The 288358-nt window shown below is 45.0% G+C and overlaps 2 protein-coding genes and 2 long non-coding RNA genes across 19 annotated transcripts; 2 read left to right on the plus strand and 2 right to left on the minus strand.

The window, feature by feature from the left end:
* Positions 1 to 30041: 30041 nt before the first annotated feature.
* MTCL1 (microtubule crosslinking factor 1) lies at positions 30042 to 172288 on the minus strand. Of its 16 annotated transcripts, XM_070629483.1 has the most exons (17): positions 170834 to 172288; positions 161777 to 162001; positions 160012 to 160170; positions 83348 to 83407; positions 82135 to 82212; positions 76861 to 78162; positions 75586 to 75741; positions 67033 to 67155; positions 63948 to 64178; positions 62499 to 62696; positions 54476 to 54643; positions 50951 to 51205; positions 45294 to 45590; positions 43327 to 43358; positions 38452 to 39991; positions 35548 to 35604; positions 30042 to 31234 (listed from the first exon to the last, which is right to left on the minus strand). In XM_070629483.1, exons 1-16 carry the CDS (start codon positions 171896 to 171898, stop codon positions 35566 to 35568), a joined length of 5928 nt encoding a protein of 1975 aa, XP_070485584.1. In that variant the 5' UTR covers positions 171899 to 172288; the 3' UTR covers positions 30042 to 31234; positions 35548 to 35565. The 16 variants fall into 16 exon arrangements, with proteins under 16 accessions (XP_070485584.1, XP_070485587.1, XP_070485589.1 ...); XM_070629486.1 differs by lacking the exon at positions 82135 to 82212 and having other exon boundaries at positions 170834 to 172286; XM_070629488.1 differs by lacking the exon at positions 67033 to 67155 and having other exon boundaries at positions 170834 to 172286.
* A 1696-nt stretch (positions 172289 to 173984) lies between these two features.
* On the plus strand, positions 173985 to 185205 carry LOC139084796 (uncharacterized). Its single transcript, XR_011542548.1, has 3 exons — positions 173985 to 174073; positions 184610 to 184706; positions 185090 to 185205. It is a non-coding gene; the product is annotated as an uncharacterized lncRNA (long non-coding RNA).
* A 1300-nt stretch (positions 185206 to 186505) lies between these two features.
* LOC139084797 (uncharacterized) lies at positions 186506 to 187169 on the plus strand. Its single transcript, XR_011542549.1, has 2 exons — positions 186506 to 186788; positions 186968 to 187169. It is a non-coding gene; the product is annotated as an uncharacterized lncRNA (long non-coding RNA).
* Positions 187170 to 230428: 43259 nt separating this feature from the next.
* Positions 230429 to 256269, minus strand: RAB12 (RAB12, member RAS oncogene family). Its single transcript, XM_008525066.2, has 6 exons — positions 255738 to 256269; positions 243140 to 243200; positions 235723 to 235861; positions 233311 to 233400; positions 232581 to 232685; positions 230429 to 231624 (listed from the first exon to the last, which is right to left on the minus strand). Exons 1-6 carry the CDS (start codon positions 256252 to 256254, stop codon positions 231511 to 231513), a joined length of 1026 nt encoding a protein of 341 aa, XP_008523288.2. The 5' UTR covers positions 256255 to 256269; the 3' UTR covers positions 230429 to 231510.
* Between the last annotated feature and the right edge of the window lie 32089 nt (positions 256270 to 288358).

The raw sequence follows: 288358 nt of genomic DNA on the forward strand, positions 1-288358 counted from the left end.
CAGTCACAGCTGGTTTCCCCTCCTGTGTTGGAACCGACTGCTTTTTTGGGGGTGGGGGTAGGAGGACAGGGACTGAACGTCAGTTGTAGTGGTTAGCCTGCACTTAGGGTCCTTTTAATGAAAAATATGAACCCATACCAACAAAATCACGTCCAGGATGGCAAGATGCTCACAAGCTGTGCAGCCCCAGACACAGATTTTCCGCAGGAACAGCAGAGTCCTCGCTCCCACTCACTGCTCGTTCCAAGGCACATGCCCACTGGGTCAGGAGGTGTATTGCTGGTACCAGTAGGTTGTATTCTCTCTCACTCTGCAGATCACAGAAAGTTTCACTTGCATAAGTTAAGAGGCATAGAGTATGGCTCTACCACGATCCACAGGCAGCTGGGCAGCTGGCTTGCTTGCAGGTTCCAGAATCATTCTTGGTCTACCTTTGTCCTGCTCCTCCTTAGGCCCTGTTGGCTCAGAGTACCTTGGCTTTCTGACCGCAATGTGGCTTTGACCTTGGCTTCCCTCCTGGGTTAACTGCTTCTGGATGTCTGGAACTCATTGGTTCTTGGATTGTTGTCTGTTGAGGCTTGCTTTTAGATTAACTTCTCGGCGTGGACTGTTGGACTATGGGGCCCAGGTTCGCAACTGAAGGGCCTGCCTGGCCCCTACCTCTGCATGTGCCAAGCCACTGCCCAGCAGGGGCTATTCCTACCCACCCCCACCGTCTCCACTAGAGAGTGAGATCAGACGCTGGAGTGCCCCCAGTCTTCTGGAATACACTTCCCAGATTGGCCCCAGATGTAGCTTAGAATTTGGGGGCTTGGGCTGGGCTGCTCTTTCTCTGGGACATCCTGGTCCCTTATCAGAGGGGAAGGAAATTTTCCATATCACTTTTGAAATACAATCTTGGATCTAGGTAGTCTCTGCAGACCTTGAAGCCACCTCCTTCACTCTTCTCTGATGCTCCCAAACCCTGAGTCTCTGAAAAATGTCTTCTCAATTCTAATTTCCCTTTGCTCTGGATTCACCTCCACGTGTTCACTAGTTAGAGGTCACAGCCGGCTCTTCAGGGAAGACTCTTCGCTCCTGCACCCAGGGAGTGGTTAGCCTTTCCCAGCACTGGTCCCTCTCCTGAGGTTCTCTGGATTGTCCGGCTCATTCCTCAGCTAAGTCTGAGGGAGAGATCTTCCATGGTCTTCTCACCACTGGTTTTCAAGAGGAAACCAAACCAAATCATAACAATAGTTTCCACACTGAGAGGCTGTAACTGTTTCTACCAATGCTAAGAGGCTGGGCCTTCCATCCCACATATGTCCACCTCCTGAGCTAGTAGGGAAGCCAAAGACACAGCCGACTGAAACAGAGGCTCTCACTCACCACAGAGTCGGGACATCAGCCGTGCTTGCCTATCTCCAGTGTCCACAGACGTCCTGACGGAGTGTTTGAGCAGTGTGTGACGTGCCACTTCTTGAACACCTCCACATGCCATCTCCGTGCCAGATACTTTGCCTACATGATGGACAGAATGGCTGTTCTTCACGACCCTTGGAAGGAAGGCATTAAGATCTCCAGTTTGTGGTCAGTGGAAACAGAGATCCAGATAGCTCAAGCAGCTTGCCCAGGGGCACTGAGCTGGTGACTAGCAAACCCTGTCCTGCCTGATTCCAAAGCTCTTACTCTTAACATTCCACCACACAAGTGCCCAGCAAAACTGTGAAGTAGATAAATTTCATCTTCGTTGCTTTAACTTTTTTCCCTCACCCTACACTCCATCCAGGCATCCATACTGCACTACAGTACCTCATTTGGTCCTGGGCTCTTGGGTGGAATCCTAAACTATAGATCCTTCCCTACTTTTTCTCCTCATTCTGCAATAATTGGCCCTGGGGCCATCCCAGCAGGCTTGGGCTGGGCAATTCATAACGCAAAATGGCTGCAATGTCAATGGGAGATAACGGCTCCATATGTCTTCTCTTTTATTAAATTCTTTGCACTTTAACAAAACTCTAGCTCAGAGAACTGTTGGCAGGAATTTGAGGTATGTAACAACCCTGGAATGGAAAATATTTTTAATAGTCCTTGTCGATATTCTGCAGATCTCAAGTCACACAACAGAGGCCAATGCGGGGGGGCGGGGGGACCGCAACGCTGACTGGCCCCTTGGCAAGGAGAGGAAAGGCACCATCTCCTTCCTGACTCCCTTTCCGTAAGTGCTGTGATGAGACAGAAGGACTCTGTGGTCAGCACTCTAAGCACTTTGATGGGTTATATGAGATCAGAGACATTGAAATCACCTTCAAGGAACCAGACAGAAAGGCAGAATGACAGCGCAGCAGGAGACGAGCCTGGAGCAGACAGACAGGGTTAAATCCAAGATCTGGCATATGCCGTCTGTAAGCACAGCCCTCTCTGGGCCGTAGCTTCGTGAGACAGGGATAATGACACTTACTTCACAGACTCCATCAGGGAGTGCTACATACAATTAGTTACATATGCCCTGGACAGCATTCAGCAAATGACAACTCAAAAAGGGCAAAACACCACTAAACTGCACTCTTTAAAATGGTTAAGGTGGTAAATTTTATGTTATGTTTATGCTACAGACTGAATATTTGAGACCCCCCCCCCCCAAATTCATATGCTGAAACTCTAATCCCCAGTTTGATGGTGTTTGGAGGTGGGGCCTTTGGTGATTAGGTCAAGAGGGTGAGCACCTCACGATGGGATTAGTGCCCTTATAAGAAGAGACAGGAGAGAGCTTGCCTCCTCTCTCTGTTCTTCCCCACGTGAGGACACGGTGAGAAGACAGCCGTCGGCAAACCAGGAAGAGAGCCTCACCAGATGCTGGATCTGCCAGACCTTGATCTTGGACTTCCCAGCCTCCGGAACTGTGAGAAATAAATGTCTGCTGTTTAAGCCCCTCAGTCTGTGGTGTACTTGTTCCAGCAGCCCGAGCTGACTACGATAGTATATTTTACCACAACTTTTAAAAAATCCAAACAACAGCGCTAACCTTCTGGCTTCCTTTCCTTGTTCTTCCCAGATTAAGACAATTCATTGGGGATAACACCTGGCTCCTCCCCTTGCATTTCAGCCAGATGTCACAGTGTCAGGGAGTGCAGGCCTGGGTCTCCTTTTCTGGAGCAGCGATTTAATCTTGTCCAGTCTAGGCCTCTTTCTCATCCTACCACACGAAGGCCCAAAGTGGCAGTTCTGACCTAGACCACAGCAGAGTTGATACAAGGCGTGAGAATAAGCCCATTGTGGGCCTTGCGATGGGAGGAGGCAGTGGCTGAGCCTGTAAGCCCGAACATACACCAAGACCCAGACCAAGAGAATCTGTCAGCCAAGAAGGGTTGCCACCATTAGTGCCATCGCTGGGTCACATGGGCTGGCAGGAGGGAGCGGGCCTATCATCATCAGGGGAGATCACCTGAGAATTCCCAGGACGCAGTTAGCAGAGAGCACTCCAGGGCCAGCAGCCTCTTCCTCGCCGGTGGCCCAGTCACACTTGCCTCTTGGCAAAGAACGGACATGGGCCCAGAGGCTGCCAGACAAGTGACTGTAGCTGAGCCTCAACAGATGACCCACCCCATCCTCAAAGAAGAAAAACAAATTTGCAAAGAAAGAATGGAGATGACATCTCCCACAGATGGAGGCCCTGCCCAGGAGCACAGAACCTTGGAGCTGGACAGCAGGGTCTTGGGGAGATGGCGGGGAAAGCCGTCAGAAGCTATCTCCTGTGGAAGGAAGCTAAGAGGCAGAGAAGCAATGTGGAGAAGGTGGAAATGCCAGCAAGAAAGAGCAACAGGGCTTCAAGGGAGTTCCGTGATTTTGTGAACAATCTGGCAGCAGGCAGGAAGCAAGCACAGAAAGTCCAAAACGCCACTGACTCAGGGACGTCTCCAGCTGGTGTGACTGCGGTAAAGCAGAGCTTCCATTCCCACCTATAGTGAATTCTTTAAGAAGATATTTCCAACATGTGGCAACATGGATGAATCTCAAAAACATTATGTTGAGTAGAAGAAGCTAGACAAAGGAGTACATATGGTATGATTCCATTTATATGAAGCTCAAGAAGAGAGAAATCAATTCTAGGGCGGGAGAAATGTGAGCTGGGGACAGGAACTATTGGTGGGGATTGGCTGGAAAGGGAACATTCTAGGGTAATGGGAACGTTCTCTATCTTGAACGGGTGGTGGTTACCTGAGTGTAAAACTCAATGAAATCTACACATTTTACTGATTTAAATTATACACCAATGAAATTAACTAATAAACACACACTTACAATTATGTCCAAGTGTACAAAGTATTGTGCTAAGTGTCTATAAGCTACAAGCATAAATCAAGCAAGAACCTCCCTGAGGAAGTGTAGAGCAGATAATAGTACAAACAAGATAAGAGACATGGTCCTCAAACACTATGGTGCAAGACAGCCAGTGATAACGTCCCTCAGAGAGGTCGGTACAAAGTGACGTCAGAGGCAGGGGAAAGAGGATGACGTCCGGCTGGGAGAACTGCGTAGGGCTTCACAGAGGAAGCAGCGTTTGAGCTGGACTTTGAAGGAGTTGTGCAAGAACATTCTAGGTGGAAGAAAGAACAGAATGAAGGCTGGGTGAGAGCACGTCTAGGAAGCAGCAAACAGTCCCATTTGGTTGAGATGCAGATCATGAAAAGAGAGCAATGGAAAAAAGATAAGAAGCAGGTAGGATCAATATGTGCAGGGCCTTGAATGCCAGGTAAAAGAGTCTGGATTTTATTAGCAGGCAACCGAGGGGTTTTGAGCAGGGCTGTGATATTGATGTAATGTACCGGTTAGACTGGTGGAGGGGGACCCTGGGGGTGAGGCTGGTTTTTATAGCCATCTAGTTGTCTTGCTACTCAAAGAGTGATCCATGACCAGCAGCACTGGTGTCCCCTGGGAGCTTGTTAGAAAGGCAGACTCTCTAGTCAATCAGACCTAGTGAATCAGAATCTGCATTTTAACAAGACCCCTGAGTAATTCCTGTGCACATAAAAGCTTAGAAAGCAGTGGTCTGCAGGTCAGATAATGGAATAGTGGTCTTGTGTGGGGATGGGGGCTCTGATTCAATCCTTTGTTGCCTGAAATCCTGAGCACAACAAGGGAATGTGTGTAGATAATGGATCTTTACGTTGTTCTGTGATGTGACCAGAAGAGTGGCTCACTTCTGGAGCCTGCGGAAGAGCAAATGAAATCTCCGGGTAAGGAAGCAGTGAAAACATCCAAAGCAGAAATGTATTCATGTTGGCGTCTTACAGTAAAAGCCTCTGTGGGTTAGTGATGGGAGAAGCAGTATGCTTGTTCTGCGGTGAGTGGAAGCCAGGATTATTTCATTTGAATAATTTATCATCCCCCAGCATTAGAAATTGAAGACTTGCCAACTATTGAGTTCTTTAAAAGGTTATGGTCCTTTTCCATCCTTTCCCGGCTGCCATTTTAAGCCAGCTCTCCATGTGCTTTGCCAGACTTTGTCAAGATAATTCAATTTTTTAAAGAGCTACTTCGTCTTCTGTGAGTTCTCCTGCTTTAGATGTCCACTTGGCCAGCACCATAATCTTGACTTGTTAGTGATGAAGAAGCAGGAGGCAAAGAAAAGATAGGCCTGTCCCCATCACAGACTGACTCCCTTCTCTCTTCACAGCAGTTCAGCCTCACTGGATCTTACTTTACCTTCCCAGCGAGTGATGGAGAAATGACAGAAGAGAGGGCTCTTACAAACACACTCAGACCTTCGTGGAGATGTTGGGATCTACATCTACATCTTCCATCTCACCCAGACTCACAGGGAATATTCAGGAGAGAGGTCATGTTCTCCTTAACCACCACCCTGACATCAGGTCTCAGGGAATGCCCGACAGTTCCAAAAGAAGTCATGAATCTAAATAACAGCAACCTAAAATGCTGAGTAGGGACTCCCAGGCTATTCTCTGATGAGTAGTATTAGGTGGTGTGCTTTAGTAACTGAATTTGGGTAAAAGAGAAATCCGAGTATTGTGGTGAAAAGAACACGCTGACAGGCAGGCAGGACGCCTCGCCTGGGCGTGGAGACCAGCCCCCTTGTCTTGTTCTTCCTCGTGCCGGCTGGACGACAATGATGAATTATTTCATGGATTTGAGTCTTAGCTCCTCATTTGTACAATGTGAGTAAGACACCACCACATCATCAGTATTTGGGTAGAACCACTGAGACAGCATTCTACAGCAACATCAACACAAGAACCAATGACAAATTCCAGTCCTGTAAGAGCATCTATGCAGCCCATGAGGCCCTCAACTAAATGCCACAAGGAACTCCATTCCTCTTGTACCAAAAGGCAAATGGTCTCCCACCTCATTCAAAGAGTGGTTTGGGAGCACTGAAGAAATGGAAATGGACTTATTTTGAGTGTATCTTTAGGGGAAGTATTCTTTTCCATGATCCAGCCCCTCAAACATCGCTGTCTTCAGTCCACTAAGAAAATCAAACTTAGAGTTGGCTCAGGTAGACCTGTCTTCACTGGGATGCCCAGAACCTGGACCCCAACCTCCCAACCTCTCAAAGGCTCTGTCAGCAGCTCTCTCCTCATGGGCTGTGAATAGTACAAGAGGTTTCCGTGGTCCTCATTCATGTTATTCCTGTCAGGTTAGAGCCGTTGCTGTTTCCCCAGGAAAGAGGGAGAAAAGGGATTGAAAGACAGTTTTGCCTCCTCCATTTAGAAAGCTGCTAACCTAAGCAACCTCTCAAGATCTCCTCACAGTCAAGATTCTGAGAATGTTTCAGAACTCTTACAGATTTCCTGGTCTACGTTAGCATGTGCAAAGGATACCTCCAGTGTAAGCAAAGAAAAAAAACCTTTCCAAGAATACGTCACTCAAAAAAAGTTACATTCTTTGGGGAAGCTCAAAAGAAGTACAGTTTGAAGTGGAATAAGATAGACCTAGAAAGATGATTTTTTCCCATTCATGAGTCACATTCCTGCTTGTGAATTTAAGTGCCCTGCCTGGATTCCTGTTTCTGTATGCGTTTATTCATCCATTCAGTAAATATTTATGGAGGGCCTATGTTTGCCAGGCACTGTGCCTGTGGCGTGACAGCAGAAACAAGAGAGATTGTGGTCCCTGCCCTCATCGAGCTCTCCCTGCAGGCCCTCAGGCCCTCACAGCGCTTCCTCAACTCTGGAGTCCATCCTTTGCCCAACTGGAAGAAATTGAAAGCCCTCTAATATTTTGACGACTCATGAGATCATCGTTGCTGTCAGCCCTGTTCTAACCATGAATGCTGGCTTGAATAAGCAGGCTCTGCCTCCCCTCCAGAGGCAGCAAAGGAGAGAGAGCATGGAGGACGAACCCTGGGATCAACACTGGCTCGGCTCCTCACTACTGTGGGGTGGCACTTTGGATGCGTTACATAAATTCTCCAAGCTTTAGCGTCTTAGCTGTAAAATGGGTTTGTTGGGAGGCTCCAACAAGCTGAATTTTAAGAAGTGCTCCATCAGGGGCCTCGCACAGGTTTCCGATAAATGACGGCTATTGGTGCTATTATTTCCTGTGCTTATTTAACTTGTCTTGTCTCTTGCCTATCTGAGACTAGCATCTTGCCTGGCTCATTTAACAAAAATTTTCCATCAATTTATATTATGAAATGTTCAGACATAAAGAAAAGTTGAAGGAGGTTTACAGTGACCGCCCATCTACCAACTACGTTGACTTTGTTACCAATATTTTACTATCTTTGTTTTATCACATATTTACCTATTCATCCATCCCTCTATCCATCCATCATTTATATTTTTGTACATTTTGTACATTCACATTTTTTAATGCATTTCTTTTTTTTATTTTGAGGTAAAATTTACAATGCAATGCTAAAATCTTTAAAGTTGTCGTTTGTTGAGTTCTGATGACTGCCCAAATCTGTGTAACCCAAACCCCTGCCTACCCCAGTACAGAGCATTCACATACCCAGAGAGTGCCTCATGCCCTCTCCCAGCTGGTTCCCAGCTCCGCCCTCCCCAGAGACACTTCCCATCTCATATTTTTTTCCTTTTCTTGATAGACACGTCTCTTTTTTTCATACAGTAGTTTAGCCTGTTCTAGAATTTCAAATAAATGGAATCATCCAGTATGTACGGAGGCACATACTCTTTTCGGTCTGGCCTCTTTCACCTAGCATGCTGTTTTTGAGATTCATCACGTGGTTTTGTGTCTCAGTAATTCGTTCCTTTTCTTGCTGAGAGGTTCGCATTGTATGAATATATTGCAGTTTGTGTATCCATCTTCCTATTGATGGACACCTGGGAGTTTCCAGTTTGGCATATTATAAATATGAGCATTCTTTCATGTCTTTTTGTGGGCATATGTTTTATTTCACTTGGATAAATGCTTAGAATAGAATTGCTGGGCCAAGAAACTGCCAGATACCACTGTAGCCCCTCTCTCCCCCTCCTCCCCAATATATGAGTTCTAGGTGCTTCACTTCCTCACCAACATTTGGTATTAGTGTTTTAATTTTAGCCATCCCAGTGGATTTGTAGTGGCGTCTTCTGTAGTTTTCATTATTTGCATCTCCCTGATGACTAACGGTATTGAACAATTTTTCATGTGCTTATTGGCCATCTGTTTACCTTCCTTGCAAAGTATCTGATCATATTCTTTAACCATTCTTAAATTGGGTTGTCTTCTTATTATTGAGTTATAGGAATTCTTTATTTATCCTACACACTAATCTTTAATTTTATGACTATTTTATCTAAGTTTATGGCTTGCCTATTCATTTTCTTTTTTTTATTTTTAAGGAAGATTAGCCCTGAGCTAACTGCTGCTAATCCTCCTCTTTTTGCTGAGGAAGACTTGCCCTGAGTTAACATCCGTGCCCATCTTCCTCTACTTTATATGTGGGACGCCTACCACAGCATGGCATGCCAAGCAGTGCCATGCCCGCACCCGGGATCCGAACTGGCGAACCCCAGGCCATCAAAGCAGAACGTGCGCACTTAACCACTATGCCACTGGGCCAGCCCGCTATTCATTTTCTTAACAGTCACTTGACACGCAAAAGTTTTTAATTTTTTTTTTTTTTTTAAAGATTGGCACCTGGGCTAACAACTGTTGCCAATCTTTTTTTTTTTCTGCTATATCTCCCCAAACCCCCTGTACACAATGTATATCTTAGTTGCACGTCCTTCTAGTTGTGGGATGTGGGACGCCGCCTCAACGTGGCCTGACGAGTGGTGCCATTATCTGCGCCCAGGATCCGAACCAGCGAACACCGGACCGCCAAAGCAGAACGTGCACACTTAACCACTGTGCCACGGGGCCAGTCCACTATTCATTTTCTTAACAGTCACTTGACAAGCAAAAGTTTTTAATTTTGATGAAGTCTAATCTATCCTTTTTTTTCTTTTATGGTCACTATTTTATGTTTCTTGTCTAAGAAATGTCTCCCTAGTCTCAAGTCATAAAGACGTATGTTTTCCCTTAAAATTTCTATTACATCGACCTTACCTCTGACGTTTAGGTTTATGCCCCATCTCCAGCACCATTTCCATATGATGGGAGGCAGGCATTGAGGTTTATTTTTTCCATTTGAGTATCTAGTTGCTTCTACACCATTTGTTGAAAAGTCTTTCCTTTCTCTATTGTACGGCTTTAGCATCTTTGTTGAAAATCAGATGAACTTTTGCTTCTGGCCAAGCTGGTGTAACGGGGACCAGATTCACCTTTGAGCCGTAAAACACTAGAAGCCCGGACAAAATCTATGAAACAATGGTTTTGACACTGGACAACAGGCAGCAAGGAAAGTCATCCCTGAGAGGGGAGACAAGTGCGGTGAGCCCTACAACGGCTTCAGCTGACCGCCTGTAGAGGCTCTAAGCTGCGGCACGGCGGACCCAAATATGGGCTGGTGGTTCCTCTGAGCTGAGGAGTCAGAGGAGAGGATTCAGGGAGGTCAAGGCAGCTGGAATTCCCAAGACAGAAAGCCAGAGAGGGGAGAGCTGCTGAGGGACCCGAGGTGGGTGTGGCACTTCTGTCAGCCGGTGAGGGAGGGGTGTAGGGAGTGCAGGGAGTCAGTGGTGGCTGGGTTTTGTTGGTTGTTGCTCTGGTCACCCGCTCCACCGTGCATTTTCATTCCGTCCAGCAGTGGGCTGCTGTTACCTTGTGCCTCGTGTGGGGCCTGTGGCCTCAGAGGGTCTCCTGGGTGCTCCTTCTCCACTTCGGCCTCGTCAGTCTTCGCATGCCCGCCATGGAGGGGCCTCTCTCCATGCTCATGCCCCTCCTCCAAGGACCGCTGTGGCTTGTGCTCTGTTAGGCTTGTGTGGGGAGGCAGCGGTGCTCCGCCCTTCTGGTCCTTCCTCAGTGTAAGGCAGGGTCTCCTTCCTAGCCCAATCTTTCTCCTGATGCCTGATAGAGGCCACGGAAAAGAGCTCGCATGCGAGTACAGACCACCACCCCTGTGTCTGGGCTTCTAGTTCCTCTAACCTGTCCTACTCAGGCCACGTTTAAGAATGTGTTACCATTTTAGCTGTTTTCTTCCTACCTGCTTTCATGGCAGCCACGTGGTCCTCCACCTCTGCCAAAGGTGGATCAGCTGTGTGTCCATCTTTCCTGGGCGGGCTGGTCACTTTTTGGAATCATGTTCACTTGTGGCCTCACTCTGATGGGCTCAAGAAAAGTGATGATTTTTTTAGAGTATCTTGCTTTTTCTTGTTGTTAGCTTGGAAGCCATGCTCTCTCGCTAAGCAAAGTGGGGCTCTGCTCACTCATTTGAACAAACATTTGCTGAAAGACTTGCGTGCCAGGCTCTGCACGTGCGGAGGAGAGAGAACACAGTCTTTGCTGTCTGCTAGCTGGGCATCTAGTGCATCAGACTAGTGGCCATTGTGACAGGAGGTGTTCATTGCTGGTCCCCATGACAATCGCTGGAAACAAGAGAAGCCAGCTCCCCAGGCCTTTCAGGGCAGCCCTGGGAAGTTAAGCTTGTGCCAATGTCTGGTCTCACAGAGGAGCAGCGATTTCCAGGTGGGTGAAGTTAGTGAGAACGTCCTGGGTGGAGAAGCTCCATGCCCATAGTCACAGTGGGCTGTCAGAGAGTGGCTGTCCTCATGGGGTCCTGGCCCTGATCCCCAAGTTTGCTGCCAGCTGCTGGAGCTCCCTGACATTCACTGCCCCAGAGCCCAGGCCTCTCTCAGAGACCATCCAGTTATCTTGATTCTTTAAGAGACAACACTCCCACACGAACACAAGCCTAGACAAGCGGGCCTCCCCTGGGGTTCCACTGTCCTCATCACAGCTGTTACACACTCCCATGCTGTGCAATCCCCAGCTTTATCTCATCAGCCCCACCAGACCATACGCTGCTCAAGGGCAGTGACGGTTTTCACATCTCTGCATTCCCAGCACCCAGCCAGTGCCTGGCTTGGTATGAGCTCAAAAAGTGCTAGATGAACCAAAATCAGATAATGTTTCTGTATGCCCTGCCAGTGAGGTCGGACCACTCTGTCCAAAAAAGTGGGGTATCTGGGAGGTTAACTTACAGATTCTGGAGTCAGTGTGTTATTTTAGTTGGAGGGAGGGGATCATCTTATTCCAGGCTGTCACTACCTCCTGAAATTTGTAAGTCTGGTCTTTTCTAAATGTTAACTTTTAGTGAGCTCAACTATTCATTCACTCCTCTAACCCAGTGACTTTCTGATTGCTACACGCACAGTTTACATTTGGAATGACCTCAGAGTCCCTCTGAGCCTGTCTCCGCAGTGGTGACTGCACAGGGGTGGGGAGCCACCTGCTCCGCCACCCCGTTCTAACTGCGACTTCACAGAGCGAGAAAGTGACACTGAAACCCAGGAGACAGCGGCAGTGTCTGCTCGCAAATTGACATTCTTTCCCATGGGAACGGCTTTCAACTGTTTTGTTACTGCCTTTTGCTTTCGCCTGCCTCCTTGCCTCTTACCAGCAGAACAAAGCCATATTTTTCCAAAACATAGCTCAGTCTTGGGTACATGGGAAAAAAGGATGACTTGAAATATGAAACACTAAAATTTTCTGCTAGGAGTTAATGTTGGAAAAGTCAAGATTATCAGATGAAAATGTAAAGAAGAGTTCCTCTATATACGCACAGTTCAGTCATGACTCAGATGTCTAAAGTCAGTAAAAGAACGCCCTTTCGTAGGGGTACTTGTTGCAGAGCTGAGGGGGGAACGGAGTCAGAGGCAGTAGGAAGGGAGAGCTCAGGGACGGCTGCAGGGAAGTCGTGGCGGAGCTGGTTCTTGAAGGATGAGTGAGAGCTGACTGGGAAGGCTTCCCAGAGAAAAAACAGCGTGTGCTAGGGCGCTGATTAGCTGCTGTCTCAAATGTAATCCACCCAATTGTAACTAAACGCCTATTTTTTCTCTGTCTCCCATTTTAGGTGCCCTGTATTTTTCCCTTTGTTTTTAAATGAAACCACCCCCACTACCTGAAACATGAACTATTCCCAGATTACAGGCACCTGGTATTGTATCCTTCCCTATTTAAACTCTCCGTCTCATTTCTATTTGACTTGAAAATGGTAGAACAATCAACAAATAAATACTCAAATCTCTGTTTACATTTCCACCATTAATGTACATTTAACAAACGGTTGCTGAATACTTACTATGGAGACACACATATGAACAGAAATCTTCGTATGACCTGTCAAACCAGAGGGGAGCTGATAAGCCATACTGCAATGCATGAAGCACGAGACATAGGATCAAGTGCCACAGGACTCCAGAGGGCTTCCCTGCAGGGCTCACGGAAAGCTTCACAGGGGCAGTGATCAGGGACAGGTCCAGGCTTGGAGGGTCTGCAGGTTATACAATGTGGATAGCCCTTTAACAAAAATTATCTTTACCCAGCAATTTTACAAAAATAACAGATGTCGGTGTGAACACATTGCTAGAACCCCTCCCTTGGTCTTAGTAGAGGCCTATGCAAATGTAAGATCTGAAGCTTCAATTTCATTGGCTTCACAGTAAATCTGCCTCTGGAGATGAATTTGAGTTGGGTTTTGTCTGGGACTTTGCCAGACAAAGAAAGAAGGGAATAACCCACCTGGCAAAGCCATTAGTATTTGTAAGGGCCAGATCACAGCATGGATCTCATGGGGTTGAGTGATGGGGGATGACGTCAGAGAAATGGTCCTGGGGCAGATTCAAGATGACCTTGATGTGCTGAGGAGTTTTGGTTATATTCTATATCATACGCTCAAGAGAGTTTTACACTAAGGAATAATAATATGACCAGATTTGTTTTTTTAAGAGAACTCTTCTAGAGTAGGATGAATAATAGCTCTTCATTGGAAGTGCCTAAAACCCTTGAAGACTGATGTCATCTAATTACTGAGTCTGGAATCACTATACCAAAGTTTCAATGAATGCATTAGATCTGTTTCCATGTAAATAGATCTTGAAAACATACGATTAAGTAGATAAAGCAAATTGCAGAACGTTGGAACAGTATGATATCATTTATGTAAAAAATGTATAAACCCTACAGAACCATACCACCTTCTGTTTACGGATACACACAGCAGGGGCACCCAGGAACCCAACCACATTTCACCTGGGAGCAGTGATTCAGGGTTGGCTAAGTAAAGATTTGAGGCAACTTTGCAGAACGTAGCTACCACAGATAACGAGAATCAATTGTCATTTATAAATATATAAATGTTAACTATTCATTTTGAATAGTGGATATGTGAGCATTGTTATATTATTCTTTGTTATCATCTATATTTTGGAGTTCAAAAAAAAATAAACAGTTTGCTTTGGAGTGTAAGCACAAGATAATTTAAGAATTTTTTTCTTGTTGCCCGTATTACCTTGATACATACGCTTACAATTCTCACATCAAAAAAGAAGGAAGGAGCAGCGGCTTCCGGATCAAGGGGCTGAAGGGAGAAGATGGCAATCTTCAGCACGGCAGAAACACTGAGAGGCTCTTTTTCACTCTCTGCATTAGTCTCAAGTTAGACCTGGACCTCACTCGCTTTAGAATCTGTTCAGATTTGCAAGAGGCCATTTCAGAGTTCTGCTCCGTCTCGGCGGGCCAGACCGCATCTGCTTGTCTTCCTGACCCTACCATCCAGCAGATAAAAGCCACTTGTGTGAGGGGTGAAGGCATCCAGCTGGAGGAAGAGAGGAGCCGGTCAGAGCGAGCCCCCTGCCTGGGCACCATCCACTCCTGTGGAGTCAAGGGGCAGCCATACACGGAGCCCACGCCTCGGTACCTCCAAGCTGCTTAGCTGCTGCCTTCTAAGTGCACAATCTATGCAGAAGGCAGGAGGTTTGCTTTTCATTGTCACGGGAAGGACAAAGAAGTTGCCCTGTCCTTCTCTTTATTATCAGGAAAGAATATAGGAAGTGAAGCCCCTTCTTTGGGTCTTTTGGCAACAGATGCTGCGCCATAACTCTTGGGCCTATTCTCAGTCTATTATAGCAACACAACACACAAAACTTCCTTCGTTTTTCTCATTTTATGTATTTTTTCCATTGAACTATTTTCAATTTTCAGAGAACAAATGGGTGGCTTGTGAAGCTGGCCAGTTAATCAAAAAGCTGCACCAGAACAGAAAGAGTGTTGTCGCTTTACTAATGCTGCGTCGGCGCGGGCTTTGTGGGAAAGAGGACATGTCTGGCCGTCTTCTGGGCCCGGCAGCATGTGGGATTGTCCGCCCGCTCCTGCTTATCGTGCCCAGTGTCTCCGTGCTGCGGGGAATCCAGGGAGGCAGAGGGAAGGCTCCTGGCTCCTTCAGGTGCACAGATGTCTAGTGAGACAATTAGATGAAATAATCAACAAACTTAGCAACAGTCCACACAGCTGCAAGGTCTGCGTACAGCTAGGATTTCATCCGTGGCCTCAGAATCCACCCCATCTCCTTCAGCCAGTCTGTGTGGCTTCATCTTCTACATTGCTAATGATCCATCCTATAGATAAGCCTCGCTGTCCCTACGTCAGTATGTCACAGACCCTCACTGTGACTGCCTTTCAACCTCCTATTCCTGGGGTCTCATTCTTCATTGCGTTATCACCTGAAGTGCTCCATCTCTGAGATTTCAAGCTTCAGTGTTTTACTCAGGTCATTTGCAGAGACTGCTAGAAGCCTTCAATTGCCATTGAAGGGCACAAGCTGTTCATAATATAGCCCATATTTTCTAGTATCCCTTCCAGCTAGGTGTGGTGATGTAAGTACGAGTTCAATGAGATATAAGCAGAGGTGATATATGCAACATCTAAGAATTGTCCTCATCGTAAAGAAGCAATCCATCCTTTACTCCTTCTTCCTTCTTGCTGGGTGGAATAAGGATGTGATGACTGGGGCTTGAGTAGCCATTTTGGACCATGAGTTAGAAGCTGTCATGTTGAGGGTGACAGAGCTACATTATAGAAGCAACCTGGGTTCCTTATGATTATGGCACTCCATACCAGCTCCGTATTGCCTGTGTTTCCATGGGAGAAAAATAAGCCTCAATCTCATTTAAGGCACTGTTCTTTTGGGTTTTCTGCCCTTCAGAGCCAATCTCAAGCCTGATATTTATAGCTCTCTTTTCTCCATTATGTTTGCATCTCAATCTTGAAACCTCAATCTTGTTTCTTCCAGATTCTCTCTTGGTATTATTTTCTTTGCTAACCACACTGTCTTTCTAGCCTCTGGAGCCCATGCAATATACATCATGAAGTGGCTCAGGGTTATGTGGCGTCCTATTAACCCCTAGGGTACACGGAAATTGTCCCGCTGCCCTTGCATCTGTGCATCGGGGGATCTGTCTGCAGGTCAGACTCCAAGGGAGAGTGCCGCTTCTCTCACAGCCGCAGCCACAGTCCAGAGGACAAGTCTACCAAGAGCACTCATCCTGCAGACGGAGCAACGGCACCAAGCAGAGCGCTACGGTTCAGCAGGGGGTGGGTGCAGCCTTGCAGACAGCGTCTAGTAGAGGCCATTGAAGGGCCCATTTAAGGAGACCAATGGATAAAGACGGTGCTTTGGGTAGTTGCATCAGCAGAAGGCTCCAAGGAATCTGAAAGCTGGCAGCCCAGACAGAGAAACACTGCAGAGAGCTAGATGAGACTGGACCCAGCCCTGGCCACACTGGTCAGGAGGCGTCACCACCTCCTTCGTGCTGAGGCTGTGATCACAGCCAGTGTTTACGACTGACTCTCCTATGGATGCTATGTTGTGATACTTGTTAATTTGGGTATGAGTTCAGCCTGTCTCAATAAATCCTTTTGCCATCTTCATAACTTTCTGAATTAAAGAGCCTAGCTATTTTTTATAATATCTAGAAATAATGAATTAGAAGGGTCCTATTTGAGTCAAGAGTCTTATCCCCAAAGAGGACTAAATTGAGACAGCTCTGTTTTGTGGGGCTCACTTTTGTTTGCATTAGCCAACCCCAAGGTACAATTAGGCCCACCATCCTCTGTGCCTCCGTAGTACTCTGTGCCATAGGGAAGTGCAACTATGCCTTTCTCTTCCATAGGACTCTGAGGGGTTCCTCGAGACAGAGTCTCTACTTACTCATCTCCATATCCCTGGATAGAAGACTGGGATGTAGTAGATGATTAATAAATATATGCCGATTGACTGACTGAGTGAAAGAATCTTGACTACAGTATGGACATGTAACTAGACTTTGCACTGAAAACACAACCACAAAATAATAGAGTTCACTGGACTTATTGAAAAGGGAGACTACGTACAGGCACTGTAAGACAGAGGCCCAATGCACGCAAGCTTCCTGGGGTAATTTAGTAAGAGTGTGTGATCAGAAGTTGAAAGGGAAGTAGGATTGTTGTTGACCTTGTGTTCCGCGTGTTAGGACTAACAGAATGGGTAGAGGCCTGCATGAACTGTAGTCACTGCTCTGTCTTTGGGACTTCATGCATATGAGGAAGAGCAAGGGGTATAAAACAGCATGGCTCCTTGCCCCAGGAGATCCTGGTGCACGGCCCACAAACAGGAATGCCTTGGAGGGAGGAGAGGGTGTGCCCTGCCTGCGTGGTGTAGGGCAGCCCACCTGGCCCAGAGCTATGCCCTCCCGTGAGTTGGGCCGTCCCACTCAGGAGGGAAGTGTGGCTTTGAGGTGACATGATCTCTGGAAGGCATTTTAGTTGGGTGATGACTGCTAACACCCAGGTGCAGGTTACCAAGGGGCTCGTCCCCTGTGGGATCCATGGATCTCTTATCAGACAGGGCTATTCAGAAATATCTTCTCACAGGCCACATCAATGTTCTTTTATTGCTCATACAAGCTTCCCCACTGCAAGCTTCTCCTTCCTTTTTCTGCAAAATCATCTCTTATTCTGAGGTGGGAGAGGCACGGGGGCTCTCTTAATAACCTGTGCCCTGGCATGAACAAGAGCATGAAATGAAAAGAGGATAGACGGATGGATGGATGTATGGGTGGAGAGAGATATGAACAGACAAACAGGAAGAAACGAGTAATAATAATAATAAATATTGATATTAATTATATTAATAATTGATACTATTATTCACTATTAATAACATTGAAGTATTGATGACATAATTTTTTAATAAGAACTAAACCAGGAATTGAAACAGAGACATGGAACATCTCTATCATCGGGTTTGGCAGGCAAGATAGGGGTCTAGAGTTATCAGAGTCCAACAGTAGCTTACAACACGTTACCGAACCAGGTTCATTTTTGCCCATTGCCTGGAAAGCCAAACACCAAGACGATGAGGTTGCAGCAGAGAGAGGTTTAATCACAAGGCAGCCATGCGAGGAAATGGGAGAACGAGTCTCAAATCCGCCTCCCTGGAAATGGGGACTCAGGGACATTTATGGGGTGGGGGCAAGGTGGTCTGAAGGGTGGAGATAGATGCTTGGAGGCAAGGAAAGGTGAGGTAACTGACCATTTGCGCAAGCGTAGTGAGACTTTATGCCTCTTCATAGGACGCATGTTCACAAAACGGCGGTGTTAGCATGACCCGAGGGTGGAGTTTTTAGTCTCTTGAAGTCAAAAGGTCGCCTATCAGGCATCTTTGCAGGCCCCATTGATGGGTTGGTGGTCTCAAACGGCCTGAAGTGGACAAGGGGTTCTAATTCCTGAAAAACCACTCAAACACCCATTACCATGGTGAGCCAGGTGCCAGGAATCTAGTGGGAATCAGACAGCGTATTGCCTAAGCAGCACAGATAACAATGGGCAGGTGAAAAACTAAAAGCTTTTATGAGTAATTGGAAAAAGGAACAAAACTTTAGTTACTATTTACCTAATCACCAATGGCTGTTTGCCACTTTCACAGTCAGGACTTGAAACACACCTAGTCCAAGCCCTGTTCATTGGTTATCCAGTAATCATAAACTCTTCATGATGGCTTAAGCTGCACATGTAATAGAAGAATGGACATTGGAGGGTAGTGATCAAGACAGGAAGGAAATATGTACATATTTCCTGGAATTTTTGAGAAAAGGGCTTATTCCTGTGGATCACCTATTTTTGACAAAATGTCATCTTGCAGAAGCACAGTACTTGACAAACGTCAGCACATTAACGCTTTTGGCCCCAAGCTACCGCAGACACTGGCAGGTCTCTGTCCTCAACCACGCTCGGCATCTGGTGTACCAGCTCCGGTCCAAACTAGCTTCGTTCACAACTGTGTGCGTTCCAGCACTTTCAGATTGCACCGCGATAAATCTTAGTGTGTGTTGATACTGTAGCAAATGCCTGGCTGGGCAGTTTCTCAGTGATAGGTCTGGTAACAAAGCTGTCAGCTCTGTGAGGGCAGGAACCTGGTCTGGTCTGGCTCCTGCCATATGTCCAGCCCCAGCAGAGTGCCAAGCACATAACAGAGGTCAAATATTTGCTGAACGACTGAATGAAAAGGCCCACTATGGGGAGACTGGGACGGACTTGTCTTCTCAGGACTAAGAAAGTGTCTGTTTATAGGGTCTCTGGGTACGAAGCCCTTATATACCACCTGTGGGACTTAGTCTTATTAGAAGATGACCACAGAGGGTTGAGCTTCTCGTCTGCTCTGTGACGTCACCTCCAGCAGAGCGGCCACACCTCCCCGGTGCCCACGGCACTCGGGTCTGCTTCCGTCTTGTCTAGCATGCTGTTCTGTAAGCATTTGCTCACGTGTGTGTCTCCTTCTCTTGAGGGCAGGAACCAGGTTTTATCTGACTCTCGTCCAGAGTCTAGCAGAAGGGCCTGTAGGAGTGAGTGCTCACCCTGTGTGTGCTGAGTGAATGGACAAATGACACAAGACTTCATTTCACAAATGGCCCCCAAATGGTGCAGTGGGAAGGAACAGACTACTAAAGATGTGTTTCTGGAGGTAGTCAGAAATGCTGCGGGGTGCTTTCTGCACTAAACCAGGGGCTCAGGATAAACGGTGCAGGAGCCTGTGTTGGCTGCTGGCTGCGAGCATGGGCTTTGGGTCAGATGATTCAGGATGTGAACTGCTGGTCCCATTCTTACTGCCCATAAATGACCTAACCTCTCTGAGCCTAGTTTCCTCATCTGTAAGATGTCTAGGATTGTTGTAGTAAATTAGATAATACTTGGCATACGGTCAGGTGCCCAATAAATGACTGTTATCATGTTTATTATTAATTAAAATCGTGGGGTCTAGGTAGAGGAGGAATACAAATTCGAGGCAGAGGGGGGATGTGATGTTCCTCCCCCTCCCTTCTTCCCCTGAAATAGCTCAGGATCTGCTCCAGAGTCTCCTGGAGGCCCCCCAGAGGAACCTGAGGTTGGGGAGGGGCCTCTGAGAGGCTCCCGGGGAGAGCAGTTCATGGTGTGGGGAGCGTCAAGTGGCCAGAAGACCTGAGCGAGGGAGAGTTGTAGAGAGGGTGGAGAAAGAGTGACGACTGGGAAACAGGCACTGGACTCAGGCCCCCGAGTCCTAAACATGTCAAAAGAATGATGTGTATAAAAGCACTTTGCGAAGCCACGAATCCGTATGCACACCGCAGCTACAAGCATTACCATGTGCGTATTATTATCCTGTGTGTGTTTAGGCTACACAGTGTCTTTCCAGGTAGGTGGGCTAGGCTATATTCCCTAAATTTAAATTCACTCCTCAAAACACACACTCACACACACACACACACACACACACAACAACAACAATGGAAATGAGAGTATTGGATCCAGCAAGCATTTCTTGAGGGTCTACTAATTTGTGCAGGGCACTGGGAGTGAGGCTACAATGAAGACACTCTTGCCTTCATGGGGCTCACAACCGTGTGTGTCTGAAGCCACGTTATAAATAAATATATATATATATATACACGCACACACACACACACATGTAATACACTTACTGTATAAATATATACAATTGAATATATACAAATAAATAATTACATAACTATATAATGAACTCCTTAGTCTTCGTCTGCAAGTGGCAGAGCAGAATCAGGCTGAGGAAGCTAGCAATATAAACCAGCCTTCCTTGGCGAGTGCACAACAGCCTGCAGTCCGGGCCACCTGCCCGGGCACACACAGGGTGCCCTCCTGCCCCAGAGAAGGAGAGCAGGTGATTTTAAATGCTGAGGAAGAGGTAAGGTTCCAGCCTCCAACGCACATATCCCATCTGCTGTATCTCCCACCTGCAGCAATGAACTAAAACCCATATTACGTTTTGTTAAAGTGCCAGAGTAATGTGCTCACCAGATGTGGCTACTGATGCTCCTAAGAGTGACGTCTACACCGTGTTGCTAGGCAACCAGGTTGCGCCCTGTGAATCCCCAAGCCACTTGCCTGTGTCACAGTCCCGCCCGCAGCCCTCCTGGCACTGCTGCGCACAGGGGCCAACCCAGCCCTTGCCTTGACCGCCACAGAAGCAGTTTGCTGCCCGTCTGGTCTCCCAGGCGGCGAGTTAATATTGGATCGAACCTCCAAACCGGTCACTGGTAGGGCATCTGTGCCTTGAGTAGTGTCCCGAATTTCATTAAAAAACAGGTCCGCTTGGTTCTTGCTCCTCCTGTAAGTGGGTCAGGGTAAATTTAGACAAGATCTTTAGTGGCTCTGAGAATTCAATTCAATTTGGACTTGACTTTTGAAGACACAGTGTTCTCAAGGGGAAGATGTTCCTGCCTTGTTATTTTGGGTTTTGCTTTAACCAGTACGTATGGTCTGGGAATGACCTCCTTCAGGATCCAGGTGGAGCCAAAAAGGCCAGAAGGGATTGGAGAGGTCCCCTCTGTGGCCAGGAGAATGGTGGCTTTTCTCACCAAGAAATCCCTTCTGCAAATCTTTCCTGGGCATCAAAATTGCCAGCACAGGTGGCCCTACAACCCTGCAGCGCATAGCCCATAGGGAGTAAATTCTGCCTTAGCAAAACTGTGGCTGATCTAGGATTCCTATACAGGAGCAACCTAGGAGCTTTGTTCTAGCTGAACGGGGACTAGGAAAGTTCTTGAAACTGTGTTTTCACATCACCTTACGTAGCAGTGAAAAGTCAATTGTTCATATCTAAATAAAGGGAGATGAGAGGAGGTGGGCTAAACGCCCCTGTCTCCCCCTCCCTGCTCAGCCAGACAACCTGGTGCTACCCCCCACCAAAGACACAGTTTGGGCTCTCGCTCACACGGGGGGTTTGGGACGGCGAGTCCTGGGACAGTGCACAGACGACGGCTTCTTAGTGATGAGTGCACATTTTAAGTAAACAAAACAAACTCATGGTCATATCTGAGGGTGCTAGCTGCCTCTTCGAGTCCTGCGGCGCTATGCTTTTCTTCACGTTGGGTGGAAGCGTTACATTCCAAGGCTCATTAGTGCCTTAAGGCAACTTCTCTTTCTTCTCCATAATCCATGCAGCAAATATAAATAACGTGTCCCCAGTGCCTAAGTTCATCCTTCTTTATCAGGAGTTACGTGAGGACTTAAGAGGCCATGGCCCCTTTAGAAAGGGCACCATACTAATAAAAGAAACAATGGTAGGTAAACATTGCTTTTCCAGAACACAAGAAAACGATTCTGGTCAAAGAGGTCAATTGAGGCTGTTTTACAACCTTGCAAAGATTTGAAGTCAATGAAATTCAAGGCATGATTTAGTCTGTTAAACTCCAGGACAGAAACAGGTGAGCTGAGACGGGCCCAGGTCCACCTGACAGCCTGAAGCTGTCCCATAGGGGGCCTATTCAACAATGTGGGCCATTCCGTTTGCTCAGCCAGGGCAGGGCGGATAATGGATGGGGTATGGGGCAGCTGCAGGTGTCTGCTCTGTAAAGCCTTGGGGTGAGTCCAGCTTTGCCAGTTATTACTGTGTAAGCTTGAGGCAGCCAACAACCTTTCTGATCCTGGGTTCCTTTAGCTCCCAGATTAGAACAATAACCTTGATTTACAGGATTAGCAGAGAATTAAATGAGATGATACTAACTCGTGTTTCTGGAGCAAGTATCCTGTGACAGGCCCTGTGCTAACTCACTCTCTCATTCAGTCCTCACAGCCGCCTTTGAGGTAGCTACTATTATTCCCATTTTACAGAATGAGAAACCGACCTCCAGAAAGGGTAAGGGAGTACAGACCATGTCCACAACCACACCGTGTGGTAGAGTCGGGATGTGTGCCCACGTCTGTCTGACTAGACCTTGAGATCTTAAATTAGGTTGAGCACGTGGTTCCCATAACACAATTAATTCTGATGGGGATTCATTCTTTTAAAAATTCTGATGGCCAGGTCTCACCCAGACCAAGTATCTCAGGTCTGGAACGGGAAGCGGGCATCGCGGTTTTTTAAGCCCCCACAGGTGATTCCAGTGCAGTGACATTTGGGACCCACTAGGTTAAGAAACTCTGCTCTACTGGCAGTTCTGAATCCTGGCTGCACAACAGAACCACGGGGAAACGTCTAAAATATATTGATGGCCATGCCCAAGAGAGTCTGATTTATTTGGAATGGAGTACAGCCTTAAAGGCCTAAAGTTATTCTGGGGGAGTCTAGAATGCAGACAGGTGGAGAGCACTGTGCTAAGTTACAGGGAAAGCACCCTTGGGAGACGGCTGTGTTATTAAAATTTTGTATCAGACGAAGCCTTGGTAAGTGTGCCCTCAAGGTCTCTTCCCACTTGCACTAGCAATTCCCTAGGAAAATCGCTGTTCACCTTTGTTTCAGTTTGCTGGCTCAGAGGAGGAATTCAATCTATACTTTTCCAACAAGTGCAGCTAGAAAGGGAAACGGGTGGGAAGCGGCACCATTGGAACGTTTAGCCCATCTCCTGCGTTGTACATGTAGCCAAGTCATTCAACAGTAAGCACAGATCTACCTTCACCTACCCTCCTAGCTAAAAGAACTGGAAGCTTCTTTTATTATGAATTCAAAGAATTCAATAAGGAAAATAATAACTTTGCATAGCTTTAAATTCTTTAACCTCTTTGTTAACATGAAGTAGCACTTCCACGTGCTGTGAAAATCTGATCTTGTGTTTTGATTTCTTCGCATCATTTATATACGCATTTCCACTGACAGCTGTTTCAGTCAGGATGGGCTAAGTTACGCTGCATTAATGAACAATTCCCAATTGTCCGGGGCTCAACACAACATGGACTTATTTGTCCCTCACACTACATATTTAAAGTGTGTCTGTGTATGACAGTCACTCATGGCCCCAGGGGGATGGACACACGCTTCCACAACTGCCAAGGCAGAAAAGAACATGGTGAGTGGTGTGTCATATTGGCTCTTAAAACTTTCAGCAGGAAGTGACAGGTGGCTTGTGTTCACATTTCATTGGTGAAGAGCCACACCCAACTTCGAAGGAGTAGGGGAAAGTATGACTTTATGATGTGCTCAGGAGCAGGCAGAATATTCATGAACAGCTCTAATGACTAACACAACAACATTCATGTTTATCTCACTTTTATAGTATGACCTTGAGAACACTGGCGCCTGCCCAGAGTCTAACTCACAAGTAAAGAGACAGGAACCCAGGAGACAGTGTAGATGAGGCTGCTGGTGTCACTAGGACCAAGAGTAAAAGTGATGCTTCCTACAAACCGCCATAGAAGGTGGGGTGCCCAGGGAGGAGCAGCTGGCGTTCCTGCTAGGGCGGCCCCTCTGTGGGATGACTATAGTGGGAGGGCTGGCAGGGTCCTGGGGGTCAGGGTGGATGAGCCACTTTTCTCCCTTTGGTTTTCTTTCCAATAAAGCTTAGCATGGTATCACATTCGATGAAAACATGAGTTCAATATACAAAAGTCATTGAAAATAATTTTTAGTCTATCTTGGAAAATCCCAAAGGTGTATTACACGCATCACCTAGGAAGTTCTCTTTTCTCACTCTCTCTCTTGCCTCACCATTTCTACCGGGAGGAACCTTAATCATCCTTCAAGACCCTTACCAAACAGGTCCACATGAGCAGACCATCCTCCCAGGCAGAAATAATCCCTTTTATGTGCTCATTCTACACTTACATATACTATTATAACACTTGTGCTGTCATTATATTATAATGACATTTATATAATCATTTAACAAAACTTAGTGCCAAGCACTATTTTAAGTGCTTAACAAGTGTTATCTTCCTTAATCCTCATAATCTACCTCTCACGGGATGACCATTACTCTCCTTATTTTGCACAGGAGAAAACTGCAGCTCAGAGGGCGTGGGTAACTTTCCCAAGGGTGTCTGGCTAGAAAGTGGTGGAGCAGGATTTGAGCCCAGGAGGTTGGACACTCCTGACCAGGTCACAAGCCTCGTAGGAGCAGATATTTCACATTTACGTTTGCATTTCTACAGGTCCTGCCCACATCCTGGTCATGAGGAAGGTTTTTAGGGGAAAGAGCACAATATTCACATTTGTGGACGGACTATAATTTGTTTAGCCTGTTTCCAAATGCACTGCATAATGTGTGCTGCTATGAGTCTGTTTTACAAATTACACTGATTTCATTGGAGTTATTTGGGGTAAATTCCCCTGAGTGAAATGACTCAACAAGTTTCAACAGTTTTTATGGATAATTGCTATTGCTTAATCACTCTCCAGAAATTTGGAATTAAGAATTTAGAATTCCACCAGCTATTTTTAGGTGCACCTATTCCATTATAGTATCTTGAGTGCTTTGTTACTTTAATCAGTTAAGATTATACGGATTGAGGACCAATGCAGGCCGGGGTTGATGGGTGATGAGTGATGAATTTGTTCCAGCGTTACCATGGGGATTATGAGGTTGGATTCCTGGAGCCCTGTTGAAGTTTATTAGCTCTCTGGGAAGGTGGAGAAGCTTCTATCTTTGAAATGGAGTGAGTTCTTTCAAGCTAATAGAACTTGGTGCAGGAAAACGAAGTGGGCACTCTCTGGGTTCCTATCTTACTGGTTTAGACTAGGGGTGCCTCCTCAACACTCCCCCACCATCCCCACACCCAGAGCCCTCAGTGGTCCCCCTACAAAGACAACTTTAAAGAGCAGGAATCCACCATTACTAAATTACAAATGATAATAGCTTAGAAGTTGCCAACTTCCTTTCGGAGGATTGGACCTTAAAAACAAAATAAGAACCTTGCTGTGTGATTCTGCACTGAAGCAAGGGGGGCTAAGCGGGGGGACAGTTCTCCCTGGCCCACGGCCATGGACAAGCCTGCTGGCCCAGCCTGAGAGACAGCAGAAGAATAAATACGGGCTTCCTTCAGCTTTTATCTGAAAAACTTGGGCAGATTCTGGAGTTCGGCAGTGGGGCCTGCGGAGTGCTCAGCAGCAGATTCTAAAGCCCAGTTCTTGATGAGCAGCATGTGGCAAGCCTGGTGGTGGTAAAGCTAACAATAACAGCAGACAAACTGTCCAAGCCACCATCACGGCTTCTCTGCATCAATGCGACAGTCTATCAGGAAGCCTCCACATCATTACATCACAGCAGTCTTCTAAAAAGTAGCTCCCTTGCTTCCTATCTTTCAATGGATTTTTTCCATCTAGCTTAAAATTCAAACTCTTTCCAGGAGGCCTCTCCCAAGCTCCCCGGGCTCTCCCCCTCCCCCCCTCCCCCTCACTCAGGCCACAGGGGCCCTCTTTCACTTCCTGGAACACACCAGGCTCATGCCCACCTCCTCATCCCGATTTGGCACCAGCTATTCCCTCTGCCCAGCTGACAACTGCTCCTTGTCCAGGCCTCAGCACAAACAGCATCTCCTCAGGGAAGCCTTTTAGTTACTCTCCATGGACTTACACCTGTTTACTACGTGTTTCTTATCACTACATTATAAGCTCTGCAAAAGCAGGGAGCTCATCTTTTCTGTTCCTCTCTGGTGTTCGCAACTCTTAGCATAGCATCGTGTACACAGAAAACCTTAATCCTCGCAAGCCTGGGAAATAGGTATTATTGTTGCTATTTTTCACATGAATCTTAAAGCGATGGCCCAAGGTTGCATTACTTTAAGTGTTCAAACTAGGATTCAAATCCAGATTTTTCCACTCTCAGTGCCACTCTGATTCTAGTCACCCACAGTGTATTAAAGACCCAGTGTCATCAAATTCATTCAAACCGCCAGCTCACATATGACTCAACCTGATTTCTTGCTGTACTGGTTTCCAATGCATGTTGCGTTTGAAGAACGAGGCCGAAAGGACTAAATGCAAATCACAGAAAAGCACAAGTATGGTACCTTCTGGTGGCCTCGTGAGCCCAGCTATGCGTGAGAGTTGAAGATGCCAGAGGGCCTGGCCTTGGGAACTGGCTGGGGCCTGTCCCGATGGCTCCCTGTGGACTGCCTCCTTTTGGGGAATGCTCAAGGGAGTTTAAGGTAATGAAAGTATTTTCTTTTGTTTTAAAAATAGACACACTACCATCGACTGATTAATGGATAAACAAAACACAGTACATCCGTACAGTGGAATATTATTCACCTGTAAAAGGAATGAAGTGTTAACACGCTACAACATGGATGAACCTCGAAAATGTTATGCCAAGTGAAAGAAGCCACAAAAGGCCACGTATTGTGTGATCCCATTTATATGAAATATCCTCAGTAGGAAAATCCATAGAACAGAAAACAGATTCGTGGTGCCGCGTGCGGGGAGAGTGACGGCCTCATGCGTACTTCCTCTGAGGGTGACGAAAATGTTCTGGGACTACACGGTGGGGATGATCGCATGAGACTGTGAATGTACTAAAAGCTACTGAACTACATACTTTAAAATGGTTAAAATGGTTTTATGTAAAAAAAAACCCAATGAATTCAGAAATAGAAACTGATAGCTGTACTTCTCAGTTACTTTTGAACAAAATAAATATACGTAACTCTGGCAAGCTTGACAAAAAGAGTGAGACATCAATGTACTAAATAAGAACTAGAGTTATAATATGCACAGGTCATACTGGAAACCTTAATGGGACACGTCACCCTCTCATCAGGAGAACAAAGGAAAGGGCAGAATGTGTGGCCACTGCCCGGAGAGCGGCTGGTGCTGGCCTCGGCCGGGGAGCGGGCGGCCGCGGGCGGGGCTGCTGGCTGTGCTTGAGGAGTCTGCTCTGCCTCTTGCTTTAGGACCTGAAAGCAAAGGGCACGGCAGTGATGGTGGCTCCTGGAGGCAGACACAGACACTTCCCACAGGCCGTCCTCCTAGGTAGCTGCCACAGCTCAGAGCCGGCGTGACTCAGTGGCCTCAGCATCATCTGGACAGGAGTGTAGAAAGGATTTCAAACTGCTGTCTTGCCTTTGCAAAAGCTGGAGTGGTTCCACAAGAAATGGACTCAAGAACACATGTGCCCAACTATTAGAAAAGCGGAAGGTCAGAGAAGTTCCAAACCGGCTTTCAAGGCACTGGCGCCCAGGATGTGGCCTTGCTCCCTGCAGGCTCTGCTCGCAGCCCCATTACCCGGCACTGCCCCGGCCAGATGGATTTATTACCACCTCCTCACTCCCTGATCCTACTGTTCCCCCCCCAACCACCTCCCCCTCCGTCACATTTAAATCCTGCTCTTCCTTCGAGGACCAATTCAAGCCCCACTTTACTCAGAATTTAAACCACACCATAATTGCATTCCATTGTTTTTGTGCCTGGACAATTTATCTCCCTCACCCAGATGGCAAGTTTTCTGACAAAAACCTCTCCTTGTAATTCTAGGGTGAACCCAGTCACACAGGGCCTTCACTGCCTTCTGGGCCCCTTTCCCTCTATTCCCACTGCTCCCTGGCCTTCCGCCGCTGGTCAATCTGTCAGTGATTGGCTCGGAGCCAGAGGTGAATTAAAGCAGACCCGTGAGACTCATCGTCCTGGGGCTTGTGCTGCAGCTACTGGTAAGACATCCTCTTTCTCTAGGAATTGCTAAACTAACAGATGCTGCTGGGGACCTCTATTGCCAACTTTTGGATGCTGGTCTGAGAATAAAGCCACACAGAGAGCAGAGCCAGGAGACAGCAGGGTCCTGAAGGCTTTCTTTGAGGCTCTGGATTGTAACTGCCCTAGACACGAGCACTTTCGCAGTGATGAGGGCCGACAACCTCCCTCCTTGCTGCTGGCTGCTTGCTTCCCACTGAAAGAATGCTAATGCCCCTCCCAGCATTTACTGTGGGCCCCGGGCAGGCACAAAAGAAGTATCTGTTGACTTGCTGACAGTTTATTTACAGCTATGTCTAGGGCGGTTAAGCGGAATAATTTTTTCATTAAAAAATTGCTATTGTGGTAAAATACACCTAACGTTCACCATTTTAATCATTTTTAAATTTACGTGGAGTTCAGTGGCATTGAGTCATTCAGACTGCTGTGCAACCATCACCACTGCTTCCAGAACTTTTTCATCCTCGCAATCAGAAACTCCGTCCCCGTTAAACACGAACTCCCAATTCTTCCCTCTCCAAGCCCTGGTAACCATTATTTCACTTGGTCTCTGAATTTGACTATTCTGGGTACTTCACATAAGTGAAATCATACAGTATTTGTTACTTTTGTGACTGGATTATCTCACTTAGCATAATGTCCTCAGGAATAATCCATATTGTACGATGTGTCAGAATCTGCTAGCTTGTTAAGGCTGACTGGTACTCCATGTATGTATACAGCACATTTTGTTTATCCATTCACTCGGGTTGTTTCTACTTTTTGGCTGTTGTGAATCACGCTGCTGTGAACACAGGTGTACAAATATCTGTTCAAGTCCCAGCTTTCCGTTCCTCTGGGCCTATACCCAGAATTGGAATTGCTGGGTCATAGGATAATTGTTTAACTTTTTTTTTTTTCTGACAGAGATCAGCCCTGAGCTAACATCTGCTGCCAATCCTCCTTTTTTTGCTGAGAGAGATTGGCCCTGAGCTAACATCATGCCCATCTTCCTCTGCTTTATATGTGGAGTGTCGCCACAGCATGGCTTGATGAGTGGTAGGTAGGTCCGCACCGGGGATCCGAACTGGCAAATCCCAGGCCACCAAAGCAGACCGCATGAACCCAATAGCTATGCCACTGGGCTGGCACCAGTGCTATTTAACTTTTTAAGGAACCGTCCCACTGTTTTCCACAACGGCTGCACCATTCTACATTCTCACCGACAGTTGTTATTTTCTGCTTTTTGGAAAATATTTAGTTTAAAGATAAGACTGGGGTAATGCTGGGAAGAGAACTTATGTCATTAGCCCGTCTAGATAAGAAGGAAACTGTTGAGTTAACGCCACATTACAGCTAGGAGCCCTGGCCGGCATAGTTCTCCTTGGGCTCTTGTGACAGCACACTTCTTCATGAACTCCCACTCTACTGAACACTCACAGGGTGGGCCACACCCCACTATCGGGGTGGAGACGCCTGCTCTGGACGGGAGAGGGGAGAGCCGGACACATTCTGACCTGTGGACGACCAGTTTCCTCACACCCCCATGGCAACCCATTTTGTTTCCAACAAGAATGAATTTGCCTTTTTATCTATCCCAGGATGCTCTTACACGTACGGTGGACCTGCAACACCGTCCCACATGCACGGTGTGCTCCCAGTTAGATCCGTCGGCAGCTGCTGCCTCTTTACATGACCCCCTTCCCCGGCTTCCCCTGACTGCGGGCAACTTTTCCGCTTGACTCCTTAGGAAAAGATGGAGGGCATGTGAAACACGAGATCCAGGACAGACTGCCATCTTGTAAAGGCTTTATTTCCTACTTCATCATCGTCTCATACAGACTCCGAGGCACCATCCTTTGTTTCAATTTGGTATCTTCGTGACTTTTTGCAGTTTTTCCTTAAACAAGAAAATTTTGAGTAAACACTGTATATTGCCAGTTAATCTTTTAACAATAATTTAAAAATGCCGTTGCTGTTGTATCATCAATGCAAGAGGACAATCAAAGTACAGTATGAGGGAATTCACAAGGTACTACATTGTGACAGACGACTCACACGTGGCGATGGTGAGACCACAGCAGCAGTATGTACATGCACCCAAGTGCTTCGAACCCGAAGACGTGCAGGTTGCGCAGAGCGTGTGGATTTTACAGCGCATCTGGTAAGCCCGGCTGAGGACTCTGTACCTTTGCAAAAATGCTGACGAGCGTCCCCTTCAGGATATAGGACATCTGTCTTGTCTACTGGCTTCATGGCTTTTTCACTACAAAAAGTTCACTGAATCAGACAGTCTGAAGCACTTCAAAAATTCTTAAAAAGTAAGAACGCTGACAAAATAAAATTAACTTAAAACACTCAAATTCAACGTGGAAATAAACCAAACTCATAAGTAACAGTGCAAATTTAACAGAGAGGCAGTCAGTACTGAGAGCAAGGGTGTTCAGAATCTCTTAAAATGTACATCTTTAAAACTTTTATTTTTTAAATCTATTTATATCTTATTTACCTTTTTTTGTTTAATATACTGTGTGTAAAAAAGATGGAGACAAAAATAGTTTTCTGAGCTATGAAAAAAATTAAGTTATTACAGGCACATTTACTGTTTCATTCTAGAAACATCTCAGGTTCACAGGTTGAACATTCAGCAGCTGTGTGTGTTTTTAAAAACATTCTTTGACCTTGGGGAAACGAGATCTCTTCTTTTGGGTGGAGTTTGGTTGATGCCGATGGTGTGATTATGCAAATTACAGTGAATTATTCCAGGATAATCCGTGCAAACTTGCATCCTCACGGGTGGAGCTTCTCCCAGGGCGGCTCCCCATCGCCGAGCTCCTCTACGGAATTGGGTTCTCCGGGCGACTGAGCCAGTGAGGCCGTGGGGGGATGTGGGGCCCAGCGGGACGGAGGGCGGCGGTGTGCTGGTCTCTCGGGCCTGGAGAAGCAGGGCTCTAGGGTTGGGGCTAGTGCGGAACAAGGTAGTTCCTTCAGAGCCGAGAAAGAGAAAGACAACGTTACTCAGAGCAACAGCACCTCCCAGGGTGATTTCCCACAAACACGCTTCTCAACAGATTCAAGCTAAACATAGCAGACAAGGGGCAACTCCTGAGTGCTCATTTATGTTTTGCTCATGGAGAATAACTTAAAATAGTATGTAAAGAATTCAGCATGAATGATCAGTGATGACAGTAATGGGAAGATATCAAATCATAATCAAAAGATGGCAATGCTGTGAGATGGGTGTTGACAGAGCACCTTCAGAATTGAGCTGGAGCATACGGCAGGCAGCTTGCACAGGCCACGTGTCGTATTCCCACCCAGTGGATCCCACCATCTCGGCCCTCTTGAAGGATCTATTTGCCTACGGTGACTGGTCCTAGGAAGCCAGCCTCCCTGTGCCTTGGCCTGTTGGGGGCCCATGAAGAGACCTATGAATTTCATCCAGCTGTTCTAGCAGCAAGACTCACCTTGAAACACTCGGCTACTGTTTATTTCAAATTGACTGGCAGTGGTTAAACGAACTCCCACTACAAGGAAAAAAGGCTGCAGGCAGGGATTTTAATCTAGGTCCAGTTTTATTTAATGACTCTTCCTTGTAGCAGCATTTTAACACGCAGAGTCAGAGCGCACTTGTGCTTTTGTGTTATGGGCATCCCACACCTTCTAAGAACAGACCATGCGAGACACACTCAACTGTGGTGCAAATCGGCTGTAACGCTTACTCAAGGGCCACTGCTACTGTTTTGGTTCTAAAGAATGTTGAGCTACTTGTCCTTAGTCTGCACAGGAGGAAACAAGGACGCCCCAAGTTGGAATTTGCTGGCACACAGAAATGTGACAAGCCTGTGGCATGAGGAATCAGTGAGTTCTACAGGGTGGAGCCAGCCCGTCTGCCCAAATGATCCTCCAACAACGAAAAGGTGAGATGGTACACCACGCGATGAGGAGTGACGCAGCACAAAGCTCCCCGAGCATCAGGAAGTAAGTCGGAGGACAGAAAGAGATGTGACAAGCAGCTGCGAGACCAGAGGAGGAACGTTGAGTCAGCAGAGCAGAGAAGCGGAGGCGGGAAGAGAGAGTGGCTACGTCAATGGGCGATGTGAGGAGGGAGAAGATGGAAGGCGGAACACACTGGAGCACGCACTGACGCTGTGCTTCCAGAAGAATGATGGAGTGAGGCAGTTTCCCGGCCTCCCCGAAGGCTCAGCAGAAGAGGAGCATCAGCCGTGGAGACCACTTCTTCAGGTTCCCTGCCTCCTCTGCCGCTGGCACTTTATATGACAAGGGGACGCTTGAGTCAGCAAAGCACTTATGCTAATGGAACCATGACAACCAGAAACCCCTCACCTGTGAAGACAGTGTCAGCTGAAACAGCTGACACGCAAATTAACCAGCCAGGGGCGAGCTGTGCTGACCTCACCTCTGCCAGTGCAGGAGGGGACCCACGGTTTGGGAGATCTGCTCCAGTTTTGTGTCATTTTGTGTCTCTGCTCTCAGTAGTAGGAGAGCTGTGCGTGTGTGTGTACTGCTTGTGTTGTATATGAGTGTGTATTGTGGCTGTGTGTTTGTGTGTGTCAAGTGTGTACTGTAATGTGTATTTTTTTTTTGCTGTGTATGAGTGCATATTGTGGACGTGTATGTTTGTGCTGTGGATGAGTACGTATTGTTGTGTGTGTGTTTGTGTACGTGTGTATTATTTGTGTTGTGTATGAGTGTGTATTGTGGATGTGTGTTGTATGTGTGTCATGTGTGTATTGTATGTGTGTATTGTTTGTGCTGTGTATGAGTGTATATTGTGGATGTGTGTTGTATGTGTGTCATGTGTGTACTGTATGCGTGTATTGTTTGTGCTGTGTATGAGTGCGTATTGTGGATGTGTGTGTTGTGTGTGCGTGTGTGTACTGTATGCGTGTATTGTCTGTGCTGTGTCTGAGTGTGTATTGTGGATGTGTGTTGTGTGTGCATGTGTATACTGTATGTATGTATTGTTTGTGCTGTGTATGAATGTCTATTGTGGATGTGTGTTGTATGTGTGTCATGTGTGTATTGTATGTGTGTATTGTCTGTGCTGTGTATGAGTGTGTATTGTGGATGTGTGTTGTGTGCGCGTGTGTACTGTCTGCGTGTATTGTCTGTGCTGTGTCTGAGTGTGTACTGTGGATGTGTGTTGTGTGTGCGTGTGTGCACTGTATGCGTGTATTGTCTGTGCTGTGTCTGAGTGTGTATTGTGGATGTGTGTGTTGTGTGCGCGTGTGTGTACTGTATGCGTGTATTGCCTGTGCTGTGTCTGAGTGTGTATTGTGGATGTGTGTGTTGTGTGCGCGTGTGTGTACTGTATGCGTGTATCGTCTGTGCTGTGTCTGAGTGTGTATTGTGGATGTGTGTTGTGTGTGCGTGTGTGTACTGTCTGCGTGTATTGTCTGTGCTGTGTCTGAGTGTGTATTGTGGATGTGTGTGTTGTGTGTGCGTGTGTGTACTGTATGTGTGTATTGTCTGTGCTGTGTCTGAGTGTGTATTGTGGATGTGTGTGTATGTGCATGTGTATACTGTATGTATGTATTGTTTGTGCTGTGTATGAGTGTCTATTGTGGATGTGTGTTGTATGTGTGTCATGTGTGTATTGTATGTGTGTATTGTCTGTGCTGTGTCTGAGTGTGTATTGTGGATGTGTGTGTTGTGTGCGCGTGTGTGTACTGTCTGCGTGTATTGTCTGTGCTGTGTCTGAGTGTGTATTGTGGATGTGTGTGTTGTGTGTGCGTGTGTGTACTGTATGCGTGTATTGTTTGTGCTGTGTATGAGTGTGTATTGTGGATGTGTGTGTTGTGTGCGCGTGTGTGTACTGTATGCGTGTATTGTTTGTGCTGTGTCTGAGTGTGTATTGTGGATGTGTGTGTTGTATGTGTGTCGTGTGTACTGTATGCGTCTATTGTCTGTGCTGTGTCTGAGTGTGTATTGTGGATGTGTGTGTTGTATGTGTGTCGTGTGTACTGTATGCGTGTATTGTCTGTGCTGTGTCTGTATTGTGGATGTGTGTGTTGTGTGCGCGTGTGTGTACTGTATGCGTGTATTGTCTGTGCTGTGTGAGTGTGTATTGTGGATGTGTGTTGTGTGTGCGTGTGTATACTGTATGCGTGTATTGTCTGTGCTGTGTGAGTGTATATTGTGGATGTGTATTGTGTGTGCGTACTGTATGAGTGTATTGTTTGTGCTGTGTGAGTGTGTATTGTGGATGTGTGTAGTGCGTGTGTACCATGTATTGGTAAGGTTGCTGCTCTAAGGTTTTCTCGACACCACCAGAGCCCGTTTGCCCCCAGCTGATGCTCAACCAGAATGGGCTTTTGACTGGACAGCTCTGCGCCACCTCTTCACTAGCGTCTGTCTGTGAGCTCCTCCAGGAGGAGATGTCGTGTGACCATGAGTTCATGGGAATGAGCTTTTGCCTTAGTACCACACCAGCACACGTAAGCAAACGATGCTGTCCTTTCCCGAGAAGCCACTGCAATGGGCCATGTGGCATCTTACCCTTGGAGCAAGCACCCTTGAGTCTTTGAGAGCCAACTGTACTGTGTATTTAGCACATGGAGTTAAGTCCAGTGGATGAGGTGGGTGGGAGACTGTATCTTTGATCAAAAACAAAGCGGGCATTTTGTCACGTGCCTCCACTCAGGCCCTGAAGGAATTCCGCGGGAATATTTTTGGAGCAGGGACAGCTTTGTTGTTTATTCAATCAGCAAATATTTATGGAGCACTTACTATGTCACCTCTGGTGATCACTCGGGAGGACAAGATCCATTTGGATGTATTCCTTCTGGGGTGGTTGTTGAGAAAAGGCGAAGAGCCTGCCCGCATCATGGTCACACCTCATTACAGCAGATGGCCGTGCACGAGTGCCCTCAAAATACCCGTGAGCAGGTGCAGACCAACTGGGAGACGCTGGGCTCAAAAGACCCCCACAGGCCAGACCTCCGTGCCGGAGACAATCCCCTCTCCAGCCAAAACTCCCTTAATCCTCTGAAAGCGTACTGGCTGCAAACTGCACAGGAGAGCGGAAATCTCAGCAGCATCTCTGGAACCTAGGAGCCTCTTTGCGCTGAGCAGTTGATACTCGAGAGAGGCAAGAGGGAAGGTCCAGCCTGCCAACCTGGCCCTGAAGACGGACCCCAGCCAGCGCGGGCAGTGGTCTCTACGGGACACATCTATCTGGATGATTTGGCCTTGCTCCTGAGTATCGGGTGCCAACCCTGAGTTACACAAACGACTTCTCCAGACAGCTTGGAAAGAAGGAAGAAAGCACTTACGGCATGAGGCAGGCAGGGCTAGAGTCCCCAGGGGGCAGTTAGTAAGACAGTTTGGTTCTGGACAGAACAGACAGAGAAAGAAAGAAAAACAAGGAGGTTGGAAAGTATTTTTAAAAAGAAGAACAGTAAAGGTTTAACCTCAACAAACCCGGCGGCAGCTCCAGGGACAGCCATCAAGAGAAACACAAGGCCCTCAGAAGCGGGGCGTGCACGCCGGGCACACGGCCTGTCCTCCGTGTCAGCCCAGGGCCAGGAGGGACCCTCACCACGGACCAGCAGGGACCTCTCCCTTCCACCCACTGTTCTTCCCTGCACTGCCTTTGGCATTTGACACTTCAAACACCGTTGGTGCATGAAGAGTGGAAGTCACATAACTGTTGTATTTGAAACAGAGCTCATCAAGCAGCCGGTTTGTTTTAGTCACAGTGATCAAGCGACTGCTACTCATACTAAAAATTTCCCCTCACATTTTCCACTTTGACATGAGAGGGAAGAAGAGCATTACATTTCCAGATCATTCTCTTTCTCTTCACACCAGAACTCCTTCTCACAGCTTCTCAGCGTCACTGAATTGGTGTTACGGCTTCAGGAGAAAAAGAGCAGCAAGTAGCTTGTGGGGCGGGAGTGAGAGGAGAAAGGGAGACCTGCTGCTGTGCACATCCCTGGCACAGAGATGTCCACGACACCCCTGCGTCTAGCTGTCCGAGTGGACCTTCAGGGAGAGTCCACAGCAGGCAGCACAGAGCAGGGGGGCAATCAGAATTACTTCTGGTGATTTGGCTGAAAACCCAGAACTCCGACCTCATTTATGCAGTAACAGCAAGGGGAAGGGCTCTGCAATGGGCCTAACATAGTAAGTCAATTCAGATAAGGAATATTCCACTGGAATCCAGAGCAAACAAAATTCCAACAGACAGGAACAAAGAGGCCCTGCCAGTGAGTGCTCCACGCAGGTTCTGCATCCCTGAAGCCATGCTGTGCTCCCTTCCAATTGGCCAGCCATCTCTTTTGGTAGCAAACACACGGAGAGAGAAGAAAATCTAAACAGACCCTCCACAGAGAACCAGAGGGGCGGGATGTGGGGGGTAGCTTTATACTGATAAAACCATTTTCATGCCTTATAGCTGTGATTCAGTCATTAAACCATTTTCTTCATATTATAATAGCTTGCTTGGAGCATTCACTGTTAGTAACTTAAATCGTTTTTTGATTCCTAAAAATTAATTTCTATTTAGTGTCTAATATAAGTGGACACCACACACACAGCCAGTGAATGCTTTGGGACAAAGCCCGAATTTCAGCTGATCCCTCCAGAGCCCGAAGAAGGGGAAGCACTCACAGAAACAGACCCTCCACAGCAGTGAGCCTCTCACCTGAGGGCCCTGGAGGGACAGGGTAACAGAAGCCCACAGGAGACAACATTTGTCACTTGATAAGCCTCAACCAGCAGCATCCGTCTTCCCAGAGCATGTAAACGACTTGAACGTGTAGGCCACATACCATCAATATTAGATGGAACCATATGGCCTTGCCAATTCTGTAGGCCACTGGCCATTTCACATGGTTTAACCTATTTCAGATTTAAATTCTATGTTTTGAGTTAAACATTCCCTGAGGGGTGAGACTGGGAACCCGACCACCATTTTGCTCCTGTGGGAAACGTGAGGCAGAAGGTAGATCAGCTGACACAGGGAACACACCTTCCTCCCTCCTCACCCACGAAGCTGGTGCTCCTGGGCCATGGCGAGAAAGCAGTGGGGCAGCCCAGGGACCATTTCTCTCCTCGTCCCCCAACCCTCACCAACTGCTGGCGCTGCCCAGCCTGGAGAATGCTCATGGTGTCTAATTCCACTGCTGGGGAGCTTGTCAATCCGGGCTACTGATGGGTCAGGCCTCACCCCCTAGTCTACACGCAGGATCACTCACCCGACAGTGTCTGACGGAGGGCTGGGAAACGTGTCCTTCAGCACCCCGTGAACTGCGAGGCCGGTGTCACCACTGTTTCACCCCCAGCATTATCATCAGTATTGTTTTATTTTGCACATTCTTGAAGTGGAAATAGGAACTGTTTTTTGAAGTGCTGCGATCCTAGCATGTGAATACGCATCAGAACAGAATTCACGGTTGCCCGATTTCTGAATGTGACAGGGGATGTGATAACTGTATAATAATGACGTGATAGTACGTGTGGTCTTACGCAATGTGATAGCATGATGTATAAGGGGGATAATGATAATCATCACATTGTATGAAGGCCATCCATTTGTCTCACCGGGTTTTATTGCTAGGGGGATTCATGGACACAGAGAGGTACGTGATTTGTGAGACATAAGACTACTGTTCTGGACTGAAGCCAATACTGGCATCCAGGTGTTGTGGTTCCTGATGAGAGACACTCTAGTAGCCATGCTGTCAAATCCTCTCCAGCACCTCTCGTGTGATCACATAGAAAGATCTGGAGCATGCAGAAAGCCCTGACATCTCCCATACGTCACACACACACACACACACACATTCACAGGACACAAATTCATACAGAAAGAGGGCAAATTATGACCCCAAGTGAAAAGCTCAGATAAACAGACAAACATCAATCACTTAGACCAGAGAAGAGAACCGGAATCAAACCATGAGCTATTTCTTACAGAAAACTTCATTTTATTGTCCTTTGACTGACTGAGGACAATAAAATAAAGTTTTCTTTAAGAAGTAGCTCAGGGTTTGTGTTTCTGCCTATTCCATTCTCCCGTAAACCCTGTATTTCCCTAACTCACAAGAACCTATTATGGACAAGGATTCTTGAAATCAAATGACCTGGTACAACCCCAGGTTCAAACATGTCTTCCCGACTTTTCAGCGGAAGAGCTGGTAGGGTGAGAGTGTGGAATACTCAGCCTGCCTTACCTCAATGGACCCTGATTCGGCTTTGACTGCTTCTCCCATGTGGCTGTCGCTGTTAAGACTTGGGTGGCCATGAGGGGCCTGCCTCCTCTCCTCCTTTAAGGCATGCTCCAACAGCTTCTTGTTGAGGATCCGGGCTACATTCTCCGTGAGCGTGTAGCCAGGGGGAGCAGATAAGTCCTGCCTCACAGGTGTGCCCTCTCCCCCTTCCTCCCTACATGTCTCTGAGCCAACCCCAATGGGGCTGGGAGATTGTCCCCGGGAACTAGGGCTGGTTTCCTGGCCCAGGCCCAGCTCCGGCCGGGGTTCTGCCGAGCAAGACCGACTCCCGGCCCGCATCCCCTTCTGGAAGGGGTCCTGCACCACAGGGCTGTGGTCGATGATGTTGAAGAGGCTGGAGAGGCCATCATTGATGGCGGTGTGCACAGGACTCTCCCTTGTGGTGGTGGAGCGGGCCCAAGCTGACTCGCTGCACCCCTTCTGGGCCAGCCCTGGGGAGGTCCTATTATTTGGCTGGTCAGCTTTGGGGAGAGGCTTCCTCTGCAGCTTGGGAGACCCGTACTTGGGGGAGCAGCATGTGCGTTCAAACTTGGCCTGCACCTTCTCGATGGCAGGGGCCACCTGCCTGCTCCTAAGGCCGCGGGAAGGAGACGACGCGGGCGTGGCACCACCCCCCGCCTTTGGTGTGAGACACTTGTGGGGGCTGCTGGTGACGGCACTGCCACGCAGGGCTTCAGTCTGCAGGCCAACGCTGATGGTCTGGATGGTCTGTGTCCCCGTGGTCCGGGACCCATTGGTCTGACAGGCCATGTCCCTGACCAGAGGCTCAGTGGGACCAGAGCAGATGGCATTCCTGACGGAGAAGGCCACCTCCTTCATGTCATCACTCATGTTCTTGGACATCTCCAGGCTGTGCAGTGGGGAGGCAAAACCCAGGGGGGTGCAGAGGGTGCTATCGAGGGGGCGGAGCCCTCCCTCCACATAGTCTCGGGGGTGTCTGGAGGAGGCACCAGGCCACCTGCCAAGCATGTGTTCTGAGGAAACCCCCTTTGTGTCTCCCGTGCCCCCTCTGGCTCTGCTTGTGGAAAACGGGCATTCGGGCTCCGGCCGGCCCTGGACCTCGCCACCCGCCACCACAATGCTGTCCATCCTGCGGACCGCGGGCGGGCTGTGCAGCACCCGCACCCCAGAGGGCTCGGCCCGGACGTGGCTCCGCAAGGGCTGCTTCTGGCAGTGCTCTGGGCTGGTCATGGTGTCTGTGGTCATGGTGATGCTTGTGGTGAGGTACCAGGAGGAGTCAGGGATAGGCTCGGCGCCGGCCTCGCTCCCCACCCGCCCTGCCTCGGTCCTATCTGCCCAGGGGTCTAGGGGCCTCTCGTCCCAGCTCTTGCTGTTGAACTCCTCGATGTACTTCAGGTCGTCAGGAGACAGGGGCGGAGTGACATCCTCCTTGCTACTGGCAGCGGGCAGGCCTTTCTCTGGCAGGAAGGGAGAGACGTCCATCAGGCGCTGGAACTCAGACATGGAGGACACAGACACTGCCCTGGAAAGCGAGAGAAAAGACAGCATCAGCTGCCTGTGCATCAGCCAGGGAGCCCACTGATTTGGCCCCTGACCTGGCGCAGCACGTGAGTCCTGCCTGCACAGGAAGCACCTGTTGTCTAATGGTCTCCACCTGAATGGTTAGAACACTTTCCAGCGGCCTGATGTTCTCCACTCCCCAGCTGACCCTGCAGATGTTTGATGGATCTTTATGATGGCTCTGGAATTGTTCCAGGGGCCTTGTAACAGTCAGAACTCAATACAGCCAATCCTCAGATACTGTGGGAGCAAGTGGAAGGTGGGTCTGCAGGGCAGACAGAGCCAAGCTCCACCCACTTTGGAGTGGTTCCAGTTTAGCCCGTGGATGCTGCGCAGGAAGAAGGGAAACTACAGGAATCCTGGCCTCTCCATCTACTGACGAGTGCCTTCAGTTCCAAACCTGCTGGGAGACTCCTGGCTTCCAGGCATTATGGCAGGTGCTCACGCTACAGACATGAACGCACCACAGTCCCGACCCCAAACCAGCCACCGGTACTGGGGAAGCGAGATATGCCAACAAAAGTACCACCACCTCAAGTCTTTCTCACCCTTGGCCTCATCCTCCACTGGCCTAAAATACTAACAACATCCAAAGGCCAAACAAAAGACGTAGAAGAGAGGGAGGGGAAGATGTAAGCAAGTTAGCAAATAATTCCGAAATGCCATTTCAAACAGAAACTCCATCTGGCCCTGCCAAACCCACCACCAGGGCTCAGTGCCCTCGCTCCCTCTCCGCTCCCTCCTTTACAGCTCAGCCTCTTTTTGCTCCTGCTCCTTCTGTACTCCTGGACAAGACGCACAAGCACAACAGGAGAGTGAAAACAGGTGAGCTAAAGCAACAGCCAGTTTAGGGGGAGCTGCTGCCTGATGGGTGTGGATTCGGTGTAGATGCCTGAATACATTAGCACTTTAACTCAACATATTTCGACTTGACATGAATTTACTGATGGCCTCCTGTAGGCCTGGGCAGCACGGTGTGAGGGGCTGGGGATTCCAACATGCTAAGACGGGAAGTTGCTGGAGTGCCTGGGCAGCTTGTCAACGCACCCAGGGCTAAGAAGTGGTGGCCAGGAAGGAGGCTTGGGACCGGCCATGCCTGCCAGCTCAGGTCCTGGACACTCTGGCCTGGAATCTCTCCTGATGGGGTCGTGGAGGTGAAGTGACGCAGACTCACTGTCTACAAGCAGGCTACTTTCTCAGGGGACATATTAATATCCACCCACCCCCCCCAAGTCAGAGGCTTAAATACCTGGGGTTCTAGACCAGCCCAGGCCCTGCCAAAGGGGTCCCAGACCGAGTGCATGGGCCACTCCTCCGCAGGACCCACTAACAATGGCGAGGCCAGAACTGGGTCCTGCTCTGAGCAAGTCTGTTTACCACACAGACTGGCCCATAGAATGAGCAAAGCTCTGGGTGGCCTGGCTGACAAGTGCCCTTACCTTGGGAGCATGTGCTCTGGTGCCCACCACCATGGGGTGGAAGAGCAGGCTACGAATGACGTCGTTAGGCATTTCATCTTGTTATTTCTCACTAGAGGCACATTCAGTGGTATTTTTTTATTAGAAATAATCTACAAACTGCACAACGGCCCTCTGAATAACAGAAAGCTGGCTATACCCCGCACTGGAAATAAAAGGAAATAGAAAGGATGGTTGATTTGTCACTGGGTCCTAAGCTTTCCAGCAAGCAGAAGTTTCCTCTTCTGCCTCTGGTCAAGTTGCTGCTGAAATAACAAGGAGCCTCAGAGCACCGTTCACTGGGGGCTGGACGTGCTCTACAGTGTGGAAACCCTGACCCTTTCCACGCTTCCTGGATGCAGCTCATCTAACCCCGTTTCTGCCCACAGGAACTGCTCCCACAGTGCATCAGCAGCTGCACCTGTGTGGGACTATCTGCCTCCAAGGCTTGGACTGGTATCGTGGAACCAGCCAATGTGGACAGAGGAAGGAGCGGCATCAACCTTAGCAGTGGCCAGAGCAGAACAAAACAACAACTACAAAAACCAGGATGCATGTGAACAAGAAGCAAGTACGGAGGGAACACAGGAAAGTGCCAGAAGCAAGAGGGGAAAAGGGTGGAGGGGAGGACACATGTACCTTCTTACTTTGCACACGTTGATATTGTTTAAATTTTACAAGCATGGATTATTTTTGAAATTAACAGAAGCAATCAAGATGAAAAATAATAACTAGCTACAGTGCAGGGAGGAGCTCTGCTAAGAAAGGAGGAAAAGCAGGAGGATATAATGATAGTAAGCTTGGTCCACTGTCATCTGCCAGGCATCGCTTTGTCTTATGTGTATTAACACATCTAAGCTGCAAAAAGATCTAAATACCTGCTGTTTGCAGTTGAGGAAACAGGCACAAAGCAGTTGTATAACTCACCCAGGGTTGCACGGCTAGCGAGAGGCAGACGTGGATCTGAACCCAGACCACTTGGCTCCAGAGCTGAGCTCCCAAGTGCTGCCCTGTGACGTTCCAGAATGACAAGAGGAGACAGAGCTCGAAGGATGGAAATGTGCCACAGGCACTTCCTGGTGTTGGAGGAATCCGATAAAGGCAAAATGGGAAGCACACGTAATTCACGGACTCCAAGCTCACAGGAAAGTCAGGGATGAAGAGATTTGAACACAGCGAATTGCCCTGAGAAGAAACTGTGTGCAGTGGCAATGGTGTGTCCACCTAGAAGGCAGTGTGTGTGCACACGTGGGAGGGGGGTACAGGAAACTGCCATACTTTCTGCTCAGCTGTGTTTTATGTTTAAATTTAAACAAATTTGCTTATATGTACCTTTTCAGACACGTCTCATCATACATATGACCTAAACAATATGATTACTAACATCAACAATATCAATTACTTTATATTTACTTCAAGGATCACTGCCTGGAAATATTTTAATAAATCCTCCTAGCAGAGGTTTTAAATATGTAGTATATGAAATGTCTCGTAGCACATCAAGAGGGAGTTTCTCCAGACTTTAAATGAGAAGACAGGGGTTTCCATGGACTTTTCAAAACCCATTTAACACAATCATTCCTTTCCATACACAGTACACCACTATATCGGCAGAGTTCTTACCATGACACTGACACACACAGCATGTCTCTGGGCTTTTTGTTACCACTAATAAAAAATACAACATTTATAAAATAATAATAAAGCAACCACTTATTCAGAAGACTTATTTTAAGTCATTCTGAAGACAGTGTTAGGACAGACTGCAGACAAGATGGAATTTCAGGACCAAGAGGTTTATAGTTCAGTAGTCTCTATTGTTTTCATCAATCTTACTTACCTTTGAAGATTTCCCTTGGGATTTTCTTCTTCCTAGAAAGAAGAGAGAGGTTTGTCTGAATCAGTTAACTTTGGTTGCCTAGGAGCCCTCAGTGTGCTGAATGATTGTTTTGCTCTCCCGCTCTAGGAAAATACCATTTAAAACAGACAAGGAGGCCAAGTCCTGGCAGGGAGCGCTGCTGCCCGCTGCCCTCGGCCCTCAGCAGGCAGGACGAGACCTGAATCCCCAGTGTGACGCAGGGCTGGAGCTTCTGCCGGCCCAGGAGGAGCACACGTGGGTGAGAAAAACTGGCTGTAAACCCTGTCATGGAGAAAGTGGCTCTTCTGCGCTTCCTCAAAGGACCTCGCTAACTAAATGCATTTCAAAGCCAACTATTGTAAGGACCTGCATACGTCTGAATGCACAGGTGCGTGTGTATGTATGTGTGTGAGAGACACAGAGACACAGAGAAAGAGGTGGGGAGAAGGGAAGATGCGGGTCACAGTCAGGAGGCTGACGTCAGGAGATCTGGTCTGAGCCTCGCTATGGAAGCTGGTATGACATCCTTAGGCTGGAGCGCCTTCTTGGTTTTAAACACCGCCATTTAGAATCAGAGGTGAAATTACAGCGACTTCCCCTTAGGAAGAGGAATGACAGCTGTGCTGGCAGAGAGCAACATGAACACGAGGCTTCTCTGGAGGAAACACCCTCGTGCTGATGTGGCCTCGAAGAAGGGGCAAGGATGCTCGCACGCCTTTGACAGTAACACACTTCATTCCTTGGCATAGTAAATAGCTGGGTGCACTGCCTTTTAGCAAGCGTGGCCCTCGTCTCTGCTGTGCAGACCAGTATGGGGTCTGGGACACTGGAGAACTGGTAAGAGATGGTCTCCCGACCCCAGTCTGCTTTCTCTCTGCTGTGAAAGTGGACCATGAGAGATTGCCAATAGGGCAAACAGGGAGGCACACCGGCACCGTCGTGTCATCTGGGTACATACTGTTGCGGGGAAGGCACTTGACCTCACAGACAGGTCACCGAAGCCAACCTTCCCTACAATTCAACACTATTTGACGTGAACTCTTCTGAGTCTATTTAGTGTCAGCGACAGGTTAAACGACAGGTGCAACCTTCACCTGCTTCACCCACCCCTCGCTCTCTTGAAAGTTTCTAAGAGCTCTCATCACAAGAAAAAGAAGTTATCAGCATGTGTGGTGATGGATGTTAACTAGACTTATGGTGGTGATCACTTCACAATATATACAAATATCGAACCATCGTGTTGTACAGCTGAAGCTAATGTAATGTTATACACACCTCAGTAAAAACAATAAATGACAGGTACAATTGTTAAATTGACTCACAAGTAATGATTCTAAAATCAATTTTTAAAACCCAGTCTTAACAAGGAGAGGAACCTGCCGCTGCGCCATGGACACTCAGCACACACGTGGCTCACCTGCGTGCCGCCCCACTTTACAGAAGGCTTCTCAGGGCTGGGTTTCCCCCTTCACACAGAAGAAGATGTTCATAGTATGTCACTGATCTGTAACATCTGCTACTTCCAGAAGTGAGGTACTTTCTTTAAAACAGAATCTTTTCGGTTACTAATAAGTTTTCTACACTCAGAAGACTGTGCTGTCACTTTAAGGAAAGCTGAAGATCTGCACTTCCCACAACGATCTATTTCCTCCTGCGTTTCACGGGACACACTCGTTTGTGAGACGTCTCCTCCAGGACATGAGCCCTGTATCTCCAAACCAGAGAGAAGGCGGCAAAGCAAACTGGACCACAGCACACGCCAGGAGTTTGGGGCCAGGACCACCGAGCACAGCTCCTAGCTTATGAAGGTTTCACTTTTACTCAACCCAGAGGCTGTCCGCTATGTGAAGCCCTGCAGCCTGCCAGGCACACGGCTGATTTCCCAACAACCCCCTGGTCTGTGATAGTGAACTGGACCCAAAACCCAAAACCCAAAAACCCAAGCCAACCTCAGGGAGGCAGTTCTCGAACTCCCTCTGGGGCCCACGGGCCGGAGGCTCCTCGGGCTCGTCGTCCAGGGACAGGGTGTCCAAGTAGAGGTTCTCCCGGGCCGAGCACCTGTCGGATTCTTTCAGCTTGGACAGCGGCCGGTCATCAAATGGGACGGAGTCAGTGTCCGAGCAGGGCCACAGCCCCAGGGGACGGGGCACACGGGGGCTTCCCGGGTGGGCAAAGGGGCGGATGTTGCCTTCTTTCTGATCACAGAGGAAACTGCCACCTCTCCGGGGACTGTTTTCTTTCTGCAACTTGAGGGTTTTAAAAATGAAAACAATTAGCCTCACTTTTTTGTCTGTTTTTCTCCCTAAGACCATGGTTTCTCCACAATTTAGAATTACCTATGGGTCCAGAGAGACTGTTAGAAGTAAATGTTCTTAAAAGTCTGGCCTTAATTTCAAAATGCAACACAACATTACACATGCTTTTTAAAAAAAAATCAGGGGCCTGGCCCCATGGCCGAGCGCTTAAAGCTCTGCGCGCTCCACTTCAGTGACCCAGGTTCTTGGGTTCGGATCCCAGGTGTGGACTCACACCACTCGTCAGCCATGCTGTGGTGGCATCCCACATACAAAGTAGAGGAAGACTGGCACAGATGTTATCTCAAGGCCAACTTTCCTCAAGCAAAAAAAGAGGAAGACTGGCAAATATTGGCTCAGGGCAAATCTTTCTCACCAAAAAAGAAAAAAAATCATGGGCCAGCCCCAGTGGCCTAGTGGTTAAGTTCGGCACACTCCACTTCAGCGGCCCAGGTTCGGTTCCCAGGGGCAGACCTACACCACTCCTCTGTCAGCGGTCATGCTGTGGTGGCAGCTCACAAACAGAGGAAGATTGGCAGCAGACGTTAGCTCAGGGTGAATCTTCCTCAGCAAAAGAAATTTAAATTTTAAAAAATCACAGTTTTATCTGGACTGGAAAATCTGTATGAATCACACCCAAGTCAACTCCTCCTGACAAGAACATATATGTCATTGTATACAACTGCGAGCACTGTGCTCACAGAAATCACACATTTCTTCTTTAAAAATCTAACATTGTTAAATGACATAGTTAGAACTCTCTTGTAACAACCTTTAGAACGTAAGGCAAACTCAATGGAAAACCATCGTGACGGCAGACTTCTGAGGGTAAATCCGACCTTCCTAACCAGCAGTTTCCTAACAGCAACAGAGTATTATTTCCAAATCATTTGGAATGGGTCCTACACATACCCCAAGTGATCAAGCTGGGTTATAACTACCGGCTGTCAAAAACAACTTATACTTTGCTTGAGAGGATTAAAACTCAGCTATCAAGGTAATTAAAGACCTGGTATGACTGGGGAAAAAAAACCCAAAAAAAATAAGCCACATCATTCAGAGTCACACTTCTTTCTCCTGACTTGGTAAACTCAAGACATGGTGGTGAGGGAAACAGAGGACCACGTGGCGTGAGGAAAACCTGAGCTGCAGCCACTGCTCCGTGCCTGGCTGGTTCGCTCGCAGGTGGGAAGTCCCCTCCTCTTCTCCGCTCAGTGCGCCCATCTGTAAGGTGGGGACAGCACACTCCCTCCCTCCCAGGCTGAGAGGAGGACCAGGGCCGTGCCAAGGTCAGCCCAGCAGGACCAGCCCACAGCAGAGCTCACTGTCGGTCAGTGAGACACCCCCGGCTTGCCTCGGGCCCAGGCGCACGCATCAGCGTCTCGCCTACTCACAGCACTGGAACTCGACCTCACAGGGCCCTGGGGACCACGCAGGGCCCTGGGGGAAGGGGCCAACGGCAACCTCGGGGAGGGCGCACAGGGCGGAGGCACTGGCGCCTCAGGGCAGCCCTAAGGGGCTGCTTTCCCTCGAAACATGCACAGAAAGCACAGCTGAGAGCTGAGGAGATTCCCATCAAAGAATCCTGAATGGGGTCTCTAGGAGATGACATGCTCACACACTCTACCATGTTGCCTGCTCTTCTGAATAAGTAAGTTACCTGAATGACTAAAGTGACATTTGGATTTGACCAGAAGAAGGATTTTCAGTCCTCAAGTGCTGGGACGGTGACAGGAAGTTCCAAAACTCTCTTGGAAGTGTATTAATTTATTTCTCAACAAAGCATCTTTCACAAAAGACACCTTTGTGTCCTAATTTAAGCCTTTATCCACGAGTGGAATATAAGTGTGGCCTATGTATCACCAGGAACAAAGCATGTGAAGTGATGAGGACGAAGGACTTTTACTCATTTTTACCAATTTCTGAGGTGGTGAGACAAAAGTCTCAGAGTATGACCTTCATTTTATGAGAAAGATGGAGAGTCAAGCAGCCAGAGCTTAAATGTCAGCGTTTGATGCAGGATCACAGCTGAATTGGGGAAGCTCAGCGCCCCTCCCCGATGACACAGTTCTTCACAGGTCTCTAGAAGATGCTAAATGCTTTCTTTATTATAAAAAAATAAGAAGGAAAAAGCAAAGCTTTTCATTAGGTTCATCTAATGCATGTCAGCGCAATTTAGTTTCAACGCATGATCATCTCCAAGCTATTTTGGGCAGGGAATTAAAATGCAAGAATCACATGTGAAGCTGTAAATGTGCACTGAGGGTGTGCGTGAAGAGGGGGAGGGAGTGACGAAGAGGGAGCTATGAACAAGCGCGTTCCTACTCAGCAAAGAGGGATTTCAAAAATAAACCCAGGCAGCCAGCAGCAACGTGCACTAAAGCTGGTAAGTGTTAGGTTTCCTAAAAATGAGCTGGAATGGTTTTAGCTGGAGGTATCTGCTGCTAAGATGCCTCTGGAGTGCGGTAACAGAATAACGGGGCCTTAAAAGGACAGTCATTTCAAACCAGGCATCAGCACTTACTGTACTTAGAATCTTGCAGTAGAACAACTTGTAATGCAAATAGAAAACTTAAAAGATTTGCATTTCAAATAATACAGAAAAGAAAACACTCTGAACAGTGTCATCTTATCTGGATTGGTCAAAAGAAAAAAGGTGACTTTGTGAACAGGTTTTGAAAGAATGGCCTGTCGTGTTGTCAAGGCAACTGATTTAAGGAAGTCACTGGAAGGAGAATGGACAGATTTCCTGCAGCCGTTCAGTACAGCAGCAAGCCTCACATCGCTGCATGTCAACTGGGAACTGAGGAGCTCTACGGAGAAACGGACTGTGACTCCATGAAAGTTTACCACCCATCACATCTGGATTAAGACAAGAGATGCTGATAAGAGAGATGATACGTGTTATCTGACCTTAGCCACACTCCCAGTCATTCATCATTTAAAATGCCTCACGAGGCACAAAAATTATGTAGGAATTTAACAACACCTGACAAGTATGAAGCATGTGTCCCGAAAGTGGAAAATGGATTTAGTGTCACTTCTTTCCCCATCTGTGTGTGAGGTTATCACAGTCAAGGCTGCACGGCTCACCAAGCAGTCAAACACCTAGAGCACACACTGTGAAGCAGGTTCACTTGTGTTTCTTGTTTATCTGTGGAATGTGTAGCTAAAAAGTAAGCAAACGGGCAACTCGATAAAGAAGAAACAAACACGTCCATACACACACATACAAGCTTCAACCAGTTCCCTCTCTCACAGGGAATGCCTAAAACCGCTTTACCTAACTTCCAGGATTGGGCACCAAGATCTATAAAATCTTCTTTTAAAATGTCAAATGTTTGGGGGAGAAGGCTGGGTTTATTTTTGAAAGCCATAACTGCCTATCTGGAGCTTCCCTCACTGCAACAAGTCCTCTTCTAAAAACAGCACTGAATCACTGTCCAAAGCCTGTGGGATCCAGGACACAGACTTCAGGGACAGACGAATGCCCGGAACGCACGTGTCTCGAGCCCACTCTGCTCAGAGATGTTAACCCTGAGGCCTGCAGTTCCGAGGCTGGCCCCTGGGTGATCACTGCAGTAACGACGATGTGGAAACGGGGTTCAGCTCCTGCCCACTCTTATCTTTCCAAAATACAGTCTTACTATGAGGCGACTGTTCATCCCTCAGTCACAAACCCTTTGAAAGTTGAGTGTCATCAGATGTCTCACTAATTTTTCCTTTATTAGAAATTGTGCACTCCCAAAAGTGAAATAAAACCCTAAAAGACTTGCTTATGTCCAAGGTGTGACTTTCAAAATGAAGGCATGACAAGACCAAGGAGCCCACAGCTGTGGACTAGCAAAGGGGACTAGTGGGGCAACGGCAGGGTCACAGTAACCTTGCTGGGGTACGGGAGGGACAGACAAAGTGAGTGATCCTGGAGGGCAGGCCGAGAGGGAAGCTCTCTGGTGACCAGGGGTCTGGAGTTACTGTGGTTAACTCAGGTCGGACGTGATAAACCTGTGAGTGTTTCATAAGAGCACACGTTACCTCAGCCCCAACAAACCCCACCTCAGGGCTGATCCATGTGAGGGCACGTGGGGCACTGGGAGTTAACCCGGAACATTCTTCTCAGGGGCTGCACTTCTAGACCAAACAGGAAGTGGGCAACTTTCCTTTGATAGAATTTGGGGAATTCTGAAATGAGCCACATCAAATATCAACACAGTGACTCCGTCATGTGAGTAATCAAACCTGGGAAGAACCTGAGCTCCCTTCCATCCACAGCGCACTCTCTTCTTCCCAGCATCGTCTGAGCCAAAGGCCCCTGGTCTTTTTCAGTTCATTCTCCTCCCTCCCTCCCCAATAGTGCGCAGAAACTAACCTTTGCACTGCGCCCGCGTAACACAAGTGCCACGGCTGGGGATAAGAGAGCACATTTTCCAAAAGGCTCCCACATAAATGTAGGCAGTGTGGGCATTTATAATAGAGCACTGAGGTTATCTGTCCTGAACTCAGGTTCTTATTGATTAATACATGTCCTTGAGGCCTCATGAATTTGTAAGTGTGACAGGCTGAAATAAATACAACATACGCTACGTAAAAATCCAGCTAGGGAGGAATTCCAAACCTTCATCAATTTAATGGGAAAATTTAATTTCCACCAGGCACAACCCCAACTATGCAGACTGTCCTAAGTCTGACGCAATGGAGAGAAGATTATCTGGGCAGTAGAAAAACAACTCCCCCTCTTCTCCTGAATTCATATGAGGTCTTGAATTGTTTGTTTAGCTGAAGACAACGAGCAACCAGCTACCTCCCCCGACTAGGGTCCTATCTAATTACACCTTAGCAATACCCACAGCAGGTGCACGCAGCCTGACTTCCAACTTAATTCAGCAATTTCTTACTAATGGATAACAATTCCATTCAAGCTGGAGAAGTCACTGAGACCACATCTTTAGTGGCAAACTTAAAAGTTAGTTTGCTTTTTGGCAGAAATCACTTTACAAGACTTGAAATAACTTCATCTTTCAAGGTTAGTCTTTAAATTCCTTTAAAAAGTTACCCCCGACTCCCGGCCACACACACACGACACATATACACAGCCAGGGAAGTTACCCACAAACTTCGCAATGGACAGACCTGTATAGTGGAAGGGCTGAGCCCAGGTCTCCAACTCTAGAAATCCCAGTATTTCTTCCTCCTCCTCTGAAGCCCGTGAAACATCCTGACGCAGCAAGGAGCCCTGAGCAGCCTCATTTTCTCCATGGAGCTGCTCTGACTCCAGGGCAATGAGCTGTCCCGGCGGCCGGGCGCTTCCTCACCTGCTCTATCCTCCACAAGAGCTCCTTCTTGTGCTGCTCCCACTCCTGCCGGTCTCTGTCGAGGCGGTCGAGGAGCTCCACCTTCTCCCGGTGCCAGTTCTTCTCACTGTGGTGGATCTGCCAGCGCAGGTCCATAACCAGGCCATGGCTGTCGGCAAGCAGCTTCTGATGTATCTCCCTCTCCTTCTTGAAGGCCCCTTTGCTGTCAGCAGAGGGGCCTGATTCTCCCAGGTTTTTCTCAGTCTTCTCTTCCAGCTGTCAGGAAAAAAAACCTTAGAACTCAGTCCCTTACAAGTCTTGCATTGGTAGGTGAGGAAAATCTCAGCACACTTACATGTTTTCCCTGGAAACACGTTTTAAATCAAGATTTGACCAACCCCACGGGAGAAACAATTTTCATTTTTAAAGTCCTAATGATGAACATTTGGCACAGAGAGTGGCACAGAAGGTAAAGGTGCCCACAGCCTGCTTCTCACTCCATTTCCTTACTCTGAGTCACCACCATCTCCTGCTGTCCTGTGGAGCTCCTCGAGGGCAGCACAGCTCTGTCCCTCTATCCTGAGCCCCTGTATGGAACCTAGTGACCGGGCAGTGAGAGGACCTAGACGTCTACAATCAATATTTGTCAAACACTCAGGAGGTTAAACACTAAAAACAAACAAACAAGCAAAAAACCTCCTATCCAGACATATATTCAAACTGCTAAGAGAAAACCTCTGAGGCAGATGGAAAAAAGACACATTACACACAGAGGCACACAGATGAGAGTGACAGCAGACTGCCCCTCAGAAATCACGCAAGTCAGCGGACAATGGAGGGCCGTCTTTAAAGGGCTGAAGGGGAAAAATGTCAACCGTGATAGAATTCTATACTCAGCAACAATAACTTTCAAAAATGAAGGAAAAATCCTTTTTCAACAAGTGAAAATAGAATAAAACCATTGCCAGCAGACCTGCGTTTCAAGAAATAACAGAGGAAGTTCTCAAGCCGATAGAATATGATACCAACAGACATTGTGATCTATATCAGAAATGAGGAACACTGGAAACGGCATAAATAGATGCACATTTAAACTCACTTTTCTCTATTTTTAATTGCTTTAAAGCATCACTGAGTGTCTAAAGCAAAAATAGCTGCAATGATTGTGTGTTTACAGAACATATAGAAGCAAACCGTGCGATAACAACAGCACAGAGGACAGAATCAGGAGTATAAGTGGTTGGAGAAGGTGACAATCTTTAATGAAAGCTTAGAGGACATAAAGACGTATCTTTTTCCTATGCTAGTTCAGCAGGCCCCTGAATTCTACCCAAGGACCTATGTTCAACCACTGAATTCCAATGGTTTCTGATCTATTCTCTACCTTGAAGCTGGAAGAACCTTTTTAAAACGCAAATCAAAATGCTTTACTTCCGTGATAAAATCAGGATTAACATTTCAACTCCTTAACACTCTTCTTTTCCCTCATCCCCGACTAGGTGCAGCTCCTCAGAGGTGCTTGTTCCTTTCTTCTTGATGCTCCCTCTCTGTCTGAAACACCCTTCTCCCTTTCCCCATGTCCCCACTCCTGGTCATCCTCTGAGATTCATTCCAAGCAGGACTTTCACTACCAAGCTGCCCTGAGCCCTGACGCCGGCTTGTGCTCTGCACACACCCACTCCCCACGGGGCTGTGTGCAAGCTGCAGCACACTTAACACCCAATTAGAAATTAGAACCCTTGTCTGGGTCTCCCACTGCACTGAGAGCCCCTTCAAGAAATACCTTATTTGCTGCTGGATCCCTGGCATTTAGAGCAAGGTCTGACTTAGGAGTCAGTTAAAGGAATCATAGATTTGGAAACTGACACAACATGGCCTCCACTGAATGAAAATACTTAACTTTTGGTAGAATTCAACTGTCTTGCATTTAAGTAGAAGAGGGTAAAGATGGGACTATTATAAATGGACTAGCATCAGCCCACATTCCTTGCTCCCTGAGCTGCGAATGTTTAAGAAACTTCTTAAACGGGTAGGACAAAATAATGAATCTTTACCTATTACGACCTGGCTCCTAGGCCTGAAGTCCTAGCTGTATTTCTCTGTGCTTACTGACGCTCCCTGAGGCTTTATTTGTAGCACATGTGTGGGTGGATACCAGGTTCCTCTAAAACAAAGACGAAATATTTTGAAACTGGCTTACATTGAAGATTGTCTCCTTTCTTTAGCTACGCTTACACCTTTGAAAATATTTTGCTTTCTCCCCAGTAAACATATTTTTAAGTAGGTTTAAAGGCAGCTCATCACAAAGTCTCCTTACTCATTTCTCCTCCACTGCTGACTCTTCAGGCCGCGCACAAACGTAAAGAGAGCGTCTAGTAAGACTCTCCCCCAGGCCGCAGGCGGGATTCATAACTGGGTCAGCGGCTCTGTCATCTGACGGGCCTGGCCTGGTACTTCGGTTTTGCTACACTTTGCTTCTTCCTCTGTAGAGAAGGCTGTGTCTCGATTCTTCCCAGGGCTGTGAGCTTGACACCACTGCTCCCTTGGGCCAGGCCGCAATGCGAGTGAACTTGTAGGTACCAGGGGAGCTGTTTACTTTTGACGTGACAGGCCCTTTCATCTTTTATCAAGGCCATTTGTAAGATGTCTCCTTTCTGGGCAATTTTTTTGTCCATGACTGAGCCAATTCATATAAAATTTTAATTACTTTATGGTTTGCCTCAAAACAGGGCCTAGAAAATAGATTACCAAAGATGCATGGACCTCTCCTCCCTCATTGTGATCCAGGGGCTAGAAGGAACCCGGGGAAGCAACCCGAGCAAACAGACAGGGGTGCGAAGGGACACTGCGTTTGAGGCTTTCCGGGGAGTAAACACTCAGAAAAGACTGTTTCTGGCTGTCTGATCCCGACAACCGTGGCTATGGTCTAAAACCTCTGAGGAGGCTCCGCTCAGTCGGGAGGGTGGAGGCAGGAGCACACTGTCGTCTCCCCCAGAGCACTGACCACTGGGATCTGAGACCAGCGCCTTCTTCTGGGCCTCCCTGTCCTTCAGCATAAAAAGGATACTCAAGCCGATCAGCCTTCTAGGGCCTGTGGTGAAAGGTCCACTGGCTTTTCCAGGATTCTGAGAAGCCTAAAGGAGAGCATGTGCTTGCCTTGCTCAGAGATACTACACCACAGGCTGCTGCTTCTCTGCCCCTGTCTGAAGTGTGTCAGCGCACTCTGACCACCACTTCATGAGGCCGTGCTTCAATCGGGCTAAACACAACCTCGCTCCATGTAGAACGGGAAATACACGCTACTTTAAGATGCTGCTCCTCGGGGACCATGTGTCACGCTTGGGAGAGGGAATATGAGGGAAAAGAAGCCACCTGAGGAAGGCTGGGAACTTCAGGATGAGACAGCAGGCAGTTGCTCCTGCTTTCTCCCCAGAGCCCTTGCTCTCAGATGAGGGTCACTGTGAATCTGAGTAACCCGCCTCCTCCACACCTGTCCTGGACCACAGAGACCCATGGGCAGTAGGGAGGGACCTGGCGGGCAGGTACCTGCTCCAGGCGGCACTTGAGCATGGCCCACTCCACGTCCCAGGCAGCTTTGTCGCTGGCGTATTGCTGCTGCAGCCGCAGCCGGGCATGCTCGTCCTCCCGCAGCTCCGAGCGCAAGTCCTCCAGCAAGCTCTTGAGTGCACCGAACAGCTGCTGGTTTTCCACCACCTGTGGGAACACGGGAGTTGGCTCTGCGCCCTCGTGTACAGGTGCTCTTTAGCTCAGAGGAGGAGCCTGGCAATCCAACAGGGGCTGGGCTGTTTGCAAGCCACCACTGCAATGGACACCAAGCAGTGGGAAGCCACACAGTCGGCAGGAGAGAGCCAGAGGGACCCCACACCTGCCACCAGGCTCCTGGAGCTGGACTGCTACGGGCTCGCTGCATTAGAGGGAGGCCAGAACTCAGGCTGGCGCTATGGGAACCTGGAAAAGAGGTGCTCTGGCCGGACGAGCAGGAGGGGGGAAACTGCGGGAGGCCACAGCGAGTCCTGGAGGCAGGGCTGCCAGAACGCTCTGTGTGACTTCAAGCTCTGCTTGGGGGTGCAGAAATGACAAGATATAGACACTCACCTACATATGCTGTCATTTCAGTGCCAGTTGTAGAGCCAGAAGGGAATTAATAAAGGCCTCATATCTCTTACAAACATAGGGTGGTCATGCTCTCATCTATAGTTACTAAGAGGTCATATACATGACAAGCATGGCCATGGCGGGGAGCAATGGGATTTTCGAGGTTTCATAATTTAAAGCCAAAGGTAAAATGCTTAATCCCTTCATAGAAGACTTCCTCATGGTCCCCCGAGATAGAATCACTGCCCTCGCCTTCCACTTCACTAATCACACAAATAACCACGCCTTCTTATTTATCTCGTGCCCCCCACCACTGGAAGTGCCCAGAGAGGCAAAGCCCACAATTGTGGGTCAGCCCACAATCCCAGTGTTTCACACAACGCTCAGCTCACAGGAAGCATGCAAACAGGTCTGATAAATGAAGAATGGATTTTTCTTACTAATCTGTTACACCTAATGTAAAAGATTTTATACTTTCTAAAACCTGTCCAGCCCTTTGAAGGCACATTTCAAAACCATGATTGCTATCTTAGTACGTTTCAGCATGGGCATTACATCAGAAAGGTTTGTCCAAATGAATTAAACACACTGAATCAATTATGCTACCTGGATAATAAAAGCCACATGAGCCCCTCTCCTCCAGTCAGCCAGCAAACGCTTCAAGTGCAGCACGAGCGCTCTGCCCGGTCTCGGCGCAACCTTGTGTGGTGGATTTATGAGGCAGGAGGAACCAAAGCTCTCAGTCCTGCTGGACGCAGACTGTCACCACCATGGGAAGACAGAGCCCTCCCTCTCAGATGGAAGCCCCCGCTGGGTACGGCTCTCCTGCCAGGGGTGGCAGGGAGCACACTCCAGGCTCCCCAGCTCAGGATCCACACTCACATCAGCCTTCTCTCCTCCATCAGAGGAGAGTCAGTCGTGCTTCTTAAACCACCCAGTTAATCCAGGAAATACACACACATACATATGCAAAGCTGGTTAACCATACTCAGGAAGAATTTAAGATATTTTGAATACATGTTTCAATTTAAATAAAGTTGAACTAGAAAAGGAAAAGGAAACTCCTTAACATAAGCATAATTATTACTGTAAATGCCATAGTTTTTCCTCCTAATTTATCCGAAGGGTTATAACATTAGATACAGTAGACTTTCAATCGAGTAGAAAGGCCTATTTATTAGCATTTATTGCTCCTTGATTTTTCTCACCATCAACACCAACTTTAACAACTCTGAGACAAAAGGCATTAAGAATATGATTCAGTTAACATTTGCAAAACTCAGCAAACAGAGATCCCTTCTAGAAATCCCATTCTTTCCAACCATCTGAATATAAATAAATTACCAACGTACTGAAAGAGATGCTCATGAAATGTGTGAAACTGTAATGCAGAACAGTTTCTTCAAACTCGACACCAAAGGTATTTTAAAAAAATATAAGTGCAGGTGAGTGAGAAGAGGGGTTGCAACAATCTTTTCAGAAATACATATCTTCGAAGGTAGAGAATCTGCTGAAAAATTATGGATATTTTATGGTAGATTTATTTGGTATTTTCATCTTTGGATTTTAAATTTAAAAAATCACTACTTTTTGAGCTACAGTATTTTAAGCATAAAATAACAGTAATAATTTTGATCTAGTCTTTGGAGTAGTCATTTAATTTTCACTGAAGAAAAAGCAGAAAACCATATAATTAATTCTGGTACATAATTAATAGCTCCCTATGAGCCCTGAGTCGCATATGTGAGCAGCCTGTGGGTTCTTAGCCCTATACCAAACAGATCTGATAACATTAGGACCAGAACTCTGTGCTCCTCGAAAGCAGGGGTTCACATGACAGTCCTTTTGCAGATGAAAATTTGGTTCCTTCAGAAGTAAGTACTTTGGGGCATTAGCAGATATCAGATTAAATAAACTTAAGCCTTAATGTTTTCATGCACATTTGGGTCAGAGTATTCAAGATGATGTCCTATTATACCAGTCTAATATTAATCATCATGGAATGAGCTCAAACATTGCTTTGGGGTGAAGGTGGCTCCAGGGAGCAGGAGAGCCGGGAGAATCAACGCATTGATACTTGTTACTTGTACTTGTTACTATACCTGCCCGGGAGCAGCAGGTGCGAGGAGGCAAGCGGCCAGCCTAGCTCTCCGCCACTACACCAGCAAGAATCCATGTCGGAGGCAACATTCCTGAAGATCCAGACTGAGCCATAGATGGGCACGGGATTCTTTTTAAACAACTTTTTCACATACAAAAAACATACTATTAATTGTTTCCAATGGGCCAGGAGGTGTGCCAAATCATTCACTTACATGATTTTACTTGCATTTCACATCAATCCTGGGTGCATACCGTCACGTTCCCAGTGTTACAGAGGAGGAATGAGAGCACGGAGCAGCTGAGGTCTTACTGCTAGAAGCGCAGAGCCCGGACCACAATCCAGGTCTGTCCAAAGCTGGACAAACCGAGCCAGGGTATCTGAATTCTCACATTATACCCTGTGCAGGCCTTTATTTTTTTAAACCTTGCCCTAGAGAAACCATCTAATCTCTGTGAAACAATTCCATCCCCCATACCGCAAGGGAAATAACAGTCAGCCATCGGGAAAGAACACCTGAAAGTTACTTCTCTCACTTTTTCTCCTCGGGGTGCCCTTGCACTATGTTTTGGGTAAAAAGATGACCCAAATCAAGAATGGAATCAAGATTCTGGTCCATTTGGAGGTCTTCAAGTGAAAGTCTTTCTGGATACAGAGCTCTCTAAACCTTTTGTGCCAGTGGCCTAGCTATGTAACCTTTTAGCTTATACATAATTTGTTAAGTATAGGTCAATCTTAATTAAAAACAACTTTTCAATCTCTTCAGGATCAGCTGGTTGGTTTTCTCCCAAAGAAGCAGGATAAAATGGCTCCACTATTTCCTTCTCCTCGGTCTAAGGGTATTTCATCCCTTCCAAACTCATCTCTCTTGGCTAAGGCTTAAATAACCCAAAACTGGGATCAGGAACTTGATGGTACCATCAAGTATTACGCTTTATAACAGGTTCGAGTTGGGCTTCCGCCGATGGGACTGCTATCCAAATATATAATAAATACTATTACTAGAAAGTGAAAAGCAAGTTCATGGGAAAGGTAGCTTATCCAGATATTTGTGCAATGCCAGCTATTTTACAAAATCATTCTTGCCTGAGAAGATTTTAAGACACGTGCTTCAAAACTCTGTAAAAGAGCTAAACTACCATCAATGACTTTGCTTATATCAGAGTCATTGACTTTGGAGATGGGTTTAAGCTCAGTTTGGAAGACAGATACTGACCTGCTGCTAAAGGCTGACCCACAAAAAGCCAGTCACAAAGTAGAGGTGATGGCCTCCACCTCCTATTCATTTAGGCCATTAGACATGGGCAGGGAGTTCTAGAACGCTGTGGTAGCTGCCCTCATCCCCAACAAACACAGGCACAGCTCCTATTTGATACATTTACAGAGGGGGAGCTCAGGCAGGGCTCAGTAACAGTAACTCCTCTACCAGCAGGAATCTCAAAACAAGTCCTTTACTGTGAGATCAGCCAGAAAGGATACATTTGCACATCCAGCAACATTTTAATAAATAAGCCATTCGTCATTTTTACCTTCATTGTTACATTCAGATTAATTTTAAGATTCTTTTCTGAAACCATTATTCCTCCCCAACAGATAAAAGAGAATGAGTCATGGAAGACTGGCTGTGAAAATATAATCTCTGATTGAAGTTTACAGAGATGATGGATTCGTTTATGGACAGAAATCATTTGTCCTCTGGCTGAGAATATGCCAGGTGACCCGGGCCATGAGGGCTCTGTGCCTGCAGGTCACCATAATTTTCAGTGACAGATTCCCAAGGATAAATGAGGGTATATGAAAGAACTAATGGGAATACACTGAATAAGTTATAAACCCAGAGTTATCAGCCAAAGGCTTCAAAGAAACCAGGACAGGTCTGTGTAAATCAAGTGGCTAGATGGAAAGAAACCACTTGTCAGCGAAGTTTACAGCTTGTCCCACACTTTAAAGGTATGCTGCCAACTGCCAACCACGGTTAACTGGGAGAGGTGGGACTGGGGCAGAGCATGTCCTTTCCTTAAGTACTCGTGACCTTTCACCTCCTGCACGTGCTATTTCACAGTAACAGAAACAAACAAAAATATGCAGCAAAAGTAACATGTTTCCTAATCATAAGCTCTGGTCTGGTTCTTTTTACACAGAGCTGCATGTCTCCTAGGTGAGGTGATAAGTTGCATAGTCTGAAGAATAAACCATGGTACAACGTACAAAATTGAAATGTAGGCTTCAGAGGAGATCTTCCTTATTTAGGGAAAAAAAAGTCAAGGCAGATCACAGTTCTGATATGCACACCTCATCTGACAGAGGCGCTCTTTCCAGAAGTTTCTGCATCTTGGCCAAAGCAGAAAGGTGGGCAGCCAGAAAGTGGGCTTTTGGGCACCAGGAGGCCCAGGGAGCCAAAGGCACTCTGTCTACAGGAGAAAGGCTGACCTCTACTTAAGAGTGGCCCCTGAAGGCCCCACACTTCGGATGAGTCCTGGATGAGTGACAAAGGTCCAGGGAAGCAGATTTTACTCGGTCCTAAGGCTGTATCCTGAGTGGGATTCTTCAGTGACCAGCAGCAGTTGAAGACTTGAAGACTAATATGAAACATAATTTCATTAGATCTTGTTCTGAATTTTACATTAGGTTCTTTATATTTACACTTAGATGCTTTAATAAAGTATTATGTCACATCCCTGAATGAAAAAATAACTTCTCTTTTAATACATTAATACAGTTCTGGGAAGATTAGCTGTTGGAACCACAGGGTTATAATTCTGGCACTATTAATCACCTGTGTGAACACCTTGTGTTAAACCTTGTGTTAAAACTCCACAGCCTTAGGAGTCTGTTCCAAAGTTTAACGAAGTGGCAAGTGCCACGTTGCCCAGTGAGAACCATACAACATGTCCTTGCCTATTTCCAGCCTCTGCTCTTCCAGAAGGCCAGGCAAAGTGAAAGTGCTCACTGTTCTCTAGGGCAATCAGGTCGCTGCCTCTGGATCCTGGAACTAAAGATCACTCAGCAGGGAACATTTGCAGAGCCAAATATTTTCCAACCTGATGACTTTTTATGAACTATTTCTAAGGTTGACTCGATACATCTAAGAGTGTTTTTCTTTTTAACCCCTTTGGACATGATAAATGTTGCCATTTACTGTGTTCAACTGTGAGAATGTTCACTATGACACAAAGCAAGGACCAAGGCCTGGGAAGTTTTGTTACTCACGAACTCACCCTTGGGAAAGAAGCTAGGCCACGTTTCCCATTGTGCTTATCACCCCGGGGGCTCTCAGAGCTGCTGAAAAGGGTGAGGCCTGGACGGAAGCTCTCTAAGACACGCGTTCTTGTTCTTGCATCCAGGCTGCCTAGCTGATACCTACGCCACCACGCAGGCAAACCTTCCAACTGAGAACATTCACTCCCAGGGACCCAGCTGCCGCTTACAGTGGAGCTCATTAATCTTCTGCCCTTGGATGGACAGCACTGTGCACTTAACTACCGTGGACAGACGGGTCCACTGAAGGCAGACCTGACTCTGCCTGTCTGGGCCAGACCCTGTTAGCCCATCCACATGCCTCTACCACACACTGTATGAAGCAGCAACTCACAGGTCCATCTCCTTTTTCAAGAGGAATAGCTAAAAAATTAGTGTTGGAAGGAGGAGGAAGCAAAGAGAGAATGACATTAAAATACACTGAATGTGAGGTTCCAGCTGAGTAACTGGACGCTATTTTCCACCTCAAGGGTAAAATTTTCCATGACTATTGTTTGGAAAACCAGATGTGTTGCATTTTTTTGGCTTTTCCAAAGCATCTGGACGCACTCGTGGGAAACTCCCAACACATGATTTGAGATGCAGCAGGTTGATTGCTAAGTGGCAGTCAAGGAATGCTATTCGAGTTAATCACAGAAACTTGACAGGACTGACTGACAACACAGCTTTTAAAAATAATAAAACTGGTAGATTTTAAAGGATTATTCGCAACGTAGCATTTTATTTTCTATCTAGATCATTGCTGGAAAACTCATTCCATGAGCTAAAATCTCCCCATGGACACCAGCAGAAGGACAAACTTCCTAATCACTGTGATTAAAAGTTCCTTTGAAAGTATAACCTCTTTCTTGAGTCATATTATTCAGGAAAAATGAAGGGTGGATGGGTGTGCATAGAAAACAGCTGTTTAGTTGTGAAAACCTGATTTGTATATGCAGAGAAAGCAGTGGGGGCAAACCCACATTTCTCCAGGCCCAAGCTTGGACATTACCACTTCTCCCTCTGTGGATGTGAGCCAAAGTTCAGAGGACAGTCCTTTCCCACTTGACGCTCTGAGGCTCTGGGCTGAGGGAGGAGCCACAGCTGTGGAGGCCAGTGTAGAGGCAGTGCCCAAAAATGCTTGTGGTTGAGCGGCTGCAGCCGCGCCCGGTGACTGCTGCACCGAGGGTCCACCCAGCACTGCCCTCACCCGAGCCAGTGGGCCAGGGCTTGGGGCCTCAGGCTCTGCCCTGTGGAACCCACAAAGAAGCAACATGGGGTCAGGAGGGACTCAGACCAGGAAGTGTGGGAGCAGGAAAGCTTTAACACCGGGTGCCCCCCAGGGGCTCAACACTCCAGACCCACCAGAGCTGCTGTTTTGTAGAAAAGTGCAAAAACTCTAGGTGGCATCAACAGTATCTTCTGTTTATTAAACAGGGTCTATCTGCTTAATAATGAATAAATGTGGCATCTGGCAACACTAATAATTAACATTATACACTGAAATCCCACCTCTCTTTACACATGCTTTAATTTTTTTTAAGTGTCATCAAATATCTTTATTTGGGGCATTATGTTTCAAATGGCCCAAAAAGAACCTGAAACATTTTATACATGTTTGGGGATTTTTTAAAAAAAGACTTGTTCTTTCCTCCTTATGCATTATGTTGCCACATCAGTGGTGTTGCTGACACCCATTCGGCTAAGCCTCAATAAAAGCCTGGTACGTTCTTTCCTGGCTGTGATGAGAGCGCGACATCCCACACTCGCCTCCTTGGAAGGACAGGCAGAGCCTAAGGCCACAGACCACTCTGTAGAACACTTTTTTCTGCTCCTTCTGAGGCACATTTGCTGGCCTTGAGGGGATACAATTCATCTAATTTTACTATGATCCCTATTTATATGTGTAAACTAATGAATTTATGGGCTGACATTACAATGAAAGGCTTAATGACGTGATTTCTAGCAAAAATAGGGCATCAGGCCACCTCAGGCAGCCAGAGGAGTTTTCTGCTCCTTGGAACACCGCATGTGAAATAAGATGACCCAGACACAGATTAGGAGCCTCCTCCCCTGGGTGTGGGTAGGACGAGGGACTGGGACCTCGGCACCCACCTGCCTGTGGAGCTGTCCGCCATCTGCAGGCTGCAGCCGTGGTCCACGCTCACCCATCTGCACGGCGGAGCGTGGGGAATGCTCCCCCAGGGCAAAGCCGCAGCCTGGGCTGTCGTCTTCTCGGTCTGGGCCGTCCCCTTTTGCATCCCCCTGGACTCCAAGCTCACCGAGCCTGGGGAGAGTCTCTGGATGCTCAGTCTGAAAAGCAGGAGACAATGATCACAGCTCCACCTGCATCTTTTTGCTGTGTAGCCTGATTTTTACTATTGGAGGATAATTATCTACTTTGTGGGTTATCAACTCCACTTTTCAGCCCTTTTCCCTCATGCGCTCACATTGGCCATTTCACTCATTGGCCACTTTCTCCATTTAAATAGCACAGAGTGGGTGCCCAACTTATTAGAAAAGATTAGAGATTTTACTATTTATAAATATTCTAATAATGAAAAATTTTACTTTTATAAATTATTATTGCTTACAGTTATGGTGTTATAATTTATAGGAGGAGGAACTCCAAAGTATTGATCAGTGGAAACTTTACAACTATTTCTATGTTTTACTTAATGAGAGTTTTCTATGTCATGGATATTTGGAAGCAGGTTGGATTAATTTTTGAAGACTTTCTTCACCCTGAAGAAAGAGAATCACCCTATATTCCCATTCACAGGATGACTTAAAATTATATACAATGTTCACTAGAATGAAAAGCAGACAAAAGGTCTTTGAGAGCTAAAAGGAAACCAACATTCACAATGCCTTAAAGCAGCTGACAAAGTGGTCAGCAGTGTGGACATCCAGAACACAGCAAACACAGTGGTTTCAGCCCTGTGCTCACTAGCAAGCATGCCAGGAAGGAGCCTGCAGAGCTGGAGATCACAGACTTACTCAATTAAACTCAATCAGAAAGCAAACAATGCTATTCTGGTTCTGTCATGAAGCTGGGAGCTGAGGCATACGAAGGAGACATACACAAATTTCAGAGGTGGCAAAAAAGCGACCCCTCTGGAACTCAGAAGAGACCTTTATAAAACTGCATTGGGCAGAATGGGCTCTAGTATTTGGGAACAAACACTGAAATGGAAAGAAAACAAAGATTTAGAAGCAGGTTTTACAAACCAGCAAGGTAGAACGAGACAGTAAAGGACCTCAGGGTAATAAGTTTAACGAATTCATAAATCAGCAACAAAAGGGACGGCCGCAAAACTCTGCTGCAGAATGGAGCTACAGACCAGTATACTCTCAAAACAAAACCAGGTCAAAGGACAGCACTGAATTCTTGGTCTAATATATAACTGAAAAACCCACTGCATTTCCATTGCCTGGATTGGACTCGACATCATAATCTGAAATAATAGGACATGACTTTTTGTGTAGCGGGAGGGGGACAGCAATGTCTGGGGCTCAAGAACGAAACCGACACAAATAAATGAACTCTCCAGGGTGACGTACCTCAGTGAAATCTTCCCCTTCCTCCTCCATCTGTTTCCCTTGCCGCCAGTGTTTCAGCAACCACCTGAGTTTGACGTAGAAAAGGAAAATGTTCTGCTTCAAGGACCGGAGCTCCTGCTGCATCAGATTCCTCTCATCACTCCACGTCCGCTCATGGAGGGTGTTTTGCAAAGCCAGGCTGTGCATTTCCAGTTCTTTCCACCTCAAGGCATAGAGGTGCTCCTCCTCCATCTTGGATGGAAGAAAAGAGAGAGTGTGACAAGCAGCTATCCCAATTTGCCACCCAAACCAAACCAAGAGTCTTTGCAAACTTCCATTCAATCTCTATCATTTTGCATATGGGAGGTGAAACACAGAAGCCCCCAAAAGTTTAGTAACCTCCTTGAGATGTCTACTATTTATGAAACTTCATGAGTCTTCTGATTCAGAAAGCAAGCGCTATTTCAAGATAAGATATTATAACCATTTTTCTTGTCAAGATTCTTGTGGTGTTTTTAGATATCGCTAAAGTCCTTCAGGAAAATCATTTCTTGGATGCACGGCTTATAGCTGACTTAAATGCAGATTCCACCTGCCCTCCGCATGTGGGCTTGCACACAAAGGCACACTGAAATTCATAAGAGGGAGTAAGTGGAAATCCTTCCCCTTGGCTTCCCGGTGCCCACAGCCCCCACAGAAAGAGAACACCAAGCCGACAGAGAGGCCCACAGAGAGCAGGCCGCTGAGTGATGGGGCCAGCAGGAACTCCTTCCAAACGCGCAGTACTGTGCACGGTGGTGAGTCAATGGGAAAGTGAGTTGATCACCCACTTCCACGTTCAAGACTTCACCTTCCCATTAGATAAGGACAGCCCTTAGGGAATAAAAGAATTGCTAAAAAAGAAATATTCTCCACCTCTCTGCTAAGGAGATGTTCTCCACCTCTGTGAAGGTCCTGCCTTTCCAACACAGGTATAGGCACACTTTCAAGCAATACACAATTACTATGTGTCAATAATGACTAAGCAAAAGGGTGTGAATAAATGTACAGATAAGGGCACAAGGATAATATGTGTAGTAGCTAACGTGATCTATCAGATGACAGCTTTCTGTTCCAGAGACCAAGGAAAGGGTTAGAATCCAGCCTTATCGTTATCAGCTGTCTTCTCCTACCTTAACACTCCCTCTTGTGCCAAAAACCAAGGCAGTAGGTCTTGCTTTGTTTTTTTCTAAAGCTCTAGATTAATGTTCAGAAACCATGCAGATATGACTATGGCTGTCTGAGGCTGACACCAATATGACCCAAGTGCTAAAGACTAGTGAAGGGTGAGAGGCAGCTCTGGAAGGTCCCAGGTCTGCATGGCCACTGTTGTAATACCCAATCTTTCTGCACTTCAAAACTGAAATAACATAAAATTCTGGCATTTAATTCACCATCTCGGCAGCCCGCAGAGCCCCACTACTGGTTCTCTCCCCTGTGGACACAAGTATAGGATGGAGCAGGGGGAGGGGGCAGCCACGGGTACCAGAAAGCCAGTGTGTGCAATTTACTTGCAGTGTCTTCTCAGGCCATTGTCTGACTCTGTCACGGCTTCAGCTTCCTCAGCTGCAAAATGAAGCTAACAGGAGATGCCGTGCAGAGCACCTGGCTCATGGCAGGTGCTCGAGAGGCACCAGAGTACTAGTGGATGGCGTGCAGCGCTGGGGGAGGAGGATGTTCTCTTGTCCTTTCACCGGCAACCTCCTGGAAATGTTCCTTCTTGACTCGGTCTGACTTCTCCACTGCCCTTGCTGCCACTTTCTGTTCCATGACTCCAAGCACTTCTCAAGGCTCAGTTGGTCCTCTGCCCTCAGGGGACACCATCCCTTTCCCTCTGAACAAGCCTGGATGACATCTCACCACCTCTGACCTCTTCCACAACACACTCCTTTATCTTGAATCTAAGCACTAGACACACCTGGCACCCTGCCCTTTTGCTATCAGCATCTCCAGGGACAAACTCACTACTGAAATGATTTTTAGTGCAGTGACCAAAAAAAAATAAAAAAAGGAAAGAAAATTAAACTACTTAGGAATCTACCTTTCGAGTAATATGAAATTATTTTCCTTTCGTAATAATATGTGAAACTTGACCTATAAATGAAAGTTATAAAAAGGGGTGCCCATCTAGTGGCAAAGGCTGGCTGAGCAGACTCAGATCTCAGCATTCAGCTGTGCTCTGCAAGGTGCAGAAGGCGCCCCTTACTCAGTCTTTGACCTATTCAGATGATCACGACCACAGACAACATGGGGCTTATGTGTAGCATACATTCCTTGCCACACTAAGTTCTCAGATACACCAGGTTCCTTCTTTTGCACAGGATATACATTTTAAAACACCACAGTGCCCTACTCAAGACCAACTGGTTTTTGTTTTTTGCTTTTAAAGATACAGGTATCTTTTAAGAACAAATACAACGGGGAAAAAGCAGCAATAGCAATTCTGAGCCTGGGCATCTGTTTACAACTCAATTAGGTCTGAGTGGGAGGGAGCGGACAGTCCTCAAGAGTGCCTGTGTCTGTGAATCCCTTCCACTAGGAAGGATCTGACAGACAAGGATAATTAGCCAGTAACAGGTTACTCCAAAATAGCCAGAACAATTAATAAAGCTACAACTCAATTACTGGCAGTTTTTTGAAGACAACAGTTTAGGGTGAGTTATTGATGTTTTTATCAGAAAATTTCCCTAACATTGACAAACTTACAAATTTGCAGGACAATAAAAGTTAGGACACACTTTCGTGTCCAGTTGCATCGAAGGCCTTTATCTTATTTTACTTCACTGGTTATGGCTGCAGAAGTTTAGATTAGATATTAGGAAGAACTTCCTGAGGCCACCCTGTAAATATGGAACTGCACGTGAGACAGCAGAAAAGTAGACAGTTATCTTTATTAGACGTCTGAGGGGCAGCTCGACTGGATGAGCTTTCCACACGCCCTCCAACCCTGTGAGTCCAGAAGTCTGTGCACAACAGACCGTGCTCCTTTAAAATACATCTTGTCATCTCTCTTGGGGGCTCTACCGTCAGAGAAGTGGTTGCGCTGAAATCCGTGTTACATATTTACCTTATGGATCTTGTTTGTAAATTTCTCTGTCTCCTCTTGATGCAGTCTGGTCGCCTGTGCAAGCTGACCCTGGAGCTCCTCTATCCATACACTCTGCTCAGGTAAAACAGGGGGGCCCCTGAGCTGATCGGTGGGATAAAGGAAGGGGTTTAGTGGAAGCAAGAACTCTGCCTGAGGTGAAGACACAGGACAGACATCTGCACAAGCCAGGGACACACACGGAGCGACACAGCCCGTGCGGGCGCTGCAGCAGTGGAGTGACTCCACGGCGACCCCGGAGATCCTCGTGCTTGCTCTGCGTTATCTGGGACGGACAGCTCACCCGCCCTTCCTCTCTTACCTAGCGGATGGGTGGTGAGTGGTGCCTATCACCTGAACTCCCACCACCACAGGAGGCACAAACCAGGCTGAAGAAGGGAGCCAGGGTACAAGAGAGGTGTCTTGGCTACCACAGCAACTTCTAGACAGCTTTTTAAAGTGCTGGGCCTGACCCTTAAGACTGAGTCAAGCATGACATCACACACCGTCGGCCTTAGGTTCACCGCCCAAGTTCACACATGTCCTTGTAAATTTCACAGTTAACTTGCTCACACACTTTCTTATTAGATCTTTCCCTGTTCAGCCAAGTGCCTCTCCCGCTGTCCTACCCCGAATGCTCAGCGCGACTGGGGTGCGGCTCCTTCGATTACTAGAAACGTTGGTTCAGGCCTCTTAATTGCACACATTGCCTAGGAGGAACTGCACATCTGCCTGTTACACTGTGGGTTACAAATAGGTACAGGAATCTGTTCATATTCTTTTCATTGGTAAAGTCTATCTTTTATGCCTTTTTGGTCCAAATGACAATGACAGAGAAGTCAGAGCTACCACTTTTGAAATAAAATGTTTTTTTAGAGATGGAAACACTAAAAATCTCAGGCATTGTTAAAATGGAAGCATGACATTTTCCCCACTGTTTACACTACTTGCAGGGAGGGGATTTATAAAGTGGGGAATTAGCGTAGACTGTTGCCATAAAAATAGGTGTCATTTTACTAGCTCGTTCTGATTACCTTTAACTAATCTGTTATTTTTCACTAAGGATACTGTTTACTCTTCCTAATCGGATGTTACCTGGGTTGTCATGAATGAAAATCATGCCCAAGAATAGAAATGCAGAAAATAAAAGGGCAAATCACTTCCCTCAGCACAGGGTATGACTAAGAGAGAGTTTACAGAAAGAAGGATGGAGACAGAAAATCAGAGACACTGCGGAGTCGCCAACTTTGGGGTGAAATTTTCAAAGCTAGAAATTTAAGCTTATCCTACTTTCAAGAAACTCAAGAACTACTGAGAACACTAATGCTCCTTTGATTTGCTAGTTTTAAAGATTATCATAGTTTTTTTATATCTACCAGGCAGAGTTTTGAGTTCTCTTTGAAGAGAGGTGTTTCTCTACACATTAAATTTACTCTAATGACTAATTCCTCACTTCTAAAAGTATTATTTTATTGGGTTTTTTTAATATGTATGGTCTTTTAAAATAACTTAATCTTTCCCGTTTGCCTGCCTTTCATAGTTTTGAACACACTTATTTTGTAGTTTCTATCTGATCATTGTAGAATCTGAATCTCAGAGCTGGAGCCCGATGCTGGCCATCAGCTGACTCTCGTTCCAGGTGTGTGTCTGTGGCTTGTGCTTGCAGTTTTGCATTGTGAGGTCACCTTCAATGGGGAGTGAGCTGGATCTTGTGCGTGGCCTGGCTTTGTGTCTGCAGAAGCCAGCAACAGAACATAAGCTTTCCTTTCCTTGGGGATTCCTGGGCCACCGGGCAACAACAGCTCAAAGCCTGATCCTGGTGAGGCCAGCTGTCCGTACCGCTACTCGGGGAGACGTCATGCTGGTGGACAAGCTTCCCTGTTGCCTCCCTCTCCCAGGAGGCAGATTCTCTCCAGTTCCGTCTCCCAAAATGTGCGGCCCTTTGGGGGTCCTGCTTTACTTCTTTCCCTGCCCCTTTTGGGCCTAAGGCCCTGTCTCCTGTCCCTATGGAGCTATTAAGACCTAAGGCTCTGAGATACCAATTCTGGAAACCACCCCCCTAACCCATCTACCTAGAGACAACAGATACTGCTCTGGTTTCCAATTCTGAAATCAATCCCAACCCTTGAAGATTTCCCTAACTTTCCTGGGAATTCAGCTATATGTTTAAAGGACATTTTATATTTTGTGCAGCCTTTTATTCAACAAATATTTATTGGGCACCTACAGTGCTAGGTATTACAATGGGGATAGAGCAGCAAACAAAGCTGCCAGACCCCTGCCCTGGGGGCACCCCTTCTGGCAGTTCCCACGTTTTGTCACATTGCCCAGGCCACTCCACTGCCGGCTCCACTCTTCAGTTACAAGTGACTCTCTAACTTTAAACTAAAAATCCTCCACATTTTAACACATCTGGTAGCGGCCCAAAGCTCCACATTAGATGTTAAATCAGGCATCCTAATCAAGCTTATCTTTTAAGAAAAGCAAAGACCTACTAATTTAGTTTCTATATATTACACTAAACGATTTAGTTTGGTTTTAGTCTTAATAAATAATGTATATAAACGGTTTTTATTTTAAACAAATATATGAGCCTCGTACTTCAGCGTCATTTGATTAAAACTGTGTTCCTCCATTTGAGCCACATCTTTGAAGGGTCACAGAAAAGGCCCCCGCAGTCCTGCGAGGCCGCTCCTCTGGGCCATCTGACTGACTGCAGCGGCTTCGGATCATCTGTCGAGACTGGTGGACAACAGAAACCGTGAGATCCTCCTCATCTATTAGATGTCCTACTTTCTTTTATTGTCCATTTTTGCTAATGGAATATTAAAACTCCTACGAACAACCACCTGCTCCTGGTCGGGATGCCGTCGCTCCAATGTTACAAGAAACAAAATACACACACGCTGTGACCGGAGCTCCAGTCCATTATTATTCTGCCACACAACCACACACGATCACACACATTTGGAGAAAGTTTCCACGTAACACACAGATTTCCTCTAGAAAAAAATACTCCCCATCATCACCAAATCCCCAAAGGTTTGATTCTAAAAACCACCCTTTGCCCATCTACCTAAGATTCTGATTATACACCCAACAAATTCATCTTGGCCTCTCTATGAAGGCAGTTTATTTAAACAAATACCATCCTCACCTGATGGCGAGGTTGTGGCGACTCATGGTCCTGACATCACAACCAGCCGCCCTGTCTTAGTGTTCTGAACCCCACGGCCCATGCTTCCCCCACATGGCTGCATCCCACTCCAATTCACACTGCTCACCTCCTGGACGACTTCAGAAAAAGTGGCTTATAAACTACTTTCCACCCTTCAGAAGATAACTTCACTATCTCAAGAAATAAGAAAAGGAATGCGCTTTATCATAGCCACTCTGACATCTAGCAATGCCACTTACATGTCAGGGCTCTATTCTACCTCCATCGACATGACTGCGTTTTCTGGCGAGTTCCATTTTGTTCCAGCCAGTTTTGCTACTGCTTCAAAAGTAGAATATGAGGTCAACACATGTGTACACATACTTGGCACGAAAACCCACGTCATTTCATCGTGGCTGGCATTTCACAGCTGAGGCATAAGTGATGGCAAATGCTTCGTGGGCTTCACTGATTAAAGGATAAGAGGAGCTGGGGCAGAGAGCTCTTTGAGATTTCTGACCCAGAAACTCAATCCTCCAGGCACCGGCTTGGTTTCATTTATATCTGAAATCTGACCAGTGCCCGTGCTTGGCTACTTCTCATTGAGAACTATTTTTAAGGCACCCTGTACATTCCAAGCCGCATATCCTATATCCTGCTCTGTCTTACCACATGGGAATCTCAGCAGGTTTGTCAGGAGCCAAAGGGAGCAAAGTCAGGGAGGAATCCGGCATGTAGTGATAGAATCTTGCTAACATCTACTGAGATGAAGGGGCAACATGAATATTTGTCCTTCTGAAGCCTGGTTGTTTTTTTCTGAGCAATTAATTTTTGTGTGGTTGCATTAATAGGTGACTTCAGCTCTCTCTGCCTGTGACTGGGCATGGATATACCATTCCCTTCTTAAGCTCAGTGTATGGACCTCCAAGTGGCAGGCCCCTACGACACAGATTTATCTCCTGAAATGCTAGTGTAAGAACGCAATTTCCCTTTTGCTCCTTCTTGTTAGTACTTCTGCTACTGGTACTACGAGTACTAATCTAACCTGGCCAAAATACCCAAATCTTCCAAAATAAGACTTATCTTCTTTCCCTTTTCCCCAAATATGACAATGTCTAAAGCGAAAATCATAGAAGGCCTTTAACAAACGACCTTGAGAAACTGATCCCTTTTTACAACCTCAGCTTAAATTCAGAGTCATTTCTCCTCTTAAGCCACTGATCCCAGGTGTGCGATCAGCCTCTGGCCCGAGTAAGGAAGGGCAAAGGGCTGCAGGCAATTCGCACGCATACAGTAGGAGCCGGCCAGCAGCACGCACGGCAGTTATTCCAGGGCAACGTGAGGGGGTGTCAAGAGGACTGCTGGCGGTCCATGGGCTTCAGTCTCAGCCTCGTTCTGGGTGACAGTGTCACCTTCCACTGGCTCCAACATTCAAAGCATGTCACCCACACAGTTCGCCCATCCCTCAAGGACCGTGGCGCTCCACAGGGTCTGAGCCTCGCGGAGGCTTCGGCAGGGCTGTTTCCCTGGCCGGCCGCCTCGCTGACCCCAGGAGCTTTGTGTACTGTTTCCACGACAGCCTCACAGGAAAGCAGCTGCCGCGATGTAGTGGGGGGGCGGTTTTCACTGAAGGCCTGTCGAGAGCTCTGCCCCCTAGACTGTCCACTGTACAATCCTTCAACCCAATGCAGTACTCAAAGCCCAAACTAAGCAGTCTGCCAGGGTGACATCCACCCCAGGGACAGAGCAGCTTCCCCAGACCCAGACTCTACAAGGAACTACACTGCTCTCCTGGAATAAAAGGAAAGCCTACGGAACTATCAACGTGGTCCCAGAACACATTTCATAACGTGCTTGCACACACAATTGAGTTTTCTCTTCGGTGTGAAATGCCTTAATAAATAGAAAAGTCAGAACAAAGGATGTTTAACTCCTAATTCATACCATTTCCCCTCCAGGAAACGATGCTCCTCAGACCCTGCACCTCTCACTGTGAGTGTTTTTTTTTTCCTAAAGATTTTATTTTTTTCCTTTTTCTCCCCAAAGCCCCCCAGTACATAGTTACATATTCTTCGTTGTGGGTCCATCTAGTTGTGGCATGTGGGATGCTGCCTCAGCGTGGTTTGATGAGCAGTGCCATGTCCACACCCAGGATTTGAACCAACGAAACACTGGGCCACCTGCAGCAGAGGACGCAAACTCAACCACTCAGCCATGGGGCCAGCCCCTCACTGTGAGTATTTTTGACTTATTAAAATATATAAAATTTAAGGAAACCAGACAGATGTTTAAAAGAAGAAACACCCAGGGCAAGAGAGCTGGCCATACAATTAGTCCCCTGAATGATCGTGCTTAGAAACATCCCCAAGGAGACGGAGCTCTTTTGGGGTGTCTGGGCCCAGTGCGGGTCAGTAGTGACCAGTCCCGGCTGCTGCAGGGCAGCGCTCCTCGTTGGGGGCTGGGGAGAGCACTGACCCAGGCCTGGGGAGCCTGCTCCAGGCCCAGTCCCACCACCATCACCCAGGGGCTCACTGGCAGGTCACTCGCTCTCCGGCCCCACTCTGCTCTTCGCAGAATGAGGGAGTCACTCTGAAGACCTGACATCCCCTTCTGAGCTACACCATCTGGTCACCCAGACCACCACATGGCGCCAGCTAGCTCTGCTGACCTACCTCTGAAATAAGGAGGGTTATTTCCCCACAACATTCGGCTTTATTCAACGAAGTCTTTTTCTCTCTCGAAAATCACTGCTGGTTTCTGAAGCACTGCACGCACGCGGCAGGCGGGAAGAAGGCACTTCCAGACCCCAGCGTGAACCAACCACTGTTAGAGTTTAACTAAGCGAGGTCGTGTGGGACGTGCTTGGAATGACGGCGCGTATGGGAAGGGAGCTGCAGCTCTCTCCAAAGGGTCGACCAAGGAGAAGAGGATGGCCACATCCAGCCACAGTTGTGCTTCTGGCACAGGACCAGGACGCAGCCAGGGGAGAGGGGAGAGGGCCACAGTGGGCAGGGAACTGGTCCCAGGCCCTACTTCTCACTGCCAGTTTTGGTGTCAGCACTCGGTTTGAAGGACGGGACACAGACTGGCCTGTCTGGGACTTACACATGCTATCATTTGACCTACTCTGGGTAGTCTTTGTTTCTTTTTACTGTATATTTATAGTAAGAAAATCACGTAGCAAAAAAAAAAGAAAAAGAAAATTGGTGCCATGACCAGGGGAGCTGTGACATCCCTCCCCACTTGGCATCTTCAAGGGCAGTATGTACTTCCCTCTATTACCAACCATACTCGACATTTACAAAGCACTTAGCACTTTTTAGGGTACTTTCTCAGTCAAGAGCTCACTGGCTCTGAAAATCATCCACATATAACCATATGAGGTGGCAGGGCAGTATTTTTACTCACATCTTACAGATGAAAAAACAGAGGCCCAGAGACTTGCCTGAGAAACTGAGCTAGTCTTGGACACAGCTGGACTAGAGCCCAGGGGCCCTGACACCTGCGCCAGCATTGATTCCAGCCCTGCTAGCAAGAGCTGTGTGCAGCAGTAATTGAAGGCTGGGAAGCATGTCCTCCTGAGGCTTCCATCTTGGTTTCCATCCTGGAGATGGATCATTCAATTCATCTACAATGTCCAAACTGTGATTTTTCTACTGCCCGAGTAACCTGCACTCTCAGAAGAAAGCCTGTGTGGGCCATGGGCTCATCAAAGGGGCTTTCTGGGACAGCTCCAGAATTATAAGACACACTGACCACTAAGTCTGAGGGGAAAATGGGGTTTTATTTGCTTCTGGTATAAAACCTAGGAATGTCTTAATTGCATTCTGGAATGAGAAAAACACTAAAGTTGATATACTGTAATACTTGTCTAACTCCATGTCCAATGACAGTGTTCAGAAAACAAACATAAAAGAAACATTATAAATGCTTATCCCGGGCAGTGTAAGCTTCTAACTGGGAGGGCCCCACGTGCCCTGTTGCTCCGTGGACCACCACAGCAGCCCCCCAGACAGCACACTGGGCTTCTGCTTGCTTTCTTGGAGCTCAGCACTGAGGTGCGTCTGGCCCTTAGCATGCAGAATGTCTGCTGTCACACCTCTGTGTGGTCCGCAGTTACCTCCCTCTGGGGCTTGGACCTGGATGCCACCTTCTTGGGCGAGGCTGGCCTCCACCCAGGTAATCCAAGGATGGTGGGACCACAAAGGATGTTTCTAAAAACTGTTTTTGTTTTTATTTAAGCTTTTGGAAGAAGTTTTCATGTTACTGTGTGCCCAAGCAACAAGAGGAGAGATGTGACATGCTCTTTACAGGATAAGGGGAAAGCCCCAGGCTGGAGATCTTTGATCTCATGCCTGGGTAAGACAGCAGCCCTGTGCACTTGCCTCTGACAGCAGGACCGGCGGCCTACCCAAGGCATTAGCTGCAAGCTGAGCCAGAAGGCTCAAGCGGCTCTGCCCTGTGTGCCTCTGGGTGCTTTATTTTCTAGTCAGATGCCTGACTATTTTGCTGAGCGAGCCTCTGTTTGCTTCCAGGTGTGAGAGTCCCCCTTCTTCCTCACCCCTGCCCTTTGGGAGCCACTAGGATGCCTGGAGCTGAGCAGTAACAGCCCCACTGGGACGGGGGAATTAGGATTCTTCACCCAGACCTTTCCTAATGTAGAGTGCATTGATGCAGCCCTGTAACAACCTGCCTTGACCGGCAGTATCACAGCCAGAGACTCACTCCTCTGGGATGCCTGTCTTTCTGTCCTGGCTGGAATTACTTGCATGGGAGAGCTTTCGCTGACAGGACTGCTGACAACGTTTCACAGGATGGCGTACCGGTGCGGCTGGGAGCTTTGCTGATGTGGGGTTACTAAGGCGATAGAGATGCTGAGGAGCCCCCAGCTCAGGAATGCACTCCCTGATTCTGTCCCCCAGCTGGAGCACTGCCACCAGAACTGGGGGCCGGGCCGGGCCACGGGAGACCTGAGGAAGGACAGTTTCCTCTAGACCAGCAAACACAGCGCTTGGTTTTCCTCCCTGCTGCCCTTACTGTTTGACAAGGAGCCACATAATGCTCACAAATCAGTCTCACGTGCCTTGCTCCACGTCCCGCATTCACGCCCCTGGAGAAACTGGTGTACGGACAGAAGGAAGCCTGTCTGACTGGAGTGTCAGCAGCTCGCATGCACTCGCCCTGCGTGGAGCCTCAGCTCCCAGCTGCATGCGATGGATTTTGATTCCAGTTAAGTCCCACTTGGTTCCACATCACCCTACCATGTTCCCTCAGGGCTGGGACCCAGGCAGGAAACATCACACAGCCAGCCACACAACAAAAGGAGGGGCGGGAGGGAGAGAGGGGGTTTGGCCAGTGGGACCAGCCAGCGTGCTGACCTCTGGACTGAAGCAGCTCTGGCCTCCCAGCCGGCAGCTCCCCACATCCCCGTCGGCTCGGCGGTGCAGCTCCCGGGCGGCCCGGAGGCGCAGGTGCTCCGGCTCGTCCCCTCGCTCCAGCCCGAGCTGCCACTCCATCTGATCTCTCAGTTTGGACTGTTAGGTGCATGGGAAGGATTTTTTTTTTTAATTTTAAATAAAAAACAAAGGACAAGAGGGTGGGGAGGGTGTGGAGAGGGGGGATAAAGAAAACAAAAAGGGGTAAGGTGGGTGACTGAAAAACTACCAGATGAAGAACAGCATGAGTAGAAAAACCAACTTAAACACAGTGGCGTAAGGGAGTGAAGAGAACAGAACCAAAATGAGGAGCAAAACGATGGGCTGAAAGATCTGAAAAGCAAGAAGAGAAAGGGGGAGAGTGCAGAACACTGGTCACGAGGCGCATGCAATGGGGATGCGTGAACCAAAGACGCAACCGCGGGCACGCTACCCACGAAGGATACGGAAGCAAGGCTCCTCCTTCCTCGCTTGTGGTCGAGCAGCAAAAGCCATAATCCAGGGTGGCCGCCGGGTCATGCACCCCAGGGCGACGCAGAGGAAAGCAGTCCTTGCTTCGAACGCTACTCCTCTCTGCCCTCACCCCGGCTCGTGGGGGCGGGCAGCGGGGCAAGCCGGCAGCGTGATTTTCCATCAAAACCATCCTTCTCTCAGAACCGTGCTCCTCGCTCCCATCCTGGCTCATCTTCCAATGGGAGTGGGTGGGCCTGGCTGCCTAGGGCCTTTCAGAACTGCACTGTGTCCCTTTGGCAATAAACCCAAGTAGGGCTGCACACACTCCTGAGCGAGTCTGCTAATTATCCTGACTTTGAAATGAGTTTGTACTTTGTTTTAAACTCCTCTTTGCTTCTTCATCAGGAAAGCTGGTCGTTTGAGACATCAAAAAAGGAGAAAGGATGGACTGCGTCCATCCCTATCGCTTCCATTGGGATTAGCCTTGTGTCATGAGGGAGGGCCTCTAAGCCAGGAGCAGCAGTGCAGTTAAAAAAAGAGGAAAAAGGAAAAAGAAGCAAGGAAATAAAAGAGAACTAAAAAAACAATAACCAAAAGGAACCCAACCAATAGAAAGAATTTGGTTGACACTTGAGGCTTTAGTACAATGCAGGTTTGAAATCATAACCAAGCAGCCGTGAGCAGAATGAGCTGGAGTGCAGCAATGCCAGCCAGAAGGAAGAGGAGTAAAACGGAGCAGGGAGGCGGAGCCCGGAGCCCCCTTACCTGCAAGTCTGGGACCAGCTCCTTCCCCAGGGTCCCGATGGGGGAGTCCCGGGATACAGAGGTCACGGTGGAGAGGAAGCTGGAAGATTCCGTGAGGTGGGGCAAGGGGGACAGGCCTTCCAGGCGCTCCCTCAGCCCGTCCCCAATGCGGTTCACCTGCTCCAGGAAGGCCTGGAGCTCCTTCCTGAAAGCCTTCATCCTCGAGTTGATGGTGCCCAGCAGCTGGGGCTCATTCTTGCCCCTCTCTCCCTGGTCCCCTTCCCCCTGGAGGCCCTGCAGCCCCGCGTCGGCTGCGAAGCCTTCGGTGTCGCTGATGAGGCGCTCCATGGTCCGCTCCAGCCGCTCGGCCTCGTGTCGTATGCTCCCCAGGCACTCGGAGTCCTCCCGGGCCCGCAGGAGCTCTGCCACGCAAGGCTCGCTCGCCTCCGAGGGCTTCCCACTGCCGAAGCCCGACGTCTTCTCGAACATCTCCTCCGAATCACTCTCACCACCAATAGGGCCTTCTCGCCTGGGCTGGGGTGGGCGGCCCTCCTCCCCATCGCTCTCCTTCTTGCCCGCGTCGCTATCGGCGTCACTGTCCCGGGGGCTCGGGGCCTGCAGGCCCAGGTGGGCGGCCAGATCATAGCGCTGGACGTTGGACAGCAGCACCCGGTTCTCATACTGCAGCTTCAGCACCTTCCCGCTCAGCTCGTTGATCTGCAGGCGGGCGGACTTCAGCTCCTCCTGCAGCGGGACCCCACTGCCCGCGCCCTTCTCCGCCAGCCACCCAGGCTCCGGCCGCAGCTCAAACTTGAACTTGCTCAGCTCGTGGGTCAGCTGCCGGTTGTGGTCCTCGATCTCAGATATGGACCTCCGGAGCAGCTCTGCTTCCTCCTCCACAAACTGCAGGTGTCGGCGGAGCTCCGTGGAGGACTCCAGGGAGTCACCGAAGGGTGAGGTAGGAATGCTTGGGATGTGGTCCCGGCCAGGCCCCTCTCGCTCATACTGGCCCCGCAGGTCTTCCATCTCCGCTTTGAGGCCTCGGTTCTCAACCTCCAGCTCCACAATCTTTCGGCCCAAGATGTTGGCTTCTTCCTCCACCAGCTTCAGCCGCAGCTTCAGCTCGGCCTCCCTGGTGCTGGGCGGCCCGCCGGCCTCCCCTGTGGGGAGAGGGCTGTCCACGTCGCCATAGAGGGCCTTGTACTTCTGTAGCTCCTGTTCCAGCTCGTCCTTCTCCTTCCCCAGCTTGGCCATCTTTTTGCGCATCAGGGATCCTTCCTCTTTGGCAAACTGAAGCTGGCACTTCAAATCGGCACTGTCATCCTGCCAGGAAAGAACAGCCCGAGAAAGGGTTATTTGAAAATACCAAATGTTCCTGTTTTTGATTTCCCTCGCACCTCGCCCCCAACACACACGCAAACACAAAACATCAATCTCTGTCAGTGCGTCGAGTTACACATGGAAGGGGCCAAGACCAAGCCGAGGGGAGCCCAGGGCCTCCACGGAGGGACATGGCAAAGGCACAGAGTCTGCTGCTTTGCCACAGAAGAGAAACCAAAAAATTACTTTAGAAAAAACGTGCACATGAAAACCGTCATCAGGTGATGAGTGAAGAGGAGTAAATGAAACGAGCCCAGCACACGTCAGTAATGCGGCGATCCCTCCTTACTTTGTGGAGCCGGTCTGACCAGTAACCAGCACCAGTGAGAAATACCAGAGCCCCTCGCTCAGCCAGCTGCCAGGAGACAGGCTTCAGCAGCCACTTCCACCTGTTGCCACTCACTTCCTGCCGGGTGGAGACCTCCCTCATCCAAAGTGGCCAGCAACCCACAGGTATGACCAGGATGGGGAGGCCTGGTGACCCCAAATTAGATTCCATCTTTCCACTGATTTGCTGAGAACCTGAGACACGGCAATTCACCTCTCCTCACCCAGTTTCCCCATCCCTGACATATCACAAGGATGACATGAAGACAAAAACATGAGATGATGGGCATGAGGGTGCTTTGGAAGTCGAGGTGCAGAGTAAGTACCAAGTTCTGATGGTTAGTATGAACCGGTTACTGCAAACCTAAACACCTGGTTACTCACAACCTCTTGCCATGCACGTGCAACCTCAGAGCCTTTGGTTATGATCCGTGCTCCCTTTAGTTGCTGTAACATGGCAGGAAATCAAACTCAGAAACCCAAGGCAAGGACCTAAGTGTTTCAAAACCTGAGAAGTGGTTCTCACTGGGATATCAGAGGATTCTGGAGGGTTACCAAAGTGGACTCTCTGTGCTAAAAGCCCACACTGCTTGGCTGAGGTCAAAAAGGCACTTTTTGGACCAAGTGGAAAGTCAAATCTGCCTTTCCAGCAGAGGTGTCAATGATTTGAACCTGCATGAACTCTGGTTTGCGCTTGTACAAATGTTTCACTACTCACACTCAGTGAGTGGGAGAAATGACCAGTTTCATTAATCATTCCTCTTTGATTGGCTATCATAAGTTTCAAAAGGCTGTCACGGGGACAAAGACTTCAGCAAAGGCTTCTCCATCACACAGAGAAACTCAACAACATGCTTCATGGTAGTGACACCCCATCAGCCAGGGGAGGGAGAGTCATCCAACCAGTCTCTGGAACAAGCCAACCCTTGGGGGGAGAATGAACTCTTTCAGATCACCATTTGTGCTCAAATGGTTAGTGGAGTTGATGTAGCTTTCACACTCAGAGAACATGGTTCATTCTCCGCCATGTTCTTGTTGCACTCACCATTGGGCAGAAAGATTTTGAAAGAACTCCCTTGGTGCCCCCTAACTTTCCTCCTTCTAGCCCACCTAGACCCCCCCCGCCACACCACAAACCCATGGAAGGAAAAAAAAGTGATGTGACAGGGAAGACTCTAGGAAAACCTAAGGTCAACTGTGAGCCAGTGCCATGTGGAAAGCAGGCCCTGGTGCTATCTGTGTGCCCTGTGAGGGACAACGTTCCCACTGCTATGCTCTTAGCAGAGGATAAACCAGTCCTGCCTGGCTTGGGGTCAACCACAGTGCCTCCGTCCATGGCACCATGGCTGATTACACAGCCCTGATGAACCAGTCTCCTTATGTCTAAAGCAGGATCCTCACTCAATCACAAGGTCATTGTGAAGGTCAAATGAAATAATGTACAGCCAAGTGGTTTGCACACAGGGTCCATATTCTAGCACCGTAAAATTAAATTTATGCTTTGTCAGAAACGCAATTAATATTGGGGAAAGGAGCCAGTAACTCTGTTTTTTTCCCCATCTTTGCACATTAGGAGAGTAACACATAAATGTCACTGGGAGGAGAACATGGTCTTCGTGCTCTAAGAACTTACCGCATTAAGGATTTGATTTGGTTTGTTTTTGGTTAAGCAGACATAAAAAGGGTTTCTGTGACTAACTGGAAATAACAGCTGTCTGCCCCACTCACACTGAATATAATGGGTTAGCACCACCGCTGAGGTAATGATATGTATTTTTTTAAATGGCCTGCAGAGAGTACATGGGCTGTAAAAGACATATATTGTATTTAACCCTAAAACTAAAGGAAAAGCACGTTTATTTGTTGATTCATTTATTCTTTCAGTAAATACTGAGTACCTACTATGTACCAGAAATTGGCGTGTCACTTTTAAATGACCCGAGCTTCTCAGAAATTTCACCTTTTCACTTTTTGGTTAAACATAGATTTGCAAGAACTCTATGTATCCAAATACACAGAGTGGTCTCTGCTGTTCACGTGAAGGAGTGGACTTTAAATAAGCTAACACACATATCAATGGAGACAGACTGTCAATAGTTGTAAACGGATTAGTTTGGGAGTAAAAAGCCCGAGACAGGAAGACAGGGCAGGACACACAGCTCCGTCATGAACTTGATAGCCAGTGTCTGTCCTTTGTCTACATCACCTAAACGATCCTATCTCCACCCTAAAGCAGAGAAATTCAGGTTTGGGCCTGAGGTCCTGAGGATGGCAGCAGAGCTCAAAGAATATGTCATCAGCTAGCCATGAGGGGACTCTGCTCTCTGCCCACCTCAAGCCTGGGAAGACCCCGGAATAGGCAGGACTACCTGTTGCGACCAATACCCTGATCCCACTTCGAGGGAAACTTGCAACTGGTGAGGCCTTGCTATGGTGGAGGCCAGGCCGGAAGCGGGTGAAGGAGGGGCAGAGTACCTGTACAGCTCAGGAAGCTTTCGTCTCAAACCAGGGTCAGAGGGTCTCAGGTGATTGCTCCTGAGGGTCTTCCCCCAAAAGCTGAACTGAGAAACTGAGGAAAGGCGTGGATCTCTGAGAGGCACACAGAACCTGTGCCTCCCCAAGGGCTCGGAAACACTCGGCTATAAGTGCTTAGGGTGGAAAAGCTCACAGAGCCCTCAAATCACCTTCATCTCTGGAAACCTTGAACCTCACACCGTCCCCACTCCCATCCCCCATTCCCCACAAGTCTGACTATAAACCAGACCCATTCTCCTCTGTCTCCTTAAACCTAAACCCAGGCCAGTTAAATTAGAGGCAATGCTGTATGACATACCCTGACAAGCACCCAATTCATAGATTACCTGAGGATTGATAAAATTTCCAAAAAGTCTTCTTGTTCCTTAAAAAGAGAAACTATCCACACACCAGGAGTTCTAACATCTGATTAAAGCATGCCATCATTTCTACTCAACACCCATGCACTACCAGGCCTGCCACCAAGACTAAAGCAGTTTTTGAAAGAAAGACAATCTCTGAAGCCGAGGGAGTGTGTGCAGTGAACAAAGGGGCCAGCCTGCCTCCCTCCGGTTGAGGCGGCTGGAGCGGTCACTGCGCCTGCTGACTCGCGTGGGAGGGGGAGGCCCCGGGAGCTGGGCTCAGCCTGTCCTGGGGCGGAAAGCCACTCCTTCCAATAGGATGGGGAATCAGCCTCCGCTAAAGCAGTCAGAGTCTGGATACTTGTAACGCAGACTTTCTAAAACTCTGCCAAATGCCAGGGGAGGAGTCTAGGCAAATCTTAAGCCGAAGGATATCAAGCTCTGGTTTCAAGAGATCATCAGACAGATAGCTCAGGAATGCACTATGAAAGCAGAAGGTCGAGTCCAACTTTCCACCCATGGCTCCTGCTGCAGGCAGAGAAGGCAAGCATAGCATGGAGGAGGCACACACAGGACCCCTGCCCACCCTCCGCCCCACCAGCCAGAAAGGCCTTGTCAAGCAACAAAAATATATCGCGATGGGTATATATTCTTTGGCTTGCAAGTCAGATGTCTAGCCAGCACCCGAAGTGCTGACTCCTCGCGTTCCTACCTTGCGCCGGGGCGCCAGTTTCCTTTGAGTTTTGGTCGCAGACCTGCAGTTCCCAAGGCGCTCCGCTCCACCACTCTGCTGAACAGAAACTCCTCTCTCAATGACACTGCAGGCTGAGGGGGACCTAGCACACACTCCGGGAGGGGGCAGCACGGCTGTCCTCAGACTGATTTACCCACAGGTGAATGCGATGCCACACTGCTCGTTCTGTAACGGGGCAGCGGTCACCCTGCTAAGGAAAAGCTCTTCCCTGGTCAAGAGCCAGGAAACTGAGACATACTCAAAGCCCAGGAGGGCCAGAGCACCCAGCAGCGGGATGATAGATTTTAATTTCCCTGTGGTTAATAGATTCCAAAGGAGATTTGGGGAGTAGAGATTTGAGGTAGAAGAGAAAGGCATTCCCACTGTTCACACAGCCTGGCCCTCCTGGAAGGGTACTCTGGGGACCAGTGAGTTTGGAGAACCAGGAAACCAAAGGGAATCAAGTGTGGAATGCGCAGGGGCAGGCCAGCACTGAGGCCCCAGAGCTCTTAGTTACCCGGACTCATTGCGTCTCTCGAATTACTACTTGCTCTGAGAGCTCAGGGAGCTGATATCCCAATAATGCCTTTGTTCTCTCCAACACCTAATACTAGCAGCAATTAAAAAAAAAGAAGAAGAAGAAAGGAATCCAGTAAAGCAAGTGTTCAGAAAAGCTAAGAAAGTTCTAAAGAACACATACCAGGTACATAGAAAGGGCTATGCTTTTATCTTCTTTTGGTGAGAATGTTTCACTTTCAATTAGGACAATTTAAGACACTATTCAACTTGTGCATTTAAAAAAAATCAACAGCCAAAATAATGCCTCGTGAATGACCAACACCACAGTACTGTACTATTCTGCTGTGAACGACTTTACAGGCCGAAACACATTCAGCAGCTGCGAGCACTGCCAGAGCCCTAAGCTACGCCGAATGACGTTTCACACAAAGCTCGTCTGTTCTTCTCTTTCTTGAAGAGATCACCAGCTTCTCGGTGTGAGAAACAAAAGGGAGAAGCTGTTGCTTTGGAAAGACAATTTTCACCCCATAAAGGTTTTGAACAAGTCTAAATTTGGGGGCAGGTAATGTTTCTTTGAATATTTTAAAGGCAATGCAGACGCTTTATGAGAAAATTCAAAATAAGGTAATTGCCTCTTGAGGAGCTGTAACATTAGAATGAAACCTCTGCTTACCTGGTTAAAAGCTTTCTTTTCTTTATACGTTTCCCGACCGCCTCTTCTTTTCAGGGAACTCTGAAACAGATCCAAGTGACATTCTGTTACGGAGGGTCATATGCGGGAGCCAGCGCTAGGCAGACACTGTCCCCACTGCAAGGGGACATACACGATGGATGGAGGCTCTTTTTTTCACTGGAATCAAGAAACCACGTAGAGTCGACGTTAAAATGCAGTTGAATAAGCTTGGTGAGGTCTTCAAATCCTAAGATGCTTTAAAACCTAATTACCATCTTTGGAGTATTCCTCAATTACTCAGTTTAATGAAAAAGGAGGGTGGTTTGGATCATTTGTAACAGTGGAAGGCAGATGAGAAGAGGAGAAAGGAATTTTTGGAGATAGATATGCAATATTTCTGAAGCTGCCTTACCTTCCTAATTATGTTTTGTTTGGGCTAATATAAAAATTAATTGCTGTTTTCTGAGAAAATAGCTAGATAAAAAAGTGCTAGGAAAGAAGAGAAGGGTGGCCCCCGTTTATGGAGAAAATCTAATCTAGGCAGGCCACAACATTCTCCATGAACAACCCACGGCAATTCTTGATTAAACCTACATCACAAAGGTCGCAGAGTTCATAACTGGCTCCTATGTGCAGTGGCCTCGCCTGCGTCCCTCAGTGGGCTGGGTCCTGCCTAGTGCTTTTGCACCTTTGCCGGATGCAGGCAAGAAATGTGTCTGAAATATAAACACAAGTGTGAAACAGAATAACAGGGACGCAAGACAGTTCCTGCTAAAGTAGGAAGACAGAAAAGAACGGACAGGAAGAAAAGTGAGAAGCATCCTAGGGGAAGACAAAGGAATTTGAAGACTGAAAGGATTAATATAATCCTGAGACAAGCTGGAAAAAAGCAGTTTGGAAAGATAAGACTTGCTGGCTTTCATTCAGACCATGGAAGCCAGTGAATGGGAGGAGATCCTCCTGATGGCCGCCCCTCCCCTTTGTAGTTTCATCCTGAGGCGGGGACCTGGTGCTCCGGGAACTCATCCTGATGAGGTGGGTGCAGAGCCCTGGCTCTCTGCTTCATTCCCTGGCTGCTACCACCCTCCCATCACCCCCACCCCCACTCAAAACTGCTTGGGAAGGAGGCTCTTAGACAAGTCACTTAGGTCAGGTCAGACCTTACATTAATTTCCTCAGTACTGTTTACACTTGAAGTGTTTCACTCTCAGAAGGCCAGGCCTTGCCATTTGTCAGAGGAATTTCAAGGTCAAGAAATAATTAAAATTCTAGCTGCCCCTTAGCCTCTAGGAGGCTGGAGGCCTGGAGAAAAAAAGGTAACTGAGAGAAGGGATGACAAGGTTACAGAATCAGCAAGGAGTGTGGGCGCTCCCTGGTCACCCAAGGCGGGGGGTGCTTATCTCTAACTCCGCGTGCAGAAGCAGAAGCAGCAGCAGGAGCGGCTGTATCTCCTACAGCCTTTTTACAAAGCAGAGTCAAAGCTTCAAAGAGAACCGTCTCCTCCAACAGGTTAGGTTAAGCCTGTCTTAAGAAGCTGTTCGAGTGCTTCCACCCATAATAAGGAGGTTTTCCAGGATTCTTCACGCTGCAGTTAAGGAGTTTCTTTGATTTGAATGAGCTAAGTGAGATGAACACTTCCTATGATTCACAAGAGGGAAGAGTTGCAATAAAGAAGCAAGGAGAGAGACTATTGCTAAGGCCTCAACGTCAGAGATTTCACTCTGGGCTGTGGTAGCCATCTAGGCCCACGGGGGTCTGAAAGCCACCCACGCTGCGTCACACTCCCAGCGAACAGCAACTAGACTCTACATGTGCTGAAAGGAAGCTAAACACCTAGAGGAAAGCTGGAAGTGGAGACAAAGGTCTCTTAAAATCTATGCCAAACCATGGGATGCTGCATTTCAGTTCTGCAGGAAGCAGCATGTTCTGAGCACTCCTGCCAGGAGGGAAAGGATAGGGAGGCACTGCATGGGCTCCTCCCAGCCCAGCCGCAGGCGGGTCATTTCCCCGCCTGAGCCCTGAATGCAACTGCCTCTGAGTTCTGTGATCCTTCTAGGGAATCCCGAATAGGCGGGGTCTCATGGGACGACCCCTCTAACGCAGATCCCAGTCACAAGGGCAACTACAATAGAAAACATTGCAAGGATTAAAGTTAACCAGAAATTTGCAGAACCTATATGAGAGAAACCATAAAACCTTGGGGATGGACATAAAAGAATATTTGATGCTACCTGATGGGAAAACCCATTTCTCCCAAATCACCTTTTAAGTATGATGTCATTTTAACCAAATACCTCCCTCCCCGCCCCCATAATGTAATATATGTACATATATACAAAAAGTGTGTGTGTGTGGATACACTTTCCGTGTATTTGTGAGGGTAGGAAGAGTATGGATGGACTTGCCAAAATGATTCAAAAATTCATCTACAACAGGGATTGGCAAACTATTGGCCTCAGGAGCATTTTAAAACAGTATGGGAAAGAATGGGCTACTTGGTATATGTTGGGGAAAACTGGCTAAAACAGGAAAAAAAATTGTAAGACCCATACCAAGTATCCATACCACATATCAAAAAAAACCTCCAGATGAATTAAAAATCTAGATGGAAAAAATCATAAAGGAACTACAAAGGAAGAGATAAATTTCTGTTTGTTCTTGGAGCACGGCCTTTACAAACACAAAAACAAAAGCAGAAACATCCAAGGAAAAGACTGATCAAGTGGACTGTAAGATTTTTAATTTTTTTATATTTCAAAAAAAACCATGTACAGTGTAAAACCTAACTGACAAAACGGTAAAAACATTTTTCTAACACACGACAGACAAAAGAGTAATATTATGCAAGCAATGGGAAAACCATCTTAATAAAAATATAAACAAAGGGCCAATAAGTAGATGATTACCAGCAATTAAAACAACAAGCTATCATTTTTTCACTTAGAGATTTACAGACTCAAAGAGATAGGACACCTAGCGTCAGCAAGTGTCCGGAGGCGGGCACTTCCACTCAGATCCACGTGAGTGGGGAGTCCTCTGGCATTCAGGGGGCAACTCAGCCTGACAAGTGCTACCGGGTGACCCATAATTCCACCTCTGGGAATCTACCCTAAGGAAAAATGCAGAGATACGTGTGAAGATTTATGGTGAGAATGCTCATCACAGTGCCTTTTCTAACAGTAAATGAATACTGTGGAGGTTATTAAAATGATGTTTTTAGAGAATACTTAAAGATTCAGGATAGGGGCCACCCCGTGGCCCAGTGGTTAAGTTTGCACGCTCTGCTTTGACAGTCCAGGGTTTCACCAGTTCAGATCCTGGGTGTGGACCTAGCACCACTCATCAGGCCACCCTGAGGCCGTGTCCCACGTAGCACAATCAGAGGCACTCACAACTAGAATATACAATTATGTACCTGGGCGGGGGGGGGGGGGGTGCTTTGGGGAGAAGAAGAAAAATAAGAAGATTGGCAACAGATGTTAGCTCAGGTGCCAAGCTTTAAAAAAAATTTTTAAAAGATTCAGGAAATACATTAAAAGGAAAATGCAGGTTACAAACAGCATGTATTTTGTGATTTCAATTTATATCTAATAAATTATAAATATACGTATGTATCACACGAGAATGTTAGAAATGTAGAGTGGAGAACTATATATCAAAATGTTAATAAGTGATCATCGTCAGGTGATAGTATTATGGATGATTTTAATTTTCTTTATTGTGGCTTTTCATATACTCCAAATTATCTACAGTGAATACTATTTCCTTTACAATTAAAAAAAACAGGAAGTGAAAATCTCTACTTGAAAGAGGTGAGAGGACAGAGTGACTGCTGGTCTCCCATGCAGGACTGCAACTTCATCAGAAGTTATTCACCAGCTTCTTGGGTCTCTTTCCAGAAGGTGATATTGTTTCTATTACCCTGGTCCTTGGGGTATAACCTATACATACATGGTTGGTTTAAAAGACCAGAAAGTCCCTGAGGGTCAGGGGAACTGGCCTGGTAGCCCACCGCATGGCAGGTCCCAGGCACCTGGCTCCCTCACCAAGTGCCAAGCAGTCACGAGGCCCCAGCCTCACCTGCTGAGAGTCTCGTCCAGGGCAGTGCTGAGTGCTTTGGTGGCCAAGGGAGCCTGCAGGTAGGGTGATCTGTATGAGTGTTATTCATGGCCAGTTCACTCCTCTGGATGACTCAGAGATCCACTGGAGAGGCTCTTCCAAGAGACAATTAAGGGAAAGGGGGAAATGACTATCAAGTAAACGGAAGGCAGGACGGCGGACTTGCCTGCTGACTCATCCTGCTCTTTCTTTTTGGTCTGGCCAGCTGCCAGCAAATCAACTCTAAATTCCTATTGAAAAGGAAAAAATTGAGTTTGTGAATCTAAATTGACTCCATCTAAGGCTGATGCATGTGCTGAGTACTGAATATGATTAAGTAAAATAGGAAGTTAGGCCACAGTCTGGACTTTCATGTCAATTCTTAACGTTTCCTATTTTAGCCAGTTTCTTCCCAGCAATTTCACAGAAACAAACAAGCTCTCAATGGCTGAAGTGTTTCAGAGACAGACTTTGGGCTTAAAATTTAGGTTGGTAATAAAAGGAGACAAATAAAAATCAGGATGCTGTAAATTATGAGTCAGTATGGGAAAGAGGGCATAACGGCAGATGATTTTCAGAATTCTTACAGATTCTTATTATTTAGAAAGTTGCTTGGGTTTTTTGGGCTGATTTATAGCTCACACAGTTATAAAATCAGAATAAGAAAAGGAAGGTGCATAGGCCTTCCTTCTCCTTTCAGGAGGACATTAAGATTCTTTACCCATACTGAAGTTACCATTTAAGTGTTATGAGAATGTGAAGGAGAATTGTTAGCTTCTCCCTCAGCTAGAAGCACCAGGTCCTGGCTGGAGACCCTGCCCCTTCCTCCCCTCCACCGGCCCCTCAGCCGGCCTCAGGGAGACTGGCTGCCTTCAGGCCATGGTCTCCACACTCTGCTGCACCAGTTCCACTGCAGGACCCAATCAACATACAGACCCCTTGGATTTGGCGGGGAACCCTCATGGCCAGGATGGTAAGGAAAGGCCTTCTCAGCCACCCTGTCTGGGAGGGTGACGACGAGACCAACGACGGCCTTTTCTTGGGCACTTACTCTTGTCAGCCACAATGCTAACCTCCTCCTTTACTCGTCTCATCTAATCCAATGCTCCCAAGAGCCCTGAGGGGCATGGGTATCACGCCTGATTAACAGACGAGAGCACGGCCAGCAGTCAGGCCACATTTCAAGGTCTGCACACCTGGAGATGGGGTGCCAACCGGACCCTGACTCGAAGCCCTCGATCACAGCCCCAGCCTTCCGCCCCTCAGAGCTGCCTGCCAGGCTCTGACAGCCCAATCTCCCAGTTTGGGCTGTTTTTCTTTCTGTTTTCTTGAGACTGCTGAGCCCCAAACTGCTGAGCCCCAAACTGCTGTTTTCTCATCCAGAGAGTCTCTCTCTTCTTTAGCAAAAGAGCACAAACAACTGTCGCAGGAATGGTTGCAAACTGCTCTGCTCACGAGGTACCTCAGGGCCAGGAAATACTTGTTGGCACACTGAAGACTTCTGAAAGGATCTGAGGCTGCAGACAGCAAAGTCCTTATTTGGAAAAGACCGAAAACTGTTATCAGAGGACAAAATACCACAAAGTAAATGAGGAGAAGAGGAGGAAAATTACACTGAGACACTTCGGCTGAAGAAAGGTACAGCCATAAAATTCAGAGCTGGTTCAAGACCCCAGCAGCCAAGGCTAAGAGGAGGAAAGCCAGGAGGGCAAGAGCCTGGCCACAAACCGCACTATCCAGGCCCCGAGGCCCCTGGGGTGGCCAGAGATCACAAGCACACTCAGCCTATCAAACACCACTTTCTCCTGGGAAAAGAACAGGATGATACAAATGACAGGTCACTGCGCATGCAAATCTAGGGGACGTAACACATACTGCTTTACACAGGGTTCTGGCTGATTCGCTTTAAACCTTAGAGACGTATCTTGAGGCCTAGTAATCAAAAAATTGCTGGCTACAACCTGCTACAACACAGCAGTCTCAGTCAAACATCACAAAACAAACCAGATGACAAAGTGAAACTGTGTATTACCACTAATATGCAAAAAAGAAAAACAGAAGACCAAAATGATGACTGCATCAAAAACAAACTGTCCTTCCTCAAAATTGCAGGAACCCCAGCTCTCAGTGTGCGCATCCATGTAGGCAGGCAGCAACACCACCAAGTAGTATATGAAAGGCTAGACTAGAACCCACACTTCGGGAGCCCCCAAGGACGCAGTAGGTGACCAAGAAGTGGTCCTTGGGCATTCATAAACATTGCACATCTACAGAAATGGATGCCATTTGCCTGTTAGAACTAAAGATGAGGCTTGTGTCTTTTTAAAAATAATCTGTTCCTGGTTCCCCCTGGCCTACTGGAAAGAAATATACCCGTCCATCAAGAGAGGTAAATTATTTCCTAGTCTAATGAAATAATATAAAAGAGTAAGAAGTACTTTGGGGGGAAAAAAAGTCAAAAATTACAAGTAACGATAAAATGCTGCTCACTTTTCAGAGAAAATTCCTCACTCATTGTTTTTTCAGGTGCATGTAACATGAGAAAATATTAGTGCTTTTGTTTGTTTAGCTTGCAAACAAAAGAGCATATGGACAACTTCTGAATTACTTGTGATGCTCTTTCATAATAATCTGCCATGACACCCTTTGGACCTTCTCACTTGTTCTAAATAATAGAGTTCACTGTTAGACTATTAAAATGTATGCAGACATTTGTCACAAAAGTGAATATAAACTTAAGATCTATGCATTTCAGTATACATAAATTAACTCAAAAAGTGTAAGCAAAAATTAAGCTCTAGTTAACAATGTGCACTTAGGGAAAAGTGAATTGGTGTCTACAACTTATTTCCAAATGCATCAAAAAGTAAGATGCATTAAGAGATCAACAGATAGGTAGACTGAGCGATGTGTGATAAACCAAGTAGAGTAAAATGTTAATGCAGAAGGCAGGTGGTGAGGAGATGGGTCTTCACTATAAAATTCTTTAAGTTTTACTATGGAAAATTTTCATAATGTTGGGGAGAAAAACATTAGGCGTGTAAGTTTCCAATTTCACTGAAAGCAATTAATATATTGCATAGCCATTAAAATTATGATTACTAAAAATTGTTAATGATATGAGAAATTTTTCATAAAATGCCAATTTTTGAAATGTAGGATAAAAAACATAAGTTTAATACAATCTCACACCAAGATTAAATATTTTTGTCTTTGAAATATTTGGAAGCATATACACTAAAATGCTAACAGGTCTTACCAACAATGGGCAATAGAATTATGGGTCACTTCGTGTTTTCTTTTATAGATTTTTTTTTATTTCTCCAAAAGAGTCAAAATTAATATGTAAGTTTTTTTAAATTCGAAAAGATGCTATATATTTGAGGGCAACAGAATTAACTCATAATGCAAACATGCCCACTAAAGCTAATACTGTGGTGCCTTTGCCTGGCCTCCCCAGGAGGAAAAGACAAGATTGATGGGCATGGGCCCCTCAAGAGAGACAGATGTGGACAGGACATGAAGCTGGAGGATTAGCCCCAGGCAGGATCAGCTCTGTGCTGCTGGGGAGCATCAAATACATCTTCATACAGAAGACAAAGAAGGGCCTAATGGACATTTGGGGAAGCAAATGGATCTGAGATTCTACTCGTCTTCCCAGGCTGATGGCTTCCTCTCGGAGAGGCCCCCCCTGCGAGGCGGAGGCTGACTGCTGACCCGTGTCTGCCAAGAAGCCCTGTTATCTGAAGCCACTGCTCAGGTCCATTAATCATCCACCAAAAGGCTCTGAAATCTCAAAAGTGTCCCTGGCTAGCATTTTGCATAAAACCATTCCTGTCCCTTGTGTACATCTTCAGTAATTTTCATCTCCTGGTCTTGGCAACCTGGATTCTCACCTCTAACACCAAGGCACACTGTAAGTGATGTAAGGAGAGGGGTGCTCACCCGTGGTTTCATGATTCTTATGGAGCAAAAGCTCTCGATTCTCCATTAGGCTCCACCACCGTTCAGGAACTGCAGATGATTCAATTAGGCAAGCCCAGTAACTGAGCTGCAGGGTGAAGTGCAGGATCAGACTTGCTCTTGCATCATGAGAAACCCCTGGAGGGCCAAGAGCCGTCAGGATGTTGTGGAAGGGGCCAGCCATTGAGCACTGGAAAATAAACATGCTTCCAGTAGAATATAACCTGGGAGCAAAGAACATCATGGCAGGAACAATACCAGCAGTGGACCAAGGAAGGGCACCGAGCAGAGAGGAAGGAGGGGCTGCCTTGCTCCACCAGGGCAGGGCTGCAGCTAGGAGCAGGCATTCTGTGGAAGAATGGAAAGATCAAAAGCAAGGAAGTCAGGGGCCGGCCTCGTGGCATAGTAGTTAAGTCCACATTGCTCCACTTCAGTGGCCCATGTTCACAGGTTTGGATCCCAGGCACAAACCTATACCACTCATAGAGCCATGCTGTGGTGGCAACCCACATACAAAACAGAGGAAGATGGGCACAGATATTAGCTCAGGGCGAATCTTCCTTAAGCAAAAAAAAGAGGAAGAGTGGCAACAGATGTTAGCTCAGAACAAATCTTCCTCACCAAAAAAATAGGTAAATAAATACAAGCAAGGAAGCCAGTTTTAGCATCTCTGGTGCTGTATTCTTTTGTGAACACAATGGGCTAAGAAGCTTGATGCCCCAAATCATGTGTATTTCTGCTAGCACATTATACTGATGAGACAGAACATCCCAGACAGTGTTTAAAAAGCACAGTCAGCTGCCAGACCGGTGTTCCCACTGCAGCCCCTCAACAGCTAAAGCAGAGTGGTCACCATAACAGCCACTATCATCTGGAAATCCCCACCAGGCCCAGGGCTCAGACATGGACAGTGACCGTGTCACAGAGCCCACAGAGCTTTCCCCAGCAGCCCTGTGGCATGATCCCTAACAGAGCTGCTCTGCTCCCCAGAAGAGCTCCGATGACTCACGCCTTGCTGAGGATGGAACACCATGGATGGGGCTCACAGGACAGAACTAGGCAGAGAATGACAGACACGGTCCCATCAGGTGTCGCTGCAGCGTGGCCCTGTGGAAATGCAGGGCTGCAGTGCTCACCCGCTGCACCTCTTCTGTGTGTGGAACCTGCTTTGTGCTTTTACAACCACATCAGTCTATTTCTTTGTCTTCTGAATGACACCAAATCTCTAACCAGTTTCTCACATGAAATGCTGGTCTGAGAAAATCCAGATGTTGACAGATCTTTAGGTGCAAGCTATAAACACTTACAAGACCTCATCTAGGTATAGAAGGGCAAGAATGTTCTTTACTCAGACGCATGGCGGCATTTTATTAGGACGGTTCCTCCCGCGGCTGTGTGTAAATCCATCAGTACAATCCGGCCGCATCCTAGTGGTTTCTGAGTTGACAGAGGAAAGAGCCTCAGTCAGGACGTACCATCTGCCTGAGAGCTGCCTCCTGGCCAGCCAGCTCCTGTGGCCTCGCCCGCTAGCCAGACGGCTCATCTCCACGTGCGTGCCTACTTTTGAGGCACCGTCTGCCCAAGCACAAGAGCAGACGTCCCAGGTCCTCCCAAGCTTTTGATTCTCTGGCTCCACTGCTCAAGGAGAGCAGTCCCGCCCCAGGCAGACGGGGCTGGGGAAGCAGCGCAGCCCGGAGACCGTGGCGGAGAAGGACACCGTACATGTGGACACACCTCAGCCCTCACGCTTTCCAGCAGGGACAGTAGGGGCTGCAGGCCCTCACTGTCCAGGAGAAAACTGAGGCTTGCAGAGGTCACCAGGTGTGCAAGGGAGGAAGTCAGGCCTCACTCTGGAGTGTTCTGCTCAACCACACTGCAGCCATCTCTGAGGTGCAGTGATGAGGCCACTGAGAGCACAGCGACTCAGAGTCGAGGTGTCTTTGTTTTGACCACCAGCCACCTGTTTCACCAGAGAGCTGTATGTGTCCTTGTGTGCCTGGTTCCATCCTTCTTAGGCCCCCACCCCTTTCGCAGGTTTCCAGAAGGAAAGTCAGCAGCCTCCACTCCCACCTCCTTGGCTTCAACCTTACTCAGGTGCACACGCTTGGCTGCTGCAAACATTCATGTGTGGATGCAAAAATGCTTCGGAAAATTAGTCAGTGTTCAAGAAAGAGCCCTTTGGAGATTTAAGTAGCAACCAGCCTGCAAATAGTAAAATCCCAGTGGAAGGGTTTTGTCACCCCACCGGATGTCCTCTGACGTTTTCTACTTGCCTCATAGCTGACGCTTCACACCAGCACCACTGCTCTGTTCACACATCTCTGGTGCCCTGACTCTTCTTTCAGGTGTTCCTATTTTTTCTCTTTTTGTCATCTGGAGGAATAGCATCTGTGATCTCTCAGAGCTGAATGTATAACTTCAACCAGCTTTTAAAAGCTCTCACAGGGATACTCTGAAAATTCAAATTATAACCTCTTTTTGCATTAGACAATAAACTTTATTCTAAAACTGGTCCAACATCTTCATGAATTTTTCAGTTTTCCAGCAAGCATGTGAAAGCATGTAAGCCACACGTGTAAAAGGGAAAGGCGCATTAGGAACATGAGAATTCATGTCCCAATCCAGGTGTCACTCATAGCCTGTGACCTTGGGCTAGATCCTCGAGCTCCTGGTGCCTCCATTTCCTTATTTAAAGTGGGAATAATATTAATACCACTTTATAAAAAGGGTTCTTGTAAGGACTAAGTGAAATAACATGCTTAATAAATGACAGCCATAAAATGAAAAGGTTATTAGCCTGCTAAACAATTGTGATTCTTTTCTTGGTTAATATTTTCACATGAATATTTCACATTCATTTTTTTTTTCAAAGTAGAGAGTAGACAGTAGAGCCATTATCAATCATTCCCGCTTTCTTCTCTCTCTAGGAGAAAACCAATGTTTATAGAAGTATCTTTTCTACTCTGCTTGGGAAATGTGTTTGGAGTATAAATCTTTTCATCTGTGTGGTTTCTGTATATTCTTTTCTGCATATGGAATGAAATTTGGATAGTTCAGAACTCTACATTCATATCACAGGTCACATAAAATCTATTGTGAAAATATCTTATTATTGTCTGTTAATAATTCGCAGAAGAAATTTTAACTTGAAAAAAATTTCTCTCTCACATTAAGTGGGCATTATTCTTATCACTTCAGGGAGATAAGCAGGTCAGATTTTCCACAACGCAATTAAGCGCCGAGAGCCAATGGCAAAAAACGGCTTCTCACACGACGTTTAGGATGAATCAAATGACTAGGAGAAAAACGAAGGCAACGCGTGCTCTCCCCCTCTCAGATCCCATCAGGTCCCAACTCAAAGGAGAGCCACTCCTCTTCGTGACTGACAAGGTTCATCTTCGACACAGTAACACAAAGTGACACATAAGATTAAGGGAGATCCGCTGAACACAAGGATAAGTAAAAGCAGTAAGCCGAGGAAAGGGAAACAAAGAGAAGAGAGATTATGAAACCTCTTCCAAACACAACTTCTGTGTGGTTTTAGATAGAAACTGAGACGCCCCTGGAGTGTGAAATGAAATGTGCTGGAAGACCTCGTCTCTGGTCTTGGTGTCAGCCAGATGTGCAAATGCATGAAATCTCATCTGGATATAAACGAACATCCAGTTGGAAAAAATGAGAGAAGAGTTAGATCATGAGCTTTCCAGGCCTTGTGGACAAGTCGAGCCCCGCCAGTGAGCCTCCTGTCTGTGCTGGAGGACCCTCCACCTGGTTGCTCTCTCTTTCGACATTGCTTTCCTCCTCCTTTATTTCTACCCCCTCTGACAATTCCTGGGTTTCAGTTCTCTGTTTCCTTCCACACAACTGAAAACAGACATAAGATCTTGCCACAAGGTCTCCTTCACTCTGGGCAAACATTGCACGTTTTGTTATAAATTAAGATATTTTGAATGGGCTTAACTGTGAATTAACAATCTAGGGTGGAGAAGCTCGTTGTGCAGTTAGCAGGTTATTTCAGGCTATAAAATGGATAAAAGACTTTCTAGGTACCAAAAATAATTAAGAATGAAATTGATAAAGAGGAGGAAGTATCACAGAAACTGAAACAGAAGCGGCACAGAAGCGGCCCCTGTGACGACAGGTGGGCAGGGACACGCGCTTCCACGCCCTGAGAAGGGGCGGGACACAGGGGGAGGCCCACTTTCGGGGACATCCCACCTCACCTCCTGTACCATTCGATTTTCTCGCATCTATCTCCTCCTTCTTGCCTGTCTCCCGTACAGCCTCAGATCTCACGTGTCTGTTACCCGCACAGAGTCTCCACTTGTTATCCGTCTTGCCACACCCTGTAATCCATCTGCTGATAGCTTCTCTTTCCTCTGTTCAGCTGCCATTCATAGTGCTCCTGCCTCTGTCCCTGGGGGGTTCCTGGGAGTCCCCTCATCTGTCCTCAAGAATAGAAGCCACGTAGTTTTCATCAACTCCTCTCTCCTCACTACACATTTGTCACACGCCATCCATTGCACATAATCTTTTGTATTTGTCCTCCTCCTTCTCTCCAAGCGAAGACTTGATCACCGTGGCCATTCTGTTGGAAGTCTCCCTGGTGGTGATGCCCCCTCCACAATCGCTGCGGAACTACTTAGTAACGTTTTCTTCGGGGGAGGAGCCACAGCAGCATCTCTATCTCGGGTACACGTTACTGGTGCATTTGCCAGGTGGTTGCCTCTGGTGATGGACAATGTGTTTTGTGTTTGCGGTATCCCTAGGCACATGGTCAGCTCTAACTACCGAGATGGTAGATACAGATACAGATACAGATACAGATAGATGGAGATACAGAGCCAGGAACTGGTTTTCATAGCAGCAAGTGGATGCCATTCATTGATGTACACTTACATCTTCTCTTTGAAAAGCTCAACCCACAGCAAGTTATTGTTTTAAAACACTAATTATCAGAGACTCAAACAGATGCTTGCACAATAATATTCACAGCATCACTATTCACAATAGCCAAAAGGTGTAAACAATCCAAGTGCCCACGAACAGACGAATGGATAAACAAAATACGGCGTAAACACACAATGGAATATTATTCAGCCATAAAAAGAAAGGAAATTCTGATATATAGACGAACCTTGAAAACATGCTAGGTGAAATAAGCTGGACAAATACTATATGATCCCACTCATATGGGATACCCACATTAGGCAAATTCATAGAGACAGAAAGTAAAATAGAGGTTACCAGGGGCTGGGGCACAGGGAACGTGGGGAATGAGGAGGTTCTATTTAATGGATGAAGAGTTTCTGTTTGGGATGATGGGAAAGTTCTGGAAATGGATAGTGGTGATGGTTGCACAACATTGTGAACGTCTCTAATGCCCCTTAATTATACACTTAAAAGGATCAAAATGGTAAGGTTTATGTTATGTATATTTTACCGCAATAAAAAAAATTATATCCAAGATAGTCTATTTTAAGAACCATAACAAAGCACCCCAAACAAAACGCTAAGGATTGCTATGGCTTATATTTGGGGTGTCACTGTGAGACCTACGATTTATTTCTCCTTCCATGTGTACAACGCTATACATTCTTCCTCTCCTTTTATGGCCAAGAAGCCAAGATTAGCTGGCACTGTTTTTAATTTGTAAAATACACATTCAGATGGATTCAAATTGTTTATAAACGTTTTGAAGGCAGCTTTTAAACAGTGACCAAGGCTTTAAGCAAGTTTTTTCTCCAAAGGCCTTACATTTTTTTTTAACAATCACATACATTTTAAAATTTTATTTTCTTTTACCTCTAAAGGAGTTTCTCCTCTATTCATGTTTCAAGTCAGTATACTTTAAAAAACTATTATATGCATGGTTTCTTCATAAGAAGTAAATAATTTCTCTCAGTGATCATAACTTATTTGTGGAAAAAAATTTCTAAAATTTACCAGAAAAAACTAGTGGGAGAAATTTTGATTTTTTTCATAGAGATATAAAATCTTAAAAGTTGTTGGAAGCAATGCAGGAGTGCCTTCTACAGTATTTTATATTTGCTTTTTGTACATACACACACAAATACATTGCTTCTTATGGAAATGTAGGAAGAAAAAAAATGGAGGTAAGACAAGGAGGAAGTGCAGAAGGGAGGCGAGTCACTGCATTCTATTCTAGATGGAGCTCTCGCTGCCTGTCCACCTCAGCCTCTGAGCCACCGGAGAAGTCGAGATCCTAACACTTGCTTTCTGATGGGTTAGGAAGGCTCCCTGAGGAGATGACAACACACCCACCGAGGGGCTGTCATCAAGCACACCACCTAAGTCAGCAACACATTGCTCACATTTCATATCTAATGACTTGTTTCCTTACAGTCAAACACTTTGTATTCAAGATCTCTCCTCCTCATAACAGCCCTAAGAGGTGGGTCCTATTATTCTCATTTTATTTGTGCGGGAACCGGCTCAGAGAAAGCAACCTGCCCACCATCACAGGCAGTATTTGAACTCAGGCTCTCCCCAGAGCGGTGCAGCCTCTCAAGTGAGGAGCTTGGCAGAAAACAGGTCAGAGCCACTGTTGGGCTGTTCACCTCCATGCTGACTGCTCTCGAGTTTTAGGTGGACCCATGAGGTTGGTCGATGTCCCAGAAGAGTATGTGACAAGGAAGAGGGCAGTGCCCTTGATATTTTGGGGACTCCAAAGGGGGCAAAGAGGGGGCTAAGCACTCCTTGTCCAACTAGAGTCCTTTCACGTTTATCCACCTTTTAAAATGGGAGAAAGGACTCCAGTCTACAACGTACCAAGGTGCAGCAGACCTGATCCTCCAGGACTCGGAGGCCCTTTGAGCATAAGCCTCTCAGGGCCCCCTGGATAAACCTGGAAGCCCAAACCACGCCACTGTCTCTCAGTCAGGACACCCGCAGCTCACTGAGGTGTCGCCCACTCTACCCTTCTCAAGCTTGGGGACCCTGAAGGCCCAGGTCTCGTGTTTTCTGGGTTACTGTTGGCATAGAGAATCTATTATAATAACAGTTTGTCATTTATGGACAGTACACTCCTCTCTAGAAACTTATGCCAATTACACACTTCTCTAAAATTCCTGGGCTTGAGAGGGCAAGTTCGTTTAATAAGGTCTCATTATGGCATCCTGCTTTCTTAAACATCTTTTCTTCCCACGATTTGTTTTCACATGGTTTATGACAAATGAGAACTTCAACCCTCTCATTAAAAGGGTCTTAGAGGGTCCTTGTGGGGAAGCAGTCTCACAACGAATTAAGAACAGAGAAAGAACAGAAAGAAACCTTTCTCCTGGGTATTCCTGGCTGTACAGAAGAAATCACAAGCACCTCTTCAACCTCAAGAAGAGGCTCCAGCAGGCTTTGAAAACAACAGTATTCTTTCAGAATTCCTCCTGAACTCAGCGCCTTCATGCAGCGAGAAACTAGTCAGGGCCTAAGGATGGATAAAAAGCATTGAGCTCCAGGAAGAATCTTAAAAACACATCACAATTTTCTTCCACTTTGAGAAGAAGCAGCATTCACTTTTAGATGTTAAGCCACATAGATGCACTTTACAGAAAGGCGGGCTTAGCAGCCTGTAAGATATCATCAATGAGTTTAAAAGCACTCGGCATATTTTGTGTGTGTGTTATCTGCTACTTAATTCTTTCTACTCAAAGGCAGTTTTCCTCCAAAAGTGATCCCAGGTGCAGAATTAAACAACAGTGTCAATTTCCTTATCCTCAACACACACCCCCATCTCTTTTTGTCCTTTTAGTCTCTGCTCCTCTGTTACTACTGTCCTGGATTGATATTCTGGAGGAGGTATTTCAACTGTATTTTACTGTCAGCAATAAGTAGACAAAAAAAGGAGGAATCTTTGAGAGAAATCCCCAGTATTGGTGTATTCAGACCTCTTCATCTCTATTTTAAAAACACTGCATCTGGTTTCCCCGGGTTTCAGCACAATACGCAGTAATAGTTTTGTTTCCTTGTGCCACCTATCATTGACTGTCTATTGTCTGATCCAAACCCCTGAGAACCGAGAATTCACAATTCACTGAGGTCCCCAACCCTTGAGAGATGAGAGAGTGCCTGAATATGTAATAAGCATTAACAATTTTCAGGAGAACTTTAACAGCACAAAATAACACAATCATAGCTCACGCAGGTCCAGGCTTTGATAAATTTATCAAGGCATATGAGCTTAACTAATATCCTACGGCAGAAGTGCCAAGCTCGCAGCAGATAAGATTAATCAACCTGAAAAACTCACCCATTGTTTTTACCCCAAATCCTACAGATTAAAGAAAATCCAGGTGACAGGCCCTCTGTAAACTATAGAAGAAAATGTTGCATGAAATTATCTCCACCTAGGAAACGTGAATGGGCCACAGTTAGATAACTGGAAAAATCGCCCGGTGTCGTCTGGCATAACTCCTGAGGGAAGGATTAGCAGAGTGGGTGCTGGCATCTAGTTATGAGTCATTATTGAAAAGACTTCTTTTTATCTTTCTTGGATAAAGAGCTGACAAAGCAGTCTTTACAACCTTATTTAGCCAAATCCAGTTATAAAATCAATTAAAGGAAGACTATCTCTATCAAAAGAACATGCACATTTTTTAATGATATAACAATAAAAGAAGAAGATATATTTACTACAGCAAAAAAAATTGCTTTTTAAAGAACTATAAAACTTTATCAAACCACCTTTATCAGAAGACAATAATCCTCAAAAACCATTTCAAAAGTTGAAATGAGCTCCTTTTTCTATACATGTATCTCCAAACAGAACTTTGGGTCTGCCACAGCTGTGCTCCTGCCCCTGACCTGGTTAGAATGTGGCAGTGAGACTCTTTCCTGTTATCGACCCCACCGAGGATTCCAAGAGCGCACACATCTTTCCTCACTGATCTTCGATGGACAGGAGTGCTCACGCTTCACCTGTCCACAGGTCTCCCTGCGTCCTGGGCTTCTCTAGTTGTGTTACTGACCTGGATTTCATGTGAATCGCCTGTTACAAAGTCTGCTGGGGTTTTCTTGGTTGCCAGGACACTCATCTTTAGTTTCTACAGGGACTGTTTGCTGATCAGGCATCCTCAAGGAAAGAGGGGTTCAACACAAAATTTCCAGGGAAATACAACTTTCCCCTGTAGGAGCTAAAACTTAAAACTTATGGAGTTAGCCATTATAGATGACTACGAAGTTGCAGACACCCCAGCAGAAGAGCGCCATGATGGCCCATGGGGACTCAACAGAGGACCCCAGCAGAAGAGCGCCATGATGGCCCATGGGGACTCAACAGTGGACCCCAGTAGAAGAGCGCCATGATGGCCCATGGGGACTCAACAGTGGACCCCAGCAGAAGAGCGCCATGATGGCCCATGGGGACTCAACAGTGGACCCCAGCAGAAGAGCGCCATGATGGCCCATGGGGACTCAACAGTGGACCCCAGCAGAAGAGCACCATGATGGCCATGGGGACTCAACAGAGGGAAAGCCAGTATTTCGGATTCCCAGTTACTCTTTTAGAAAATCTATTGTGCTTTTTCCTGCCTTCTTAAACAGAATTTACAGAATACAGGCCAACCCTGTCCTCATGTCTGGGGTTCCCATCACCAACATCCAGGGGACTCTGCTGTGGGCTCTCTGGTTGACCATGCCCCGGGGCTAACAGTCCCCTCACTCATCCTTAGGATGTCGGTGGAGCCTCTCCTTCAGCCTGCTCCAGCCTGACCCTGCTGGTAGTGTCACATCAATTGAGGCCGGGGTAACGGGTACCACAGCCGTTAGAGGTAAGCAAAACTACAGCTAATATCAGGGGAAGGGCTCCAAGAGGAGACCTCGCCCACTAAATACATCACTTGGGCATCACAACAGCTCCTTTGGGGATTCAGAGCCTTTCTTTAAGCACTCTGGGGTTTGTGACCACGTTCCAGTTGCTTAAAGCTGACAACACCTGAATTCCAGATAAAGACACATTTTCCCATCTTTCATACTTTGTCTTCTCTTTGTCCCTCCCTTGTAATGTCTCTAAATTTTTCTTTCTCCAAAAAGTTTACCCCTCTTCTTCAATGTTCGTGAACGTCTATCTAAATGAAAACCTGAATCTCTTGCCTTTGATGTATACAATTCTTTCTCACTAGCTAAGGCTGAAATCTCATGCTGTTCTATAATGGAAGTATGACCAGGGCCAGAAGTCACCAAACTGCCTTATGACCTCCAGGAAAGGCCTGGGACCCTACAAGAGACCAGATCTAAAGCCCAAGGACCCTATTCCTGGGACACAGCCTTCTGCCCTCACTCTGTGCCTGCTAATTCTAATTCTGAATACAAGCCTAACAAAACAGGTACAAATAACCATATCTGTGTGATGGTTTATAATGTGCCGTATAACCTCCACATCAAACCCTGCTCCAGGCACAACTTTCTGTGAGCAAACTTTCCATGGACCTCACAGGACTGTATTCTTTCACAGAGGTGACAGTTGGTCTTTCAAAGGTGGCTTAGACATTAAAAATGGTCAGGACCCATCACAAAATAGGTCAGGTTATCCTGGGGGCCCCGGAGAGATGTCCTGGAATTCTAAGAAGCTGTACTGGCTTCAGGAGGATTTTCTGGGACAGAGCTGGTCCCTGGGAAGCCAGAAGGGTGTGAGATGCCCTCGAAGTCCTTGTTAGAAATGAAGCCTTGCTCAGTTACCTTTCATAAAGAGAACAATCGCACATGCTACACGTGTCAGGGTTGGAGAATTTCCTCACCACTGTCCCACCTACCACTAATTAAACCTGAACTGGATGAAAGGAGATAATCAAGGACTAAACACTAGTTTTTTGCACTGATACGGTAGTTTTCATCTCAAATAACTCCTGGTTTACAAAACTACAACAACAAAAACCAAAACGCACTTACTACCCAGGCATCAGAAGACTTGGTCACTTGCTGAGTGAGCCACTCCCTCTCTTGGGTAGACCAGTTACCTCTTAACTCACAGAGCAGAGGTGGGAGAGACTGAGGCACAGAGGCACTCGGCATTACTCAAACGTGCTTGATCGTTATATAGCCATTTCAACATAAAAGTCACCTAGGGAGACTTGAAAGTAATGTTTTCAGTGATTTCAAGTTAAGTGTGTGTCCCCACCCCAAACAGGAGCAAACATGAACTAACAGTTCTTAACAAGCAGCCAGGTTCTCACAGCTCGGGGCTTTCTGATCGTGTCCTGTGGAAAAGATCAAGGAGCCCGTGATGCACTGGGGAGACATTTTCAGGTGAGTTCCACCTGCAAGCTATTTTCTTCTCACCAAAAAGCCTGAAGAATGAAACCCTTTCCACCAATACTCCTACACTTCACACATCAGAGACAGAGACAGAGAAATGCTGAGCAAGAGAGCATGCCAGGCACAGAGAATGGGGGCGGCGGGGTAGCAGGCATTTTGCAGAAGTGCAGGTTCTATACTATATCTATTGGGAACCAGGGCAGCTAAGCTACAGGAGTGCAGACCAATTAAAAAATACGTAACCATTCTTGATAGAAATGCTACAAAATGACCTGGTTCACTTTTCCCTCTGACATCACTGGTATTTCATTATCGAGCACTGGATGGACTTCCTTCTGTTGTTTCATGTAAGCCTGTCTCATTACCCTAATGTTATAAAACCGAGGGCAACGACAGAATCATCTCCTTCCTCCATATGCCCAACAGCAGCTGGTAGGATGGTGTTTCTACATCCTACCACATAGGGGACATTTTAGAGATGACTGCTTAAAAATAAGGGTGGCAGGAAGGGAGGGGGATAAAATTTTTCAAGTGGTTGCTTATCACATAGTCTAGGAGAAACAATAGGATTTTCAAATAATTTGAAATAAGAATTAATACATATTTTAAATTTGAAATATATAACCAAATTATATGCTGTAAAATAATCCTTTATTAAATAGACACAAATTTAAACACTCCTCTCAAATATTCACCTGTAACATTGTGATATTTTTATTTTTTTAAAAATGGGTCTCTCATAGTCCTACATCTCTTGCTCACTGTGCCAAGGATGCAAGCTCGAATCAGTCTTTACCTAGACCATTTCTCAAGGCTGTGTTTGCAGCGAGGAACCTTGAAGGATGAGGGAACATCTCTCTACACCAAAGGGTAGGCTTGCTCACCGTCTGCTATAGGATGGTGGAAGCCCCCAGCTCAGTGTTCTCCAGCGCAACACACGCCTACAGTGTGCACAGCACCCATCTGGGCCATTGGGTCCTGCTTCTTGGACTTGGAGACAAGGGGAACTGGCTGTGCTGATGCTGCCTGCTGTGCCCTGAGTAATAAAGTCCTTCGTCTCTGACCCAGGAGTCTAATGTCTTCAGTAACACGTCAGCTTATTAGCCTGTAAGCAGTCCTGGACCTGTCAATATCTGTTTCAAATAATGACTGAGTGTCTCCAATTGACTTTATAGTTGAGTCAAAGGAAAACAATGGATTCAGGTTTGGAGGAATTCCAAGATGGCGCCGTGAGTAGTCCTCTTTGTCTCTCGCCCTTCGAGTCTACAATTATTTGGACACTTATCGCTTGACAAAGGATATCCAGACAGCATCTCAGGACGTCTGAGACACCCACGCGACTAAACATCGGAAGGCGGACGGACTTTCCTCCGGGAGGATGTGGAAATAGGTGAAAACTCTCCGACCCCGACGGGCAGCCTAGTACCCGCAAGCGGCTTTCTTCCAATGGACGCCCCCAGAGGATCCACACACATCTAGGGCAGGAGCGAGAACACAACAGAGGAGCGACGGTGGAAACAGGTGACCAGAACCCTACTTAAACCCCCCGCAATTGCTCCTAAACGCAGAGGGAAACTTTGGAGTTGCACACCTGAGCCCGCGGGGAGAGTCTCTCCCCGCCATTGGCGGGGAGACCCGGCCTGGTGCTCGGGGCGCCCGGAGGGTCCCAGAGAGAGACACGGAGGGCACGGAGGTCTCCCAGCTGCCGTTGCCCGCCCCGTGGGACTAGGGATTGCCGGAGATCTCGGAGAGGACCAGGGCGGGGGAACTTTCAAAGGCCGGATCGGCGACCCGGAGGGGAAGTGCCGGAGCTCCCCCAGGCAGCAGACAAAACTCTCTGTCTGCCGGTAGCAGAGGGGCCACGCTGAGCACTCAGGGCTCCCGGCAGAGGCTCGGACAGAAGCCCAGAGGGCGGGGCGTCCCCCAGCTGCCGTTGCCAGCCCCGTGGGACTAGGGATTGCCGGAGATCTCGGAGAGGACCGGGGCGGGGGAACTTTCAAAGGCGGGTCCGGCGACCCGGAGGGGAAGCGCCGGAGCTCCGCCAGGCAGCAGACAAAACTCTCTGTCTGCCATTAGCAGAGGGGCCACGCCCAGCATTCAGGGCTCCCGGCAGAGGCTCGGACAGAAGCCCAGAGGGCGGGGCGTCCCCCAGCTGCCGTTGCCCGCCCCGTGGGACTAGGGATTGCCGGAGATCTCGGAGAGGACCGGGGCGGGGGAACTTTCAAAGGCGGGTCCGGCGACCCGGAGGGGAAGCGCCGGAGCTCCGCCAGGCAGCAGACAAAACTCTCTGTCTGCCGGTAGCAGAGGGGCCACGCTGAGCATTCAGAGCTCCCGGCAGAGGCCCGGAGAGAAGCCCAGAGGGCGGGGCGACCCCCAGCAGCCGTTGCCCACCCGGTGAGGCTAGGGATTGCCGGAGATCTCGGAGAGGACTGGGGCTGGAGAGAGTTCCAGAGACCCAGCTTAGTAGCCTAGGGGGAAACCCTACAGGCTCACAGAAGCCTTAGGGAAAGCCTCTGCACAGCACCAGTAGAAGGCACCCAGCCGCCAGCCACAAGGCTGGAAGACCCCAGGGCAAAAGCAGCATAGCTAGGTGTACTAACCACAGACTGTAGAAGATGCCAATAGCTCTCCTGCGACCCATAGAGGACAAGTGAGATTTGGTGGGTGCCGACAGCAACCGAGCGACAAATAAAAGTGATCCCACCCCTGGCCGCTGGAAAAGCCCATAACACCGTTGCAGACCCCAAGGAGAGAGCGCATCTAGGTGGGCAACAACAGTAGGCACCTGCAGCCTGAAGCCCCCCGTGACGGCCCCCACGGCAGAGGAGGGAATCCAAAGGGCCACTGTGGCTACGAAGAGGGGCCCAGGCCCAGTTAGCAACTACGGACAGGGTTCCTGGTTGGTGAAGTATAAACAGCTGCTCCCCCCACTGCAGCAGCTGAAACAAGTGAAAGGAGCAACTAAACTCTATCTCCATGTGGAGGCACAAATCAACATCATCAAGCAATATGAAAAAATACATTAAATCTCCAGAACAGAAAGAAAGTAACAAATACACAGAAAACAATCCCAAAGAAAATGAGATATATAACCTAAATGATGATGACTTCAAAACAGCCATCATTAAAATACTCACTGAGTTAAGAGAGAATTCTGACCGACAACTCAACGAGTTCAGGAGCTATGTCACAAAAGAGTTTGATACGATAAAGAAGAACCAAACAGAAATACTGGAAATGAAGAACACAATAGAGGAGATTAAGAAAAATCTAGATGCTCTGAACAGTAGGGCCGATAATATGGAGGAAAGAATTAGCAATTTGGAAGATGGCAATATAGAATTGTTGCAGGCAGAGGAGGAGAGAGAAGCAAGACTTAAAAGAAATGAAGAAACTCTCCGAGAATTATCAGACACAATTAGGAGATGCAACGTAAGGATTATAGGTATACCAGAGGGAGAAGAGAAGGAGAAAGGGGCAGAAAACCTATTCAAAGAAATAATGGCTGAGAACTTCCCAAATCTGGTGAGGGAGATGGATCTTCAGGTGACAGAAGCCAATAGATCTCCAAACTTTATCAATGCAAGAAGACCAACTCCACGGCATATAGTAGTGAAGCTAGCAAAAGTCAACGACAAGGAGAAAATATTAAGGACAGCCAGGCAAAAGAAACTAACCTACAAAGGAACCCCCATCAGGCTATCAGCAGATTTCTCAGCAGAAACTTTACAGGCTAGAAGAGAGTGGAATGATATATTCAAAAATCTGAAGGACAAAAACCTACAGCCGAGAATTCTCTACCCAGCGAAAATATCCTTCAAATACGATGGAGAAATAAAAACTTTCCCAGATAAACAAAAATTAAGGGAGTTCATTGCCACAAAACCTCCTCTTCAGGAAATCCTCAGGAAAACCCTCATTCCTGAAAAATCCAAAAAAGGAAAGGGGCTACAAAACCAAGAGCAGAGGAGATAAGTAGAAGGACAACAACAGAGAGTAGCAGCTCTACATCAGAACAGATTAAACCATGGGACGAGAAACAAAGGAAACTGAAGAAAACCGGAAAACAAGACACAAAATGGTAGTGGTAGGCCCCCACGTCTCAATAATCACTCTAAATGTAAACGGATTGAACTCCCCAATCAAAAGACACAGAGTGGCAGGATGGATCAAAGAACAAGATCCAACAATATGCTGCCTCCAGGAAACACACCTCAGCCCCAAAGACAAACACAGACTCAGAGTGAAGGCATGGAGAACAATACTCCAAGCTAATAATGAACAAAAGAAAGCAGGTGTCGCTATACTAATATCAGACAAGGTAGATTTCAAAGCAAAACAGATAAAGAAAGACAAAGAGGGACAGTATATAATGATAAAAGGGACTCTCCACCAAGAAGACATAACACTTATAAATATATACGCACCCAACACAGGAGCACCAAAATTTGTAAAGCAACTCTTAATAGAACTAAAAGAAGACATCAACAACAATACAATAATAGTAGGGGACCTCAACACACCATTAACACCAATGGACAGAACATCCAGACAGAAAATCAACAAGGAAATAATAGAATTAAATGAAAAATTAGACCAGATGGACTTAATAGATATATATAGAACACTTCATCCAAAAACAGCAGGTTACACATTCTTCTCAAGTGCACATGGAACATTCTCAAGGATTGACCATATTTTGGGAACCAAAGCAAACATCAATAAATACAAGAGAGTTGAAATAATATCAAGCATCTTTTCTGATCATAACGCTATTAAACTAGAAATCAACTACAAGAAAAAAGCAGAGAAAGGTGCAAAAATGTGGAGACTAAACAACACGCTTCTCAACAAACAATGGATCATTGAAGAAATTAAAGAAGAAATCAAATATTATCTGGAGACAAATGAAAATGAGAACACGACATACCAAATCATTTGGGATGCAGCAAAAGCAGTCCTAAGAGGGAAATTCATCGCAATACAGGCTCACCTCACTAAACAAGAAAAAGCTCACGTAAGCAACCTCAAACGACACCTAACAGAACTAGAAAAAGAAGAACAAACAAGGCCCAGAGTCAGTAGAAGGAGGGAAATAATAAAAATAAGAGCAGAAATAAACGATATTGAAACAAAAAAGACAATAGAAAGGATCAATGAAACAAAGAGTTGGTTCTTCGAAAGAATTAACAAAATTGACAAACCCCTAGCCAGACTCACCAAGAAAAGAAGAGAGAAATCGCAAATTAATAAAATCAGGAATGACAGAGGAGAAATCACAACAGATACCAATGAAATACAAGAGATCATAAGAGAATACTATGAAAAACTATATGCCAACAAATTGAACAACCTGGAAGAAATGGACAAATTCCTAGACTCCTACAATCTCCCCAAACTGAATCAGGAAGAAATGGAGAATCTGAATAGACCAATCACAAGTAAGGAAATAGAAACGGTAATCAAAAACCTCCCCAAAAACAAGAGTCCAGGACCAGACGGCTTCTCTGGAGAATTCTACCAAACATTCAAAGAAGACTTAATACCTATTCTCCTCAAACTGTTCCAGAAAATTGAGAAAGATGGAGAACTCCCTAACACATTCTATGAAGCCAACATCACTCTGATCCCCAAACCTGACAAGGACAACACAAAGAAGGAGAACTACAGGCCGATATCACTGATGAACATAGATGCAAAAATCCTCAACAAAATTTTGGCAAACCGATTACAGCAATACATCAAAAAGATTATACACCATGATCAAGTGGGATTTATACCAGGGACACAGGGATGGTTCAACATCCGCAAGTCAATCAACGTGATACACTACATTAACAAAATGAAAACCAAAAACCACATGATCATCTCAATAGATGCAGAGAAAGCATTCGACAAGATCCAACACCCATTTATGATAAAAACCCTCAGTAAAATGGGTATAGATGGAAAGTACCTCAACATAATAAAGGCCATATATGATAGACCCACAGCCAACATCATACTCAATGGACAAAAGCTGAAAGCAATCCCTCTGAGGACAGGAACAAGACAAGGGTGCCCACTTTCACCACTCCTATTCAACATAGTTCTGGAGGTGCTGGCCAGAGCAATTCGGCAGGAAAAAGAAATAAAAGGAATCCAAATAGGTAACGAAGAAGTAAAACTCTCGTTGTTTGCAGACGACATGATCTTATACATAGAAAACCCCAAAGAATCCACAGAAAAACTATTAGAAATAATCAACAACTACAGCAAAGTAGCAGGGTATAAAATTAACGTGCATAAATCAGTAGCATTTCTATACACTAACAATAAACTAACAGAAAAAGAACTCAAGCACTCTATCCCATTCACAATCGCAACGAAAAGAATAAAATACCTTGGGATAAACTTAACCAAGGAAGTGAAGGATCTATACAATGAAAACTACAAGACTCTCTTGAAAGAAATAGGCGATGACATAAAGAGATGGAAAGACATCCCTTGCACATGGATTGGAAGAATAAACATAGTTAAAATGTCCATACTACCTAAAGCAATATACAGATTCAATGCTATCCCAATCAGAATCCCAAGAACATTCTTCACAGAAATTGAACAAACAATCCTAAAATTCATATGGGGCAACAAAAGACCGCGAATTGCTAAAGCAATCCTGAGCAAGAAAAACAAAGCCGGCAGAATCACAATCCCCGATTTCAAAACATACTACAAAGCTACAGTGATCAAAACAGCATGGTACTGGTACAAAAACAGGTCCACAGATCAATGGAACAGAATTGAAAGCCCAGAGATAAAACCACACATCTATGGACAGCTAATCTTCGACAAAGGAGCAGAGGGCCTACAATGGAGAAAAGAAAGTCTCTTCAACAAATGGTGCTGGGAAAACTGGACAGCCACATGCAAAAGATTGAAAATTGACCATTCTTTTTCACCACACACCAAAATAAACTCAAAATGGATCAAAGACCTAAAGATTAGGCCTGAGACAATAAGTCTTTTGGAAGAGAACATAGGCAGTACACTCTTTGACATCAGTTTCAAAAGAATCTTTTCGGACACTGTAACTCCTCAGTTGAGGGAAACAATAGAAAGAATAAACAAATGGGACTTCATCAGACTAAAGAGCTTCTTCAAGGCAAGGGAAAACAGGATTGAAACAAAAAAACAGCTCACTAATTGGGAAAAAATATTTACAAGCCACTTATCCGACAAAGGGTTAATCTCCATAATATACAAAGAACTCACATGGCTTAACAACAAAAAAACAAACAACCCGATCAAAAAATGGGCAGAGGACATGAACAGACATTTCTCAAAAGAAGATATGAATATGGCCAATAGACACATGAAAAGATGTTCATCATCGCTAATCATCAGGGAAATGCAAATCAAAACTACACTAAGATATCACCTTACCCCCGTTAGATTGGCAAAAACATCCAAAACCAAGAACGACAAATGTTGGAGAGGTTGTGGAGAAAGAGGAACCCTCATACACTGTTGGTGGGAATGCAAACTGGTACAGCCACTATGGAAAACAGTATGGAGATTTCTCAAAAAGTTAAAAATAGAAATACCCTATGACCCAGCCATCCCATTACTGGGTATCTATCCTAAGAACCTGACATCAGATATCTCAAGAGACCGTTGCACCCCTATGTTCATTGCAGCATTATTTACAATAGCCAAGACGTGGAACCAGCCTACATGCCCAGAAACTAATGATTGGATAAAGAAGATGTGGTATATATACACAATGGAATACTACTCAGCCATAAAAAAAGACGAAATTGGCCCATTCACAACAATGTGGATGGACCTCGAGGGTATTATGTTAAGCGAAATAAGTCAGTCAGAGAAAGACGAACTCTATATGACTCCACTCATAGGTGGAAATTAGTATATTGAGAAGGAGATCTGATTGGTGGTTACCAGGGAAAAGGGGGGGTGGGGGGAGGGTACGGAGGGGGAAGTGGTGTACCCACAACATGACTAACAAAAATGTACAACTGAAATCTCACAAGGTTGTAATCTATCATAACATTAATAAAAAAAAAAAAAAAGAAAGAAAACAATGGATTCAAAGGTCATGCCTATAACAATAGAACTTAGCATTTGATACTTTAAGAAGTGATTTTAACTTTCTGTGAAAACCATCTTGCCCCCCTTGGGCTCTTCTACATCCACTTGTGAGTGTGCACAAAGCCTCCTGTCCGTGACGTGCAGCAATACAGCCAGGCACCCCCACTGCTGAGCAGGAGTCTGGAGTGTGTGCTTCTACTCTCATCCTTTTCTGAGGGCTTCCATGGCTCTGCTGAAGACAACCGGTTTTACAGCCTAGGGATCAACAGTCAAAATCCAAGGGCAACCAGCCTCTGCCTTCACCCATTCACCCTTTCTCCCTGCAGTAGTAGTCAGAACGGCCATGTTGGGTGTGGCAACGTACAGGCATTTTGCTGTTTATCACCATTTGTAGATGTCGTCTGCAACAATACTTTTCAAGACCATTCTACTGGGTTTCAGAAGTGGGAAAGAAGCAAGTAGGATCTTTAAACAGATACTCCAGGAACCTTAGAACTGCTCTGTGTGTCTGGCATAAAAATTACGGTGCACCTAAGACTGGAAACTTTCCACTGCTTGTTTAATTTGCTATTCCATGGGTTTCTCTGAGACAAAAAGCCAGACCAGGCCTTTCTTAAACTTTCCTCCAAATCAAACCCGGAAAAACAAGTAACAGTTGCTAAAGAGAGTCATAAAACTTAAAAGTTGCCTTCTAATTAAAAGTTATCAACTATCAGCTCTCTTTCAGTTACTATTTAACTAGTATGTGGAAGCTTAAACACTAAGAAAGAAGTTTTCGGGGCTGGCCCTGTGGCATAGTGGTTAAATTCACATGCTCCGCTTCGGTGGCCTGGGATTCTCAGGTTTGGGTCCTGTGTGTGGACTTACACACTGCTCATCAAGCCATGCTGTGGCAGCATCCTACATACAAGATAGAGGAAGACTGGCACAGATGTTAGTCCAGCAACAATCTTTCTCAAGCAGAAAGAGGAAGAATGGCAACAGGTGTTAGCTCAGGGCCAGTCTTCCTCACAAAAAAAAAAAAAAGAAAGAAAGAAAAGGTTAACAAAGTTTACAAAACTACTATTCAGTACTTCTAATATGCAAATAATTTTCATAAATATGATATTTACACATCTTCCTCAAAATAATACTAACAACGTTCTCACTTAAAACATTAGATGACATTATTCTATCTCATTCAGCAAGTCAACACTGACTTCATCAACTTCTCCCCAAATCAGCCCCCTCCATTTCTGTCATTGAGATGTCCAAGGTTCAAAGTCCTGGAGTCCTCTCAATCTCTCCCCCTCCTTCCTTTTGGTCTTAAAGATTCATCAATCAAACTCCTTCCGAGACACCTCCACATTCATCATCCCTCCGCATTTCCAGCATCACTGTTCTAGTCAAGGTCTTCAACACCTCACGTCCAGGTTAATGAAACAGCTTTCCAAAGACAATCACACTGACTCCATCTGTCCCAACTCAAGCATTTCTGATCTAACGTAGTCTTAGACAACAAAAAACTCTTTTTTTATTGTGATGCCCCTCTTTCAAAAAGCCAAAGCTCTCTCTGTGCCAGCAGCAACCACACTTGCACTGTGCCTCCCTGTGTCTCACCCCAACACCCACCCTGCCTGCACTGAGCCTGTGGGGTTCAGAACAAGGAGAAAGTTCACCCCATGTGTCCTTGACCACTGAAGGGCATGCAGCAAAAAGAACCCAAGAACAAAAAGCGATCGTTTGTAGTGTTCTTATCCGGGAAATGCATGTCAAAAACAGCATCCTAGTGAGAAATCACAGCACAAAATTTAAGTTATCTTGTTCCAAAACAACACCAACCCATCCATTCTGGAAAGACTAAGATGGCCAACTTTTGAGCACAGCCCAGAATAGTAGTAGCAGCATTACTCACAGCCCCAGAAGCACAGACGAAATACCACCTTACACTCCGGGGTGGTCACTGAGAGAGACGTGTTTAATGTCTCTGCATACAAAACTTAAAACAGAGAACGAAGCACCTGGTCGAATGCCCCTCTGGAGACTTCTTCTGACAGAACACACACAAGCTATGTCCAAACATGTTCAAAATTCCTTATAAATATTCAAGTCAAAGTACAGACTGCGCAGCAGCTTGACCTTTACAAATCTCTTTTTTGCACAAACATTTCTTCTTAATAGAATCCAGATACACACAACCCATGTACTTAGAGATATACGCATGAAGCATGAAAACAGGCAGCCATATGTCCACACCCACTTGTCCTGCCTTGAGGCTAGTGCCCAGAGCACCCGCCGACCCAATGCTCGGAGCCCCGGGTGGCAGCTGTGGAGGCCCAGAGGACAGAGCTGGCCAAGGCGCACGCTGGGCAATGATGCAGCACACTGCCCCTGCGGCTGCTCAGCGCGCTCCCAGAACCTGCTCCAGTGGATGTCTAACATGTCAACATAGAAAAAGAAGGTAGTTCTGTAGGCCTCAAGCCCAGCAAAGCCAAGTGACTATCTTGTGACTCCCTGAGACAAATTAAGTTTTACTGGCAAGTCGCCTCACTGTAATGAAGACAGAGCCCTCCAATAAGCCCAGAACTCCCTCACGTCAGATGGATAATCCGATTATAATTGCAGTGCATTCAAAACGCATGCCAATAATCTTGTTACAACTCCTCCTGCACCCGGAAAAAATGTTCTCAAGCCTCCTACAGAGCAGTGCCCTCTGGATTTATGCATTTGAGCTCCAAGTTTGTAACCCCAAGGAAGAGGTGGTGGCATTCTATAGTTCCCCTCTGCCCTCCATCTGATTAGAAGGTAGAAACTTCTTTTCTTCACCCAGGTAGCCAGCCAGGTGACAAGGACATGCTGCACTCATACTGGGTGCCCTGACCTCCACGGGATGCCGGGGACAGGAAGAGCGGCAGCTGTGGCCCACCCTCTCGGAGGGCATGCTCTGGGTCTGGGCCCTCTCCAGGCTGGTTCAGGTTTGGCAGTTATACACATGGCCAACCAGCTGACAACAACTTTAATATTCCCTATGAGTTAACAAACAATTCAAAACATATTTTTATGTTAGTCTGTACCTCCTCTTAGAGCAAAGCTTTATCTCATTTAACATTAGAACAAGCTTATGAGGTAGGCACTAATATCTCTATTTTACAGTTGCAGACACTGAAGTTCAAATAAGTAAGCAAGCTTCCCAAGTCACAGAGCTACAAAGTGACAGAAGAGGATCTGATGTCTGAATGATGCTCGACTCAGGTTGCACAGTACTATACACAGAGTTCTAGCACCCCTACAAGTCGAAGATACTCTTCTCGCAGGTGATGAACAGGTGGCAAAACCCTTGACTGGCTCACAGCCCTCTCACCACCACCTCTGCCCCGCTCAGGCTTAGACTGTTGCAAAAGCCTCTGCGCTGGCCTCTCCTCTCCTTCGACCGACGGCCGGTTACTGTCCAAGGACACAGTTCTGATCGGCTCACTCTCCCTTCAGTCCTCCTGCAGCGCCCCACTGCCTTCAGAATAACACCCAACACTCTGAGCCCGGACGTTAGATTCATGTGGTCTGTCCTCGGCCAGCCTGACCCGTGCAGTCCTGTGTCTGCCACGCCACACTCTGAGGCCCTGCGGCGGTGACGCTGTGTGGCTACAGTCCCGGGAGGTCTCGCTCTTCACCTCTCACTCCAGTGCTTCCCAGTCTGATATGAATTAATCACTGCTCAGGCCTGAGGCTTGGGCAGCTGCATTCACTAGGGCTACAGGATATCTGTGATTTTCTAATTGCTCTTCGAAGCCTTTATCAGATGTGTCTAAAGATACGGCACGAGCAAGAATGTCCCAGAAATGGAAAATGCTGCTGGTTGGTGGAAAGCTCCACTTTTTACTGCTGCTAAACAAATAACGTAAGTGACCAAATATCTCATAGGGTCATCTGAGGCAAGTCCAGCGTCTCCTCTTAGAACAGAACTAAAAGTAGAGATGAGGCATGACATTGCAAGGGCGGCATCACGTCCTAGTGCTGCTAACAGAGGATACTGCCTTGTGCACAGAAAAGTGTTTTAAAAGGACTGAACCGCTTAGGTGACTGTGACAACCAAAGAAGGAGCCCTGATCACCTATGAACTTCTGGCTGTAAGATGCAAGGATGTCTTGTCGGTCCCAGAGTACAAACCATGTGGTTCCCTCATCGAAGCCTGGCACTCAGTCCAGTGATTCACCCCAAAAGACAGAAGTGCCTGACCCTAACCTCATGTAAGAAAAAAAATTCTGAAGAATCTATACTAATAGACCAATAAATGTCCCTATCTCTAACAGAAATACATGTGTTACATACATATGTATCTTACAATTTATGTACATATATATATATGAGGTATATATCTCATTATAGCTTAGCACGTGAAAATGTGAATCAGTGCTACTTTTCTGTAGTTCTGAATTTTCATTCATCCTCAGTTATAAAATAAGTTTCCATCAACTATTTTCGTTTTCTTTCTCTTGGTTAGAAATGTTTGGTTTCATCAAGTTTGTTGAGATTTTTGTTTAATATTTTCTCCAAATGGGGGTTAACTTCACTCATTATATGCATTGTAGCAAAGTCACAAAATATGTCACTAATTGTCAATAAAAAATAACCAGAGGGGCTGGCCCCGTGGCCAAGTGGCTAAGTTCGCGCGCTCCACTGCCGGCGGCCCAGTGTTTCGTTGGTTCAAATCCTGGGCATGGACATGGCACTGCTCATCAAGCCACGCTGAGGCAGCGTCCCACATGCCACAACTAGAAGGACCCACAAAGAAAAACATACAACTATGTACCTGGGGGCTTTGGGGAGAAAAAGAAAAAAAAATAAAATCTTAAAAAAAATAAAAAATAAAGAAATAACCAGAAACCACGGGGAATTTTAAAAGACTTGAGTAGAAATGTTTATACTTCCAAAAACTTATATTTTAATCAACTCAGTGTTTTGGCCAACAGCTGATGTACTGGTGATGCCATGAAGGTCCTGCGTCCTCAGCCAGGGAGGAAGAGGCCTGACGCCGGCCTGCTTGGGGACGCATGTGCCAAGGGCCCTCATCATGAATGTTCTCAGCTGCTTAGCTTCAGTTTGCATGCAGCTAGTGTGCAGTCATTCATGCATGCCTTCAGCAAACACTCATTCGACTTTTACTATATGTTAAATGATACTCCACTGTGATGGAGATGGAAATGACTAAGGGGCTGGCCCTGTTATCTAGTGGTTAAGTTTGGCATGCTCCACTTCAGTGGCCCAGGTTTGGTTCCCAGGTGAGGACCCACACCACTTGTCAGTGGCCAAGCTGAGATGGCGACCCACATACAAAATAGAGGTGGACTGGCACAGATGTTCACTCAGGGTAAATCTTCCTCAAGCAAAAAGAAGAAAACTGGCAATGGATGTTAGCTCAGGGTGACTCTTCCTCAGCAAAAAAAAAAAAAAAAAAAAAAAAAGAATAAGAAAGTACCTGCCTTCAACAAGCTTATGGTTGAGCAGAGGTGTTGAGACTGATACTCAAATAAGAATGAAACGGGGCAGAACGTGGTACGTGCTCAAGCTCCTAGAGGAGAGCAGTCCCTCCCAGCTGGGTTCCTCAAGGGGTCTGGGCGCTCAGCAGGAGGCACTGGAGGGGAGAGGACTGCAGAGGCAGCCGATCACTGAGCTGCAGCCCTGAAGCAAGAGTGTGCAGGGTGTGTGTGTGGCACGTGCTCGAGGGCAGTCACAAGGGCTCTGGAGAACAGGATGCAAGACAAGGGTGGAAAAAGCTAGGGCTAAGGGGGGCCTAACACCAGGCTAAGAAGTTCACTGCATTTGCCAGAAAGTGAGTCCCCGGTGATTTCTGGGCCTGGGAGTGACTACTGCGGGGCCTCTTTACGAAGACCCACCGGTGTGCAGCTTTGTGCTGATCGGACCGGACGGGCGGGACCCAGGCAGGGGTCAGCTCCAGACCACTGCAATACTTCCAGTGTGAGGCCCAGGGGAGGCGGAGAGACTGGAACAGAAGGGGCAGCCCCAGAAGGCACTGCAGTGGAGCAGGTGCAGGGCCCAGGGAGACGGCAGCCAAGGGCAGTTCTGAGGGTTTTACTTTGGGAACCAAAGACCAGAGGTACCACCACCACAATATGGAAGTGAGGAAGGGCAGCGCGTGTGCGTACGCATGTGTGTGTGGGTGTGTACGTGACATCCAGCTGGCGCTCCTCACTCCCCACGGGAGGCCTCTCTCTCGGCTGGACTTCAGCGTGGGGCCGAGGAGGGGAAGGCAGCGAGGAACAGAGCCCGGGGCAGTGCTGCTCAAGCTACTTCTCCAGGAACAGTTCAAGAAAATACAACAAGACGAATTACTAAAAAAAGAAGTAGAAAATATGAGCCCACTGCTCCTGTGCCTGGATGTCACGCGGTGTCAAATTCCTGCAAGAATTTCTGAGGGCTTTTTCTCATTTTCTGTGGCCGCCTCAGTGTTGTGGGTTGAGTTGTGCCCCCTAAAGCGATATGCTTAATCCCTAAGCCCCGGTGCCTGTGAATGTGCCCTTATCTGGAAATGAGGTCTCTACAGATGTAATGGGGTTCAGACGTAGTCACCGGGCGTAGGGTGGCCCTAACTCCAGTAAGACTGCTGTCCTCATAAGAAGAGGAGAAGAGACATGGAGACACACACAGGGACAACGGCTTCATGACGATGGAGGCGGAGAATGCAGTCAGGCAGGGGCCAGCCCAGGAAGGCCCAGGACACCAGAAGCGGAGAGAGAGGGACAGAACGAGCACGCCCAGAGCCTGCAGAGAGAGCCCGGCCTTGCTGACACCTTGATTTCAGACATCTAGACTCCAGAAGTGCAAGAGAATAAATTTCTGTTTTTAAGCTACTCAGTTTGTGGCACTTTGTGACGGCAGAACAAGGCCAAAGGACCCCTGCTCCCCAAATGGACGGGCAGTGCCAAGGGACCCACTGGGAAGCTCTGGGGCTCTGCACCTCATCACTCCAAACAGCTGACCAGCCTCTGGACTTCCCTGGGAAGCGCCAGGCCATTACGGGACACGCAGGAAGAAAGGCTGCTGATTATAAGCAGGCCCCGGCGACAAGGCCCAGTGCGAATGGAGAGACAGACAGCAGCAAGTCCAGAGTCTCCAGCTACATTTTCAACCGGCACCGTGTCCACTCAGCTTTAGTCTCCTTCTCCTGAGAACAGAAAAATCCCGTTTTGCATTTACAGTAAACCCCACATTTTAAGTCTCATAACAACAGAGTTTTCCCATGGGAAGCCCAGAGAAGTCATCCTAATTAAAAAAAAGAAAAACTCCCAGTGAAGGTACACTCAGTCCTCAGGTATTTACTCATTATTCTTAGACATAATGAGATAACTCTCTGTTTAATCATCCCACATCAATAACCCACATCCATCACTGCAGGGGCCCTGGGCTCGGCCGCAGTGAAGACTCAAGTCTCCGGGCGTGAGCGAGCACGGGGGGCCTGCCAGCAGGGTCTGCAGACCCCTAAGCACAGCTAAGAGAAAAGCTTCCTCAGACAAGGAAAACCACAAATTTATCCCCAAACTTATGTTAACTCTAAACAGAACAAGGAATCAGGCAGGAGAGAACCCACTTCAACATCTCCAGGGTTTTTCTGGATTGAAATTGCACGGGAGCCTTCCCTCCCCAGATAACAACTCTGAAAACAGCAGTGACAGCCTCGGTGTACTTATCCTCGGTGACCCAGATATGCACCTTGGTCCCCACAACATCCCAGCCAAGTAGGCATGGGTGACCCCAATTAGAGAAGAAAATGCAGGCCTCCTAGAAAAGATGTTTCATCTCCAGTGGGATCATGGGACAAACAGGTCAAGAAAACAGCTGCCAGGTGGGAAAACCAGTGCTGTCTCCACTTCAGTTACACACAGCATGCTGCTCCATGACACCTACCTCAGATTACCTCTGATAAACCTGCCAACCACCTCTCTTTACTTTTTCGGAACACAGACATGGAGAACTCTATAACACAAATAGGGTTGCCAGATCTAACCCTGAGAGGGCTGCCAGCTTGCTCCAAACAGAGCTAAAGGACAGTTTTGACTAACAGAATGGTAAACTGGCAGCTCTCTGTAACCCATCAACACAGAATAGTCCCCCGCCATGGCAGTGGTTCCCAGGGAAGAGCAGAGGGGTCAGTGTCTGCTGCGGTGTTTTTCCACAAACACTCACACCCATACACATCCATGCAGGATTCACGTGTCAGAATGGGGGTAGGGGGAGGTGCAGTTTGCAGAAGTTTCCCACTAACTCTGAATCACATCCCACTCCAAGTTGAGAGTGACTACTCTAAGAAATGACGCAACGAAAGGTGCTGGCACAACTGGTCACCCACACAGAGGAAATGAAAAAGGCTCTCCACGCACCCCCACCAGAAAGGGAAATCCCATCTGGCTCAAGAACTTAATTGTGAAAGTTGGCAACTCTATAAAATTATAGGAGAATATGTTCATGACTTTGGCATATGTACCATAAAGGAAAAGACTGATAAACTTAACCACTTTACAATTTATATTTCCGCTCATCAAAAAGCATTGCCCAAAAAATGAAAAAGCTACGCCATAAATCACAAAACATTCTGTACCATGTGCAAACTAAACCCATCAGGATCTACCATTTCATTCAGCAGACTGGCCAAATTTTAAAGTGTGACCATACAACAGCTGGCATAGATATGCAACAAGTGGAATTCTCATAAACTGCTAGTTACATATAAGCTGTTACAACCACTTTGATAAGTGATTTGGCATTACCTAGTAACACTGAACATATGCAAAGGACTCAAACAGATATTTGTCCAAAGAAGATATACAAATGGCCAACAGGCACATGAAGAGATGCCCAACATCACTAGTCATTAGGGAAATGCAAGTCAAAACCACAAGGAGATACCTCTTCACACCCATTAGGATGGCTACCATCTAAAAAATAGAAAATAGGAGCCGGGCCGGTGGCGCAGCGGTTAAGTGCGCACATTCCACTTCTGAGGCCCGGGGTTCGCCAGTTCGGATCCCAGATGCGGACATGGCACTGCTTGGCAAGCCATGCTGTGGTGGGCATCCCACATATAAAGTAGAGGAAGATGGGCATGGATGTTAGCTCAGGGCCAGTCTGCCTCAGCAAAAAGAGGAGGATTGGCAGATGTTAGCTCAGGGCTAGTCTTCCTCAAAAAAAAAAAAAAAACAGAAAATAACAAGGGTTGACAAGGATGTGTAGAAATTAGAATTCTTATGCAGTGTAGACGGGAATGTAAAACGGCAGTCCTGGAGAAAAGAACAGCGGTTCCTCAAAACATTAAAAAGAGACTTACCACGGGAGCCAGCAATTCTACTTCTGTGTATATATTCCAAAGAATTCAAAGTGGGACTTGAACAGATATCTGTACTTTCATGTTCGTGGTCACATTACTCACAATAGCCGAGAGGTGGAAACAATCCAAGCATCCGACAGATGAAAGCATAAACAAAATGTGGTCCATACAAACAAAGTTATTCAGCCTTACCAAGCAGGGAAATTCTGACACTTGTAAAACATGGATAAACCTTGAGGACATTATGCTAAGTGAGACAAGCCAGACACAAGAGGACAAATATTTTATGATTTCACTCATGAGTTATCCAGAGTAATCAAATTCACAGACAGAAAGCAGAACGGTGTTGCCAGGGGCTGGGAGGAGGGATGAATGGGGAAGTATTGTTTAATGCGGACAGAGTTTCAGTTTGGGAAGATGAAAAATGTTCTGTAGATGGGTGGTGGTGATGGTTGCACAACAATGTGAATGAGCTTAATGCCACTGAACTGTATGCCTAAAATGGTTAAAATGGTAAGTTTTATGTTGTGCATATTTTACCACAATTTAAAACAATTAAGAAATAAAATTGAACATGTGCATGACCTATGGCCCAGCACACCTACTTATAGGAATATACATTAGAGAAATCATGGCACATGGCACCAGGAGACAGCAAGGCATGAGCACAGAAGCATGGTCTGTAGTAACAATAACCTGGAAACAATCAAACAACCCTACAGACAAGAGGAGAGATCCAGACAATGGGATAACAAGGAGCAGTAACAATGAATGAACCACAGCTACCCACATCAGCACAGTGAGCACAAAAGTGTTCTGTCAAGGGATGTCGGAGAAAATACCTAAAGTATAACTCCATTTCACTCCTTATTCAAACATAAGCAAAACTGAACAATATACATAGTTGGCCAACTAAAGAAAAGCAAGAAAAAAATCAACATAATTCAAGATAATGCTAACTTGAGTCTGAGAGACAGATATGGACCTTCAAACTAACTGGTAATGTTCTATTGCCTAAGATGGGTATTCCTTTTACTATTCTTCTTTAAATTACGTGTATATAGTTATATATATGTAGATATTTAAAATACATTATTTTTATATATAATGTAATTCATAATTTTTTTAAATCACTCAAAAAACTAAGGACACGAACGTGGTTTGGACCAGAGAATCTCCAAATCTCAAACCTTTTCAAACATTAGAAGGCAGGAAGTAAATTTGTCCCCTGATCCTACATTTGCACCCCAGGCCACTCCCCAGCTGCCATCTCCTTGTGGATCACGGGATTATTGGAGACCACAGTAGACCACCACTGGACAACATCAGTGGGGCTGGCTGCCCTATTCTGGGCCACCACCTCCCAGACATCCCTGCATAGGCTCTAGTTATCATCAGAACAAGGGAACCCACGGGCCTGGGTGGGAGAACGGGGGACTCTTTCACAGAATTTCAGTGCAGTCCAGATCCTTGCAACAAATAGAAGGAAGAGAAAACAACACGAGTGCCCCAGTCTCTAACACAGGTGGCTGCTGTAGCTATTCACAAAGTCTGACTGGGATCACACCACGGTTCAACCGGACACATACAAGCCAAAGCTCATCCACTCTAAGGAAAGCAGCCAATCTTGTTAAAGGAAAAAATAAAACAGACAGAAGGAATGTGTCAAAGACAAAAAGAAAAAGAAACATGGGATTCAGTCCTAAGAAACAGCAGGAGCAGGGCGAGAAAAGGAAACCAGGTGAAGTTTTTATCTTAGAATTTCCACATAAATCTTGTAAAGTGTTTGAACTGGGTAGTTTACAATAAAAATCATGCTCCAAGAGAACTGAAAAAATATGATGTCCCTTAGAGAAGGAAATCAGGAGCTACAAAAATTTTAAATGCTTGAAAATACCAATGATACTTAAATCTTCTTTCAAAAAGGAACCTCTGGAAAATGCATTATCACTCACGTCACTGGAGGAAATGTGAGCTGGCGGAATGGTCTAATGGAAAAGGGTACGAGACAGGAAACCGGAGATCTGATGGGTAACCACATGCACCAGCACAGGGCACAAAGAGTGTGGATGGGCTGGGCAGCCAACGACTCTGGATATGATTCTCAGGTCTGCCAATTACCAGCCATGTTACATGGGGCAGGTTTGTTAGCCACTCTGAGCCCGTGTTTTCTTATCATTAAAGTAGGAATATAAAAATGCCTACTTCAAAGGGTTGTCATAAAGATTAGACAACATTTGGAAGCATTTAACATCCAGTGGTGCATCATAAATGTTATGCCTCAGGCCTCAGTTTCCCAACTATGCAAATGTAAGAAGGAATAAATGAGTTCTAATCTCAGCAGCTCTAAAATTTTGTTTTCCCACTGTGGTAGGTAGACAAATTTCCCCTCCTACCCCCAAATGTCCACTTCCTTCATCCACGGAATCTATGACTGTATTATGCCATATGGTGAAGGGTAATTAAGGCTGCTAATCAGCTAACCTTAAAATAGGGAGATTATCCTGAATAATCCAGGTGGGCCCAGTGTAATCACAGGGTCCTTAAAAATGGAAGAGGGAGGCAGCAGAGAGAAGCAGAGAGAAGATATCAGCCCACCATTGCTGGATTTGAAGATGGAGGAAGAAGACTTGAGCCAAGAAATATGGATGCATCCAGAACTTGGCAAGGGCAAGGAAACGGATTCTCCCCCAGAGCTCCAAAAACAAATGTAGCCCTGCCAGGACCTTTATTTCAGGCAGTGAGCCCGGTTCAGACTTCTGCACTACAGTACCGTGAGATGATAAATTTGCATTGTTTTAAGCCACTAAGTTTGTGGTAATTTGTTACAGCAGCGATAAGAAACTAATACACCTGTCTGTGGTACTAGAACCTACCACGCTTAGGACTGGACCTTTACCGCACTGGGGAGGAGAGAACCATGCAAAAAAAGGAAAAGAAAAGAAAAATTACTCTAAAACACTAACACACTAGTAATGCAATATGTGATTACATTTATCAATTCATTTATGTACATTGTATATTTGCATATGGATATATAACTTCCAAAAACTGTTTAAGCCTCACTAAATTGCTATAACAATGTCTGTACTAAAGAACAGGAAGACATCAATGATCAAGATCAGGGTAGCCTCCAGCTTCTCCACCCTGGGCTTGTCCACGCTGCGCCTGTCCAGCTCTGGAATCTGGAAGCAGTTTAAAGTAACTCATTCGATTTTCCCAAATGGTTAAAGTAACTCATTCAAATATCCCAAATGGTTTTAATAAAATGATGTAGTTTTAATTGTGATAAATAGAAAAATAACACTAACAATTCCTATTACCAATCCCAAAGGAAACCCCTAAGCTATGTAGGTGACTGAGTAGAGGAAGCATCTTGCAAATCCGTAGCATTATTGTTCTTGTGACACTTGCTCCCTGTAAATCAAGGTTTTGTGGGCTTTGTTAAGAGAAATTGCGTAAACTACAGACTCCCTCAGTTTATTACATGCTCCACATTTTCCGTTTAAAAATTGAGGAATTCACAAGTACTACGTAACATGTGCATAGGTATTTGGGATTTGCTTTAAAATACTCAATGTAAAGGAAGGGAGGGAGAACCAGAGAAGGATGGATAAAACAAGACGGGCAAAATGTGGATAGCGGTTGCAGCTGGGTGATGAGTATGTGGAGGTTCATTATCCTATTCTTCTCAAATGCTGTATATCTTTGAAACTCCCCACAATTAGAAGAAATTTTTAATTGGGTAGGCTTCCTACCTGCCAATACACTCCCACTAAATTGGAGCTAGTATCCCGCTGAGGTGGCATTTTGCCTCTGAAAACGCTCAGGCTTGCTCCAGCGGCAGAGCAGTGTCCTGGACTGCGTTAGAGCTCCTGAGAAAACACAGGCTCAGCCCCTCACAGGGTGAGGTGGACTAGGGGAGGAAGGCAGCTCAGAGCAGGGTCAAGGAAAGCCAGCGCTTCCTTGACAACACAGCCTGCTTCTCAACAGCTTCCCCTCAGACGTAAGTCTCCCCCGGAAAGAGTGCGGCCACGCCACGGGAACACAGGCCCAGGCTCCCAGCTGCCTCTGGCCAGCTCGTTTCAAGGGCCATTTAACTCTCCATTAAGTTGACTTAATGAGCTCCTGGATGGCCACCAAATGCACTGAGAAATAAACTCCCGAACAGCAAGCACATCACAATTTACCGCATCCGTTAACTGATATGTGAGCCTGTACTCCTTGGCACAAAAGTAAATCACTTCTGTTTTCTTATTTCCCTCACGTCCATCCTTCCTGGTTTGTGTGTGCGTTTAGTTGGCTCTTCTCATCTTTTGTAGTTTCCTGTTGAGCTGTTATTCTGTTTATTTCTCCTGTCTCATAATCTTTCGCTGAGTTGTGCAGTTTGCTATTGCCATCTGAACAATTTTTGCAGAACTTACCGAGGTTTCAAGGTAAACTCCCACAACCCTCAAACCCTCCACTCATCCCACTTCAAAACAGTTGCCAAAACCAAGTACCTTCATGTGTGAGGCCGTGCGGCAAGAAGAGCATTCGACTGGGACTCAAGGAAACCCTAGCCGTGTCACTTAACCATTCTGGGCCCTAGCACCGTTCTGAGCAAGAGGAGACGGTCTGGGGGGAGAGAACACTCCACCATGGCGAGAAGAGCTAAGAGGCAAAAGATCTGCCTTCATGTTTAACTTCCCCTCCTTTCACCAAATATAAGAGCAACCACTGTCCCAGAGACCACCTCAGGCACTCCGGATATGACAACGACCACAGTCCCCGCCCCAAGGGAGCCTGCAGCTTTCTCAATGAATCATCCAAGATTCCGTCCCTTGACCTCCTCAGGGTATCTGTCCAATGCGGGTGACAGAACAATGAGTCAGCCTGCCTCGCAGGGCTATAAAGTGCAAACAAAACCAAAGCATGTGGCTAGCCCGGAAGCGACCGATATCTTCTTTCTCAAGGATTTCTCATGCTTGAACAGGTTCCTGCATCCCTGAATGCATATGAATAAGAGAGCTCTAAAGATGGGATTTTGGTTAGTAGAACAACCCAGATAAAGGTAAGTGAGTACACGGAGCAGCATCTAAGTATTTCCTCAACAACCAATTACTAAGACAAATCTGCCTCCAAACTCACTCAGCAAAACGGGCTCTAGGAGAATTAACACGTTTTCCAAGGAGAGAGCAGTTGTTTTAATAACCTTGAGAAAAGAAAAGTTTCTTTCATCTCCTCTTTACAATCTCCTTAACACAGATATCTGTGTCCACCCTATGTACAGCACTTAAACTCGAACACAGACCTCCCTTGGATCAGAGACTTGTGGATCAGACAGTGCTGTTTCACCAAGTTGATGTTCTTCCTGAATCTGTCCAGTGACCTCTCTGAATATAAGACAGAAGCTGGGGCCGGCCTGGTGGCACAGCGGCTAAGTGTGCATGCACCTTCTGCTTCGGCAGCCCGGGGTTCACCGGTTCAGATCCCCGGTGCAGACATGGTACCACTTGGCACGCCATGCTGTGTAAGGCATCCCACATATAAAGTAGAGGAAGATGGGCACGATGTTAGCTCAGGGCCAGTTTTCCTTAGTGAAAAGAGGAGGATGGGCAGCAGCTGTTAGCTCAGGGCTAATCTTCCACAAAAAAAAAAAGGACAGATGCTGATGTTGATCTCCGGACAATGCATCCTTAATAACAGGGGGAAACCAACCTGGGTAGGGGAGGAACTCTTATAAGTGCCATAGATATGCACGGGGGTTTCCAAGGGAAAGCACATTCATGTTTCCAGCAGAACATCCTCTGTCACTGCCTCTCCCCCGCCGTGCACACACGCATGCACACACATGCACGCACACTCCAGTGCCGTTGGAGGACGTGCTTCCTGGTGGAGCAGTGCCCCATCTACCCCTTATCACTGCCTCCTGTTTAGGTCCCCACATTTCAGGGTATGCTCGGAAACACAGCAGATCCAGACTCCTGTGATGTCCTCTGCGAGTTAAGTGGACTCTTGCTCCGGGACCGTACCTGCTATTCAAGGTTCTAACTGGTGGTCCCTCACCCTGCTGAGCCTAGTTTGCTGATGTGCTACAGCTGCTACAGAAGCCTTCAGGGTGGAGATGGCCAAGAAGGGCTCCGTGAGCCTCCCTTCCGACTAGCAAAGCAGCATACTCCACCTTCTGCACACACCAGGTGGGTCAACCTGACTTAAAGAGGCGGTTACTGGGCAAATCTGTGTACTATGTGGAGGGATGGGGGGCAATCTCAAAAGAAAGGGCTCTATTTCCTCTTCTGCAAGCAAAAGAAACACGGTGTCTTCATTCCCTGCAGATCACAAGAGGCTGACTAATCTCCAAAATCGCTCCCAAGGCAGCTTTCTAATTATTTGCGTTTATTAGCCAACATGTCTCAAAATAATAAAAGACCACCACCTCAAAAATCTTTCTGCAAACCCACAGGGCTTCACATTAACAGAACCTATAACCTATAATAATTGTTGGAAGAAGACAAAAATCCCCTCCTCACTCTCTGCGTGTCCTACTATATGTAACACTGGGGATAAAACCACATCTGCAGCGTCTACACATGCAGACTAATTATTAGCATAGAGAGTAACTTAACTAGAGTGACAGTATCGCCTTACAGCCAGTGGTTAGCACATAAAACTATCTTAAAAACTGCACTAGTGGGGGCAGGCCTGCCGGCATAGTGGTTAAATTTGCGAGCTCTGCTTTGGTGGCCTGGGGTTCACAGGTTCGGATCCTGGGCGTGGATCTACACACTGCTCATCAAGCCATGCTGTGGCGGTGTTCCACATACGAAATAGAGGAGGATTGGCACAGATGTTACCTCAGGTGATCTGAGCAATCTTCCTCACCAAACAAAACAAAACAAAACAAAAATAAACAACTGCACTAGTAAGCTCAGAGCAGAGGTGGAAAACGGGCTCCTTGGGATTTCAGTGAGACGGCAGCCTGCTCCACCACACAGCTACAGAAGGAGGAAAAGTCCTCTAGCATGGAAATGGGAGACCAGGCAAAACGCTTCTAGAGGGAAATGTTGTTAGCCATGAAATTATTGACTAAAATGTTATTTCTTGAATAGTGTTAAAGGGGAAATAAGAAAAATGGAAAAAATGTTTATTCTTTTAGACCAACACACTCCAGTAAGATTTACATGATGGCCACCTCAGAGAGCCTGTATTTATCGGACACAGATTCAACTTCTAAAAGCTCTGAGATCTTTTGCTATCGGCCTCTGCATCATCACACGTGCCTGACGGACAGTGCCAGGCAGTGGACCATCAATACACCTGATCCAGGTGGGCTGGGCCGCTGAACTCAAAGTGACCCTAAACATAAGAAAGGAGGAAAATGTAGGGCAAGCCCCAAGAGGGATAAACAAAAAGAAATCCACATAGAGACCCATCATAGTAAAACTGCAATGGTAACAAGGAAAATTTAAAAGGTATCAGAGAGGAAAGTCACATTACTAACAAAGAATGACAATTAGGCTCAAAGCTGCTGCAATGACAACAGGTACCAAAAAATATTGGAACTGTATCTTTAGAAGAGCTGAGGGAAAATCATTACTAACCTAAAAACTCTACCAAATTAAATTAGCATTTGAGAGTAAGGGCAAAATGAAGTCATTTTTTAAATATACAAAGGCCTGTCTTAAGAGATCACTGCCAACTTATACTTACTGAAATAACACGAAAAGGCGCATTCCACTAAGAAGGAAACACAATCTGGAAAGAAAAGTGGTAACTGAAGTTGGTAAATTTACATCTAAATGGTGAATCAACATATGTATTTACAATTTAAAGAAAAACAAATGGAAGTTTAAGATGGGGCCGGGTGTTAAACACTAAATGACTGACTGGCAGCAAGTCAGTGAGAAGGAGTTTATCTCATTTACGAGGATGGTAAATATACTTAAGTATGTGTGCTAAAATTTGCAAAAGCAATCAGTAAAAGAAGCGAAATATAACTTCTAAACCCATAGAGGGAATTTTTAAAAAGCCCAGTATTTTTCATGTAAGGCAGGAAGGTGGAAAAAAAAGGAAGAAGAAATGTGGTAGCAGGAAATATAAAATAAAATAGAACAAGTCCAACTACAAGTGCAATCACAATAACTCTAAATGGAATAAATTCACTGATTAAGATAAACTCAGACTATCATACACACACTCAGTCTTAAGCTGCTTAAAACACAACACGTAAAAGTTGAAAACAAAGGAGTAGAAAAATTATACCAGCAAAAAAATAGCTGAAGAAAGCCAATGGAGCAACACTGACACAACATAATACTAATAGCAAAAGCAGACAAACTGGAATATAAGGCAAAAGCACTAAACAGGGATCAAGAATATATTTAATAACAGAAAAAGAACAGTCTACCAAGTTATAACAATCACGAATTTTTACACGCCTAATAACAAAGCAGCAAACACTTGCCTAAACCAAATTCCCTTTCTTTATTTTGCTGAAATGACCCAAACACACAACAGACAAGAAAGCCAGCCCACTGGCCAGATGGGCAACTGGTGGGATGGACCGTGGTCTTGATTTAGTAGCAGTCTCTGTCCTGCAGTTGGTTATGGAGCCCTGTGTGGTCCCACTTCTTGAGCGGTTCTGAACACGGTCAAGGGCTGTTCCTCCTCTATGGGTGTCATGCGACTCAAAACCAACGCTCAGTGTTTAGCCCGAAGCATTTAGTGTCGAGTGCCCTCAGCTGGCATCTCAGCTCTGAAGAAACTGAGGCCCAGAAGCCCAGCTGCCGTCGAGTGAAGTCACCTGCTTGGTGACTTCAGCGGTTACTGCTCAGTTTGCCTGCTGTCAGTTAAGTTCTCCAGAGAGTTCCAAGCACCCCAACACTGACAGCAGCCACCAAGGCCACGACATCTCCCTCATGCTGCTGGGCACCAGCCTTTGTTCAGATTCCACAAGTCTTTTATACCAGCCCCAGTCTTCAAATACAGGCAAGAGGTGACATTACCATAGGACACTTTTTATCGCTTTCTCCCAACTTATCCTTGAAACTCTTTTTTTTTTTTTAAGATTTTATTCTTCCTTTTTCTCCCGAAAGCCCCTCGGTACATAGTTGTGTACTTTTAGTTGTGGGTCCTTTTAGTTGTGGCATGTGGGACACTGCCTCAACGTGGCCTGACGAGCGGTGCCATGTCCGCGCCCAGGATCCGAAACAGCAAAACTCTGGGCCACTGAAGTGGAGTGCGTGAACTTAACCACTCGGCCACGGGGCTGGCTGCCTTTAAAACTCTTTAAACTGTAAACTTCCCTGTCTCTGTTTAAATTCTTTATGACTAAATGTCAAAACAGAAAACTAACAAAACTAGCGTGAGACCTAACAAAACTCTTTATAATCAATGTCAACCACTCTACTAAGTTTTGTTTCATTTGTTTGTTGTTTTTAAGACGAAAGTAAAGGACAATCCTAGGAACCTTGATGTGACTGTCCTGCCTTCCAGGACTTTATTACCTTGTAGAAGAGAACACGAACCATTATAACACAGGCAATGTCCAGAACAGGCCACAGGAATACTCTGAGAAGGTACCACAGAAAGTCTTCCTCAGTCTCCATGGCAACAGACAGCTCCAGGAAAGTTTGAAAGGCCCTCACACTTCCCTAGGTGCCTAACTCAGGCAGGAAGCAATCTGGGCATGGGACATAACAGGGCTCATCAAGGGAATCTTTAGGATGTGTACACGCCACATCTCACTGATTTTAAGACACACACCTTCACATCTCTGGACTCGGGTGGGCTGGTACAATCTAGGACATGTCCTAATTGGCAGCATGTTTATCTTCTCTTAATGCTGTACTTTTATCATCGATGACAGTCAGTGGAATATGGTTTGTCCCTGGAAACAGCTACACCCAGACTGAGTACGTGACACAGTATTAAAAAATGAGGAGGACTCAGTTCTTTATCTTCTTTTTTCTTTATTTTGCAGACACACAGCCTTACTGTATAATAGTAGGCACATTGTACATTTCACACATAAGCCTCCGAATTTCCCCCACTTCTCTTCAGAAAAGTTTGGAAAGGCATTTTGATTAAAAAAAATAACGTATGCGCTCTGTCTCTTATAGTCAATGTTACCTACTGATGTGAGGTCCTGTCTGCCAGTGACAACCTGTGTGACCTGACAAGCCACTTAACGTCACAGAGCCTCCATTTTCTCACAGAAAATGGTCTGCCCTGCTCAGCTTTCCTGGTCGCTTGACGGATGAAACAGGTGAGGTCCTGAGAGCACACAGCATCCTCCTGGCCCCAGAAACCTGCAGTAGTGCCTGTGAAAGGGCCTCCCACTGGTGCTGTTCCCAGGGCTCCACCCTCTGTTACCCACCATCACCACTCCCATGCCCGCCCCCACTAGAGCGGTCCCCAGAAACAGAGCAGAGTGAGACCGCCCGGGCTAGTAAACCACCCATCCCCCCGCATCCTCTCCCTGACAGTGTGTTCCGCTAGCCCAAGAGCACCTCTATAAAACAAAATCCCAGCACTCAAGGAGGGGTTTCAAAGCCGTGAGAGGCTCGGAGGCCACTAGGAGATCAGCAGCAGGGACTGACCACATGGCCGCCACTGCATTCTAATGCATTTCCCATCCCACTCGTGACCTGGAGTACCAGAGCCACACATAACTGGCACAACCCACAACAGCTAGAAGGGTGCGCTCTTTAGGTGAGTAAAAGGGAAGAAGGGTAGAAGAGAGAAAAAACTAAAACAGCAGAGAGGGGTGGACTGAATGTGCTGAGTGGCAGGTTCAAACGAACCTTACACAGAGGAAGGCCACTGACATGCGCAAGCTAGAAAATGCCCTCTGATGTGTTTCAGGAAATCTGTAATTAATGAACAGGAAACCACACAGTCACTGCCCTCTACAACTTCTGTGGCCATAAATACCCGACTTGAGACAGTGATTTGCCTACCTCACTAGAGCAATTACACGTTGTAGCTCAACCGTCTGGGGCCTGGGCTTTGATGGAAAGAGGTCACTCCAAGGCCTCGCCCCAAATGCCTGTTCTGGAGACTCTTACTTCACCCTTCATTAATCTCCCCAACCTGTAGTACCACTCCTAGGGAAGAAACATTTAACTACAATTACAGAGATGCTTCAGACATCCCGTCTCATGACAGTGACCACTGCTGACCTAAAATCACTGGGAGGTTTTAAAAAACACAGAAGCCTGGGTCCCCCAACCCAAGAAGTTCTGATGTAAGTGGCCTGGGTGTGGCGTTGGCATCGTGATTCCTAAAAGCTCCCAGGGACGCTAATGTGCAGCCAGGGTGGAGCATCACAGGCTGTAAGGGTTCAGTCCTTGGCACGCATTTATACAACCCCTTTCACCACCTAATAAAGGCAGTGGTGCAAGAAGTGCCTTGTCAAAACCTGCTCTGAATCCTGCTGTCCTCTAATCCTCCTGCAGAGAAAGACCCAAACGTCTACACGATTATTTAAAGGATACCTCTGAAGATGTTGGGCAGGAGGTTGAGAGCACGGCACCACGGAGTGCCTACCTTCCAGCCACCTCTCACAGAGTTAGAAAACACAGCTGGCCCAGCCCTTGGAAAATAAAATAATTAACCAAGCTCCAGACTTCCCTGGGATGGCTCAGAATTAGGATTTGAACCCAGATACAGTAAGATGGGAGCCAAGAAAGGTTTCCTAAGGTTCTAGAACAAACCTGTGCAGCTCCCTCACAATCACATCAAATAAATTCTCCCCCAAAAGGAAAAGAACCTGACACTGTTGTCAAGGCCAAACGCACACGGACACCACCACGTGCTCACGTGGGTCTACCAGGATTCTCCCCTCTGAAGCTCCAGGGCGGGTTGGAGGGAGAGAAGTCCTGCTAGACTTCGCATTTGCTTGTCTCTCTAAGCCAGTGGCGCTCAACTAGGGGCGATCTGGGCCCCCCAAGGACACCTGGCAATGCCCAGAGACATTGTCACAAATTGGGGGGTGTTACTTGCATCTAGTGGGTAGAGGCCAAAGATGCTGATATGCATCCTACAAAACACAGGACAGCCCCCCACTACAAAGAATTATCCAGCCCAAAATGTCCATAGGGCCGAGGCTGCGAAATCCCACTCTGAGCAGATTACTCAAAAGGGAATCCTCAAGCAATCCCAATAGGTGATGCTTCCATGAGGGTTATGACACCTGGGCCACATTACTTAGGAGACCCCGTGAGTAACCTTGTTTAAAAATAAATCCAAACCCAAACCAAAAATCCTACAAGAGAACCCTTGGAAACAAACGAAAAACTCCCAGCGTTACTTCAAAATTGAAACGTAAGAGTGGTCTGGCCAAGCCCCTAACAGAATCAGTTAGCCAGGGGGAAAATCACTTTCAGTTCCCATGAGAGAATGCTCTTGCAACTCTCCTCTAGTACAAGTGTCTAAAGCTCTTGATCATTAAAAGTGTTTTGAACATATGTATTAGACCAAAACAGACAGGCACTTGTTGCATAAAATTATATCATCTTTAAACTGCACTGTTTCCTATGATTAACAAATTCAATAAATGGAGAATTTTTCAGAAATGATTTTGTTTTACTCCTTTATGGAAAACATTGTTGCTAATCTCTGTGAATAAACACAGATGGTCAAACATTTGCAAGACTTTTCAGACCCCCAGTCCCAGCGTGTTTGGAACGCGTGGTGCCCTGATGTCCCACCAACGGTTTCCCCCAGACTGCTCTCTCCAGCTCCCAGTCCTGCCCAGACTCTAGCAAGACCTCCAGTCGGAAGAGACAAGGCCACGTGAAATGGCAAACAACTGACAAGGGTCTACTCCAACTGTTCAGAATTAAATAATAAACACAAATATGCTCTTGATAAGTAAATATTGCTTCGCCTGGGCAACTAGCTGCCGTCAGCATCCAAAGATGAATAGCGTCTATATTCAAATGCCAACCGTCTGATGAATGCTCCCCACATTTTCCACATTCCCTTGCTGCAGTAAAACTGCCGTGGGTCACAAGAAAGAGTGTCTGTGACACTGGGGAACAAATGAGCACCCAACTATCTCACACAAACATTCTTTTGGTGAAAGTTAACCTGCACAAACAAACCAGAAGGGAAAGTGCCCAAGGAGAGCTCAGGGTCGCCTCTCCTTTCCTGAGGCTCATCCTTAGGCCAGAAATTCAAATGCTGCTTGATCAACTGCTCAACTGAAGAGATTCTGTATGGTTGTGTAACTACATCTATAACTTGGTGTCTTTTCAATGCTAAATAATTTTTGATTAGTAGGAAAAACAATGAAAAGAGCTTATTTGGCTCATAATCATACCACTCAATGTATGATGGATCTCACTTGAGTCAGAGAAATACCAAGAAAGTATACTCAGGAAGAGATAATACCACATAGCATTTTCTGAGCATTTCTATTTCTCACTTTTGATTCTGCATTGGAGGATAAAAGTTATATAAATTATACTACGTCAATAACACCACTTAGATAAATTTGACAGACTCCAAGTATCAAATCTAAATTTTGAAAAGAGAAGTATTTTTTATTTATTCCCATAACACAAACTTAATGCAGTTGTCTAAAGTCTAAATTATTCAGAAATAAGTGCTCTGTCTATATTTTAATTACTTTTTAAGGAAAGTGACATGAACGCAGTGTCCATCTCATTAACATTCACAAGTTCCATTCCAATGCTTCAACAGCAGTGGGTGACATATTGGAGCGCTGTCCTCCACACTGTAAGATTCCCATCTGCCAAGAAGGGTTGTAGTACGGAGAGGGGAGAAATGGCTGGAAGTGCGGCCTGCAAACCAACGGGCTGCTCACACAGCATCACTGCTTCTGATGTGGCTGTCCCAAAGCATCCATCCTCTGCCTGAAAGGTCACCTGAGCAGCCACAGTGCCTGTGGGTGAGATGTCATGGAAACAGGCAAAGAAGAGGAGCTGCCCAGCTCACAGGGGACAAATTGGTGTGACGCAACCCCAGCAATGGACACCCTGAGCCTGGCAGAATCTTCAGGAAGTCAATGAACAGAATCAGTTTTGCTTATCACTAACCAAACAAGGCAATTTACGACCCACAGTCATTGTCAAAAAACTTGACCTAGAGTGGAATTACTGGTTTGTATCGACTGTCCTAAGGCAATCATTTACAGAATCAGAAATTCCTCACCAAGCAATTTTAAAATAATGTTATGGCTCTTTCTCAGGGAAAAATAAAGATGATAAGACCTTCACTCAATCAACAAATATTTGCTGAGTGCTTCATAAGGGCAAGGATGTGTAAACACACATATATATCCTATAAGGCAGAAATGTGATGTTCTAAAATGCCACTGAGGGATCAAGTAAGACTCCCAAACTGTTGGGGGGAGTAGACACCATACCAAGAAAGCACTTTGAAGACTTACACAGCTAAGTACTCAAGGCTGTACTGGCAGAGAGCAATGGAACAGAAAAGAAAACCCAGAAATAGACACACAAATATGTCCAAATGATTTTTTTTTTTTTTGGAGGAAGATTAGCCCTGAGGTAACTACTGCCAATCCTCCGCTTTTTGCTAAGGAAGACCGGCCCTGAGCTAACATTCATGCCCATCTTCCTCTACTTTATATGTGGGTCACCTACCATAGCATGGCTTTTGCCAAGCGGTACCATCTCCGCACCTGGGATCCCAACCGGCGAACCCCGGGCTGCCAAGAAGTGGAACGTGCGAACTTAACCACTGCACCACCGGGCCGGCCCCCAAGTGATTTTTGACAAAAGTGTGAAAGTAATTCAATGGAGGAAAGACAGTCTTTTCAACAAACAATGCTGGAACAACTGGACATCCATAGACAAAAGAATGAACTTTAACCTAAGTGTCACACCTTATAGAAAAATGAATTCAAAATGGACCACGGATTTGTAAAATGTAAAACTATAAAACTTTTCAAAAAAGAATAGGAGAAAATATTCAGAATTTAGGGCTAGGCAAAGAGCTTTTAATACCATACCATAAAAGGAAATATTTACAAATTGCACTTCATCAGAATTAAAAACATCTGCCGTGAGAAAGACCCTGTTGAAAGGATGAAAGACAGGCTACGGAGTAGAAGAAGATATTTGTAAACCATATATCCAGCAAAGGACTAGTAGCTGGAATGTAGAAAGAACTCTCAAAACTCAACAGTAAAAAAATAAAAGAACCAAGCAATCCGGTTAGAAAACAGGCAAAAGACATAAAAAGACTTTTTACCAAAGAGGATAGACAGATGGGAAAGGGCACATGAATACACGTCCAACATCATTAGCCATTAGGGAAACGCAAATTAAAACCTCAATGAGATATCATCTATCAGAATGGCTAAAACCAAAACTAGTGACAATACTGAATGCTAGGGAGGGGGCAGAACACAAAGGACTTAACATGGCCAGCTGGAATGGCAGCTTCAGTGAGGACTTCCAAGGTCAGGGTCATCACTGCTCATTCAATGCGCATATATTCGAGTGACTACTATGAGTAAAGATATCTTCTTATATCCCTCCTTGCACTCACTACACACACACACACACACACACAGAATAGGGCTACGAACGGGGGCACGCAGACATTACTGGTGGCAATGTTAAATGGTACAGACAGTCTAGAAAACAGTTTGGCACTTTCTTAAGAAAACTAAATGTGCAACTACTATACGAACTGAGCTCCTGGGTCCCAGAGAAATGAAGACTTGGGTTCCCACAAAACCTGCACATGCATGTTCACAGAAGCTTTATTTGTAATAGCCCCAAACTGGAAGCAACCCACGTGTCCTTCAACCAGTGAATGGTTAAGCACACCACAGTGCATCCTTATTGTGTAACACTATTCAGCAACAAAAAGGCACAAACTATGGCTATGCACAACAACCTGGATGAATCTCCGGAGAATGATGCTAAGTGAGAAAAGTCAGTCCAAACAGGTTACATACTGCACGATTCCATTTATACAACATTCTTGAAATGACAAAATTATCAAAATGGAGAACACAGCAGCGGTTGCCGGGGTGAAGGATGACGTGGGGAAAGAAGGGAAGTGGGTGTGGCCATAAAAGGTCACTGTGAAGGATCCTCGGGTCATGGAACTGTTCTCTAGCCTGACTGAACGATGTCAATATCCTGGCTGGATACGCTCCTCCTAGAGTGTTACAAGATGTAACCACTGGGGGAAACTCGGAAAACGGGACATGGGATCTCTGTGTTATTTCTTACCCCTGAATGCAAATCTACATGTATCTCCAAACAAAAAGTTTAATTAAAAAGAAGAAAAGTATATATGATATGTTTCCAATTTCATATGAAAAATCAGATACATCTCTGGGATGTTAGCAAGATGGGAACTTCCTCCCTCTACGATTTTCTTTACTTTTCAAATTTTCCACAACAACCATGTAGTGGTTTAATTACACGAAAACACTTGTTCAGAGTTTGGAAAAGAGGGCTGCAGAAGGCTTCAATGAGGAGGTGCCATTTCTAGGAGAATCTTAAAGAATGGGCAGGATTCAGTAGGAGGAGGTGGTAATCTAGGTACAATCCTGGGGAAAGAATGGCAGGACCGATGGGCTGGATGGGAGGGAGAAGGGGCATGAGGCCCGCCGGGGAGCAGGGCCCACGCGCACTCTCCTCAGTGCTAAATCCTGCCCTCCTTCTTCCTATAATTTTCTCAGTAGAGATGAAAGCAGCTTAACATACACTTCTAAAAGTAGAAATTAATTTTCTAGAGAAGCATTAATGGGTCAGAGAAAGATACAGGTGCCCATCCTGGCGGACCTGTTGGAGCAAAGAACCCAGAGCTGCTCATCCTCCGGCGGCTTCCCCTGAGGGATGCTCCCTTCAAGCCAGCTCCACAGGGCTCCCCTCCGGACCTCACCTGCTAACCAGCCTCTTCCTTCTGGGTCTACAAGGAAAGGAAGAAGCGGGTCTAGAGCTCAGGTCTGGAGGAAAAGAGGAAAGGAAGAGGGTCACTGGGAGTCAAGGGACCTGGGGCACAGTCCTGACGCAGGGTCCTAGCTCTGCCACCAATGGGCCACCTGACTGAAGGCCATTCACCACCCATGCGGACCCTGTTTCCTCCTGTACGTAAGGAGAGGGTCGGCTGATTCCCCTCAAGGATTCTTCTGGTTCCCATCCAGTGAGCCTGAGGTCCTCGGGCCTGCGTCTGGCCGTTGTCCTGATGGGGAGCGAGCTGTCACACACAGTTCCTCCTTCCCATGACCTCCTCTGTCCTCAACACCAGCTAACTTTTTTCCAATATAAAAGTCACAAAAGAAGAGGAAAAATACTCCTTTGACAACAGAACTTAATGAAGTAGAATAACCTAAGAAATGAAAGCATTTCAAAAATGTGAACCTGGCAAGCCCTCACCCCCTCAAGCCTAGCCACAGCCCACCAGGAAGAAGCAAAGAAGCCAGGCCTGCCCCTCCCTGGGGCCTGCTGAGGCTCAAGGGGCCAGCGCCCACAGAGGCCAGTAGTCGGGCTCCCGGGGAATCAGGCTGCAGGACTTTACCAGCCTGGCAGAAGACCGCCATACAATTTTGTATTGGTTTTGACAAGAAACGCCTCCCAGGGCACAGGTTCCGAGTGACCAGAACAGACTGCGACAGTCTCACTCATCCTTTCCAGCAACAGCGTGAATCAGCCATTAGTGCTATTTATGGCTGTTTAACCGAACACACACCCCCTTTCTTCCCAGCCACAAAAACTGTTCCATTTACAGCTTACACATTCAAAAATATTTATGCCAAAACTTCCTGCAGTTGCTGCCTGCTCCAAATCCTCCCGGCCTCTGAACTCTGGATTTTCCAGCCTGGTGTTCGTCCCCTTGGTTGACACTGCTCTGGTCCGGTTCCATCCCTGCCCTCCTGGTCTAGGCAGAACACACAACAGGCCGTCTCCCTCCAGATCCCCGTGCAGACACTGCAGGCACATGCACATGCACACACACATACATGTACATGCACACATGCACACCAGACTCTTCTCACGTTTCCATGTTTGGTAAAAAGATTAACCAGACACTCCTGACTCTTCCTGCTCCCATTCTCATCCCATTTTACCTCATTATTAACTTAGCAGGCCCACAACTGGGATATCATTCAGGACACTGGATTTCTCCCCCTTCCTGTCCTCTGGCTAGAGCCACCATGTCCTCCTCAAACTCATGACTAGCAAATGAAACCAGGTGCTGCTTATTCCCTCCAAGATGTCCCAGAGAGCCCACAAAGCCAATGCATACAACGGCTGCCTTTACCCACATGGCCTGCTGGTCCTGCAGTCCACTGCTGGTCAGGCCTGCGGGGGGGCCCGAACTCCACAGCAGCCACTGACAACCTGGCCGGTGTCTGACCAGACGCCCTGGCACGAGCACTCTGCCCAACAACGCTCTACACTTGCTCACCCAAGCAAATCCTTTTCTCAAGGAGGACCATAAAGTCTGGAAACATAGAGAATATTATTTTATTAAATTATAGCATAATAGCAGTAAACCATTTACTATGATTGAACATCTATATTTCTAGAATTTATGGTTGTCTGAGAGTTTGAATGTAATGACACACAGAGAAAAGTCCCCACCCACTGGGTAAGAAAAAGTAGAAAGACTTAGTCTATTTGCGCTGCTCTAAGAAAATACCATGTGGGGCCAGCCCCGCAGCCGAGTGGTTAAGTTTGTGCACTCCGCTTCAGCGGCCCAGGGTTTTGCTGGCACGGATCCTGGGCACAGACATGGCACTGCTCGTCAGGTCATGTTGAGGCAGCATCCCACATGCCACAACTAGAAGGACCCACAACTAAAAATATACAACTATTTGGGGAGAAAAATCAGGAAAAAAAAAAAAAGGAAGATTGGCAACAGTTGTTAGCTCAGGTGCCAATCTTTAAAAAGAAAGAAAGAAAGAAAATACCACAGACTGGGAGGCTTAAGGAACAAGCGTTTATTTCTCACAGTTCTGGAGGCTGGGAGATCCAAGATCAAGGCGCTGGAAGATTCAGTGTCTGGTGAAGACGCACTTCCTGGTCCACAGATGGCCATGTTTTCACTGTCTTCACAAGGCAGAAGGGGGCAAGGGAGCTCTCTGGGGTCTCTTTTATGAGGATACTAATCCCATATATAAAGGCTGCACCCTCATGACCTAATCACGCCCAAAGGCTCCACCTCTGAATACCATCTCTTTGGAGATTTGGCTGTAACATACGAATTTTGGGGATACTCAAACATTCAGTCTATAGCAGATGCACAGAGAGAAGACAGTGAGTAGAAACCGTGAATGGTAGAGAAGCCATGAGCAAAAAAACGTCCAGAGGTAAATGGGAGCTGATGAGTATCAGGGAAGAAGGAAAGGAACAGAGAGAGAACAAGCGACAAAAGAGCTGAGTCATGAACTGGAAGACAACTGGGGTTACTGGTGACATTCCAGAGCTGCTACTGAGGACCTTCTGCTGAGCCCTGAAGGCTCACATCCAGTTTTGGCAACACAGCACTCTGAGCTCTCATGAGCCCTCCCCAAGCAGACAGAAATGCTAGAGAAAATATAACAAACAAAAATTTATACACAGCTAAACTCATATGCACAAAAAAGGAAAATTCCCTAGCACTAGAAATGAGTAAGGACTGAAAACCAGGGCAGTTAGCACAACGGTATGTTAAGGGTTGAGGGATAGGAAAGAATGGTAGAAGTTACCAGACCCAGAAATATGCCCTCACAGCCAGGCGTGTGAGAAGAGGCTTCAGTTAGTGCACCCAGGAAATCCATTGAAGAGACGCACCCTATTGAAAGAAAACTAAAAATCGCTCAGGAAAGGGAAAAGTTAGCTTCCACCCAGGACACTGGGTGGTGGGATAAAAAATCTCCTTTGAAGTATAAAAACACCCTAGGACTGTGCCACATGCAAGTTTGATGTCCAACTGACACAATCCATTTGGTACACAACTCCACAAGTCAAAAATTAAGAATTGTATTTGGACCAATGATACTACCGAGGCCTCTGGAAAAGACCAACGCAAAATCTGACTAGGAGGACATTTCAACGAACTTCATGGAATTCCCACCAAGAATTGCTTATAACAGAATTCTCACTAAGAGGAGCTCAGTGTCTCCTGAGGGCAGCTTTTGCACGTGTCTGGTGCACTGGTTTTTGTGGCTGCTGCCTAGGGGATGCCTCTTGATTGCCTGGCTCTGAAGGACAAGAGAGCCTGCGTTCCTGGTTCCACTGGACTGTAAGAGTCAGTGTCACCCAGAAGAGAATTCATACCCCTGCTGGCACGCTGATTTTTCCAACTGCTGCTAGGGGACCCTCCAGATCACCTGGCTCTGGTGGCCAGTGGGGCTTAAGCTCATGGCCCCACAGCACTGTATATATTTGCATACTTTTAAAAGCTGCTGCCTGAGGGTCTGGCTCCCTGAATCTAGGTGCTGACAAAGATTCTCCTCTTTGGGATACTCACAGCTCTTGGCACATCCTCTACTGGGAGCTATTAAAAATATAATAGGCTGCTTGGACAAGCACAAAGGTTTGAGAGACAATCAAAAGCTGAAGCAGGATTGAATGACAAGGTTCATCTCCCACATGAGGCCACTTTTTCAAGACTGGGAGATGTGTTTGTTTCATCTACAATACAGAAACCACCACAAAGAGTCAAGCAAAATGAAGAAAAAAAGGAATATGTTCCAAATGAAAGAACATATTAAAATATTTCATATTTTAAAACCTCAGGAAAAAAAACACTTAATGAAACCACAATAAGTAACTTACCTGATAAAGAGTTCAAAGTAATGGTCATAAAGATGCTCACCAAACTGGGGAGAAGAACAGACAAACACAGTAAAAACTTCAACAAAGAGACAGAAAATATAAGAAAGTACCACACAGAAGTCACAGAGCTGAAGAATACAACAAATGAAAGAAAAACACACTAGAGGGGTTCAACAGCAGACTAGATAAGCAGAAGAAAGAGTCAGTCAACTCAAAGACAAGGCACTTAAACTCAACCAATCAGAGCAGCAAAAAGACAAAAGAATGAAAAAAAGTGAAGATAGCTTAAAGGACTTACAGGACAACATCAAATGGACTAGCATTCATATCATAGGAGTCCCAGAAGGAGAGGAGAGAGAGAAAGGGGCAGAAATTTTACTCAAAGAAATAATGGCTAAAAACTTCCCTAACCTCAAGAACAAAATAGACCTCCAGATCCAGGAAGCCTAATGAGTTCCAAACAAGATGAAGCCAAAAAGACCCACACCAAAACACATTATAATTATAATGTCAAAAGCTAAAGACAATGAGAGAATATTAAAAGCAGCAAGTGAAAAATAACTTGTTATATAGAAGGGTACCCCCATAAGACTAGCAGCAGAAATTGTGCAGGCCAGACGGGAACAGCACGATATAGTCAAAGTGCTGAAAGAAAAAAAATGTCAACCAAGAATACTCTACCAGGCAATGTTGTCACTCAGAAGTGAAGGAGAGATAAAGAGTCTTCCAGACAAGCAAAGGCTAAGAGCTCATCACCACTAAATTGGCTTTACAAGAAATGTTAAGCTGAAAGTAAAGAGCACTAATTAGTAACAGGAATACATATGAAAGAATAAATCTCACTGGAAAGGTAAATATATAGTAAAGGTAATGGATTAATCACTTATAAAGCCAGTATGAAGGTTAAAAGACAAAAGTATAAAAATAACTATGATTATAATAATTAGTTAAAGGTTACACAAGATCAAAAGATGTAAAACGTGACATCAAAAACATAAAATGTGCATGGGGGAGAGTATTAATGTTGAGTTTTATAATGAGATCAAACTTAAGTTGTTATCAACTTAAAATAGACTGTTATAGATATAAGTTCTTATATATAAGCCTCATGGTAACCACAAAGCAAAAACATATAGTAAATACACAAAAGATAAAGAGAAAAGAATATAAGCATATCACTAAAGAAAGTTATCAAACCACAAAGGAAGAGAGCAAGAGAAGAAGAAAGGAACCAACAGGAACTATAAAAACATCCAGAAAACAATTAACAAAATGGTAATAAGCACATGCCTATCAATAATTATTTTAAATGTAAAATGGACTAACTTCTCTAATCAAAAGACATAGAGTGGCGGAATGAATAAAAAAACAAGACCCATTAATATGCTGCCTACAAGAGATTCACTTTAGATGTAAGGATACATACAGATTGAAAATGAAGGGATGGAAAAAGATCTTCCATGCAAGTGAAAAACAAAAGAAAGCTAGATTAGCTATACTTAGACAAAATAGACTTTAAAACAAAGACTGTAATAAGAGACAAAGAAGGGTGTCACATAATGACAAAGGGGTCAATCCAACAAGAAAATATAACGTTTGTAAATACTTATGCTTCCAACATAAGAGCACCTAAATATATAAAGCAAATACTGACAGACCTAAAGGGAGAAACAGCAGTACAATAATAGTAGGGAACATTAATACCTTATTTACATCAACAGACAAATTATCTAGACAGAAAATCAATAAGGAAACATCAGCCTTAAACAGCACATTAGACCAGATAGACTTAACAGCTATACACACAACATTCCATTCAAAAGCAACAGAATACACATTCTTCTCAAGTGCACACAGAACATCTTCCAAGATAGATCATATGTTAGGCCACAAAAATAAGTCTTAATAAATTTAAGAGGACTGAAATAATATCAAGCAACTTTTCTGACCACAATGGTATGACATTAAATATTAATTACATGAAGAAAACTGGCAAATTCACAAGTATGTGGAGATTAAACAACATGCTATTGAACAACCAATGGGTCAAAAGAGAAATAAAAAAATATCTTGAGACAAAGGAATAGGGAAATGTAACATACCAAAATTTACAGGATGTAGCAAAAGCAGTTCTAAGAGGGAAACTCATAGCAATAAATGCCTCTCTCAAGAAACAAGAAAAATCTCAAATAAACAACCTAACTTTACACCTCAAGGAACTAGAAAAAAAGAACAAACAAAGTCCAAAATTAGTAGAAGGACAGAAATAGCAAAGATTAGAGCAGAAATAAATGAAATACAGACTGAAAAGATCAATGAAACTAAGAGCTGGTTCTTTGAAAAAATAAATAAAATAGGGGCTGGCCTAGTGGCATAGTGGTTAAGTTCATGCACTCCGCTTCAGTGGCCTGGAGTTCGCTGGTTCAGATGCCAGGTGTGGACCTACACACTGCTCTTAAGCCATGCTGTGGCAGGCATCCCACATATAAAGCAGAGGAAGATAGGCACAGATGTTAGCTCAGGGCCAGTCTTCCTCAGCAAAAAGAGGAGGATTGGTGGCAGATGTTAACTCAGGGCTAATCTTTGTCAAAATTAATTAATTAATTAATTAATTAAAATAGGCAAACCTTTAACTAGACTTATGAAGAAAAAAATGAGAAAGGACTCAAACAAATAAAATCAGAACTGAAAGAGGAGATTTTTACAACTGATACCACAGAAATGCAAAGGATCATAAGAGTCTATTGTGAAAATTATATGCTAACAAATTGGGATAACCTAGAAGCAATGGATAAATTCCTAGAAACATACAACCTGCCATGACTGAATCAAGATGAAATAAAAAATCTGAACAGACCAATTACTAGAAAGGAGACTGAATCAATAATAAAAAGCTTCCAAACAAACAAAAGTGCAGGACCAGATAGCTTCACTGGTGAATTCTACCAAACACCCAAGGAACAATTAATCCCAATTCTTCTCAACTATTCCAAAAAATAAAACAGAAGGGAAGAAAACTCTTCCAAATCATTTTATGAGGTCAGCATTACCCAGATACAAAAACCAGACAAGGATGCCACAAGAAAATTACAAGCTAATTTCTTTGATAAACACAGATGCAAAAATCCTCAACAAAGTATTACCAAACCAAATTCAGCAGTACATTAAAAGGATCATACACCATGATCAAGTGAGGCTTATTCCAAGGATACAAGGATGGTTCAACATCCACAAATCAGTCAATGTGATACACCACTCTAACAAAATGAAGGATAAAAATCATATAATCACCTCAATAGATACAGAAAAAGCATGTGACAAAATGCATCATCTATTCATGATAAAAACTCACAACACAGCAGGTGTAGAGGGAATGTATCTCAACATAACACAAGCCACATATGACAAGCTAACCTCATACTCAACAGTGAAAAGCTGAAAGCTTTTCCTCTAAGATTACAAACAAGACAAGGATGGCCACTCTCACCACTTTTATTTAACATAGTATTGGAAGTCCTAGCCAGAAGAATTAGGCTCCCAAAAAATAAAAGGCACCAAAATTGGAAAGAAAGAAGCAAAACTGTCACTATTTGCAGATGACATGACATGAAAACATATACAGAAAACCTTAAAGATTCCATCAAAAAACCGTCAGAACTAATAAACGAATTCAGTAAAGTTGTAGGATACAAAATCAGTACACAAAAATCTGCTGCATTTCTATACACTAATAATGAATTATCAGAAGGAGAAATTAAGAAAACAATCCCATTTACAGTGGTTCAAAAAGAATAAAATACCTAGGAATACATTTAACCAGGGAAGTGAAAGACCTGCATATTGAGAACTACAAGACATTAACGAAAGAAACTGAAGACAACACAAATAAATGGAAAGATATTCTGTGCTCATGGACTGGAAGAATTAATATTGTTAAAATATCAATACTACCCAAACCAACATACAGATTCAGTGCAATCCCTATCAAAATTCACAGAAATAGAAGAAAAAATCCTAAAGTTTGTATGGAACCATAAAGACTTCAAATAGCCAAAGCAATCTTGAGAAAGAGGAACAAAGCTGGAGAAATCAAGTTCCCTGTTTTCAAACAACATTACAAAGCTATAGCAATTGAAGCAGTAAGGTATTGGCATAAAAACAGACACACAGATCAGTGGAAAAGAACAGAGAGCCTGGAATTAAACCCACACAGATATGGTCAATTAATTTACAACAAAGGAGCCAAGAGTATACAATGGAGAAAGGACAGCCTGTTCAATAAATGGTCTTGGGAAAACTGGACAGGCAAGTGCAAAAGAATGAAACTGGACCACTATCTTACACCATACACAAAAACTAACTCAAAATGGATTAAAGACTTGAACATAAGACCTGAAACCATAAAACTCCTAGAAGAAACTACAGGCAGTAAGCTCCTTGACACAGGTCCTGGTGTTGATTTTTAAAATCTGACATCAAAAGCAAAAGCAACAAAAGCAAAAGTAAAAAAGTGGAACTATATCTCTTCTGCACAGCAAAGGAAACCATCAACAAAATGAAAAGGCAACACACTAAATGGGAGAAAGTATTTGCAAATCATCTATCTGGTAAGGGGCTAATATCCAAAACACAGAACTCAAGAACAAAAAAACAAACAATCCAATTAAAAAATGGGCAGAAGATCTGAATAGACATTTTTCTAAAAAAGACATACAGATGGCCAACAGATACATGAAAAGATGCTGTATATCATCAATCATTAGAGAAATGCAAATCAAAACCACAATGAGATATCACCTCATACCTGTTACAATGGCCATTATCAAAAAGACTAGAAATAATAAGTGTTGCCAAGGACGTGGAGAAAAGGGAATCCTTGTGTGCTGTTGGTGGGAATACAAAGTGTTATAGTAACTATAGAAAATAGTATCGAGGTTGTTCAAAAAATTAAACATATACCTACCATATGATCCAGTAATTTCACTTTGGGTATTTATCTGAAGAAAACAAAACACAACTCAAAAAGACATATGCACCCCCATGTTCACTGCAGCATTATTTACAATAGCAAAGATATGGAAACAACCTAAGTGTTCATCAACAGATGAACAGATAAAGAAATTGTGGTATGCACGTATGTACACACACACACAATGGAAAATTATTCAGCCATAAAAAAGAATAAAATCTTGCCATTTGCAACAACATGGATGGATCTTGAGTGCAATATGCTAAGTGAAATAAGTCAGACAGAGAAAGACAAACACTGTATAATCTCTCTTTTGTGTGGAATCTAAAAAAAAATAAAATGTAAGTTTAAAAAACTAAGCTCATAGATACAGAGAATAGATTGGTGGTTGCCAGAGAAGGGCAGCAGGAGGCGGGACAAATGGGTGTACTATTTCTGGGTTTTTTTAGTCAAAAAAAATTGAATTTTAAAAAAAGAGCTCAAAATAAAATCCACTTTGCGTGAGTCAGCAGATCTGACAGAAGGATTACTAACACCAAGAACTCAGGATAACAGAACAAACTGAGAGAGACTATGGCTTTAAAATGTCTGAAGATGTGAAAGAAGAAATAAGAGAAGATGAGGAAAGAAGAACCTCTAAGAAAAAGAACAAGCAAATTTCTAAAATTTCTAGAAATAAAAGTAAACTCAGTGAAATGAAAACTTAGTGGATGAATAAAACAGTAATTCTTTTTTAAAGGAGAGAATTAGTAACTTGGACAAGAAATGAAGAAATTATCCAGAGTGTAGCATAGAGAGATAAAAAGATTTAAAAACAAAAAAGAACAGTTAGGTGAGATGAAGGATGGAATAAGAATGGCCAACATAAGAAGGTCCCACAGGAGAGGAATAGGAATTCCAGAAGAAATAGAGAACCGGGAAGAAACACTATTCAAAGAGACAATTTCACTATTTAACACTATTCAGTGAGTGAGAATTTTCCAGATTTCATGAAAGACATAAACACTAAGATTGACAGTGAGTGTTGAGCAAAACAAAAATAAATCTAGACACATTTGACTGAAACTACAGAATACCAAACACAAAGAGAAAAGCATAAAAGTAACCCGGAAGACAGATCATCTACAAAAACGAGAACCACCTGACAGCAGAACTCCTGAGAGCAAAACAGAGCCAGAAGATAATACAAATAATATCTTCAAAGTGTCAGAATTCTATGCCCAGCTAAATATCTTTCAAGACTGAGTATGAAATAAAAGCATTTTCAGGCATGATCATTTACTGAAAAAAAAATACTAACGGGCATATTAATAGATCGGCGAGAAGAAAAGTGAACTCGGAAAGATTAATACTCAAGAAGCAATGATAACAGATTGGAAAATGTGTAAATCAATCTAAATAAGCGTTAACTATAAAATTAGTCAACTTGGGGGGATTTCAAAAAGATGAAACTAAATGATACTAGATAACAATAATATGAAACACAGGAGTTGACTGGAGTTGAAGCTTCCTATGACGCTTAGATTATTCAGGAGAAGAACAGAGATAACAATCCGCTTTAGACGTTAAGTCAAACATCATCAGAATGTTAGTAACAGACTGCATGACTTCCTAACCAAGACACAGAACACGAGAATCAAAAACTCAGTCAGTCAACATGAAATCAACAGAAAAAACAGAAAAAAGAAACAAAAGGCATGGAACATAAAGAACATAAAATACAATGATAGAAATAAAACACACCAATAGTCACAATAAATGTAAATTTGCAAGTTTAAAAAAAAAACAGAGATTGTCAGATTTCATTTTTAAAAAGGTAGCTATAGTACGTTAACAAGAAAGGCACCTAAAACATAATGACATAAAGACGGAAGCTAACGGAAGCACGAAAATGCGAGACCAGGCAAATATTAACCAAAACAAATTCGGTATGACGGTAAAAGCAGACAGGGTAAACTTTACAGCAAAAAAGCAATACACTAGGGGACCAGCCTGGTGGCGCAGGAGTTAAGCGTACATCCTACTTCGGTGGCCCAGGGTTCACCGGCTGGATCCTGGGTGTGGACCTACGCACTGCTTATCAAGCCATGCTGTGGCAGGCGTCCTGCATGTAAAGTAGAGGAAGATGGGCACGGGTGTTAGCTCAGGGCCGGTCTTCCTCAGCAAAAAAAAGAGGAGGATTGGCAGCAGATGTTAGCTCAGGGCTAATCTTCCTCAAAAAAAAGCAATATATTAGGATAAAGAGGTCGTTACCAAATAACAAAGGGAACAATTCATGACAAAGAACAGTTCTAAATATGTATGCATTTATATTCAAAATATATAAAAGCAGGATGAAACAGATGAAACAAATTACAAGAAGAAAATTTAAATGCAAAATTATAATGGGTGATTTTAACATAACTTTATCCTAAATAGATATATTTAACAGATAAAACAAAACTACACAGGATATAGAAATTTCCAACAACACAATTAACAAATGATCTGATATATTTTTTCCAAATTACAACAATCCACTAATGGATTATAAATCAAACTTATAACCACCATTAAAAAAATAGAGCTGACTACAATTGAAAATATCAGAATGTATCCCATATGGCAAAGATAAGCATTATTTTGTGAAACCTTTGTATTTGTATTTCAAGTAATGACATAAAATGTACTTCCTGCTATGGGTCATAAAGTTTGAAAGTCTTCAACCCAACAGATTTAAAGTCTTCATCCCAAAATTGGAGCACAGACATTCTCCTTAAGCACTCAAGAAATATTTATAAAATCTGACCATTTACTAGGCACAAAATATGTCTCAGCCAAACCCAGGGAATCAATATCATATCCTGAATGGTGATGAAAGATGTCCCATAAGAGTTGACTGCTAGTTGGTTCCCTGTGGTTCCATTCAACAATCCTGGGGCGGGGGGGGGGGGGGGGGGGGGTGGGGGGGGTGTGAAATAGATGAAGGGGATCAAAAGGTACCATGGAAATTAACAAACAAAAATCTCATTAAATTGGAGTCAGGAAGCCAAAAGGGAGAGCTCTCGTGCCCTACATCCACAGCAGAGCCCAAAAGAGGAAAGACTTCATGACGGGCAAGAAGCTCAGCCAACGAGAAACTGTCACAGCTCGGCCAATGAAAAGCCACCACACCTCAAACTTTTGGTCTACAACAGCTCTCCCAACTTCCCCTTCCCTCTAGAAAAGAGCTTCTCCTCTCTTGCTGCCGGGGGACTTGCACGTGGCTCACCATGGTCGCAGACCCTGAACTGCAATTCTCTGCTAACCTCAAAGATACCCATTTTTGCTGGAGAAATAACTATTTGTTTAAGGTCAACACTTTGGTGGGCCAAACAGGGATCCAGAGAAGACCCCCAATGACTCCAAAGCTGGTGAGCAAACAGGTGTGTTGCCCACAACAGAGCCCACTGAGCTGGCTGCTTTTCTCACCCACTCTAGAGTTTGAGGGTCAGTCTTTCTCCTGGATCCAAGCTTCAGCGCTCTCTGCATTTGAGGGGCTCCAGGCTTTATTTGAGATCTGTTTCAAGGCGTCATTCCTTTCTGGTTAAGGCCTGGTTTGTGTATGAGTACCTGGGTGGCACTTTGGCCTGACTCTTTGAAGCAGTCTGTTTCTTTGAACTGCGCTAGCTTTTCATCCAGTTCCTTTTAGAAATGGACTATTCCCATACTTGGAACTGGTTAGCCTTCAGTCCGACTTTCGGACCGCTCATTGGCACCACAGTGCTCCAGCCTTTGGCCTGACTCTCTTGGGAGCAGACTGTCCCTTGGGAACCAGACGATTCTTAGGAACTGTGTTGACCTGACCTTCAGTCCATCTTAACGAAACTGGACTGTTCCTATTAGAACTGGCTGGTATTAAGCCTGCAGGCCATTTGAGCTGTTTAGGCTGTTAGAGAATTACTCCTTTGCTCTAAAGAAAAATCTCTAAGAAATGGGATCTCAGATATCTAAATATTTTGAGGGTGTCCCCCTACAGAAGCCTGGCCGATTTTATACTAAAAACCGCAGTCATTCCTCACGCACATTTCTAACTAGATGGACCAATTTAACCAAAAGTAATTTAGAATATCAATGGCCATTATGGGGATTTTTGAACTCCCCAAACTTAGTTTTCTTAAAAATGAATTGGCCAGGAGCCAGCCTGGTGGTGTAGCAGTTAAATGCGCACCTTCTGCTTCGGCGGCCTGCAGTTCACCGGTTTGGATCCTGGGTGTGGACATGGCACCGCTTATCAAGCTATGCTGTGGCAGGCATCCCACATATAAAATAGAGGAAGATGGGCATGGATGTTAGCTCAGGGCCAATCTTCCTCAGCAAAAAAAGGGGAGGATTGGTGGCAGATGTTAGCTCAGGGCTAATCTCCCCCAGCCAAAAAGAAAAAATGAATTGCCCAACCATAGCCCTTCAATTTCCAAAACTGAATGGAATGCCTGTTTCAATTGGTATTTTGAGACTTCCAAATGTTATCAGGAGTCCACAATTGCCTCTTTGTGAAATAAAATTTTAAGATTCACTGAGGCAAACAAACGATTAAAGAAAGATAAAACGGCTTCTGAAGCCTCACGTTCCTCTCCTCCAGCTCCTCATGCTCAGGCCCCTTCTTCAGCGCCATCCTCCTCCTTCCGTTCTATACTGCCCACACCTCCTCTATACTCTGTTTCCCCACACTAACTCTCTCACTGAAATGCCCTTTTCCCTGGACCTCTCCCCACTCCCTCTTCCTCTGAACCTAGCAGAACCTGTCCCTTTAAATTAAGCCTTCTGAGGACCCACAGGTTAAGCCCTTAATTTCTCACACTCCCTGGACTAAAGCTCGAGTGCAAGCCATGGTCAAAGATTTTCCCAAAGTAACCAAAGATCCTCAGAGATTTGCTGAGGAGTTTAATACAGTCCTTCAACTTATCCACCGGGTGTCTCTGACTGACATCAGCTAGTGCACATGCTTGTCAGCGAAGACCAGGCCCAGCAAGGATGAAAACGGCTGATGGGAAATCCTGAAAGCCTCTAGAATTACAACCTGGAGACTACCCTGCTGACCTGCTCTACCATCAGGCTCAGGCGACTGCTGGACGACTTCATCGGGCGATTCCGAGGGCTTTCCCAAAGCCTGATGATTGGAACAAATTCAGGCTGGTGCACAAAGACTTGATGAACTCATTCGTGACTGTTACAATGGACTTCACGTTGTTTTTAAAGACAATTCTCGTCTTCAGATGTTGATTCCATCAAGTCACCTTTTCACTCTATGTTTATTAAGGGGCTGAACCGGGACCTTGCCCTTCTAGGAAAAAGGACCAGGATGGAGTGGGAAACTGTGTCCACTCCAGATTCAGTTAATCTGGCAAACCCGCTCTCTTGCACTTTAGATGAGTCACCAAAAAGAAAGACCACTGAAACTCTTATTCAGCTCCAGCAAATGAAAGCCCCTAAATGAACCCAAAAACCTCTGGTTTCTGTCACTGCAAAGAGCCAGGATGTTGGAAAAGAGACTGTTACAGATTTAAGCGCCTTCAGCGCCTTAACCAGCCTTTTCAACGTCCTCCAGTTCTCAGCGATGGGGCCCGAGGAACTACAGGAGCTCTTTCCAATCCTCCCTCTTAATTGGCTTGGAGAGGCATTTCTCCAGATGGGGATGGATCTCTTTTTGTCCTGACTGACACCAGAGCCACATTCTAGATGCTCAACCCCACTACTATAAAGCAGCCCCTACCTCAGACTACTAAACCAGTTCAAATAGTGGGGATTTCTCATAAACTTCAATGGGTTCCTGTCTCTGAACCTATTCCCTTTTGTGTAGGCCCTTTGAGAGACTCATACACCCTTTTCTCCTTAGTTCCTCCACCCTTACTAATTTATTAGGCCAAGACTTCTTTTTTAGGCCAAGACTTTTTGGAAAAGTATCATGCCAAAATATCTTTCTCCCAAAAAGGGGAACTAATTCTAGAATTAGACAGTAGCCATCCAAACAGCCAATGAGATAAATTAAATGACCCTTTGACATCTTTTATTTGCTCCATCTCTGATGGTCCTAAAGCTGATTCTAAAAACACTGATTATTTGATCCTACTGAATCAGCTACCACCCTCCTTATGGGCAAAATCTCGAACTCATATTGGTAAAATTCACACCAAGATTCAAACAGATCCCTCAAAATCTCTCCCCAGAATGAATCAATAGCTCACAGGCTAAAAACACCCTTACAGGCATAAGGCCTGTAAGAGAGGATTACGAGGCTCAAGGCCTCATCATCCCTTGTACTAGACCCTGTAACACTCCTACTTTACCTGTGAGAAAGCCCAAGGGCTGAGGGTGGTGGTCTGTCCAAGACCTCTGAGCAAAAAACAACAGCCCTTGATACCCTGCCGTTCCTAACCCTCATAAGCTACTAACATCCATCCCCACTGGAAGCAAATTCTTCATGGTGACTGATTTATGCAGCACCCTCTTTAGTATTCCAGCTGATGAAGCTACTCAATACCTATTTGCCTTCCCTTGGGAAGGAAAACAACTCACCTGGACAGTCATGCCTCAGGGTTTTCCTGAGAATCCTTATTTCTCACAGATCCTGAAAGCTGACCTGGATGACACAAGTTCCCTAGAGGCTCTACTTCGATGAACTATGTAGATGGTTTGCTTCTTTGCTCTCCCTCCCAAGCCTCCTCACAGGAAGTCAGCATCCACTTGCTAAAGCTTTTAGCCTTAAAGGGACATAAGGTCACCAAAGAGAACTTGCAGTTCGCCCAAACCCAGGTTCAATATTTAGGGCATCTTACATAAGAACAGGGCTACACCTAGAGCCAGACACGCTTCGTGGTGTCCTAAGTTTCCCAAAACCCAAAACTAAGCACCAAATGTGAGGTTTTCTTCAGCTACTTGGTTATTGCCTAAGTTAGATTCCCAGTTTCTCTCTTATGGCCAGACCTCTGTATGTTTTATTAAAGAATAACACCACCAATCCGATTTTATGGGAAGAACAGGACGACAGCCTTTAAGGCCTTAAAGGAGAGTTTGATGAACCCACGTGTCCTTGGACATCTCAATTATCAGATTCCCTTTTTCCTATTTGTATATGAAAAGTAAAAGAATGCCCTTGGGGTATTTACCCAAAATCACGGGGACCACCATTGACCCATAGGATATTATAACCAGCAACTGGACCCTGTGGGCACGGGGATACCCCACTGGCCTTAGAGCTATTACTGTCAGTGCCCTTTAGGTTAAGGCCACTGAGAAAATTGTCGTGGGATCCCCTTTAACCATTTTTGTACCTCACGGAGTGGAAGCCTTCCTGAATTCTCACCACACTCGCCATATTTCAGCCAGCCAACCCATCTCCCACGAAATCCTTCTGTTACATGCTCCTCGCAGTAAAAACCTTAACTCTGTTCTCTTCCCCTGTCCATTACTGACAAAGTCCCTCACGACTGCTTAACAGTGAGGGATCGCTTCGTAACTCCTCATGACGATCTGCAGGAAACTCCTTTGGGTAATGCTGACTTCTCATGGTTCGCTGATGGTTCTTATTTACAAGGTGACAATGGCAAATATCGTGGGGGCATACTGTTGCACCTCCTTTTGATATCATTGAGGCAGCACCTTTACCTATGGCTACATCACCCCACAGGCTGAATTATATGCTCTGACATGGGCTTGCACTTTAGCCAAGGGCAAAACTATTGCCAACACTTACACTGAGAGTAGACATGCTTTTAGAGTAGCTCATGATTTTGAAATGTTGCAGAAGCAACATGGCTTCCTTAACTCCAGGGGAAATAAAATAGAAAATGGCTCCTATGTTCAGGAATTATTGGATGCTACGCTTTTACCTGTTGCTTTAGCTGTTATTAAGATCCCAGGACATTCTAAACTTGACTCTCTGGGAGCTAAAGGAAATCACCTTGCTCACATCCTCGCAAGGAATGCAGCCCTTAAAGAAACTAATAACAGCCCCATGTCTGCATGGTCCAAAGGGATATTTCCCCCAATGATAACTTAGAAAACCTGGCTAGAGAAGCCCCACAACTGGCCTCAGTAAAGGAAAAACAAGATTGGAAATTCAACAACTGTTGGTCTGATAAAAAAAGAGAAAGCTCTAGTTTGGACCAAATAACACCCAATCCTACTGGAGACATTCCCACTGCTAACCACTGTAGATGCATTAAGCCACTGGTCTACTGACAAAATGATAGCATTCATGAGTCAATATTGGTGGGGAAATATTAATAAGGCTGCAAAAAGTGCCTACCCCACTTGTTCCACTTGTCTAAAATACAATTCAGTGAATCCTATTCATATGGCTCCCAGACGTTTAAATTGCCTAATGGATCACTCAAGGTTTGGCAAATGGATTTCATACAGCTTCCCTCGTCTGATGGAGATAAATATGTTTTAGTCCCGGTTTGCATGTTTTCTCGCTGAACTAAAGCCTTCCCCTGCAGACAGGCTACCACCTCTTCTTGGCTAAAGTCCTTTTGGAAAAGATTATCCCACCTGGGGACTCCTCTTGAGCTTCCTAGTGGTCGAGGAGCCCATTTTACTGGTCAGGTACTTCAACAAGTCTGCACTGTTTGGCCAGTTTTATAACACTTTCTCTGTGCTTACCACCCTCAATCCTCTGGTTTAGCCAAATGCACTCATGGCATTATTAACACAACTGGCAAAATTTGTAGAGACCCTCCAAATACCTTGGCCAAAAGCATTGCCATCAGTCCTTCTAAATCTTAGATCCACCCCCTCTGGAACTCATAAACTCTCACCTTTGAGATAATCACAGGCTGTCCAGTGCACTTGACTCCTGCCTCTTTTGACCCACAGCTGATAAAAGGAGATCTATTCCAGCATTGCAAAGGCCTAACTGATTCCATCAAAATTAACCATGTTCTGGTAGGGCAATCTTTCACAGTGAGCTCCAGGGAGGCGAAGACCTTAAGAACCACACCTTGCAACCTAGAGATTTTGTCTGCTGGAAAAGACACCTCCAGAAGGACTCTCTTCAACCTTGCCGGGAAGGCCCCATCAGGTACTGCTAACTAACCCTTGTGCCGCAAAACTCCAGGAAAGAGACTCTTGGATTCACATGGCACAGCGAAAGAAAGCACCAAACTCTGCTGAACCTGAACATCATCTGGTGACTTGAAAGTACTGATTTCCCAGAATTGAAGCAGATGACATCTAATGAGATAGCTTTCCCAAGATGTCCAGACCAGGCCTGTTGGAAGTTCATCTGCCAAAACTTTGATGATGACATTATGCTTCAGATAATCTCCAATGCCTATGATCTTGATAACATATGAACTTTAGAAAAGAAAAATGCATGTGAGCTCTCCCTCCTACTCCTCCTTATTACTCAATAGGTTTCCACACTGTGCACTTTCCCTCTGACATGAGACATGACACCCAGGAAAGAGCTTCCTGGCATCAAGAGATAAAAGGCTGCTGAAAACACAGAAACCTGATTCTTGATCAGCAATGCTTTCAGAGAAAGAGCTTGATCAAAAGAGGAAAATGTCAAATTAATAAACAGAAGCTTCATTAAATTCAAATTGGGAGGCCAAAAGGGGGACCTCTCATGCCCTATGTCCACAGCGGAGCCCAACAGGAAGAGGAAGGCCTTCCTCGTTTTGATCAGCAAGAAGCTCAGCCAGTGAGAGCCTGTCACAACCCAGCCAATGAAAAGCCACTACAGCTCAAACTCTGGGTTAACAACAGCCCTCCCAACTTCTTCCTCTCCTCTAGAAAAGAGTTTCTCCTCCCTTGGTGCCAGGGAACTCGCACATGGCTTGCCACGGCTTGCAAACCCCAAAATGCAATTCTCTGCTGATCCTGAATAACCTATTTTTCCTGGAGAAATAACTGGCTGTCTATTTGTTTAAGGTCAACCGTACTAATGTTCAGTTATAAAAATTAAGTCATGGAATGTAACGTCCAGAAATGACTATCGTTAATAATATTGTATTGCATATTTGAAAGTTTCTAAGAGAGGAGATCTTAAAAGTTTTCATCACAAGAAAAAAAATTTTTATAACTATGTATGGTGATGAATGTTAACTAGACTTATTGTGGTGATCATTTTGCAATATATACAAATATTGAATGATTATGTTATATACCTGAAACTAATATAATGTTGTATGTCACTTATACCTCAATAAGAAAAGAAAAAATAATCCTAGGTCCCTAGAGTACTTTAGAATATGCCTCTGTTCCTTGCAATTACCAACTAACTTGGCAAGTTATTACTTGTGTCTTGAGCATATAATAAATACCCAAAAATTTTTGGTAGAATGAAACAGTATTGAGTAGAAACACTTGAGTAATCTTTAGGAAGCTGAAACTAAGCTAAGGTTAACCATTTTCAACCTTCTGAGATATTCTACCATAGAGAGAGTTGAGTACTAAAAGAAATACACGCCCCCAAAAAAGGAAAACACTTCTGAGTTTGCACAAGTGAAGGGGTATATGGGAGTTTGGGTGCATGGAGCATGGTGTGAATAGGCACAGGAAGCAAGCAAGCCGGCTAACCAGAAGGGACAATTCCAGTGGGTTAATACTGCCAGCCTTCAGTAATCGTCTCTTCTATCAATGCAGAAAGTGACTTTTCCAAGACACACCTCTATTAATTCAAAGAGGACCTGAGGGCACAGCCTCTTCTCATCCTTCTCAACTGCCCTTTATGTCACACCAGGGTTTCCTGCCATGGGGTGGGAAACCCAGCTGGAAGACAGGGATGGGCCAGGCAGGAAAGATTCTCTGTGTCAGGCTAAAGAATTAGACAACTGGGAACCCAAGCAAGTTTGTTTAAGCAGACAGCAACACAGTCAGATTTGGGGGACGTAAACGACAATACGGAAAAGGGAGAGACTACTGGAAGCAGAGCATGTCTTTAACGTGGTTATTACACAGTGTTAGCCCTCAAATACTTATTTAAGAGGAGACTGGGGAAAGGATGGATAGAATACAGAAAGCAAATGTTTGTAATTGAGGTTAAATTAACCATTTTAAAGTGTACATTTCAGCGGCATTTAGTACATTCACACTGTACTTGTAAACTGTACTTGTGCAACCATCACCTCTATTTAGTTCCAAAACATTTTCATCCCCACAAAGGAAACCCCATGCCCATTAAGCAGTTGTTCTCCCTTCTCCCCAGCCCCTGGAAACCACTAATCTGTTTTCTGTTTCTATGGATTGACCTATTCTGAATATTGCCTATAAACAGACTCATACGATATGTCTGGCTTCTTTCTACTTGGTATATTTTCGAGGGTCCTCCATGTTATGTCGCAGCATGTATCAGTGAGAAAGAAAATTTCTAAGACTGCAAAAGCAGAACAGTAGAACCTAAAGCACAGAGCAGGCAACTGAGGGTGGGGAGCAGGAGAGGTAAGGGTGATGGCCATCACTGAAGCCTCGTGACTAAGAGGATAGTGGCACCATTAACACAGACGGGAAAGACAGAAGAAGGTGCAGGTGGGATGAGGGTGATACGTCTGTTTCTGGACACACTGAGTGTAAAGTGCTAGGAGAAATCCATGTTGGAGAAGTGCACCAGGCAGCTGAAAATACAGTCTGCAGCTTAAGAGAGAGGCCCCAGCAGCAGCTACACAGCTGCAGAGGCATGGCGATGCATGATTTACTGTCCTCTGAGGCCAACGGGTACATATACCTCTGAAACTCCTTCTGTCATTTAGAGACGTGCACAATGCACGAACTGTCCTTGCCTTTTCCAGAATGTGACACATCCATTTACAAAACTTCAGAGGTGAACGATAATAAGCAAGGCTCAGGACAGAGAAAATATCACCCTCGCCCTAGAGGAAAACTCACAGTGCATTTTGTTCTCGCTTTGGTAAAAAGTACCCATTCACGGAGCCCACAGCTGGCATTTTCCAATAAATATCTCCACCACCTTTGAACCTTGTATTGCTTGGTTCTATCATTCTGCTTCCAGCACAGTCTACCAGCATCCAACCCTCCTCAGACTCCTGTCAGTTTAACAATTCGTTTAGAAGTTTGGTGTAAATATGCAGTGCCACCAGTCTGACTGCAACTCTGGAAGTAAAACACTACTGTGTTCCAACTGAGCAATCCCCTTCTGAGTAATTCTAACGCACAAAGGAAGGGCGGAGCTGACCCGCGCCGCTCTCCTCCCATCCAGCCTGAGCCAGCACCATAGCTCTCCGAAGACCCCTGCCTCACAGCTGCCTGGCTTTGAAAGTCGAGAGCAACAGTAATCACTGCCTTCCCCAAAGAGCTATTCGTGACCTGATGCGAAGTTCTAGACAAACCCACTTCAACGTGTGCAAAAGAATCTTTGCTTGCTTAAAATATGTTTATTTACTTATGTGTATATATAATTTATATATTTATACACAAACACACACACATGTAAAATTTACAAAATATACTTCTAAGTTGTTTTCTATCCCTTCAAGGTCAGGCTCAAACTGGAAATTTTGAGAAAAGAAACGATTATGGCATACCTTTTAGCAAACTTAGATGAAAGGAAAAAGAGAGAAGCAAACTACTAGAAACCGTAAGTGTAGAGGAAAGAGAGTCACAATCATAGGAGAAATTCCTCCAGTCCTGGTGCTAAGTATGCGTGCAAGTTAAGGGACAAGAGTCACCCATGAAGAAAGAACATTCTCGGAATCCACCTCTTCCTCTGTGAAGCCCACCAAGTCCCCCAGGCGAGCTGCGGTCAGTATAGCTCCACAGTCTCACCTTCATTCCCTCCCTGACCCAGCGAGGCCCCGACAACGCCTATGTGCCAGGCACTGTTCTAGGGACCCCGCAGTGAAATGGACAGACGAAACCCCACTCTCATGGAGCTCACGTTCTAGAGGGACATTAGTGAAAGGGAGACCGTCAAAAGACAAAGAAATAAAACACATACATTTTCAGATAAGTGGTGGCAATATACAGACAATTGACCAAAATCCACAGTGTGTCAGATGGGAAGGTGGACTGGGCGGGCCAGGGCGGGGACACGGGTAACTTTAATGTGTAAGTATTGAGGTGAGATGTCAGCAGAGACCTGGAGATGAGGGGGTGAGCCACAGGGGTGTGGGGGTGTGGAAAAAGAATGTTCCATGGGAGAGGGGAGGACGAGTTCAAGGAACAGCAGGGAGGCCAGCACGGTTGTGAGGAGGGGGTGTGGGGGAGGAGCCAGAGCAGCTGCAGCACTGGCTCCTTTGCAGCGATTTATTTGCTTTGCTACCCATGTGCCAAATCGAACTGTAAACACCTTGAGGGCAGGGCCTATGCTGCCACCTTCACAGCTGCATCCCCAGGGCCTAGTCCAGTGCCTGAACTAAGCGTGGGAGGACAGATGAGGAGTGACTGAGAGAATCAAGAAACTCACCCAAAGGGAAAATGAACTGCCAAGAGAGGCGGTTAGAAGGCAATACGCTGGCTTTAGCCATCATCTTAAAGCTTTGCCAATATTTTTTAACTTCATCAATATGCAGGATATTTCCCAAAAAAATACTCAGTTTTGATCTTCTAATGAAAGTCAACAAAAAAACAGGATTTGCATTACTGTACGCAAATGAAAATACATATATTCATGTATGTATATGTATATTCATTTTCTGGACCACTTTTCTAGGACACATTGACTCCCTAAAATTTAAAAAAAAATTATATTTAAATTATATTGTCTGAATAACAGATATAGGTAGCATACATACATTATCTGTTCACACAGCTTTAATAGACAACCATAACATATTTTCTAGCTCAATGGAACAGAAGACTCTTGAGAAAAAAGATATTGCTTAATTTTGTATTCTAGTAATAATATACCCCATTTGGACATATAAAAGGAATTAACGGCCAGCTCATATGAATGGAAATTACAAAAAACAGCTTTACAGCAGGGTCCAACAAGCCTTTTCTGTACAGGGCCAGACAGCAAATATTTTAGGCTTTCAAGCAACATACAGTCTTTGTCACATAGTTTTCTTTACTTTTTTAGGCTTATTTTGTGTGGTTGGTTTTGTTTTTTGGTTTTTTTAACAATGCTATAAAAAATGTAAAAACCATTCTTAGTTCCCATATAAACAGGCCTAGTTTGCCGACCCCTATTGTAGACTACAGTAAGAATGGGACACTTGCAGCGCCAAGTTCCTAACAATTAAACCCAAGAGGAAAGCCCCGTACACATCTGGATTACCTCTTTCAGTCTCTCCAGCTCATTTTGGAGGGTCTGCTTGGATATTTCCACTTCGATCATCTGCTGTCGGAGAACTTCATTTTCATCTTCAGCCTTAGCACGCTTTTCCTCCACAGTTTCCAGCTCATGGTGCAATCTGACCGATACGTCTTTGGCTACCTGCATCGACCCACAGAGAGTCCTCAGGATGTGAAGCTATCCATGTGCTAAGGATACGTTCAAACAACTTCAGAGGCAGAACCATTAAGTAACTTGGTATTACCCAAAGAACAAAGACCCTGGCAAGATTAAGCAAACCGATTTTTAAAGGAGGGTATTAGTTTAAAACATGAAAATCCACATTATGAGAAAGAATGTGACTTTTATCTGGATTAAAGGGCCACTTTGGATAGCCCTATCTCCTTACAGAATATCACCAAGAATGCCAATTCTGCCCCCACACACACTTTAAATGATAATTAGAAATAACAATAATAGGGGCCGGCCCCGTGGCCAAGTGGTTAAGTTCCAGTGCTCCACTTTGGCGGCCCAGGGTTTCGCCGGTTCGGATCCTGGGCGCGGACACGGCACCGCTCATCAGATCATGTTGAGGTGGCATCCCACATGCCACAACTAGAGGGACCCACAACTAAAAAATACACAACTATGTACTGGGGGGGCTTTAGGGAGAAAAAGGAAAAAGAAAATCATTAAAAAAAAAAAAAAGAAGAAACAACAATAATGGTAAACAGATAAACATTGCTGTTTCCTAAAGTAATACTAAACCTACCTGCTAAAAAAGCAAGTAAAATAATTCTGTATGCAGTAGATAGTTAAGATAGTCAAGTTTTAAATTGTCTACTGTGGTAAGATATTTGAATGTTTAAAGCAGTTAAACATTTTCACTTTCTAAAAGGAAATGAGTAAAGAGATTTTTCAAAAGAAATATAAATCACCTTTATATCACATCGAATGACATTTTGTTAGTGGTTTATAAATTTGATGGAATTACAAAGATCCTTTCCTGTTATCATAATGAAAGGCAAAACGAGATTTCCTAAGCACTCCGTAATAAGGAGGACATTATGCGTAATGCACCTCTAGATAGAAGATTTGATAATTGGGGCATGAGAGACGCTATGCTGCCCATGGAGAGAGTGCATGGTATAAAGTCTGGGATTTCTTCACCTCATTCTCATTTCTGCCAACAGTTCTCAAAGATACTTGAGACATTTAGTTATGATTCTATTTCTCCCTCAGTTGAATGGCCCCTGCACAAGCCTCACTTGGGTTATGGTAATTTCAGGTTTTCTGTATCCTAGAAATTTAAGTAAGAATAAAACTGTTAAGTGATTACAGTCAACTTTTCAGAGTGGTCTTTGACTGTAATTGAATTGATAATCAATAGATTTTTTTTAAACATTTCAGATCTTTAGAAGGAGTTTCTGTACAATTTCTACACAACTGCCAGACCAACTGGTAGCCATTCATTCTTTTTTTATTATAGATTCATTACTATGATTTCTTCTCTTTTCTTTCTTTCTTAGATTTTAAGATTCTAGTTCATATGACATTTAATCAGGCTGTCAAACCACATGATTACACACAACCTTACAAGCCATAAAGTGAACAAAGAATATTCATCCAGAAATCTACTGAGACAGAAACACTAAAAGAACACGAAGACCCTGGGTAAGCGGGGTTTGCGGGCTGCATTTTCAGCTCTGTAATCCTGCACGCAGCAGCCCCTTCTGGGAACATCTGTCCCATCAACGCACTCACTCACCTTTAAGTCCTGCTCCAGGCTTCGGATCAGCTCGCCATCCACTTGACCAGTCTCGGCCACTTTCAGGCTCTTCTGCTCAGCTTTCCTGAGGCGGTACTGCAGGATTCGGCAGTTTTTATTAGCACGGTCCAGTTCTCGCCGTAGCTCCTGCAGCTGGTAAACATCTTCCTCTAAGTAACTGTCTCTCATCTCTTCCATTTCAGCACGGAGTTCATCCAACTCATCCTACACAAGCCAGACGGAGTAGATTTATAAGCCAAGTCTATCAAAAAAGGGTGTTGTTGCCTCTCCATGCCAGCTCCACGATACTAAATACTAACTACCCGCACACTCACCCAGCGGCTTACGGCCACACCCGTGTGATATGGCACAGGGACCTCCAGAAATTCTGCCATAAGACACTATCACCAGATGTCTGTTCAAATCTTATGGATCCATAAACAAAAAACCAGCATGGATTATTCATTGCAGCCTCTCAGCATTTCTTCCCCTCCCAATATTTCCTTACCTAATCACAATCATAAATGAAATAACTCTAGAGATAAAGAAACCTTTAGATTCATACCAGGCACTTACCTAAACTTCTATCTCTAAGGCACGAGCCTCTAGGTACTAATATGAGTCAGACAGACCCTGCCTTTAGAGAATGGAAACTTCAGCGGGATCCTAACTGTGAACTGCCCTGAATTATACCTGCAAATGTCCCTAAAATTCTGCTTCACAATACAAATCTCAGCAGTGACTACGTGACTCACAACTCTAAAGATAAAACCTTTTGCATTATTTCAAACACACATGGGTTTGTTTTTTTCCCCACTCACTTATCCTTTATTTCCCAATTCCATTCTACTTGACGCCAACATGAAGACACTGGATACAGGAGAAACCCAGGAGTTGCTTCTGCTCCCCTCCCTTCCCTCCCATTCCACAGCCAGTCCAGTACTCTCAGCTCAACATCAAAATACCGGCAGGGGTTCTCTTTCCAGCGGCTCCACATCACTACGCTAGTCCCTGCCTCCATCCCTCTCAAGGGAGTAGCTGCATACACAGGTAAGTCCATCACACGGGGCTCCCTGCTTCCCCTCTATGCACTCATCCCTCACAGCCTCTTCTCCACCCAGAGAGTTATCCTTTTAATACGTAACTCAGGCATCTCCCCCTACTCAAACCTATCAGGGGCTTCACATCAAACAGAAAATTCTTTGAAGTTCTCCCCCTGGCCTCTTGGCGGCCACCTCCCTCCCTGCCACACTGCTGATCCCACAGGGTCTAGGACTGCTCCCAGACTTACACCTGTTATGCACTCTCCTTAAAACGCTCCTCCCCAGCTCTTTGCAGAGCTCATTGCCATCAATCTACAAGGCACACAGTCCCTTCCCTGACCACCTTTCCCCCCTACCCCACTGTCTCTAGCCCCAGCCTTGCTCTGTTTTCTTCCCACCTCTTATTATTTGCTTTTCTTCCTATTCATCATCTGTCACCCACACTGACAGGTAGGCTCCACGAGGCAGACAGCCTGAGTGTCTGCTCCTCTTTGCATTCATGGTGCCCACAGCACTGTGAGCCACACAGTAGACCTTTGATAAATATTTGTGGAACGAATACACACAAACATCGGTCAACACCTAGAAAGACCAACGCATAAAGACGAACAAAACCGGACACGACCGCAGCTCTGCTTTATTCCAGTCTTGTAGCCTAATTATGAAAAATTCTTCCCAAACCCATAGGCTGCAGCATATGGGATATAAGTTCTACTGAAGTATCATAAGAGATCTTAATGAGGAACAATCTGGAAGAAGGGAGATTAAGGAAAGCATTCAAGAATTTTCTGATTAGTTTGATAATTGATGTTTTAAAAGCCTCCAGTCTAGGACACGCTCGGTCATTTCCACGTATTTTGTTCAATTAATATTGAGGCTCAAGAAAAAAAACTCTCCCAAACTTCACCCTAAGTTGTCAGCTCTCGTCCTGCTATTCAGTTTTTTCCTGGATTCTCACCACTCTTGCTAATCCTGCACTCATTCTTAAAACTGGGGATTTACTTACAATAAAGAACAAGAGTTTCCCAACATCAGAGCCTCAGGTAGACAAAAAATTGAATAGAAAAAAATCTCCTGAAGAGTATTTTGTCCTGGATAAGATTATTATTCCCAAATAAATTGGGAATCCTTATGGAAAAATACAGATTGGCACAAATAGTTTGGTGAAGACAGTTGTCCAGCCAGCCTCACCTGTATGCACTGGGCTAGTGGAAAGAGCTCACTCCCCCAACCCCCAGCCTATAGATCCTCCTCACTCCATCCACACAACTGTAATCAAGAGAATGACCTACTCAACTGACCACAACTCAAAATAAGTTCAACGGACTACCAAAGAGAATGGAAACCTCTACCAACTTCCTAGTGGGCAAATGAATAAAATGTTTGTCTTCTCCGCTTCTAAGTGTTCTCACCGAACTTCTATACCAGTGATGACAACCTCAGTAAAAATATAAGACGTTCATCCTAATTAAAAATGCTGTGAAGCATAAGCAAGTTTCATTTCTTTCTTTTTTCCTTCATGAGATCTCTTCCTATAATCTTGTTCCTGGCAGGAAAATTTGCTGGGACTAGGAGTTACTGGACCAAGCATAAAGCTGGTCAGTTGGACACATATGAACAGAATGGACAGGCTGGGCTCTTCAGGGACACAGTCTGGAGAACACAGCTGTCACACGAAGGTCCTTGCCAACCGTCAGCAAAGAAGAGGTTGTTACTGATGGCCGATCCTCACACTGAGGCTTTGACGACGCCACGTGGGAGCCATGCCCCTGACCCAGCCCATACTGGAGGACACCGACAGGGGACCACACGTTTTAAAACAGGCCTTATGGAAGTCAGTCTTCTGATGAAGAGGAGAGTCAGTCCTGAATCTCCAAAATCAAGGTCAAGTTTCACTCAGGTCCCATCCATTAACCTGATGGACCTGACTTTAAGAAAGTCTACTCTCTACACTTGGGTCTGATTACAGTTAAGAGGCAATGGTTTCACTGAGTAACCAATAAAAAATAGTTCAATACAAGCAATAATCACTGTATGCATATGTACACATACAAATATACAGTGACTTTGACCATTCTGTTCATGGAAGGAACTGCTTGTGATTGCTTTTCCTTCTAGAAAGCTTATCATAAAAGCCAGAATCATTTATGCCTGAAATTACCTGTTACTTAAGCAAAAATTTTTAAAATGTAATATAGCCATAAGAAGATATAAGATACAACTTCCAGGCATAACAATGTTCTCTAGTATTCAGACTTTGTAACAGAAGAGCCCTCATATTAAATGCTGGATATGGTATATGGATGGTAAGCCACCACTGCAGGCTAAAAAAACTGTTAAAGGGCTAGATGAACCCACACCTCCAACTCATTGAGTAGGCCAAATGTAAACAGCTAATATTTTTTTGGCATAAATAATCACCAGCATTAGCTGCTCTGAAAAGAAAATTAGGGACAAACTATAATTGCATATATTTGAATCACTGCTTTTATAACTCATATTTTATCTTAATTTATAGAACAGAAAACTTCCTTTACTAAGCACCTTACCTTCATTACTAACCCTATAGTAACCCTGCCAGGAACACATTACCCCATTTTATAGACAAGGAAACCAAACACACACGGGTTAACATGTCCAAAGCCTCATAGCTAATAAACGGAAGCTAGACTGCAAACCCAGGCTGCCTGCTTCCACACGCACGCTCTTTCTATTAAATACTATAAATTATTCGCAACAACCAGGACAAAGGAAACAACAACAGACCTTCAGCTGTACTTTTTAGAAGCCCACCATCAATGTAAAATAATAAAAACAGACTAATATTTAGAGCTGAACGCTGCCAATGTACAAGCATATCCATTATCGCAATTGGTCCTCAGAAAAACACGGCAATGCACAGCAAAGATATATTAATATCCTCATTTTAAAACACGGAAATTGAGATTCTGAAAGTTTCAATGGCTTTCCAACACTAGTCTGTTGTGGAGACGGGATGAGGCCAGCGTTTCAAGTCTTTTCATAGAGCCTTGAAAAAAGCAATTTTCAGGTTCAGTGAAAACTTGCAAGAAAAGCAAATTATAAACCATGAAAGCTGGCAGCAGACATTTGAAAAGCAAAAATTGTCATTATTCAGATCAGGGTCACGATGAACAGTGATTTTCAAACTAACATTACAATAATTTTCCAATAGCATGCTCTAATTTAGAAAACATTATATTAAAGAACCTTAAAGATGTCTGCCATTTAAATGTTTAAGAAGACCAAATCAACCAGAACATATAATGTTTCCGGCAGATATAATTTAGACGTAGCAAGTAAAAGTGAAAAATTGCTGGGTTTTTCTATACACACGAATTAATAAGGAAAAAAACTGCCCTTAATCAACAGCTTTCTACTGAATTAACATTAGGTTTGTCAGATGCGTAAATGTTACATCATGAGCTCAGTGAAAAGCAAATCTAGTTTTAATTGAATATATCTTTCAAATTTTGGAAGTAAATGAAATCTTGAAGTAGTCTGAAGCTCTCCAACCAGTCCCCTTTGCCTACATAAAACCAATCAACCCTACCACATATACCAAATCAGGGGAAGAGGAGGAAACAGGTGTGCAGTACAGTAAACGAAGATTCAAATGAAATGTTATGATGAAAACCTCTAGAGAACAGTTTTATCCACAAACATAAAACAAAAACAGAATCTATGCTCTAATAGTATGTATAAGTGATGAAAACTCTTGATCAGACTGACAATTGTATTCAAATCTTAATCTCCTTTAAAAAAACCAAAATCAATAAGTAGCTCTATTTTAATAACTCCTCTTTAAAGAGACCCAATTTGGACAGTAGGAGCAGTCATCTGGCTACTGTTGCAATAATTCCATCTTCTGGGAGCTGCAGACAGGAACTATTGTCTGCTGTAATATACAAATAATCCACCTCATTTCCCTACAGACAATGGACATGTCTCCGCAGAGTGCCAGCTGTAGCTAAGGCGCAGGGGCTGCTGCCATTGTTTACTAAGGGACAGTTCCCCCAGCAGCTGAAGGGTTCCACGGCCCTGGTCTCCATTATCTCGCCACCTAAGATTACGACAGCCGCTCTTCCACCAGCTGAATAAAGAAAGGGTGTGGAAAGCGAGATGTCAGGAAAGAATAGGAATACTGTCCACTGTTTCGCTTCCAACAAAAAGGGAGGAGAGGCAGGGGGCAGGAGAGGGAAGGAGGAGCTGAAGCACTTAGCTGCTGACAACTGCTTAGTCTTGCCTCAGAGTGTCCCCGCCTCCGGGTCACGTTGAACGCCTGGGATCCAGGCAGCCAAATTTAACAAAACCATTTCAGAGCTTGAAACTCAAAAGACTATCTCAGGTGAGAAACAGGAAGGTAAGAGCGGTGATGCACTGCAACCCAGAAAACCAAAATGACCTCACCAATGATCTCCCTTAGGAAATCATTCCTCGCAAAGAATCCAGCGTTATCTGCTCATCTGCTCTTGTAGCTAGCACTGACTTCATTTTAACCAAAAATAATTCTTAAGAAATAACTGAAAAAGCAGAGCAAGAATAAGCAGCTCTTTCCGACACCAACCCTCGCCCGTCCTGCAGGGCACAGGCGCTTCAGAGGACATGACCTGGGTGCTGTGAGTGCATCACCAGGAACGTGAAAAGCGTTTTCAAAACAGGCCAGTAAACTCAATGTGATTAAACGCTCCTGAAAAGCCTGGGGAAACAGAGAACATAATTAAAATGTTCACAATGAGCACTACGGCTTGTCTGATTGTCTCAGAGCACTCGAGCAAAACAGTGTGGCAGGCAGGCAGGGAGCAAACACACAATCAGCACCCAGTCCAAGTCTGGATCGTCAACACACGGGCCTGGGTTTGGTTTAAGAAAGAAGCAAAGGCCTTTGGATATCTGAACTCAACTGCTCACCTTAATTTCTGAACACTTCCAAAGACATTTGAGTTCATCAGAGCTAAAGGGACAAGAGTGCTTTTCTGACCGGATTTTCACACAAAAAGCCAGCAACCTGGATTGAGTAATTTTGCATTTGTCACCTAGTCGCTTGGTGCCCTTTGATCAAGGCAGAGAAGGAAGAGAAGGCAGGCTCAGGGAGGGCCCCACACAGCTCCACAGAGACGACAGAAGGCATGCACTTCTCTGTTGACATTCGCTACTTTATAAAAATACAGCAGTCTGGCTAAAAACCAAGAGAATTCCACCTGAATGTCCTGATCAATGAGACATCCTCCTCTGGTTGGAGGCCTTACTTTCCTGCTCGATTACTCCTATGTCATTTCCAGCTCAGAAACTGTGATGTCAGTCTTCTACAGCAATGGTGACAGAACTCAGGAAAGAATGTAATAGTTAACGTGGTCACAATCCTTGAGAATATACCAACGTAAAAGTTCTGGGAGGAGTCTCTTCCTGATACATGTGAATAGAAGGATGCTCTTTCTAATCGCCAGGGTTCTGTGCCACATCCCCTAAGAAAGCAGGAGGTCAAGGATGCACTTTTATCTATCACCTAAAAAAACTACCACTGAGCAACCAGAGCAACAAAAAGAAAAGTTTCGACTTATAACATGCACGCTCCAAACACCATGTGCAAAGGCATGCCTGCTGCGTCTGCCTCAGGAGGTGACAGAGGCTCCCAGCCTGATTCTGCTCAAGTGGGCAGGCTCACCGATCTTTAGAAAAGTCTACCAGGATTGCTGTGTTTCTTTCCCAAATTGAACTACTGTAATTTGAGCTTTTGAATAACCCAACATGTAACTCACACATGTATTTGCAATCATTCTTCTGGTCTCCTAGCCTTCTTCAGAGCTCCTCTGCCCACTTCTCTCTCCTGCTGTCAGAGGAAAAGCTGGAGATGGACTCAGGCACAGCAAACGGCTGGCCGTGACACTTTCTCCACAGGAAACGGCAATTGAACATTTCCTACAAATTAAACACTGCCAGTGGGCTTTATATGACCATTTGTATACAGGCTAGTGGAGAGGCGTTCATTATGGCCCTTTCACCTAAAAAGAAAAGAGGTCGTCTAGAAAAGCTAAACATTGGGAACACTTTGAGTTAATAAAATAACTCTAAAGCAAGCAGTGTACTCTGAGAAAAGCAGCCTGGCAGGAAAGAGAGACGCAGCCTGGCACAGGGAAACAAGCAAAGCCTCCGGAGGCGGTAAAAACAGAAGCTGCCCCACCCACTAGCTGTATGATCTTGGGCAAGTCATTAAGGCTTCTGAGTTCTCAGCATCCCTGTCTATGAAATTGGGGTTATAATAAATATAACAACAATTATATCCAATATTGCTGTGACGATTCACTGAAATATCAAATACACCCGATCAGACGCCCGGGTCAGATACCTATTTCATCCCCTGAGAATCGAAAAATGTGAAAAGATAAAGCAAACAGCCAGTTACCCGGAAATGAATCCTGAAATGTCAGACTGGCTACCTTAACAACTTTCTTTTAAAAAAACCTCAATTTTCTGTTGCTTAGCAGCCATGATTTACATAAACATCAATCAGAAACACTGTGGGTCACGGATTATGCTAAGCGTTCCTGCTGCAAAACTGAACAAGACCATCTTTCTCGCCTACAGGGAGCTTACATTTGTTAAAGATTTACAAAAGTGCTGATCTCTCAAGAGAGTCACACACAACACAGTTGCCCTTTCTCTCAACACCTCTGAATTTCACTGTTGTGACAGAAGAGTAGTATCTGAAACATCTCCCTCCAGACCCAGCCTGCTCTTCTCTCACCTGTCCCCTGGTCTGCCTCACTGTTACCTCCGCACTGGATAAACAACTCCTGGGCTCGCCGCTTAGAGCCACTCCTCATGAGAAGTTGAGGACTAGGACTACTGCAGTCAACTGACTCCAGTTGGAACTGCACACTTCACCACCATTCACCTTAAAGGCCCACACACTTGGTCCCAGCGGCCAAAAACTGGGCCTCGTTAGGGTAGGTTCAGCACTTGCTGAGAAATCAGCGCAGATCACAAACCCAGTGATAAAGGAGGGCAAGCAAACTGGTTTGGGAAGATACATGTTACCCTCTCAACAGAAACATGAGAAGGTTTATACCACTAGCCTGTGGATTACAATAGATTAAAACTGTTGCCCTCAATACAATCCCCTTATTTTCTCTCAAGTCACCTTGACTGTCTTGACCCCCCAAAACTGTCTAAACCCTCTGTTCTGTAGCACCATCCCTCCTCCTCCCAGAAAAACCAGTCAGATTGAGCGCCCCAAAGCTACCAAGACTGAGAGGCCACTGTCTGCAGGCCCTGCCAGAAAATATTCAGAGATAGGGTGGCAGAGGTTGCGATTCCCTCGAAAGTTGCTGGCGTGTGGAGGGAACCAGTGGCCTCTCCTGACACGGAAAAGTCTGCTCGTGGACGCTTACAAAGGACTGACCAGCAAAACACTGTGGCCCCTCAACCCAGGCCACACGCAGGGGACCCCTGAACTTAGGTTTACCATCGTAAACAGCGGAGCCCCCTCTGCCTGTGCTGTCTGAGCCCTCAGGAAGACACTGAGGGCGCTGGTTGCTGTAACTGCAGGAGAAGCAGCAGGCGCATCAGCAGCCTGGGCCACCGCACCCTCTGGAACCGACACACACCCCCACGTGGCCCGGACCAGAGCTCCTTGGCTAGGGATAACCCACTCCCACAGGTGAGGATGGGCAGGTATGTGGGGGTCGACTGTGTATCCAAAATGTGACTATAACCATCTCTTCCCCAGGAGCAAAAGCATCAGCAGAGAGAAAAAAGAATTTCTAGAAACAAGAAAAGCTAAATGTGTCGAGAACCAGCCCGGACCTACAGGTCTTCTTGTCCTTTTAGAAGTTTTGACTTAAGTTCCCAATGCCCAGCGTAGGTGGGGGCAGACAAGTGAATGGCAAAAGAGGGAAAGCGCTTGTCAGCACCCGAAGCGGGCTCGCGAGTCCCGGCTCGCACCCAGACCCTCCGGGGCCGCCTCCGGGACACCTCCGGCAGAGCCACTGCTTACCTTGAGATAGTCATTCTCCGAGCGAAGCTCCTCCATCTCCCGCAGCAGCTCCTCCTCCTCCACCGCCGGTACCAGCTGGGGTTGATCGCCCGAGCCGGGCTCCTTGGGGTTCCCGGGTAGAGTTTGCTCCAGCAGCACGCGCTCCCCGGCATCCTCCGCCAAGCCGGGCGCCGAGGACGCCGCGGGGACCCCGCCCGGGCTGCTCCGACCCCCGAGGCAGACGCCGGAGGCGGTGGGTACGGCGAGGAGCGCGGAGGGCTCGGGGCTGCCGGGCGGCGCCCCCCGAGCTGCGGGGCTCGCAGTAGGGGCTGCTCGCAGGGGTTCCCGGTCGCTGGAACCCGTGCCGGACTCGGCGTCGCTGCTGGCGGCGGGGAGCAGGCGCTGCTCATCCGACAGGGGTTCGGAGGGGCAGTCCGAGAGGTCAGAGCTGCTGTCGGTGTGGCTGATGCGCGAGCCGGGGGCCGGGGAGCCGGCCGCGGAGGTCACGGCGAGGATCACCGAGGGGACCGGGGCGGCGGGGGTGGGGAGCCCGGCCGCGCGGGCGGGGAGCGTCCCGGAGCCACGTTTGGCCTTGCGGCCCTTGGCAGCGGTGGGCGGTGGCTCGGCCCCGGGCGGCAGCGGCTTCCCGGCCCGGGGCAGAGGCTCGGCGGGCGCCGCGCGCGCTGCCCTCCTGGGGCCCGGAGCGGCCTTGGCGCCGCCCGCTGCCCTGGCCCCGGCGCCCGGCGGCGGCTTGTCCTTCGCGCCCGGGGCACCGCCGCTGCGCCGGGAGAGGCGGCCGGGCGCGGCCAGGGGCACCGGCGAGGGCGGCGCCTTGCCCGCGAGGCTGGGCGAGCGCGGGGCGGCGGGCGCCGGGGCTCGGCCCGGGGAGGGGGCGGCCGGGGCTGGGCCGGGCGCGGCGGGCCGGCCGTGCAGGTCCTTGAGGAACGGTCTGGCGGGCGAGGGTGCGCGGTGCAGCCGCCTCCGCTCGGCCAGCGGGTGGAGGTGATGGTGGCGGTGGTGCTGGCCGGGCGGCTGCGGCTTCGCGTCCGGCGCGCCGCTGCCCGCGGGGCCATTCAGCGTCTCCATGGCCGGGGCCCGGGCCGCGAGCAGCAGCTCGGGCGGCAGCTGCTCCGGGCGGCGGCGGCGGCGGCGTGCAGCCTCCCCGCGCGCTCGCTCATCACTGTCCCCCAGCCCCGCCCGGTCTGCGCCCCGCGCTCCCGCGCCGCCGCGGCCCCCCCGCCCCCGGGCCCAAGGATCCCCGCGGGGCTTGCAGCCGCCGTCGCCTCGCTCTCCCCTCGCTGAGGTCACCGCCACTCGAGTTCTCCCGGCGCAGCGGCGCGGCAGCTCCCTGCCGCTCGCATCCCCTGGACGCCGCGGTCCGGGCTCGCGGGTCCGTCGCCCGGCAGCGGCGCGGGCGGCGCGCTCCCTGCTCCCGCGTCCTGCTCCCCGCCCACGGCCCGCCCGCCGGCTCCGGCCCGCGTCCGTCCCCGCCCCCGCCGCTCCCGGCGGAGACACTGCACGCGCGCTCCCCGCCCCCGGCGCCCCGCGCCCAGTGCCCCGCGCCGCGTGCGCATGTCCCGCCGGCTGCCAGCCGGCGCCGTGGTGGGGGCGGGGCCTGCGCTCCCCCGGGGCTCCGGCGCCGGCTGCGTCCCCAGCCCTCTCTGCCCTGGGACCCTCCTTGCTTTCTGAGGCCCCAGAGACAGTGCCAGGAGCTGGGGAGGGGGGGAAGCAGCAGAGGTGAAGTGGAGGGAAGGGGCGGGCCCGGCCACTTGGGGGAGACGCGGGGGGGAGGTTCGGGAGGCGTGGGTGGGCCCCTCTGTAGTGTGTGCCGCGGGGCGCCAGCTGTCCCTCGGTTGACCAACGCCCCCCACAGGCCCTTCATCCAACCCCGGCCTCCCAGGGCCGGGTAGTTCCCCCTCCCCCACTGCACTCTCAAAGCTGCGCCGGGAGGCCACCCTCCTTTAAGGATTGCTGGTACCCGGTGCAGCTATCGCGTCAGAACGGGCACGGCGCTCCACAGTTGGCACCCGCAGCGGCCTCCGGAGCTCAAAGAAGGAGGAGCTGCTGTAGAAATAGGAGAAGCAGCTCCCAAGCTCGGGGTCAGAAAGGGCGCTCACATTTATAGTTCCGGCTGCAGGCCAGACACCGTTAGACGCTTCATGGCATTGTTTTATTCCATCCTTCTTAGTCCGAATTGGAATTAGTCTTCGTTAAGGACGAGGACATGGGTGCAGGGGGGTGAAGTCGGCCCCTAGCCAGGACTTGGCTGGGTCGGGATTCACACCCAAGTCTGGAATTCTCAATCCTGCGCGCTATCCGCTCAGAGAACAAGGAGCTTGAGTCTAACTTGGGCCACTGACCTTCTTGAACCTCAGTTCCCTCGTCTGTATACTTAGGAAATACTGCCACCTGAGTGTTTGTGGGGATTAAATGAGCAAATACGAGAAAACACTGTGTAAACTGTAAAGTGCCTCTCAACTATCCTTGAGGCAGTTTTTGTGCCAGGCGTTGGATGTTGGGCAGTACTCAGAGGAATAAGGCCCAGCCTGTGGAGACTAGGTTTTGGAGAAGGCAATCATTACAAGTTGCTGGGAGGGCGCTCTCCCGGCCCGGCCCGGGGAGGTTGGAGTTCCCCCGAAGGGAGGTTGGTCTCCTGGGTGAGTGCCCAGGACTTGCCAGAGCAGAGGCTGTAGGTGAGATGACGCTGGAGGGTGGTCGGACCGAGTGTCCTGCGGCGGAATCTGGACGTTGTCCTAGAGGCTGGCGGAGCCCTCCGAGGATTCTGATCTTATTTGCTTAGAAAGATCCCACCCGCAGCGGCAGCAGCAGGAGAGAGAGGCCGATGAGGGGGAGCTGTGGCAATGTGCACAGATGAGGGAGCCGTGGTAGTAGCGGTAGAGAAAACGGGACAGACTTGCGAAGATAAAAGGAAAACTAACAACTAGAAGGACCTACAACTAAGATATACAACTATGTACCGGGGGGATTTGGGGAGATAAAGCAGATTTTTAAAAAAATGGAAACTAGACTCCAAAGTCTGATCTTAACCACAAATTACCCTCCTTAGCTACCTCCTTCAAAAAATGCAGGATAAAGTGATTTTTTTACAAATAAAAATCCTGTAAGTCAGCAGAGCCGTCTTCCCAGAAGACGTCCTGTCTGCTTCTTCTTAGATCCCCGCGGAGATGCCTTCCACGTCCTGTGACCGAGCTCTGGAGGACGCTGGGACCTCGTCTGCTCTGCTGCTGTCTCTCGTTTCATGTGAGTCCTTTATGTGGCAGTTCCTCTGAATGTGTGACAGCACACACAAAGTATAATCAGTACTGAATCTCCTTTGACTCGATATCTAATAAGAGCACAGCCATGTTTCGTGGAGTATTTGGAGAATGCCACAGAAGGGCTGGAGAGGTGCCCCGCCGCCACGCCCGGCCAGCTCCCCGCTAGAGGGCGCCCTAACTGTCCCCTTCTGGAGCCGACCATTAATCAGAAAGGGGCCGCTGTGGGTCTCCGGAGCACAACTGAGTGGAACTCGGGGTCCAGGAGCTGCACTTAGAACTTCCTCCAGAGACCCATAGTCTCCGTCACCCTCACATTTCTAAAGAACTACGTCCAGGACTCTTAGCACAAGCTTGCCACTCCTCATACCACATATAACCATGCAAAAGGCCACCTTAAAAGGGTTTCAGTAAGTTAGTCTTCCAAAAATATTAGCCAGATGACCATTCGCTTTGCAGCCAGCTTCCCTTTCCCTCAGCTAGTAAGTCAAACAAAACTCCTACTCCGAATTATTAGCCTGGCAATTGTTCCAGCTGGCCCTTGGCAACCAGGTGTTCAATAATGCTTTCTTTGTTTTCCAATCTTCAGTGAATTATAGGTATAAAGAGATGTCTGCTTACATATTAAATGTTTTTAATGTCACATGTGATTTAAAAATCTTTTTGTTGTTGAATCACGTTAATCTAAAGGCATTAGGGGGCTTACTATTTAAAGGAACCTTAAAGAGCTTTATTCTGGAAAACAATAAAATCTAGTATGGGTGTGCCTGTTTGGATTTGTCTGCCCTCAGACTGAGTTCTTGCCCTTCCCTGACTCACTCTGTATAGAGGGGGAATAGCCCATAAGGGTTGGTTTTCCAGGTTCCTGGGTTTGCTGGCTGGGTTTGGCCAGTGGGAGGCATTGTGGGAGATTGGCGTGTAACAGCAAGGGAGAAACCAGTGTAGTGTTTCTTACCTTCCCTGTCTGCCTCAAGTGACTTCTTCAGAGATGCTGGGTCTCCTTTGTGGACTGGCTTATTGGGGTTCCAGTTTTCACTGGATGACCTGCTCCGTCTGGTGACTTTACCTCCCCCCGTTGCCTCTCAGGTGAGGGTGGTGGTGGCTTCCTGTGGTTGCAAATCTCCCATCACTTCAGTGTCCCCTGTTTGGAGCTTGATTCCTCCCCCACCTCTGTGACGCATTCCCAGCAGTGTAATCCCTGTGTTGTAAGTCCTTGCACTATACTCTAGGGTTCCGATTTTCTCATTCTTCTGCCGAGGCCTAATTGTAATAAGTAGTTGAGTATGACTGAATCCGTGACCTTCTTGTCAAAGAGCAGTGAGGTATGGTGACAGGAGGCATCGACAGCAGGTAAGTATGGGTTCAAATCCTGCCTAAGTCATTTGCACTCTGTGTGCCCTTGCGTCTTATTATCAATATCACCATCACTGTTATTGTTTAATACCAATGGAATAATCTTCAACACTCTTTAAAATAAGAGTTGAAACTTGGAGTGTAAGTTAGAAATCTAGTCTGTGTCTGTACCATTATATAAAGAGAAACAATTTTTTTTTCCGCTTTGTTTGACTCATAGAAGAAAAAATACGACTTAGGCCTGCGTGTCCCTTACTGCTCTGTACTCACAGGCAGTACTATATGCAGAATTCTGCATCCTCAAAACCTTGTCCAAACCTAGGGACATATCTATTTTCCAGTTTTTTTCCCTTATTTTAACACAAAAGCACATTTAGAATATCAAATCTTTCTCATTTAAATAATAAGAAATTATCCTCTTTGAAAAGAGTGGAAAGGAGAGGAGATTTTTATCAGAGTGGGCAATTTTTTTGGTGCTTCAGGAAAGTTAGGGTTAAAAAAGGACAATGTGAATTCAGGTGGCCCTCCTGCATTTGAAGCTGATGCGTCCAACCCCAGGATGCGGGCAGGGTGCCTCCCAGCTCCTCTTGCAGGGTTACTGCCAAAATGCCATGTGGGACCTAGAAAAGGCCAGTCCTGCAAGGCCCCGCTGACTCCTTCTCATGAGCAGATTGGCAGCTGTGTGTGGTAGTGGTGGTGGTGGTAATGATGACAGCGTCAGAGGCTCTTAAACCTTGAGGGCATTAAAATCACCTGGTGAGCTTGTTCAAAAAAATGCAGATGATATGGCCACATGCCCCAGAGAGTTGATTTCAAAGGTGTGGAGTGGAGCCCCAGAATCTGTATTTTTAACAAATACTTTTGATGCAGATAACCCCTGACCGCACTCTGAGAAACACTGTGTTAGTATTAGTAACACACAGCTCCAAGTGTCATATGCTTGTCATTTGCATTTTCTCTTGGTTCCTTTTGAAACTCCGTTTAATGCTGTGTGTGAAAATCTGGATGATTGAGATGAGGAGGTTTCAATAAAGATGTACTCAGTTAAGACTGAACTGGACACATGTCCCGCCAAAGGGCTCTCGTCTCCCTCTGATCTGAGAACCTGGAGGAAGGGTATAGATGAGAGGAGCAGGAGGGCCTTTGGCTCCTGAACAGTGCTTCTCAGTGAGGGTGGAAGCAGCCTCTAGGAGCATTTGGGAAGTTTGTGGAAGTATTCTTTGTTGTCACTGCTGTTGGATTGGGCAGACTAGTGGAATTTGGGGGGGGGGGGGGGCGGAGTCAGAGATGCAAGATGTCTGCAGGATGCCCAGAGAAGAATTGTTCCACATGCTGCACGACTTCCAGACAGCCTTCTGAAACACTGTGTAGGTTAGAAAATATATATGTTTATCATTATCTGAGCCCAGAATGTAACTGTTTGTCTTAGTCTGTTCTGGCTGCCATAACAGAACACTACAGACTGGGTGGCTTATAAACAATAGAAACTTATTTCTCACAGATCTGGAGGCTGGAAGTCTGAGCTCAGAATGCCAGCATGGTTGGGCTCTGGTGGGAGTCCTCTCCCGAGTTGCAGGCTGCCTGCCATCTTCTCGTGTCCTCACATGGTGGAAGGGGCAAGGGAGCTTTCCGAGGTCTTTTGTAGGGGCACTGATCCCATCGTGCTGCACCATCGTGAGCTGCTCATCTCCCAGAGCTCCCCCTCCTAACACCATCCCCGTGGTCGTCAGGATTAAACATGAAGTTGGGACAAGGGGTATGGATGTTTGTTCTATAGCACTGTTTGACACATAAACATGGTACTCTGACATAGGAATGCAGCTGCAATAGGAATCAAGAGTGGACTTCATTTTATTTGGAGATTTACAATGAGTTTTTTATGTTTGATCATTTCATCGATGGCAGTGCCACTCAAAGTATTTGAGTCATCAATATAACACACCTGTATTTGTCTGCATTTTAGCAGTTGCCTCTATGTATAGAATCTGACTACTTCATTATATATATTTCTAGTATATTTGTACCTAAGCTTAAATGTTGAATACATATTTTTTTGTTATAAATGTTTTTGTTGTTGTTTTCTGTTTTCTGAGGAAGATTCACCCTGAGCTAACATCCATGCCAATCTTGCTCTATTTTGTATGTGGGTCACAGCCACAGCATGACTGCCAAGAAGTGGTGTAGGTCCACACTGGGAACTGAACCTGGGCCAGAGCGGAGCCCACTGAACTTAACCACTAGGCCACGGGACCAGCCCTAAGTTATGTTCTTTATTATTTCTCTTTTGTATTACCAGTAGAGCATTATATTGATTTTTAAAAATACATGTACAGGGGAGTGATACACACACACATAATGATTCTCATTTCATGAAAGTAAGAGACATTTGTAAGAAAAGAGGGCTATGCACTGCTGTAGTTGAGAACCACTGCTCCCGCCTACAAAGATCTGAGATGTCTTGGAGGGCGCCCCAGTGGTGGGTGTTGGGATAGCATCCCTTCCTTGCACTGGAGAAAATAGCAGAATCTAGGTGTGTGAACCCCCAGGAGATAGGAGTGGGGGTGGTGATTCTTCAAGGCCTTCTTTCATTAAAGGAGGCAGTGTTCTCTTAGAGAAGCTCTTGGCACGTTTGCTAAACTTGAAATTAAAAATTGGGGGTCCTTTCCTCTTACAACATAACTGCTCAAATTCTTTAGATTCTTTTTTTTAACTATTTTGGAATTCTAAGCTTGATGCACATGGAAAATATGTTGTTAAATAAGGAAAACTAATCAAAGTTCTCTACCTTTCCTGGTCAGCAGCATGTGTACTCTGAAAACTTCAGGGAGATTAATGGGTTATGTTGTCACCCTTTTCGTTTAGAGCATTGCACACTTCCCCATGCAGATTCTGAAATGCACAGCATGTCTGTGTGTGCTTTCATTGTAGTTCACCATTGTTTATTTCTCTACCTATGGAGTTACCAGCCTTCAAAACAGAAATGGAGAGTTGAAACAGAAGATGCCAATAACCATTTCTTTCTGCCAGCTCTGGCTTTCCTGCCCAACTTTAATGCTCATCTTTACCTACAAAATAAGAGCAGATTTACCTGGAAAGCAAAAGTACAGTAACAGATTTATAGAAGGTTCATAGCAGATGGTACTTATGAAATGAGTCTCCTGAATAACGCAGGAGATAGGACACTGATAAGATTACATATAAAAACACAGTTTAATTGTTATTTCTACGTAAAATTACTGCCAAGCAAATGTTACCAGTGAGAAGACAGAGCAATGTGAGTTCTATGCCCAGTCACGATTTGTTCAGTTATATTGGACAAAATAGCTCAATCTTCCTGGGCCTTCAAGGCCTCATCTATAAAATTAGGGAGTTGAACTTAAATAAGCTTTAATGTACGTCCCTGCTTAATGGATCTGAAGTTTAAGGTGAACTTGTACTATTTTAACACTTAGTCAACATGGGATTTTCCATAGTGAACTGTAGGTCCCCTCTGTTCATTCTCAGACAAAATGTACCCAAAGAATATAAACTAATTTCAGTAGAACAAAAGCATAATTAAGAAGGCTAATATGGAATAAACATGACAAGCGTTAGTCACACATACTCTTGATTACCCTATTGGCGCCGACTGTTGAGAGTTAATCATGTTTTTAAGTGGTTCTCAGTATTATTACTTAGAATAAGTCCATTTCATATTTGCTTCTTTAAATATCGCCTACAGGATCTAAGAATTTGACAGCAGAAAGAGGCCCTAGAAAGCATTTGTGGTCCTCTCGTCTGTCAGCCCCTATCGAGGAAACCCCGTGACTGCTTTCACCACTGGTTGTTATTATGAAGCTGTCCTTCCTTCTATAATCAGGGTGATCATATGATTTACCATCCAGACCATAGACTATTTGAGAATGAAATGGGGCGCTATCAATGACTGCAAGAGACAACAGGTATGAACGGGACCTGGCAGCAGCTCAGAGTGTGGTCACCCTATGAGTGATGTACACCCCTCAAGGTGAGAATGTCTCCGAGTTGGATCAGATTGACTCGTCTTTATATCCACCTACACTAAGAAGATATGAAGACTTTTCATTTTGTTCAACTCTTTCAAATATAATTGGGATAGAAGATGCTAAAGAAACTTCACAGCCTGTTCATCCACTTTCTCGTTTATACACTCATTCATTTGAAGATTATTTATTGAACACCTTCTAAAATTCTAGGATATATATAGGTATTGGAAATAGCAGGGATGAAAAAACATGGCATCTACATTTATGGGGCTCATAGTCTCACATAGAAAATATTATGAAAAGAGAAAAGCTACCCCTGACATCTGGAGCTGGCCTCCACCACCGCCTATGCCTCCTTGTTCCTATGATCTGGACTGACTCTCAAAGCTAGCCCTGGCATGCTCCTGTTAAACTTAAATAATGTCACAGAACCTCAACATCAGACAAGGCCACTTTGGGACCATGTTAGATCAAGACAAAAACAAGACCACTCCATAGTATGTCCGAACACAGACAAAACACAAACATTTTCTAAACCACGGAAATGACCAAACATCCCTCTCTCCCAGCAATTTGAGTGACTGCTGCTTCTTACTAATTACAGCTTTAGCCTTGCTCCACCCAATCATAGAATTACCCGACTCCCTGACAGCAACCAATCCACAGCAAAGCCCCACGTCATTGAACCGGCCCCAAAATTATCCTGCACAAGTCCAAATCCATGTCCTTTCCGACACTCTCTTACTGAGGGCTCCCCGTAGTGTCCGTTCTCCCTCACTACTGTGAGCAGTGAACCCAACTTACTCAACCACAGGTGTGTGTGTGCCTGGTGAGTTGATAATTACAGCTGTCAGCATAAGGCAAGGAATCAAATGAAGCCATTATCTGTTTTACAGATATATGAATATGCAAAACATAGTTGTTGTGCTTTAATGGGTCTCGTTTCTCCCTGGAAAAGACTGCATAAATATTGAAAAAAACCCAGAAGTGGAATAGCTGGATCATATGGTATTTCTATTTTTAATTTTTTGAGAAGTCAGATGAGAATGACAATTACCGTATGACTTCACTCATGTAGATCAATAAACAAAAACATGTAGAGATGGAGAATCAGATTAGTGGTCACCAGAGGGGAAGGGGATGAGGGGAGGGCAAAAGGAGTAAAGGGGCCCATCTGTCTGATGTTGGATGGAAACTAGACTTCTGGTGGTGAACACGGTGTGGTCTATACAGAAGTCGAAATATAATGATATAATGATGTACACCTGAAATTTATATAACGTCATAAACCAATGTGACCTCAAGAAAATAAAAAATGAAAGTAATGATATTGAAAAAACATTGTCAATATAGTTAAAGGCTATAAGTCTCTGAGCAGCTAAACCTGCTCATTGATTGCCCAGGTCGAAGCCTACTTTGGAGATGATGCTGAATGGAAAGTCTTTTAGCTCCACGAATTTCTTCTGTTCTACAGTGAAGCCAGGTTCTCATCTTTTGCACCAACAGAGTGCCATAATCTAGGATACAGCATTCAGTGATTCCATGAACTCCCAAGTCCTTTCTGCTATGCATCTGAATTTGTGTTTATTTATTTCTATTTTCCCTGCAGGATGCCTGTCAAATATAATCAAGGAGCTCCTAGTGTAAGTTTGGAAATTTATCAAGTAATGAAAAATAAAATAATCAAAGAAGCTTAGAAAGAGCAGATAAAGAAAATAAAACTTTATTGCTTATTCAACCTTCCAAAGGAATGAAACACGGTATTTGAAGGATATAATTGTTTTCATCCATAAAAGGATAAATGAAATAGAATGAAATGGGCTATCTCCAAAAGTACAATTGCGAGTTCTTTGGGAGGGTGTTGCCCAGGCCGACAGCTGTCTTTCAAGGGTGCTGTAGAGAAGTTTCTTGGCCGGGAAATGGGCTGTCTCTCAGCTCTGCAGTCATCATCTTGCTTTCTTCCCTAGAGCACAGCCTGCTCAAGTGCAGAGACACAGGGCAGAACAGAAGCCTGCACACAGTAGGTAGGTTGTGTGTCTTTGCCTGTAGTATGACTAAGATAATTGTCCCGTAGAGCAGGTCGGTGTCAGGAAGGAAGACAGCCAGGAACTGGCAGGTTAGGAGAGTTGCAAAGGCTGTTGTCATTATGATTTTCCTCTGGTCTTTATTCTTAAAGATGACAAAGAGATGTCATCTGTCATCTTGGAGAACATTCCACACATGTTGTGATTTTATACTATCATAAAAGTTGTCTTTCTCTTTCTTTTCTCACTCCCACTCGTAAAAGCATCTACGAATGCGTCATCAAGTTCAAGGGAGCCGTTACTTAGGACGACTTAGAGCCACTGTCTGCTTAAAGCTGTCTCTCAGGGTTGGCGCCCTTCCAGCTCTTCACTCTACAAGAGTCTAGAAGCTTAGACAACATTCCATCAAGTGAAACATTGTGGATTTCATCTTTGCTTTATTCACTGAAAGTTATAGAGACCAAGGCTTTCATTTATGCAACTTCTACATATCCTTCCAGGGGGAGAAGATGGGCCAGGAGTATAATTATCTCGTAGCTTTTTCAAATAGAAACTCATTTTAATCTCAATTAGTAAAGTGTAGAGAAATCAAAATCAAAAGCATCAGCAGTTAATACCTCCTAGACGCTGGAATTTTCAAAGTGAATGACAAAGCAGATTCAGGCCCTTTAAAGAATTTGTAAATTCAGGAACTGCTGAGACAGGCAAGTGCTTCTGCGGATTTTGAGGTGTGAAAAGTACAAAGAATCACAATGTACAACTTCTATATGAGCTTTGTGTCTTGTACCTCCTGAAATGGACATAAAGTTGAGAAGTGATGTCCTTAACTAAACCACAGTTGGTATTTTCACTATCACTTGGTCCTTTCTGTGAAACTCCAAGCAGCCCAGAACGCCTGCATTTCAACCGGGAATCCACCCATCGCTGTTTTCCTCTTGGGGAAAACGACAAGAACAAATGTAGCAAAACAAAGAAAAGCAAAAATTCAGCTAAGTTAAGACAACCAAATCATTTAAAACTGACAAAAGCTGACTGGCGTGGAAAATACAAATACTGAAGAAATCGCTCTGGTTTATGAAGGTAATCAGTAGTCAGTTACTGTACTGGGACCATTGAGTATTGAGACTCGCCCGATAGATTTTTGGCTTTGTGAAGTGGTCTCTGAGGACTGCTGCTTAGGAAAACAACTCACAGATGCTCTGTGACCCGTTCTTTCCATGGCTATTACTTTCATTCATTCATATTCACTTTTCATTTATTCTGCAAAAGACAGTGTTGTGACAGGTACCAAAATATCAAGAATGAAAAGGCCTGGGCCCCGCCCTTGAGAAGTTTATGATGAGACAGACATTAAAAAAATTAAAATACTGGGGCCGGTTAAGTGCGCATGTTCCGCTTTGGCGGCCCAGGTTTCGCCCTTTCGGATCCTGGGAACGGACATGGCACCGCTTGGCACGGCATGCTGTGGTAGGCATCCCACGTATAAAGTAGAGGAAGATGGGCACGGATGTTGGCTCAAGGTCAGTCTTCCTAAGCAAAAAGAGGAGGATTGGCGGCAGATGTTAGCTCAGGGCTAAGCTTCCTCAAAAAAAAAAAAAAAATTAAAATATTGAAAGAAAGTTGGTATAGTGGTAGTACCCAGGGCCAGCCACAAAATTTGCGGGGCTCAGTGCAAAATGAAAATGCAAGAGCCCTCGTTAAAAAGCATGGAAAAAAGCACCATTAGGTGTTCTCAAATATAAAGCTTTTCGTTTCTTCCATGGTCTCTCCCTCCCCTTGTCATGGTGGCTCCATTTCACCCCTAGGAAAGGTCCACAGTAGCTCTGATGGTTCCCTGGCACCTCAGCAGCAGGGAGCAGCATATGCTGGGCGGTGGTCAGAGTGTGCCGGGGGTGTGTGCATTCACATAGCACTTATGAATGCAAAGCCTGGCCCTGGCACTTCACAGTGTTGTGGTCTTTGGTGAATTACTTCTTTCCTTCTGCCTTGGTTTCTTCATCTGTAAAACTGGGAGGACAAGCATATCTAGGACCCATTATTCCATTTGATAAGGCCCGTTTGCTACCTCCACCATAAAGCCCCGTCAGACCTAACTACTTCCCTCTGTATGCTTTTGTTCTTGTTTCTTTTTTTAATTTGAAAACGAGAATACATGTTTATTATTTTCCAATGAGAAACAGAACTATGAAGCACATGCTTTGCCTGTATTCAGATTTACGTAGAAAGCTAAATTACTGTCAGAAAGTTGATTGGTGAGCATGGTCTCAGAGATACCGGCATTACAAAGCAATGATACGTTGCCTCATACGTTCATCCCCACCAGCAATAGCTAATCTTTATTCAGGTCTTGTTATATGCCAAGTATTATGATTCTAAATATTTATATGCTTTCAGATCTAATCCTCACAGTAACTCTATGAGTTAGGTACCATTATTATCCCCATTTAAGAAGCAAGAAAACTGAGGCACAGAGAGAGTAAGGAACTTATCCAAGGATACAAGTTGGCAATGCTGGGGCCTGGCCCCAGAGCCCAAGCTCTCAGCCACTGTGCTGTGCTATCTCAACAGAGAGACGCCTGCTGTGTGGACTCCATGCTGCTGCTCGCTGCGTCTTTTATTATGCACATTCATGCTGCTAGGCTGGCTTCCTGGGATACAACCTTTGCAGGAACACGGGATCCGTGTTTAGAAGGGCTCTATCCTTGCCTTAATGCTCTGCTGTTGCATTAAACTTGGAGTTCTTACTACATTTATCTTTGAACTGTGTTTTTAAAGGGCAGTCCAGTGGGACCATAGAGCCGGTGGATGAGCAGAGCAGACACACGCAACATGCGTGTCCGCTGTTCCTTGCCACCCCATCTGCATGCTGCACTGGTGACCCCTGAGCACAGCTTCCTGGGGGGTCCTCACTGCATGGAGTTAAGCGAGACTCAAAGCAAAGACAAGGTAGGCGTGTTTGTCCATGACTGAGTAGGCAAGGGCGCTGGCAGCTCTGAGAGGCCACACTTTCCTCTTGAATCAGAAACTGCTTTGACCAGAACTTGCTTTGAACACAGAAAGAAGGCAATGGAGTGCAAAGAAACATGAATGGCAAGGAACTCTATCATATTATTTCTTACTCGTTTTACCTCCCTGTATTAGCACTTCTGCTGAAAACGATGACACAAAAGGAAAGAGAAAGAAGATGAACCCACAGCCCCTTCTGCCATCAATCCTCCTTTCTCCTCGTAAGCTGAAGGTAGGGAGTGTGGGAAAATGTGCAAATGTCAAGAAGCAAAATTAAAACAGGTGAGTTAGGCTTAGGCAGCATTTCCACTGTTCTGGTAAGAGCAAGATACATACAAAGGTATGAGTTTTGAAACACAAATTGTGTAATTTCTGTGAATAAATGCTCATGTTTTTGCATTTAGAAAGTAGCATTGCACAATATAAAGATTTATGGTAAAATTCATGCTAATAATTTAACATCTTAATTTTTCTTTACTGAGAGCAACACTAAATAGCAAATAAAATCTTTTGTCACGAGATGTACACAGAGAGAGATGTCAGAGAGGCGGTTGAAAGGGAAGAACTAATGGTCATCAGGCAGATGATACCCGTCAATGTCTTGCTTCTTCACAGGAAATTTAATGCTAAATGTCTGCTTTCTGGGTTCAAAAAGCCAGGAGAATTTCTGGAATTTCCATTTGTGAGATGATGGCAAAAGGAAAGTTTTATATTTATCAGGAATCAGAGGCCTTTGGGAGTACTTGGAGTCCACAGAGGAAGGGTGAGTTGTGCTCAAACTAATTCTATATATGTTAAAACTTGAAAAGGTAGGGAAGGAATTTTTTTTTTTTTTGGTTAGGAAGATTGATCCTGAGCTAACGTCTGTTGCCAATCTTCATCTTTTTGCTTGAGGAAGCTTGAACCTGAGCTAACATCTGTGCCCATCTTCCTCTATTTTGTATGTGGGATGCCACCACAGCATGGCTTGATGAGTGGTGTGTAGGTCTGCACCTGGAATCTGAACCTGCAAACCCTGGGCCACTGAAGTGGAGCATGCAAACTTAATCACTATATAACCAGGCCAGCTCCTAAAGAGGTGGGGAAGCAATTTTTTAATTAAACATTTGAATAGGGCCATTGAGTGTGGAGCAGCACAACCCCCATATGGTGATCCAAGGAAATGCTTACCTTGAGCTCCTGAAATAACTGGCTGTCTTTAGATCCTGTCAGTAGTTTAAACGTGGTCGTGGGACAATGTTATTTGAGAGGATCAAAGGAGGAAGCAATTAGTTTCTTTGAGACGTGGAAAAACAGAAAGCATTAGGAATGAGGGAACCTACCTGTGATTTTCCAGTGTCCAGTCAATGACAATAGTGTGTTTGGGCCCGCTTCCCTTTGTGCTGCACGATGAAATAATCCGTGGACAAGGGCCAGCCTACCAGAATGCTCTTGGGTTGTGCTTACATGCTGTGGGGTGAATAAGAAGCATGACCTTGATGCATGCTTTCAAAAACTGTAAGTATCTCAGTCTCAGACGTTATCTGAGCACAGAGACAATGTGATTGGATCAAATGCTGATTTAACAAGATGTTTTAGGAAAGCCGTTGATAATAATAATAGCGTCATAGATGCAAAAATCATGTCATCAGGGTGCATGAAGTTATTGATGATTTTGCATGTGTGTGTGGAATTGACTTAGCTTATTAGTTCAGATTTAGACATTCTCAGCTCCTTGTCCCCCACGGCAGTTTTTCCACATTAATGATTAGTGAGAGAGTTGTACCATTTCATTCTTCCTCTGTTTGTCTGTTTGGGAGGATATTGAGGTTTCACTGGAGCTGTGTTCTGTCTGAGAGATGATCTAAGGAGGAAGAAAAAGGATGGCCAGGATTACGCCCCTGAAATTCTAATAGGAAGGCACTCAGATGATGCAAGAGCGAGCAGGTGCTTAGAAGAGAAGCCCCTTCTCCATGCTGCTTTCCTGCCCCTTTAAGTTACTCTGGGCTCCAGAAGGTTCATCTTTCTCCTTCTCTTTCTCCTTTCCCAAAGACTTCCAAGTCAACCATTCAGGGAGTACATTTTTGTTGAGTATCTACTATCTACCAGACACAGCCATCACCCATCTCCTTCACAAAGACCCTACCTCAGCGCCTCAGCTCTACTCTGCACACCATCTAAGCTCTCTGTAGGCCTCTGGGTAATGACTGATTTCCTGTCGTTGCGCTTGGCCAGCCTCAGGGCACAGCGAGGGGAGGAGAATCCCTAACCAGGGCTTGTGGCCTATGAGTCATAACATTTCCATATTTATCCTGCACCAACAACCAGGACCAAGGTATGTACAAATTTCAGGATAAGTCTGAGAGAGGCCCTGCCTGTGGCTGAGAAATTTCTTGAATAAAGGAGAAATTTATCTATCCATCTACAAAATTTATTTCTTTTGCTGTGCTAAAGTATGAGTACTTCTCTCCAAATATGTAAACCTGAATGTTTACTTTTTTATGTTTTAATTAGGAACAAAGACTATGAACATCAGCCACTGCTAGATACTCTGCAAATCTCAAATGAGAGGACATGGGAAAAACACGCTGAGATGTTTTTTGCTCTTGATTCGCAATGTTTGTAAAACCTTTGTAGCTATTTAAACAGCTTGCTCATGGAATGAAATGTAACTATCTTGATAATAGTAAATTTGTTCAGGAACCACCTGGAAAACTAACTTGAATTTATAGAAAATTTATAGTGTTTTTTCTGATTTGAGAAAGCAGCCTTTTGTGTATAATAATGGAACTAGGCAGCATAAGTTCTTTGCTGATTTAAGAATTGGGACGCCCAATCTGAGCTCTGTTCCTGGTAAACAAAGAATGACCTGCCAATGTCCAGCTTTGGGACCAGACTGATCTCAGCTGAAATCTCAGCAGGCCGCGGTGGATCCCTCACTTCCTAACAGTGAGTAAGTGGCTTAACTTCTCTCCATGTGGTTTCCCTTCTCTGCCAACAGCATGACAATAGTAGTAATAAAATGCTCACCCAAGAGTTGTTGCAAGAATTAAATGAGATATTGTATATAAGACCTTTTGCACATTCGAAACACACAGAAAATTTGCAATTAACCAGCCGTGTGACCTCCGAGCCAGTCGCTTAGCCTCACTGGGTTTCAATCTTCTCCGATTCTAAATTCTCTTTCCAAACAGCTTACATAGATTATAGAGAATTGTAATTAGCATATCAAGCACCAGCCTAATTCATGCCAGCTCCTGCTCTCACCGCTATCACTGCAATATCACTTCAATTACACCGTTTATATGTAAATGGCACTCCAAGTCCTAAATGGGGCTGGCACACTCAACTAAGAAAACAGTGTCTGATCTTACTGATGCTCCTCCTGTCCTTGTTCACTGAGAACACAAAGATACCCTTCTGACCAGGCCCAAGGAACTGACAAAGTTGACAAAATGCAGGTTGAATTTTCAAGATTTTTCTTTGGTTCAGTGATGGGAATAGAAGTGACCCTACAGCTGAGTAGCACCCACCTTCCATTAGAGATGTGTGTTGTCTGGAAGAGAAGCTACAGACGCTAATTCTGTTTGAGTGGACTGTTGCAATTAGCTATGACAGCCACTTGAAGTTTTTTTTAAACTCAAAGGAAATTTCAGCAGACCTGAAATCACCATCAAGATGTGTGTGTATGTGTGTGGGGGGTGTGTGTGTGTGCACATGTGTGTCCAACAGAAATCTGTGTAGTCAGGAAGGTTTGACTGAATGGGTCTCAGAATCTGCTGGCCGACTTCATTTCCCACCCAAATGTCTGAATCTGCCCTAGTTAAGGCTTATTCATTCAGCAAATAAATTTTGCTGAACACAGACAACACAGAGATGACTAATCATTGCTTTGGCCCTCAAAGAGTTTTGTTCGAGAGCCAGTCTATAAGAAGGATCTTGTATCATGCTGTGTTCGGGAGATGGGTGCCCGCAGTGGGGCACAAAGGAAAGAGTAACAGCTTCCCCTTGAAGGTGGGAGGGAACTGGTGAGGAATGGTCTAGAATGGAGGTGACCATTTTTGTCTTTTCCAAATTTGTGTTCCCCCAACTGCTAAGGCTCCCTCCCTGCTCCTCATTCTAAAGGAATAGGCTAGCTATCAACTTGAGGCCTCCTGTTTAGGGACATGACATTATCCCCAAGCTAAATGTGTCAGTGGGAAATCCTTGTGGCTGATAACTGCGAGCAAATCAGAGTTTTGCTGAGTTGCTTGGACATGTACCCTGTGAGGAGAGTTCAGCAGCGTCTGCTCATTAACCTCCACCTTAGTGAGGAAACCAAGACCAGCCAACAGCTTGGAGTGACAGGGATCCAGCAATTGATCCCGTTCTGTAAACAAAGCTCCCGTCTACAGTGTAAACAGTAGGTAGACTGTTCACTGGGTCACTGTCTAAGCCCTCATCATCAGAGTAATTTATTCATTGTTATGAAGCCACTTTGAGCCAAGTGGAAAAGTGGTTTGCAGATAATTCCTCTCTACTTCCATACAACCCAACCCAAAGGTGGTCCTTAAAGGTATCCAACTGCTACCTTTAGGAGCTTTGGAGTCCTCAGGGCAGTGTTTCTTAAATTTACCAAGCATCAGCATCACCTGGAGCTCCCCTGCTGGGCCCTATGCCCAGAGTTTCCTATTGAGTAGGTCTGGGGTGGGACTTGAGGGTTTGCATTTCTAGCAAATTCCCAGGTGAGACCACGTTTTAACCACCACTGCCTCAAAGCATGACTGATTGTGATACCAGACGTCTTAATCTCAAGTTCATGTGCCTGATGCACAGTAAGCCAATCACTGAGACATTGGGGCTTGGAGGTGGAGAAAGGTTTATTCAAATTGGTCAAAATGAGAAGGCATGGGGATATGTTCTCTTGAATCCACCTAAACAAGAATAGAAAGCAGGGAGCTTTGTTGAGTTAAGGGGCTTGGCAGGAAGCATTTTGGAGAAACTGGAATCCATGTTTCTTTCACTCCAGATAAGCCCCTGGGCAATCTGACTTCTGGGCATCAATGGCAGCTGGGGGCTGGTTATCTGGTGATCTAACTTCCTTGAAAGCGTTCTTTTCCTTCTACAAAACAAGCTCATAAATCTTTTTGGCCCTTGCGTCACCCCTCAGGTTAAACGAGAAGACAGCAAATTGACAAGATTAACTTCTTTTCATCTATGTCTGTGTTGGGAACAAGTTCAAAAGGCAATCTTATTGAATATTGACAGTAACCTTCTGGTACCCAGAATCAATTGCCCTTGCCAAACCAAACTTTTCAATTTAGGTATGAGACTGAGTGCAATCCTTCAGGCAAAGATAAAGGCCCCAAGTAGAGCGATAGCATTTACTCTTGGTAGGGACATGGTATAGGAGAGGAAAAAGTTATTAGAGGATCATTGTGAGACCAAACGTGATAGGAAAAGGACGTTTGATTAAGAATAACTTTTTTCTTACTTGACTCAGTGGGTGGGTGACAAGTTTCCCAGAACAAGTCTTAATTCCACTAAAGTTTATGGTCAAATTGTTTTAATTTTTTTAAAATCAAGAATGCTGAAGATGGCAGCATAGGAGGGCTCTGAACTCACCTCCTCCCATGGACACAGCAAATTTACAACCACCCCTGGAAAAATGACACCTGAAAGAGAACCCAAAACTGCATAAAAAGAACCCCCACAACAGGGGACAGTGCTGACTGAAGTGGAAGAAGCAGAAATTCCTTTCTGGAGAGGGAAAAGCCATATTCTAGCCACAGTGCTTCTTGGCCGAGAGCAATCTTAAGGTATGAAGCTTTCCCTGGAGAAGTGGGGGATCTGAGTGGGAGAGATTTGCGACAATAAGTAGCTTTTGAACTCAGCACAACTGAGATGAGTGTCATAATATCTGGTTTTGCTGGCTATTAACTGCAACAGGGAATACCCCCAGAAAAGCTATCGAACATAAGAGAAAGAAAAGCCTGCCCTTAAAGGACCCATGCACAAATTCATCCATTTTGGAAAGCAACCTAAACTCATGAGAAAGGTACACAGTCCTTTGGTGAAAAGAGGCTCACTTGATAGGCTCTGGGCACATCTTAGCAAGGCAGGAGGCAGCTGGGACCACCTCCTCAGGGACTGAGACATTGGTGGCAGCCATTAGTGTGACCTAATACAGGTGTGCTGGCAGATGCCATTGGAGTTCTTTCCCTGTCCTTTTAGTGCAAGGGTCTGCCCCACCCACTAGAGCACTGATTTAATCCAGCTTAGGCAGGGCAGGCAGCACACACTCCAGACTAGCCCCACCCAACAGAAAGCCCTTGGGCAACTTGTGGGCCTGCATAGGTGGGGTGAGTGGATCTGCCTCTGCAGGGCAGGGCTTGCACAAAGGGCAGGCCTACATTGGCAGAGTGTGTGGGGCCTCTGCAGTGAGGTGAGTGAGTCCACTTCAATGTGCGAGGCATACACACAGGTCAGGACTATGTTGATGGGGTGTGTGGGCCTGTGGGCAGTGGGACTTGTCAGCTGCAGCAGACTTCTGTTTCTCAAACAGCCGCATAGGGCACCAGCCCCACCTTCCAACACTTGAAACAATTGTGTGCTGCCACATCTGGGGCCAGCCCCACTCAGCTGCTATCCTGAGAGAGCTGACAATAGCCTTGCAGGCTGGAGGCCTACAGCAATTGTAAGCCCCTGAGCCTAGCAACCAGCCATACTAGGGGTCTACCCACTTAACAGGAAAACTGCAGCAGGGGGGCTGGCCTGGTGGTGCAGCCATTAGGTTCGCTTCAGTGGCCCAGGGTTCACCAGGTTGGATCCCTGGTGTGGACCTACACACTGTTTGTCAAGCCATGCTGTGGTGGGCATCCCAAATATAAAGTAGAGGAAGATAGGCATGGATGTTAGCTCAGGACCAGTCTTCCTCAGCACAAAGAGGAGGATTGGCAGCAGATGTTAGCTCAGGGCTAAACTTCCTCAAAAAAAAAAAAAAAACTGCAGCAAGAATGTACTATTAGACCTTGCAGCCAACTGTGCTGTGCTCCCTTTGCTCAGTAAAGTGACTGAAGGGACTGTAGCAGCTTCACACAACTGAGCATTACAACCAGCCAGCCAGGGAGACAGCCTAGCCTCCCTAGGCACCTGCAGCAAGAGCGACCCTGCCAGAACAGAAGGACACATGTAGCCCACACAGGGGACACCATGGAGCATTTGGAACTGGTAACGAGAGGGAAGCACGCTGCTGAGCCTCATAAGGCGTCTCTTACATAAGACCACTTCTCCAGGATCGGGAGATGTAGCTGATCTACCTAATACATATATATAAGCACAGAGAAAGAGGCAAAATGAGGAGAAAAAGGAATACGTTCCAAATAAGGGAACAGGACAAATCCTCAGAAAAAACTAAATGAAACCGAGATAAGCAATCTATCTGATAAAGAGTACAAACTAATAGTCATAAGGATGCTCACGGATCTTGGAAGAAGAATGGATGAATACAGTTAGAACATCAACAAAGAACTGGAGAATATAAAAAACAAACAATCAGAACTGAAGAACAATAATGGAAATGAAAAATTCACTAGAGGGAATCAATAGCAGAGTAGATGATACAGAGGAACAGATCAGCAAGCTGGAAGAAAGACTAGAGGAAATCATCCAAGCTGGACAGAAAAAAGAATTAAAATGAACAAGGATAGTCTAAGGACCTCTGGGACAACATCAATCACACTAACATCCATATTATAGGTGTCACAGAAGGAGAAGAGAGAGACAAAGGAGCAGACAATGTATTTGAAGAAATAATAGCTGAAAACTTTCCTAACCTAAGGAAGGAAACAGACATCCAAGTACAGGAAGCACAGAGAGCTCCAAACAAGATGAACCCAAAGAGGCCCACATCAAAATACGTTATAATTAAAATGTCAAGTATTAAAAATAAAGAGAGAATCCTAAAAGATGCAAGAGAAAGACAGCAAGTGACACACAAAGGAAACCCCATAAGGCTATCGGCTGACTTCTCAGCAGAAAGCTTACAGGCTAGAAGGGAGTGGCATGACATATTTAAAGTGTTGAAAGGAAAAAACCTACAGCTGAGAATACTCTATCCAGCAAGGTTATCATTCAGAATAGAAGGAGAGATAAAGAGTTTTCCAGAAAAGAAAAAACTAAAGGGGTTTATTACTAATAAACCATCCTTAAAGAAATGCTAAAGGGGCTTATGTAAATGGAAAAGAAAAGACCATAAATAGGAATAAGAAAAGGATCAAAAAAAAAAAAAAGAAGAAATAAAGTAAAATCACTGGTAAAGGCAAATATACAGTAAAGGTAGCAGATCAACCACCTATGAAGCTAAAATGAAGGTCAAAAGACAAAAGTACTAAAATTACCTATTTCCATGATAAGAGGGTAACGGATACACATGCACAAAAAAGAGGTTACATATGATATCAAAAACATAAATTGTGGGAGGAGGGGAGTAAAAGAGTAGAGCTTTTAGCAAGAAGTGATACTTAAGAAGTCTTCAACTTAATATAGATTGTTATATATGTAGGTTATTATATATGAACCTCGTGGTAATCACAAACAAGAAACCTATAATAAATATATTAAAAATTAAGAGAGAAAGACAAACTCTGTATGATTCTACTCATATGTAGAAGATAAAGAAACACATGGACAAAAAGAATAGATTAGTGGTTACCAGGGGAAAGGGGGGTAGGGACAAAGGGTGAACTGGTGCACCTATAATATGACTGACAAATAATAATGTACAACTGAAATTTCACAAGGTTGTAAACTATCATAACCTCAATAAAAAAATAAAAAATTAAGAGAAAGGAACCCAAACATAATACTAAAGAAAATCATCAAACCACAAGGTAAGAGACCTAGAGAAGAAGAAAGGAACAGAGAAAATTACTAAAACACCTGGGAAAAAAGGAACAAAATGGCAATAAGTACCTACTTATCAATAGCTACTTTAAATGTCAATAGACTGCATGCTCAAATCAAAAGACATAGGGTGGCTTATTGGATAAAAAAACAAGATCTAGAGAGTGACATCAGCAACATGGTGGAGTGAGCTGTTCCCTTTGCCTCTCCCCCTTTGAATTACAACTAAATGGACATTCACTGATCAACAGAGGATACCCACACAGCAGATCAGGACTCCTGAGAGACCCACACAGCTATACATCTGAAGGAGGATGGACTACCCCTGGGGAGGTGGTGGAGATAGGTGAGCACTGTCTGGCCCCCTAGCCACTCTGTACATGTGTGCAGCTGCTCTCCTAGCTGGAGTGCTCATTGTACCACTGCAGCCCTGAGGGTAGGAGCCCACCTCCGTGCAAATGTGGGAACAGGTGATGACAGCCATGAGCCCCCATGTGATTGCTTTCTCCTTTGGTGGGAGAGCCCACGGTGCTGCCATGGTCCCCAGGGAGCCACCCAGGCTTAGACCCAGTAGGGAGGCCCTGCCCACCAAGCACAATGGCTGACCTGACCTAGGAGGAGACAGCAGTGGATCTGCACATCCAGGCAAACGAGTTCCCAACTGCCATGAACACCCATGGTACCACTGTGGCCCCAAACAGTGGAGAATGTCTCAACAGGACTGTGAAAGCAAGTGACAGCAGCCCTGAGCCCCCGTGTGATGGCTTTCTTGTCCTGTGAGAGAGCCCACAGTACTGCTGTGGTCCCTGGGAGTGGTCTCTCACTTGGACCCAGTGGGGAGGGCTTGCCCAATAAGCACAATACCTGGTGTGACCTAGGAGGAGATGGCAGTGGATCTGCAGGCCTAGGTGAGCAAGTTCCCAGCTGCCACAAGCACCCATCGTACCACTGTGGCCCCAAAGGGGTCCCTGCCTCAGGCATCAGCCCTGAGCCCTTGCATGATCACTTTCTCATCCAGTGGGAGAGCCCACAGGGCCACTGCAGTCCCCAGGAGTGGTACAGGCACGGACAGGCACAGCTGACAGGGATCACAATGAGCTCAGAATACACAGCTCCTGCTCCCCCCAGGGTAGCAGGTGGAATCTGCAACCAGAAACTATCACTATGCAAACACAAAAATCCCATCAAATATTATGAAGAAGTACATTAAGACTCCAGACCAGAAGGAAAAAGACAAACACCCAGAAATCAATCCTGAAGGCACATAAATCTAAAATCTAAATGACAGAGAATTCACAATAGCTATCAAAATAAACTCAACAAGTTACAAGATAACTCAGAAAGACAGATCAGTGAAATGAGGAACAAAACTAGTGAACAGAGGGAATTTGTCACAAAAGAGATTGAAATGATAAATAAAAACCAGTCAAAAAGTTTGGAGATGAAAACAAAATGAATAAGATAAAGAAAAATTTGCAGTCCTTACATAACAGAGCTGTTATTATGGAGGATAGAATTAGCAATTTAGAAGATAGGAAAATGGAAGTGCTTCAGATGGAGGAGGACAGAGAACTAAGACCAAAAAGAAATGAAGAAATTCTCTGAGAAACATCCGACTCAATTAGGAAATGCAACATAAGGATTATAGATATTCAAGAGGGAGAAGATAGGGAGAAAGGAACAGAGAGCTTGTTCAAAGAAATAATAGCTGAGAACTTCCCAAACCTATGGAATGAGCTGGAATGACAAGTAAAAGAAGCTAATAGAACTCATAATTACATCAATGTAAAAAGACCTACTCCAAGACATTTTTAGTAAAACCAGCAAAAGTAAATGACAAATAAAAAATATTAAGGGCAGCAAGGCTGAAGAAAATAACCTACAAAGGAATCTCTGTCAGGCTTTCCACAGATTTCTCAGCAGAAACCTTATGGGATAGGAGAGGGTGGAATGATATATTCAAAATTCTGAAAGACAAAAACTTTCAGCCAACAATACTCTATCCAGTGAAAATATCCCTCAGATACGATGGATACAAACTTTTCCAGATAAACCAAAGCTGAGGGAGTTCATCATCACAAGACACCACCCGCCCCCCCGACTGCCGCTACAAGATATGATCAAGAAGGCCCTCATACCTGAAAAAAAAGAGAAGAGTTTACAAAGTCTTGAGCAAGGAGATAAATAGGCACACAAAATCAGAAAATTGCAACTCTTCATCAGAACAGATTAGCAAACACTCAATTATAACTTTAAAGATAAAGGTAAGGAAAACATCAAGAAGAAATATAATCACTTCATTTTAACCATGAGCCCACAACACAAAATGGAATAAGTCTTGACAACAACTTAGAAGGGGAAGAGCAAGGGGATGGAACCTGCTTAGACTAAGGGAATAAAGGCTATCAGAAAATGGACTATCTCATCTACAAGATCTTTTATACAAACCTCACAGTAACTACTAAAAAAAATCAGAACAGAGACACAAATGATAAATAAAGAGAAAATTGAAAAAACCATCATAGAGAATCACCAAACTGAACTGCCAGTCGGAAATACATAGGACAAGAAACAAGGGAAATACAGAACAACCAGAAAGCAAGTGATACAGTGGCAGCATTAAGCCCTCATATATCAATAATCACTCTAAATGTAAATGGATTGAAGTCCCTGATCAAAAGACACAGAGCAGCTGGATGGATTAAAAAATAAGATCCAACAATATGCTGCCTCCAGGAAACACATATCAGCTTTAAATGAAAACACAGGCTCATAGTGAAGGGATGGAAGATGATACTCCAAGCTAATGGCAAACAAGAGAAAGCAGGTGTTGCCATACTTATATCAGACAAAGTAGAGACTTGAAGATAAAAAAGACAATGAGAAACAAAGAGGGGCAGTATATAATGATAAAAGGGACCTTCGACCAACAGGACACAACATTTATATATGCTCCTAAGACAAGAGCACCAAAGTATATAAAGTAACTATTAATTGATATTAACAGCAACAAAATAATAGTAGGATACCTTAACACCCCACTTTCATCAATGTATAGACAGCCAGACAGAAAGTCAACAAGGATAGTGGAACTAAGCAAAAAACTAGACCAGATGGACTTAATAGATGTATATAAAATACTGCATCCAAAATCAGCAGAATACACATTCTTCTCAAGGGCACATGGAACATTCTCAAAGACAAACCATATGTTGGGAAAAAGGGAAACCTCAATAAATTTAAGAAGATTGAAATCACATCAAGCAAATTTTCTGACCGTAATGCTGTGAAACTAGAAATCAACTACAAGAAAAAAGCTGGGGAAGTGACAAACATGTGGAGACTAAACAACATAATACTGAACAACCAATGGATCATTGAAGAAATTAAGGGAGAAATCAAAAAATATCTAGAGACAAATAGAAATGAAAATACACCACACCAATTCATATGCGATGCAGCAAAAGCAGTCCTGAGAGGGAAATTCTTAGCAATACAGGCCCACCTTAACAAACAAGAAAAATCTCAAATAAGCAACCTTAAACTACACCTAAGAGAACTAGAAAAAGAAGAACAAACAAAGCCAAAAGTCAGCAGAAGGAGGTAAATAACAAAAATAAAAGCAGAAACAAGTGAAATTGAAACCAAAACAATGGTAGAAAGGATCAATGAAACTAAGAGCTGGTTCTTTGAGAAGATAAACAAAATTGACAAACCTTTAGCCAAACTCAGTAAGAAAAAAGAGAGAAGGCTCAAATAAACTAAAAATGAAAGAGGAGAAATTACAATGGATACTACAGGAATGCAAAGGATTATAAAAGAATACTGTGAAAAACTATATGCTAACAAATTGGATAATCTAGAGGAAACGGATAAATTCTTACACTCTTACAACCTCCCAAAACTGAACCAAGAAGAAATAGAGAATCTGAATAGACCAATCACAAGAGATTGAAGCGGTAATCAAAAACCTCCCCAAATATAGAAATCCAGGACCAGATGACTTCTCTGAAGAATTCTACCAAACGTTCAAAGAAGATTTAATACCTATCCTTCTCAAACTATTCCAGAAAACTGAAGAAGATGGAACAATTCCCAGCATATTTTACAAGACCAACATATCACCCTGATCCCAAAGCTGGACAAGGACAATACAAAGAAGGAAAATTATAGGCTAACATCACTAATGAAGATAGATGCAAAAATCCTCAACAAAATATAGGGCAACCTGAATACAGCAATACATCAAAAGGATCATACACTGTGATCAAGTGGGATTTATACCAGGGACACAGGGATGGATCAACATCTGCATATCAAGCAATGTGATACACCACATTAGCAAAATCATGAATAAAAACCACGTGATCATCTCAATAGATGCAGAGAAAGCATTTGATAAGATCCAACAATGGACACCTCAGAAATACAAAAGATTATAAGAGAATATTACAAAAAGCTATAAGCCAAAAAATTGGATAATCTAGAAGAAATGATAAATTTTTAGAATCATACAACCTTCCAAAACTGAATCAAGAAGAAATAAAGAATTTGAATAGACTAATCACCAGTAAGAAGATCGAAACAGTAATCAAAAACCTCCCAAAAAATAAAAGTCCAGTATCAGAAGCTTCCCTGGTGAATTCTACCAAACATTCAAAGAAGACTTAATCCCTATCCTTCTCAAACTCTTCCAAAAAACTGATGAGGAGGGGAAGCTTCCTAACTCATTCTATGAGACCAACATTACCCTGATACTGAAACCAGACAAGGACAACATGAAAAAAGAAAATTACAGGCCAATATCACTAATGAACATCGATGGAAAACTCGTCAATGAAATACTAGCAAATTGAATACAACAATACATTAAAAAGATCACACACCATGATCAAGCGAGATTTATTCCAGGGATTCAGGGATGGTTCAACATCCGCAAATCAGTCAATGTGATATATCACGTTAACAAAATGAAGAATAAAAATCACACAATCATCTCGATAGATAAAAAGAAAGCATTTGACAAGATACATCATCCACTTATGATTAAAAAAAAAAAAACCTCTGAATACAATGGGTATAGAAGGAAAATACTTCAACATAATAAAGGCCATATGTGACAAACCCACAGCTAACATCATACTCACTGTAGAAAAACTGAAATCTATCCCTCTAAGAACAGGAACCTGGCAAGGATGCCCACTTTCACCACTCTTATTTAACATAGTATTGGAAGTCCTAGCCAGAACAATCAGGCAAGTAAAAGAAATAACAATCCAAACTGGAAAGGAAGAAGTGCAACTGTCACTATTTGAAGATGACATGACATAATTTTACATATAGAAAACCCTAAAGAATCCACCAAAAAACTTTTAGAAATAATAAATGAATACGGTAAAGTTGCAGGATATAAAATCAACATACAAAAATCAGTTGCATTTCTAGACACTAACAACGAAGTAAGAGAAAAAGAAATTAAGAATACAATCCTAGTGGCTGGCCCCGTGGCCGAGTTGCTAAGTTCGTGCACGCCTCTTTGGTGGCCTGGGGTTCACTGGTTTGGATCCTGGGCATGGACTACACGCTGCTCATCAAGTCGTGCTGTGGCAGCATCCCACAAAGAGGAACCACAATGACTTACAGCTAGGATACACAACTATGTACTGGGGCTTTGGGGAGGAAAAAAAAGGGAAAAGGGAGGAAGATTGGCAACAGATGTTAGCTCAAGGCCAATCTTCCTTACCAAAAATAAATGAATAAATTTTCAAATCCTTAAAAAAGAAAGAGAGAATACAATCCCATTTATAATTGCAACAACAACAAAATTACCTAGGAAAAAATTTAAGCAAGAGGTGAAAGACCTGTTCACTGAAAACTATAAAACATTGTTGAAAGAAATTGAAGAAAACACAAAGAAATGGAAAGATATTCCATGCTCTTGGACTGGAAGAATTAACATAGTTAAAATGTCCATACTTCCTACAGCAATCTACAGATTCAGTGCAATCCCTATCAAAGTTCCAACAACATTTTTCACAGAAATAGAACAAAGAATCCTAAAATTTATATGGAACAACAAAAGACCCCAAATAGCCAAAGGAATCTTGAGAAAAAGGAACAAAGCTGGAGGTATCACACTGCCTGATTTCAAAATATACAAAGCCATAGTAACCAAAACAGGATGGTACTGGCACAAAAACAGACACACAGATCAATGGACCAGAATCGAGAGCCTAGAAATAAACCCACACATGTATGGACAGCCAATTTTCGACATGGGAGCCAAGAGCATACAATGGAGAAAGGAGAGTCTCTTCAATGAATAGTGTTGGGAAAACTGGACAGCCACATGCAAAAGAATGAAAGTAGACCTTTATCTTACACCGTACACAAAAATAAACTCAAAATGGATTAAAGACTTAAATGTAAGACCTGAAACCGTAAAATTTCTAGAAGAAAACATAGGCAGCATGCTCTTTGAAATCGGTCTAGCAGTATCTTTTCAAATACCATATCTGACCAGGCAAGGGAAACAATAGAAAAAAATTAACAAATGGGACTACATCAAAGTAAAAAGCTGGGCCGGCCTGGTGGTGCAGCGGTTAAGTTCTCACGTTCCACTTCTCAGCGGCTCGGGGTTAGCCGGTGCGATCCCAGGTGCGGACATGGCAAAAGCCATGCTGCAGCAGGGGTCCCACATATAAAGTAGAGGAAGATGGGCATAGATGTTAGCTCAGGGCCAGTCTTCCTCAGCAAAAAGAGGAGGATTGGTAGTAGTTAGCTCAGGGCTAATCTTCCTAAAAAAAAAAAAAAGTAAAAAGCTCCTGCACAGCCACGGAAACCATCAACAAAACAAAAAGACAACCTAACAATGGGAGAAGACATTTGCAAACCATATATCTGATGAGGGGTTAATATCCAAAATATATGAACTCATACATCTCAACAACAACAAAAAACTAACAACCCAATTAAAAAATGGACAAAAGATCTCAACAGACATTTTTCCAAAGAAGATACACAGATGGCCAACAGGCAGATGAAAAGATGTTCAACATCACTAATTATTAGGGAAATACAAATCAAAACTACAATGAGATATCACCTCAGCCCATCAGAATGGCTATAATTAACAAACAAGAAATAACAAGTCTTGGAGAGGATGTGGAGAAAGGGAACTTGCATACACTGCTGGTGGGAATGCAAACTGGTGCAGCCATTATGAAAGACAGTATGGAGATTCCTCAAAAACTTAAGAATAGAACTACCATACGATCCAGCTATTCCACTGCTGGGTATTTATCCAAAGAACATGAAAACATGAATGCATAAAGATAAATACACCCCTATATTCACTGCAGCATTATTCACGATAGCCAAGACTTGGAAGCAACCTAGGTGCCCATCAAGGGACGAACAGACAAAGAAGATGTGGTACATATACACAATGGAATGCTACTCAGCCATAAGGGTGAAATCTAGCCATTTGCAACAACATGAATGGACGTTGAGTGTATCATGCTAAGTGAAATAAATCAGAGGGAGAAAGTCAAATACTGTATGATCTCACTCATGAGTAGAAGATAAAAACAACGACAACAACAAACAAACACATAGATATAGAGACTAGATTGGTGGTGACCAGAGAGGAAGTGGTGAGGGAGGAGAATAAAAGGGGTGACTAGGTACATGTTTACAATGATGGATGGTAATTAGTCTGTGGGTGTTGAACGTGATGTAGTCTACACAAAAACCAAAATGGAAGGATGTACGCCTGAAATTTACATAATGTTATAAACCAATGTTACCTCAATAAAATAAATAAATGTTATAAAAAATTTTTTTAAAAAAAGAATGCTAATTTCTTTCCAGATGAAGATTGAGAATTACATCACAGAAAATTAGGTTCCTTCCCAGACTGGGTTTAGGGCATACATTCTTTTACACCAGGAACAAAGAAAATGGTGTCCAGCTACATTGCACTAGGAAATCAGAAAACCTCTTTTTTTTGAAGAAGAAGAAGAAGAAGATTAGCTCTGAGCTAACATCTGCTGCCAATCCTCCTCTTTTTGCTGAGGAAGACTGGCCCTGAGCTAACATCCGTGCCCATCTTCCTCTACTTTATATGTGGGACGCCTGCCACAGCACGGCTTGCCAAGCAGTGCCATGTCTGCACCGGGATCTGCACCGGTGAACCACAGGCCGCCAAAGTGGAACATGCGCACTCAACCGCTGCACCACCAGGCCGGCCCCAGAAAACCTTTTGTCTTCCACACAGCAGTGGAGTTCTTTTTCTCCACTTATTTCTGGAAGCTGTCTGTCTTGGCTAACTTGTGGGTTCTCTTCTCACTGGTACTTTCTCTGCCTGTAGGTTTGGTCTCCTGCAGTGATGGCTTGCGCTGTTGACCACACACGGTGTTGCAGCTCTGCTCCCACAGCTAACCAACCTCTTCTTAGTACCTGTGTTCTAGAACTCCTTGGAGAAAAATCTGATTGACCCAGCTTGGGCCAAGTATCTGCCCCTGGTCCAACGGGGGGCCAGCTCCAGGGGCAATGGCCAGCCCAGCATCCCTGAAAGAAGAGTCTGGGTGGGGAGGCAATGATGGATGCTTGTCATTGAGCTGTAGGCACAGTGGACTGCATATGTTCCACCTCGGAGCTTTGTCATGCATAGGACAAGGTGTAGAAAACACCTAACCAGACACACAATAGGCACTCAGTAAAGATGAGCTTCTTCTCTACCTCATTCTTCTTCCCGAGAATTCATCAGCATTTAGGATCCTGGTTAACCATGTCTAGCAGGATAGCCTGGGTAGTGTGGCCTTCTGAACCCGTGGTCTGCTCCCTTGCAAGCTGCACAGCTAGTGCTGTCTCAGGGCTCCAGCACATTCTCAGCTCCCAGCTCCACAGGACAAGCGGAATCTTCAGGGCTGCCAGCTCAGGACACTGGGGCTTAGTCACACACCTCTCCTTCTTCACACTCTACAGAAATGTAACCGTTTGTCAAAGATTTTTTTTTTTTTGGCAGAAAAGGTGACAGAAATTATGGATGTGTAAAATTGTACCTTGATCTCATGGGTCTAAACTGGAATCCAAATGCTTGACTGAATGCATGGATGCCACAGCACGTGTGTTCTTTTATGCCAGTGCACGGGCGGCGAAAACTTTGTAATCTCAACAAACAGACACAATGGCTTTTAAAACTTAGCATGAAGGGTTGATACAGATGTCACGTTTAGTTCAGCCCTTGTTCTGGCACCCACCACGTGAGCGCCCTGCCCCTCACTGGGCGTCTGCAGTAGGACAGTGGCCGGGGCTATGACATTGCCCGGCAAGTTGCCGTCCTCACAGTGTGCCTTGGCCCTCAGGGATCTGTTCACAGGAGCAGGCTCTGCGGGAGGGGCTGCCTGGTGTGTCTTAATTTCAAAGTGCTGTGTTTCTACCTGTAGTACACTAAAGATACGTTGGTCTAGCATTTATTATTTCCTGAAGGTAAAAAAGAAACTTCTTCCTTCTCAGGTTTTTTGGCTGTGAGTAAACTGTTATCTGCCGCATGTCAGATCAGTCATTGACTGACGAGGCGCCGAGCATACTGAAGGTGTCGCCTTTGGGAGCTCTGGCTGTTGTCTGCAATCACTTTCATGCTGGGAGGAAAGAGAATCTTGAAGATACATTTCCCTGTGTTTACACGGGGTAGAGAGTTTCCTGTGTTCACACCAGTGATTCCTAGAAGAATTTCGACAAGGAAACTGCGAAGTGAAAAGTTCTAACTATAATTAGTACCACTTTCTCTTTCCAATTAGCTATAATTTTTCAAATCATTTGACCGAGTTACAGAAAATAACGCTTTAGGGGCCAGCCCGGTGGCAGAGTGGTTAAGTTCCCACATTCTGCTTCAGCGGCCCGGGGCTGGCCAGTTTGGTTTGTCCCGGGTGCAGACCTAGTACCGCTTATCAAGCCATGCTGTGGCAGCATCCCACATATAAAGGAGAGGAAGATGGGGCACGGATGTTAGCTCAGGGCTACTCTTCCTCAAAAAAAAAAATCATAATTTATTTTCAAATTAAAAATAGAGAACAAAAATTCTCCCCAGAGATTTGCTTACATTTCAGGGAAATAAGGAACATGTCTCTCTCTGGGGAGAGGAATGGGTAGGTTTGCCAGCAGCCCCCCTCTAAGTTTGGGGGTCTCCTAAGCTTGGGGTTCCCCAGGTGTGACATGGAGCACCTGTGTGTTCCACATCCCCGGGCCACCACACAGCCCACATGGACTTGGAGGGTAGGAGGAACCAGTTCCAACATGAAGCTTATGCTGTATGCTGTGGCATGAGGAATAAACTGTCTAAATCCACTGAATTATTGCTTTCTTCCTTGCCAAAACTACGGAAGGGTGGCAGGTTCCCAACAGCTCCCACTGTGCCACTGTTTAGAAACCGCGTGACTGCTTGTCATTCTTTTGTCAAATCCCTTTTCATTTATTTTTCCAATATTCTGTGTTTTATGTTTGTAGCAATTCTTTTTGTATTGTGCATGCAAGACCTTTGACATTTAAATGTAATGTAGTACATATGTGTTTGCAGATATAAAAGCAGAAATCTTTTTTCTAATTAGAGTGTAAAATTTAGAGATAAAAGAAAACAAACCGTAAATGTAAAGCTTGCTGAATTATCACAAAGTGCACATACCCAAGTACCCACCAAGAAATAGGACATGCCACCCCCAGAAGCCTGCTTATGCCCCAGAGGTGGCCCCATCCGCACTTCTAACGCCTCAGATTACCTTTGGAACTGGTCAGTGGGTTTCCTTTTGTGTCTCCTTTCTTTCATTCAATATTATGTGTATGAGTTTCCTACATACATATTGTTCTATGTAGCTGTATTTCATTCACTTTCTTTGCTGCATAGAATCCCATTTTATGACTGCCACAGTTTGTTTATCCAGCCCACTGTGCGAGGTCATCACACTTGCTGACTATTAAGAATAACGCGGCTGTGAACACTCTTCGATGCACATGCGCACCCCATGCTGCTCACTATAATTTTAGTAGATAATGCAAAATAGTTTTACGACATGGCCGTATCAAATTACATGCCCACCAAAGTGTGTGAGAGTTACATGACTCCAACAGCCACTATTATTCTTCCACACAAATTGTAAAGCCAGCCTGAGGTCCAATAAACGCACACACGTAAACACAGAATACACACACATCACTTAAAATTTGCACTGACCACACTGATCTTTCTCTCTGGAGGATTAATGTAGTCATTATTATTTTAAAAATATTTAAATTCCTACCTAGGGTTTGGAAAGATAGATGTTCTTGAAATGTTCTATTCTCATAGGGTGGTTGTTTTTAATTATTAGGTTCGTGGGTCCCTTTGAGAATAAAACTTGTAGATCTTATCCTCTATAAAATGCAGTTATGCACAAATGCCCATAAACGTCTACCTGAGCTTCTGAGGAGCTCATCACTCCCAGCAGCCCATCAGTTCATGGACCTCAGGTCAAGGACTCCCTTATAAGGCAGCGACCTTAGCAGAATATCCACTCTCAAGAAATCTCCCAGTTCTTATTTCCTGCCTTTTCATTCTCCTCCTTGATTCTAGTGGAGAAAATTCCCAGCTTCCTACTTTGAAAGAGTTACACTTCATTTCAAGAAGACAAGGGTCAGCCTCATGCACACTGGCCTTGGGAGCTGGAAGGCCACGAGAGCTGAGTTAATTTTCTCCTGCTGGCAATCTCTTTCAGGACTCCCTCGGCTCTTCCCAACCGTCTTCTCCGTGTCTCCCAGTTGGTGTTGCCATAATACCACCTCACACGTAACCATCGTGCTCTTGGCCTCAGCACTCTGCACACCAGCACAGGGCTCAGCCTCTCTTCCTCGTGTCCACATTTCCAAGAGGGAAATACAATTCTCCAATTTCCACAGTTCTAGGAGAAAAATATATTTGGTCAGAAATCATGAGCCAATGGGGGAGTCAAATGTTGTGGAGCCCCATGCATCCCGGTCCTGACTGCCCATTAGAATCATCCAGAATACTGATGCCTGGGCCAATCCACTCAAATTAAATCAGTGTCCTGGGACAGGAGCCAGGCATTGGTATATTTTAAAAGTTTCCTCAGGATTCTGATGCTCAGAGAAGGTTGCGAACGAGCTGTATCAGCCAAGGGCTGTGGACAGGCAAACAATATAAAGAAAGTTTTATCTAAATGTATAGAAGAACCATCTTCGTGTGAAAAAGTACAAGGGAATGGAAAGTATTTCTGCAAAACCCAGAAAACATTCCTCCGCGGGGTCCATGACACTCAGAGGACTTGGAGCAGTTCAGCCCTCTCCACGGCCGGCACAAACTCTCCTCCAGCCAGGAATCGGGACAGAAATTCAGTCCTCGTCCTCCCACTGGCTTATTTATTTTTTCCTTTTAAAAGTTAAATCCTTAATGTTTATGTTTCTGTCGTTAAAATAATGCATACTCAACAAGGAACGACTTTCTGAAAACCCATTACTTCATATAATTTGAAATAAATTAAAAGAAACAAACTAAAAGACTTGTTGCTAGAAATGAATGTTAAATTCAGGCCCCTTCAACTTTTTCTCTCTTCATGTGACTCTTGCTTTTTTTTTCCAAATGTAGTCATTATCACACTATATTAAGTTTTCTGCTTTTTCCCTTAAATTCTAACATAAATGGTATTCCTGGCTATTAGATAACCTGAAAATGTCATTTGAAATTCCTTTTATTCTTAAATATTTTTTAGAACAATATTTCTTTAATAGGCAGTTACAGAGGAGACTCCTTCCCTCCTGTAGTAAATCTCCGTTCAGAGCTACTGATAAGGAGCCCTCCTCTCGGCCGCCCCTCGGTCCCACGGGCAAGAGAGCGAATCCCAAACCCCTACCTGCCAACACGTTTGAATCAGAAAAGCTGGTTGCTCTTTCCGTTTCTCAGCATCCCACTTTCTTCTTTACTTTCTTTTCTCTCATATAGGATTGGGCCACACTGGGCCGCTGTGACTCACCAGGACGAAGCTTTGGGCAGCTTATTGACCCTCCAGTGCCTTGGTGCCTGAGTTCTTCCACTGTAAAATGGGGATAATAATGGGACTATTGCTTTTCCATTATGTTTATTTCATTTAACAAGAAAATATTTAGCACGTAGCATGCGCCAGATACTGTTGTAGGCACATTACAAATATCAACGCGCTTATCCTAACAGGGTTGTGAAGATTAAATGAAGAAAGTCATAGCACAGCTCAGGGAGCGGAAGGCAGCGTTATCCTCCCTCTGCCCATCCGTTTCCTTCCTCCGGATCTTTGTAACCTCCTCTCACACCTACGAAGAGAGCCTCCTTTCTGCCATTGTGTATGTGCACATTCTGCATGAAGGCTTAAAACTTTTCTGATGACTTTCCACCTAAACGAGATGCAGACTTTTCTTTCCATCTGCTTGTGATCCACTTATAACTGAAGTGCCATTTTAGAAGTATCAGGGCTAGGGGAATACAGAGTGAGACCGTAGACTTCCTGGTTGAGCATGGGCTTTGAAGGATGTGTAGGAGTTTCCATCCAAGGGAATGGGAGAAGCAAAGTCAGGGACACGGGAATGGCATGGCTTCATGTTTGAGGAGTGGTGAGGATGTCAGTGTGACAGAGCCTAGAGTCCAGGGGATGAGAGTAGAGATGAATGTGCTTATAGAGATGGGGATGTTTCTAGAGACTGGAAGATTGCCTGTGATGACTGGCCAAGGAGAACCCTCAGGTCCACACCAAGGAGTTTGCACTTCATAGTCTTCCCTTTGCAAAGCTTCCTTTCCCTAGGACATTCCATCTTTTTTTAAACAGCTTTATTGAAATATAATTCACATACCAAAAATTTACCCATCTAAAGTATAAAATTCAGTGTTTTTAAGTATATAGACAGTTGTGCAGCCGTCCTCACAACCTTAAGTTTAGCACATTTCCTCACGCCCAGGGGAAACCCCATACAATTAGCAGTCATTCCCCACTCTCCACCCTCACTCCCGCCCCCTGGCAGCCACTGACCTGCCTTCTGTCTCTATGCATTTGCCTATTCTGGACATTTCGAATAAATGGGATCACACAATATGTATGTCTCTCGTGTCTGGCTTCTTTCACTTCACATAATGTTTTCAAGGTTCATCCACATGGTAGCATGTATTCTTTTCATAGCTGAAGGATATTTCTTTGTATGGGTAGATGACATTTTTGCCTATCCTTTCATCAGTTCGTAGACATTTGGGTTGTTTCCAGTTTTTTACTATTTTGAATAATGCTGCTATGAACATCCATGTACAAGTTTTATGTGGACATGTTTTCATTTCTCTTGGGTATATATCCAAGAATTGCCGGGTCATATGATATCTCTTTGTCTAATTTTTTAAGGATCTCCAAACGTTTTTCCAAAGGAGCAGCACCATTTAACTTTTCCACCATCATTGTATGAGGGTTCCAATTTCTCCACATCCTTGACAATACTTGGTATTGTGTGTCTCTTTGATTACAGCCATCTGTGGGTATAAAGTGATATCTCATTGTGGTTTTCATTTGCATTTCCCTAAGATTCTGTTGAGCATCTTTTCATGTGTTTATAGGCCATTTGTATATTTTCTTTGGCTAAATGTCTATTCAAATCATTTGCCCATTTTTTAATTCGGTTATTTGTCTTTTCATTATTGAATTATAAGAGTTCTTTACATATTCTGGACATAAGTCCCTTATCAGACATGATTTGCAAATAATTTGATATAGACAACCCTATCTTGTGGACGTTTTTTCACTTTCTTGATGGTATCATTTGTAGGACAAACGTTTTTAATTCTGTTGAAGTCTAACATCTATTTTTTTCTTTTGTTGCTTGTGCTTTTGGTGCCGTATCTAAGAGGCCATTGCTGAAGGTTATGAAAATTTACTCCTATTATATTCCAAGAGTTTTATAGTTTTAGTTCTTACATTTAGGTCTGGGGTCCATTTTGAGTTAATTTTTGTGCATGGTGTGACCTAGGGGGTTCAACTTCACTCTGGACATCTCATCTTAATCAAAGCCTTGGGTATTACTAAATAAAAAACGTTTTAGATTTTTTTTTTAAGATTTTATTCTTTCTCCCAAAGCTCTCTGGTACATAGTTGTATATTTTTTAGTTGTGGGTCCTTCTAGTTGTGGCATGTGGGATGCCGCCTCAGCACGGCTTGGCAAGTGGTGCCATGTCTGCGCCCAGTATTGGAACCGGCGAAACCCTGGGCCGCTGAAGCAGAGCCCGCAAACTTAACCACTAGGCCATGGGGCCGGCTCCAGCGTTTTAGATTTTTGACAACTGTGCTTGGATTGCAGAGCAGGAACTCGGGCTCATTATCTTTGAGACAGATCACAAAAAATAACAAATGATTCACCTTCACAGGAAAAACAAATAAAACCCTGATCACTTAATTTGCTAAATATTCTCTTCCGTTCTGTCTTTAGTTCTCTCTTTCTCTTTCAAAATACTTATTCCAAATTCTTACCTTTTCTTTATTCCCACTTATTATGTTGTAATATTGCAAGCACATTCAAATATCGGAACACACATACATAGCTGTCCCAGTTTCTCTCATTCTTTTTCCTCTATCCTATCCTTTACTCACCACTCTTTGGGTTGGCCCAAGGCCCCAGTCTGCAAATGCGCCAACTGACATCACTCTCCCCATTCACTGTACGTCTCTTTATATCAAACTGGAACACCCACCGAACCGATTTCAAGTTGAGGCTCTGCCATGTGCTACATCTGTAACTCTGGGCAAGCAATATCCCGTCAGGCCTCAAGTGTAAAAGAGGATAGATAAGATCCATCACATACATGGGAATGATTTTATCAAGTTCAATGCAAATTCAAATAGAGCACTCCTCAAATCACTCGCACGTGATCCACATCCCTTAGCAAGGCCTGGCCCGCGGGGGACGGTCAGTCATGCTAACCGCCTCATAGTGCCGCCCGCTGAAACAGCGAGTGTGGGATGGAGGGGGCCGCCGGCTGCTGCATCGACTCGGTACCTTCCCATTTTTGAGTCCAGCTCAGGAGTGCAGCGGGCTGAGCGGCCTCAGAGGGGAGACGCAGTCAGGTCCTGACTCACAGGAAGTACTACTTTTTAATCTAGGGCCCTGAGTCAGCGGACGTGTGTGCAGAACCTCGTGTAACCTGCAGGCAAACTGCGCCGGCTGTGGGCCTTTCCCTTCGCTGACCAGGTGCGTCAGCATGACGCGCACATCGCGCCCCAGGGCCCAGGGGCCCGCAGGAGCCCCTTGCGTCGCCTCCTGCCACTGTCCTCTGCTTGCCCAGCACCTCTGGCCATTCCTGCTCCAGAGCCCTCCCCAGGCCCTGTCCCCAGGCCCTGTCCCCAGGTCTTCTGGCGACTGCTCACGTCCGTGTCTCGGCTCGCGGGCCCTCCTGGGAGAGGCGCTCGGCGCGCCCGCCTGAGGCCTCCCTCCCCGGCTCCCCCGCTCCGGCCGCGGCCGCCCCGGCTTCTCCTCGGCCCCCGGACGCCCCTTCCTCTGCGTCGGCCGGGGAAGGTCAGCCGGCAGGCCGGGCGTCGCCGCGCTCCGAGCGGGCCTGGGCGCCCCGTCCCCGCCTGCGCGCTCGCCCCGGCTCCCGCTGCCCCGCAGGAGCGCTGGGCGTCGGCGCCGCCCTCGGCCTCGCAGCCCGCTGCGCTCGGGCGGAACGACCGCTCCGGGCGGCCGGGCGGCAGGGGCGGCTCGGCGTCCAGGCCCCGCGGGTCCGCGCGGCCGCAGAGGACCGAGGGGAGCGCCCTGGGCTCCCGGCGCCGCGGCGAGCGAGACGCGGAAGTGCCCGCCCGGCAGGTCGCAGCCCGGGCCCCGCACCTACAATCCAGAGCCTGCCGTGTCGCCCTTCTGGGCCAAGCTTGTCGCCTGGGCTGCGCGGGGGGAGCCGTAGGTGCCGTCGCCCGCTGCTCGCCCTGGGGCCGGGCGGGGCCGGAGACCTCGGCGCCTGAGATCGGAATACAAACAGCGCCCTCCTCCCAGGCTGTGATAGGAATTAAATCGCTTTAATTTAGTTTAAGCGCATAGGAAGCGCTTTCAAGAGCACCTGGTAGCTAAAGGTGTCAGTAGCTGTCGTCCCTGCATCAGGGAAAGGAGAGGAGCTGCAAATGCGACAGCACTGCGGGGGGCGCCCTCTCCCGGCGCGCATCCGAGACCGCGCTCGCTCTGCGCGCAGCTGAGCACAGTCTCTCCATGGGGCGCGGGGCCGCTCGGCTCACAAGCGGCCAGAGAAAGGGGCTGCTGTCGCCGCAGCCGCAGAATAAAAGGCCCAGCCTGCGGACGAATGCGTGGAGTCCCTAGCGTCCAGGCGCCCCTCTGCACACCCCCCCCCCCATTTTTTAAATTAACATAACTAAACGGGGAATCCAAGGTCTTTGTCCTCATCGCATCCAGTCTCAAGTTCCTTGCTAACCTGCAGGCTCTTTGGGAACATGGTGAAAAGAAAGGTGGTCACGGTCAGATACCACAGGATCTCTCGCACTTACAATCCAGAGAGCATTAGTAGCATCAGTGCCATTTTTTATCATTTTCAAAACAGAACACCTTGCAGCCTCCTTCTTAAGGGAAGAAATGGGCGTGTTTAACAGCTGAAACAGGCGCGGGCAGAGGCAGATGGGCGGCGTCGGCTCAGCGCTCGGGAGGTCAGGTGGCCGCGCAGGGCCCCGCACCCTCATTCCCCAGCGTCATCGGATTAGCCTTCTGTCCTCCGGCGACGTCAGCAGAGCCCAGCTGCAAATGCAAATCTGTGACGAGACAGGGCGCGGTCTCCAAGCCCTGCCGGCCAGCGCGAGAGCCGTTTCCCAGGTGACCGCAGTGCCATTTCCTGGGTAAAACCACAGCGAGGAGAAGGAAGGAAAAATAGCAGTAAAATGAGCCTGAGCAAGGAACCAACCCTCTTAACCAGGAGAGGCTGGCTCCAGCGATCGCTGAGAACTGGGGACCACGTTCTAATCTGGTCTACCTCGCTAATCCTTCTTCCAATCAATACTATCAATGACAAGTTGATTGTTCACCATTTATTATTCAGTTTGTATTAACAGACAAAAAAAAAAGCCAGTAGTGCAACTTGTGAGTTACATTTAATAAGAGTTACATTCGCTTTCTGTGTAGCAATTAACGCTAAATTCTCAAATTTCCATACCACAGTGAAGCTTGTATGAGTGTAAAGACTTCTCTTTTTCTGTTTCAGAATTATAGAGAAATAGCATTTCTTCATAACTTTGTAAATTACTGCTTGATAACTTTGTGAGGTCGTGGTATAAATGTATCTGTGTATCCATCCGCGCACCTACACAGGAACACAGCCACGTCGCATCTCTTGCTTTTTTTCTTTTTTTCTTCCTTCCCTCCCTGCGTCCTGCCTTTCTCTCTCTCTCCCCCTCCCTCCGTGCCTACCTCTCCCTCTCTTCCTTATTCTCTTGCCGGGCGTATTTATTTGCCAGCATACATTTATCGAATGTTTGCTCTGCGCCAGAGACTCCTTTACAAAGACTGAAATGTCCCCTGTCCTCAAGTACTCCACAATCTGGGAAAATAGACATAAGAAGTAATTGTAACTCAAATATCAAGCAGCCTTCACCAGCCCGTGGAGCCAAGAAACTCGCCATACCATCCCCAGCCGTTCTTGCACCAGCTCCGCTCCAGGGCTTCCTTCCCGGCTCTCGCTGGTCTCCCGGTGACTAACAGCTCAGGTGGGAAGGGCAGATAAAGGAACAAATAAATAAACGGTGAAAACATAAATATGGTCCAATCAGATGTCTTGATATATATATGAAAATGTTCCTGAAAATTGGTTCAAGTCATTTTAAATTACGTATTTTAAAATATAAAGAGGGAGCTTACTACCTAAAACAAGCTGACAGTGAATCCTTTTGCAAGGCAAGGAAATTACCATCATTTTGTAATGACACTGATTAAACAGCTTTATTTGGTTTGGATTTTCACATGTGGGTTTTTCTTAGCGTGCACAGGTCTCAAAATATGCAAGAGAAGCACACAGGAAGCCAACTAGAATCCCAGCCAGCTGGAAGCCGGGGCTGGAGGTCCTGTGTTACGGTTCCCATCAGGTGTTTGGTGGGGAAGCTTTGTTTTTTCAAGGCTTCTCTTTCCAGAAGTTGGATCTGACTGTGCCTGCAGGCAGGTAAAGCTCCGTGAGTGGGGAGCTCACTGGCCTCCAATGCCAGAGAGGGTAGAAACAGCCAGAGATTTGTGAAAGTCCAACAATAGGATAGCTTGTGAGTCCATTTGTACGATATCCAAAGCCTGCAAAACTGCTCTGTGGAGGTGGAAGTCAGGTGGCGTCTTCGGAAGGGAGCGAAGAGTTAGCCAAAGTAGAACGTGACCAGTGCCTTGACCAAGTGCTGAGCGCTGACACCAGCCTGGGGGGAACAGTGTGTGAGGCTGAGCTGGGAGGGCGTACAGGATGTTCCTCAGGGCTGGCACTCAGGAACGGGCCAGCTTTCTGCCGCTGGAGAAAGGAGAGGAGTCTGGGTCTGTCCCCACGCAGCCCTGGAGAAGTCCCTGAAGGATTCTGAGAGTCCTCCTCTGTGAGGGGGCTAGGATACCTACCGGGGGTCTCTCTTCAGCATTCGGTGACAGGAAGTGTAGCAGAGTGGCCAGGAAGGCACTGAGCGTCCTCACAGCCGTGCTGGAGGCTCCAGGTCCAGCTCCAACGGAGTCACATGTGGTTCCTCTTCTGACACCTCAGAGTCATCTTTGAAAAGCCTCCAAATGGCCAATAACAAGTCCTTGAAAGCCAAGGGCCTACTCCGATTTCTCCTTGAGGAGAGGCTGCTGGTCACCTGAGGAGGGTGGAGAGGATGCTGAAGAAGGTGGGGGCGTGAGGAAGAGGCTTTGTAAGGGCAGCTGGACAGCAAGAAGGAAACCCGGCTGCTCTGCAGGTCTGCCTGGCCCTCAGGACGCAGGCCCTTCTCTACAGCACCGAATGAGGGAAATCAGAACAGTGCCAGCCAGCATTTGTGCCAGGACCTGGATTTATGCTTTATCCTCCTCACAATTCCATTCTGCAGATCAGAGGACACTGAGGCTACAGGAAATCTGCTGATTTTCCAAATTCGTGTTTAGTAAGTGGCAGACTTAAGACTAAAATCGAAATCTGCCCGAGTTCAGGGCCTTTTCCTGGTTACAGTCAGTGGACGCTGTGGGCTGAACTGGCTTTATCCCCAGACAGACAAGCAGCGACAGCCATCCTGGCTCCAGTTGCTACTTCTGCTTTCATTGACAGCCATGAGGAAATTGAGTTTCAGTTTGAGCATGGTTGTTAATATCAGCAGTACCAGGCAACAGTTGATGAAGAGGGATTTTATCTTCAGCACCGAGACAGCTGTGGCTGCCTGGCAGCCTCCCCTCCCCCAGCCCTCCCCTCCTCCCCTCTGCCCCCTGGGATCTGGCTCTCTTGGTGACTAGCACCTGAGATCTTTTGTTACAACGTGGTCTTTAAATGACTACGGATCCATCCATGTTGTGTTTAAGCTAGTTTATAGAGAAACATTCAATAGAGAAATTCCACAGGGCAGCCATAGGAACTCTTCCGTGGGATGAGGAGCTGCTCATCGAGTTTAAGAAGGGTAAGTTATTAAAAATACAATACGAGCTGCCTCTGCCAATGAGACACAGAATCTGTCTGATTTCCCCCTCCAATTTTGTAGAGTCCTTTTCTCTTCCCTGCCCCCAGCCAAATTCCTTATGAAGACATGAAGACCAAGTAGGGACCACCATTTCAGCCTGAGGCATTCATTCTTTTGAATAAAGGACTGATTTCCCTGCAGAGAAAACACTTACAGCTTTCTGTGGACCCACACCTGGGCACAAGCTTCACACCCGAGAGTAACTGCCAAGACAAGCGAGCACAGAGAGCTGGTGATCGTGCCAGACTTGGAGGGCACTGAATGGGGTTGTTTCCCTGTCACGCTGAGTGAGGGGCAGCTGGCTAGGCCAGCACCCAAGGCCTCAGCAAGCACACCCCAAACTAGCTGACTCAGCAGATTGCGAGTTGCCACGGCAACACGACAGCACTGCTCCTCCCCGCCCCCCCCATAGGCAAGGTGGGGTTCTGAGAGAGGGAAGGCCAGGCAGCTGCTAAGCTTGCATGGGGGGGAGAGGGTGCAAGGTGGGCTCAGCAGTTCTGGAAAGAGCTTCAAGTATATACAAGACTTACAGCGTTTTTTTCCCTGTTGAATGGAAAAATCATAAAATGGTGATGATGAAAAATATTACACAAATGGTGGAGAAGAGGAAAGGCAACAGTAAAAACTTGAAAGGGATTCTCTGACAAGGAAAACAAAAGAAAAAATAAGTGGGACTTCAGACTAAAGAGCTTCTATAAAGCAAAAGAAACGGGGATCAAAACAAGGAGACAACCCACCAATTGGGAGAAAATATTTGCAAATCATGTATCTGACAAGGGGTTAATCTCCATGATATGTAAGGAACCCACACAACTGAACAATAAAAAAAAAGTCAGATCAAAAAATGGACAGAGGATATGAACATTTTCCCAAAGAAGATATACAGATGGCCAATAAACACATGAAAAGATGTTCAACATCACTAATCATCAGGGAAATGCAAATCAAAACTACACTAAGATGCCACCTTATGCATGTTAAATTGGCTATAATCACTAAGACTAAAAATAACAAATGTTGGAGAGGGTGTGGAGAAAAGGGAACCCTCATCCACTATTGGTGGAAATGCAAACTGGTGCAGCCTCTATGGAAAACAGTATGGAGATTCCTCAAAAAACCAAAAACAGAAATACCATATGACCCAGCTATTCCACTACTGGGTATCTACCCAAACAACCTGAAATCAACAATCCAAAGTAACATATGCACCCCTAGGTTCATTGCAGCACTATTCACAACAGCCAAGACATGGGAGCCACCCAAGTGCCCACCAACTGATGATTGGATAAAGAAGATGTGGTACATATGTACAATGGAATACTACTCAGCCAGAAAGAAGACAAAATCATCCCATTTGCAACAACATGGATGGACCTGGAGGGAATCATGCTAAGCATAATAAGCCAGAGTGAGAAACACAAACACCAGATGATTTCACTCATATGTGGAATATGGACAAACCCACGAACAAAGAAAACAGTTCAGTTGTTAGCAGGGGAAGGCCGGTGGGGGATGGACACAGGGGGTGAAGGGGAGCACCTATGTGGGGACAGACAAGAAATAACGTACAATTGAAATCTCACAATGATGTAAACTATTATGAACTCAATTAAAAAAAAAAAACTTGAAAGGGACCAGCTACTGGGCATCAATAATAAAGGTGCGGGATAGTGAGAAAACAATATCATGGTGGAGTTTAAAATCCCGCCCCAGGAGAGAAGGGAAAGGAAAAAAGGAACAGCCTGGATCTTTTGAGACAAAGGAGAAAGGAAATGAAAGAGGCTGAGGGGCAGGCTGAGGCAGCTCCCTCAGCCTGCAGCCTGGGGCAGTGAGAGAACTGGGAGGCGCTGGGAGTGACCTTGGCTGTGACAGAGCCAGGCTTGTGTTGGAAATGGAGTAGCCACAGCCGCCCTCGGCATCCAGGAGCACACCCACAGTTTTATCTCAGAGCTGGTGAGAGCCAGACTTAACACCGCCTAGAATTTAAAGTATTTCTTTCTCTGAAATCAGTCCTTTCGTGCAAGGTGAAAATGGGTTTAATTTCAGTGGCAGTTTCACTTGGTCATCACAAACAGTGCCAGGCACAAAAGGCAAAACAGCGTCTGGCTGCTTGTTTGCAGGCTTGCTTCATGGCTAGGTTAGGCCAGATCCACAGGTGTTCACGGCTCTTATCAAATCCGTTCTGCAAGTGACCACTCTGATCCACTGGGTGCGAGAGAAGATATTCCAGAGGGCCAGTCAGGGTGAGTAATCGGCCCTTCCTGTTGAAGTCTGAGGACCCCTGGGACAGCCTGCCGGAGGCTGCAGACGTGGGCATTGTTACCTGAGTGTCCAGCCACTCTGACTGTCTCACACGGGCTAACCCGAAAAGCCCTAACTTTGAGTCACAATGGCCAGTATTTTCTTCATAAATTCATCTGAATTTATAAATAACTGAATTCACTCAGTTATTCGCCATATAGGGACCTTTCTTGCTTTGCCAATAAATCATATGGGCCACAGTTTGAAGGAATGCCTCATTCCGGAACTTGCTCTCAAACACTTTGTGACTTTCTTTGGAAGATGTGACAAAAAAGTTGTCCAGTGAAAAACAAAGTCGCATATTCTTTGGATTGAGTTTAAGTTACGCTCTTGTTTCCTGGAGTTGATCCAAGCAATGGTGTTGGCATCTCCTGCTCTCTCAACCACAGTCCCGGGAAGCCCAGCTGCCACCAAGTAAGGGCTTGCCATCATGGATTTTTTCCCTGAGTCTCTGTTTGCTCAAAGACATTGGTTCCTCTGGTATCATGAGTTAGCATTTACATCTCTATAAGAATACTTCATGAGAGTATCCAGTATATGTAAATAGCTTCCACAAATCAATAAGTAAAACGTAGATAATCCAATAGAAAAATGGGCAAAAGATGGAAAAAAAATTAAAACCACAATGAAATACCACTATTTTATTTGGTATTGATACAGAATGGATAAAATAAAAAAAGATAGGCAATTTCAAGTTGTTAAGAAATTATATTAATACAATTATAGTTAATTATATATTTATTTATTTGAATAAATAATGTATTTTGTTATAAAAGAATAGATTATTTTAGTAATATTAAATACCTACAGCTTAATTATAGAGCTGCTGGTATATACATACGCTATAAATTGGTACCAATACTGTGGGAAGCTTCTTTGTCAGTATCTTTTTTTTTTTTTTTGAGGAAGATTAGCCCTGAGCTAATATCTGCTACCAATCCTCCTCTTTTTGCTGAGGAAGACTGGCCCTGAGCTCACATCTGTGCCATCTTCCTCTACTTTATATGTGGCACTCCTACCACAGCATGGCTTGCCAAGCGGTGCCGTGTCCGCACCCAGGATCCAAACTGGTGAACCCCAGTCCCGGGCTGCTAAAGCAGAATGTGTGCATTTAACCACTGTGCCACTGGGCCGGCCCCTGTTTGGTTTTTTTTTTAAGATTTTACTTTTCCTTTTTCTCCCCAAAGCCTCGCAGTACATAGTTGTGTATTTTTAGTTGTGGGTCCTTCTAGTTGTGGCATGTGGGATGCCATGTCTGCACCCAGGATTCAAAGCGGCAAAACCCTGGGCCACTAAAGCAGAGCACGCAAACTTAACCACTCGGCCACGGGGCCGGCGCCCGTCAGTATTTATTAAAGCTGAATATACATGCCCTATGACCCAGCAATTCCACTCCTAGGTATACCCAGCAGAAATGCATACCTATGTTCACCAAAGGAGAGAACAAGAATGTTCATATCAGCCTTATTTTTAATAACCCCAAGCTACCCAAATATCCATCTACATAGAAAGGATAAATTATGGCATAATCACACAGTGGATTAACGTACACAATGAGAATGAGCGTTCCATGACTTGCTGCGACAACATAGATACATCTCATCTGTGTAATGAGCAGTGGAAGAAGCTAATACAAAAGGGCACCGGAGGAATGATTCATTTACATAAAGTTCCAAACCCAGCAAACCAGTCGGTGGAGTTAGAAGTTAGGACAGAGTGTGAGGGAACTTACCAGGTTTGGATGCTACTCTTTCCTGTTCACTTTGAGAAAAATCTGACAGCTGTACAACTTATGATTTGTGTTCTTTTCTTCACGTATGTTATAGTGCAATAAAAATGACTAAAAAAACAGAACAGAACAGAACCAGACCAAAAATCCTCCAGGAGACCCTGGCCTGAGAAGCCCTGTCTGTCCGGTCCACGGGACCATCGCCCTCTGGTGGCCACAGCTGGCCGCCTGTTGATGATCCCCCACCTTCTAGGCCAGGAGAGAATTCCCTTTTTCTCATCACCTCCTGTTTCTCCCGTGTACGTCACAATGGCCTCCCAAGCACTGTCTCCGCCTAACCCAATGGCCAAGGAGAGAAGCGAGAGGAAAGTTAGCACCCTTTTGTTACGTCCGAGACTGAATTTACCTAACACGATCAGATAGCAGCAGAAAACACCTGCTGTGTTTCCCGTGTAACTGTGGAAGCCTTCAAGGGATCCTGGCTTCCATACTTAGGAAATTCGTCACAGCATCCACTAGAATTCTCCGTCTCTTTTCTCCTTCTCAGAGAAGTTTTTATGCTTCCAGGCCCTTTGTTCCTCGTGCTGTACCTGATGTTGCTGTGTCCTCTTTACACTCCTCTCCCAGGCTCCCAGGACTGTGCCACTCTGGAAACTCGTCCCTTGGTTGCCTCCCTCTTGTGCCTGTATGGATTCCTTACTCGCCGCCCTTCTCTCTGTGTCACCAACAGCCCCCACTCCTTTCCTCAGCTGGTCCTGTGATACATGCCCACAGCCATGAGCCACAACTCTGAGTGCGGCCCGTGGCTACAACTTCAAAAGCAAATGCCAAGTAGGTTTAGTGAATAAAATACAGTTTTGTCTTCCTTAAATGATACCCAGATAAAAAGCAAATAATAAATTTTACCAAAAGAATTATTTTTAAAACTATTATTGTACTCTTTCCACCTCTAACACTTCTTTATGCTTAAAAATCTTCAGCCTTTGGGCCCGGCCACATGGCCAAAGTGGTTAAAGTTCCGGGTGCTCCACCTTGGCAGCCCAGGTCCACTGGTTCAGATCCCGGGTGCGGACATGCTCCACTTATCAGCCATGCTGTGGAGGCGTCCCACACACAAAATAGAGGAAGATGGGTACAGATGTCAGCTCAGGGCAAATCTTCCTCACTAAAAATGAAACAAAACTTCAGCCTTTGATTTAGGAAAAATCCCATGAGTTCAAACTGAGTTCATTGGGCCTGTTCAAATTACTGCTAAAATTTAAGGCATAATTTTTACGATTTATGTTCCTCTTCTAAATTATAGCATATGTTCAGATGATACCTTTTAATTATGTATACCTTGTATATATAGTGGAAAACACTAAAATAATAAAGACTCTGATTCAGAAATGATTGTAGAATTTGTAAACGATGTGCTTTTAACGTGTGGTATTTTTATCATTAGTGCTCTGGCTCCTCCTAGTGTCCAATTGGTATCATTGCAGAAGTTTCAGAGATGATTCCAAGACCACGAAGAAATTTCATTGAACTATATAGTCCATCTAGTTTCCCAAGGGGTTCGAGGCGGTTTCATGGATAAACCCACTACACTAAAGTAAAAAATGAACAAATTGAAATTCAGGCTTACAGTGCCCTCAGTAACAGCTCTTCACTGAAGCAATAATTGATTACACAAGAGGTTTCCTAGGCTGTTCCCTGTTGTTGATTGAAGGCATGACATCACTGAACGGTGAGGACAAATCCTGGAAATCAAGCCCACGGGTTTCTTTACCCAGCTCTTGTATGCACATCTTGACCTGGGGAAGAAGGTTGAAGAAAGGAACAGAGAGTCCGACTTCTGAACTACGAGCCACAGAATTTTTGGAGAGTTGAGCAGCAGGTGTTTGAAGCTTGTGATCAATGTTAACAGCTTGGAGTTTGGGGAATTTGTGCAGCTGATGGGAGCTATCCATATGTTTCAAAAGCACCAAGCAGGTGGTGGGGCTGCCTTCATTGCTGGTGGAAAACAAAAAGCCTAATGAAGATACTAGACTAAGTGGATGGCCACCCAGGTGGTCCCATCCAGTGTCATTCTTGGTATCCAGTTTACGCACCATCGCTTAACACTTCTGCCGGCTTTTCCAAAATGGGCTGTGGTGTTGTTTTTGGATCAGTCATGGCGGAGATGGAGAAGGGAACTGACAAAGAAACCAACATTGAAAAGAGCCGGGAGGCGTTAGCCGCCTCCATTTTGCTGTCTCCACACTCTGCACAACAATCCTGTCAACCGACCGCGCAGGGATGAGGGAGTTAGAACCTTGCTGAAAGAAAGATTTCCCCCTAGTTTTGTTCTAGAAGATTTGTAGTTTTAGGTGTCATGTTTAGGTCTACGATCTATTTTGAGTTGGATTCTGTATAGGGTAAGTGTATAGATGGAGGTTCATTTTTTTGCATATGGATATCTAATTGTTCCAGCACCATTCATTTAAAAAAAAGAAAACTATCCTTTCTCAATGAATTGCTTTTCTCATTTGTTGAAAGCCAATTCACCAAATGTATGTGTGTCTATTTCTTGACTCCATTCTGCTCCACTCACCTATATGTCTATCCTTTCTTCTCCCCCGTGTCTTTGTTTGTTTGTTTGTTTTTTGAGGAAGATTAGCCCTGAGCTAACATCTGCTGCCAATCCTCCTCTTTTTGCTGAGGAAGACTGGCCCTGAGCTAACATCCGTGCCCATCTTCCTCTACTTTAGATGTGGGACGCCTGCCACAGCATGGCTTTTGCCAAGCAGTACCATGTCTGCACCCTGGATCCAAACCCGCGAACCCCGGGCTGAGGAAGCGGAACGTGTGCACTTAGTCGCTGCGCCACCGGCCAGCCCCCTCCGCCATGTCTTGATTACTGCAGATTTGCGGTTAAATCTTGAAATCAGGTAGTGTGGGTCTTCTCACTTGTTGTCTTTCTTCAGAATTGCTTTGGCTACTCTAATTCATTTGCTTTTACAAATAAAGTTTAGAATTAGCTTGTTGGTTTCTGCAAGAAGTCCTATAGAGATTTTGATTGGCTTGGTGTTGTATCTATAGATAAGTCTAGGGAGACTGGACATCTTCTTTTTTTTTTAAAGATTTTATTTTTCCTTTTTCTCCCCAAAGCCTTGCAGTACATAGTTGTATATTTTTAGTTGTGGGTCCTTCTAGTTGTGGTATGTGGGACGCCGCCTCAGCATGGCTTGACAAGTGGTGCCACGTCCACGCCCAGGATCCGAACCGGCAAAACCCTGGGTCGCCACAGAGGAGCGCATAAACTTAACCACTGGGCCATGGGGCCACCCATGTGGACATCTTCACAATAGGAAGTCTTCCGATCCATGAAAACATTTAGGCCTTTTTATTTTTTTGTCAGCATTTTGTAGTTTTCAGCATACAGATCTTGTATATATTTTGTTAGATTTGTACCTAAGAATTTCTCATGGGTTTTGTTTTTTGGGTTTTTTGGTGCTATTTAAATAGTGTAAGAAAAATTCAATCTCCAAATGTTTATTGCTAGTAAATAAAAATACGATTTATTTTTGTATATTTTGTGACCTAGCTAAACTCATTTATTAGTTCTAAAAGTTTGTTGTAAATTCTTTGTAAATTTCTATGTAGACAATCTTGCCATCTGTGAATAGAGATAGTTTTCTTTTTTGTGTTTATTTTCCTTCATTTTCTTGCCTTATTGCAGGCGAGGACCTTGTAGCATGATGTTAATTAAAGAGCAAGTATCCTTGCCTTGTTCCTAATTTTAGAGGAAAAGCAGTCTTTCACCATTAAGTATGAGGTTAGCTGTTGATCTTTTATAGGTGACCTTTAGCAGATTGAGAAAGTTCCCTATTTCTCGCTTTTTGAATGGCAGTTTGTATTTTTCAAGAAATTTGTTTCTTTTATCTAAAATAAAATTCTATAGTCATAGAACAGTTTATGTTGTTTCATGATTACTTTTTTTAATGTTGTAAGTGTCTGTAACAATGTCCCCTCTTTCATTCTAGATAGGGTAACTCATGTCTTCTCTATTTCTTGATGAGTTTGGCTAGAGATTTATCAATTTTGTTCATCTTTTCAAAGGTAGCTTTTTTCCCCATTTCTTTCTAATTTTTTTTATTGTGGTAAAATATACATGACATAAAGTTTACCATTTTAACCATTTCTAAGCGTACAGCTCTGCGGCTTGAAGTACATTCACATTGCTTTGCAGCCATCGCCACCATTCATTTCCAGAGCTTTTTCATCTTCTCCATCTGAAACTCTGTACCCACTAAACAAGAAGTCTCCAGCTCCCTACCCCCCAGCTTCTGGACACCAGCATTCTACTTTCTGTCTCTGTAAATTTGACTACTCTAAGTACCTCATATAATGGAATCATACAATATTTGTCCTTTTCAATTGGCTTACGTCACTTAGTGTAATGTCCTCAAAGTTCACCCATGCTGTAGCATGCGTTAGAATTTCCTTCCTTTTTAGGGCTGAGTATAGAGCACATAACATGTTTTGTTTGTTCAATCATCCACCAGTGGACACATGGGTTACTTCCATCTTTTGGCTCTTTTAAATAATGCTGCTATGAACATGGATGTACAAATAGCTATTTGAGTCCCTGCTTTCACTTCTTTGGGGCATATACTCAGAAGTAGAATTGCTGGATCATATGGTAATTCTATGTTTTGCTATTTTGAGGAACTGCCATGCCGTTTTCCACAGTGGCTATTCCATTTTACATTCCCGCTAGCAGTGCACAAAGGTTGCAGTTTCTTTACATCCTCGCCAACACGTGTTAGTTTTTTTGATAATAGCCAACCTAATGAGTGTGAAGGTATCTCATTGCGGTTTTGAGTTGCATTTCTCTAATGACTATTTCTTGCCCATTTTTTAATTGGGTTTTTTGTTGTTGAGTTGCATGGATATAGATTTTGGTTTGTTGATTTTTCTGTATTATTTTTATGTTCTTAATTTAATTGATTTGACTTCATTTTTATTATTTCCTTCCTTCTGCTTGCATTGGGATTAATTTGCTCTTTTTCCTCCTAGTTTCTCAAAGTGAAAATTTAGATCAATTATCCAAGACCTTGTTTCTTTTCTAAGATAAGCCCTTAATGCTATAGATTTTCCTCTGTGCACTACTTGAGCTCCATCCCACAAATCTTGCTATGTTGTATTCGCATTTTCATGCAATTTAAAATGTTTTTGAATTTCCTTTTTGACTGCTTTTTGATACATGGGTTATTTAAAAGTGTATCAGTTATATTCCAAATATTTGGAGATTTTCCAGATGTTCTTCTGTTACTGTTCTAGTTTAATTCAGTTGTGGTCAGAGAACATAGTTTATATGATTTCCTTTCTTTCAAATTTGTTAAAAGTTTGCTTTACGGCCCAAAATATGATCTATCTTGGTGAATGTTTCATGTGTATTTGAAAAGGATGTATATTCTGCTTTTGGATGGAATTCGATCAGGTCAAGTTGTTGTTCAGATCTTTGGTAGACTCACTGATTTTCTGTCTGCTTGTTCTATTGATTACGGAGAAAAGAGCATTGAAATCTCCAACTGTAATTGTGGATATGTCTCTTTCTCCTTTTGGTTTTATCAACTTTTGCTTCATGTATTTTGAAGCTCTGTTGTTAGGTGCATGCACATTGAAGATTGTTATCTTCTTAGTGAATTGACTCCATTATCATTGTATAATGTTCCTCTTTATTCTCATTTAGATATAGAAATTCCTAATTAATATAACCACTCCAACTTTCTTTTGATTAGTGTTTTCATGTTATATCTCTTTCCATAGTTTTTACTTTTAATTTATCTTTGTCCTTATATTTAAAGTGGGTGTGTTGTAGACAGCACATAGTTAGGTCTTGCTTTTTTATACAATACGATGATCTCTGTCTTTTAACTTGTATGTTTAGACTGCTTATAGTTAATATAATTATTAATATGCTTGCATTAAATCCACCATCTTGCTAGTTGTTTTCTATTTATATTTGCTTTTAAAAGATTTTAAAGGCAGTGCTTGTGCTATAATCACACTAGTGATTTTTATCAAATTAAAATGACTATAAGAACACAAGCTTTTTGGGCCATCTTTCAGTTGGCAGGAAATCAATAGTCTATTGAGTGGTTATTACAAATAAGTAAGGAACATATTACTATATATTTAACCCAAAGAGTTAGTAAATCTTTTCAAAGACTGTGAGAGAAGACAGCAAGGAGTCTAAAGACGTGGGGCTATGTCCTAGCTCTAGCCCCTGCTAGCTCTGCAGATTTGGACAAGTTCCTAATCTCCCTGACACTCAATTAAATAGATAAAATAATACCTACTACAAGTGGCTGGAGGAGCTCTCTCTGAACCGTGGGTAGAGTGATCAATCTCTTGATTGGGGGAAAATGCTCTAGAGAACACAGGACTTCTGAATGTGTTTGGAGGATGAAAGGGGATTTAATAAATAGTCACAGTCAACTTGAGAGTATTTTTTTAGACACGGAGAATAATTGGAATATACACACAAATCAGTGACTGTTGTAAGAATGCAAATGAAGAACTATGAGGCTTCAACTATGCGAAGGCTGGAGAGAAGATTCAAGTCAAAGGGGCTTGAAGACCACTTGGATATAAATGACAGAAAAGGAGGGAGTCTAGGCTCACTTTCAAGTTTCAGAATTGGAAAACTAGGTAAGTGGCAGTTTCTTTCACTGAGATGTGGACTACCAGAGAAAAATGGAGAGGGCTGGCTCACAAATAGAAGGTAATATCAGTTTCAAATCAATGTCAATTGATTTTGAGGTGTGTGTGGCAGGCCAAGGTGAAAGTGTCAGTAGGTAGCTTGCTCTGTGTCTTTGGAACTCACCAGTGGTCTGGCCTGCAGACTTGGAAGACACTGCCATACAAGGGAAGCCATAGGTATGGGTGAGTGCATACACCTGAAAGTGGGCTGAGGACAGAACCCCGAGATGTTAGTGAGGGTGCTTTCAGCTGTTAGTAAGGAAAATCCCAACTAAAAGTGGGGTAAACTGTTATCATCTCACAGAGCAAGACGATATAGTTAACTCATTCCTTCTAAAATTGAAGGACTTGGATCCTTTCCATCTTTCTCATCTGCCTTCTTTGAAATTTTGACTGCCCTTTTAGGCAGAATTCCTTTATAGTTCTAAGCTGTGGTTCCAAGCATCCCATGGAGATGACTAATTCCAGAGGCACCAGAGTACCTGTGTATGAGTCACTTTTTAGGAGTAAAACTCTTTCCAAGAAGCCACCTAGTGGACTTGAACTCGAGTTTGTTCACAAGACTGTGGTCACACGCCCATCCCCAAACAGTCACTGGCAAAGAATTTTCACGGTGTTTCTACAGGAGTCAGGATTCACCCCCACAGCTGCAGAAAGGTACAGCTTCCCCGGAAGCACACGGCCATTCGACACCTGAACAAACCAAAGAAATGAGGAAATGGATGTTGGACAGAAGCCAACAGGCCTGCTCCTCCTTAGGGAACATAACACCTAAAAGGGAAGCAGAGAAAGAAATGCTTAGAAGTATTCTGAGGACACTAGCATTAGGGGCCACAGACCCCAAGGAAGAAGAAGAGATTCTGGAAAGAGACATTATTATTTTTTAAATTTAACCAGTGAAATTGAAATAAGGTCTGTAGTTTGGTTAGCAGTGCTGTACTAACATCAGTTTCCTGGTTTTGATGATCGTGCTATAATTATGTAAGATGCTATCAATAGGGGAAACTAGGAAAAGAGTACATGGTGACTCTATTATTTTTGCAATTTCCTGTCAGTGTAAAATTATTTTAAAATAAAAGGTTTTAAAACTTTGCAACGGTAATAGCTAATTACTGAGTATTGGCTGTGTGCCCAGATTGTTATAGAAGTTTACAGATATTCACTGATCTAATCCTCACAACAGCCTTATGAGGTAGCTAGCATCTAGTATTATCCTTAATTCTCAAACAAGGAAACTGAGGCACACAGAAGTTAAATAATCTACCAAACGATTACATAGCTGACAAATGGTCAGGTCAAGATTTGAACCTGCACAATTTGGCTTCAGAGACCACATTTCTGACCACTATCCTGCACTATTGCTCATGAAATAGTCATTAAAAGGGCCAGCTAGAGGCTAAGGGTTATTTCAGGGGTCCCTAGGCCCCAACGGCCCTCAAGTGCTCTGTGCTGTGGAGACATCAAGCACATCAATGCTCATCCATTGGGTTGAGCACAAACAGATTGTTGGTGACTTTGGCAAGGGGAGTGTTGTGTTTTTTTTAATTATTTTATTGAGGTCATATTGGCTTATAACATTGTGTAAATTTCAGGTGTACATTATACTTCAGTTTCTGTGTAGATTGCATTGTGTTCACTACCAATAATCTAGTTTTTATCCGTACCCATACATATGTGCCCTTTACCCCTTTCACCCTCGCCCCACTCCCTTCTCATTTGGTTACCACTAATCTGTTCTCCTTATCAATGTGTTTATCTTCCACATGAGTGAAATTGTACAGTATTTGTCTTTCTCTGTGTGAATTATTTCACTTTTCATAATACCCTCAAGGTCCATCCACGTTTTCACAAATGGCATGATTTTGTCTTTTTTATGGCTGAGTAGTATTCCATTTTATATATATATATGTATGTATGTATATATACACCACATCTTCTTCATCCATTCTTCCATTGATGGGCATCTAGATTGCTTCCATGTCTTGGCTATTGTGAATAATGCTGCCATGATCACAGGGGTGCATAAATCTTTTTGAATTATTGATTTCATGTTCATAGGCGAGGAGAGTTTTTGTGAAGAGTTGTGGTTGGGAACCAGGCAGTTGTGAACTGACAAACGAACCTGAGGTGTGAGAGTGAAGATAGCATGTGTGAATGGCTCCTTCAAGAAGACTAGCTGCAGAGGAGAGGGGTGGGTTCCAGCTGAGGACAGAGGAGAGCTTTCCCAGTATATGGAAATCTGAGCTAATTTAGGTGCAGGAGAATGGGCTAGTCAAAGGAGCAAATTTGAACATACAGGAGAGAGAGAGGAAATATCGGATGGACCATGCCCCTAGGTGGCACTGGATGCCCCATGTTCTGTGCGGTAGGAGATGGGCCATCTGAGAGTGATGGACAGCAGCTTTGAGAAGACCTCGACGCCGTGAATGTCCCATAGTTCTGTGTAACCTGGCTGAAGGCAGACAGAGCCAAATGCAAGTTGGCCCAGTTGTCTTTGGGCTCATTTTCTTTCTAAACCATTTTCCTCTCTGATTTTCGTGATTCCCCTTCTGGTACCCAGTGGGATCCTGCTCCCAGCTCTCTCCCGCTCAGTTCAAGGCAAGATCCAATATCCAGTTATTTGTACTTGTGAACGACAGATTACACTTCGATGGGAATCCAAACTAACAAGTTACTGACACTAAAACCTTTGCTTCCAATTATGGAATGAAAAGATGTTTTCTGAGTTAAAGGGCATTTCAAAAAGTTGGGATAGAGACCCTGAATGGGCTGAGGGGCCCTTGAGGTAACCGTGAGCTTAACTGGCTGACCCTAAGGGTAAAGCTGATCTGACGGGTCTGAGGCACATGCTGAGACCAAAGTCTCCCCCCAGAGAGCTTCACAACTAGAGAGGGCCTGCCCAGGATGGCATCCCTCATTTCTGTCTTTTAAAAAAATGCATTCTTAAACAAATGGGTCTTCATCAGACTAAAGAGCTTCTTCAAGGCCAGAGAACACAGGACTGAAACAAAAAAAACCCCACTAATTGGGAAAAAATATTTACAAGGTGCACATCCAACAAAGGGTTAATCTCCATAATATATAAAGGACTCACATAACTCAACAACAAAAAATCAAACAACCTGATCAAAAAGTGGGCAGGGGACATGAATAGACATTTCTCCAAAGAAGATATACAGATGGCTAATAGAGACATGAAAAGATGCTCATCATCACTAATCATCAGGGAAATGCAAATCAAAACTACACTAAAATATCACCTTATACCTGTAAGAATGGCAAAAATAAACAAAACAAAAAGTGACAAATCTTGGAGAGGCTGTGGAGAAAAAGGAACCCTCCTACACTGTTGGTGGGAGTGCAAACTGGTGCAGCCACTATGGAAAACTGTATGGAGATTTCTCAAAAAAATTAAAAATAGAAATACTATATGACCCAGCCATCCCACTACTGGGTATCTATCCAAAGAACTTGAAATCAGCAATTCCAAAAGTCCCATGCACCCCTATGTTCATTGCAGCATTACTTACAATAGCCAAGATGTGGAAACAACCTAAGTGCCCATCAACTGATGACTGGATAAAGAAGATATGGTGTATATATATACAATGGAATACTACTCAGCCATAAAAAAGGATAAAATCGTCCCATTCATGGCAACATGGATGGACCTTGAGGGTATCATGTTAAGTGAAATAAGCCAGATAGAGAAAGACGAACTCTGTATGACTCCACCCATAGGTGGAAGTTAAACATGTAGACAAGAGAACTGATTGGTGGTTACCAGGGGAAAGGGGGAGTGGGGGTAGGGCACAAAGGGTGAAGTGGTGCACCTACAACATGACTAACAATAATGTACAACTGAAATATTGTGGAGAATAATAGTATAGAAAACTAAAAGTTCTAGTCCTACTGTCACAAAATCTTACTTACTGGAGAAAAAAAATCTAAAAGTACTCTGGGAAACCAGAAGACAAAAGCTTAATCAAATGCGAGAGCCATGAACCACACTGAGACCTCTGGCAAAGTCTTCCCTTTAACCCCAAATGGCTTTAGAGAACAAGAAGGTGGCTACAGCTGACGGGCACACATGCAGAGAGCGCCAAGACGGAGTTGTAAATACGAACGACCACAGGTTACTGAATTAGCACAGATGCCCACGACAAACAAAAATTTTTCTCTTAAACTCATCTTTGAGGATCTGATCCTGAGCCCACTCCTGAGGGCAAGTACTCCAGCAGTCAGGAAAACAGACACAAACGAGGCATCTTTAAGCAGGGATTTAATACAGGGAACTAGCCACATATTGGTTAAGATGCTAACCAACAAGCAGGGAATGCTAAGGTGACCCAGTGATCAGCGACTGAAGGAAGCAACTACCACCCCAGGGCTGGGGGTGCAAAACGGAAGAGGGGGTGTCGCCAAAACTTAGATGCTCAGTGGAAGGGTCCTGAAAGGCTGGCCTGAGCTTCTGAGGGGTGTGACAGGCAGGTGCTCGATGCTGAGCAGGGGTGGGACCAAGGGGGTACAGACTTACGTGGGAGTGCAGCAGGTGCTGGCATGGTCTGGGTGTGTGGCACAGTAGGCATGACGGTGACCAGCCCCAATTATCCAGTACCTCCGGGGCGCACTGAGGCTGGAGCTGGGGGTCCTACAGAAGCTGGAAACTAGAGCGAACTGATTTGTTACTGCAGGGGGCTGATAGGAATAGAAAAACGGCAAGAAAATCCCCTTTTCTCCTTCCATGTTCCTCAGTTTCTCCCATCAGCAGGCTTGGCAGGAAGAGCAGGAGGGTCCTGCAAACATCCTTTAGAGCCCAGCCCGGCATCACAGAGCAGGGCACAGGAGGGAGGCGTGGAGGTGGAAGACAGGTATACAACTGCCACAATCCATGACGAATTGTTGCATGGTAAAAGGTACGTGTATTAAAAATTTTGAGGACAGAACATAACCATTTTTAAAGGTACAATTCAGTGGCATTAGGACATTCACATTATTGTGCAACCATCACCACTACCCATCTCCAGAGCTTTTCCATCCTCCCAAACTGAAACTCTGTCCCCAGTAAACAGTAACTCTGCACTCATCCTCCCCACGGCCCCCAGCAGCCACCACTCTACTTCCTGTCTCTGAGTCTGACGACTCCAGGGACCTCATAAGCAGAACCATACAGGATTTGTCCTTTCAAGTCTGGCTTATTTCACTTACCATAATGTCCTCAAGGCTCATCCATGCTGTGGCATGTGTCAGAATAGCCTTCCTTTTTAAAGGCTGAATAATATTCCACTGTTTGTACATACCACTTTTGTTTGTCCATTGATCTGTTGATGGACACTTGGTGTGTTTCCACCTTTTGGCTATTGTGAATAACGCTGTTATGAACATTGGTGTGTAAGTATCTGTTTGTGTTCTTGCTTTGAATTTTTTCTTGGTGTATACCCAGAAGCAGAATTGCTGGGTCATATTGTAGTTTTATGTTTAACCTGTTGAGAAACTGCCAAACTGCTTTTCATGGCAGAGGACACTGCGTTTTTCTTATCTAAAATACTCAACACATGAAGATTTGGAGTTTGTGAAGAATATTGTCAGATATACAATTTATAAGTGTATAAATACATGTGACGACTCAACTGTCATTCATAAATACAAAATTTTATTTGCACTTCATTAGTGTAGAAAGACCACAATGCTTTTCATGTCACAACACTCAAGACACGCCAAGTTATTCAAACACATAATTACTTATTTACCTTGACTAAACAAAACAGTGCAGTTTAATAAAAGATATACCAAAGATAGAGTTCACAAATTCATTATCAGACCAAAAAAAAAAATTCTCAACACAGGCTTAATAGGAGTAAGCTTCACCACAAAGGGGAGAAGTTTTATCATTACAAAGGTATAGAATGTTTAGGCAAATACATGTATGTTCTTTGATATAGTAAAATCTATCTCTTTAAAATTCTTTTAAACAGGATTTCTTTAGGACAGCAGCGTTGTTTTAAAATCTTCTCTAGTTTCAAAAACATCTCTTTCTTTATTGAATGGTTGTAGTTCTTAAAAGCATCGGGTACGTCCACTAAGAAACCATGAGAGAGATTCTGCGGCCTCAGGACCAAGTCAAATCCTACTCTCTAACTAGTAATCCTCTACCATTACATACGTTAATAAATAACCTTCAATGACGGCTATGAATGGAGCTTTTGCTTTGTGGCAGAAACACTCTAATATTTCAAAGATGCCACAGCTGGGAGAAAGGTCTTGTAAATAAAGAAAAAGCACTTAACATAGCGTTTTTTTCCCCAAAGTCTTTAGTTTTACAAATTTTCTTTAAAACGGTAAGCAAAGCACCACAGTCTTTCTTCTTATCAGAATATCTTCTGTCCTCATAATATAAGTAACAAGGACAATTGTATTATTTATTTCAAGAAACATACCTTTCACTTCTCCCATTCTTCATATTAGAAGTACTACGTTTCCCAGTTATGTACACTAGACACTGGGATAATAAATGAAATATAATAATTTGGAGGGAAATATGTAATTTATAACCAAAACTTACCCAGGATTGCATATTTGCATATTTACAAGTTAGTGTATAGCTCTGACTTAGATTACAAAGTGCGAAAGGAAATTGTCAAAATGATTGTAGTGCAGAAGAGAACATTTTCCCCTTTCCAGGCATCACTTCCACTTTGTCTCCAAAGGAGCAATCAACAGCATCGGACGTGCGGTCTGGGGGGAGGCAGCTCTGGCGGGATCTCAGGCTCTGGTTGTAACGAGAGGATACTATTGGACAACTCGTTCCTTAAAATATCCAGAGGCATCTTCAGCATAAAGAAAAAAGACAAATACATTTTAACCATACAATGTACAGTTAAATGTTTTGCAAATTATACAATTACATAAGAACAAAGTATTTTTGTATAAAGCTCTCCAATCATCAGTCTAATTAGACATTCAAATATTAAGCCAAAAAATAAAAACCAGCTTCAGCCAGTTTCATGTCATAACACAAACACCGTACAGCCTACTTCACACTCTCTGGTAGAAGAGATCAGATGGACCTCATAAACATGTATTTTTCATAGAACCCAGTATAATGGAAATTTAATGCATTAATGAATGAAAAAACGGTTCTGCACTTTCAGGAGTTATATCATTACTAAACAAAGAAATAACCTCTCTTGGCAATTACATAAACAATCATTTTATCAGAAGCTTCTGAATCATGTTTGAACTGAGCAGATCTGACTATCAGCCTAAGGACGCCTGCAGAGTCTGCTGCTGTTCACTGCAGCCGTCTAGCCGGCGGCCCAAACTTAGTCCCCCGAACGGCCTCAGTCACGGCACCAAGCTCCCACTCGAGAGCAGAGCTGAGCGAGGCTCTCTCCTCAGCACAGACACCCGCATCGTCTGCTAGGGCCCCACTGTCCCCACCATCTGCATCTAACTTAATTCTTGTGGGAAAACAGGAAAAAAGAAAAGCAGATATCAAATAAACACGGCACGTTGTTACACCTGCTCCAGTCACTCCAGCAAACCATATTTAAGGCTAACAGACACACTGGACGCCCACACCGAGGGCACTGAAAACCCCCGGACGGGAAGCAGCTGCCGCCACAGAAGGCTGGATGCTTTTGACCGAGTTAACAACCACACCTGGTTCTTGAGTCTGAGAAAACCACTGTACCTCCTTTTCTAAATAAAAAATTTTCAACCAAAAAGTAATGAAGGAAACAACAGGCTTCAGATGAAATATTTTCATGGATTATTATTTTACCTTTTTCAGAATGTCATCAACAAGTTTCAGAAATATTTCATCCACATTGAAGTTATCCTTGGCGCTTGCTTCACAGAACCGCATCCCAGTTATCTGCTGTGCAAACTAAGAAAAAAAATTTATTTTTTCTGTGTGGGGTGCAACCCAGTCTGATGTCCGAGTATGAGGCCCACAACTGGGGGAGCCTTCTGCGTGTCAGCTTTCAGGGACCGGGAGGGACTAAAGCTTTGTAAGGTCCCATCTAGGCTTAACGATAAAGTTCTCAAGTGCAGCCACTTCCCATGTAAGCAAATAGCAAAATGAAACGAACCCCTAAGGTGACACCAGGACGTTCACGTCAAATTACTCGCCCACGTTCCTAAAATCGTCACGTATCTGACATTTTAAACGGTGATGTCATTGATTCTCCAAGGAAGGTTAAAATACATTTGAGTGAAAGAAAATCATGAAAGCAATTTTATGGTTTAAAAACACGTTTCTCTGTATAAAATATCAGGTTAGATAATAATGCAGTATCTACTAATGTGGTTTTTTTTCATTTCAAAATGAACTTAAAGGAGCAGGAAGTTTTAAAAAGTAAACGAATGAGAAAGATGTCACTGAGTGCTAACTGCATAATTATTTCATAATTTCAAAAAATTAGTAATTTATTAAAAGAAAAAGTATACCAACTGCTAAGGATGGAGCAGGGGTACTGTGGCTCCTCTCTCCTGCCCCCATGTTCTCTCACCTTTTCACCTTGCTGTCGGGTGATTTCTCTGTCTGTTTCACAGTCCAACTTATTTCCAACTAAGAGAAGTTCTGCATCTTCTGAAGCGTACTGTGGGATTTTAAAAGAAGCTGCATTTCAAAGATGGCCATTGTCATATGCTGACAGGAAGTGTAAAGCAATCCACTACCTTTCACTCAATTTGTTCGTTCGCTCTGCAGACCTTTGAGCTCTACTCTGCCCACGCAGGGCTGGTTCCAGGGCTGGGTTAACACACTCCTCCCAGGGCTCACACGTGTTAGGAAGCAACGTGCTAACAGGCATACAAACCACAATGTTCTTCACCTTTGACCAATAACTCCTAAGAATCTATCCTAAGGAGATGATTCAATACACAGGCAAAGCCCTACACTCAAAATGATCATCAATGGAAAAAAACTTAAAGTCCAACAAAATACATGAAGAATGAAATACGTTAAGGTACACAAAAGAATGCAGTCACAAAAAAAAAAACGCTTTGGAAGAACTTCAATATTCCACAGGAAGGCCCTCAGTACAGAATATTTAGTGAAACAAGCAGGATGTACAGTTAAATGGTGGATGGATCCAATGTGGTTTTTCAGGATAGCAAAACTATAGATTTTTAAATTTACTTTTGTTGTTTTTCTTGATTTTCCAAATTTTCTAAAATGACAAGCTATCACTAGTTTTATAATCAGGAAAAAAAGTTAAAAGTTACATTTCTAAGTTTTTAAAAAATACAGGTACAACAGAATTTCTCTAAAAAGGTTCAAATGTCTTGAGTAACTCATTTAATTTCATGTATTGTAAAAAATCATTTGAGACAGACTGCAGCAAAAGGCACCTAATGGCGTGAGTTTGGCCAAGTTCCTGAGTCTTGGTCTCCCATCAGCACCATGTGGGTGACAGCACAGGTGCCCACCAGACAGGGCTGGCGCCTGGTAGCACTCAAGAAATGACAGTGTTTGCTCATAAAAAGGTAGAAGCAAGAGTCAACTATCAGAGGAGAGCATCAGACCGCAGGACCTCACCGGCCCTCACGACTGAACCCGCTGCCTGTGGTTTTGAATTCATTACACTGGTTCTGTAAGTTTCAGCCAGCGGTGAGGACTGCCCTCCCTAACTGCCTGAGGAGCACTCTCTGTGGCTTCCGCAAGGCAGGAAACCAGCACCTGCCATCGCAGAGCGCAGAGCGCAGAGCGCAGAGCACAGAGCACAGAGCACAGAGCACAGAGCCCAGAGCCCAGAGCCCAGAGCCCAGAGCCCAGAGCCCAGGGATGATGGACAGCCGAGTCAGAGCAGGCGGAGGGCAGGGCCCGCCCCAGGACCAATCATCTCAGTAACCTGTCACTCTGGGCCCCACCACAGCTGGAAGAGGCGCACACTGCTAACACGCTTGGAAGACTGGTAAACAAACATTCTCCCACACCACCTTAACAGATGGGCTTAATACAACTTGTAACAAGTCCAACTTATGCGATATTGACTGCGCTTGCTATGCAAAGGAACTGAACATCAAATTACTCCAAGGGGAAGAAAGCTCTTAAGATGTACTCCCTGTTTCCCACATCGCACCCCTAACTGCTCTGTCTTCTAAGTGTATTTTGGACACATTTCTTAGCGGGAAGCCCACGGTTTACATTCATCTCACAGACACCAGGGATCTCTGCATAGCCAATCTTGAGCCAAGGATAAAATCTGCTTTTGTTCAAACTGAGGAAGTAGAGGACAGGGATAATTTTGAGGGCAGACGTCCAACAGATGATCGAGGCCCTTGGAGTGTCCACAGGCACTGTGGAGAGGGCCAGCTCCTCGAGGTTGTTACTCTGTGGACACTCACAAAATGAGCATCCAAGTGAACTTTCTACAGAAATGAGAATGGCCTGCATCTAATTCCACAGAAGCAGCCTGATGGAGTGGAATCACCATGTTTGGGCTTTGAAGTTAGACAGCCCAGGGCACCAGAACAGAAATCCTGGCTTTATTATTTATAAACTGATTATGGACGAATTTTAATTCTTTTGCCTCATCTACAACACAGGAATATATACCTACTTTGGATGTTGGAATACAGAATAAATGATGCTTAGTTTGTTGGGTTTTTTGTGTCTTTTTTGGTGAGGAAGATTGGTCCTGAGCTAACATCTGTGCCAATCTTCCTCTATTTCATGTGGAATGTTGCCACAGCACGGCTTGATGAGTGGTGTGCAGGTCCACAGCCGGGATCCAAACCCGTGAACCCCAGGCCACGAAAGCTGAGCGTGCAAACTCAACTACTATGCCACCAGGCCGGCCCCAACACTTAGTATTTAAAAGTATCTCCATAAATGTCTCCCCCTTCTTCCTTCCTTTCATAAGGATTAACATCCACAAGAAAAGAGTTCATATCTGAGGGAAAAATGCAACACCTACCTTATCAATCATCTTCATCCATTTTGGCAAATCATCAAACGTCTCCTTCTTAGTGATATCATATACTAATATGATCCCCTTGGCACTTCTGTAATAAGCTGAGGTAATGCTGTTGAATCTCTCCTGACCTGCTGTGTCCCTAAGAAACAGCAGCAAGAATCAGTTCGCTGACAGTAACCAGAATAATCAACACCACATTCCAGTGGAAACACGGAAAGCACTCTGCCCCACCATAGGCTGACTTCCTTCTAGTCACCAGGCAACTCCTCCCGTCTGCGCATATTCACTGTTATTAGTGGGGGTAGCTCTTCTGAGCCAGTGACATTCAAATAAAAACATAAACAAGTTCCAACTTCTTTCCAACTAAGATTTTGAAAATAAGAAAATGAGACTTTTTATGGCAAAATGACAGTCATAATGAAAGGGGAGAAAAAGTAGATGCCACAGTAATTTAACTAAAAGATGCTAAAATCTTGTACATAGCAAAATCTTCATTTTTTCAAGTGAAATGCCTTTCCAATGATAAAATTCATTCAGAAATATCATTAAGCATAAAAGTAATTTTTGATTTCCTAACTCATACCTAACGGGCTAACTTAAGCTAACATTAGCTTTATAATAAATTTTTTGACATTCTAGAATAAAATCATAAAAGTATAAGGTAATTTAATATTATAACTTACATAAATGCACTTGACCATACTCCCCGGCCCCCTCTAAAATCATAAACTTTGTTCTAGAAGGCTCTAAGCCCCCATCTAGTAGACTCGGAAGGAAAGTGATATGGAGGGAATAAGACGAAAAACAAAGATGCACAAGGAGTTAGGCAGCGGGCTGATATGAAACTGTTTCATTCCGAAGTCACAAAGCAATACGCTCGAGCCAGCCTTTCTAGGTATTCTGTTTCTCACTCGGTATATTTACGAATGTCTGTGCTAGCATCCCCTCCATTTCCTCAAAGCACTGACCCAGCAGTGGGCAATGGCCATGTGCGGTGAGATGCGCAGCAGCAGGTGCCGAGCGCAGGGCACTGAGGAGAGCGCGGGGAGTCCAGGGCGTCCGGCACTCTCCTCGGCTGCTCTGCAGAACTCGGCCTTCCGAGCTGAGCTCAGTTTCCTGATGTGTAAAATGCTAGAAAGTGTCACACCCTCTAGGGCAGGCAGTCATCAGCAATGAGAAAATGCCAGGACGATAACTGACACTACTTAAGCCTCCTTTAACTCTCTTTTAAGCAACATAGATGATTGACATATGATTTTGTTGATCAGGTGATCAAGAGTCCCCCACTAATGAAAAATGCCAAAGAATCAGTCTTATCATTTTCCTAATCCTTCTAAACAGAATAAGTGTTTAGAAAGCGAGGGGAAGAGAGATACCAAACACGTATGGAAATACAGTAAAGTTCATATCCTCTGACAGCTACTCTGAAAGCCAGAGACTACCTGTTCTGCAGGCCGAAGTCGACCATTTCAACATGAAGGATGACAGGCACACTGGAGTGCACAGACGCTGGCTGAGACCGACGTTCTCCATCTAATAAGCCAAGAAACTGCTCGAGAACCATCATGTATTTACAAATGAGCGGGGCTTCTGATCAGGAAAACCATTTCTTTAACGATGATCTATAATTTAGCATTTCCCAAAGAACCCTAAGTCATGGCATGCTCCCGGGGTCCACAAGAGACAGGCAGGTAAGGGCAGAGGAAGCCAGGGGGCACTGGGAGCAAAACATAAGGTTCTTCGCTGCAAGGCTGTTTAAAGCCTCCCACACGACAGAAAGCGCGTGAGCTTCTGGAAGGGGAGACTGTGTGCAACATTTTCCAAAGGCATCTGATAAAAGAATGTTTCTCTTGAGGTGAACCTTGTGGGATCATGTTCCTGAACACATGTGGCAATGGTGTTACAGTTTATGGCTTCACTCCAACTAGACTTGCCACCAAATTAGTTCACAGCAGCGACGTGTTACTATGCCTAACAAACAAGAAAGCTCATTGGCACATTCATTTTCACATCAAGCAGGTCATGTGCTTTGTTCCAGACGATCCAAGAACCCCCTGCTGACCTCACTGAGGCCGGCCTGTCTTTCTACACCAGGGCCCAGTTGCGCGCCTGGCCCACCGTGGGCCATCAATAAACACGTGCTGAATGAAAGGTTCCATGTTTAAAATGTGGAAAGTTGATGCCACTTCAACACAAATAAACTTTATTTTTTGACCCAGAAATGCCAAAAAATTAAAAACCTGAATATGATGGGGACTGAATTCTTCAGGATTTCTAAAACCAACTTAAAGACCACATTAACAGGCACCTTCAAAGTAGCTGACAAGGAACTGACTCAGATACCATTTCATTTACACAAAGAATCAATGAATAAAATTATTTCTGAAATCCTAGGCACTTAGGGGCATAATGAATACTTTCAAACCAATAAAGAGTTAAATCTTTCAAAGCATGGTCTCCCATTCTATCACAAGAGGTGACTTGTTCAAATTAGGATTTGACCAAATTTTTTCTTTTTTTTTTTTTGCAGGGGAAGGTTTGCCCCAAGCTAACATCTGTTGCCCATCTTCCTCCTCCTTTCTCCCTTTTCCCCACCAAAGCCCCAGTACACAGTTGTGTATAGCTTCTGTATGAGCCACCCCCACAGCATGGCTACTGACAGACAAGTGGTGTGGTTCCACACCCAGGAACCAAGCCCAGGCCGCTGGAGTGAAGCACATGGAACTCGAAGCACTAAACCATCAGGGCTGGCTCTGATCAGATATTTTTAATACTCTAAAAAATATTCTGTGCTGTTTGAATACTGTTAAGAAACAACATCTCTCACTCATTTCTTTAAAAAGCAAAATTAACACACATTTTTCTACCCTGAAATCTGTGGTTAGCACAATATAGTGGCACCATAAATTTAAACAGTAACCAGATATAAGATCTACAATGAGCATTTTGGGAATGGCATACTTTAATAAATCTTTATTCTAAGTAATTTTAAGCTGACTTCAGCGTAAATCAACTTCCCATTTACTTCTATACACATTCAATGAATTAGAAGCCAGAAATTGGGGGCTCAAGAGCAGAGAAATTAGAAGATTTAAAAAAAATTTTATAGTGGTCGTAATAGTTGATAACATCGTGAAATTTCGGTTGTACATTATCATCTGTCAGTCACCACATAACTGTGCTCCTTCACCCCGTGCCCACCCCCACCCCCCTGGTAACCACTAACTGTTCTTTGTGCGTGTGTTTGTTTATCTTCGACAGATGGATGAAATCATACGGTGTTTGTCTTTCTCTGTCTGGCTTATTTCACTTAACGTAATGCCCTCAAGGTCCATCCACGTGGTTGCGAATGGGACTAGCAGTTTTTGAAAAATTATTCTTATTTTATTGTGGTAAGAATTACTTAGCATGAGATCTACTCTCTTAACAGATACCTACAGGCACAATGTTGCATGGCAAGTTTTCATAAAAACCCAACAACCAAAGAATAGGGATAGGAAAAGGCAGTTTTGGATACAGTTAAAAAAACCCTGCCGCACGTGCAGCATCTTCAAGAACCTCTGAAACACGAAGAAGTCAGCTGTCTCTCCTGGCTTTAAGTCAGACATGAACAAGAGGACAGACCTCAAAACACAGAATCTGAGGCAATCATTCTAACACAAATGAGCAGCAAAGTTTAGCTTACTAAAATCCCAATGAGAAAACATTAACTAGTTCACCACTCCCTATTTAAGGCCATTCCTTAAATTCCATCTTTCTGTGCCTGGCCCTGAATGCTCAAGGTAGAAAAGCATCTTCCTTTGAGAGACTGTTTCATATTCCCAAAATATCTGGGTTGCAAAAATTTTTATTTTCTATTCCTTTCAAAAGCTTTTTTGCTTGATTAATTTCCTACTAAATTATCTGCTAGCATAATATGGTCAAAGAATAGGGGAAACGAAACGCCAATTCAGTTCACCAAGTATTTATTAAATCCCTTGTACCGATAGCATAAAAATCCCACACAACTCGCCACTTTTCAAAACACTAGATAATAAAATGTCAATGCACTGGCTCTTGCTTTTATCTACCTATGAAGATCAAGAATCCTAATATTTCCCCTTCATCTCCATGAACCTGAATTTTCATTGTAATGATAAAGAGCTGATTTCTAGAGATTTGCAGTTTACTAATGTCAGCTAAATCATCATTTACTATAGCTGGAATATGAGATTATTATTATTTCTCTATTTTGATACAAATTGAAAGTTTCTTGCAATTCTATTTTCCCAGTTTGGTAATACAGCCATGCTTTGAAAATTCAAAGATTCTTATTTGTTGTAGTTAATATATCCATTTAAATGATACATTATTAATTTGCAGTGCAGGAACCAATATCAGTGTATGAAATGTTCTACTTCTTCTAAGCGAGAATGGAAGGAAACGAGCTTGACGTCAATGTAAGAACTCTGATTAAAACCAAATTCCCCAACAGTGAACACTGGAGCAATGGACAGAACGAGGGGCCCTTATATGAAGCATTTTAATTCTCTTTGCCTAAGGGTGGGAGACAAATTTCTTGGTTTCAAGTCCATTTCAACACAATGACTCTAAGTCACTGTGTGTAATTTCCAGGATAGCATTTGGATGTATATTCATGAAATTATGTTCTAGTTGACATATTTTTATTTTAGCTATACTTACATAAAGTTCTTATATACATACATGTAGAAACACCTTAATACAGAGATAAGAAAATGGTCCTTTTTCTGACCACAGATAATCAAGGAACTGAAAAATGAAGCAATGATATAAAATGTGATGTAAGATGTGACAATGACACCTGTAGCTTTTGGTACCTTAAACTTTTAGGAATCTATAGTCAATAATATTTTCTTAGATTGGCCATGTTCAGAAATACTCAAGAAAAAATGCATTTCTTCTAACAAAACCTCTGTGAATACTGATGAGCAATGCTCCCGTGGACTGACAGTCTAGAAACCCAGAGCAGCCATTATCCACAGAGCAGCGCCCGAGCCTCGGGGAAGAGCTCTTCCCCACACGGCTCCGTCTCTGCTCTCAGCTGGGCCCGAGTGCAGAAAGGCTCACACGCCCGCGGCAGGGCAGCTTACAACAGCGACGGCAAAAGGACTGCTCCCAACTCCAAAATGAGGCGTGCACTACTTCAAACAATGCATCCGACGCCAACACTTCCTTTCTGCCCACTGGGTAAAAATAATGAAGAAACTTTTTTATCCTTTACGTAAAAAACTTCTGAAGATAAGAATCTTACTTTGAGTATTGTGTTAGTTAACAAGGAGCTGGCATTTTGTGGCTATATTACGTATTCACGCTGGAAAACCCCTTTAGGAAAAGGTGAGTCCTACTTCCTCAGAGTCACTGGGATAGTCTCTGTATACAACTTGCAAGCAACCTTTCAATACATTCAGTTAATCCCACTTTTCTTTCCTCAGTTATATTCTTCACCAATGTTGTGCAATTTAAAAAATTTCGAAAATGAAGCCTGAGGAGTGAAGAGTCAAGGAGAAGCAAAGGAGAGTTATTTTGGGGAACGCTTTTACATCCAAAAGAAGAGGGGTTTCAGAGCATCCTGTGCACTACCCGGAACGGCACTACACGCTTTTCCCCACGGGCAGGGTTCATAGGCCCGGGCCTCTTACATCAGACTGGCACGGTAGTGAGATTCCAAAAGTACCCAATGTCACCAGCAGACACAGTCCTATGGGCAGAGGTCCAGGGAGGCACAGGACATTTGGACATACTTTGATAGATCAGATTACTACTGCCTGAAATGAAAACTGAAGTATTAATACATTAATTAACATACGTCTTTTTAGCCAGGCCACAATGCCATCGTTTAGACATTGCTGCCATCCACAAAGCAAGCTGCACAGAGATTTTAATCCTCTGTGGGACAATCTCCCTGAAAAAGTATCTCATCCACAGGTGGTAAGTACAGAACGAGACACACTCAAATCCTTTTAAAGATAGTCTTTACCTTAAAGAGCTTAAATTAGAAAGAGCAGTTCATGCGAAAGATACTTTGTTGTCATTTCCAGAGTTCATAAAACGGGCAGCAATGTTCAGTCAAGTGTTACTTAATAACAGGGACACGTTCTGAGAAATGCCCTGTCAGGCAATTTCGTCAGTGTGCGAACACCACAGTGTACTCACACACACCTAGGCTGTACAGTACTAATCTTACGGGACCACCGTGGGATATGCAGTCTGTCGTTGACGGAAACGCCGTTCCACAGCACATGACTGTACAAACGAATCATGGGCTTTCCAATCATGGGCTAAGACAATAAGCATCCACTTTCTGTTATCAAGTATTTAGGCAACAATGTTAATGTTTCATAACCAAGCCAAAAACAAAAATACGAAAAATATGAACAAAAAAACAACAAAAACCAAAAAACCTTAAAATGGGGTACATAGTCACAGATGACCAAACGAAGACATTACCTCAGACGCCCCGGCAGGCAAGCAATGCTGGTCCAGCTGCGGCTGCACCCCAGACAGGGCGCGGATGAAGAATGAAGGCATGGCACTAACACTCAAGCACTAGGTACCGATGATGCCACAGATGAGGCAGCAGTTAACGCAGATGAAAGCACACACAAACATGGTGGACAGACACTCAGAGCTGAGGGGACCTGCGAGAGGAGTTAGTAAGCTGAGTACACTGCAGCCGCGTCGTTAACAGGGCATTATCAACACCTCAGCGGTGCCACTTTTAAACCACCACCAAACCTGATCCCTTCTCCAGAGATCGGCTTCCTAAGGCTACTGTGGCCTGCTGAGAGCCAACAGAAAGCTCTGAGACTAAACACGGTTATGACACAGCTGGTTAAGTCTCCCATACAATCACGATGCGAGGAACGGGCATCTCTCCAGAAAGCAGCTCTGGACTCATTTCCAGCTGGCACTAAAGGGGGCTCACGTCATGTGGCAGTGGCAACATGGCCAGAAGGAGCATGCCCATCCCACAGCGATATTCCCACCGTGCCACCTGGGACAGCCCCTGAACTGTCTATGGGTGATGTGCCTTGACACTGTGCAAATCTGGCTAGGAAAATACTCTCAAACAAAATAACTTCAAAAATATGAAGAAAGCATCTGAGCAGTCACTTTAGTGATGACAGTTTTGATATTATGTCAAATGATTCGAAAATAGACATAAAGGCTCCAAACTAGCTGTCACTAAAGTAACTGACATTTCCCATGTGCAGATGGAGCATGAGATACAGAGACTTTTTCTAAATTCTCTCTCTCACTGTTCATTTATTTAAAAATGAGCAAAGGAGAAGAAAAGTAGGAGAGGCAAACGAGCTCAAACAGTTAATTTTATGAGACAAGCGTATGGACTGTTAAACACATATGGCAGTTCCTGGGCACAGACTCTCCCACTTACCAGATCTGCAATCTGATTTTCTTTCCTCTTAGCTCTACAGTTTTGATTTTAAAGTCAACACCTGTAAATAAACAAATGAAGATGAAGTAAAAACAGTAAAGATGCAGTGTGTCATAAAAGATAATTATATTTGTATATTTTTATTTTATCAGAAAAACAAAAAAACCCACTATTACTAAATCCCAAACAGTAAAAGCAGAAGAACGCCACCAATATCTGTAACTATCCATGTTTCATACACGACTGTGAAAGTCAACCTAGATTTCACCCGCAACTAGCTATGCAGCCTCTGCTGTTCATAATAGAGTTTACTGCTACCACAAGCTTAACGTCAAAAATTAAGTAACTGCACTAACGAATGAACAGCTTTAAAAGAATGTTATCTTGAGGAAAATTCTCAGATGGAACACTGGAACTTACTCTTGACTTCAGACAGCGTTAATCTGAATTTAGAAATTACTATATTAAGTTTTTTAGCATTCACAAAAAATTTAGTTAATATGTAAACATGATGACTTTATTGTATCGTCAATAGTGTGATAGAGGGGTTATTTTTTAAAAATTTACTCATACAAATTAACATACCCAATTTTAATTTTTATTTAATATTAACAAGCAAACCATCATGTATCACCGTCCCTTTCCAATTCAGCCCTTTGAGCTTCAGTTAATTTTTTAAACCAAATTTTCATTTGCGTATGTTATACGCATCTCAGTTATAGCAAACAATTATTTCAAAACAATATTTTTTACACAATTTTCACAACTAAGAAAAATAAGTCAAAGGGATGCTGGCTAAATTTGAGAACTAGAAACATATTCTCTACAGGAACTGCTTCCTGACTCCTTCGAAGGATCCAAGGTCTCGTGCTGGTGGGCCTCTAACGGGCAGTGGTCCCCGGGTGCCAGCGCGACACGGCTGCACAGCACACAAAGACCCTGCTCCCTGGCTCCCCACCTCAGGACACTGATGCGGCCTTCCAGGTCAGATGATGCTCTTGAGGTAAGGCAAGAGACATGTGACTGACTTTATAATTAGTAACACACTGTAGGCACCAAAGCGACACCAAAAGACACAGACACGTTTACAACCCTGGGCAAGGGCGGGGGCAGCAACCCTCCTTCCTACAATAAAGACAAGCTGCAGGAATATAAAGCGTCACAAGGAAACAAAGCTCGAGGATGCTACATTTCAATTCTTAATCTCTTACGCCGGGCATAATTTCAAATGTCACTGAGCCAAAGCTGGTTAATTCAATTTCACTTTCAGCTCTGGAACTGATTTGCTTTCCAAAGTCAAATGACAGTAAATCAGCTTTGAAACAGGAAGCATGTTTGTGCATGACCAATATCCTCAGAGTTCCTCACCGGCTCAACCAGAGAGGAGGAGAACTTAAGTAATATTCTACAAGGCCCAAAAAAAACAGCCTGCAGGTATTTACTATGTTCTGATTTGAAAAGGCACAGCTTAATGACCAAACACTGTCTTCCTGACAGTGGCGCAAAGTTAGGACCTCACCACATTACTCTGTAATGGCAAATTACAAATCAAATGCAAATTTTGTCCTTAGCACTCTATTTTACTTCTATTTCCATTTACATTTTGGGGTTTTTTAGTTTTATTTAAGGGAGCTGTAACTTTTGTAAAACTTGTCAGAGCAGCTACTACTTTACTGAAAAGAACTGCAAGGACACTTCTCTTGCAAGCTCGGCTTCAAATCAACTAACAGAAACAGCCGGAGCACGTAGTTTTTGTTTTGATTAGGCTGCTTTCTCTGCTGAGAACTGTTCTGAGCCTCAACATGTTACTTTTCAACCCACTTGAACACGTTCTCCAGCTTCAGCAGTCCCACACTAGGACTATTTGGTTACCAGAGTTTAACGAACAAAAGTAAAAGGAAAGGGCACTAATATTCAAAGTCAGGAAATAAGTGGTAATGTTGTCAGCATGTGATTATAAATACATTACTAATTTTAACAGGAAAACAAAACAAAGATTAACTGATGAAGAATCTGTTTTGCCAAAATGAAGACCATCTAGTTTTAGTGAGTAGACTAATGACGTCATTAACAACAACAGAAAAATACCCAGTGGCTAAATCTAAAATTCCATAGAAGAAAAGAGCTTATTAAAATAGTCCTCTCTCTTGGGGCCGGCCTCGTGGCTGAGGGGTTAAGTTCGCACGCTCCGCTTCAGTGGCCCAGGGTTTCACGGGTTTGGATCCTGAGGGGACATGGCACCGCTCATCAGGCCATGTTGAGGCGTTGTCCCACATGCCACAACTAGAAGGATCTACAACTAGAATATACAACTGTGTACTGGGGGGATGTGGGGAGGAAAAGCAACTAAAAAAAGTATTTTAAATAGTTCTCTCTCTTAAATAAAATATCCTTTATCACACTTAACAGTCACTAAGTAGCCTGTAACAACTGCAAACTTCCTCCAATTTATGGCTTGGAAACAAACATAAAGTACAAAACTAAACATTTCTAAAACCTTCTTACATCAAGCGAAAAATATCTGTTAATGTTGTCTATTTTTAATATTTGCATGTCATAGAAATTATAATGATCTTTAATAAAAGCTAACGAGTCATTCATAGCCTCAACTATTCAGTGGATTAGTTTTAGGAAAAGTCAGCGCAGAGCTGGTCCTCACTGAGAGGAACTCCCAGGACAAACGTTCATAAACAAATAAGAAGGAACTCCTAGGACCAATGTTTATAAACAAGTAAGGGACAAAAGCGTGGCAACTGCATTTCCATCTATAGCCCTTGTTGAAAACCCAGTTCCCAACAGGTATCTTGACTAACAGGGAAAGCAATCTACTGCTCCATCAGTTTATGGGGACAGTCCCTGCCCTCCAAGAGCTTAGCCATACCCACCTAAATCAACACCCCGTTCAGTGGCAAAGAAGTGCCTTTCTTTAAGTTCTCTCTTCTTAGAGAGCCTCCTTGTCTGTCCAGACACCTTTTGAGTCCTAAGTGATTTCTCCCTGAACCCTCTGACTGCACCGCCTTCACCCTCATTCCTCGTCGTATTCCTACTCGTGGACAGGAGAGTTCATGGACCTGAACTCTCTTCCAGTCCTTAACACATGGCCCATTCTTTGTTGTTTGGTGTCCCCTCTGAGGACACAGTCATCTTTGATTCCCTAAAGCCTAGGACCCTGCCTGGCACACACCACCACAATAAATCTGATGAATGGAAACTCGCCCACTCTTCTCCACCAAATCTTGTTTGTTTTTGGAAAAATTAGGGAAATTCAGGACTTATTAGCGTAAAAAAAAAAAATCCAAACAAACAAACAAGTGGTAGAAAGCAAGGGCAGATGTTCCGAGTGTGTCTGGTGGGCAGAGGAATGGAATGGGAGTGCAACAGCTGGATCTTAAGTTAGCAGGAGGGAAGCCATCCCAGGGAAAGGAAGCAATACTGTGCCCGTGACCCTGACTCACTGGTCTCGGTGAATACATCCTAGCCGGCACGCGGCTAGATGATTAAGCACCTCTTGCTTTTACAAAACACACGATCAGCTAGTTCTGTGACTCTTGATTAGGCCTATCTCCCAGCTATGCTAAGACAACTTTCTTCTCTGAGTTCCCCAGGAACATGACGACCTCCATAAAGAAAAATTCTGCATTGGTACCCATCATGAATGACAGAAGAAAGAGATAATGTGGCGCCTTGAAGTTCGTCTCACCAGAGAGTCGACATCCTAAACGCCCTCCTTCTCTGCCCATTTCCCTATATAACTGCCTCAAGATTCTGTATGATTTTAAGATGGTTCTTCAGGACACTAGTCCACCGTCCTCTGATTATGCTAGCTAATCATATAAATTTTCCTTTCTCAACCACTGGCACCAGACTGCGGCAAACAGAACGAGTCCCTTTTCGCTGAGTTACAGGAGCAGTGAAATGCAGGGGCACCCAGCACATACATCACCCCAGAAACGGAGAACTTCATCTCTCCTACAATTCTTACTATTGACGGTAAATTCGGGGAGGATGAGGTAGTCTTAATACACTCACCTCCTCTCTACATACACACATCCCAGAGGATTACTCAGTCACCAGGGAGTGGCCCACTAAGTGAACTATTCTGTAACAGCAGCGCACCTTTCTTTAGGCTTACCCATGTTATGGAAGTCTTTCTAAAAATATTTTAATCAGGAAGGACACAGGTCACAGGGCTATAATCCGTGTACCAAGGGGTGCAGACTGCTCTATTGGGGTCCCCATGTCTTCTTCTTGATCTTAAGTCTCCTTTAATAATCATGATACTGGACGTCTGTCCAACACTCCGTGCCTGATATCCAACACACGGAATCCCACAGCAGCCCAATGACATGGGCTCTACTGTTCTCGTTTTACAGAGGAAGGCACCAGAGCAGAGAGGACGAGGTAATTTGCTTCAAGGTCATTATCACATGCCAGGTGAGTGGCAGAACCAAATTCAAATTTCTAACACTAACCACAATGAAAAGCTGTTATAATAAATGTCAGATGCATGAAAAAAAGGAAAAGTGTGAAATGTTCTCAAATGACCCAGAATCACCACCATGAAGCTGTTAGAGAACAGAGCTTAACTTTGCACTCAGCCTTCTCTGTATCTGTCTTCCATAAATCTTAGCAATAGCACAAAGAATTGGGTAGTCTCTGCTGATAAGATTTCTAAGTTCCCCTTAAGGCAAAACATTTCCAAAACATTACTGTATTTCTTTTCGCTGGGCCAAAAGAAGTTACAAAAATGAAAACAGTGAAAATAAACATAAGCGTCTTTCTTCACATTCCTTTCCAGCAAAAAGCTAAATAAAAGCAAAAATACCACCACGGTCCATGCCTACGACTGCGGCTAAATGGACTTCCTCACCCTTTCCCTTCTCTGTCCATGTCCCCTCCGCCACTACCAAAGGCCTGATTTTATTTTACTAAACACCTTCAGGAAGGGGAAGGATTTCAGAGAGTTTGAAGTAAGTCTCAATTCAACAGCCGCTTTCTAATAACTATGGTAAGTTTGTACAGTGGCTTTTCTTCCAAGGATACGTATCTTATAGAGCATCATCCAATCTGGGACATAATACTTCTACTAAGGGAGAGGATTTCCAGCATTTTCACTAAGTTGAAAGTGAGAAAATAAATGAGGAAATTAAGGTCACATACATAGAGGTAAATTTAACATCAGAAAACAAGTTGCCTGAACTCGAGGCCAGCGTCTGCCTAAACATGACCTATCAGAGAAGAGCACAGCATCAGTTCCCATAGGAAAGGAAAGGCAATGCAAATGGCCGTCAGGAGGCCAACCCGTCTCCTCTAAGCACCCGAACTCGTGAAATCCTAATTAATTTTATCTGGCTTTTCCAACTTAAACTGTGTTAGGAGGATTCCACGAAATAGAAATATAATTATAAAATATTCTGATCTCTAGGTCACAAGGGAAGAGAACACTGGTGGGGGAGGACAAACTGAAAATAAAAACCCAGATGATCAAATGGTGGATCAGTAATATTTTCTTCATATGCAAAAAACACTGACTTTACTACTACTCAATGGGGTCCATTAAACCGCAAGGTTGTCAAATGGATTTTGCACTTCATGCAGGCCCTGTGTTTGCATTTTGGTATTTCACATGCACCAGCACATATTCTAGTAAGCATCCCTAAAGAATAAGGACTCCGTTTGGAGTGTTTCAGTGTTTGCATCTGTAGTACAAACCAGGAGGAGAGGGGAACATAACCGACACGTATAATTGCCTCTTCTAGGCCAGATACATAAGATATTTTATCCCCATTTATTCCTGTACCATGAGACAGGAAAAGAGTGGCGGTCCCACCTATTTTTCTTTTTATGAACAACAAAACTAAAGTTAAATCACTCGCCCAAAGACACTCTGACAGCTTGTCGCAGAGTGGGGATTTAAACCCAGGACTGTGCGCCCACCTGAGACCCACACTCTGCTCACACACCACACCACCTAGGGAGCATCTAGGATGAGAGGAGGGGCCAAGGAGAAGGTCGAGTGCTTTTCTTTTTAAGTGAAAAAAGTGAAATCTGATTGTAGGTGTGTGACTCTTTAGTTACCAAGAAGAGCGCTGAGGTTCCGGCGTGTAGCAGGTCTGAAGAGGTGAGAGCCCCTGAAGAGAGACACAGCTTCTAACCGAGAGGGGCCTGCTCCTTCACGGGGCCCGGCTTACGGGGCCCTGAAGCTTCTGCGTTAAATTAAGCTGGGAAAACAAGGAGAGTTTCATTCATCAGCTACTTTCACCATAGGCTTGTTGCTGGTGGAAGAGCTGACTGCTGTTTTGTTTTGTAAACTAAAAAAACATTTTGTAAGCACCAAAAACCAAAGAGCGGAGGCTGTCGGATTTGGGGGGAGAGGTTTCTACGGTATAACACAGTGCTCTGTTAAGCCTGCATTCTGTTTTCTGGTTTCAAAGGATAAGGATTTTTTTAAAAACATAATCATATTCAATTAAGGGCACTATTTTAGGTCTGTAGTTTTGGTTTTCCAAATACCTTCCAAATGTCAAAGATGTACGATAAAAGGACAAGGGAGAACAATCAATTTCTTGCTCTGCCGAAGTACGACAGCACAGCATTTTCCCTCTTTCTTAACATTTTATTTTGGCTGTTTCCATGACTCACTTCTCCTTCTGAAAAGGACAAGCCAGGTAAGCAGGCGTTAGCTGTGTGCCCTATAAAGGGGTTAGCAGAACGGTGTCTTACATAAATAGCCTCTCAACAAGGCTGTGCTGAGCGACTACCCACAAAGCCAGGTTTTCTTTACAAATTCAAACAAGTGCTTAATTAGAACAATGTAGCTCGCAGCCCCGGCTGGAGAATGATTAGGTCTATCAGTTCTCAAAGGAGCCTACTCTGCCTTCTCAAGCCAGTCCCAAGGACTGTGCACAGCCGGCTCCCGGCAGTCTGCAGGCGGGAGGGAGAGCAGCAATCTCTAAGAATCTGGATCTCTATCGTGCAGAACGAAACCTTTCTTCTCCAGCGTGAGTGCACAACAGTGAAAGAAAGCCGAATGCACCTAAGCCAGGTCTTTCAATAGATTTTTACTCAACCTAAACAACCCGACCATAACTAAATTTCTGTATTTTCTTTGAAAGAGAGCTACTTTATTCCACAAAAACAGATGCACTCTGCACAAGCCTATCGGTGTGCATTAAGCTCATTAAATAAACCTAACCACGCAAAGCAAAGCATATGCTGGTATAAAAACTAAATGTTAACCAAGTCCCATCAGCTGCTCTCACACTCCCCTCTGCCTGAGTCATCGTGTGACATCATCTGGCAGGGGAGTGAACTAACACTGGAGAGCAGAGTGCCGGGTGGTGGGGTGGGAATTCTGGACGATCTTCCCTCATTCTCTTTAAGTGGAACACTTAGGCAGATGAGCCACGGCTCGGCTCGGAAGACTGCATATGAATACAAAGGAGCAAAATAAATACAGGTTAGAATTCAAATCCAGTAGCAGACGTTCATTCTGGGTTTTCTCACAAACATTTCTGACCTAAGTTTCCAGAATACAGTACGAATAGTCCATTTCCCTTGACAGAGGTTCCACAGCTTCTGGGTAAGGCCTATTCAACACTGGTGGACTAAGTCTCATCCGTCCTGTCACCTAACACTCAAGGCCAGCCCCATGGACAGCCACTTCTGCAGGAGAGTGACACTCACCTGTTCCTCGAACCCGAGTCTGCTCCCAGCTCCACTGCAGTCACCCGCACCTCCAAGATTCCCCACCCTTGGAACGGCACCCTCAGTGCAGCCTCAGCTCAACACCAGATTCGAAAGGGATGTGTTCTCACAGGACAGGGAGCCGGGCCAGGAACTGAGTGAGAACAGAGCTCCAGGAAAGCACCGTCACCTGAGAGCAGCTCCTCTCCAGGGCCTGCCTGAAGTTTAACGCGCTGCCGCAAACAGGAAAAACGAACACAGAGTGGCGCGGTTCTCAGAAATAAATTTAAAGAACTTTTTAATCCTGATATTCTGCCTTTCCTAAGTCTTTGTGGGTCTACTGCATTTCAAGTTTTTTTTTGAAAAGTTGGTAATGCTGGATTTTTTTAAATGTCTTTACTTGGCAAAATAAAAGAACTGGCACTCCTACGTTGGCCTCCAGCACTTAGGGTGAAATTTTACTGCCCAAGAAAATCAAAATTCTGTTCTAGACTGCCTTATTCCTACTTTTCCTCTATTTAAATATGCTAAATTTGATGAATTTTTTATAAATATGTAAAAGGCTTGAAATTTTTGAATGACTGAATATTCAGGTAAGAAATGCAATTCTTGAAGCATTATTTTATATCCAGAAGGCAAGCGACAAGTGATGACAGCAGCGTAGTTAGAAAGTCATTTTTGTTCATACCGTACGTAGGTCAATGACCCCACTGTCTTCGCAGGGCTGTAGGGACCAAATTCCACAGACAGGAAAGGGCTTCAGGATGGGTGACCCTGAGCCACCAGAAACTTCACAATGCAAAGTGAAGTTAAATCTCAAAGTAAGCCACGGAACAGACAGTTAGAAAGAACTCGAGGTAGCCCTGCCCACAGACCACCTGCTGACCGGCTGTGCCCCCGTGGGTAAGCTGTTTACCCCTCTGAGCCTTGCTTCCTCATCTGTAAAATGGGAATGACCTTCAGGACCGTTGTGAGGATGAGACTGTACTTCTGCTGGTACACAGTAAATGCTCAACAAATTACACCGACTGCTAACAGAACGTTACAATTTACATGCACAAACGCCTAAATTTCTTATCCAAAGTCACCAACTAGCCAGTGGCAGAGCCTAAATCAAGAGCGCAGGCTCCTTAATCTTAACTCTGGTTCTTCTAGAACGCAGTGCTGCTGCAGTGGGGGTGGGTACTGCCTGGCAAAACATTTCAATCCAAACAAAATTAACCACCAGCTTCTAAGAGTTACACAGAAATAAACAAAGGTTGACAAATACATAATTTTATGGGGTTGGTTTTTTCTATGTTAGATAGTTGTGAATTTCTAAAGCCAACTAGTTTTTGTTCATTTCTCAAACTTCAAAAAGCTGCTCCCATACTTTTGAAAGAATCCGTCTAATTACGCTAGCTACACCAACTAAGTAACTCAATTCCATGAGTGCAAAATCCCATTTGAAAATAATATTCCACTCAATTTTTATTAACTACGTTAATTATTAAAAAGTCTTTTTAGCTTTTCATATCATGGTGAATTTTGCGTTGTCTTTTAAACCAAATCAACTTCTGATGTGATTAATATTTTAAAAAATCAACACTGTGCTCATTTATAATTTCACAAAACAGATTCACCACCTCAGGTCCCTAGGGACTTCCACTACAGAACGTCTGAGCGAGTCTGGTGCACTCTAAAAAGGCACGTAAGCCAGGTCTTTAAATAGATTTTTACTCAACCTAAACAACGCGGCCGCAACTAAACCTTCGCGTTTTCTTTGAAGGACAGCTACTTCCTTCCACGAAGACAGGCGCGCTCTGCACCAGCCGGTGAGCTTACGCCAGGGTCACAGGCAGAGTTCCGAGCGCCCCACGCCGCAGGGGCAGGTCTCCAGACTCTGCTGTCAGGGCGGAGGGCGTCTGCAAGCCCGGGCAGGGGACCAGCCACCACGGAAGGGAACCTCTCTCTGCCGGGCTGACTGTACAAGGAGGTGAAACCCGACAAACTGGCCTCCAAAGGACCCCATGAGCTCACCGCTCAGACGGCAGGCATTCAGGTGAGGCAACCACAATCTCCGCCACACCCAATGCCCTATTTAAATAGCGTTTTTCTAAAGGAACTTGAGGAATGGATTTTGTTCCAGCAATCCAATGGGGAGGAAGCCTCCCCAGACCAGCCCTCATCGTACCCCACCTGGAGGGGCTGGGCTTCCACTGTGCTCCCCAAACATTGTGTACACGTCTCTACCACGGCCCTTATCAACCGGGATCATCTCACTCCCCACCGCTCTAAGCCACGTCTGCAGAGACTATGTTCTGTTCACCCCCAAGTCCCCAGTGGGTAGCACGGCACACAACACACAGTAGGTACTCAATAAGTGACCTGATAAGTGGAAGGAAAAAGCAACTCAGAGGCAAAGACTTGGAGGGTTAGCTAGCCTTCTTCAAGTGTCTTCACACTCTGGATCAGACCTGAAGCTACCACCCTCCTCTAAACTTTCCACAGTTAATAAACACTTACGAGCCAAGCACTACAGCCTATGTATACAGGAAACAAAAATCCAGCCACAGACGGGACCTTACAGTGGTGGCAGTGTGAGGAGACCCGGGCACGTGTAAGTGCATGCATTTACGTTCGTTTAAGGGGATAGAGGGGCCGGCCCAGTGGCACAGTGGTTAAGTGCGCACATTCCACTTTGGCAGCCCAGGATCGCTGGTTTGGATCCCGGGTGTGGACATGGCACCGCTTGGCAAGCCATGCTGTGGTAGGCGCCCCACATATAAAGTAAAGGAAGATGGGCACGGACGTTAGCTCAGGGCCAGTCTTCCTCAGCAAAAAGAGGAGGACTGGCCACAGATGTTAGCTCAGGGCTAATCTTCCTCAAAAAAAAAGGGGGGGGGGGGTGACAGAGAAACAAACCGCTTGGTCTCCTCACCTCCCAGTTTCTTCCTCATTCCCAAATATCCTATGTAATCCCACCCAATATGTTTCACTGTCTCCACACCAATGCTGTAGGCAGAGGCCTTTATGGCTCCAGCTGCTATAGAATAAGGTCCATGGTCCTTGCATGGCAGTCAAGGGCTTTAAGCATCCCTTCCCAGTGTCCCCTAATGAGTCTTTCCCAGAAGTAGCGCTGCTGTTCCACTGTGGCCTTAGCTTAGAAACCCTTCCTCATCTCTCCTCTGCCCCCTTTGAAAGGAGATTTTTGCTCACCTCCTATCTCACCCTCAACCCCCCTATCCCTCCCATCCAGCCATCAATGCCTGCGCTGGTCTCTCTTCATCACGCAGTACAACTATATTATCCCTCATTTTTATATATTTTTAAGTGTGAAGCCATAAAAGATGGACACTTCTGAATTGCTTTTAATTGTATTTATGTCAGGTAGTAAAACAACAGTATAAACTCTCATCTGATGGTTTAATAACTCCCTTTACTTTATATGGTCCAAGATTGGATATTCAAAACACGTACAGTTGTGCTACTAAATTTTAATGGCATGGTCCCAAGGCCAATATTTTAAAAACAAACCAAGTATAGGGAGCACAAATATTTCCAAAATGATCTATTCCAAAAAACCATTAATAAAACAAATTCTCACAAACAAAACAAAAACACAATACAAAATTTGGGGTTGAATTTTTCATTATGACACCTTAAACGTAGTAGTGTTTTGTTACATGACAATTTAAAACCAATTCATCCCCAAATTGTACCCCCTTGGAACTACCACTGGTTACAGTACTAAATATACGTACAAGTATATGGAACGATACTTTTACCTCTGAATTTCAATTGAAATTCTATGCAGCGCTTCTTGGACCGGACCTGAGGGAACCCCTCACTACCCATCACTGACGGTGACCGCCCGCTATTGTGAAGAACCGCCTTATCTATGGGCTTCCCTAGCTTTGACAGCTTTTAAGGGGTATTCCATAGAAAACAACTACTACAACCCACACTGACCTGAAAAACCTCAATGCCAAGTCCTGCACGTCTGCCTCCATTACAAACCTGCCCCTGCAGTTTCTGTTTTTGATGCCGAGGGCACCACTTCCTGACCTGGAGCGGACTGTCCTTCCCTCACAGTCGGACTTCACCCACTCGATTGGTGCTGGAGGGCTCCTCCCCACTTCGGGGAGTCCCTGGGTTATCTGAGGTCATGGATAAATACAGCTGAAGTCCCTCGGCCCCGCATTTATAGTTAGAACAAGAAATTTAGTATAGTTTTAGTCTCAACATTCGCCACAGATCCTCCACCGGGAATTGTAAACTTCGCTATTTCAGTGGATCCTAAAACTGGGTTCAAAACTGGACAATAAACCCAGATTTACAATGCAACTCCTCCTCCTAAGGCAAAGCCAAGGCATCAGAATTCGCTGTCGGTGACCCACGGCGGCCGTCCAGCCAGGGGCGCAGCTGCGACTTCGCCCCACCGCCCGCTTGCTCCCCACCGCTCTCCTTTTTCCTGGATGGTGACGGCAGGGGCGGGGAGCGCCTGAGGAGACGCTCACAGCGTCCCCGGGACCTGAACGGGACCAGTGCACCACCTGGGCCTCACGACCGGCCCTGAGCGCCCGGGAGGGGACGCTGAGACGCCTGTGTTCCATCACCAGGCTCCGGCCGGGGCCGTGCAGGGACGCGAGGCCCCAGGGACAGTCTGCTTAGAGACTACGAGGACACCTCGGTGGGGCTTTGGGACTGGGATCGAGGGCTTCCACAGGGGCCGCCCCCCGCTCCCCTAGCTTTCCCCGAGGCCCAGGCACCAGACGCAGGGCCGCCCAGGCCATACAGCTGGGGCGGGAAAGGCTCGCCTCCGCCAGGAGAAGCGAGGCCACAGGGCGAAGGGCCCAGCCCTGGGGCCGGGGGAGGCGGCGCGGGGCGGGAGGCCCAGTGGGGTCGGGCCGGCGGGCCGCGGCGCCCTTACCCACGGTGGACTTGCAGGCCTCGCAGAAGGTGTCGTCGGTGAAGCGCTCCATCAGGCTGGTCTTGCCCACGCCGCGGGAGCCGATGATGATGACCTGCAGCTTGAAGTCGGCCGGCCTGGGGGGCTGCTTCCTCCGGCGGGCCTGGCCGCCCGACAGCGCCGGGGAGCCCGCGCCCAGCCCGCCGCCCCCGGCCCGCCTCTGCAGCGCGGCGCCCGGATCCATGCACGCATACGGCCCCCGCTCGGCCCGCCGCCTGCCGCCCGCCCCCCGGCCGCGCGCCCCGGGCCCCGGCGCCCCCTCGGCCTCCGCCGCGCGCGGGGGGTCGGCCTCGGGCTCGGCGTCCGCCCGCTCGAGCGGCCCCGGCGGACCGCGGGCCCCGCGCTGCAGCTGCGCCGCCGGCCGGCTCCCCGCGCCCGCGCCCGCGTCCACGCCGCCGCTGCCGCCGCCGCTGCCGCCGCCGCCGCCGCCGGGAGAGGAGGAAGGGAAGCAGCTACTCCGCAGCAGCGGCAGCAGCATCCCGGACGAGGAGGGGCAGGAAGCGCAGGCGCGGGGAGGGCGGGGCGACGGGCGGGGGGCGGGCGCGCGCGCCCCCTGTCGGCGGGAGGACCGCCCCCCTGCGCGCCGCGACTGCCAGCCGCCGGCTTCCTTCCGCCCCTCCTCCTCGCTTTCTGGTGCCCCTTCTGCTCGATGTCCACTGCCTCCCGCTTGCCAGCTCTCTCTTCCCTCTTTTTTCTTTCGGTCGGCTCTTTTAGCTTCCCTTTCTTTTCAATCCTCCTCGTTTTCCCTTTCACTCCTACTTTCCCTGAGCACGGTCCCAAAATACCGTGTCCGTTTATTAGCCATCTTTCCCAAATCCGTTACGCTCTCAAGATCCCTCTCCCAAATCGCTGCCGCAAATCACAGTGTTGCCGAGACGCTCGAGAGTCCCCGAGCCAGGCCTCCACCCTCACCCTCTGCCGGCCGGGGCTCCTGTCCAGCCCCGCGCTCGCGCAGACCCCACTAACTGCGCCCCGCGCACCCCCGATTGGGTGGAAGACGTCTTGGTCTTTCCCTATCATGTGTGTCTTCCATTTTCCACAGGAAGCAAAAAGAAAAAATCAGTCATTTTTAGCCCTGATTGCTGCCTCATTCAAAGTTCAGAAGTTTTTATTCCGTTTAACTTTTAAATAAATAAATGGCATGCTCCTTTGGGGAAGCGAGCGAGTTGACACTCAGTGTAAGAGAATCTCCAAGACTCAAATTCCGAAAGTTTAGGATTATGGACTCGGGTAGTATGTTTTGCTGTGTCTATGTGAAAGGACTTAAGGATACAGAAAATCACTGCGCTGATCCCTTGCCAGGGATTTGTTTAGCAAATTCCTCAGCGTGAACTTGAGCACCTCAGTACACGGGGTTCTAAATACGATAGGAGCTGGGACATTCGCCCAGAACGATCTCGTTACCCACCAAATTTCAGCTTTATTTAGAACTAGGTTTAGTAATGCATGGTTCATGTGGATGTTACATTATAAACCTGCTTTGTAAAAATCTAGCATTTCCCACAAGTAAACTGGAAGAAGTTGACATTTATAAGAGAATTCTTAGCTTTCCAACAGCAATCACGATAGGAGCCTTTTCAGTAGTTCTCAGGATATTTAAAATATGATCGGATCTGTATTATTCAGACACAGCTCCATCACTTACAATCAAGGAACGTCTCTAAGATGTGGCTTTCTCTTCTCTTCTGTAAGAAGGAGAGTAGTGACCCCTCTTGCCATTTTTAGCATTGTCCCGAAAAAATCAACTAACAATCTGTGAAGTCTGTTGTAAACCACAGCTCGTTATGTAAATGTAAGGAATTAAAGAAACTCATTTACCCACGACTTTTTGGGAATACTGCAATTTTGCAAAGCAAGACACATCTGCAAAAGTAATCTCAAAAATTTTAATTCAGTCCATTCTGATTGTTATAGTGCTGCCTGTCCTGATAATGGCAGGTGAGGTGGCATGGCTTGTGAGGCTGAAGACCCTCTTGCCCAGAATAAAATATCTTCCCCATAAAGCAGCTCTGTAATTTCCTCCACCAGAATAGTTAATGGGTTAAATGGCACAGAGGTTCGGGTAGTACCTCCCGAGGGCAGTTCAAATCCATATGCGCTGCTTTAAACCAACCATCTGTCACTACCTAGGGTTCCAACACATAGAACTGGACGATATATAGTACAATTCAGCAAATATTTGTGAAAGAATGAATGACATTTTCATAGATATTCATATTGATAAACTTAGTTGGCTTCTTTGGCTCTGTCCTAAATCCAGGTTGTGAAATAAAGGTGACACCTCGCCATCCTGTTTTTCCCCCCTGTCTTTGTCCCTACCATTTTGAAAGGCCCCCTCTTTTCATTATCACCTTCACACCATCATCACTACCTAAAGCAGAGAAATTTCAACTTTCACAAAAGGTCAGAACCAGAAGAGTACACAGAGTGAGCAACAAAGAGTCCAGGACAGAATCTAGGGATCACCAACACCCAAAAACTAAGCACAGGGGGCGAGGCTGGGAAGAAACCCTGGAAGGGAGGTGGGAGGAATCGGGAGACAATGGGGTCAAGGAAAAACAAGGGGAAGATTGTGGTTTACAAAGGTGGGAATGACCAAAAGAGTCAAATATTACAGAACTGTCCAGTAAAATAAGTTCAGGCACTCCTCACTTTGCGCAGCGTTGACGGACCATAGAAAAGATCCTGCCAACTCAGAGTGCAAAATGATCTTCATAATCAATGGGAAATTATGATTGTTTCATGACCTTTACAAATTTTTTTCAAAACATTGAAAGTATTCTGACAGTCAGCTATAAGTGCATAAAGAAAGGAAAAAAATAGTAAAACTAGTATTTATTTAGGACGCTGTAATTTAAAACGTTGAGAATTAAAACATCAGAAACATTAGAATTAAATTGTTTTATGTTCTTGTAAAAAAGTCATCAAGAATAACTTAGAGCCAGCCCCGACAGCCTAGTGGTTAAAGTTTGGTGTGCTCAGCTTCGGTGGCCCAGGTTCAGTTCCCAGGCACAGAACCACACCACTCGTCTGTCAGTATCCATGCTGTGGCAGTGGCTCACATAGAAGAACTGGGGCTTTGGGGACAAAAAAAGAGAAGGAAAGAGGGAGATTGACAATGGATGTTAGCTCAGAGCGAATCTTTCCCAGCCAAAAAAAAAAAGAGTGTAAGTTAACTTCAAAAACAAAAAAAGAGTAACTTGAACAGTGCTTGTCTTCTTCTTGTCTTATAACTTACCATCAGGAGTGGACATCTTGTCTATGCTATGGTGAATTGTTATACTCCTTTCTAAGTTTGGAACAGCTTCTAACATTTTATTCTTTGTGCTCTCAATGTTATGAAATACCTTGAAAAGTTTATTTAATGTTAAGTTTTTTGCTGGCATTACTTCCTCTTGGCGGCTTCATCCTTTTCTTCACAACCACTTTGCTCCTTTGTGTCAATAAGCTGAGTTCCTCTGTCTTCACATCTAAAATCTCTCAAAAGATGACAGGGTCACCCATCCCACAGCCAGCAGTTTCTTCCATAACTCCATGTACATAGACTCAAATTTCACTTCCAGCGTTATCACTTTTTGTCTCTTTGCTGTACTTCACCTTCATTGGCCAATTTCCTCTTTTGACTATCCATTTTTGTAAAATGTCACATGAATTTAGCACTAGGAATCAAGGAGCCAACTCAACAACACACTTGGCTGTCTGTGTGGAAACTAAATAACCACATAGTGACCGGTCACCAGCAGACGTGGAAAGAAGTGGCGTTGTGATGGAGAATCTGACTCTGGTTTTTGATGTTTGACTGTTGACATCTTTTAAGCCTCACGCTTCCTTCTTCCCCTTGCGTCCCACATCTAGACAAGCCGATAAGAAAGCCCAAGTGCTCCCTCTTTTGGTGCCGGTGGGCACTTCAAACCACGCAAGCCCCTGCCTCCAGCAGGCTTTCACCCTAGCCCCACCCCCACCCCGTGGGCACAATAAACCCCTAAGCCAATATCCTTCCCTCTGGTCTCAAGCCGTTTTTGAACTAACTTGGGAGACCCATCCTATTCTCCCCAGAAAGCTTCACTTATGTAAACAAACACACCCTCTTGGGGTGTGCATGGCGTCATCAGTCTTGACATCCAAACCAAACTTTGGTGGAAGTCCTTCAGAGCATCCACGACAGACGTGGTGGTCACTGATTATGAGGCACACCTGGTACTTATGTAGCAATCTGTGGACTGAAGAGCTAGCTGTGAAGTTTGTACTTCATGCAATTACTCATAGTTAATACACTATGGTAATGGAAATTTGAGCTGTTAGGGAACTGGTGTTATTTAACTAAATTGTAGTAACTGAAGTTTCTGCTTATCAGAACCATGCAAAGAGAGGGCCATCCGTATTGAAGAGCATTCATTGCAATGAGGTAGGAATCAGATTGCATTATTCTTCTCTACTAACAGAACTCTGAGTTTTGTCCAAACTCACACTGCTCTGTGAAGTAATGCTTGCCCAAGCATCAGGTAAAGCTTGCCCAAGCATGAGGGCCAGCAAGAGAATGGTGATTTACCTAAAGCAATCATTCAGATTCTATTCTCCTTGTCAGTAGGGACTTAAGAAATGGCATATAACCAAGCTCTGGTCAATGAGACATGCAGGGAAATCTTCAGGAAGGTAGAGGCTTCTGGTGAAAGGTCCTTAGCTCTTCAAAAAAGACCCAAGGAAGAGAGAGTCCCTTTTCTGCCTCTGACTTTTTGTGTGTGAAATGATTACAGTTGCTGCTGCCGTCTTGCAATCTTAAGGAGAGCTGGCTGACAGGTTATAGATGGCAGAGTGGAAAGATGAAAAGACCTGGGACTGTGATATGGTTGTGAAGTCACTGAATTAACCAACAATGGAGACCTCCCCCCATCTAGGGACATCTTACGGTGCAGGAGAATGAATTCCCTTATGGAAGAATTTGGAGTTAGGCTTTTCAGATTTGGAGCTAAAAGAATCCTAACAAATACAGGAATGTATCCTTACAAATATGGCGTTATAGAGGCGAGCTTAAATCAGCCCTAATCTCTTTTAAAGAATATAATTAGCAAACTTTGTTACTTTCATTATCAATAACAAATTACTTGTGATGTGCCTGACAACTGATCACAACGAACAAGTGTTTCACAGTGCGGCAGTTGAGAACTGGGCAGTGTGCCAGCTATGAAGGGAAGGCAACAGATAGGAGTCGCTAGAGAAGCATACCAAATTCAATATATTTCCCAATATTGGAAATCAAAATAACATTCTACTGGATATAAAAAAAGCATCATCTATAAACTCAGGGTGGATCCAGGTTTTGTGGGGCTTGAAGCTTTTACAATTTGGGGATCCATCTTTAAGAAAAGAAATGTCAAAATTACAAATGCAAAACCATCAAGAACTGTGAAGAGTCTGAGATGTTACCCAATTTGCAAGCTAACAAGTTAGCCCACCACAGTTTCATGAATGCTGGCAGAACACATGAGGCTCCTGGCTCACAGGCAGAGAGACATAGGGAGGCGCGCAGGTCTCAATCTTGTTCCTGCCCAGACACCTTTTCCCCTCCAGTTTTATTGAGATATAATTGACATATAACTTTGTATTAGTCCAAGGTGTACAACATTATCGTTTGACGTATGTCTATATTGAGAAACGATCCCCACAATAAGTTTAGTTAACATCAGTCACCTCACATAGTTATACATTTTTTTTTTGAGATGAGAACTTTTAAAATTTGCTCTCTTAGCAACTTTCAAATAAGCAGTATAGTGCTGTTAACAGTCACCATGCTGTCTGTTGCATCCCCAGAACTTATTTTATAACTGGAAGTTAGTACCTTTTGACTCCCTGCCCCCATTTTGCTCCCACTCCATCACCTCTGCTAACCACCAGTCAAGTCTCTGTATCTATGTGTTTGGGTTTTTTTTTTTAAGTTTCACATATAAGTGAGCTCATACAGTATTTGTCTTTCTCTGTCTGACTTATTTCACTTAGCATGAAGCCTCAAGGTCCATCTGTATTTTTGCAAATGGCAGGATTTCCTTCTTTTTTAAGGCTCAATAATATCCCATTGTATATCGATACCATATTTTCTTTATCCATTCATCCACTGGGGACACTTAGGTTGTTTCTGTGTCTCAGCTGTCATAAGTAAAGCTGCAGTGAACATGGGGGTGCTGATATCTTTTCAAGTTTTCATTACCTTTGGATATATTCCCGGAAGACAGCTTGCCAGGTCAGATGGCAGTTGTACTTTTAATTTTTGAGGAACCTCCATACTGTTTTCCAGAGACCCATCCATGGTGGGACACATTTCATTAGCTTATGTTATTACTTTATTACAAAAGGCACAGTGGGCAACGTGAGCTTCATAGTCACCTCCGTCCCCAAGTCCCTCAGGTGCTATGGGGCTCAGCCCGGGTAGATGTTGCGCACACAGTGGGTTTGCATCACAGCTGAGGAAGCTCAAGCTTAGGAAACCCCAGCCACTCACAGGGCTGCAAGCAAACCTGCCCACCCTTTGCCGGGAGAGAGTCGCTGTCTGTATTACACTGGTCAGCGGACGACTCCTCCCTCTGCCCCAAAGGGAGACAGGATCTCCATCTTCCAAGGGTGTTTACTATACAAACCTCCCTGGAAAGATCATTGGGAATGAAAGCCCCTGCTCACAAGATGTGTAGGAACACGAGAGACGCACGGAGAATTGTCTCCCAACAAAAATTAGGCAGAAAGTGAATTTTTATTTCAAGTGATAAAATAAGTAACAATTCATAAATTTAAAAGAGCCACTAAATGCTCTGAACATAACTTTAAAACTTGGTATTTTTATTAATTAATTGCCTGGATAAGTTCTGTAATTTTTTTTTACTGTATTTGTTGGCTGAATACATTTGATTATATGACAATGATTTTATAATATCTTTTACAGAGATAATTGAAATGCAGTCTCTCTTTTAGCATGGTTGACTGGGATTTTTAAATTTTTTGTTATTGATAGTTGCAATGTGTAAAACATGCAATTTCATATGCAGACATATTCTCTGTTTATAGTTCTGCTATAGGCTTATGTCCCGCAAACATGGCAATTTTGATTGATTCTTTTTCACACCATTTTCATCCAAAAAGAAAACAAAATGTTTCTGGTGTTTTTAATTGTCTACACTTCACTGTTAAATGCATTCCTTGCTGGAGACAATTCCACTTTGCTCAGTCATTGATGAGGCCCTAATTCTCCACTTCCCATTTTATGTTTCTCATGATTAGAAGAATGTTCCACAGGCAAGCTTTTGGCTATACTTGCAGTTTCCCCTCCATTACCCATATATTTTTGGTGCTGGCCTGTAGAACGTGTTATAATTGCAATACGACCTCTGAACGTGAACCTTAGTGTCACCACCCCGAGTTAGTTGGGAGAAAGCTTATTCCTACCTTGAATTATTAGCAGTAATCTGACTATACATACAAGTGACTGCAAACCACATAACATATCCCATTAAGCCTAAACTAAAAACATTCCCAGTTCAATTTCCCCATAGATATGGCCACTGAAACTCCACTTGACATATGGGGAAGTGAAGTGGGAGGAGAGAAGGCACGGCAGGAGGCAGCCTTAACAATTCACAGTAAAGTTGTTCTCTTGCAGATTTTACAAACAGTCGGTCATGTGAACACAGTGCTGGAACCCTTTCCAGGCCTCAGAGGGGCCTCTGCAAATGAGGGATCCTGAAGCTTAATCTTCATTACTTACAATAAATCTGCAGCTTTGTAAATCCCAACGTCACTATTTTATTTTACTTTTTCATTGAAGTCTGGTTGACCTACAATATCATGCTAGTTTCGGGTGTACAACTAGTGATTCGACATTCATATATATTACGAAATGATCACCATTACAAATCTACTAACCATCTGTCACCATACGAAATTGTTACTATATTATTGACAATTCCATATGCTGTACATTACATGCTTGGGACTAATTTATTTTATAACTGGAAGCTTATACCACTTAAATTTTCACCTATTTCACCTGCCCCCCACCCCCTTCCCTCTGGCAGCCCCCAGTTTGTTCTCTGTATCTATGAGTTTATTTCTATTTTGTTTTGTTTCTTTGTTTGTTTTGTTTTTTAGATTCCACATATAAGTGAATTCATATGGTATTTGTCTTTCTCTGTCTTACTTATTTCACTTAGCATAATACCCTCTAAATCCATCCATGTTGTTGTAAATGGCAGGATTCATCTTTTCATGGCTGAGTTGTATTCCATTGTATATATGTACATCACGTCTTCTTTATCCGTTCTTCCCTTGTTGAACACTTAGGTTGTTTCCATGTCTTGGCTATTGTGAGTAATGCTGCAAGGGACATAGTGCATGTATCTTTTCAAATTAGAGTTTTCATTTTCTTTGGATAAATACCCAGAAATGGAATTGCTGGATCATATGATAGTTCTATTTTTTATTTTTTGAGGAATCTCCATACTGTTTCACATAGTGGCTGCACCAATTTACATTTCCACCAACACTGTACAAAGGTTCCCTCTTTTCCACATCTTCACCAACACTTGTTATTTGTTGTGTTTTTGATAATAGCCATTCAGACAAATGTGAGGTGATATCTCATTGTGGTTTTGATTTGCATTTCCTTGATGATTAGCGATGTTGAGCATCTTTTCTTGTGTCTGTTGGCCATCTGTATGTCTTCTTTGGAAAAACGTCTTTTCAGATCCTCTGCCTGTTTTTTAATCAGATTGTTTGGTTTTTTGATATTGAATTGTATGAGTTCTTTATATATTTTTGGATATTAACCGCTGATTGGACATATCATTTACAAATATCTTCTCCCATCCAGTAGGTTGTCTTTTCATTTTGATAATGGTTTCCTTCACTGTGTAAAAGCTTTTTAGTTTGATGTAGTCCCATTTGTTTATTTTTGCTTTTGTTGCCTTTGCCTGTGGAGACAGATCCAAAAAAAATATTACTAAGACTGATGTTAAAGAGCTCACTGCCTACATTTTCTTCTAGAGGTTTCACTGTTTCAGGTCTAACATTTAAGTCTTTAATCCATTTATGGTTTATTTTTGTATATGGTGTAAGAAAGCGGTCCAGCTTCATTCTTTTGCAAGTGGCTGTTAACAGCATTTATTGAAGACACCGTCTTTTCCTTATTGTATATTCTTGCTTCCTTTGTCACAGGTTAATTGACCATATAGGTGTGAGTTTATTTCTGGGCTCTACCAACTTCACAACTGTATATTAACCAAAACCAAAATAACACTTTCCTCCTTATTACTCAATTAAGATGAATAATGGTTCAAATATGAATGCATAAAATATGTTTACACTAAAGAACGAACATCTCTTTCATATTTGGGGATTCTAAATAAACATTTTTTTACAAGAAAGAGAGTTTGAGACATTGAGGGAATAATTGACAGAGCAAAATCCAGGAAAAGGTGGGAGGGCATCGTTCCAGGAGATGGAGGACTCAGCTCTGAGCAGACAGAGCGCTGCCTCCTTCCTGAGGGAAGAGGGGTGGTGGGTGGTGATCAATACGTTTGCAAGGAAGGGGGAAGAAAAGCATATCAGGGATGCTCAAAGCCCCTCAATGATCGCTATGTTATTATCTCTGTGAAGTCTAAGGCCCGATCAAGACGTTTGGAAGCCCTAAGCCCTGGAGAGACTGTGTACTTCACCATACGTAATTCAGAAGAAACAGTGGATGGAGCCAGCCCCGGTGGCCTAGTGGTTAAGTTCAGCATGCTCTGCTTTGGCAGCCCTGGTTCAGTTCCCAGGTGTGGACCTATACCACTTGTCAGTGGCCATGCTGTGGCAGCAGCTCACATACAAAAAAAAAAGAGGAAAATTTGCAGTGGATGATAGCTCAGGCTGCATCTTCTGCAGCAAAAAAAAAGAAAGAAAGAAAAAGAAACAGTGCACGAGGTTTAACGTAAATCTAAAAAAAGTGTTAGGGGTTGAGCTGTGGGCTCCAAAGAAATATGCGAAATCCTAACTTTCGGTACCTCAGAATGTGATCTCATTTGAAAATAGGGTCATTGCAGATATAATTAGTTAAATTAAGATGAGGTCACACTCATTAGGGTGGGCCCCTAATCCAACATGACTGGTGTCCTCCTAAGAAGAGGAGAGGAGAACGCCATGTGATGGCAGAGGCAGAGACTGAAGCGCGGCAGCTGCCCGCCAAGGGAAAGCCGTCAGCTGCTGGCCGGGTGCCAAGGCTGGGGACCCGGGGCGGCTTCTCCCTTCAGGTTTCGGAGCAGCACGGCCCTGCTCAAGTTCTCACGTCTGACCTCCAGAGCTATGAGGGAGTTAATTCCTGTTGTTCTCAGCCACCCAGTTTGTGGTCCTTTGTTACAGGAGCCCTGGGAAACCAATACGGAGGGCCAAGCCATTCTGATTTTTGTCATAATAATTATTTCAATGCCTTTTTTGTTTCCTTCAGGAAATATGGAATTCTCTCTTAACATTCTTCCCCTGTCTCCCTTCTTGGGTGTCTCTGGTTTCCTGGTGCTCTAGGCACAAGCGTGGTCTGTGCTTTGTGCTAGTTGGAACTGAAGCTCTTTGCTCTCTGCCCCCACAAGGTTCTCAGTGATGGACTGTCGTCACAAGGACGCTACTCAACGTTCTACTTCTAGGACCCAGTTCTGGGGTAAAGCCAGTTCCCACCTCGGAACCCCAAGAGCCAGTTTGGCTGATCCTCCATCTGCCCCTGGGTGACAGCAGTGCCCTCAATGACAGGAAGCCTTGCTGATGGACACAGTAGGTCCAGGGAGGGAGACTGACGGTGGTACAGTGGAGCTGAGGGAGCTGCCAAGGTGACTTCTGAGGGTCCATGTTGTCCCCCTCCCAACCCATATTCTCCAACAGTAACCCACCCCCTCCCTACAGTCTTGTGAAAAGGCTATTTGACATTCTCTCACTTTTATGTCAAGTGCTATGCAAATACAGCTTGAGGACAAGTCTCTTAGCTGCTCTTCCAATTCATGGCCCTCTCCATGTCGAAATTCTGAGTTTCCTCTAGAAAGAACTTTTAGAACGTGGGCAGACTGTCCTCATCTTTCTTTGGCCAGAATGAGGTCACATGCCTCTGAAGCCAGTTGCTGGCAAGGGAAATCAGTCCATCGATTAGGGTTACCTCTGGTCTTGGGGATATGATCAGTTTCCATGAATCACTGAGGGAGCACTGGACACCTGAATGAAATCAGGGCTTGGCTAGCAAGGAAGAAGAGTAGATTGGATGTTGGGGGCAGCATCCAACAGTTCCTGAGCTAACATCCATTGCCAATCTTCCTCTCTTTTTGCTTGAGAAAGGTTAGCCCTGAGCTAAAATCTGTGCCAATCTTCCTCTATTTTGTATCTATCTGGGATGCTTCCACAGCATGGCTTGATGAGCAGTGTGTAGGTCCACGCCCAGGATCTGAACCTGCGAACCCAGGCCACTGAAGTGGAATGTGCGAGACTTTAACCACTCCGCCACAGGACCAGCCCCATGATGCTTTTTTAAAAAAATATAAATGGGTACTCTAAAGCGAAACCATCTTTTAGGCAAGATGTTTTAAATATGAGCCTTTTTCTTCAAAGTAAATGAATATGGATGATATTCAAAGTTGGTCGACTAATACTGCTCAATTCTGCCTGGGGAGTTTACTGAACCAGAATTCATTTCTTTATTTAATCAAAAGTTCTGCAATAGTCTACTGTTTTTCATTAGTGTTTTTTCTTTTTAAAAGAATTAAAGGTGTATTACCTGCCTTCTTTTTCTTTCCAATACCTTCTGCCTCCTTGTTATATAAATGAGCCAAAGACGGCCTTGGCTTATTGGCCCCTAGTTCTTCATTTCTTCATAGCCAGCTGAGACCCATAAGCTCAAAAGCCCTCTCGCATCAAACTCGAATTATCACGCACCCAGTTGTTTTAACTAAAGCTCCAATAAGCAGATCTTTAGCCAGTTAGAGCCTACCTGGTTTTTTTGTTTTTTGTTTTTTAGGAAGAAGTAGATTTATTCTCATATACAAAGCAGTCAGCCCATGGGACTACATACAACGGTTGCACAGAGTCCTAGAAAAATACACCTCTATAAAGGCAACTCAGAATACGTAAGGCATCCCCGAGAAATTGTGCCTAACATCCCCTGCCACAGCTAAGATAGACCTGAGGCTATAAAGATCCCACGTGGCTGCTGCCCTTCAGAGCTCTCTCTCCCAGAAACTCCCTGCCAGGTTGTTGAGTGATGTCACCTAGACATGTCAGTCCCTTCTCTGATTCCCTTCTCCCCTGGGGAGTTCCCTTGCCCTCTTCCTGTTCTGAGAGGCGGTCTCCTGCACAGTAGCCTCTGGCTGATCTTCTGCCAAAGTGCGTGTGACCTCCCACATGCTAACCTGTCAAAAAGCGCCAGATAAAGCTTGTGCGTTCTACTGCCACCTTGTGGTCATGTCTTTTTCTTTGATCAACCCCAATATCCCTCCAACCCTCTACCCTCCTCTGTCCAAAAACTATCCTCTGTTTTCCTTGAGAAAGTCAAGTATCTCACCATAACAAAATCACAGAATTCAGAAAGTGGGACTCACAGAGTGACCCTCGCATGTCTGTGAATATGGCCTTAGGGATGGCAGGAATGTTAATGACAGCATCTTGGATTTGGCATATTATGTGGAAGTCTGAAGATAGCTTTCAACTGGAAGAGGAAGAGGAAGCTTCAAGAAGGTTGAGCTCAGTTCAAGATCAAAACCCAGAGAATTACCTGGAAATCGTTACTGTTTAAAATTCGTGTGTAAAGGCAGTACTAACTTTTCTGGTCCTCAAAGTCTGGAAAATCACAGAGCAGCTTTTTGATGTATAAAACTAATTATCTTTGTCAGGAATTATTTGATTGGAAGGAGCAGAAATCTACTCAAATTATCACAAGTCAAAAGTTTGAATTTGTTATCTTGTATCCCAAAGAGGGGAGGTACAAACAGGCCCCACGAGGTGCTAACTCAGCCTGGAAAGTCGGACACAGTGTTCTGGGCTGAATTGTCTCTCCTCTTCTCCATCCCCCAAATTCACACGGTGAAGTCCTAACCCAAATACCTCAGAGAGTGACTGTGTTTGGAGACAGGGCCTTTACAGCGGTAATTAAGGTAAAATGAGGTCATTTGGTTGGGCTCTAATCCAATATGATTGGTGTCCTTGTAAGAAAAGATTAGGACACAGACTCACGTGGAAGGAAGACCATGCGAAGACAGAGGGAAGAGTTGGTCGTCTACAAGCCAAGGAGAGAGGCCTCAGATCTTGGACTTCTAGCCTCCAGAACTGTGAGAAATAAATTTTGATTGTTTAAGCCCCACAGTCTGGGGACTTGTTAGGGCAGCCCTCACAAACGTGTACAGAGAGGTTACACGGTCACAAGCCCCACCTCTGTGGAGCCCGTAACCTCTTTTCTGCTCCTCTCTGCTCAGTCGCATCATTTATCTGCGTCTACAGATGGCTTCCTCTGATGTGGCACACATCCTCAAAGATGGTCTCATCGGCCTTGATTCTAGGTGATCGCTCTCAGCTCCAGGGCCTCAAACCAACTATCTCAAGCATCCAAAAGAGAGAACCTGACTAACCCAGTTGGGCCAAATGTCCATCCTGGTCTAACAAGAGCTGCGGCCGTTGGGAGGGAGAGTCACATTTGCCAGTGTGGAAACCTGGACCTCCCAATCCACTTGAGATGTCCATAATGAGTAATGCTTATGTACGGAGGTTGGGGCGAGGCAGGCATCCCAAGCAGTAAGCTCCTCTAGTTATTTTAAGCAAACTTTAGAGATAAAAGTATAACTTTCAGACAGAGCCAACACAATATGGCCCGTTAGGGCTGGACCAAACTTCTCTATCCCCTTCCTCTTAGCCGGTAAATGGACAGTGAAAGGTAATAGAGGGAGGTCATGGCTCCAGCAGCTTGTTCCAAAGAGCCTGGAGTCTTTAGACCATAAGAAGTCAGTGACAACTTCAGCTGTAACCAGGAGAAGAGCAGGACTGAGTTTCTCTTTTTCTCTCTCTCAGACACCCACATGCACATGCACACACACACACACCCCCCCTCAGCTGTCATTTTTCTTCCCTCATTAATACTCTTCTTTAAAACACAGACAAAATGCACACACATGGTGCAGAATGGAAAAGAAACATCCAGTGTGCTTTTTTCTGTGTTGCCTAAGAGGACACACATCCCACATCTAAATAAGGATAGTCCAATGTCCTTGGAAAATTTTAGTTAAACAAGTATACATGCTTTTTTTCAAAAAAGGAAAATAAGAAAATGTAAAGATATTAATCAGTGTACTTGGTTTCATATTACCGAAACTTAACAGTGACAAACTTTAGCAGAAAAGGGAAATTTATTTTTAGGATATGGGTACATCGCATAGAAACCACAGAGAGAAACGCAAGTGGAGCATGGGGACGAGTGGGAACCAGGGACTCACCCTCATCAGGATTTTCTCTCCCCTTTCATCTGTGCCTCTCAGTTTCGATTTCATTGTCTAACTCTTATTATCTGTCTCTGTTTCCCAGTTCCAATAAGAGGAAAAGGTTGTCATCTGCAGCTCCCAGAAAGCAAGAGTGTAAACTTACACCTCTTTGTTCTATTGCCAAGTTCACGGGGAAGGCCTCTGACTGTCCAGGCCTGGGTTGGCACTCCATCTTTAGACCAATGGGGAGTGGCAGGGAAAGTGGCATCCCCTAAGGACACGGCACCTCTGACGTAACCAGACTCAGGGATAGGGGAGGCCAATTCCAGAAAAGTGCAGACCGCGGTCAAGAAGGCATGAGCAGACATTTGGGGAGACAAAATTACTGCTGTCTGCTTCCACATACAGAGGGGAAAAACCCATAATCACACCATTTAAAGATAATAGTTGGAATATTTGAATACTCTTTTTTTTTTTCACTGAGAAAGGACACTTTCTCTTCATACTTTGAGCAAAATAGCTGTAGGATCATGTGGGTATTTTTAAGTTTTCTTTTAATATTTTTACGTATTTTCTAAATTCTCATATGAGTCCACTTTTATCATTTGAAAAAATAGCCTATATTTAAAAAGTAATGAGAGATACTTCAAGAGACACTGTTTTTCAAAGTTTTATTCCTGTTTTCTGAACACTTGTAAGCTGTGCATTGAACAGACATGATTCATAGGGTGCCATCAAGAAATAATTTTAGTTTATTTGTGACTCTTCTTTGAAATTTATTCAGTGTGACTAGTTTTTCTCTGTAACTGGGTAAAAACTCCAGCAGCTCTATGACTTTCCAGGTCACTCTTAAGTAATACAAATGGTCTCAATGCAGAAATGAGCATTTCCAGTCCCTTACAATTTTCCAACCTCAAACTTGATTTCATTAAGGTGTCTCTCCTCTACCAGGTGGGCAGCCTGCGGGTGAGGAAGAGGTCTGACTCTCTTTCCCCATCCAATGTTCTATTTCTTCCCAAACCCCTCCAGTTTGCTAATCACGGTTTCTGACGTCTGCAGGATTAGGGGTTGCATAGGGAAATGAGGAGACAAGAGAAGGAATGATTGGGATTAAATTGATACTGCCATGAGTTGGCCTCTTCCTCTGGCTGCTTGTAGACATTTAAGAAGGATTCTTTCTCTCATGAGCATTTAAGTCGTGCCTCCGAGCTCCTCCTCCAGTCGCCAGGTGGGTGGGCATCTCCCATCTGCATTCCCTAGATGGGGGTGCTGACTTCCTTCTGGATCATTGAGTTTCACCTGGAGCCATGGGAATGCAGCAATACCTGCAGCTCTTTGCCCCTCCAGGTGGCTCTCTTGGACAAGACCTGACCAACAGTGGCTTCCTCACAGGTGGAGCCCACATCCAGCCCACAGGAAGCGTTCATGTCCCGTTGCCACAGCATTCTGGGAGTGCAGTTCTACCACGTGGCCACCTCTCCCTCCCTCTACCATCGGCAGAGCCACTGTATCTCTCACCCTTTAGATTTCTCAAGTGGGAATCAGTTTCCAGAGCTCTCCATGAAACGTAAACCAGGATCTCCATGTGGTCCCCCTAATGCTTCTCTCAGGAGCAGGAGTTGAGGGCAAGCGTCCCCCGCTCCTTCCCTTTGGGGGCAGGGACTTACAGCACACCAACACCTCTCTCTAAACTCCTCCGCACAAATCCCTCCAGTGTCTACACAGTCTGCCCTTTGATGTGGGTGAGGGTTAAAGTTTCTCATCATCCACCCTAAACGTTAGCATTTGTTCAGTTAACTCCTAATAAGTTAGTTCCTTATTTGGAAGCTCAAGTTTGGCCTATGATCTTCCTCATCTTAGGGTCTCAGCCCAAACTTGCGTTTTTAAATCCTATTACACACCACATAATGCCCTCTTTCCTTATTTTTAATTTTGAAGAAATAAATATTGATTCACCCTTGCAAGCTGTTTTTTGTTTGGAAAATTTAAAAATGCGAACTATGCTTTGTCCTCTGTTCCTCCATTCTCAAGCTTGAGACATCTGGGGGTTTACGTCATGCTCTGCTTTAGAGTTAAAACTGGAAGTGATAATGCCTATCGCTTATATAGCACTCTAGAGCTTAAAGAGGAGTGCTTCCAAAGTGCTTACTTCTACGCTCAATTGTTCAGAATTAGGACACTTAAAAGAACTGTGAGAATAAAGATGGAGCTCTGAATAAGGTATCCCTCTGCATCCACCTCAAGCAAGTAAGCAAGTGGGAAAGTACATAGAAGTCTTTAAAACTTTAGAAGAAGATTTATGCCCCAATAGAGACTATAGTTTTATTATTTGTTTCAAATACTCTTCTGGATTTACTCATTGATGGTGATGCTGCTGAAAAATATTCCAGATTTTTATTGTTCTTCCTTGAAAGGAGGCATTAAAACTTAAAGGTCAAACTCAACAACGCTTTATTTTAATACGGAACATGTTCAGTGATGTTAACAGTGTGAAATGACTGTTCTCCAGGCGGTGCTGTCTCGTCAAGGAGTATTTCACACGTTCGGCCATCGCACCAAGTGAGGCTCCCCCGAGCAGGGTGTTTGCACAAAAGTCAGGGGCCCAAGCCACTCTGTTCCCCTGACAACATACATTTCTTTTACTGCTGCCTTAGTTTCATTTCCAGAGTCTGAAGTTACTGCTCCCCACTGGGACTAGTCATTTTATTTGGAATAACAGCTTGTTAATGATGGAAATGTGGCTTTCTGGCACACAAAACAAGCCAATTCAAAAGATCTCTCACCTTCTTTTCATCCTTCTCCTTTTCCTCTTCCTCCCCTTCCTCCTCCGTCTCTCTCCATCTACTTTGTCGCCTACATAAACCATCCACTCCAACTATCCTAGCAATTGCGTGGTGATCGAGCCTCTCTCTATTTTCCCCACTGAGGACAAAGGAGGCCGAAAGCACTGGAGTCAGAAACTAAGGTCTGCCTCGTCCTCAACTGCCCTTCCTCCTTGTGCCTGGGCAGGAGACACAGAAAGTCACCCGCGGCCCCACCCGGACGCTCCGCCGCGGTCTCTCACCTCAGGAAGGCTTTCTAAGGAAGTGGGCTAACCTTAGTCTATATCTCCTGATGACTTCTTCAGTTTCTTAGCTCTGACTATGTATTTAAGAAATCTGATGAGAGAAAATGGGTTTCTCTCTCCATAATATAGGGCTATCAGAACACCCTGAGTCCTGGGAGTCATCAGTCATGGAGCTGTGCTGTATTCTTTAGTCTGTGTGAAGACATCACCGTCGTCCGTCACCTCCTCCAGTCCACACCCTGGCACATTCAAGCAAGCTCGACTTAACAGCAGCACTTTTCCTTTCAGGGTTGTTAGGTATGGCAAGAACCAAATTTGCCACCTTTTAATGTGACCAGGATCTTTCCACCCAACGTTGCTTTGTCATTTCACTAATATGTTAGTTTATGTCGCCAACAAACGTTATTGAGTCTGACTGGCCCTCCTGCGTTAGCTGATAAAGGAGACCTAGGAAAGCAGTCCTGCCTTTAAAGAACTCACAACGCGGTGGGATATGTCTCTTTCTGTATCTGTCTACTAGCACTCTAAGCATTCGGTGTATTGAATACCTCTGCAGCCACTTCAAATCCTCCCAGACCCGCCCCGTGTTCCAACTACAGCTGCAGCCACTTCACGGTGCAGGCTCTAAACACCTTTGTGAAAGAGCGACCTGACTATCTTGCATCTCGACCGGCCCATGTCAACAGCCTCTCACTTCCTATGCCAGGGCTTCTCAGAGGCCCACTTCAGTCTCTCCACGGGCACCTGCTTAGCACCTACACGAGTAACCTGGACAAGGCAGGAGTTAATCCTGGTGGGGGACCCTTGACCAATGGGTGACGGGAACTTCCCCTTTGCATTGCTTGGCCAAGATAGTAAACCAGAAGCAATACCACATCTTAGGAGTTATTGCAGCGATTAGCACCACCAGTCAAGGACAAAAGATTTAAAGGTTTGAACCCCATCATATCCTGTTCAGTTCCCTGTATGGTTCCTGTCCAACCCAGATGGATCATGGCAGACACCACTGAGTCACTGCAAATTAACCAAATGGTAGCCAGCTGCAGCTACTGTAATAAATAAATAATTACCTTTATTGGAGAAGATTAGCTCCTCTTTGGGCACTTGGCATGCAGCTATCGATCTGGCAAATGAATTCTTCTCAATAGGCCATCAATAAGAATGAAAAGCAGTTTACTTTTATAGACAGGTATACCAGTACTTTCTTGAGATCTCCTATTCTCTATCATAATGTAATATATAGGAACATAGGTCATCTTGACATTCCACAAACCATCGTGCTGGCCCACTCTACTGATATTGTGCTAATTGGACCTGGTGAGTCGTAAACTAGCAAGAACTCTAGATGCCTTAGTAAAATACAAGCGTGGTGGAAGATGAGAGATAAATGCCATAAAGATGCAAGAACCTGCCACTTTGGTAAAGATTTGAGGGATATAATGGTTTGAGGAAAGAAGGGACATCCCCCCTAAGGAAAGAGGGAAGTGGTTGTACCTTGCATCCTCTAACAGTTAAAAAAACCCAAAAAGATAAGACACTTGGTGAGCCTCTTTGGATGTGGAGACACACAACTTGGCACAATTGGGAACACTACTCTGACCCGTTTATTGGGTGACTCCGAAGGCTACCAGACTTAAGTGGGGCTCAGAGCAAGAGAGGGCTCTGCAGCAGGTCCAGGCCACCCTTCCATCAGGCCGTATTACCCGGCGGACCGATGAATTGGAGGTATCCACAGAAGATAAGGAGGCTGTGTGGTAAATCCTTATGGTTCTGAAGTAACAACATTCTGCAGCAGAGAACTATTTGCCATTTGAAAAACAATTCCTGGTATGCCTCCAGGCCCTTCCTAACCAGAAACACCAAATGCCTGTATGGCAGAGCTGACCATCATGAGCTGGTGTTATCAGATCTACCACACTACAAGCTCAGAAGGTAATGGTACATTCACGATCAGCCCAAGTAGGCACAGAAGATTCAAGTATTGCATAAATAGGTGGCCTGGAATCTCAAGGTAATAATCTCTGTGACAATGATGCCTTTGCTTCAACTCAAGTATGTGTCTTAAGGGGGGTGGGTAGGGTGGAGGGCAGATCCTATTATGAGCTGGGAGAGGAAGAATCAAAACTCAGGTCTGGTTTACAGGTGGGTTATCATGATACCTGGTGCTCACTGTAAATGGACTGCTGCTCCACTGCAGGCCTGCTGAGGAGCGGCCTTAAGGATAGTGACGAGAGAAAATCCTCCCAGCGGGCAGAGCTGCAAGCAATCTTCTGCGTTGTTCACTTGTGTGGAGAAGTCGTCAGAGGTATGGGTATATATAGATTCCTGAGCAGTGGCAAATGGCTTGGCTGGCTGATTCGGAGCCAGACAGGACCAAGACTTGGACTCCATGCAAATTAGAGAAATTAAAAGTCTTCAAGATATATAGATGGCCTAAAATATTGTACAGACGCCTTATCCTTGCGTGAACAGGATATAAAAACCAGGAAGGTTTACGACCTGTACACTTACAGATGACATCTTGGACTTGATCTGTAAACAGTCCCGTGTCATGACTCCCTGTTAGTTAGCAGAAAATTTGGCCGCCTAACACCTACCATCAGGATAACAGATTCCTGCTGCTGAAAAATTGTTGTATCTGCTGCAAGTGAACTTTTTCCTATAGGATGGTAGTTGACTTGGGATTTCATGGAGCTTACCAGAAGAGGTTTTTTTGAACTGCTTTGTGCCTGCTTACTGCTAAATGTTTACTCAATATTTATATGTGTGACAGAATCTGTTTTGAGACATGCTCTTGTTATAATCTAGCAGCAATGTCATAGGCAACTTTCACCCACCTCACCCTTTTTAGTAGCTACCATTATTTACTAAAAAGCAACCAAGGGCCCCATATGACCACATTAGCTTAGGAAGTTTGCAACCCAAGTAATTGGGCAAGGATTAGGGTCATGGACTTGAAATGGCCAAGGGGAGAGTCGGGCGGGGGGTGGGGGGGTGGCTGTCAGAGAAACTTGACGATCCAAAATATCCAGGGAAACTCAGGTTCATTAAAATTAGTCAAGATCTTCACAAATACCAAATTTATTATTATAAAATAAAAGTAATTAAAATAGTATAGTACTGGTACAGAGATAGACAAATAGGACAGAAAAACGATCCCAGAAACTTACATATGGACATTTGATTTATGACAGAGGTGCATCATAGGACAGTGAGAGAAGGATGGTGTTTTCCAAAAACAGACCTAGAACAATAGGGCATCCATATGGCCATAACATGAAATTAGACCCCATCGTACACCATCCACCAAAATAAAGTCCAGATGGATTAGAGAATTAAATGGAAAGACAAAACTATAAATGGCTTTACATGTTCATTTGGGAGAAAATCTCTATGGCCTCAGAAAGGAAAGATTTCTTATATAAAACACAAAAATCTCTACGCATACAGGAAAAGATCAATACTTTGACTACATCTAAAATGAAGAATTTCTGTGCATCTAGAATATCTAAAAAATTATTGTAAATTAATAATGAAAAGACAGACCACCTATCAGAAAAATGGGCAAAAGACTTGAAACTATTTTAGAAAAGAGGTATTCCAAATGTCAACGATCTTATGAAAAGGCGCTCAACCTCCTTGATAATCAGTGAAACGCAAATTAAAACCACAAGGAAATAGCACTACACACTGATCACACGGCAACAGTGAACCAGTATGCCAGTGCTTTCTCTGTCCTAAATTCAGTCGTACGCTTCTCTTTTTCTGGATACTTTATTCTGTGCCAGAGACCCTCTGTCTTATCCGCCTAGAGGATAAATCTGTTTTCCTCTGTTGGGGTGGGAGAGAGGGAGTTTCCACTGCATAGAATTAGGAAGGGGTTGGGATTTTTTTTTTATTAAGCATACAACCAATTCTCCTCATTTATCCCTTATTTATGCTGCCATTCCTGAATCCTTTGGAGGATTCTTCGGTGTTTTTCTCAGCTTTCTCTACTGCTGGCTTAAGATTCCACTTTCCTTGGGCTTACTGAGTCATTCATCACTCTTCTATCCACTTCTATCATCCAAATTTTGTTGTCTCTTTTTCATCCTTGAGGGAGCCTTCCTTTAAAAAAAAAAATCCCAACCCTTTATTATCATCGCAGTGAGATTTCAGAAGGAAGAGAACATCTGCATATATATATATAAATTAATTCCTTAATTCTGAATAAATATTTAGACAAATGTTTTTAAAATAAATTAAGAAAGAATCAAAATATGATACCTCGGACTCAGTTTCTAATAGTTAACGGAATAACAATGAACCGCACAAGAATAAATTATTTTATCCATTTTTAATCAAATTTTCTGTCATTACTCTTTTTAGTTTCCCATTTCAGCCTGCACATAGAGGAAGGCCTTGATGAGTGCCTGAGTTTTGTGTCTGAACAACCACACAGCAATCAGCTGGATTTTCTGATCATGGCCCTTGGGGTGCACTGTGGCCAGTCTTGGAAGGACCCTCCCTCCAGGCTACTTCCGAGAAAGTGAAGTTTCCTTTTCCATGGAATTGTAGAGGAGTTGACATTTGTTCAAACTATGACTTGGATGTTCGTAATAAAAGTGCAGTTTGTGTATTTTCTTTTTACTGATGCAGCCTTTCTGCATAGGGGAGGGAGCCAAAACTTTATTCAGTTTGGGCCACCTGGTGGCTGAATGGTTAAGTTTGTGTGCTCTGCTTCTGTGGCCTGGAGTTCACCAGTTTGGATCCTGGGTGCTGACCTGCACACCTCTCATCAAGCCACGCTGTGGCGGCGTCCCACAGAGAGGAACTAGAATGACCTACAACTAGGATACACAACTATGTACTGGGGGAGTTTTTGGGGAGAAAGAAGGGAAGATTGGCAACAGATGTTAGCTCAGGGCCAATCTTCTTCACACACACAAACACAAAAAGAATATACATAAAAAAAACTTTATTCGGTCCCGTCCAGCCATCTTCGAAAATATTTAGTTGTTCTTTGTAATATGTCCAGTCTCCGAGGACCTCTTCCATCTCAGTTTCTTCTCCCGAGAGTGTCTGGGTTATTGGAGGGGCTTACAGTGGATTCTTTGCAGACGGGGTCTTGGATCTCCCAAGGTCTCTGATGCAGAAACCCATGGTGAAAAACTCTGGACCATTATTCTGGCCTACGTGATGCTTCCTGGAAGCATCAACCACCTTTTTTTTGCTAGTCAGGCCCTACCTTGCCTCTCACTGGTTAATAAAATCTGGGTACAACTCCCAATGGGCCCTAACTCTGCATAGTCTGAGCTGACTGAAGGACAAAGCGAATCCACATGGCATTCAGGCAGCTCCCCAGCCCAGGCCGCGATAATCCACATGGTGCCCATGGAAAAAATATCACTTCCTCAACCAAAACCCATTAGTATTTTACATATTTCCTATTTACATATGTTACATATTTATTTCATAAAAATACAAGCAATTATTTCAAAATCATACAAATCAAATAAATGAACATAAAAAACAAAATTTAAATGATCAATAACGATAATTGAATACACCAAGTCATGAGGCTATAATTAGGATTTTCATGGGTATGACAATCTCTGTGGCAATTCCACTGCCTAATCGTTCCATGATACCATTTTCTAGAAGTGATCATTAGATTTTCTAGTGACATTGCAGACCTTGAGTAATTTTTTTTAATTTAATTTTGAGAAGCTATATTTTCCACAGGTGACTGAAAATGGCAAAATTAAATATTTCTTGGGGGATTTTAAAATACTCAGAAATGTGTCTGGTAAATTATTGCTGCAAATACACTGTAATTCTTCAACAGGGTCATATTAGGTATTAGACAATCACCCAAGTTCATTAGTTCCTCCATGTTGGTATCCATTAATTTAACATTCCTTGTCATGTTTATCAGCCAATTGCAACTGTAAATTTAACACATTTGTAGGAATTTATGTTTACTATATTCTTCAAATTATGGATGTCTTCCAAACAATGAAAAGGAGATGATATTTTTTCAATATTATAAAACTTTCTTTTAAGGATATTGTTTCTAATTGGGAAAAAGAAAAATTAATTTGAAATTTAGTTTTGGATCATAAATGACAGGATCTCTAGTGAAAAATGAGTATTCTTCTTTCCCTGGTTTCTAGTTTTTTCTAGCTTCTACATTTGAGAATTTGATTTTAGTATCAGAAGACTGCAATTTGTTTTGCCTAAATAGCGTTTAAACAAAATAAATGTCACTGCATTTTTCTTCAATTTCTTAATCCTTTTGACGCTTTCACGGGCGTTACTACATTAAATTTTCGTTATTGCATCACTTTGCTTGTAATGTTGATTTTACTTTAAACGTGATTCCAAATTAGTACTGAGAAAATACCGTGGGGAGCAGCTATCTAAAACGGTATAGCTTTGGTTTGCGTGCTGCAAGGTGCATCTTTCATTATATTTTCAGCAATTCCTAAGGCGTTAATCTGGGGCCTGATGGTGTCCACTTGCCTTCTCGCTGTAGATTTAACAATGGTTTCAAGTTTATACTCAGCAAATGCCTTCTTAATACACCCAGTGTTTACAAAGCAGCAAAGTAGCCGTATAGTTCTAAGATATTAACAAAAATTCAGTGTTGTCAAAAGTTTTTGCTGCAACGTTCAGTGACATATTTGAACATGTGCAAAACAAGGAACATAGATGTCCTAGAATGTTTTTGCGGCTCTGCTGACGCAGTCTATTCTATTTTCTAGGCCTATTCATGGCCTGCCAAAAATTGCTGTCTAAATTCAATTTTGGTATTAGTCTTTTTAGAATGTGCATAAATCCTCGTCAGCTATGTCATCTGTTGGGTAAAATCCCACAAAATGTTCGCATACAGAATATTTACATCTTGGAAATCGAGAAATCAATAATTATCTGCTCTACATCCTGCCATATGGGCTTTTATCTAAAACAAGTGTGTAATATTTCCCACTTCTTAGCTTATTCAGAATGATTTCACTCACCACATCTATTGCCCTTCTATGGGGTTTTGTGTTTCATTCCCTAAATAATGTGTAATCTTTCTAAGACTAGGCAGGATAATCTCCCCATCTCAAGATCCTTAAAGTAAGCCCATCTGCGAAGTCCTTTTTGCATGGAAGGTCACATGGTCTCGGGTTATGGGCATCTTTGTGGGCAGGCATTATTCGGTCTATTGTGCCTATGTTTCCAGACTTAATGGTCACTCTGGTAGTTAAATAAAATTGGTGCATTTAGGAATTACTAGCTTGTCAACAGGTGCTGAGTATGCAATAAAGTGTTGATGGGCTCTCTGAGTCTATCAGACGTTAGTATGATGGGCACAGGGCCTGACAAACAGAGGAAGAGGAGGACGGAATGACAATCCACAACTCACCACAAGCAGCCGCGCTCCCACTCTGTGGTGGGTATGTCCAAATTCTGGGGCTGCAGACAGGCTTTTCCTCAAAAAACAGAGGGTACTGGCGATTCCTGCTGTCGTGGGAGTGAAGCCAGTACTCCATGCAGACCCAGCTGTCTCTTTCCTCTGTTTAGCCCATCCCCTCCTTTATGGTGTTTTCCTCCTGAGACCCAGCGCGCCTCACTCTCCACCAAACTGCCTTGGGCTGATCCCAGAGAGCCTGGGAATTCACCCCCACCCCCACCCCGCACAACCCTTGACCACCGGCCAGAGATGGGGGTGGGTGGGAGCAAGGCTGTGTGGTAACTTCCTGGGAGAGGGGCTGACCCTCTGCTTGGCCTGAACTCATGCCTTGCCTGGCTGTCCTGTTCCTCCTGCTCCCTCACGGTCTCCCGCAAGCCTGTCCCCAGGACATCACTTGCCGTGAATCCTCCTCTCAGGGTCTGCTTCTGGGACCGTGATCTTGAACACCCTCTGGATGAACCCTTTAAAAACAACACAGAACAAGCCAGGACACACACATACATCTTAGAGAGACAGCAAAGCTTGGCTGTTGCCCGCTTGTATGCGATAATGCATCCAGAGCTGAACTGTCCAACAGAAATAGAAGGCAAGCCACAGGGTATAATTTTCAATCTTCCAGTAGCCTCTTTAAGAAAAGTAGAACAGGTGAAATCTATTTAAATAATATATTTTCTTTATATTCAAAATAGCATCACTTCAATTTGCGCCATCAGTATAAAAATTAATGACTATTTTCCGTTTGATTTTTCCTACAAAGTCTGAAATTCGGTCTTTTACACTCACAGTGCATCTCAATTCAAACTAAGCACATTTGAAGTGCTCAATAGTCACGTGTGGCTGGGGATACTGTATCGGACAGCACAGCTCTAGAGAGTGACTATGTCAACTAGAAGAAAATTCGTAAAATTAACAAGGAGAGCAGAGTCAGAGGCGAAGAGCTGCGCACTGACTGTGGGGGAGGGCATCTTGGCCACAGGCTGCCCCATTATCTCCCGCCGGGGTGCATGGAGCTTCTCCGGATCCCTGCTCACAGCACCTTCCCATTCTATTGGGCTCCCTTTGCAGCATGCCCAGGGGAGAGGCTGGCCTGCTCATTACGGCTTCAGGTATTGGGTCCCTGGGACTGTCCCCATGCTGGTGAATAAATAGCATTTTGGTTTTATACATCAGTCTGTGTTTGGTTTCACACACAGCTAATTTGAGCCTGTCTTTGAGAGTGCACCTGTGCTTGGTGTTCAGATAAAATTGGGCTTCTGATCCCGCAAGGAAGAAAGTTGGAACCTCACCCAGGAGGGAACATGAGTGTGTGGGACCCTGCGGATGCTTCCCATCGGTAAACACAGCCGCTCATCTGTCCTGCCCTCAGCCTCACCCTGGGCTGTTCTGCGTGTACACTGACTTACTAAATTCCTCCTGTGGCTTCACAGGTTAAGGTCCTGGGTTTCCAAGCCCTTTGGGACTGGGCCCCTGTTCACTTCTCCAGCCTCATCTTTCCTTCCACTCTTGCCTCTGAACGCTTGCACATGCTAATCCCTTTGCTTGGAAAACTCTTCCCCCTTCCCCCTGCCCCACAACTCCAAGCCTTTTATTGTTTTTAAGCATAGACATAAACTGCTCTAAATCCCTAAGTGTTTTTATTTCTATAACAGAAATAAATTTAAAATATTATCCTCCTGTAAATTGTGAACAAACGCCTGTAGGTTCCAACAGTTTCTGTAGTGAATGTATTTTTGGCAACCCAAAACAGTTCTTGGAAATACAATGAAGGAAACTTTTGGCAACAAGCATGTTAATTCTGAAAGAGAGAAGTCTATTGATATCTGTACTGAGTAAAAGCCAAAACATGACCAGCACGCTACTGAAACACTCTGACATCAAAAGGCCCGTATATAGCCCTTGTTAGTAGAGGGCAGTGGGCTCAAGGCCCAGAAGAAATTAGGCCAAAGGAAGCCATGCTCTGGGAAAGTAAAAACAATTACTACAAACCAGTTATGAGCTCCTGCCCGATCCAGAACTAAAGCATTAACTACGCCCCTCCTTGTGGCTGCAGCTTTCCCATCCCCCTCTCTTTCCCATTATCACTGCACGCTGACCCGGCCAGTGCCAGGTTTTGCAACCTACTGACAATGTCACTTGAAGGTTTCGTTTTTTAGATTTATTTATAGGCCAGGATGAATTGCCAAGGTCTTTAATATTTTCAGAACAGATGCCAAACTAAAAGGGTGATTCTAGTTTAAAAAAATCAGGAGGCCTATATTGGTTGATTTTGTGTGTGTGTATGTGTGAGGAAGATTGACCCTGAGCTAACATCTGTGCCAACCTTCCTCTATTTTATGTGGGATGCCACCACAGCATGGCTCGACGAGTGGCGCTAGGTCCACACCTGGGATCTTGGGCCGCCAAAGCAGAGGGTGAGAACTTGACCACTACGCCACCGGCCGGCTCCTGTACTGGTTGATTTAAATCTGTGAATATCCCACTCTTTTGAGGTTGCCCAATGGTTTGGACGAGGAAGCCTCACAGTACGTAGAATGGCAGCTCGAGGCCCTCTTAGGCAGTGCTGAGAAGACGGCAGGAGCTTCATAAAGACATGGCTGACTGGACAACTGTGCTCCTGACCTACACATATCCAAGGACATGTGGTTGGCACAGGCCACATGCAGAGTTGGTGCAGCACCAAGACTAAGGAAGAATGAAATCTAACAAAGATTGAGATCCTGCAGGTCACATCAGCCAAGGAGGTCCCCCACACTCGGCCTCAGCAAAAGTGTGCTAAATAAATTAGACGTAAAGAGATAAAAAAGTCAGAGACATACTTTCTTGAAGGAGCACATTTCCAGCCTGCATCAATGGGCAAACAAATAGAAAAATGAACCAGCAGAACCTTTGAAAAGGCGAGGGAAATTTGTTGCACAGACGGCCACAGGATCTCCATTAGCGCCCAAGGTCTCCAGGTGTCAGCTTCATCTGTGGGTCAGGCTCTACCGCCCGACGGTTTCAAATCTCCTTTCTTTGCTTTGTTTCCTTTCTCATTCAAGTAGCTTTATAGTTTTTAATCAATATAACAAATATTTGTTGTAACTACTACTCAAAATATATTTTTACTATTCTTAATTAATGGAACAAATACTCGTAGTGACAAATACTCAAAGAAAGAGGGAGAAAGGGAGGCAGTGGGGACGAGAGAGGGAGAGAGAGAGAAAGTGAGAGGGAGATGGATCCATCATTTAGTGTTTCTGGATTTATCTGCCGTAGACAGTAACTATTAACTCTCAGTCCTGGAAGTGAGGGCTTAGTGTTCTAACACCTTCTCTGCTTTTTCTTTTTTTTTGAGGAAGATTAGCCCTGCGCTAACTACTGCCAATCCTCCTCTTTTTTCTGAGGAAGGCTGGCCCTGAGCTAACATCCCTGCCCATCTTCCTCTACTTTATATGTGGGATGCCTGCCACAGCATGGCTTGCCAAGTGGTGCCATGTCCGCACCCAGGATCTGAACCGGCAAAACCCAGGCTGCCGAGAAGCGGAACGTGAGCACTTAACCACTGTGCCACCGGGCCAGCCCCACATCGTCTCTGCTTTACTTCCCCTCTCCTCATCCTCTCATTATCCTACATTTTTTGGTTAAAATTATACGAACCAAATTAGGTTAAATTATGCCACAGTTTTCGGTGTCACTGCTTCTCATAGTTCTGTCTTTTCCTTGATCAGCCCTGAAATCCTTGAACTCGTCACACTTGGTTAGGTCTTTTTTCATTCATTTCACTAGTATTCAGTGGACTTTCTCTGAGAGCTATTTCTTCATATACCATTACAGTGTTTGGATGTGGTTTTTAAATCCACTCTCTCATGAACCTTCAATTTTTTCTCCTACAATTGAAGAACAACATTAAATATCAGCATTTCAAAACACTCTTTGACCAGGCCTTTTATGATAAATTTTAGTCTTAAAGAGCCTTCTCCGTTACCTTCCACATTAGAAATCGCTCTATCCAGCCCTAAAGCGGTAGGTTCAGAATAGGTAAGAATCTGTGTACACTGCCGAGCTGTATCACGTGAGCAAACTGCTTGAAATCCTAGAACTGGCCTTGCTGGGATCACCAGTTTACCCAGAAACTTTTTCTGAAAATCTCATTCCCTTTTTTTTCTAAGCAGCCTAGTCCAGACAGGCAGGCGAGAAGAGGCACTGTTTGTTTCAGTGCCTGAGATGGGAATGTACCCCTCGAGGAATAGAAGGCGGGGGAGGAGGGACGGACGACAACGACTGACGACTCTTGATTCTGCTGCTCCCAGGGTCTGGGCTCGTTGGCATTCGCGGGATCTCCCTGCTGCCCCTGCTGGTCGGGCAGAGCCAGTAGTGTTCCACCAGGGAAGGTTTCGGTGCTCTACCACGACTCATATTACCATAGTTTCCTAAACAACGCTATGTGCTCTTGCTGAATGAGTTTTCAGAGGTAAACAGAATAAAATCCCATCAAACAGTCGTCCCTCACGGAAGCATCATGTCTGTACAGCCAAGCACTGAGTCGCCCACTGCTCACAAACGGTTTGTCCAACTGTCGAGTGCTGGATCTTCCGACAGGGACATGCAATAGCAGCTTTTCCTCATGCCGTATGCCACTGACACTGTTACCCTCTACTGCATCCTTTGACAAAGGGCTTTTCCAAGCAGTTTTTCTTTCTCCTTCTGAGCATAACATTTGTCAGTTACTTTAGCGCTGCTTTCCCCAAACTTCTCAGGGATCTTGTGGTTCGCGCCTGCCTTTGCTATGGGGAAGACAACTTCGAATGTGGTTTCTGTAGTTTTAGTCTCTGTTCTCTACAGAAACAACAGAATTTTTTTTTACTGGCAATCATTTTTTTGAGGTTTATGTAGGAGAACTCATTAAGCTTACCAAAGGGATCACAGGCCTTGTAAATGATGTGACAGCTTCAGGGGTTCCCTGCTTTTCTTCAGCAGAGTTGATAACAGACAGCACACTGCCCATCTGCACTTTCCAGTGTGGGCCTTCTAAGCAAAATCACCACAAGTGGAGAGGTTGTTTTTTCCTTCTTCTTCACAAAGCCCCCCAGTACATAGTTGTATATTCTAGGTGTGAGTTCCTCTGGTTGTGGCATGTGGGATGCCACCTCAGCATGGCCTGATGAGCGGTGCCATGTCCGCACCCAGGATCTGAACTGGTGAAACCCTGTGCCACAGAAGCAGAGCACGCGAACTTAATCATTCGGCCACAAGGCTGGCCCTGAGAGTTTCTTGTTCTAGCAAGAACATACACATTCACATTTCGCATTCTCACTGAAGTTACGCTCAAAATTTGTCTTTGCAACATTCTTCTGAGTTTGTTAACATTATTATTTTCAATACTAGTTTTATACTTGATGAGCCACTTTTTAACCATTGCTCCACATCCATCAGTTGTAAGATACACAACTGAAAGGACAAAAGGTGCCAATTCGGTGAACAGAAATGGCCAAAATGACGTCAGACTCTAAGTAACATCAGCAAAGACAAGCCATGAACTGATATCTGAGACGACCTGACCAGCAGTCTTCGTAACAAGCAATTTTTTAGAATATGTGGAATTTCTTTGAAAATTATAATTAATTTTACATTCAAAATTTGAATGTATATAAACCAATTCTTTCTTCCATTTTGTTCTCTAAAACTGCCAAGCTGCCCATAAAGTAATTGGCAGACTACAAGGGGTTGTCAGCAAGCAAAGGACTACATGCTGAAAAGCGCTGCAATGCGTCAAAGTGAAAAGTCTGGGGCTCCCTCGCTCCTGCTCTGCTGGGAAGCCTGGCGTTCTCTGGGTGATCCCAGCCCACCCTTTCGGCAGGTACCCAAGGCTCTGACAAGTCCTTTCAAGCATCAGTCAACCAGGAAAAACATTCTCTCTCAAAAGAAGCCCGCTCCCAGCCAGGGTCAGGAGCGACGACCATGAGTCAGGAGCACTCCATTCCCTCAGAGACCCAGGACTCTCTGAGCATCAGGTCTCCCCTGTATAAAGTGGAGATGAGAATATCTCCCTTACAGGATTTTTGGGAAGAAAAGATGAACTGAAATGTCAAACATGAAGCCCCTAATATAGAGACTGACCCATAGGAGAGATTTGGTCATTAGTAGTTGTAACCATCTTTTATTTTTTTAAGTATGTTCCCTTTGCATCTGAATATCAGAAGCTGAAATACTTAAGCCCCACAGTAAAGGAACCTAAACTTGGTGATTACAATCCAAGAGGGCAGAGGAAGTATTTAAACAGACTTGAGTAACAATATATAAAGGCCTGAGAGACAGCAGTGGCCTGTGGGCCACTCAACACAGAGCTCTAAGAAGTGGGTTCATTCTCTTTCAGTCTCAGTATAACTCTGAGCCCGAAAGTCAGCACCATGACAGAGGATGGTCAAGCTAGACCTTAGTGTCCTCACTGCATGTGACAAACCAACATGGCTGTGCACCCTTCCCAACTCCTCTTAGGGATTTCGTGTTTGCACTTCTCCACCCTCGTTATTTATGGTGCCCATTAGAGCGGATGGTAGCTATCAACAGGGAAGAAGGGAAAAGGTAGAAAAACCATCTGGAAGGCGGGAGGAAGTTCGAAGGTGTGGAGGAGACCAGAGGAAGTGAAGGGAGTCGGCACCGACTGGAATTCTGTGGGCAAGATGGAAACAAGGCTCTGAAAGTTGCCCTGAAGTTCAGGACCTGAGGGCTTTGGAGGGGTGAGAAGGATTTCTGGGACACGCTGCTGCTGTGTGCGGTGCACGTTAAGGCCTCTCTTGGACAGGTGGACTTACGGTGCTTGTAGGTGGCACTGAGCTGAGACAGGCAGCATGGTAGATTGCACACGTTGCCACAAATTCTTCCCATTTGTGTTAAAACCTCTTTGCAACATAAATTTGCAAACACAGGGTAAGCACAGCTGCCATCACGTGGAGCAGAGAGACCAGCTGTCTCAGCTGAGCTTACTTCAAAACGGTAATCCTCAGAATTGCAAACAAACAAATGGTGGTTGTTTTAAGTTACTAAGATTTGGAATGGTTTGTTCTGCAGCAAAAGCTAACTGCTACAGGCAAGAGCAAGAACATCCGGTGCTTCATAAGGTTGTTGCGAGATTGTGATGTACGCCTGGTATACATTTAGTGCTTCACAGGTAGGAGCCTGCAGAGGAGCAGCTGCGGTCAATTAAACAGGGCAAACGCTAGAGAATTTTAGCAACGTTAGCGCCCCTAGAGCTCATCTATTCCAAACTGCTTTGATACTGTGCCCAGCTGGTCCTGCCTGGCTCCCCGTGGCAGAGACTCACCCCCAGCTCTCCCTGGTAGCCCATTCCACTTAGAGAGTCCTGATTAGAGAGTGGTACGCTCTTTCTTATACTTAGCCAAAAGCAACAACATTGCGAATGAGGAAGGTATTTCATGTTTAGAGAAATCCTGAGTTCAGGGCAGATGTGAGGGGAAGGAGGGAGGCTCACACTCCGTTTAACCTCCCTCCTCCCCATCCCCTGCCCTCTGCCTGAGATATCTGCTGGGTTCCCGAACTGTGAGAACCTCTTACCTGGGCATGGCCCCATTAGCTGGTCTGCAGTGATTCAGCTGGCACCTCTCCAAGGCTCTAAACCCAGGGA

The sequence above is a fragment of the Equus przewalskii genome, chromosome 7, assembly GCF_037783145.1.
Source record: "Equus przewalskii isolate Varuska chromosome 7, EquPr2, whole genome shotgun sequence".
Taxonomy (NCBI): domain Eukaryota; kingdom Metazoa; phylum Chordata; class Mammalia; order Perissodactyla; family Equidae; genus Equus; species Equus przewalskii.

What these genes read in the sequence shown, in the direction of transcription:
- MTCL1 (XM_070629478.1), bottom strand. Translation starts at nt 171,898, where the DNA reads ATGGAGACGCTGAATGGCCCCGCGGGCAGCGGCGCGCCGGACGCGAAG. An exon ending in GCCTGGAGCAGGACTTAAAG is followed by an intron (nt 160,171 to 161,776) that starts GTGAGTGAGTGC and finishes GGGTCGATGCAG; the next exon opens with GTAGCCAAAGACGTATCGGT. An exon ending in AAAAGAAAGCTTTTAACCAG is followed by an intron (nt 82,213 to 83,347) that starts GTAAGCAGAGGT and finishes GTTTCTGTTCAG; the next exon opens with CAGAGTGGTGGAGCGGAGCG.
- RAB12 (XM_008525066.2), bottom strand. Translation starts at nt 256,254, where the DNA reads ATGCTGCTGCCGCTGCTGCGGAGTAGCTGCTTCCCTTCCTCCTCTCCC. An exon ending in GGATGAAGATGATTGATAAG is followed by an intron (nt 233,401 to 235,722) that starts GTAGGTGTTGCA and finishes AAAATCCCACAG; the next exon opens with TACGCTTCAGAAGATGCAGA. An exon ending in CCCGACAGCAAGGTGAAAAG is followed by an intron (nt 232,686 to 233,310) that starts GTGAGAGAACAT and finishes TTTTTTTCTTAG; the next exon opens with TTTGCACAGCAGATAACTGG.